This window comes from Rhipicephalus microplus, chromosome X (assembly GCF_043290135.1).
Source record: "Rhipicephalus microplus isolate Deutch F79 chromosome X, USDA_Rmic, whole genome shotgun sequence".
NCBI classification, from domain to species: domain Eukaryota; kingdom Metazoa; phylum Arthropoda; class Arachnida; order Ixodida; family Ixodidae; genus Rhipicephalus; species Rhipicephalus microplus.
The window spans coordinates 137,448,408-137,699,131 of NC_134710.1; the positions used below are offsets into that span (position 1 = coordinate 137,448,408).

At 45.1% G+C, this 250,724-nt stretch overlaps 3 protein-coding genes and 2 long non-coding RNA genes across 6 annotated transcripts in view; 3 read left to right on the forward strand and 2 right to left on the reverse strand.

Annotated features, from left to right (window-relative positions):
• LOC142775784 (uncharacterized) overlaps window positions 1-2,558 on the reverse strand; it is a 3,168-nt gene extending 610 nt beyond the window's left edge. Inside the window, exons 1-3 of one of the 2 annotated variants that reach the window (XR_012887006.1) lie at window positions 2,295-2,558; window positions 1,251-1,323; window positions 1-1,057 (exon numbers count right to left, since the gene is read on the reverse strand). The exon at window positions 1-1,057 is cut by the window's left edge and continues 610 nt beyond it. This is a non-coding gene — a long non-coding RNA (uncharacterized LOC142775784). The remainder of the gene's footprint in view (window positions 1,058-1,250; window positions 1,324-2,294) is intronic. The other variant, XR_012887007.1, reaches the window with a different exon arrangement.
• Window positions 2,559-19,821: 17,263 nt separating this feature from the next.
• Window positions 19,822-21,907, forward strand: LOC142775785 (uncharacterized). Its single transcript, XM_075877831.1, has 2 exons — window positions 19,822-20,766; window positions 20,895-21,907. Exons 1-2 carry the CDS (start codon window positions 20,628-20,630, stop codon window positions 21,197-21,199), a joined length of 444 nt encoding a protein of 147 aa, XP_075733946.1. The 5' UTR covers window positions 19,822-20,627; the 3' UTR covers window positions 21,200-21,907.
• A 5,463-nt stretch (window positions 21,908-27,370) lies between these two features.
• On the reverse strand, window positions 27,371-31,176 carry LOC142775786 (uncharacterized). The gene is made up of 2 exons (XR_012887008.1): window positions 30,502-31,176; window positions 27,371-30,389 (listed from the first exon to the last, which is right to left on the reverse strand). It is a non-coding gene; the product is annotated as an uncharacterized LOC142775786 (long non-coding RNA).
• Window positions 31,177-31,361: 185 nt separating this feature from the next.
• Window positions 31,362-35,284, forward strand: LOC119167594 (zinc finger SWIM domain-containing protein 3). Its single transcript, XM_075877828.1, has 6 exons — window positions 31,362-32,151; window positions 32,261-32,493; window positions 32,664-34,502; window positions 34,728-34,916; window positions 34,994-35,102; window positions 35,168-35,284. Exons 2-6 carry the CDS (start codon window positions 32,265-32,267, stop codon window positions 35,238-35,240), a joined length of 2,439 nt encoding a protein of 812 aa, XP_075733943.1. The 5' UTR covers window positions 31,362-32,151; window positions 32,261-32,264; the 3' UTR covers window positions 35,241-35,284.
• Window positions 35,285-45,893: 10,609 nt separating this feature from the next.
• Window positions 45,894-242,504, forward strand: LOC119176530 (uncharacterized). The gene is made up of 16 exons (XM_075877830.1): window positions 45,894-45,917; window positions 47,421-47,463; window positions 62,059-62,126; window positions 64,535-64,633; window positions 67,621-67,699; window positions 78,565-78,824; window positions 86,646-86,711; window positions 99,420-99,459; window positions 102,258-102,335; window positions 122,563-122,591; window positions 125,928-125,986; window positions 163,587-163,674; window positions 199,653-199,782; window positions 204,015-204,131; window positions 241,034-241,095; window positions 241,172-242,504. The coding sequence occupies exons 2-14, from the start codon at window positions 47,422-47,424 to the stop codon at window positions 204,120-204,122; spliced, it is 1,146 nt and encodes a 381-aa protein (XP_075733945.1). The 5' UTR covers window positions 45,894-45,917; window position 47,421; the 3' UTR covers window positions 204,123-204,131; window positions 241,034-241,095; window positions 241,172-242,504.
• The last annotated feature ends 8,220 nt before the right edge of the window (window positions 242,505-250,724 follow it).

The window sequence follows — 250,724 nt, forward strand, 5'->3', positions numbered from 1 at the left end:
CAGCCCATTCACCAATGGGCATTCTAAGTGTGGTCATGTGTGGCAAATAACACGTACTGTCCGCTCATGTTAAAATACTTATTTAGCTCGTGCACATAGATGCTCTCGATTCTACTGTTCTATCATACGCTGCTGCGTCTTGAATTGTGCAATACCTGTAGGCACAAGCCAAGCAGGCAAAGCCTGCTTGAAAGCAACCATTTGCAGAGGCTACATGATAATCTTCAGTATATTTCTTTGTACCTGACGCAAACGGCTGGACAAAACTATACACAAAAAATGTAGACCGTGCTACCTTGAAAAAAATGCTTTAAATTTAGTAAACTAGGGTGCATTTGTTCACTCGGTTGTCGAGGAAGCAATATATCTTAAGGCATGCACAGATATTCTGATTCTTTGTTTGACAGTGTCACAGATAGGTTGCCAATACATATATATTTGAGAGCAACAAGATGTGAAGCTTTTATTAGTTCAACGTCTTGTTGGTTCACAGCCAAACAGGTTACTGCTTCTTAGACCAATTGGAATAAGCACACCATGGTTTCCAAAAAAAAAAAGCATTATTAGAAGTTAGCTCCCGGTGTGAATGTCTGCCTATTTATTTTGTACTGCCTTCTACATGTGCCACAAAGACATTTGTTGAGGATGTGCTACCAGTCAAGCCAAGATCGCATACTTGGTGAATGTGATGGAAATACAAACATTAGAAACACTGCCACCTCTAGTAAGAGCATAACACTTCAGTATCTTGGACTAGCAAAGAGGTGCACAAGAAAGTTAAGCCCACTCTTGCGGAACTTTGAACGCGAATATTTCAGAGTGGGGGAGGTCAACATGCTGTGGCACTTTTAAACCCTCGAAACATCTGCAGAAAACAGGGTAAAGGCAAGTCAAGAAACGCTGTTATGAAGGCCTGCGCATGGACAGCTTTGTGAATCTAGGCCCAAGTGTTATGCTTTGTGCAAGCCAAAATCCATGTAAATAGGGAAAGCATACTTTTAGGAGTACCAGCGTAAACAAATCTTGGCAGTTGGCTTTTTAGTACAAACAGCAATCCCTGCAATGAAAACATAAACATTTTATCTTAACGGTAACAGTGTGAGCACACACACGGGCCAGCGGAGCCATGTCGAATTGTCAGTGCCAGTGTAACCATGTGGCATGATGAACTATTCTCTGGCCAACACATGCACAGTTTGCCCCTAAAAAGCGATGCTTTCATATACGTAGTACAAAAAGTCTGCACTTACTAAAATTCACTTGCTTTCTGTACTTTAGCATCGTTGGGAGCATCTGCAGTATAACCAAATTTGTGTCATATCCCTGAAAAAAAAGTAAAAGACATGCATCAAATATTGTTTCATTTGGTAGCAGTGAAGTCAGGTTAAGAACAGCCAAGTGGGAATCAGCCTAATTATGTGCATGCGGCAAATCCCAAACGGTGTTATTGAGGTTGTCGAAATTTTCGTCGATTGGTATTAACGTCGATATGTGACTTCAACGGCATGCCAAGTTTTCACAGCGCATAAAGATTTCATGATGCAGAATAATGACAACGCTAACGAGAACATACAGCATTTATGATTGTCTTTTACAATATTCAGTTTTGCTAAGGTTTTGCATCTCTAAAGAAATCTGAAATCTGAAAATTCCTCCTCCAATTGTTCTGTCAATATGTAAACTGCTCGCTTGATGGTGCGCTTATAAAATAGTACGTTCAGCGCAGAGGTGAAGCAAGTGACGCAGTGATGTGGGCAGATTTTTTTTTAGGCGTGCGGGGAGGGGGGGGGGGGGGGGGGGGGTCCGCTTATCTGAATAGGCCGGGCAAGCGAATATGGTCGTTAATTTGGGCTCCCTACGCCCGGCCTAAAAAAATTCTGTGCGCAACCGCCTGGCTATGCTAGTGAAGTGATGCGACAATGATTTGTTCACTTACTGATTTACATACACTTTACAGCTCTAAAAAATGCGGCCCAAGGCCCCAACACTCAGCCGTTAACATTACATAAAGCCAATGGTAGAAAAGTGCCAGTATGAATGCAGCTACAACCCCGCCCCAATGTTTTTTCAAGCGCGGTAGTGTTGCGGAAATGAACTTTTAACTGCAAAAGTACACTGGCACTGCAGTGGTGACAGGGGAAGCAAGAGGGTATGCAGGCGGTAATAGAGGTAATTTAGTCCGATACGGCAAGCAATGGATACGGCGAATAAGAGCAAATCATTTCTCTTTCAATAGCGCAACCACTCAACAATGTATTGTAAGAGCATTAAATCTTGCTGGAAATGCCACTCACCTGCACGCTGATGCATGCACAGTCCTTTGTCCGACGAGCGAACAGGCTTGCAGATAGCTGAAGACGTGTTTACGATGTGTTTGTTCCACCCGGCAGCAAAATCCACAACTACTTCGCGCTCCATAAAGATAAATATACACTAACCTTCATCACGAATAAGTAGAAACGCAAATCTGCGACACACACACACGATCAAAACATAGCTCACAAGCCCGCACGTCCATGTGCTCGCCGACTACAGACCAAATGAATATGAGTAGTGCGAACGCGAACCTAGTTGCGCCGAAAAAAAAAAAAACGTCGAGCAGTGGCAGCACAGGCGTCAGCGCAATGATTTCAGTGTGTTCTCCTAATACAATTATAAAAAAAAACTGAGGTACACTAAAACCCATAAATAAACATAAAAAGTTGAGTATAATTTTTATTGAGTGCTAGTCAACATAAACACTGAATAAAAATTACTTTGTAACTTACATCGTTTGCTACGCTAGCGCCACACTTGTCGTGCGGGCGCAGATGGCGCAGATTTGTCATTCTGCCCTCAAACTACACGGTGAAGCGTGCTACTAAGTGTATGGCTGATGAGAAGCGCGTCTGGGTCCGCTTTTTTTTTTCTTCTCCGATATATCTGGGCGGGGGGGGGGGGGGGGGGGCTTCTTATGCACGTGTTTCGGTGCTTGATCGACTTTGACGCCCTTACTTCGCGGACGAACGGCGTGTCTAGGCTATTTTTATCGTTGTTTTGCACGTGTTTCGGCGTTCGGTCCGCTTTGACGTGCCAACTCTCCATTCTGCTGCTGCGTGTGTTAGGTATTTGCCGTACTGTATTCTCAGGCCTTCTGTGTTCAGCCAGCGCTGCTATCTTATTATCTACGGATGCTAAAATAAATCACTGTTTTGGTTTGGTGAAGTTTGGCACACAGAACAAACAATAATCTGGCCCATGAATATCAATGTGGGCGGCATGCATATTTGTGTGCGGTGTCCTGCCGGGGAGTAACCGTTGCGTGACGAGAGCATTTACAGCGGTTCCTCCTTCCGTTGCTCCCTTACAAGCTTAAGATGAATACAGTTGCTCCCCCATTCTCGAACAAGTCGGCCATCTTGTTCCGCTTGGTCTTTTCTGAGAGTAACAGTCGGTCTGAAGGAGTAAAAACAGCCGTTGCTCCCATTTCGGCCATTTTTGGCTTAGAGTGTTGTACGCATATGTCCCAAGAGGGAGGGTGGTCAGTTGGTCTGGTCTGATGTCGTGTGCATCGTCAGCCTGTCCACGAGAGTGCGATTGAGTATTTCGGTTAGACCATTGGTTTGCGGGTGATGTGCACGATGTTGCGCTGACCGAGCAAGGCTTTGATATCTTACGGACAGGAAAACACGTCCTCTGTCGCTCCAAAGTTCGCGGGGAGCGCCGTGGCACAGGACGAAATTGCGTAAGATAAAAAATGCAACTTCTCTGGCTGTTGCTGTGGGTAAATCTGCTGTCTGCATAACGCGTGAGATGGTCTACGCCGACAATAATTCAACTGTTCCCAGGCGTGGTCATTGGAAGCGTCGAGCACGGGAGAGGCTCAAGTGTATACCGGCCGGTCTTTGGGGTGGAGCCTTTCCTCGATGACACACAGTACACGTGCGGATATACTTGCAAACCAACGGATACATGCCGCGCCAATAGTGTCGCTGACGCAGGCGGTTGACGCCGGTTTTAGCGTTTAGCGGGTCGGTAAAGGCAGCACACATTTCCGTGCGCATACAGAGAGGTATGACAAGCAGCCGATAAGCGGTGATTGCGTAGTGGTTAGAGCATCCACCTCGCATGCAAAAGGTCCGTGGCTCGAATCCCGGTGCCGCGCAGTTACCAACCGGATGAAAAAATCCGCGGGGTGATGAAACTGCATTAAGTGGCCTGGGGTGCGGCCTCACCGGTGACCACCGCCGGTAACGCACTCCCTCACCAGAGAAGGATTGGCCACCATAGTGCAGCCTCTGGCCACTACCTCCCACATGTATACGTCAATAAACTCACGGTCCTCGGTTCCCAGCAGCTGTGAAGCAACTGACCACGGCGGTGGTCAGATCTGCAACGCAGCAGAGGGTGCTAAGAATCTCTGGATCCGGACAGGCCGCCATTGGAACCTGAACTTGGCAACGTTTAACGCTAGAACCTTATCCAGGGAGGCAAGTCTAGCTGTACTACTCGAGGAGCTAGAGGGTGTTAAATGGGATATAATAGGGCTCAGAGAGGTTAGGAGGACAGATGAGGCCTATACGGTGCTACAGAATGGGCATGTCCTTTGCAATCGGGGCTTGGCTGACAGAAGAGAACTGGGAGTGGGGTTCCTGATTCACAGAAACATAGCTGGCAACGTAGAGGAATACTACAGCATTAATGAAAGGGTGGTAGGTATCGTAATTAAACTCAACATGAGATACACGATGAAGGTGGTGCAGGCTTACGCGCCTACATCCTTGTGCACTGAGACTGCTGCCAACCGGCTGCTATTCGAATACAAATTCCGTGAGATGCCGATCATGGAAATAGTTCAGCAGTGCGGCTATGAAGTACCGAAGCCATTGACGTCCACCGACTAGGTACCAGACCAGAATATAAAATCACAGCTTCATGGCCAGTTCATCAGTGGACTTGGTGGCACCGCCTCGAGACACATGCTCATGCGTTTCTTTCTTGCTGCCCAGATTGCGTTATGGTAAGCCGGCGTAAGCTTTGGATCAACAACGAACGCCTCACCGGGAAGCAGGGGACCCTACTTGTGCACTGGAACTGCCGTCAACCAGCCGCTATTTGAAGATAAATTCCGTGAGCTGTCGATCATGTAAACAGTTCAGCAGTGTGGCTATCAATTACCAAAGCCAGTGACGTCAACCGACTAGCTCCCAGGTGTCACAAAACGAGCGCTCAAAAAAGGCGCGCCGCCAAATTCTTGCGACGAAGCGCCGAGAGGTCAACGATAAAAAAAGAATACAAGCATCCAAAGACTCCCCGGGCGCGCGTCTCTCTCCCTCGGAAGCGTAGGTTCGCCGACGAAACCTCCTCGCATCGGCGGCCGAGCAAGCTCTAGAACGTTCTCGGTGGAAAGGGGCGTGGTGATGCAGGGTTGCGTCATCCGTCGCGGACGGCCCTCGTACCGTCTCGCCCTTTCCCCAGCCTTCGCTGCGTATCGCGCCGACGAAATGATGAGAACTTTCTGGAATCTCGCGCGGAAGGTATTTAATCGAGCAGCCGAGATGGGAGATCAGGAGAAGAAGGTAGTTAGCGCCATAGTGCGTAGGGTATCCCGCCGCGTCTGTCGGTGAAGGTTTTGTCCGTAGTGACAAAGCAGGAGAAGAAAGTATGCGCCAGAGTGCGTAGGGTGTTCCGCCTTGTGGGCGAAGCCTTTTGTCTTCCGTGACAAAGGAGGAGAAGAAGAGGATTTCCACCTGAGGGGTGAAGACTCGAGCTACAGGCAAGAGTGTGTGTCTACCGCTATCGAGCGAAGACGCGTGGCAACAGCTGCGTGTGGGAAGCCGACGTGTTTCCGGCGAAGAAGTTTGAAGTTTGGAGAGTGGCCAAGTGAAGACGCGAGGTTTCCTGGAAGAGAAACTTCGGGGGCAGCGGAACGACAACAATGCTGGACTTTGAGTGAGTGATTCTCGGAAGGGTATCATCCAGGCTTTTGTTCCAAGGACTTTGGACTGAATAAGTTTCCTAACTCTTTAGTCTTTAAGTGTCTTGGTTGCTCGATGCATGCGACTGCATTGTAGTGCGTATTGTTGTCTGTGTCCGTTGTTTCGAGTGTGGCTGATTGTACTGTGTAGTACATTGTTTGATTGGTGACATATTGTATTCAACTATTGTCGAGTGTGCATAGTTGTGTATCGTTTTGATCTGCAATAACTGAGAAAATAACTTTGTTTTGTTTATCAACTCTCGGCTCTGACTTGTTCTTTGGACCACAGCCGGCGTCCGCTGGCGCGCCAAATAGGACCACTTCTAAATTGTCCACGCTTTCGTGGTGCGGTTCGGGGGGCCGATACTTCGGCCCTTGGAATTAGCCCGGTAATCGCCTCCCTAATTAACGGGACCCGTGACACCAGGCCAGGATAAAAAAGCAGAGCGTCATGGCCAGTTCATCAGTGGACAATTGGTGGCACTGCCTCGCGACACATGCCCATGCGCTTCTCTCTTGTTGTACTGGTTGGGGACAAGTATATCTTGAATATTTTGTGTGGGACAATGACATAACCCTGATGGTGCTTCCGAGCCCACGATTTATCGCTAACTTGATGTGTGCTACGATGTCATAAGGCTGTTACTACTAACATCAGGATCCCACCGCTTCTATCCGTTGTTGAGGTGTTGGGACTTCGTTACCGGCACCAAGGGACTCGGGAGGAAAACGCCGATCATGAAGAGACTGATGAGGAAAACTGTACAAAGGTTTCTTCTACATATTTACAAGTGAGCATTTCTCGCCACACAGCGAACATCTACACAAAGATGCCGTCCTGCATCACGATGATCTCGTCGAAGGCTCTCTCAGGAGCACACTGCTGCTTTTGGTCCTTTTTTATTGCCTAGGCGTCAGGCCTAAGGAAATGGGGAAAACATTTTCACCCAATCAGGTCATCACTGTTGAGGGTCATTTTGCCGGCACCGCCCCGAACACACACACACACACACACACACACACACACACACACACACACACACACACACAGAGAGAGAGAGAGACACACACACACAAACGCACACACACGCACAAACTTATACACACAAGCAGAAACACATACACACACGCACAAACACATACACACACAAACGCACGCACGCACGCACACGCACACACACACGCGCGCACACACACACACGCACAAACGCACGCACACACACACGCGCACACACGCACCCGCACACACAGACAACCCAAATCAGGTATAGTGCTCCGGCCATGCTGTCGCATCCGCGGAATCATGCAGCCAGCAAACTGGATATAACGAGTCTGTCGTGTCACTGCTCGGGCTGACCACTCACACTGTCGAACGGTGGTCGCAAGCCAGGCAACTCCAATGACGCGTGCTTGGTCATCTGGCGTTGACTGGAGCGTCGGACGCACATCATGGTGGTCCAAGGTCCGTCTTCGGCGGAAACTCGGCGTCGGCGCCTCGGTGTACAAAGGCGCCACGTGTCGCATTTCCGAGCCGGCACAAGCGACAGCACTGCTGCGTGGAGTAATTACAACCACGCACCTCCCATTACATGAAAAATAGCCGGGAGTCTTTGCGTTCCTCCTTATCGGCGGCTGCCCTTCTTCCGTCTCGGCGGCTGCGGCAAAGGCATGCTCACCGATAGCAACAATGCACACAACAGTTCTTCATGAATGCGTTACGTGAACGAGATATGTGTTCCAATTATAAGCCGGCAAACTCACTGATGACTATATCAGAGGAATTGAAAGACTCTGATTGAGGCGTGAGTCACAGTCTGAGTGGGTCCGGCTGAGTTATACTTACGTAAGCTTCAGTCCGAGTCAGCCCGGCTGAGCAAAATCTTGGTTAGTCTGGGTCCTTGTGAGTCATATGTCAAAAAAAAACTTAATGAGGGTGTCTTTTTATTTTGCTCTCCTATGGTTACAAATATTTATAATCTCATTTTATTGCACGCCTTGTAATCGTGTATGTGCCGCCTTGTAAACTCACAGAATTGATTTTGCAAATTGTAAATCTGTCCAATTCCTTACACCCTTGGAACTCATTCCAGTGAAGGTTCTTGAAAAAACCACTTGCTCATGTCTTCGAATAAAAATGATAACGTTAACTTAAAGGCATGGAATGAAATGTCGACATAAAATGCACCACTGAGATCAGACATCAACATTGAAGTGCTAACATGACTAAGAAGCTAATGTATACTGCCTACTTCCAAGGTGCACCGTTATTTGTAAATTCGTTTGCAGTGTACTTGGTCACGGAGCTCATGTTGTTCGCGCCGGCGTAATTTCACAATTTGAAGTGAAGATTTTCAACAAGACGTTAAGAGTTTCTCCGAAAAATCCGTAATTTTGGGTAATTCATTTTGGTAATTTTTGGTAATTTTGTAATAGTAATCTTATGCATCGCACTGACTTAAACTTCAGTGCTAATAGGTAATGCGTTTACAGAGTACACCGTTCGCAGACCATGACAACGTAGAATGAGCAATTTATGCTGATGCATGCTACAAAACCCATATGATCTTTTCCCAGAGGAGAGAAGAACGCACATTGGATTGCGATACTAACGAGAGAAAAGCTGAATAATTATCCGTAACTTCATTATTGTGTATCTAGTGTAATTCGCAATTGTTCGAATAAATGAACATGGCTTTAAGAGGGCATGAAAAGGGGTCGTGCAGCATGTTCTCTCACATGTGCAACTCCCGGGAATTTCATTACGCAACATCGTGATTTACATTGAGTTTGATCTACAGGTATGTACCAAATCAACGGAGAATGAGCACTGTATTTCATTTTTATAAATCATGCAGCTTCCAAGGCGACAGAGCAGCACGATTCGCGAGCATCGAGCGCCCCTACGCTATCTCCTGCATTGAACTGCTTGTCCTCGGACGCCGCTTTCGTTTTTGCATGAATAAATGTGGCGATTGTAAAATTACCGAGCGCGAAACGAAATATGCACAAGAACGAGAGAGACGGGACGGGCATTTGTGAATGCCCTTTCGATGTAATTGTTCTGCGCTAAAAAAGTTTACCATAGCAAAGTACCTTCTCGACGAATTTCAAGTTTTGTAAATGTAGTCACAACACATGCTATCAGCTTTTACATCGTTTCCTGCCATGTGATACGTTGAAAGCTTTCCTAGTGGATTCCGAGAAGTAATGGGGCAGGAATTAACACACCACTCCTACCTTGCGCGCGCTTAGTGACTGGCAAAAACAAATTCCTTCAAACTGTAATGCTGTCAAAGATTTTTGTGAACCCCTGATAACTTGATGAGCTTCTATACATTTTGCCAGCACGCCTGTAGTTCAGGACTCCGTACCTACACAGCATAGCTGCACCCCCTTTTTTGTACTTTTTTTTATTCACACTCCTTTCCATTCATAGTCAGGTTTGACACGCGGAAGCACCTTCGGTGGTTTGTCACCCGTCATTGTGTTCGCCCAAACCAGTCGGTGAAAAGCTTGACGACACGGCCTTTTCATAGGCTCAAGTTACTCATACCTGAGCTTTTGCGTTATTTGTGCGCCCCAAGGAATGCCGACAGGCTACAAAACGCAGCAACGAGCTCTACTTTCCAGGGACTCACTCGCTGGATTCTGTGCCGACCAGTTGTGCCCTCGCCATTTCCGACGACAGCATAGCTCTGGCCGACTGGGTTGGTCCTACGCCACCTCCTGCCGCCGGTCCCCTACGACGGCGACAGCGTCGCCGACAAGAGCTCTCGCCAGTGGCCCCCCGTCCTCGGACTTCTGCAACCATGTCCTTCTTTCCTGTCTTCTCCTTACTTCCGTCGCTCCCGGCTCCACCGCCTCGCTCTTTCCTTCCTCTCTCTCTCTACCTTTTAATCATATCCTTTTATTCCCTTCTCTACACCCACCCCTCGTGAGCTACTGTTGAGGTGTCCTCCCCCTGAGACACAGTTACGGGGCTCACTTTTCTTTTCTTTTAAAGACGGTAGTCTTTCTTGGGGACCTTCGACGCAAAAATGTTGGCCTGTCTGTCTGTCTGTCTGTCTGTCTGTCTGTCTGTCTGTCTGTCTGTCTGTCTGTCTGTACATTTGTCTGTTTGTCCACTCTTAACAGCATCGGGTGCTCGAAACGGCCGACCCCATCCGCAGCGCCCAACTATTGTTGAATTCCAATGGCGGAGTCGTTGCAGCCGACCGACTTCGCGAGCGAGCACTCGACTCTGGCGTAGAGCAAATCCTCCAAATCCGCCATCGGAACACAACCCGCCCTGCTGGAGCAAGGCGGAAGCTACCGCGTTACCCAGGATACCTTGCGCGTGGTATTTTCCGCTGTCTGTTTCCCACGTGGTTTACCAGCATCGCCGCATCGTTCGTTTGCTTGTTCAGCGCTATTCACCTGTGTGGAATGGATATCACGCCAAGCGTGCAACAGCTATTGTCCACGACGTCTGCTGTCGCCATCGAGTAGCAGAAGCATTGCCGCACGCTTTGCCGAGGTAGCCGAGCCGTCCATGCCGTCCTCCATTATCAACACAACTCGCGCCGCGCCCCCAAGCAGGCAAACGTGTTAAAGGAAATGCGTCACGCTTAGTTCCGGTCCACTCCACCGATTTCGGCGGAGCAGTTTTTCCTGCTCCACGGAGGGACCCCCGCTCTGAATCCCCTCCGGCTCTCTCATTGGAACTTTTGACTCTCGCTCTCACTCTGTCATTGGAACACACTTGCTCTGAAAGGAGCAGAAAAACTTGCTCCGACTCCGCCATTGGAATTCAACAAATATATGTTGCTCAAGATTCAGCGTTCATACTTGTGCAATTGTCGATTAAAAAACAATTACTGCGCGTGTTTGGGGCACCATAACAACACGTATATATTCTGCATCTGCGCCTTTTACTAGAAAAGGTATACATAAGTAATTTTAAGGACCGTAGCGCTTATCACGCAACGCTTGCACGGAAAGGCGAGTGTTTACAACGCTTTGCTAAAACGAGATGGTGGTGGCACCTACCCGTCGCCTTGCGTTCTACACTTTATCACATCTGAGGCGGGCCGCACACCCGTCTCAGAGCCACGCGCTTTGTTTTTGAAAGAAACTGCCCGATGGCACTTATGTCTCACGTGTTGATGCGCTCGTTCGCCTCCGCTGCACGCTCGAGGCACTCTAACGCAGCGCCTCCAAAATACCATTCACCAATTTTCTTGAGCAGAACATCAAATAAATGTTTTGTTCACTCTCTCCACAAGCAAGACTATCGTCTTTCGACGATATTTGCAGATTAAATGCAGATACGGGGCCATTTTTTTTTCTTTTAAAATCACTCCTCCCCTCTACTCTCCTAGTTTAGGGCGTGCAGCACAGATATCTGTATAATTTCAAAGGTTAGCATTCAGCAGAGGTCTGCTTGGTTGGGATAGCCAAAAAATGAAAAAACAAAAGCAGAAAGCTCCAGCCAATGTTAATATTAATGTTTTCAAGCCTGATCGGCTTTTTTTTTCTTCAGGGGTGAGAAAACCCGAGATGTTTGCCGCGACTCGTTGCAAACGCGTGAAGTAGATAGAGGGGGGGGGGGGGCAGTTTCCCAGTGGTGGGGTTGTTGTCTCCCACTGTCTGCTGAGTGTGTCAGGATTCAAAGGGGAGCCGCCGGCGAAGGTTTCTTTCTGTTTACATCACGGCACCGTCTGGACTGGTATATGGTGGCCAACCCGCTTGCAGTGTTCTGCTTCTGCGCTCCGTTCACTGTTCATTTGATGGAAATCATTCCTGTGCGGCCGCATTTTTTCATGGAAGTTCTTGGTTTAGCCGACGCACGTGATCCTGCACACGACGCCCTGCGCTCTTCCAGCAGGTGCAAGGTCTTTGGACCTGCGGATGAAACTGCCGAATGTGCCGATGGTAGTGGATGGCTTGTGGCAACGTCTACTCCTACCTTTTTAACTTCGCTGGCGCCCACGACGTGGCTTGTTTGCGGCGCGGTTGTTCTACAGGCTGGCGATGCAGATTATGAAGGAAAGAGTGCAGGCATGGATAGATGATGAGGGGGTGCTGGGGGAACTGCAGAATGGGTTTCGGAAAGACAGGAGATTGGAAGACAATCTGTTCTCACTGACGCAGTGCATCAAAAGAGCAGAAAAGGAACACAGGCCCCTGTGGCTAGCATTTTTGGATATCAAGGGAGCGTACGATAGCGTGGTTCAAGAGGACTTGTGGGGAATAGTGGAAAAGCTAGGTGTGGAAGATGGAGTCACCAATCTTTTAAAGGATATGTATAAAGGTAACAAGGTAGTTATAAAATGGGAAAAACAGGTATCCAAGCCCACAGAGGTAAAACGGGAGCTTGGGCGGAGGTGTCCTCTGTCCCCCTTGTTATTCATGATTTACCTGCAAGGATTAGAGGCCTAATTGGAGGAAAGTGGACTTGGCGTCAACCTCTCTTTCGTCAAACAAGGAAAACTCATTGAACAGGCACTACCAGCATTTATGTACGCATATGATATAGTGCTAATAGCCGACAACAAGGAAGATTTGCAGAGATTGATGGACATCTGTGGTAATGAGGGAGATATGTTAGATTTCAGATTCAGTAAGGAAAAATCAGCAGCCTTGATTTTCAGTGACAATGAAGGTAGTGAGCTTAAAATACAGGAGGTCACGCTAGAGATAACCGATAAATACAAATATCTGGGCGTATGAATAATCAATGGGACCGGTACGTAAGGTAACACAAAATATACGTGACGACTAAAGGTATCAGGAATGCAGCGGTCATGAAAAATAGGGCACTGTGGAATTACAATAGATATGATGTTATGAGAGGAATATGGAAAGGGGTCATGATTCCTGGTCTGACGTTCGGCAATGCGGTCTTGTGCATGAGATAAGAAGTTCAAGCAAGATAAGAAATTAAACAACGTGGAATAGGTAGGCTTGCCTTAGGAACTCACGGGAATGCACCAAATCAGGGAGTACAAGGTGATATGGGATGGCCATCACTTGAGGGCAGGGAAGCTAGCAGCAAGACGAAATTTGAGAAGCGATTGAGAGAAATGGGGGAGGAGCGTTGGGCTAGGAAAGTTTTCAGCTACTTGTACATGAGGAATGTCGATACGAAATCGAAAAAGCGAACCAGGAAATTGACGGGTAAATACTTAGAAAACAGCAGGGGGCCAAACCAAAAAGAATTATCGGTTAAGAAGAAGGGGACGGAAGCTGAGACCGATATGTGGAGAATTGACATGATTAAGAAGTCCGCACTAGAGATCTATCGAACTTTTAAGCAGGAAATTGCCAAGGAAAGGATCTATGATAATACTCGGGGTAGTTCTCTACCGTTTGAGGCGAGAACGAGAGTGTTGCGAACCAAGACATATCGGGCCAAATACGAAGGGGTAGACACGGTACGCAGTGCATGTGCAGAGGAGGAGGAAACTGCCGAGCACTTGATAATGTTCTCTAAAGGGCTTCACCCTAGAGTTCAGGATGACGGCACAGAATTTTTCAAAGCACTGGGGTTTAGGGACAGGGAGGGCAAAATAGACTTTAAGCGGATAGAATTAACTAGAAGGAAGTTATCTGATTGGTGACTTAAGTCAAGGCACGAGTGAAAATTAAACACTGCACTGCAAGGTAGCAGTCCTCAACTTCATTATTTAAAGGAAAAAGAAAGATAAATCTAGTTTTTGGTTCACTAAGCATCACGGCTAGGTGGCGTTAGCCACCGCCTGATTTAAAGGGTACAGTCATATCAATCCATCCAATCCATGGTGTATTCTCCCCTTTTTCCTCCTACGGAGGGCTCTGCGAATAAATGCCTTTGTACATGGCCGTTGGTGCCGAGGCCACGGATTATTTTCTCTCTTCCACCACTGTGGTGACGAGTGGTGATTAGATGATTGATTATTTTGATTGGAGTTTTCAAGTTTGTTGATATTTGTTTATTCTTGCCCGAGAAAGGTAATTTCGAACATTTTTGTATGTGTATAGTTGCTTTTCAGGGGAAGCCTCCAGTAATTGATCTGGAAGGCTAAAACTCGCGTCTCCCCCAGCTGGCAAGCACAAAACAAAGCTTATGAGAAGGTCATGAGAAGGCATGGAGATAGCACAGCTAGATGAAAAGAAATGATTTTTTGCGCAATGAAACGTTGCTAAAGCCTTTGCGGCAGCCATTTAATTTACTACCATCCCCACTTCCAGTCGTACATTATGCCCCATTCCCCCCCCCCCCCTAACACACTGATAGGAGATAAGACTAGTGCGCGTCATAAATAGCCCCTATTTTTTGGACTCTATGAGCAAAGAAGCACTTACGCAAGAAATGTTTTTTTTTTTTTGCAACCCACAGCTGGAAAGCTCGTTTGCTGTAAAGCGCGATGTTAATTGTTGACGTCTTGGTTCCACAGAGCACCGAGTGAGGCGGGACCCAGAGTTGTTTTCGCATGGAGGAAAGTTATCCTGGGTTTTCGTGCAAAGCTAACTGGCTAGGTGGACGCACAAAACCGCGTGCACGTGAATCACAATGTCGACGTCTTTTCAACGTAGGTTTTGTGGGCGCTGCTGTGATCTCCTCTCCTGCGTTGTAAATATGTTTGCATGACCCCTTCAAAAAACCCCGCTGAAGCTCGAGCCTTTGTATTCCCGTACAAGTTTGCCCCTCTTGCCGTTGAAATGGTTCGCCAGGAGCAGCCAACACAAAACTCGTGACGTGGGGGGTGGTTGTCTGTTTACCCGAATGACGAAGGCATAATTAGTATACCGTAGGGCGACATGCGAGTCAAAATTAGTTTTGAATACGTTCTGGGTGGTATTATTTGTTTATACTTTGTAGATGATGTGTATATCTACACAAATCTATTCGACAGGTTATCTCGCTTTCGAAATTTTGTTTCAGTACTCCTTTTAAGGGAACGGAAGGGGGAGGGAGTATAGGCTCGTATGTAGATAAAAAGGTGTCTCACAAACAAACCAGATTCAAGAACTGTTCTCCACCCCACCCCACCCTCAGCTCCTTGTGTGTTACCAGAATGGAGTCTGAAAATGAAAAAAAAAAACAACGCATGTATTCGTATATTCAATTCACTCTTTTTGTACTCGTCACGTTGTAGCACTTGCAGCATAAGTCGCTGAGCAGTGTCCCCTCATGGGAGACGAATTAGCGCCTTTCTCGTGTGTTTTATGAATCAGTATATGCCATTGTGACTTACATAAATTGCCCACCTGTCTGTTACCAAAAAAAGAAGCTGTACATTATACGCACGAAGACTGCGAGCTCCACTCGCTCGTACTTACACGTTGAAAAGAGGCTCCTCCATTATTCATTTATTTAATAGTAGCCTCAAGGCCAGAAGACAGAGGCAAGTGGTACGTTTGATAATAAATAAAAGATTAGCAGTTACTTGGAAGTAAAAACAATACAAAGTGCAAGTTGTAAGGAATGATACCTAGCAGATATAACAGCATCGCTGTGAAAGTAAAAAGAAATGAAATTTCTTGTGATACAGTGCTAGCTATGCGAACAAACGGGGCGCGCTGAAAGAACTTACATTCAATATGTATGCTGAAAAACAAATCATTTACGGAGCGTTTTTCAGACCTCTCACATCTCCACGCTGTTCTCTCCGGCATTACTGTTCAAAGTACTGAATTTCAGCTAAATACGCGGGAAAATGCAGTAAAGTAGTTTTTTTTTTACTGTAGTTTCGGTTTCGACTCCGCTGGTGCCGCCGCCGACGACGAAAAGTGGCCGTGCGCCGCCGCCGATCATTTTGCCCGGCGTGCGCTCACAGAATATCTACGTTAGAGTTACTGTATATGCTACTATAGTGTACTATTCTAGCACACTATGGCTGTGTTCGACGGAGGAACCGTGCTGTGTTCCAATACTCACAATAGACGGCTAAATAGACAGCTAAATGGACGGCGGTCGTCTTAAGTCCCATTCCCAATCTCACGTAGCCGGCAAAATAGACAGCTCCGAGAAGACCATATCGTAGACAAATACGATGCAGGCTACTTTGCCGTCTCAACAAGATGGCGGCTCAGCAAATTGCTCATACACAGAGGAAGGAAATGTAGGAGAGGCCCTGACGTCACTCGTTGTGAAGCAGCGATGAAGCCGGAAGTCAGCCATATTGACTGGGCAAATTCTCCTCTCTTGTTTATATATGAATGCGAAGCAGAAGGCGTGACTCCATGGAGGAAGGTAAAAATAGTTTTTCCTTCCTCCATGCGCGAGTCCCTCTCTGTCTCAAAAAGCACGTGGCCTGCGCGCCGCGTGCGCCGGCGCTATCCGAAATCAACGGAACGGATTTCAACACGCTGTCCTGCCGCGATACGGTTGACGAAATCTCTGCGTATGGGTGTTGTACTCTCGCTCTGCCGGCGTTTACGATAAACACGGCAAGTTGCACGTTAAGCTTTTTTTTTATTTGATGTGTTCTTTGTGAAAATAAAGACGATGTTTCGGACATTGCCGCGCGACGAACCAGGCACCGAAATTTGTACAGCTTCTTTCAAATCACTTTCCCCCCCTTTCGCGCTTCTTTTTAGGCTTTATAAAATTTTTGGTCAGGCTGTGGGCTAGACACAATGATAAAAAGCGAGCATCTTAAGCGAAGCAGAACAGGAACATTAATGCGCAGAAGCATTTGGTAACTGTACAGGAACATGAAAAGCAAGATTAGATTACATTCTTAATAAGGGTCTGTGGACCGCAAATGCATCGTCCGTTGTCATAAAAAGCAACAGCGCATAACTGTCATTAACCTGCAAGGCATTTATTGAACGAATTCTTGAGCATAGTCGTTATCTTCTATGATTACTTTTCAGCATAATTTTGACGGGCGCTGCAAATTCGGAGTACGTATACGCGCGCTCGTTCCGTGGTTTCTATTTCTAGTTCAGACATCTGGTTACAACCAACACCGGATGAAAATCGCGTAGCTAACGATGCGGCACAAAGAATGGATGCTGTCGAACACCTGCAGTACGCCACGGTTAGGTGCGAGGCCCATGAAAACGCGCACACCACCACTGGACCGCCTGAACGGGGCTGCACCGCACTACATCAATAATAACAAAGCGCCGCCATTGTGCGCAGTAAATATGGCCGCTGTGACGTCATTTCTGCCACATTTTTTACGCATTGCGTTGGCTGGGCATGCCCTCTCCTACCTTTCCTTCCTCTGTGCTCAGATAGATCAAATCTCGCCGGAATAGTTGTCTGCACACAAACAGACGCTTTCGCAGACGCTCAATGAGAGTAACATTTATTTGTTTTTGATTTCAACACCAAATAAGCCAGAAAATACAAGTTACGTTTGTTTATTTTAGCTTTTTCTTCTCGACGCGAGGTAGCGCATCGTCGCGTAAAAGCTGTCCAGAAGTGTTCCACTTCTCGGACAGGATGGACTTGGTGCTGTCTTCTAAGCAGTCTGCGTAGACTGTCTACGTGCTGTCTAAGAATCGGAACACAGCCTATAATGCTACCGAAGGCATATACAGTAACTGTAACCTACATGCACCGACGAAGCCGCCGCCACCGACTCGGAACCATGGAGGAAGAATTTTTCCTTCCTCCATGCTCGGAACGACCTCCACGCCGGAGCCGGTCGGAACCGCCTCGGCGCACACCTCTAAGAGCCTTTGACTTCTAATTCACTGTACTTTGACTACAAGTGGCGCTGGCTAACACTACCAAAACTACTACGTAACCAGTCAGTTAGACTAATCTGGTTATGTCTAACAAAGCAAAAAAATTCTGGAACAAAACGTTATTTTTATTTAGTTCGTTTTATTTTTCTAGTTTTATTAGCATAATTATAGCAAACTAGAAACAACAAGTTGGTTCCAGCATAAATTTTTAGACCATGAAGGGGAGGGTAATATCATCTATCCAGGCTAATTTATAAGTCATCCATGATTTGTTAGTAGAGAGTATTAGAAGTGTCTCACCTCACCGCCTGATCCCTTCCGCGATGCCCGTAGCGGTGGTGCTGCAGTCGAATAGTACTAAAAGAGCCGCGTGCCGCGTGCAGGAACTGCTAAGCGCTTTGGCTCCTCCAGCGCGCTTTTTTTGATGCAGATTTCTTCATACGGGCTCAACGTTCATGTCTAACGCATTATGTCATAACCATTAAAGGCTGAAATGCCAATCTACTGAATTTGATCTCCATAAAAGTCCTTTTGAGAGATCGAAAATTATTTAGAAAGGGCGTGCCTTAATCTGATCTCCTCTGTCTTGTCTCTTTCTTCGTTGGTTAGGCGTCTACAGTACTCAGCATAACTGAGCCGGTTTTTTGGAAGTTATCTGGGCTCAGAAAGCTGTGAAATAAAAAAAATACCTTGTCTAACGCAAGCAGGACCAGGAGGCCGTAAGTAGAAAGGGGAGAGGAAGGGAATATGAACCTACTACACCACGAAATTTTTTCGTAATTTAACCACTCAGGTTATACTAAAATATTCACACACATTTACAGCGACCACAAAGGGCCAAAGTTAGCCGTTCTGCTGCACACTCCACCCCCTCAAAAAAATATTCTGGGTATAGCGCTGCGCCAAGAGTTTACAGTTGGCGAAGCTGAATATAGCGTGTCGCTACAAATGCGCGCTGTAGATTTCACCTTTTCATCAGTATGAGCTAGGTCGCAAAGCTAGTTGAAGTCTAACGTAATAGGATGATAAATGTGCAGCGGAAAAATAGCGGTTGTTCTCAAGGGCATATATATATATATATATATATATATATATATATATATATATATATATATATATATATATATATATATATATATTTGTGTGTATGTGTGCGTGTGTGTATGTGTGTACATGTTCAAGTGAAATTTCTCAAAACAATATGCACCACTGCCTGCCTACACTTTTGACACTTAATAAAAGAACTACACTTATAATACAAAACATCGTCATGAATTTGCTGGCTTGCAATGGCGTTACGTCAATAGAATATTTGGAAAGTAGCACAATTTAAGCAGTCGCTACAAAATGAGAACTGGTTACAGTGAATTTTCGCAGATTAACAGACGGGCTATATATGCAACCGGCATTTTATAATATGTTTAAGATAACCACTTTCGCGTAGAGTTTATGACTTGGAGGTACACGCTTTCCTTAAGCTCGGCTCCCAGGCTCGGACTCCTGGTATAATAACCACTTGGAGCTTGCATAAATGAAACAAAGTAAGCGCAAAAGCAAGTGGTTAACACAGCATAAGCATTTCAGGAAGCATTGATTACTATTTTTCACAAAACTGGCATGATAAAACTGATCGAACCACCGATATCAATGTTGCGACAACGTTACTTACACTCGGGTTTCTCGTGAAACAATCGAGCGCATGTGGACTTTTAGGAGGAACAGTGCTCTAGATATTGTAGAGACTGCCGACAAAACGAGCGTGTGATTTAACGCAGTTTTGAGTTTTTATACTTCTCTTTTCTTTGTAGTTCGCCAGTAGCCACTTATGATCTAGCGCAACTCAAAGCACTGCTTGAGTGAGAATTAGGAGGATCCGTGCAAATTCTGATTGTACATGTGTGCGTGCTTTTTTGTTTTTTGTAGGGAGCGTGGTTGGCAGGTTCTTCAAGTGAATGTCTCAACGGAATTTCGGCGTGCCTGTACAATCCCTCGTGCACCATGGCGTGTAGCAGGTGCGCATACGCTACTAAAGCCTCAGAAATGCTAATATAAATGCGCTAAAAACGAGTGTTTACACGCTGTCGCAGGCTAAGGAGCGCGTGCTCCCAGTGCAGACGCTCCCGAGCTCTTTAGTACCATGCGACTACAGCGCCGCCGCTACTGTCACCCGCCGGAGAATCAGCTGAGATACGGCTCGGCCGCCTCGTTCATTCCACTGGCCCCTTCTAGTACACTGTACCGTTAGTAAGTTTGTGCAATTTTGCTAGAGTGTACTAGAACTTTTGAGTTGCGCGACCGAAACGCTTTCCTCTTGCTTTCTCCATCCCCAACTGGTGGCGAAAGTAGCGGCGGCGCTGCCATCGCCCAATCTACCACAGAAAACTAGGTGTTCTGTGGTTTACTCGGCTGGCTCGGCGGCATGGCCGGCATCTCGGTTTTAGTCGCGAAATGACGAAGTAGTGTCTAAACGATTGTTACGCGCCAGGTTGCACAACTGGATATCCGCGTGTGCAACAAAGTCGGAAGTATCACTTTTTAAGGCCCCGAAAGACGAAGAACGACGACTTCTTTGGGAGCGGAACCTCCATCGGCTTGACAAGCAGCTTGACGCCGATTGTGCTGTGTGCGAGTTACTTTTCAAACCGCATTTCATTGTCAGAGACTACGTACATGTTATCAATGGTGTTCAAGTCCGAATTCCTAGGGGAGCGCCGACACTCGCCCCTGATGCAGTCCCGACGATCTTGCCCAACCTGCCTGCATATTTGACGCTCAAAACTCCGGCTCCGCGGACCCAAACAAAAGGTCTCTTCGTTTTGGCTGCACCGGCTGAACCAGTTCAAAGGGTGCAGCACCTTCGTCCTCGTTTTGCCGGAGCAGCGCGCGCCCTCTGTCGCACCCTCTGCACTGGCTCCCTCGTTTTGTCTAGGTGTAAGCCTAGTTCCTGACGAGTTCTGTACCGGCGTGCACGCACTCCAAAGCAGGTGCAGAGTAGTGCAGCATGGCGGGCGTCCCCCCAAGGCCAGAGCAGACGACGTTGCAAATAGTTGTTCAGGGCGTTCAAAAGGAAGTTAAGGCACTTCACAATCCCGACGGGTCATTTATGACGGACGCCAACGGTTACGTCTATGAGGCATCAGGTAAGTCAGGCTGCATGCATTGCCAAAAAACGTGGTTAGCGGCCAGGAGTCGTAGTCGGTCAGCAAACAGCCTCGTAGCATTGCTTATGCTATGTCGGTATTTTTAATCTTGGTTTTCGCCCTTGCAGACGGCAAGCGCGTTACGTTGCGGTTCATGGCAGGGAATCGTGAAAATGACCCCCCTCCGGCACAACCGCCGACGCCTTCTCCTGCCTGCGACGGCGACGTTGACAGCGATGGGGCTTTAGCCGCATTTCCAGCAGCAGCCGCGTCGGCTGAAGATGTGGAAGAGCTTTGGAGCGCCCGAAAAACAAGGTTCTTCATCGCCAAATACTCGGAAATGAAGGACTTGGTGGGAAAAACCAGGGCACTTCGGTATGTCATCCTATGTCCAAAATTATTTGCAGCTTTTTATTATTCCGTTTCACTCTAGGCAAGCACCAACAAGATAAGGGCGCATGAAGTTCACAATGGCGATGGTTATTGTTGCCTACATTTTACTGCCAGCAATTTACATTTTACTGCCCCCCCCCACTGAAAAAAAATTTTGGCTATGCGCCTGACTGTGACATATACGTTTACATATACACACAAACAGTATGTATAGTCACGCACATATATACACAACGAAGGCATTCGTAATGTTTCATTAAGTCAAGTGATCTTCAAAAACAGCGACGGTGCTTTTGTGTTGGGCATTGCACAACCGCTGTCTTGCCGAAAAGGTGCAGCACCTCCAAGCTCAAGCCATGTTGCAAGTGTAGTGCTGCCTTGAGAATTTGCACTAGAGGGAATTGCATGTTGTTATTCTGAGGCACATCTCTAGCAAGTCTCGCCCTGCAGTCCTTGTGTCTTCACTGTCTGTCCGCATTTCTCTCGCACTGCCACTTTTCAAGATGGTGCAGCTCATTGTTAAAAGAGATATGCTTCTTGACACGTGCTACCCTATCTTTGAACCTAGACTGCGCCGTCGTGTCAGCAAACAAGGTTGCGCAGCTGCATGTTTTACAATGCAAAGACAGGTTAGAATATGGCTGTCTCCTTAGTGAAGCTTTATGATCCAAAAGAGTGATTTACACAATGTTCAACTTCTCCAACATAATGCTTCCCGCACAAAAAGAACGTTCGCAGTTATCAGAAGTGTGTGAATAGTGAATTTCGGAACCTAATCAAGTAAGAGTCAAATAGTAATGGCACCAAATAGAATACAAATAGTAATTGAATACTGTTTGAATAGTAAGTAGACCATTTTCAAAACAGCCTTAGAACAGAACATTTTATTTGAAACAAATAGTCACAAACTTTCGACAAAGGCCATTACAGTCAGTTTGAATCTACTCAAAATACCACAATTACGAAAACTAAGGTAATCTCGTATGCAGCAGGAACTAGAATATTCGTAACATTTTGTAATTGTAGGTTCAACTACGGCATTGACTAGCGTTATCAACGTGAGACTTTGTCACCTCACTTTAAATAAAATTGGGACACAAAAACAAAACAATTTACAACCAAACATTGCAGATACAACTAAATATGTAACGGAGCAGATCAACCCGTCATCACAACATGGCCTGCGCACTAAAAGCGGATAACAATGGGCGTTGAAATTTACATCTGCAAGAACAATTTACGCAAACGCAAAACTTGTATCTGTTGCTAGTCGTGAAGCTGCAAGCACTCGTAGTTCCCACCTTTGGTTATTACAAGACGAAGACAGGAGCTGATAAATGCGATACAGCTAAAGTGCAGTAAAAATTGAGCAAGAATGGAGCTTTCAGAAGCGCATTCATTCGACAATCAATATAGTGTAGGTAGTCTTGCAAAAGCTTGGGCTGCGTACAGGTCACATTAGGGATTGAAAGAATGACTTGTAGCTGTTTCGTTGTTTTGGGGTTCTCCCGCCAGTGCCGATTATTAAAAGAATATTTGTTACTTAGAATATGTGCAATTCGATTCGACTTAGGAACCGAATACAGTGCTGTTTGATTCATTATCCAAAATTTTCGAATAATCGAACATCCCTAGCAATTATCCCTGAAAGCTACACATATGAAGTACTAAGGAAAGGTTCATGTGCTACTGCAAGACTTGGGTCACGTTACGTCGCTTCCTTCTTTCCTACTAACTGTGCTTTGCTTTTTTGTTTAGCACAAGAAGGCTTCTGTGGAAGAAGTTGGCTGAGGCCATCAATACGGAGTTCTTGTGCAACGTGACTGCCACACAAGTGGAAAACAAATGGAAGTCGCTGGACAGAGCATATAAAAAGTCAAAAAAAGACAACAATTCTTCAGGTCACCACCGTGTGAACTGTGAATATGAAGAGTAAGTTACGATTGTGTCTTCATATCTTCAGTGATTCTCATAGTGTCTATTACAGAGAGCTGGCAGAAGTCTTGGAAAAAGAACATAGTGTAAATCCAAGGCTGCTCTTGGAGCCTGGAAAAACAATCCTGCCTAGTGCAAGTCCAGAGTAAGTAAAAATTACTTAATTTGTGCTGTAGCCTGGAAATGACATGGCACCTGTACAATTACTTTCAACAGCACCAGCATCACTGAAGCACCTCAAGATGCAGCAGTCCCAGTCGAGTGCAACACAGCATCCAAAGTTCGGAGCAGCACAACGCCAAAAAGGAAGCGCCAGAGTAGGTCCCAAGTCACGCCGCTCTTGGAGGCATTAGAAAAAATGCAAGCTTCGAGAGCTAAGCAAGAGGAGGCAGCAGTGAAACAACTGGAGGAAAGAAAAAAATGGGAAGAGGCAAAGGCAAAGCGGCATGATGAGCGCATGCAGCGATTCGATCGGTTGATCGACGTACTCTCAAATAAGGACGGGTTATAATATGGGCAATAAACTTTTATAACACTAGCAGTGTCTACTCCATCTAATTTGTTAAAAAAAAACATTGCTTCTAGACGCGGCACCCCACTTCGCAAAACATTTGCACACTGAATAAATCGCGAAGCAAAGATGAACTTCTAGCACTGTTCCTTTGCAATGAACTCTCGCAGAGACTGACTGTAGCCTGGCAGACTGCAATCAAAATCTCCTTCACTTTCATCATTGCCCACATCTTCTTCTTGGGGAAGCGTTGCAAGTTCCTCAAGGAAGTCCCTTTCATCGTTGCACATGTTGTGTAGCACACACGCAGCCATAACTATATAGCAGCACTGTTGCACACTTTTTGCATCAACAAGGTAGAGCCTCCTAAAACGCTGTTTAAGCAGGCCGAAGGTGTTCTCAATAAGCACTCGTTGTTGACTGTGTCGTTTATTGAAGCTCTTTTTCCACGTAGGAAAAGAACTTCCATTGTCCTTGAATGGGGTCATGAGCCATGGCATCAGTGGATATGCACTGTCACCCAGTATATAATTGTCTTCACATTCCTGAATTGCGCGTGCAAAGAAGGGGCTCTCCCTCAGGACACGGGCGTCGTGAACCGAACCTGGAAACCCAATAAACACGTTCAGCAACTTGTTCCTGTCGTCGCAGATTCCTTGCAGGATTATCGAAGGCCACTTTTTCCGGTTGAAGTAAGACTGCGTAGATTCGCTTGGAGTGAGTATCCCGATGTGTGATCCATCGATACAGCCGATGGTGTTTCTTGGGCCCTTGCCTTTACTTTTGGCGAGGAAGCCGTTCTTTATGCGGGTCACTTCCGCGCTACTAGGCCAGCAAATTATCTCATCGCTAATAGCGTGTAAGAAGTGAACGACCCGTGTCACACAAACATGAACAGACGACTCGGTAACATCGAATTTGTCGCCTATGGCGTACATAGATATTTGTGAGCCTAGGTACACAAGCGCTATGAGGCATGTTTTTTCGGCACTGATTTGTTGGCGGCCTTGCACTGCCCTTGGGTAGAAGGCTGAAGTCTTGAACTTGGCCCTGAAACTATCAAAAGTCTCCCTGGACAGCCTGAAGAGGCGCTTGAATTCATACTCATGGTACCTGCCGATAATGCTTTCGTACCCGGGTACACGGTTGGCATCGTCGCGCACCAACGCGCACGCGACCAAGATGCACGCATCGTCGTACTCATCGTCGCAGTCACTGCAAACGGCACCGCTGACGGAATCGTCGTCGCTGCTCGAGTCCAGCAATTCCATCGCAGTCACAAGAAGTGCCATCACGGCCGTGTATTGATCGGACAAGGCGGCGGAGGCGGCTATTTTAGGCTTACACTACAAGGTGTTCTCCGGCCTGCACTCACGTCAACTCACGCCTTCGTTTTGGCTGTAGCCGTCGCGCGCTAGTGTCGGCTAGTGCCGAGGCGTGGTTGAGGCTGCACCTGCACTTGCTCGACCGGCGCTGCACGCTCACTGCACCGCTTGGCACCGCTTTTTCTGCACCTGCACTTTTCTGAACTAGTGCAAGCCAAATCGAAGATTCCTAAAGCGGCGTCATCAGTGTGTGCCGGCTGAGAATGACAACAGAAAACAGCGACGCATTAGCACTCCTGTATAGCTTTTCGTGGATACCAACGGTGCAACTTCTGCAGATGGCGACGAAGCTGACGAGGCAAGCTCAAGTCCCTCGTCTGACGCGGTTGTCACTCTCGGTGACCTTCGTGGTCTTGTCCTACCATCAAAGTCATGGGCGCTGCACGAGTTTCCTGGATTTGCTGGCGTGTCGTACGTAGCGTGCTCACTGAATCCTAGCACTCGTGAATTTTGCATTCAATGAGCCGTATACTTCACCTGTGCAGACAATGGAATCGTGCAATGTGAAGCGTTCGTGCAAGAGAAACTAATCAGCAAGTCCAGTTTAGTAACTGTTCGAGAAGCCTCAGATGCTCTGCAGCTTGTTGCAAGCGTCCCACTCTGTTGTAGAGCAGCAGAAACTTCATTTTTGCCACCGTCGGACCTTACCCACGGTCTACACGCGCAAATGAAGTCAAGATGAAAAATCTTCTACAGTGTCAAAAGCGCACAGAAGCACCTAAAATTGAGTAGGCTATAAATTGCTACAGTGGCGTAAAAAGGATGTCATTTTTCGTGCATATTTTCTTACACTCTTAATTTTTTGACGGTACACCAAGAAGAAAAACAATTTTTCCTAGAAGAGGCTTTTAAGCGAGAGAACGTGCAAATAATGACGCGAAATCTCAAAATAAATCTTTGATCTTGAATCTTTTTGTATTAAACCTGTGATGGTAAATTTAGCAGCATTAGGTACCTCGGTGCATACTTCATCGATCTAAGCCAATTCGTTGTTGCACTTCAGTGTCCCTTCAAACGATCTTTCGACCATAACATCTTTTTTTTAAAATGCATTTTGGAAAGACAACCTTAACACTGTCATTCTGTTTGCATTGCTTTATGTTATCTTTTGTATCCTGGCTTTATATATTACGTTTTTTACAATTTACCTAATTGCAAATGTATTGTTTCATAAATATGTAAACCTTGCATTTTTATGTTATCAATTATAATTAACATTAGTTACGACTCTGCTTTGCAGTGTTGCGTTTTTTAAACTATCAAAATCTTCCACTACTATGTTTCACCTAAGACATTCTTTTGCAGTATTACGTATTTGCATTTCTGTGGGTCCTACAACAATGAATCTGTTCCCATATTTTAAAACCAAAGGGATGTTTGGAAAAACTCTGCTGTTCTCCAAATATTATCAATAAAGCCTACTTTTTTGTCGTGTGTGCACGCAGCCACAAGCAATAAGCCTTTTATTTGAATCCAGCTTTGGTGTTTTACGTGGAATGGACCAAGAGTTCTTCGTTTTGTGTGCAGCATATTCCTTTTTTTTTGGGGGGGGGGGCGCTTCCGGTGTGTACTGGCCAGCTGGTTTCCCGTCTAAAATGTGTACACTTTAAAAATTAAAAAAAAAAAAAACGCGCTCGTTATATTGTACAATGTGCTATGCTGCTTCGGGCTGCAGTGCGGGCCTCAGTAACTTCGATAACAATAATGTCAAATAACCTTTATTTGCGCGAAAAAGGGGAGGTATGTGAATAAGAAAAAAAAGAGGGAGATCATCTTCACACTAGGCGCGACAGAGAGGTACCAACACGTACGCGGAACGCCTGCCAGCCATCCGCCCGGGAAGATTGGTCGACGCCAGCGCCACCGCATCATTCCACGCCGAAACGGCCGCTCTTGGCAGCTGCTCGCGCCACTCAAAAGCTTCTAGTACACTCTAATTTTGCCGTCACCCCCGGAAAACTTTTCAGGCCTGCGCGTCACGTGACGTCGACGACGTCACATCGCGCCGGCCGCCCTTCGCTGGGTGGCCGCGCCAGCCGCGAGCGCCCTTCACGCCTACTGACTCAGGCGAGGTTCCTTGACACCATGTCCGCACGATTTATCAAGGTATCGATTGACTGTATGGTTTAACGCGCCGACGCAACGCAGGCGATGAAGCGCGCCGTAGGGGAGGGCTCAGGATTAAGTTTGACTACCTGGGAATCTTTAGTGTGTGCCGAAATCTCGTACACACGGGCGTTTTTGCTTTTCGCCTCCATCAGAAATGCGGCCGCCGCAGCCGGGTATCGAAACCGCGCCCTAGTGCTCAGCAGCGCAACGCCTTAGCCACTGAGCCACCGCGGCGGGGGAAACTTATCAAGGTATCAAGAAATAATGAATATCGTGAATGGAATAATGCATATTTATTTATCACAGCCAGGGGCCGTCTGTACAAATATCACAGTGCGCATTGTTCTCGGTCCAGGCAGACGACAGGCAACACAAGATGTTGCCCTTAATGCTGAAAGTATGCCAAAAGTACAAAACACAATATCTTGCCACATAAAACTCAGAAAACAAAACAGATTGTAACAGCAAAAACATCCCCGAGCTTTGGAACAGAAAAAGCACACTTTCATTTAAATTGTAGGTTAGAGGAAAACATACCATTCGTTTATCATTGTAGCAGTAGCAACACAAGGTATCAGGTTCAAACACTTGCCAAAAAATACAATACATAACACTGGTGACTAAAAAATTGTGGTCCACAGCATGATAAATGACAGAAAGAAAAGTAATTGTAGTGCCACAGGTAGGTGCATGTCCTAGGGAAAAAAATCAAACAAAAATCTAAGAAAAAACAAATCACAGTGCACAACATGTCTGTACACAGAGTGCACAAGGAAAGCGTACACAGCTCAGGTACCAAAACGGACTGTACAACTGCTACAGTAGGCACCGAGGCAGTTCGAGTTAAAAAAATAAATAAAAAAGAGTACAGCACTTTTAAAAGCTAACAACTTGTAAAGAGATACAAAACTGGAAACAAGGCTCATTTTACATAAGGCAGAAGTATACCAAGGAAATCAAGTCATGACTATGCAATCAAATACACGCAGTGCAGTTTCACAAGAATAAATGTGAAGAGAAAGACGCGACGCTTGGAAAATTACTTTCCAAGAAAAATTCAGGCCTTTCTATTTTTCGCCTTCTGATCTTTTTCAATGCGTAAAAGATCGTTCCTTTGCTTGCACAAGTTGTTGAGCATTATATTTGCTGCACAGTTTGCAACCAATGTGATGAGGAGCTCCTAGGTGTGCCCGTTTTCACACGTATCTATGTCCTCAAGCCTTGGCAGAGAGTCCAGTGTAAGTTGCCGAACGACATTCTTTTGGTTTGGCCCATGGAGAAACTGGGTAGAGGTACTTTCCGTCATGAGCTTTCTAACTACAACCTCCGTGTACATAACTACTGCGATTACAAGAGCAGAAGGAAATTTGAGGCCACCCCGATCCAGCTGTGCGATTAAAGAATGGGTGTCCTCTCCTGTTTCGGCCGTATTTCCGGTAACGACCAACTGCCTCTGGCAGCTTTCACACTTGAGAACTTTCATTGCAGCGTGTGCACAATACCCACCAACATAACCAATCACCGCCATTTGTGCTCTGAGCTCATCAAGGTCAGCATCGCTAACATGAACACTAAAAGAAGTGCCCGCATCTCTGACACTGTCCGTCTCTTCGATGCCTCTGAGATCATCGTTGCTCATCCTTGGAAGGGCATTTTGAAGGCGAATCCTTCCCTCGGTTTCGCAAAGCTGGCGAACAGATATGTGATACTGCCCACCAGCCATCTGCCTGTACTGTCCAAAGAGACTCTCGAGGGGATCCGTCTGGACTTTCCCTAGCAGAATGTACTTAAAGTGAAGCTCACTAACGCAGTACTTCACCAATGCCAAAAGGGATTGAGCAGAGAGCCTCAAGGCACTCAATGTCTCCTGGGTAAGTACTCCAGTGTCGTGCCTATAAAATTCCCACACATCGAGCCATGTGATAAAAGCGCTTAGAAAGCTTGCCTTTGGGTCATCTGTGTGGTTTGACATGGGCTCTTCGTAAACATTACGGTGATGGAAGCCCTTACTAGGTGTCTTTACATTGACAATGCTCCACCAACGAAGAATTATTTTGATAACCGCCGGTTCTGGCAGAAACATCTTCATTGCCTTCCTGTTCAGCGAGTTATTGTCACAGACAACGGCTATGACCCTGTATCCAATTTTTTCTAAGCCCAAGATCACCTTCTCCAGCATGCAATGAAGATCTTCACCCTGTAAGGTTTTTACCGGAAGAATGTGCGCCACCTCCTTGAATGCGCTCAGCAAACTTTGTATCATAAACACGTGCACCGATGTGGCCGCTTCGTTGGAGTTAACTGCTGCACCACATATGTTCCCACCTTTGTAATCTAAACAAGGTTTGATATGAATCTCGTCAAGCATCAGCGTCACAGTGTGTTCATGTGCCTGCAGATGTTTTAATCTCTGAGACACATACTGAAGGAAAGTGTCGTCAGAAGAATCAACTTGTGGGCACATTTGAATAGACTAGCACACATTTCTAATAGTGCTTGGGTGGGGCAAAGTTAGTGTAGCTGTGCTTCTCAGGAACTTGTAGGCATGTGGTGACATTGTACACAAGATGCATGCAAAGACCATCACCTGTGCGCTATACTGAATGAGCTCTGCAGAAAGGAGTAGTAGCTGCTCCTTCATAAAATTCACCGTCTCTTTCTTGCCTTCATCAATGCTGGCTTCCAATTTGTCCAGAAGGGAATGTATTGCTTGAGCCAGGTGGCGATAAGTGCAGCGCTCCTCAGACAGCATCGACAGGTTGTTCAAAATTTCCAACAAGGAACTTACTTTTTGAACTGAGTCTGGTACAACAGCGCTACCAAGGTTCTTGATTGGTGAACCTTGATAGCAGGCAAAGACTTTAAGGTTTGCAAACACGGTCAATGACGCATTCAAACAAGGCTCACGATAGTCGATAATGTTCAAAAACATGGAGCACTCTTCTTTATGAATCACAGTCCACTTCGGAGACACTGACACCCCTTGCAGGCGAGCCCTTAGTTCTTCGAGGGACGAAAACCGGTCTCGTTCTTGCTCCGCTTCATATGACGCCAGCGACTCTTCTACAGCACGGGCGAGTTGGGAGGCTTCTTGTCGGTTCCTCTTGGCGTCAGGGGTTTCTCTCGTGCTCTGGTCTCGTACTGATAGGTAAGACGGACAGCCGGGAAATACCGTTGGGACAGATCCACCGTGGTACTGGGAGTGCAACTTCAATAACTCTCCTTGTCCTTGGATCCGTGTACGATGTCACCTTCTCGATGCATGAAGCGTCGAAATGATCCGCGCACACCTGCACAAACGTTTCAAGAACGTCTGAGACGCCACTTCTCAAAAGAAAAAAATGCGCTCCCGTTTGCATGACCGTGTTTACAGTCCGTGTAGCTAAAACAAAGTATACCTACAGCGCTTCCACCGAGAGCTTGCAAGAATGGACGACACCACGGCACTGTTAGTGAACAAAGCGCAGCTGACCATCCTTGCTGCGAACGTGCCTTTCTGGTCGATTCTCATCAACTGCTGGCGTCAGCGCTTCGCGAGGCCCGGCGGCCACACGCTCAAGTATTTCCCGTCATAGGTGATTTCTACCCAAACAAGCAACGACAAGCTAAGAACAGGAGCATCTCAAATTGTTACCTTACCCCCGAATGCAGAGATGTTACTTGGCTCGCGACTTCAACTTAACTTGAGCAAGTTGGCGCGAAGCAAGCAGCGGACTTCAAAACGCCCAAGTCAGCCTTCGCGTTTCATAGATGCTCAGGCTGTCTTGCTTGGTCAAGTCAAGAACGAGCTTCAAAGCAGAAACACGCTGCTCGCCTGCTAACGAGGGTAATAATGAAGTTGTTCTCGTAAGGCATGCATTACACCAAAAGAGGCCCTACGTTTTAAAATAACTATAAAACGAAGGGCCACAAGCATATTCTTGCCATTTTACGGCTAACGAGCGGCACGTGGTGCCTGCCACCACAGCGATGCGCAGTGTTGCTTCTGTAAAACGTTCGTTGCCCGCTGGTTTTAGTGGCCACCCAAATGCGGTGCGTTTCTCCACGGTTGCTTGTTTGGAGGAGAAACAAGCATCGCGTTGGGTTCTTTCGTCGTTTTTTTTTTTCTCAATCGAACGCCATGGCATGTATTTGTGCTGACCTGGCTCACGATGTGACGCGATTTTCACGGTATTTGCCTCTGTTCGCCTGTGTGCATGCCTGTAATGGGCTAGGTCGCAGTTATTATGAAAAAAAAAAAAACAAGTTCTGGTAACAAATGTGATTCGTATCCTTTTGTTGAGCTTGGTAAACAAGAGAAAAAGCGGGGGTCAGGACATTGCCCTCAGCAGAATTCTGTCTCGCGGGGTGCAGCAATGTATCGCTGCATGATGGTGACGCGGATTAAAAAACTCGTGATAGGGGCACCTCTTTTTTGTGTGTGTGTAATTTTACGTAGCGTTGTGCTACAAGCGATGCCTTTCTGAGCGAGAAACAGCGCCCTAGACGGGACGAAAGGATAGACGATGCACACGGACACAGCACCGAGTCAATTTTTTTTTTACCGAATGAGACGGAAAGTGTCGTCGTGTTATAGAAAAGACCGACTCTATACGCACGACGTCGTGGGTCTTGGCGGAAGCGTGTATACGCACGACGCGACTGAGGCGCCACGACACGCCACGCGGCAACTTCAGAAAACGGAAAGCGCCCTCGCTACTCTCGCTGCTCAGTGCACGTCCACGTGCGTATTCATGCTTTCATCGAGCGGCCGTGCACAGGCGCCTCGCTTTGTTGTTCTAGTGGCCGCAGTGTGGTGAACGGCATGGGATTCGAAGTTGGGGCACGGTTTAGTTGTTTTAGCGATTTTGATCGCGCCTTTAGGGAATACCAGCTCCAAAACAATACCCTTTTCGTAGCAAAAGCGACAAAGACAGTGGATGTCGTCAATTCGCGGCTAAGTGTCGGACTTGAACGTCTGCAAAAGAAGCTCAAGTAAGCAAACGCGACGTATGTGTGTAAACACGCCGGGGAACGGAGGTGCACTGCTACTGGTGTACGACCTCAGCAAAGGTGAGCTGCAATCCATCTATCCTTTCTTAACTTGTACACTTTAACAATGAGCTAACCTCTTGGGTTACGTTTCCAGTAGTTACGAATAGAAAAAAAAAAATGTGCGCAGGACCATGAAGCAAGGGTGTCCCGCGACCGTTGTCATCGCAGCACGTCGGACCAGCCAGCAGTTAGAGATAACAAAGATTGACTGCAACCACAACCACGAAGTGAACAAGGAAATTTTCCAGCTGTATCCGGAAAACCGCCGGCTTACGCACCATGAAAAGGAATATGTCCTTCCTTTGCTTGACCTCAATGTGTTGCCCAATGTCATAGCTGGGAAGCTAGCAGAAAAGACGGGTAAGGACATGTGTTTTTTCCCTCTTTTTGCGACGCATTGATTGCCTTAATTTTCGCACTTCCCGTCTTATTTTTCTCAGAGTGCTCAATTATGACTTCCGAATATTTTTTCCTGTTTTGTCAGTGCATGCTATTCATGCATGTCTTTCTTTCCTGGCTTTTACCAACAGGAAAGGTGGTAACAACGCAGGATCTGCACAATGTCAAGCGAAATTGTCACGGCCGAGACGAAGCTGAACAACTTCTTCAGGAGATAGAGAAGTGTCGTCAGCAGAATCGGGCAAAGATAATTCCTATCACAGATGAAAATGAGGAGCTGCAAATTTTGTTTATTCAAACGCCACACATGCAGCAAGCATATAAGTCATTCCCAGAGGTGGTGTTGCTTGATGCAACATATAGGACAAACAAGTTAAAGATGCCACTTTTTGTATTTGTCGTGCAAGATGGGTGTGGAGAAAGCCAAGTAATTGCTTATGCTTTTGTTGCTTCTGAGCAGTGTCACCACGTCACTGAAATGCTCAACCTCTTCGTGAAGGAAAACCCTTGTTCTGAAAATACTGGCGTCATAGTCGTGGACAAGGACTTCACCGAAATTAGTGCAATTCGTAGCGCTTTCCCATCTGCTCCATCAATACAGTTGTGCCAGTTTCATGTGATGAAAGCGTTCAGAACAGCAGCTAGCCACTTAGCACGTTCCGCTGAAGAACGTGACAAAATGGTGACCACATTCAATGAAATGCTGCACGCCCCTAATTCAAGCAAATTTGAAGATGCACAGTCTGAGTTCACAAGGTTTGCAAGCAAAGACTCAATAGAGTACCTCGAGAAGAATTGGCTCTCAATTAAGAACATGTGGGTTCGCCACATCTGCGACCAAGAGTTCACTTGTGGAGCCAACACAACTAACAGAGTTGAAGCGCACAATGGTTTCATAAAAACGACATTGTCATCATCAACAAAGCTTCATGATGCTGTAAGGAAACTGCTAGATTTATCAAGCAGTATTGAAAGAAAGTCGGCCCACTCAGCAACATTGCTGAAGACATGCATCTTCTACAACCATTCTAGCAATAATAAAATTGAAGAGGCATGTGCTAAAGTGCTGACCCCGTTTGCTTGTGGAGTAATTAGAAAGCAGTTCAGCAAACTTGCAGAAAATGATATTGAAGTGAAGAAAACAAAAGAAAAATTGTACCATGTTACATTTTCAAATGGAGAAAGGTGGCATGATATTTCCATTGAAAGTCACTCGTGCAGCTGCACCTTCTCTTCCAAAATGGGGTTGCCTTGCCGGCACTTGTTGGCCGTGTACGTCAAATACGACATTGAGCCTGACTTGGACAAAGCAGTACGAAGCCGCTGGTTCAAACGGTACCAGGCCGCATTCTTGCCAAATCAGCAAGCCGCTGCTGAGAACAGCACCCCCACAGACCAACTCCGAATACTTTCGATGCCTGGCCCAAATTTTGAAAAAATGAACCGTAATCAGCGATACAATTTTGCTATGCGGACACTCAAGTCACTTGCTGACACGTTGGCCGATTGTCAACCTGGTATCTTTGCACAACGACTCGGGTTCTTGGAGGATTTGAATAGCACTTGGCTCAAAGGAGGTGAAGAGAACAAAAGGGACTGCTCTATAAATTTAGCCACCAGCAGTAACAGTGAGTGTGACACACAAGCAGCTGAAAATCCTCATAGTCAAGCCGTTGAAGTGGAAAACATGCAGAAGAAACCTGAGGAAGCTGAAAATTCGGGTCAAGCCATTGAGCTGGAAAACATGCAGGAGAAAGCTGAAGAACCCGACAATCCTGGTCAACCCGTTGTAGTAAAAAACGTGCAGGAGAAAGCTGAGGAAACAGGGAAAAGCTGTCCAATAAAGCTTCCAGTGGTGAAAAGCAGAGGACGTCCTGCCAAGCGCATTCGCCAAAGAACAATGAAGAGGAAGAGACAAGGAGAAGGTCCTGTGCCTTTCAAGGATTTATCTCCGAGGTCTCAAGAAAAGTGTAAGGAAATATGCCTTTTGCAAGCGTTCTGGAAGTGTGCAATCATTACTTGCTTGGAATGGAACAGAAAACGTTTCTAGTGATGATTTTTTGTCAGATGCATAATTTTTAAGAACTTTTAAACATGCACTAGCTACGTCCCTCAAGAAAGGTTAATCTGAGGAAATGTTCTTTATTGGCATGGCTTGTCATGCTTGTGCATTATGTGCTGGATATTTTTTTCAGTGATCCTAACTGGCATTGCTGGCCAGGAGGCTGCAGCACGTGTTTTGAATGAAGGGGGAATTCTCGATGAGAGTGATATTGAAGTGCGCCCCGAGGAGTTGGCGAGCGCCCTCCTAGACCACCGGGTACCATTGCCAAAGCTGAAGAAATACTTCACCGCAGAGGCATGGCTGTTGCTCTCATCATCCCGTAAGGACCTATCTCTTTCTGGTCGTTTATCATTGTTTTGTGACTGCCATGCATGAGCAACTGTTCCTTGTCTGCAGTTGCTGTGAAAAAAAAAGGAGACATATGGAGCTGTGCACAATGCAAGAAAAAGGATGATGGCGAAATAAAAATGGTTTTGTGTGATCAGTGCTTGGAATGGTTTCACTGGTAAGTATAGGATGGCATAAGGTCATAATTTATGTTCTTACATGCTTTTCTCCATTATATTACAGGCCGTGTGCTTCAGTGAAGAAGGAGGACCTAAAGCGTCACTGGTTCTGTATGAAGTGTTGCAGTCACACATAGATACTTCCTGGAGCAATAAACGCATGCTTTTTTTTCTTTTTGCACTTATGCTGTTTTGTTTTGCTGCTGAATAGACGGTAGGCAGTCTTCGGTAGTGCAGTGCCTTGTCAGCTCGAAACTGCAGTACTGCTACGGGCCCGTCCGCTCTGTTGCAAAAGTTCAGGAGAGCTTAGTATATCTCATACGCCCCCGCGCATGAGATGAGGGAATCGCGAGAGACCAAGGTGACTGAAGTGTTTGACGCATGTTGCGTCCTGTCTATTTCAGTTCTCACCCAGGAAGCACATCAGCGTTAGGTTACTTTTTTTGTGTAGCGTGAAAGTTTAAATAGGGAGACCCTGAGAAAAAGGGAAGGGGGGGTAATTTGACACAGCAGGATGAGAAATTTACTACAGTAAATTATTTCTAACCTTTTATATCTTGTCATCTATGAAACAGGGAAATAGAGTAACTGATACAAGTGTAAGTTGAAATACATGTAACTGTAATATGCTCCAACATGAAACTGTTTCGACGGTGAGGACAGCCAGCGTGTGAACAGCGCGGCTAGCTGACTTTTTCTGAAGCTCGGAGTGCTTGCTGCCAACACATGCTCAAACAGGATGGCCAGATGTATATGAACTGAAGGCACTGCTGAACAATAATAGGGTGTTCACCCTATTAGCGTTGTCAAAGACCTCCATTTCCACTGCAAGCTGGTTTCTTCCAACGAGGACAACTTTTCATGGCAATGAAGGGAAAGCTACGGGGGCGGAGCTTCTGCACATGTACAGCCGCCCAAATCTTTTTAACTATCGTGCGCGAACGCCGACTTTGTGCGTTAGCGCCGTACGACGGAGCCAAGTTGCAAACGGCGAGAGTAAGCGCAGTCCCATGACGCGCGCACATGGGCCTATCGTCTGCTCGGCTGTTCCTTCGTGAGAACGTCACCCTGCATTAACTTAGTTCAGAAGAACAGGCAGCGCGTCTGGCTCGTATCTTAATATTCCGAAGATTAGCAAGCAACCGAGAAAATGAAATCCGCAGATACGTCACACGCCCCCGCGCATGAGATAAGCTGACAAATGTGGATCGTTCATTTGTTATCTGGCGACGCAAACGCTTTTTTTTTTAAAGTTTTCTCTCGCCCTATTTGGAACATGGCTCCGTCGTATGGCGTTGACGCACAAAAAGGTCGGCGCTCGCGCACGAGATTTGGATAGTTATAGATTTGGGAGTCTGTACATCTCACTAGTGTGTGCTGCGTCCTGTCTCAAAGAGGGCTACATGTAGAAAATAAAAGAGTTGTTCTGATAACTTACCTAGAAATACGGTGGCATTTGCGGGACTACATTATTTACGATAGGATACGCGCGATTTGACTCTGCAGCCTTCGCTTCAATGCCAAGAAAAAGTTGTCCGCGAGTATAGTGGTCTACCCCATTGAAAACTGCTGCTCTTTGCATGCGCAATTACGTGCAGAGCGATAAGGTGAGCAAGGTGCAGCACACGCTCTCGTTTGCATTAAAACATCGTACTGTTCACAGCTGTAGGGCCCGTTACTTTGGCAACATCCACTAAACAGTTGTCACACGCGCGGCGACCGAACAGACACGCGCAGACTACTCGAAAGCATGCATCGGTAGTCCGATCCGGAAGGTTTCAGCAACTGCCGCGTGGCGCGTCAGTCGCGTCGTGCGTATACACGCTTCCGCCAAGACCCACGACGTCGTGCGTATAGAGTCGGTCTACAGAAAAACAGAAATAGCCTTTGCGGTTACGGAACACTTCGGCGTTGTCGACACCGGGGCTATTAATACGCACGTGTGGGTAGTCGACACAACCTGTAACGCAAGGGAACTCAGCCACTTCATAACAGTCCGCCGGCTGCGGAAAGCGCACCAGCATCGCGTACAGGTGCTTTGCGATGAGTAGCGTAACTTTTCCGACTGCACGGCACACTGTCGACTACGGAATGCGGACGAAATTTCCGGTGACTGGCTGGAATGTGCCAGCGCTGTAAAACCTGAGAGCCATCAGTAGCTGTAACACTGGATGCACGGGCTGTCTTCGGTTGTCCCCACTTTCACGGAGCGGCAGCATAACGAGCAGCTGCCCCTCGGCGTTCTTCATGAATCTGTACCTAGCGTGGAATCGTTGCTCGTCGTACAACTCCATCGGATTTCCTTGGTCACGTAAAGCGGTTCCAAGAATCTTCGGCAGGCAGTGCGCCTCAAAAAATGCTACGCTTATGGCGAGGCAAGCAAACTCAAAAGCGGTCAACTTTCACGCGACGTCCATTCGAGAGGTGGCTATGTTGGAATAACACGTCAAGTCGCTTTCAAGCAAGCCCCGCAACTGACTTGAAACTTGTCCCGACTTCGACCGAGCCAAGTCGCCTTCAAGTCATCCGCAAGTTCGAGAACGATTTATGGCGACCGGCAAGACGGTCTTGAGTCAAGAACGAGTCAAGTACGAGTCAAGTAACATCTCTGAATTCGGGGGTTAGTGCACGAAGTCGGCACGAAGTCCTTCCTAGGAATGGCGTGTAGCCATTGTTTGAGAGCGTCGACGTCTTTAGGGAAGGAACAGACTTGTATCTTCTTTCCTGTTTTGTAGTTGCCGGTGCATCCGGGTACACAACACTTATTCGGCATTGTCGCATCACTCCAGCATCACGCACGGAAACGAAATTGCCGCAAAACAACAACGGAAAGCAACAAACGTGAAACACCGTCAACACCACGCCGCCAAACCGTCACCCCCGCCGCCCGCGCTGCGCTCGCTGCCGCTGCGACTTCCCCGAGAGTCGGCCGGGCGGAACTGACGTCAGATTGCTGGGCGCAGGCCTGAAAAGACTTTCCGGGTATGACGATTTTGCGCGCCAACTTTTCGTTCCTCCGTGCGCGCCAACCACAGAACACCTATATACTACCATTTGTGTTGCTATCGCGGGCAAGCTGTTTTAAGGTGAGTTTAACGCAACGTACTTTTGTTTCAAACAGTAGATCATGTGAGCCTTACCCATTTATTGCGTGTACGAAGCTCTTAGCTTGTGCACTGTATTTTTCTGTATGTGTCGTGTCGTCGGTCATGCGGCCGTATTTGCGGTCGGTCACGTTCGCGGATACATTGAAAACTGTTTTTGTATTTCGCTAGGTTTCGTCTTATACAGGGTTACAGCGTAATAAAAAATTATGCAAGAGTTAGGAGGAAGTGCTACGCAAGGAGAGAGAGAAAAAAAAGAGAGGGGCTTAAGGTTTTCAGCTTCACTACAGTGAAACTTGGGAAGGGGTGAAGCATGCAGATTACGCCAATGTTTCCCACAGCAAAATCTTTACTCTTTACTGATTTACTTGCTGTCAGTCCACTAACGCACGATCACTTCCAAGAAGCGGTGTTTCAAATGCATGACTTCACCGCAGCACGTTTGTCATCTCTGGTTTTAGATAAGAAGCTCCAGCGCCTTGGTAAATTTCTGAGGCATTCTGACACCGCTGCCAGGCAGAACATAATGCTTTGGGCAGAAGCGGCGAACCTTTAACTAAGAATCTGTACTTTTTACTTGCTACCGGGCCAACGCATTGTTACTTAGCAAATTTGTTTAAGTGATGTTTCAAATAAATTACTTAACTGTAGAGCTGCACGTTTGTGTCTCTGGTTTTAGATATGAAGCTCCAGCGCCTTGGTGAACTTTTTCGGGCATTCAGACATCGCTGCTATGCCGAAGATAATGTTTTGGGCCGAAGCACAGAACCTTTAAATAAAAATCTTTACTCTTCACTGCTTTACTTGCCACTGGACCATTAACGCATAGTCCCTTTGCAAACATGTTTCAAGTTATGTTTCAAATAAAGGACTTTACTGTAAAGCTGCACATTTGCGTCTTCATCTTGATTTTAGCAGTGCACTGGAGGACGAGGACTAAGATGAAAAGAATGCGCAAAACATGAGCGCTGCTATAATCAAAATGAATACACACCGCCTTGCTCAAGTTTCAATTCTCATGCACGTTTGCACCTCTGGTTTTAGGTAAGAAGCTCCAGCGCCTTGGTAAATTTGGTCGGGCATTCTGACCCTGTTGCTAGGTCGAACATGTTTTGAGCAGAAGCAACAAACCTTTAACAAAAATTTTTACTCTTTATTGCTTTACTTGCCACGGACCACTAAAAAATGTTCGCTTTGCAAATCTGTTTGAAGTGATGTTTCGATTAAATGACTTCACTGTAGAGCTGCACATTTGTGTCCCAGGTTTCAGATGAGAAACTTGGCTGCTTTGCTAAACTTCATCAAAAATTCTGACACCGCTGCTAAGCCAAACATGTTTTAAGCAGTAACGACGAACCTTTAACTCATATATATTGGCAGATCTCAAGTACCATGAGAATCAATGTTATGCGAAGCATGCGCAGGAAAAGTGATGGTGGTATAATTTTTTTTATAGAGGGAAACATTACGAAATAACACTATAGCAATAACACAATTACACTATAACACAATATGCACGAATGTACGCAATGACGTAACATCGGAACTCACATCATACCCACGGCCCATGGCATACAGGTATTTGCCAGACATGTCTGGAGGAAAGGGTTTGACGATGTGCACAATAGAATTTTCATGTTATTCATACCATGACCAGACAGTCATATTCCTCAAACTCTTTTGCCCTTCCGTACCAATGTTGGTCGACTTCAAATGAAAGAGGCGATCACTAGAGCACCCAGGCGTAGGCGACTAGACAGACAGACAGATAGATAGATACTTAGATAGGAATGCCCAAAGTGGCTGCAGTTCGCTAAATGCTTCGCATTTAACATAGTATCGCCTGGTGATGAGTTGTGGGGCTTACTCAATATTTGTGGTGCGTACACTTTTAGGATGTGGACATGATGACGACATTAGAAAAGCTGAAACCATGACGACAACATTAGGTGCCGACAAGCCAAGACCCTGAGGGGCTAAATTGTAGGCTCTGCCCTCTGAACCGCTGCTTGTCTTCCCTTCACTTGTGAAAGACAGTTGTGCTGGCTGGCTTCAGCCTGAACCATAAGTACCTCTTCTCGACCAATGTACATTATGCACATTTTGATGGTTAGCTAAGCAGCGATGCCAGAATGCCTAATGAAGTTTACTGGGATGTTGAAGGTTGCGACCTGACATTTTTTTTAGTGCGTATTGTCGGCACCTTTCCACTAGTAGAAATAACACGGCATTTCACGAGGGAGTACTTTACAGGCTGTTAAATTTATGCTGAAAAAAAAAAAAACGGTAAAAACACCACTTTCAGCAATTTTCATGCAATATCATGTATTGTAAGGCTGTTTGCCTGGCCAGAAGTGAATATAACATACATGTGCTAAGTAAAACAAAGCTAATTAATTACTCCTTTCTGTCTGAATATATGCCGTCTACTTGTAACGTAAAGCCCCAGCAATTACTATTATTACATGTCGTCTACGAACAGAAGCCAGATTTTATCAGGTAGAAATCTCCATAGTCTTTCTGAACAGGCATTGATGTAGTTTTCGCTGCTTCGAAGTTTGGGAATTCACACTCATGATGCACGCACGTAATCACTGATGTTGATTTTTCTCTTGAGTGCAATGAATGGTATAACTGGAAAAACTTAAGCTTACTTCAAGTTTTTTTTTATGAACACAAGATTTGTTGAAAATTGCCTGAGAATTTTGTTGACTAATGAAAAAATATTTAAAGTGGCCATATGACACTTTTTGATCTGTATTCTGCACTGCTGGAGTTCATGCAGTGCCGAATATTCAGATGAATACAAAAAAGAATAATTGAAATTGGTACACAGTAACGGAAGTTATTGGCTTTCATACTTCAAAACCCCAGCTGATGACTAGAAAAAAACGTTCCCTTTTGCATTTCACTGTCCCACTGGCATCAAAAGCCGCTTCCAATCACTGCGCACCTCTCTGAAAAATATACTGGACGACTTACCTCGTGGTGACTCATTGTGCAGGGCTCCTAGTTGCATTTTGCAATAGCTTTCACACTTTCATATTTAAGGGGAAATACGATTGAAAAAAAAAGTTGCTTTAATCTGCAACCTAGGCAAATGAAATTTTCGCTGTATATATAGGCCATTGTACTGATATCAATTATATAATTACTTTTATAGTAAGTTGCACTGTTTTTGTTTTATGTCATGACAATGTGCAAAATAGAGTTCGTTTTGGACAAGCTTTTTATGCCACCAAACTCTTTTTGTCCTGTGACATTAACGACAATATTGCTATACATTAACTGTAAAATGTAAATGAGTATCAAAAAAGTGCTTATATGACAACTTAATGGTCAAGCAAAATTGTAATGTGAGAATTCTTAGAATCCTCAGCTTATACTATAATTGCTTACTTTGGGTTTGTAATAACTATACAGGCAATAGCAAGTTTTAAAGGAGGTACTTGCACCCTTCACAAGTTAAGGAATATGCAGGCAAAGTTTCATCGCGATCAGGCCATCAGAAGTACCAAAAACATGGTGTCTATACTCAAGAATTCTCTCAAAAATGGTACTTGAGAAAAACACATTTTAAAGGCATAAGTGAAACCACATTTATGCAAAAAAGATATGTTTTCAAAGATCATTTTTTCCATGATAAGAGCTTGTCAACTATGATTATTTTGAGCATGTAGCTTTATTATACTCCTCATGCCAAATGCAATGACAAGCAGCAGGTGACAATTTCCAGGGGACTCCAGACAATGAGCTCTTTTTAGTTTTAGTAGCAGCCTTGTGCTCTTTAAAAGCACCTCGAGTTTAATTACAATCTTCAGTTTTTTTGTCATGAAAGTGGAGAAACTTGCTAATGAAAATGAAAAATACAGAATAAAAAAAACTGCCTGTTTCAACTCCTATCTTCCCTTAAAGACAGAAAATTCTTTTATATCTGAGGAAGTATGAAAAGTGCTGTTGTAATTTTTAGTGCCTGATAGTGTGCCCATCTGGGACCTTAAGAGTAACAGGCGTGATTTTTCGGGTCGAACCAATCGAAACGCATGGCCTATGTCGTCACTCCTACATGGTGAAGCATCACTGCCAATCACAAAAATAGCTGCTGAGTGTTGCTCTAGTCTGAAAACAGTGTGGTTTTTCTGTAGAAATAAAATTAAAATAGCGTTTTTAATGTGGCTACTCGCCCACCAATATCGGTGCATTCCATTGTTTGAAAAGAATTGAGGAAAACAATACACTTAATTTGTGTCGCAAGGCCCCTTTAAAGAAGTTGTTGAATTTCCACTTGTAAAATGCAAAGAAAAAGAAGAATAAAAATTTAGCCAGTTCCCACGTATCTTGGGAATCGACCTTATGTGAAGCATGCGAATGGATGGCGATTGTGCTTTATTTTTTATTGAGTGAGACGTTATGAAGTGCTGCTAAATATATGTACAAATTCACGCCCACACGTACGTTAAAAAGCCGCATATGTTTTATATTAGCAGTTGTTTATAGTTGCATAATGAATTCAACAGCATAATGGATATTAGCAACACCAGAAGCGGTAAGCTGATATGAAGCACTGGTGTTTGTGCTGGTGCGTGCTACACTGCTACACAAATCAACTTCAGCGGATGGTGCCTAACTAAAATTCACGTTTACCCGACATGATGGCTGTATTATAGGAGTACATATGTAATGTTTATAAAATTGGATAGCCAGTACTGCAACCACAATTGACCTTACACGAACATTATGGTTCATTTGAAAAGTACACTTGAGGCCTGGCATGGCTCTGTGGTAGAATACTTCATTGCATGCAGAATTCTAGGGTTCGATTCCTGCTGGGGCACTGACATTTATTGTTTGCATTCCTCCGGTCGACGCTGCCTACGGCAGATTTTTCTTGACGCTCGGTGTTCCTGAGTAGATATAAAATGTGTATCACCTGTGGCACATACCCATATACTATAGGCACATACCCACCCCCAGGTATGTGCCACTGTTTTTACAGCGAAATCTGTGATGAGATCACAATTCGGGTCACGCGCAGTTGTGACCACATTGCACTAAATTGGAAAAAAAAATTTAGCACCAATGACACAGTGCGGCTGGAACCCGGGTCCGCTGAGCACCAGCCCAGTATTCTACCACTGAGCCATGCTGGTGCTTGTGACTTGTTGGCAAAATTGCCTTAGGCAGGCTTGATGTTGGGAAAGCAATCGTGTTAATAAAACTTATAAAGCGTTTGAAAAAAAGCGATAGAACAACCAGTCGTTGCACAATTACCAACCCATTACAAAAGCTTGTTCTAGTTCCCCTATTAACTGTGGTGCATACCCACTTCAGCCATAATTCCTCATCGTCGTCAGCTACTGCATGAACAATTGGCACAAAATTTCTTGCAAGTGTTTAGCGGATACCATGCTTCTCAAAAGAATGATGAAAAATAGCATAGCAAATGCCGGCCTACTGCCCAAAAAATTTATTATTAATGCCCTAGTGGGTATCAAGCAAGTGTGCTTGCAGTAGTTACCCAATGAGTGTTTTGAAAAGGCTCGGAAAGGCTGCTCTTCTAGCTTTTGCTGTGACTGTGCTGCGCCTTCAGCGTAGGCCTGGCGTTTTCTTGGAAAGTGTTTGATGATATATGTGACGAGATTGTGACATTATTCATGTCATGACCAACGAGTCGGATTCATCTAACCATCTTACCCTCCCGTATTAATTTTGGTGTACCCCAAGTTAAGGGGGCGATCATGAGAGCACCCAGACGTAGGTGGCCAGACAGACAGACGCAGACAGACATCAAAAGTGTTTGCAGTACGCAAATAAATGCTTTGCATTTAATAGTTTCGATAAGGTGACCAAAAATATGGCCAGTGATGGCCAGTCTCGAGTATGGACCGGCATTCAGTACAGTGTCTACCGGGTCGGTCTAAAATTCAGCAGGTGCAAGTTTATTAGTGTCAAATGTTTTTACATGTAGATGTGCTACCGATGGTCATGTGAAATCATGTGACAGTATCTCCAAAAGTGATTAGCTTAGTACACCGTCTCCTAAAGTGGTGTAGCTAGAAAGTTCAAAATCACTTTCACCCCTCAAAACTTACTTCTGGCCTACTTCCCTGTACCCCTGCCCTTAAAAAGTCGAGCCATTAAATTTTACTGATCCGTATTTTCAGAAGATGTCTTTTTATTAATCTAGCAAAATATAGGTCTGTTACAATCAAAGAAAAAATGTCAGCTCTGCCCACAGCTATCACTGTCCCTGACACAAAGAGTATTTCAAGAAATTCTCCATTGAATAGTGTTTACCTCTTGTCATGACATCAAGCAGGTCTCATAGTTGTATCATAGTTTACTCTCATAGTTGATAGTTGACTTTCCCATTCAAACACAAGTTTGCATCACTGTTCTTATGTCTGAAATTTGAATGAACTGCAAATTTCATCAGGGATTCTGGCATTACTGCTTCGCTAAACATATTCTTTTATGTAATAACAAAGAATGTGTAAGTCCTAATATGCATAGTATTTATATTAGCCAAGCTAGCATGACTGTCTTTTGAAAGTGAAGGGAAGTTGCATGTCATTTCTGTGAGAGGAGCTTACATGCTTTTCTTGGGTTGTAACAAAGCAAAGAAACATTGCAAACATCCTTTTGCAGTCATCGTGATGCTGTTTTATGCCTCATTATACAAGAAAACTTAACTACCAGCATTGCCTCTAAAAGTAATTAGCTACTTCAAAAACACTACCAGCCTCATTCAGTCCATTGTACCATCGCTTCAGCGGCAGCGTAAATAAACTGATTATTTTTTACTGTCCACTTGAGCATTGGTCGGAGTTCAGCGTACTTCACTAGATTTAAGACGGACTCATATGTAGTGTTTTTGCTGGAAAATGCCCTAGCTATGTATGTCAAAATCGCCCAGCTTGCTAGACCACCACCAGAAGTGTGTGTGTGTATGTGTGTGTGTGTGTATATATATATATATATATATATATATATATATATATATATATATATATATATATAGTGGGAGTAATAATTCAATGGACCAGTTAGTCTTTGTGAAGGTATGGGATATGGCACAACGGGAGCGTTGTCAACAAGGATAAATATATTTATTTCCCAACAGTTTCGGGAGGGGTCCTCCCTTCATCAGGGGATGAATTATACTAACATGAACTTCCAAACTTCGTTGCTGCCGCGTCCCTCTCGCCTTGAAAGATGTTTGCGAGAGTGAGAGAGAACTAAAAAAAGAAAGAATGAAAGAAAGAAAAAAAAAAGAGAAGAAAAAAGACGAAAAGAAAAACAAAGAAAAAAAAGAAAAACAAAAAAGAAAGAAAGTAAAAAAAGAGGAAGAACCACTGTCAACACTGAAAACGAAACCAAATGTCCGTGTACGTCCACATCCGGTTCTTATCGTCCAGAACTGACCAGCACGGAATAAGCACCGGATGTGGACGTACACGGACATTTGGTTTCGTCTCAGTGTTGACAGTGGTTCTTCCTCTTTTTTACTTTCTTTCTTTTTTCTTTTTCTTTTTTTCTTTGTTTTTCTTTTCGTCTTTTTCTTCTCTTTTTTTCTTTCTTTTTTTAGTTCTCTCTCACTCTCGCAAACATCTTTCAAGACGAGAGGGATGCGGCAGCAACGAAGTTTGGAAGTTCATGTTAGTATAACTCATCCCCTGATGAAAAGAGGACCCCTCCCGAAACTGTTGGGTAATAAATATATTTATCCTTGTTGACAACGCTCCCGTTGTGCCATATCCCATATATATATATATATATATATATGTTTCTGTATAATTAGGCATTTTAATTAACTAATTTAATTTTCTGGCAGCAAAGCTGGGTGAAAAATTCCAATGAGAAGGTTGTACATTGACTTGCAAAGCATCCTATTACACAGTTTCTAACTTTATATCTGTTGTGTATTGTATTTATTTATTTTTGCTTACTACAGAATTTCATGAAATGCTAAAGACAAGTTAAGGCAGCTTTGCCCTAGTGGTGCCAAGACAGAAAAAAGTGCGAAGCTGGGCGGCCTTGTTCATTTAGTTGCAGTTTTATTTTTCCTTATTGCTCTTCTTTTCAGTTTTTCTTGTATATTTCTACTTTATTTCTATTTTTTCTATTGCTTTTTTTCTGTCCCCATTTCTCGCTTGCTTCAGCTTATGCGTGGTTTTGCCTGTACTACGCCAAGCGACGACAGCATTCGACAGGCCGGGCTGCTCAATTGCTCTGCAGTTAATATCATCATCAAGGCGCTCAAAGAACAAGAAGAAAAATATTTCTCTTTGGTGTGAGCGCGCAGTCAATATGCTACAGCTGGCTGTGCTATATGTGGTTTTGTCTGTGTTATGCCAATTGATGACGACAACATATGATTACAGCATACAACAGCCTGGCACCCTAAAATGCATCGCACTTAAAAGCTCACGTGACAAGCCCACTTGCACGTTTATGCATGCCGTAAGTGAAGTGCTCTCTAACGTCCGGCATGCAAACGATAGCACTTGGCCAGGTGCGCTGCTTTGACAAGACAGTGACGATTATGTTGACTGTGTGATGATGCGTATTTTGCTAGTGGCAACACAAGCAGTAACTACAGTGTCTGCTTATCACTGTCTTAAATAATCGCGAGAGAAGCATATTGTTTTCATGCAGAATGTTCGCGAGCTCTGCGATCACGGTGCACCTAGGTGCATAAGTGGGCATGTCACGTGCTATGTTTTTGTATTGCATGGACATCTGTAGTAAGCAGAAAAACAATAATAATTCACAGATATAAAGTGATAAACTGTTTATTAGGACATTTTGCAAACAGATGTTCAACTTTATGCATAGCATCTTTTATTAGTTTGATTGCTTCAAAAGTTTAATTAAATGTGCCTAATTAGGCAATGAAGTGGGAAACAATAAACTGTTACTTACTGCATGCAGTAGTAAGGAACATGAATTTTGCGGCGTCGTCATAGAGTGACTTGTCACATTATTAAACATTTGCTAAAAATAGGTAGGGCACCCTGTGTGTATGCCTGTGTGTTTACACGTGTGCATTCAACCATTGGTGAATATTGTAAATTAGTCCCGCACGCACGTGCTGGACTATTTTACAACATTTACTAATGGTTGAATCACTTGCTAGCAGATGCATTTGCTGTTGGTGTATTGCTACAGCTACAAAAATGATCCCCCCTCCTTTTTTTTTCTATGTTTCAGCATGTCAACCTTTGCTGTAAAAGGGCAGCCCAGGAGGGAAGAGGTAGGAAAGTGTGTGTGATACATAGTTTAAAGGTCCAGTAAACAACCCTAGGTCCAAAATTTCTATTGGAGAAATAACTGCACATTTGAACTATTGGAAAATGCTGCCGCAATAACTTTGCAAATAAGTGCTGAAAAAAGGAAGTTACAGGGTCTAGAACGACCCACTTCAGCTGGTTATGTTTTTTTGCTTGTCCTTCGCCCCCTTTTCTCGCTGTGTAGATAGGTAGGCATAGCCATTTGTCGTGACAACACCCACGTCATCAACATAACACAACGTCTGCAATTATGTCATTGGCGCACCACCAATGACTGAACAAGGCTTCCTCCACGTGCGCATGTGTCGTCACGGTGCGAGGAGTACCAGGCACTGGGGAGGCATGTACCTTTCCCCTAGCGGTAAAGTAGCAAGATGCCTCTTCATTTCGAGGCTTTTGTTTTGTAAAATGTAAACGCTTGTTCCTGTAGTCTCAGAGTTCTACACAGTGGCATAGGGCAGGGTAAGAAAATTAAAATGCAGTCTTCATGGCCAAGACTACATCAAGGTAAAGCCAAAGTGCCCTTTTGTTGTGCAAGAGACGGATGGATGAGCTCAGGGGTACGAAACGTCCATAGGCAAGATTTTGTCACTGTGGGTATGAGGAGGATTAGATAGCCATAGGAAAGAGGCGTAAAAATGGTTTTTTGCAATGGAGGGTATGTGAGGCGTGTAGGTCTGTAATATTCGCAAATTGTGTTCACCATGGGTCACTGTAAAAAAAAAAGTTCGAGCCTGTTTACTGGCCCTCCAAGGTGTTTTACATTTATTTGGAATTTTGTAATCTTAGTTTTGTCCAGGCTGTCTTGTGATGGCAACTTGCATCATATATATGCTATTCAAACGGGTAGTCAACGTGCACGTTCTTAACTCATTCGTAATCAGATTTTTATACCAGGTATTTGGAAGTCAATCAAACATGATCCATTAAGTACTTCCACTTATTGATTGAAAACATGTGAACAAAGGATAAAGTATTAAAGGGGTCGTGAAACGCTTTTCAAAAATTTTCAGCTACATGTGTATTCAAAGTCTTGACCATCCATTCAATACTATACCTCGACTTGTTTTATCGTCCGAGTTCACCTAATAGCTATAAAAGCGCTTTTTAAGTTCTTGAGCCCGCATTCCCTTCATCTCTGCTGTTCACCTCATCTTCAGTCAGCCGATCAATAGTATGTTGTCAACAAAACATGGCGATGCAGCAAGGCCTGCTGAGCCTTAGTTGACTGAGGTTCAGAACATCATACCATTTTGGCTGCAATGCCATTAAGACGGCACACACACAAATTGTGCTGACCAGCCTATGCTAATGCATGCTAAGGCGATTCGAAGAACACATGCTGTCCACGTGCTGTTCTTTACTTTCCTTGTTCTTGTTTGTGTAAGTGCAGTTAAACTTTTAAATAATGTTTTGTATAACCGGTTGTTTACAATTGCATAACGATGCCAATAGCAACATGAGTGTTAGCAACAGCAAAAGCGGTAAGCTGACATGTAGGGCTTGTGGTCGCGAGGATGGTAGCCCTGGTCACTGCTACATGAATCAACTTCAGTGGATGGTGCTTAACTACAATTGATGTTAACCAGATGGGATAGCCATATTATGGGAGTACGTATGTAGCGTTTATAAAATTGGATAGTCGGCATTGCAACCTAAATTGATGTTTCATCAACATTACGCCTTAATAGTGTCTTGTTGCAAAGTGGTATCGAGACCTGGAGTAGATCTATAGTAGAATACTTGATTGCCACGTAGAATGCTTGGGTTCGATTCCTGCTGGTGCCCTGGTATATGTTTTGTGCATTCGTCAGGTCAACGAGGCCGATGTGAGCTTTTTCCTTAACACAGTCTCAATAAAATTACCAGTGCCTCTTCCCGCCGTTCCTAGGTAGACATAAATTGTCTATCACCCGTGGCACATACCCGCCCGTGTATACAGGTATGTGTCACATGTGTCTGGCGGGAAGAGTTCGACGACAGACACAATGAAATGGTCACATTCTTCATGTCATAACCAGCAAGTCATATTCGTCAAACCATCTTACGCTCCCATACTAATTTTGGTTCACTGCAAGTTAAGGGGGCAATTACGAGAGCACCCAGACGTAGGTGGCTAGATAGTGTTAGGAATTTGCTGTGTCGCGATGGTAGCGGTGGCGAAGAGCGGTGAGCCGTCGAGCGGACTTCGCTGAAGCCTTTGTCGGAAGGCGAAGCAGGGAGGCAATCCGTTTTGAAAACAGCAATAAGAAGGAGCGTTTACTGTGGCAGGTTGTCGTTGGTACAGAGCCGGCCAGCACGACAACGTCGGCTGGGGCAAAATCCTCTAACATGGGGCCGGCTCGGCCTTAAATAACGTCTTTGGTCCATTCTCTCAGACCAGTTCTCGGGCTCGGAGGGGGAGACGTAGCCATACCCGGAACTGCAAGGTGGTTCGGCGGAGGAAGCGACGTTATCCCCGGAACTGCACGGTTGTTCTGCACGGAAGGCGGCGCTAGGAGGGGGGCGACAGTTCGTCGGAACAGCGCTCGATCTCGTGAGACGTGCTCCCGAACGAGGAACATGTCTGTGGCACAACAGCACCCCCACCGCCAGACAATGCATCCGGAGTTTTGAGCCGTATAGGGCGGCTCGGAAGGAGGGATGCTGGTTGACCGTCGATACTGTAGCCACTCCGTGGTGATCTTCAGAGCCCTGCAGGGAATCACTGAAACGACGGAGTTGAACGCAAAGCCAAACCACTTTCGTGGAAGCAAGCACCCTCTGAACGTCTCTCATAGTGCCAGACCAAGGCAGCAAAGAGATCTATTGACTCTCTACTATTGTACGTTTTAGCACGAGAAACGTATCCCTTAGAGACCTCAAAACACTGGCCCTCACGAATGCTGTGATTACACTGCGCAGTCCCGATGCCAAGAAAGGCCACGCGAAACTATCCTCAATGCCATAAGAGTAGGTCGGAACCCGCTGAAGCAGCCCAAAAACAATTCTGTGCAATTTTTTTTGGAACAATTTTACCAGAATGGTAGAGGCTGGCCTTCCTGCTAACATATCAGAGTACACTTCAAGCAAAAATAAATCTGTTAGTGCAATGCGACATTGTTGATACAGTTTAAAGCAAAACGAAAGAAGAGACACCAAAAGTATGCAAAACACGTCAAACCAGAAGGATGTGCCTCAACTTGTATGAGGGAGCTGGGCTGCACTTCAATAAGCTCTGCTGAGACCATCTGCATTTGTGTGCAGCTTCCCTTTCTTATAGCGCACACTAAAGTTATGGTGCTGAAGCGTCAAGCTCCACCTAAGTAAGCGACCGCTTTTAGACGACATGTTGTGCAACCAAGTCAAGGGGCAGTGATCAGTTTCTACTATGAAGCTCGACCCTGAGACGTAACATACTAGCTTACCAATTGCCCAAACAAGGCAGGCGCACTCTTTTTCTGAAATGCTGTAAGCTTCCTCTCTGACACTGAGCTTTCTGCTGAGATACAAAACTGGCCGCTCGTGCCCTTCGATGTCCTTTTGGCACAAAACTGCTCCTAGGCCGCGGTCACTGGCATCACACTCAATAATAAAACTCTGAAAAAAGTCCGGCGCCGCTAGCACGGGTCGTTTTGCGAGAGCGCTCTTCAGGCTCTTGAAAGCATTCTCTTTTCTTGTCTCCCACGAAATGACGGTGGGCTTGGTTTTGCGGAGATAGTCCATCAGCGGACTAGCGAGGTTTGAGTAACCTTTGACGTAGTGTTGATAATACCCCGCCAGTCCCAAAAACGCCCTCAATTTCGACTTTGTGGTGGGACGACGATACTCTAAAACGGCCGCAACTTTCAGCTCGGACGGGCTACGCTGGCCACGACCCACGATGTGGCCGAGATAACTTACGCTTGCGCATCCTAAGTGGCATTTCTGCGCTCTCACGGTGAGGCCTGCATCACGTAGTCGAGCCAGAACGGTCCTCAAGTGAGTCACATGCTCGACCCACGTATCAGAGAAGATCGCCACATCATCGAGATACGGCAGGGCGAAATCTCCTAAACCCCGCAACACCCGATCCATGAAGTTTGAGAAGCAGTAAGGAGCATTCTTTAAGCCGAAAGCAAGCATTAAAGGGCGAAATGTTCCCAATGGGGAAATGAATGCGGCATAACGAGAGGCTCGCTCCGTCAACGGGACCTGCCAGTATCCCCGTACCAGATCTAAGAGGGAGATATATGTGGATTTTGCCATGGTTTCTAATCTCTCCTCGATATTAGGTATCGGATATGTCTGATCTAAAGTGATCTTATTTAGCCGGCGGTAGTCCACGCATGGCCTAGGGTCTTTTCCCGGAACCTCGACTAGTATGAGTGGGGAGGTGTAATCGCTTTCACCTGGAATGATGACCCCCAAGTCACACATGCGGCGGATCTCGGCTTCCATGATTTCCCTTTGCCTCGACGATACGCTGTAAGCCTTGCTAGAGATCGGTTCTTCACTTGATAACTGAATGTCATGCTCTACCAAAGAGGTTTTCCCTGGTTTGTCGCAAAACACGCCTGCGTAGTCTCTAACTACTTTCGTGAGATCATCACGCGGACTCTCCGTGAGACTTTGTTCTTCGGCAATAAGCTGTACGAGCCTGTTAGCTGGCGCATCGCTTTCACGTGGAAAACTTAAGAGGTCGGTCTCCACTTCGTTCGCCGCATTCAGTGTCTTGTTAACCACGGCATGGCGCTGGATGTAAGGCTTCATTAAATTACTGTGATAAACCTTACCTTTCTTTCGGCCCAGTTTTACCTCGTAGTTTGTATCTGAAAGCTTGGACATTACTTTAGCTGGCCCTTCCCACTGCATGTCCATTTTGTTCTTTTTACACTGTGGTAGCAGCATTACCTGGTCGCCGATGTTGAACGTGCGCTTCCGGGACAACTTATCGTAGTAAGCCTTCTCTAAACTCTGAGCCGCCTTCATGTTTTCCTCAACGAGCTCTCTGGTTTTAGATAGTCTTTCCAACAGATCTAAAACGTAGCTGACTAAGCGTGGGTCTTCTTCATAACCTTCCCACGAGTCTCTCAACAGCCGATATGGAGATCTTAAGTTTCTTCCATAGACAAGCTCGGCGGGACTGAATCCCGTTGTCTCGTGGGGAGCAGACCGTATGGCGAACAGTGCCGCGGGTATGCACGCCTCCCAATCTTTGTTATGTTCAAAGCAAAGAGCTCTCAGAACTCGCTTGAGTACAGCATGCATCCTCTCCACGGGGTTAGACTGTGGATGTCCTATAAAGCTGTGGATTATTTTTATTCCACAGCGTTCAAAAAACGCTGTTGTGAGACAACTGGTAAATACGCTCCCATTGTCACTGAATCTCGGCTGGAAAGCCAACGCGAGCAAAAATGGACAAAAGTGCGTCCACAATGCAGAAAGAGGTGAGCTCTTTTAGCGGGACCGCTTCGGGAAATTTCATTCCCACGCACAAAACAGTTAAAATGTAGCGGCAACCGGAACGGGACTCTGGAAGGGGGCCAACAATATCAATTACGAGCCTCCGGAACGGCTATGTGATAACAGGCACTAATCTCATCGGGGACTTCCGTTTGTCAGTAGATTTTCCTATTCTCTGACACGTGTTGCACGATTGCACGAAGTTTTCTACATCTTTCCAGCATCCAGGCCAATAGAAATCCTGTGCGAGCCTCGCCTTTGTTTTCTTGATGCCAAGGTGGCCCGCCCAGGCATTTCCATGCGCCAGTTCCAAAAACTGTCGTCGGTACTTCTCTGGCACTACAAGCTGGTCGAATGTTCTACCCTCAGCGTCCCGATACTTTCGATACATGAGCCCTGCCTTCGTGTAGAATGAGATGTTCTTTCGGGCTACTCCTTCTTTCCCGTTATGGTGCAGATTCTTAATGGTATCATCACTTGCCTGCGCAGTGACGAGTGTGTTCCTGTCTACTTTACTGAGCTCTTCCCAACAAGTGGATGTTGGACCAAGCAGGGACGACTGAACGTTCTCCTGAAGCGCCCTGTTTTCATCCACCTCCACAGGCTCGTCGCGTTCGGCAGCCAATACCGTATCCGGAGCCCTACTGTCTTCGATGTCTTGTGGTACCTTAGTCGCCTCTTGGCCCGAGTCTCCTTGGGGAGTTGTCTCACGCTCGACCGCCTCCTCATTCGAAACCGAGACCTCAAGTCTCCCCGCGAGAGCGCGGGACCGCGATCGCGTGAGTGCCATGCACGCGAGGGGAGATGAAAATGACTGGCCCTTTTCTTTAAGGAGCTGCTCTGATTTGTTGGAAAAAAGGTACGGAAAATTTTGGGGCAAATTAGGGCTCACGGCCGCCTCAGTGCACAACTTTCCAAAATTTCCCTCTAGAACAACTGCAGCAATTGGCGAACAGGCACTTTGCTCTTCTGCAACCTGTCTGATCCAGGCGCATTCGCCAGTATAGTCACCAGGGGAGATGCAAGATGGGTGTGCTATGTCCATCTCACAGCTGAATCGCGGAGTGCCCGGCATTTCTTTCCGTTGACCACAATTTTGCGCATGTAAGCCTCGAGTAACTTTCTCGCCCGACTCGCGAATGCCAGCGAAAGCAAACTTTTGCTCACAGCTAGATGAGATATGACCCTCCTTTTTACAATTGTAGCATACAATTGGTCGTTTTGATTCAAAAGCTCGAGCGGTGTCGACGCGTTCCCTCGCACTTGCTGTCAACTCAGGTGCCTCTCCTGGCTTTTTCCTTTCCCTCTCATTGTTAGTCGCTCCCTGACTGAATTCGTCACGCGGCGGAGCCATCTTTTGTGCTGCATTTTGAGCAGCAAGCCGCCTTGAGGAGTCCCTCTTCTCTTTTGTATCCTCGCGATCTAACTGAAAATTCCTTCGCGTATAATACTCATCAGCTAGCTCAGCAGCTTTGTCAATGTCTGTTCCCTTCATTCTGTCCTGAAGCCAGAGTCTGGCATCTTCAGGCAACACACGATAGAATTGCTCGAGGGCCACACAATCAATCACCCAGTCGTGGTTACCGTAAGCATCCGCACTTCTAAGCCATTCTTTCAAATTAGACTTAAGCTGGTACACGAACTCTGTGCATGATTCACTGCCCCTTTTTGCTTGCTGAAACCGCTGCCGAAATGCCTCGGCAGACAAGCGGTACTTACGAAGGAGGGCCGCTTTGACCTTAGCGTAGTCGTCAGAGTCTTCTTGAGACAACCGTGCGATTACTTCGGCCTCTCCCGGAATGACTGACAGAAGCTTCTGGGACCAGACACTTTCATTTATCCCAATTTTCTCGCACGTGCGCTCAAAGTTCACTAAAAAAAGCGCGATGTCTCCACCCGTCCTAAATGGCAGAATCAAATCTTGGATTTTCTGTCTTGGCATTTCGTCTGCCAGGGATAGCGAACTAGACTGCGCCGATGTTATGCGAAGCTGCTCAAGTTCTAGCTCTTTCATTCTAAGAGCTTGTTGACGCTCTTCTCGCCTTTTACGCTCCTCAGCCTCCTCGCTTTCGCGTTTTCGACGCTCCTCAGCCTCCTCGCGTTCGCGTTTTTGACACTCCTCAGCCTCCCGCTGTTTTTCCTTCATTGTCTCCATAGCCTCTTCTACCTCCTCTTCAGTTATTCCCTCCGCTCTCATGACATCAAGAATATTTACTTTACGGCCCGTCTTAGCAACAGAAACACCCAGCTGCTCACAAACATCGAGAAGGTCCCTCACTTTGAGCTTCTCCATTGTGTACCGCAACTCGTGCACGTTCCTTTCTGAAATAGCTTTGTCTCAGAAGCTATATTCTATGACGTGAAGCAAGTTGAGAACCAGCCAAGCACTAGCCACCTAAAGATCTAAAAAGAACATACTTGGCTACTCTGTGCTAACCGGGTCTGACGACAAAAGACGAACGTCAGACACTCACCCAACTAGAGCGGGTGACTACGGCCATCTCGTCGTTGCCGTCAAGCGGTGTCGTGGGTGTCCTCGGGCCTGCCAAGATCCGCTCCAACTTTCCAGCCGTTGAAGTCGGCGTAGCGGGTCCTAGGGCAGCAAAACGATATCACGGTGGTCGTCCTGTGGCTTCCAGAGATCCGATCCAACTTTTCAGCCGTTGAGATCGGGGTAGCGGGTCCCAGAGCAGCAAAATGTTGAGGACAGGGGTAGCGTATCCCGCAGCTGCCAACCACTGTTAGGAATATGCTGTGTCGCGATGGTAGCGGTGGCGAAGAGCGGTGAGCCGTCGAGCGGACTTCGCTGAAGCCTTTGCCGGAAGGCGAAGCAGGGAGGCAATCCGTTTTGAAAACAGCAACAAGAAGGAGCGTTTACTGTAGCAGGTTGTCGTTGGTACAAAGCCGGCCAGCACGACAACGTCGGCTGGGGCAAAATCCTCTAACATGGGGCCGGCTCGGCCTTAAATAACGTCTTTGGTCCATTCTCTCAGACCAGTTCTCGGGCTCGGAGGGGGAGACGTAGCCATACCCGGAACTGCAAGGTGGTTCGGCGGAGGAAGCGACGTTATCCCCGGAACTGCACGGTTCTTCTGCACGGAAGGCGGCGCTGGGAGGCGGGGAGACAGTTCGTCGGAACAGCGCTCGATCTCTTGAGTTGTGCTCCCGAACGAGGAACATGTCTGTGGCACAACAATAGACATGCTAAAAGTGCCTGCTGTACGCAAATAAATGCTTTGCATTTAAAATGTACCATTGCGCACAAGTACTTCTGCTCACTGTGTGAACACACTTGAACAAAAGATTTTGTAATAAATTGGGCATACTATAAGCAGATAAGATATCCTTAATGTTGCAAAACAGAATGTTCCCTCACCAGTCCATATGAACAACCGATTCTAGTGTCATGATATAATATATCCTTAATGGTGCAAAACAAAATGTTCCCTCACCAGTCCATATGAACAACCGATTCTAGTGTCATGATATGGTCACCATTTTTAAAGTGGCTTAGAGACACTCTAAAGCCACTTCAGCGTAAGCAACATTGTTAGGTTACTAATATCACTAAGCTATATTTCTGACACAAAGGCACTGCAAAGGTATTTTGCCTAATTACGTAGTAGCATAGCTTGAAGATTTTTTTTGAGGGGGGTATTAAAACATACTTTATGGACGTTCGTGCATGTATTTATACATACACATGCAAAATTGAAAAGTATTAGTGTGCTGGGGTGGGGGAGAGGGAGGGTTGATGGCTACACCAGTGGGGCTAAATGTTGCATACAAGAAAGGCATTCACATTGGGTAACAAAATCACCTTTTAGCTTTGGTACCTCATGCACAGGGAGATTTTCGAGCTCCTACTTCTTTATGGAAGGGGTAACTTTATGCACTAATTTCCAACACCAGAAAACATGGCAAAGTACAAGAATCTTCCAATTGAAAAATTACTGCTTGTGAAAATGATCTTATGTTTAGCATTGACACCCTAAGAATGGAGGATAACTTTTATGAAGCGGTACTCAAACCATCACAGCCACTATTTACCGTGATTGTGATCACTGCTGTCGCATCTCATTGACCTTTGGAAGGTTCTGCATCATATCCCCTACCCTTCATGAAAATCTTGACAGGGGCCCTAATGAAGCATAAGTGACAGTGCTGGTCATTTATTTATAAATATTGTTGAATTTGTTTTGGGGGCTATTACAGGAAAGTGGACTTTACATTTCTACATTTTGCATTTGTATTTTAAACACACCCTTTTACAAACATATAAAAACTATGTTACAACCAAACAATGCACATTTCAGTCTAACAAGAACTTAAGTTCAGTTCAGTAATTATGATAAATTGCAAAAGATATATCAGGTGAGTTCATAAATGTATTAAAATAATCCATGGTGGTCAGCAGGATTTTTTCTTGGGGGGTGGAAATGGATGTGGCATTGCGGCTAGGGAAAAAGAAAGCATTGATGTAGGTTGGTGAAGTTTGAGGGGGGCAACTGCCCCTTTTGTACCCCCCCCCCCCCTGCCGACACCCGTGACATAATCTGTATTTACTACATCATTTGGCAACCCATTCGATGCCTCAATTACATCAGGAATAAAGAATGCCTGTAACTCTTCGTTTGAACAAAGTGAAACTTGAACACTTGTCTATACTACCTTCAAGCTTCATTTTTCAAGTGCTCGTAAGTAGTAGTTCTTTTTTTATGGGAAAATTGCCTTCTATTTATTGAAAAATTTGGCAGAGTACATGTACCTTGGGAATCGCTCTTATGCGTCATAGCATGAAGATGGAAGGTGACTGTGTCGTAACCTTTTGTTGAGCAAAACTTTATGAAGTCTGGTTAAAGATATTTACAAATGCATGCAGAGCATATGTTGAACAGTTGCGTATATTTCATATAACCAGTTGTTTACAAGTCTTAATGATGTCAACACCAACATGGATGATAACAGCAGAAGCTGTAAGCTGATATGAAGTATTGGTGCTCGCGAGGATGGTAGCTATGGACACTGCTACAAAAGTCAACTTCAGCGAATGGCGCCTAACTATAATTGATATCGACCCGATGCGATGGCTGTATCATAGGAGTACATATGTAATGTTTATAAAATTGTATAGCCAGCACTGCAATCACAATTGACGTTTCACGAACATTAGGGTCTATCTGAAAAGTAGGTAGTTCTGAAACCTGACGTGGCTCTATGGTGGGATACTTCATTGCCACGCAGAATGCTTGGGTTTGATTCCTGCTGGGACCTTGACATTTATTCTTCATATTCATTGGGTCGACAGGTCAATGCTGCTGATATCAGCTTTTTTAGCAACCTCATGTTAAGATTGCCCTTGTCTGTTGTTGTAATTGTTGGTACACAACCAATCATCACTTCTAAACACTTGGATTATGACAGCTGTGCACCTTTTGTACAGTACAGAACTAGTTCAAAGGCATTTTTGAAAAATAATTTTGGAAGTAGCAAGACATCCAGGCCGTGTAACTTTGGAAGAAAGGAGTCTGTATTTCATCGGATCCATTTGCCTTTTTTGAAGCAAGAGACTAGATTTTTAATTATTCTTCCGATACAAATATCTCCCATCAGTTCATATAAGTAGCATATTGCACCGTTGTTTCCTTTGTCGCTTTAGCATCATGAATAGTTTTTTTCATTCAACTGAATGGAAATTTATTGTGTGGTTATTATGCCTGCCGTGTACACTGGCCTGTTAAGGATAGCTCATGGTATGACGTAGCATCAGCACCCACTTGAGAGCAGAGATGGTAGTATCATTTTCGTTAAGTATATGCTACATGGCCATGATGTCCATATTATCTATAGATTATACATATATGTGTGGTACTGTTGACCGTAGCTTGAAGATTCATAGATAATGACATTGATATAAAAGCAGATAGCTGACATGGCCACCCCAATTGGCATTGTCCTGACACGATATCTTTCTTTACGGACTTTTTCCGAAAGTTTGGAGTTACCTGTGTGGCTCTTTGGTAGAATACCTGACAGCCATGCAGAATACCTGGGTTCCATTTCAGCTACCACCATGAACTTTTTGTGTTGTTTCTGTTGGGATATTTAACCTGTTGACAACACCACTGACACCAGCATTGCATTTTCTGTGATAGGACTTCCTTGCACTGTCAGGCTAAGATGTCTAAAGTTCGTGTTAATATCAGGGCTGAGGACAGATGCCCCGAAAAGTATTCTAGAATACAGATATCGAAATACACGGTTTGGGAGCCTAAAATACAGATAATGAGATACATTTGTAATTGACGCAATGGGATAATTCAGAGATACTTTTGCAAAAAGGTGATAAAAGTATTCCGAAATACAGATACAGCAACACAGATACTGAAAAACTTTTCTCTATGGCGGGGATAGTCATACTCCATACAGACATTTGTTATGTGCAGCATAATATTGAAAATGTGCAGTGCATTGAAACCTGCAATTAAATTTATTCATTATTTTATCACCATACTCTTAGTGCCATTAAGTCATTACAAACGAGGCTTACACTGCACATAATTGCTAATATCGGCATATTTACAGATATCAGTTTCAATAAAAAACTGTGCTTTATGAGAGCAAGAGTCACATTTATTGTACACCGAAATCGGAATACTTGGCGGCAACAGTATTTGCTATGCTAGAAGTAGCATAGCTCTAGCGAAGCACTGGAACCAGAAACCAACGAATTGAGAAAAGTATGCTTTTATTCATAGCGGTCAGCATGTCACTGACTAAAAAAAAAAAAAAAAGAAAGAAAGTAAGGCTCCTGAATTCCTTGCTGCCTCTGTAATGACGGCGCTTACTTCAACGACCTTCTACTTAGTAGGCTAGTGGTTCAAGCTAGATGGTTTCCAGTTTTGCTAAAATGGCCTAGCGCAAATTGGGAAAGAAACACATAAACAATAAAGGTGAGTGCTTACTTTCAATTAAAGGTTTATTGGTTTCTAGCAACAGAAAAAGCAGAAAGAAGCACAAACAAAAAAAGAATGTGAAAGGAAACGCAAGAAAAACCTCCTTTCAATCGCCATGTGGCCACGCTGGTGTCTTCCAGAAATGCTTTGGAGAAAGAGGTATCGTTGCTATCACACGACACCATACACCAAAGTCTTTGGGTAGTTTGTGGCCTCCGCAATAAGCTCCGGTTTTCCAAATGAGCTCCGCAAAAAAAAAAGAAAAAAAAGAGCTGCTCGTTCAGTTGGCCTCGGAGAAGACGTTTTAAAAACAACGCTGTTGGTTGGTGCCCATTTTGCAGTATACAATGGTCGTCACAATGAAAACATCACTGCTAGAATTTAAAATGGCACTATAACATTGTTGATAAGCTCTAGCAGGCGATCATTAGAACACATTACAGTTCTGCCTGAAGATGCGCAATGGGATGCGGGTAGCAAAACGACTAGCTCGCTTTCAAGAACGTAGGAGTTAGTTTCGCCCTCAGCAGAAATGGTTTGTTCATATCTCGCCGCAGACTGCCAAGGTCACAGCAGAAAGAAATTTTTTTCCCATTGTAAACTCGTCTCAGCTCATTTCCGAAAAAAAGTAACGAGATACCCGTGTCCTGGATAGTATTGCGATATGGGCGATACATCGTAAAAATATTTCACTACTGAGATACAAATACATTTTTGAAAAGTATCTCGATACAGCAATACAGATACTCAAAAGTATCTCTGAAATTCTATTGCAATATACTTGTATCACGATACTGCCCAGCCCTGGTTAATATAGGCTGAGAATCACTTATGACGCACATACCTGCACATCATAGGCCGCGGTATACAAGGACGTGTCGCATGTAGCTGGTGGAAAGTATTTCATGACATACATGGCAGGCAAGTGTCACAGTTTATGTCATAACCTGTGAATCCTGTTCGTCATGCATTCACGTCCTATTACTGTAAAATTTCGAGCAAGCGCTCCCCTTATGGTGAAATTTGGAGGAGGGGGCCCTTGCTCGGTTGCGGACCAATATTCAAGATAGTGGCTGAAGAGCCTCTAAAAAGAATGCGTACCTGGGCTTCTAATGAAATGCTTTATTGAATATGCATGCATTTATTGTTTTTACTCAAGCAAAGGGAGTCCTCTTTTAAAATTTCAGCGGTTATGTTAAAAGGGAAGACGTTCTTCAAACTTCCCAACAATTTGTGAAAACTTAGAATGCCACCCCGAGGCAAAATACTGTAACAGTTCTAAGAAATTGTAGCACTTATCTAAAGGCACTCAGAGCTTGGGTTGCCTAAAACCACTGATGATGATTGATTGATTGATTGATATGGGGGGTTCAACGCCGTAGTGGAGAGCTTTGAAAATTTCTATCCTCTGGGGTTCTTTAACATGCACCCAAATCTGAGCACACAGGCCTACAGCATTTTTGCCTCCATCGAAAATGCAGCCGCCGCAGCCGGGATTCGATCTAACGACCTGCGGCTCAGCAGCCGAGTACCTCCACCACAAGACCACCACGGCGGGGCTAAAACCACTGCTGCAGGATGCTGTAGTAGAGAACAAGTTGAGGAAATGGCGGGAGAGGAAGCGGCACTTGGTTGGTCATCGGCGCATATTTCAAATTTTCTAAAAAGCGGTAGGAAGCATCTGCTCGGGTAGGGGCACATTCTCGAGATATTACAGTATGCCATTTGGTGTGTCTACTAAGCTAAGGAGACAAGGAGAGCACGAACATTTAAGTGGCTAGCCAGCTGAGTTGTGTAGGTCAGTGGGTGGGTGGTGCTATTTTTTTAGTCACAATTTCTTCTATGCAGTCGTTTTAAGCTTCGCTCCTTATGAAACCAGGAAATGTACTTCTTAATTTTCTTTGCTTTAGTAGAATCTTGGCCAGGCAGTTTGCTAGAGGCCGATGTGCCTACTTCCAAGTGTCTGTTATAGAACCCCCCATGGTCTGAATTTCTTAAGCCCTCCATTACGGTGTCTCCCTTAATCATAGTGTGTTTATGAGATGTAAAACACCAGCAATTATTCATTATTATTTGCTGCATGTTACAAAGTTACTGCAATACACAAACTCTGTTGATTTGTTGTGACATTGAATCCATTTTGAGGAGCATTTACTAAAAACAGTTATTCTATTACAGACTGTGCTGTTGCTTGAAAACCTAGACCTACTGCACATAACTTCGTCACGTGGTGAGAGATATGAAGAGTAAGCCCCTCATTTCTAATAACCTGAAACTCGCTATGATATTGATCATGGAAACTGTCGACTTTCTTTATTTGAATGTTTCAGTGTATTTATTATTTTGGTAATAAAACTACCATGTACTTTGTCGCAGTGTTTTTATTGGGAACTAGCTTTATTTGATTATATAGTTATGAAAAATGTGTACATGTATCTTGCGTGTTTAGAACTAAGATTGCCATTTCTGAGCTGCATATTGTTGCATGAACTGCAATATGCAACCATTTTTCCATATGCTAGAAACACTGTAGCTTATATGGAGCACAGTCCACTATGCTCCACTTTTTTAGCATGCTGAGAAAGCACTGCCAATTGGTAGTAGAGGCTCCCAAGAACACGCGAGTCAAATATTATTTTAGCGCAGCACGCAGCCTGGTATTCTCAATAAATTGTCAAAGTCACCTAAAAATTGCTTTCTCTTCTATCAACTAATGACAGACCACGCTCGAAAATCAATCATAGAAGGCCTTCTATCAGCCATTGGCTGATTCAAACATGGTGCGCTCGGTCGTTGCAGGGATTGCCGTAGGAGGCCAAGACTTGTCCACGAGTGCGCGAGCGATCACATTGAAGAAGCCCTCTATTTGAAGTAAAAAAAAAGTGCTCAAGGTCACGAGGCGCATGTGACCTATTTTCTTTGCTCCTGCCATTCTCTCCCTGCTTAAAATTCCAGTGCTTTTTTTGGGACGAGAGAAGAAAATGTGATTCAGCGTGGGACAAATCTTTGTAACTCCGCTAGTACTGGACGGATTCTAAAACTTTTTGTGGCATTGAATTTGTGAGGAAATAAGCTCTTTCAGTCAATCTATTTCAAGGTTAATTAAAAAAGTGTTTCAGGGCCTTTTTAAAAAACACAAAATAATCGAAAGTTTCAGAACCCTCCATTACTGCATCGCTCATAATCATATCGTGGTTTTTGGATGTCAAACTCCAGATATTATTTCACTATATCAGGAAGCATGATTGACTTCGCCTTCTCCTACTAATGTTTTATTTTATTTAAAGAGACTACTATTTTGCACTATCTTGTGCTTTGAAGTAGGTAGTTTAAATATACATTGAAAAAAAATTTTTTGAAGAACACTTTGTAAATTCCATGTAAATTCCAGTTGCTTATGGTGAAAGCCTGTGGCCATTCTACTGACTCTGCCATGTATTTTTGGCTTCCCCCACCTTCTTCTGGTGTTTGGTATTGGGGGACCACACATTGTTGGGGTACTTCTCTGAACTGCTTGCCGTGGAGTCATTAGTGGGCTGCTTGTGAGACATTCGACTAACTCGACTGCTGCAACGCGACATCTGACAGAGTATTGCTGCATGCACTGCTGTGCCATCACCTGATTGCTGAAAGAATGTGAGGGGGAGGCCACAGCTGGTACTGTTCCAGGCCTCGGACAATCACACATGGCGAATATAAGCCATTAAAGGGTTCTGCCTTAACACAGATGACAAAGCAGAGCATTTCTCGATTCAATGTGGTTCGAGCTTGATTTATGAGTTTTCAACTTCTGGTGTTTCGTATTGGGGGACCGCACATTGTTGGGGTACTTCTCTGAACTGCTTGCCATGGAGTCATTAGTGGGCTGATTGTGAGACATTCGACTAACTCGACTGCTGCAACGCGACATCTGACAGAGTATTGCTGCATGCACTGCTGTGCCATCACCTGATTGCTGAAAGAATGTGAGGGGGAGGCCACAGCTGGTACTGTTCCAGGCCTCGGACAATCACACACGGCGAGTATAAGCCATTAAAGGGTTCTGCCTTAACACAGATGACAAAGCAGAGCATTTCTCGATTCAATGTGGTTCGAGCTTGATTTATGAGTTTTCAACTTCTCTGAATAAAGATCTATATGTGTCTTGCAACATCAGATTACAGGCTTGTCAGCTAAAAAGGTTTTAGTTGGAAGTGCCGCTTGTGCTTGTTGTTGAGTCTTTCTTTACTTTGTGTGTGTGTGTTATTTGTAGCCAAATCGTGTCATTAAGCAAGTACCAACTAGGCCTACAATCAGTATTGTTACAAAAAATCTGAAGCTGTGCACAAAAGGGAAGAAACTAAAACTGGCATCTGCAAATGGCATCTTTCATTGCATGATTCCTTTCTTGTCTTTTTTGGCTTGTTTCTTGTATAATGTAGTATTCTTGACATAGATGAAATGACAGTATAAGTTCATAATTACTTGACACTGATCCTGAAATTAAATTACTGCTAAGCTGCATTGCCTGAAGTGTTGCTGCACTTTATATGTGCAAATGACATGAGGGCACTCTTAATGTAATTGCTGGCTGCTTCACTTTTCAAGAAAACTGAATTGCGCAGCAATGTGAACTACACATTGTTATTTTTATTATTTATTCTTTTTTAACCAGGGATGACTTCTTGGGCAAGAATACTTCTGCCACTGTCCGGGACGTACTTTACAGTCTCTTCAATGCCTATGACAAGAAGGAAGCACAGAAAAAGTTGAAGTAAAATGTTTTTCTTTACTCTCCCATCCCGTCTCCTTAGTGCAGGGTAGCAAACTGGATGCTACAATTCTGGTTGACCTCCAAGCCTTTCTGTCAATTTATTCTCTTTTTCTTGTAGTTTTCAAGTTAACTTCAGCAAGTGACCATATGACCAAAGTTATAATATCTGCTTCAAATTATGCTCATGCACTGAAATGTAAAGACTAAGTAATAATATAAATAATAGTGATTGATAAGAAAAATGTTCATTTAGTAATTAGAATGTTTTTCTCTGCAATGCATGTTTTCCTTAGGTGTATTGAGGTTTCTTTCTCCACATATTCAATAAACCTGCTGTTGCAAGCCTACATTAAAAACATATTTAAAATGCAATTAGTTGCATTTTCTCGCCTTACAGCTTCACATATTATATGTGCGGGGTACAAATGTTGTAAGTGACTGAACACAGAACTTTGTTCCTCACACATTTGGCATCAGTTCTTCCTTTGTATTATGAGATGCATGACTTTAGTTGAAATTGTAAGATGAGCATATAGTGTAATAGTTATCTTGTGCAGCTGCTTGTTTGGTTTGCACAATCAGACATTATTTGCCTCCTATCACAAAAGCTAGGTGGGTTTGCCCACATCAGAATGGACACAAAATTTTGGTAACCATGCTCTATTTTGACAAATTTTATTCCAGCTGCCAGCTTTAGACCCCAAAGAATTTGCTAGTTAGCTTGGGGAAGAGTGATTTTGTTTGCTTAGAAAAATGTATAATTCTTTACCACAAAAACCCCTTTCCCCCCATTTTCATATTTTCAAAATTTAAGTGCACCTCACGAAGCACGAAGCAACTGTTTGCATCTTGGTTACAATATTTATTCCAATCAAAAAGCAAGTGAAATGGGGGTTACCAGTACAGTTCAAGCTTGATGTAATGAAACCAGATTTTAAAAAATTTCCGGTCTAACAAATAAAATTTCTAATATCCAGCTAATGCCCACAGGGCTCAGTGTTTTTATCTTCCTGAATTAATGAACTAAGCCACCTAACGGGATTTAAAGAAATTTTCATGAAACATTACTTCTAAACCTATCGTGTGAAAACATCGAGGCACCCTAGTCACGGTCATAGCTTTAAAGGGACCCTAAAGGCAAATAACACTTTATGTCCGAGAGAAAGCACAATGTATGAGGACGTTCAAAACAACAATACTATCAACAGCAGTGCCCTACTTATAGAGAAATTAAGTTAAAAATGCACGAGAACACATGCGGCATGAGTAGGACATTTGCAAAGCGGTCCTGATGATGTCAGAGTTACCATCTACAGTTAATCACTAATAATGTAACCAACTGTACTAAACAATGAAGCTTCCGTGCATTAAGCGATGCAATAAAATGCTGCTTATTTGTTCTTGTCTGGTTCATAGAAAAAAGAAGCGCCGGACGTTACTATGGGGAATGGCGCGAGTAGTTCCAAAGTTCAATTTTCGCCTGGTTAAAGTGGACAGGTCGTGCCATCTAGCGGGGCCCAGTTGAACCAAGCATGCCTGCCATCTCGGAGGCCATGGCAGGAAATTGTTCAATGGCTGTTGTTGCTGCTGTGGCTCCCGCTACTTTCGCTCGGCTACTGCTAGCGTCGGCGGCCGCGCAGTAAAGTCGGGCAGTGTTGCACATGGCAACAGTGGTATGAAAGTTTCCATTTTGAGGCGGGTAATTTCAAGTGTGCGAAGGCGTTGCAGACCACTAAAACATCGTTTCACTTCAAAATAAGCAGTTCTTTGTCACAAAAGTAGCACTACGAGGTTTCTGGATGGCTATTTCAGCAATCCACATCAATTTAATAGTTGTCTTTATGTGTCCCTTTAATTTAGTGATGATTCACGCAGCAACAAAGCAGACCCTGAAGTCCGTAGCACTCTTACATTCTGGATGTTGCTAGGAGAGTGTTTTTTTCCCACCCCGTTATTTCATGGTTTATGTCAAATATAGCACTGATTAACTCTTCGCTTCTTTCTTACTCGGTCTGTACACAGACTCCCTGCATTTGTTCTTTGCGTCTTTGCATATCCGTAGTCTATCATACCTTCACGTGATCATCTATCAGGCCTGCGTAGACCGGACATAAGGGGCACCATGTTCTTAGACGCACTCACACTGCTCTAGTGGTGCAGGTGTGGGTTGGCGGCTACAATGCTGTAGTAGCTTCTGGGTATCAGTAAATTAAAATTTGAAATATTGAAAAATCAAACAATTCTGTTGTCAATTTTACAAACTTTCTGATTTAACAAAATAATTCGAGCCCAGTCGTAGTTTTGTTACATTGAGTTTCAACCGTGTTTTATTTCCCTTTACATTCTCAGGACTTCGGGGGAAAAAAATTGCAAGCATGTTAACTAGTGCAAAATATCTATTTCAGGCATTAGTACAGCAGACAAATTAAGGATAACAAAGCTTGGTATATACAATAGAACCTCGCTGATACTTAAAAAAAATACACGGGAAACAAACGTACGATCCAGGAAAACGTACAATCCGAATTGGCTTAATTTAGTTTTTGTGATCATCAGTGTTAGAGCCGGGAAATCTTTATTAAGCGGCAATGTGCCAACGAGGCTCTACTGTGTCGACTTCAATATTTGAGCTTTCTCGTAGAGTACTTTTAAATTCTTCTGAGACGTTTGTGGTGTGGTTTACCAGAAACACCAAAGTGGGAAAATAGTTATCTGTACATACCTATGTGGCAATTCAAGTGAAATAGCTAATATCATTTTTTTTGTCTGCCAGCTCATGACATGACGTGGTATTGGCTTTAAATGAATAATTAAGGTTCACGTAATTAATAGGTATAGCTTGTAGAAGCTTTCAGCCCTATTCACATGACTCCTTGTACAACATTGTTGAATCTAAGCCAAGCCTAGACTTTTGTTTCCAACAGTGTGTGTTTATGCTAAGGTCTGAATAAAAATGTCTTTTCTTTTTTCTGTACACAACTGTGCAGAAATGTCTGGCCGGTCAAGCTAGGGGAAACCGAAAAAGAATTTCGTGAAGCAATTCTCTTCTGGCTCTCAACACTGAAAGTAAGTTGGGTGTTCGTTACTGAGGTTAACAAAATTGGGTGACCCTTAAGCTTCGCCAATAAAAGTTTAACATGATAGTGATATCTGTTCCAAGTGCGTACTTCAAACACTTCTAGTACGAAATCTTTTCAAACTTGCTATGCACTCACTACGTGGCCTTGAGGGTGCAGTAGTATGTGTGCCTTTTGTAGTGGGTGACTGGCTTTAAACTATGAAGTCATTATGATAATACCATGTTCTGATGCGCGATGGTCATCTGCGCTTGTACCACGCGTATTACTGCAATATCTCATGTTGTATTTTGAAGCATGTATTCAGTATGCATATGTTTATAAAGCATGAAAGTTACTTCCACTGTATTTCCAAGCAGAGGAAGTTATTTTCACTGTATTCAAAAGCAGAGGCGTGGCCATGTGGTAGAACACCCGCTAGCCACGCAAATAACCCGGGTTTGATTTCCATTTAGACCCAGAATTTTATTTCCATCTTTCTTGACTTTTCGGTCACGCAAAAATGCTTAATTTTTCAGTCACATGAAGATGATGATTTTTCACTTACAATCAATGACGTCGAGCCTAGAATTGCTGTGAAATGAGCTCCTCAGAATTATCGCGTTGACACTTATGTTATTCTATTCAGCCTCTCCTATCGTAAATTTTTGGATTTAACTTTGTGGTGCCCTGTTTACAGGAGATCACCGTAAGCAAGTGACCAAGGTGATGTTACTAGAGGTGTTGATAGTAACAGATTGCAAGCCTCTTAATTAATTAAATGACTATTGCTGGCACTATTGTGAGGATCTGGTTTTACTGGAGGTGTCTGTTTGCTTACAGCAATAGAATTTGTACAAGTTTAGGGGCTTGAAACACTTTGCCAGTATGGTCATAAAATTCCAAAAGATTTTACACCATTAATTTGTTCTCATGAGGACAACACACCAAAAAATATTACCACGGACAGTTGGTTTAGATTGAGCACTCGTCTTATGCTAGGGGGTAAAAATTTTTTTATAATCCATCAAGAATGCAGAGCATGTTCCCGTGTCGGCTTGCATTGGGTTTACTAACAATACTCATCTTCCTCCTTTTTCTTGCACACCATTTTCTGCCACAGATTCGGACAGCCGTTACAACCAATGTATGTTTGAAAATTTTGGTAAAGGGCACAGGGTAGGGAAAATTTGATGAAAAAAAAAACCTTCTCTTTTCTTTGCAATTTGGGAAGAGTGTTGCTTTGTGCATATTTTACGCATTCGGGCTTTTTTTAAACAGCATTTTTAGGGGCGAAGCTTCTTATAGTGGCACCCGATCGTCCCTCGTAGTCGTAGTAGTAGTCGTAGCGTGTAACCAGTCTTACATTTTGACCTCCAAGGTTGTGCCGGTGGGAGATTTCTTCTCTGCGTTGTTGAACAATAAAAAATTCGCAGCGTGCGCATTAACTAAAAGCCGAATTCTCCTGTCTCTCATTCCCCCTTAGCAGCCATTGGCATGTACATTGATCACTATCTGACAAGAAAGGGTTGCTACGTTATACTCGCTGGGCGTAACCTGCTTGTTTTAGGGGCGAAGCTCCTTAGGGCGTGGGCTGTGCGTCCCCTGTAGCCTGTATGTAGCCACCTCTAGTTTAGTTCTTGCAGTGTTCACTAGATGGCGGTATTGTCCCCTGTATGTAGCCACCTCTAGTTTAGTTCTTGCAGTGTTCACTAGATGGCGGTACCGTCTCCTGTATGTAGCCACCTCTCGTTTAGTTCTTGTAGTGTTTACTAGATGGTGGTACTTGTAGCTGATGATGAAAAGATGCAAGATGTTATAAACTAGAAAGCGGTACTTGTAGTTGATGAAAGACGCGAGATCTTATAAAATAGGAATGATGTCACATATGGCGCGTGTCATTGGTTGAAGGCAATCGTTCGATTTAGTGTGGCGACGTACGCTAGGGGGAGCGATGTAATAAAATCGAGTGGGCAAAATGTACAGAGGATTCATGGTTTACCAGGTTTACCTCCGGAGCTTCGCCCACTCATCATCATTCACTTCGTGGATATGGCGGAATTTTTTTAGAAAGATTTAGCGAGAGTTGGGCCGCAGTGCCATGAATACAGTGAACTAGTATATACCATGAACTCGAGGTGGTTAAAGGTGGGAAGCAGACATGAAGCGCAAGCCGTAAAAAAGTGTGCGTGTGCCTCCTCTCGTTCAGTCCTTGGAATGTCCGCTGGATGGCGGTGCTTCTATATGAGGAATATATGATGAAAAGATGCGAGATGGTGGTACTTGGAGTTTTGAATAGGTGGACAAACGGACACACAGACAGATGCATGGACGGGCGCACGGATGGCTGCACGGACAGATGGACACATGGACAGACGCAGGAGCGGATGCATGGACGAACGCAGGGACGGACGCACAGATGGACGTGCGGACACACACACGGATGGGCGGACGGACTCACTGGCGGCCACACAGACGCACACATGAACGGATGGAAGCAAGAACGAATGGATGGACAGATGCTTCGCCCCACTCTCCATCATTCACTCCGTGGATATGGTGCCATTTTTTTTTATGGCTCAAAACCAGTTTTTTCGAAAGGAAGCAGTGAGTGAAAATGCACCCTAGCGCAAGCTCCTCATATGCGCTTTATGCTTACAGCCTTTTTTTCTAAAAAAGACTTTCTACGAAAATCGAATTGCTTGTCCCGAGTCAGTTGTGTATAGAAAATTGTCAGGTAATTTCTAAAGCAGTCCGAAGATGCTGTGTGCCTTTATATTCACACTTAATCTTCGGAACACATTGGCTCGAACACTTTCAGCTCCTAGCTTCATTACGCCTTTTGTTTGCCATGCTTGTCGATAAGCTTAGATGCGGGGGGTAAAGAAGGTCTTCAGTAAGTGTAAATTTTGCGGCAATCTGTATTGTTCTCTTGCTAAAGTGAATAAATGTCAGTGATGTACTAAGGCGCTGAACACTGAACCAGCAAGCTCTTCATTGTTGAACCTCTCAACCTTTTCAGTGTCCTTTGAGGCGAATCACGTGCATGGTGACAATGGGTATGCTCTGATAGACATGACTATTATTTGTGATGCAATTAGACCGAATAGAGAACGGCCTGGTATAAGTGTTGAGTTTATGGGAATTTAGTTGCTGCATCTTTGCTGTCTTTGTTTAGGGTCCGAGTCTTTAGATTTGAGACATTGGATATTATTCTTGCACTTAATGATGGCAGTATGACATAAGCCAAAATTTTGAACAGTAAGGATTGAAGCTTGGCCAAACTACAATCAATTTGCTGGAAAACGTTGAGTATACTCGAATGATACATTTCAGATAGAGCTGCGCGACATCTCACAAGAGAAGCAAGCCAAGCATTACAAGAGGCTCCAAAGTGAAAAGTTGGCCTGGGCAATGATTCAGACGATTTCAGCCGATTTCCAGCCATTTTCCAACTTTACACTCCATCATCTCAAAACCATGTCATTTATTACTTAAGTACCATTATTTCGTATGTATTCCAAGATAACCATTTGATCATTTTTTCTTATATTCTGCATAAATGCATACAGGTACCGAAGCAGAATTTAAGTTATGCACTTCACAGTATTTGTGTTACAAATTTTCATCTATGCCAAATAACTCAAAAGTTAGATCTTGGTAGTGAAAAATTCACAAATGCTTACATTATCTAGATTATATTATGTCGGCTTCATTTAAAAGAGTAGAAAATTTGAAAGAAAATGATGTATAGATATGAATATTTCTTGTTGTCACTGACAAAACGGTAGCTCAAAATAAAGAAAAAAAATGCATGGGACATATAGGGCTCATCCAGTGCCCTTAAGCGCACCGAAAAACTAACATTACTCATACCCCTACTGTCTACTTCCAATCCATGTTTTTCGGTGTGCTTAGGTAAAATTTTCAGTCATTTTGTTGTTTTCACCTAATTGGTATATGTGATTCAGCACTAAAGATGCAAACAGTGACAAAGTGGATGAAACAAGGATGAAATTTTTAATAAACATGGAATACTTTCCTTGTTCAAAGTGTATTCGAATTATAGTGAATGTTTTGCAATGGTTGAAATTGTGGCTGAAGAGGCAGATATTTGGGCAAATTCAAGTATTTGGGCAAGTAAAGTACGTCTTGGCATGCGTTCATATTACAGTATCTGAGTTCACTACCTTGACGCAAATTTAGTTTCAGTAATTTCAAAGTTATAGCAACGAACTTATTAGCGTATTTTACTATAAGAAACTTGCCTGTGAAGATAGCTTCACTGCAGCATGGCGCTGAGATGCCACTAAATTGCTAATCTTAGAAAAATCGGCCCTGTATATACTCATGCACGCACAGATGCATACAAACACACACACATAACCCCTATATATAGCATTCATAGGTTACGAGAGGCTCCCTTCCCCATCCCTTTCCATCACCTCCTGGCTCGACTGGATCGGCGCCGAAGGGGAAGAGGAACAGCGTCGACCGGTCGCACAGGCGGTCGAAATGCTCGGCCTGTAAATTGTGGCTGAATAAAAGTCTATTACTACTACTACGAGAGGGTGTTTCTGCCCAGGTATCAGCAGTCATGCAGACACTTTAGAATCTAGCCATTGACGAAGCATAATGTCGCGAAGCGTATTGCGGATAATGTTACGCATGGCGATACCACCATAAGTGTGAGGCTACCCTCACTCTTACGTGACAATATATAAACGTTTGGAAGAAATGTACTGTAGATTCACTGCAGCTTTAGTACTCCCTATACACCAGAATATCAATAAAGGGAGGTACGATCTTCCTGATGCAACAATGGAACCCCCTTGATAAGAGACACTGATATAAGAGACAAATGGGTATGAGAGACACCACTGTGCCAATACCAGTACGGCTTGATAAGAACATGCATACGTGGTACCCTGTTTATAAGAGACATCTAATATATAAGCAAGAATTGTTGCCCAGAGCATGCCTCCTATAAAAGGGCTCAGCTATATTCACCACTGGCTTACTGGTTTTCAGGTCCCTAGATTTGGAAGTGTTAGGGATAAGAATTAACAGAGAGTACTTTAATAACCTGCAATTCGCAAATGGCATTGCATTGATGAGTAACTCAGGGGACGAATCACAGTTCATGACTACTGAATCGGACAAGAAAAGAGAAAGAATAGGTCTCAAAGTTTATATCCATAAAAATAAAACTAAAGTAATATTCAGTACTCTTCAAAAAGAACAATGCTCAGCACTGTAGGCACGACACAGAAAGTTGTAAAGGAATAGGACAGGTAATTTACCATGGAGCCAAGCCATGAGAGTGAAACAACTAGAAGAATAAAGATTTGGTGGAGCATGTTCGACAAGCATCCTCAAATCATGAATAGTAGATTGCCACTATCCCTCGAGAGGAAGGTATGTAACCGCGGCATCTCAACGGTATTTATCAATGGAGCAGAAACATGGAGACTTGCGAAAAAGGCTAAACTTAAATTGAGGACCGTGCAGCATGCGATGGAAAGGAAAATGATAGGTAGGGGCTAGAGAAGAGAGTACAGTGGATCAGGGTACAAAAAGGTGTTAAGGACATCCTAGTTAAAATGAAGAGGAAATGGACAGGGGCAGGGTACGTAGTGCATAGACAGGATAACTGCTAGCTGGTCATTAAGGGTAACTGACTGGGACCCAAGAGAAGGCATGAGGGGGATACAGAAAGTTAGGTGGGCAGATGAGAAGGCCTTTGCCCTCCTGTGGGTGTTGTCAGGCTGGTGATTGATAGTTTGTGTGTGTGGTGTGTGATTGATATGTGAAAACATTTTAAATGGGCTTATGTGAGTTGGAATTGTAAACTTTTAAGTGTAACGTATTTTGCCACTTTGAAATTGCTTCATATACCAGAATTCAAATCCTGCTACTGTTCAATGTTCGTTCCAGTTTGCCTTGAACCATAAAGTGACATTTGCACAAGTCTAGTTCTAGTTCTTAGTAGTTAGATCAGTTCCTAACTTACTTAGCTTAGTTCAATTTCCTAATAGTTAAATCATGACAAAAACAGTAATTTTTCATTGTGTGTTGTATACAGTAAAGCCTTATTTATTCAGAAATGGTTATTTTTAAATCCCACTTAATTCAAAAAATTTTCACGGTCTGGTATTGCACGATGTAAGTTTGAGCGGATAATTTGAAGCGGCAGTCAGCACCAGTCCGGTGAATTCCAAAACTTTGGGTGCTGTGCCAATTCTCGATTTTGATTTCGCCGCAAATCCGCGGAAGCAACAGCCGTTAAGAGTCACAAGGCAGTGCAATGTAGCGATACTAATAAGTGGCAGCTGAAGCACCCCACCCTTGCTACTTCCAGCACAAAACAAGGAAAAAAAAAAAGAGGGAGGGGGGGAATCGTGGCAACCGAAGAGTATGCCGGGAGAAAACAAGACATACTTCACTGTTAATTCAGAAATCCGCTCAATTCGAAGATTTCTCACGGCCCTAGTGACTTCGAGTTAATGAGGTTTTGCTGATACTACTTGAGATATTCTATTTGAAATTTTTCAACCAAATTAGTATTTGCTTTGAATTCACCTTTAACAACCTAAAATTTACTATTCCTACATCTCTACATATTATTAATGCTATTCATGCTTATTTTAAAGTAAAGCATCACTGATATGTCATTGTTACGTTGCACTGAACTTTGCTCTAAATGCACACTATCGTTCAGTGCATATTTATGCCATGTTTTCTTCAGTTATTGGTGTTTTAGTAATCGCTGAAAAATAAGCGTGGCATATTACCTTCATGCTTCAATTCAATTTTAAGTCCCGTGCACTTAGGCAACATGAATGGTTTCTTTTTGCCAAATTTTATTTCGCAGCTCTCTGATGCTTCATATGGTGTACTTTTGTGCATTGAAACGGCGCAGGAACTGGACGAGTGGAGTTAACACACAACACGAGCACTGACAGTGATGGGAAAGCTGCTACAATTGCTTAAAGCTGCTACATTTCCTTAAAGCTGCTGCATCTATGCTACAAATTAGCACCATTGCTCCAACCTGCTATGTTTCGCCAAAGCATCTACATCCATGCTACAAAGAAGCAGAACTGCTCCAAAGCTGCTATGCATAGCCTCCGAGATTACCTGGCGATGCGCTGCTTCATCTCGGAGGCCACCGTCAAGGGGATTTTTCAGCAACACCAGGTAGCAGATAGGCTGCCGCCTCTCGTGTCATTCGTAGGCAGAGCCAATCCAATACAATTCAATGCGTGGGCGGCGTGGGTTCATTATTGTTAGCCCATGTGCCCACAGCCGCACGTGGCTGTAGTTGTGCGTGGGCTCACTGGGTAGTGTGGGTACCTTGTGGCACTGTCGTTTGAGCTGAGTGCAGTTGCGGCTCATTCCCAGTTTTCAGCTGAGTGACTTGTTGGGCGAGTTGGTTCATTCTTAACGAGCTTATCGTGCGAAAAAAAAAAACACGAAAGAAGGACAAGCGCAAACTATCAACTAAATTGATTGGTAAAAGCGCACACATATATACACACAGGTCAACAAAGTCGCATGTCATATTGTGTGCCACTAAAATAAATTTTTTTTTCTGCTAATATGACATCTGACTTTGTTTACCTGTGTATATATATGTGTGCGCTTTTACGAACAAACCCAGTTTTCGCTGTGTGTCACAGCCTCGCAGTCGTACCGGTGGTGTAAACTCTCATTACGAGTATAGCGGTGTTGTATGGTTGTACGACTACGCGCATCCTGCTTGGTGGTGGCGTCATGGCACTCTCCACTGTCAAAGGTAAGTTCAATGTGGATCTCCTGAAAGACAAGAAGGCCAACCGTGATCTTTTTGAGGCGTAGTGTAGGGCTGGTGAAGGAGAAGAAGATGCTTTTTGTGTCATGTGTTGCCAAACAATCAACTGTGCGTTTCATGGTGTGACTGCAGTGAAGCGCCACTCGCAAAGCAAAAAGCACTTGGAGCGTACGAAGCAACTACGTGGTCCTGATGGGAAACTTAATCGACCAGCAGCAGTTCAAGCCATCCTGAATTTTTCAGCTGCATCCACGATTGCGTTGTATAATTATTTAAGGGGATTCCTTATAACTGGTGAGACACAGCTTCACCTCTGCACAGACCAATGTTTCCAGATTCGAAGGCGGGAAACTTAAGCAACCAACAGCAGTTCAAGTTGTCCTGAATTTTTCAACTGCGTCAACGATTACGCCGTATAATGATCGTGTCGCAGCCAGTGAAGCACTGTTTATCCTGGCTGTCTTACTTAAGAGGATTTCTTTTAGCTGAGGAGACACAGCGACACCTCTCTACCGAGCAATGTTTCCAGATTCGAAGGTGGCAAAAGACTTTTCGTGTAGCAGAAAAAATGTGTCGTGTGTCGTGTCGGATGGCCTTGGGCACTACTTTAAGAGCCTTGCGCTTAAAGAAGTCAACCGACTGAGTGTTTTCTACGGCATCTGTATAGATGAGACATCTCTTCCGGAACAGCGCTGTCAGCAAATGGACATCATTACGCGATATTTTCCGATGCCCACAAAATAGTGATTGTGGAACACCTGCAGTCCTTTCGGTTAAATAAGGCAACTGCGAATGACCATCTAAGATCTGTAGATGAGGCTATTGCGAGTGTTCTCAGTGCTGGCTTCTTTGCATTTTTTTAGTAATGGACGAAACGTAATGAAGTGGCTTAAAAATAAACTTATCCAGCCGCACGGTCCCCTGATAGATGTTGGGGAGTGTTCCCTACATATTGTGCACATCGCCTTTTCATGTGCCTTAGATTCATTCGGCACTGAGGCTGAAACTGTCGTAAATGATGTGTATTATTACTTCAAACACTCTGCTGCACAGTGATCCGGCTAGGAGCAAGGTCATTCTACATTACATGTTCGAAGTATTTGATGGCAAAACTTCCTCTTGAGAATCAGATGCTCCAACATGTCAGGTGCCTGCATCCGAGCTATCATAGTGTGGAATATTCAAGAGACTCCTTCAGATATCTTGCAAAGTGTGCACCCCAGATGGTTCAACCCGGTGAAGTTTCATCTCTTCTTGATGAATTGACGGTGCTAAATTGAACCAGTTACATGCATGTTCTGACAAGCCACTGAACTAATACTGAATACTGAAATACTGAATACTGGCATCAAGAAATACTGAATACTGGACAAATACTGAAATACTGAATACTGGCATCAAGTTTTCATCATGAAAGATTGTCAGGGTGGGCCAAAATATCCGCTATTGTCCAAGCTAGTTAAGGCACTTCTATCACTTCCACATGGCAATGGCGAGCGATGTTGAGTGTGGATTTAGTGAAAACTCGAGTCCTGCACAACAGGTCAAATCTTTCTTTCTCAAGCGTAAATGGCATACATCACATAATGTCATATTTAAAGAGGTTTGACAGTGACCCGTGCTCATTTCTAGTCAATTCTGATGTCATCAAGGCTGTCAAGGGGGCATCAAGACGGTATGCGCAGCGCCTTGCAGCTGAAGAGCGACCATCAAAGCGTATGCGAATAGATGCAGAGCAAAGTTCACCGAATGTGGAACTTATCAATGACCAAGCCAAAAAGGAAGTGGCTGAGAGAGAACGAATGATTAAAAATGCTGACTTGTTGATTCAGCGGGGCATGAAGTTGAAGAATTTCTCTGACATCGTGAGTGGGCGAGCAGTGCTTGCTTAAGCACGAAAAAAAATGACCGAGTGTATGCCACACTTGTATGTGGAGAAAAAAAGGAAAGAAAGCTTAGTGTGTTTCATGCAAGTGACATTCATGCATTGTGTACCTGCGTCTTTGTGCCAACCAGTCATCATATATTTGTGATACTAGTCTTTGTTTAAAGCTTGCATTAGTTGCGCCGTCATTGAACTCATGTGCACACTGTATTTAATACTTCATTTTCTTGTTTAATAAAAGCATTAAAATGCCATCTGACCTGGTTTTTTTTTTTCGTTTTCACAATCTGCTACAAAACAGGGCAGCTGCTACAAATCATCATTTTTCCTGCTACAAAACCTGATACATAACACTTTTGGCCATTCTCATCACTGCACTGACGAACAACTAGTTCAATCTTATTTTGTCAGAAAATATATACTGTTAAAGGGAACTAAGAAAAGACAAAAACATGACCTGTCGCATGGTCAATGGTAATGACATAACAGTGAAAGTCCGCCTTCACAGTCACTGAAGAGCGCATTGCAGCCACACAATAAACAATGAGCTGGCAGGGTGCTGCTTGTCTAAGACCTAACAGTGCACGCATCGGCAGTGCTTGTGTTGTGTATTATCTCTACTAGGCCTGTTCCTGTGCTGTTTCGCATGTAAAGTTTAGGGAGACCCAAGAAAAAGCTGAATGCTTCCGCTTCTTCGCTAGGCAGCAACAAATTTTTCTGGCCTCTTCTGGAGTGCAATAACAACAAATGTCCTGTGCAGTTCAACCAAATACAGTAGCAAATTTCTGGGAAATACACAGTTTTTTCAGACCTAGTGGTCTCTTGACTTTTGACACAGACTATATTGTATTGCATGTCTTTATTTATTAATGATTTGAGATTTACTTGCATCTTCTGGTAAGCCATCTTAAGCTTTAAAAAAAAAGGTGCACAGGAACTTTGCCAGCAAACAAATGGCTTAAAATCTAGAAAATGGGGCTTGCATGATTGTATGTCACCTTTAAGTCTTTGTGTTTTTGTGCTGTTTTTCATTTGCTTGCAGTATGCTTTCTTCAATGCTGCCAGGTTGCCAGAAAACTTGCAAATGCTTTGTTCATCATAGAAAGGAGTAAAATGAACGTTAAAATTAGTAGAAAAGCTTGTCTGGTATTTATTCTCCTCTAACTGCTCATCGCAGGACAACCATGCTGGGGCAGCCTTCCTTCATGAATTCAACTCGCGCGTCCTACTGCAGACGGGAACACCACGGTGCTTAATGTTCCTCACCGAGCTGTCCACATTGGTGCTTGGAAACAAACTAAAAGAAGAGGTGTACTTAATGGGTGATGCTGTGCCTCTTGGTGCCTTGAAGTTTTCCACAAAGAAAAACACCTGCACTTCTGTTGCTTTGCAAGCACAGCAAGCTTCAGATGAAAAACAATGCAGGGAAATTGAAAGGTTAGTGAGCAATCATAACTTGGTGATTTATCTCAAACATTTACTCTTTCTTCTGCTCATGTGGCCTCGTCCTAATGAGCAATGCGAAATACACTATACTCTCGATTATTCGCTCTTTAAATTGGAACTTTCGGTTAACTGAGATGTAATTTTGAATGTTTGATTGACCCGGTCTGTCTGCAATGGGTTTTAAAGTCTCCTAATCCAAATGTGCCATTGCATAAGTTAATTTAAATAATATTTTTTGCTTGCCTGGCTCGAAAATATATGCTGCCTTCGTCACTTCTAGATGAATATTTGCATCGCTAGCACTCACAAAGAAAGCCAATTGTCTGCTTGAAAAGCAGCTGAACTACCCCAACAACATGCACCAACAATCACATGTTGATTGCGGAAGAAAGAAAATTTTGAAAAACGGACGGTATGGCCTTGGTCTATTGTGTGTGGAATGCTTAAGTCACTTTCACCTCAGCGCACTGGCGCACTTGTGTTCCAAGATTGGGAAGTGGCGGCCAGCTGTCATGGACACAGCCCAATCTGTCCCTTAATTACGGATGGGTGCACGGGTCGTATATAATAATGAGTACCAGTATTATTCCTGACATCTAAAAATTTTGCTTGCTTGCAATCAATGAGAAATCTCTATGATGTTGCAACCTCCAGGAACAAATAACACAAACCAGTTTTATTTTTTGTCTCCTCCCCCTCTCTTGCCACTTTGACCCACCCCAATTTTAAAGTCCCCAGGTTTGGTATGTGTGAACGTTCATTATAACACCAGTTGGTAAGTTGCTTTGAGTCAGTTTAAGAAAACTTCTATTTATTCAAAACTCTAATTCAAATTAAATTCAGGGGTCCTATCTAGGTTCAGTTATCAACAGCCAACTGTAATTGAAAGTAGCATTTTTCTTATCTCTTAAGAAATACGCCGGCCTCTTTGGCATGGCCAGGGCAGGAATGGGAACAGTGCATTCAGAAGAACAAGAGTTGATGTGCGTAAAAGAGGGTCTGAAGGCAAAGCAGTGGGCCTGAATCATGCATTGTATTCTAAACCTCATGCGTCCTGAGGTAAGCTGGTGACATGTTAGTGTCCTCAGTGGGGTCAAAAGTTTGAGTTGTAATTATTTTGTGTCGCTTATAATTGGAGGCTCTGGAGTTGCCCTAATAAGCATATATGGGTACAAGGTTGATTCCCATCCGTGGCAGCCACACTGCAATGACACACAAAAAGAATTTACACATTATCTTCCCCTATGGGAAACCAGGATGGGATGCGAAAACATCACAGGGGTACGATCGAGTTCCATTTCGTATCACTTGGCAATACAACCCAGTAAAAGTGAGAGTTGAGTGAATTCATTGAGAAGAAGATGTTTTTACGGGGTTAGAACGCTGACGTTCCATTTCAGCGTACCGAGCCCGTGTTGTTTCTGTAGAAGTTTCCAGCTGATGTGACGTTTACAATCGACTTTTTTGGCACAAAGTTTGCAGTCTGCTTCCCTACGCTGACGTTTACGTTTGCCTTCCCAAACCTTCCTCTGCTCCGCCACAGTAGCGCTGCCACGGCAACTAGCCCTGACGTTGATGTCGTTCACGGCTTTTTGCACACAGTTGCACAGAGAGAGAATGACGGAAGCACAAGAAACGTGCGCTTTATAGTGCGCAGGGACACTTGCGCCACCCTCAGGCATACCCTTACAGAAAGAGTGAGAGAGTTACATGCAATGATTTATAGTTCTGTACCTGTGGCGGGGAGAGGGGAGTACGCATTTGCATAGGAGAGGAGAATGCACTTGGGCAGTATGGGTGCGGATGCCGCAAAATGGACACTGGCCTAAGCGTAAGATGCTTTCGTATCTAAAAACGTCAGAGTAGTTTGTTTGAGCAGGGGTTATTAAAGTACCAGAGATAATAAAGTAATATAGTCATTTGAAGTTGCCCACTTTAGAGATCCTCTTAATCATATTGGGGCTTTCGACGCTTGGAACTCCTCTTTCGATCCCTGCCGGCGGCAAGTTATCTTTTCGTCCACTTTTCTTTCTCCACATTTACATTGCACACACTTGTAATACCATCCCCTATACTTTCCTTGGCATTATTGTCTGTTCTTATAATATTGTGTATAACAAAGAAAATGAGCTTTTGCCCCGCCGTGGTGGTCTAGTGGCTAAGGTACTCGGCTGCTGACCTGCAGGTTGCGGGATCGAATCCCTGCTGCAGCGGCTGCATTTTCGATGGAGGCAGAAATGTTGTAGGCCCGTGTGCTCAGATTTGGGTGCACGTTAAAGAACACCAGCTGGTCGAAATTTCCAGAGCCCTTCACTACGGCGTCTCTCATAATCATATGGTGGTTTTGGAACGTTAAACCCCACAAATCAAATCAATGAATCAAGAAAATGAGCTCTTCAATTTACACTTCTTTCGTTCATTCATATTGGGGGTCTTGTTTTGGCAGACTTCATGCCTTCAGGTAGTATGCGAGGGATTATTGGTCAGCTGCCAGCTGGTGATAAGACCATGTGCTACATGACACCAACAAGCAAAAAAATGAGTGGTCCACACTCGCCGTAATGGCTACTGGCGGCTCTGACTGACGCTCCTACTTTTAAATGCGCATATGTACCCTATAAAGTGGACGGAGGGATGACCACCACTGTAGCTTAGGGTAAGAGCATCGGACACGTTATTCGAAGGACGCAGGTTCAATCCCTGCTGGCTGCAAGTTATCTTTTCGTCCACTTTTCTTTCTTCACATTTACATTTTAGTCGCTTGCAATAGTGTAGTATCCTGCGGCGGACGCGCCGCACAGAGAACACAGGGCACGGCGCTGGAGCACTCGCTGACAACACGTACGCAGCAGCCAGTAGCCAAGCAGGAACCCTTTTATGTACACAAGCATGCTATTATTCACATATGTACAACACACTCTAGGGGCCAGCCAACCGGTTCGAAAACCGGAACCGAAACCACGACACCACTTAATCCCCCCCTTGAAATGAAGATGATGTGGGGTCTTCCAAGCAACCAGCGCACAGTAATAGGATGCACATGATACTCAGAAAAGGAAGAAAATGTAAAACATAATAGCGTGAAGATATGTACAGCAAACACACGAAAATGCAAAGGTAATGCATACTTGAGAAGGAATGACATCATCACATCATCCTCCCCTTGAATAGAAAGCATGGGGGGGGGGGGGGGTTCAACAAATATAATGTTAAAACTGTCTAATCAAAGGATTTGCAAACCGATCTACAACTTTCTCAATGAAATTTTTTAGCTATCTTCGTCTCTTGAAAAGTTATTTAATTAAACATATCTAATTAAACACTATTTGAGAACATAAAAAATAGTCTAACTCCAGGCAACGGTGAGCAACATGCATTTAGTTGTGTCGTAATTACGTGTTCCGGCATATTTTTAAACTCTGGCTGAAGTTACATAGGACACCCCGTATATATCTATATATATATATATATATATATATATATATATATATATATATATATATATATATATATATATTGCCACCATTGATGAACGAGCCGCTGTGGCTCATACTCGTTTTGGGGCTGCGAAGCTGCGAAGAGGAAGAGAACATTTTCGTTCCTCTGGTTCAGGTTAACTCCTAGCCGTAGGTCTTGTTTTGCTCGTGACATTACTGGTGGAGACGCTGGGTACGTGTACTTCGGCTGTGTCAGCCATCTTAGAGACAGCTACATCTCCCAGAGCAAGAAGCAGCCGCCGCCTGCGTGGGTTACCCCCTGAATTTGGTCCATTGGCATCGACACCCAGAAATATGGCAACTTCGATATCAAGCCAGGCGGTCCAAACCAGCGATGCCCACGGTTCTCTTCTCGCGCATGTTTTTCATGCGGCACAGACACCAAAGCCGTTCCATGGAGACGTCTTCGAGGATGTTGATGACTGGCTCGACCACTTTGATCGGGTTGCCACTATCAACGAATGGGATGATGTTCGCAAGCTGCGCCGAGTTTACTTCTACTAGGAGGATTCTGCGAAGACGTGGTACGAGAACCACGAGGGCTTCTTTGCAACCTGGCAAGAGTTTAGCCGACAGCTTCGTGACGCCTATCGCAACACCGAGAGAAAGGAGAGGGCTGAACAAGCCATATCCTGCAGAAACCAGCGGCCGAACGAACGAGTATTCATGTTTGTCGAGGACATGCTTCGGCTCTTCAAGCGCACGGACTCGGCCATGCCGGAGGAAAAGAAGGTGCGGCATTTGATGAGCGGAGTAAAAGAACAGCTTTTTGCCGGGCTCGTGCACAATCCACCGACGACAGTCGCCCAGTTCATCAGTGAGGCAACCACGATAGAACGTACTCTGCAGCAGCGGTCGTCACAATACGAACGCCATTTCCCGGCCACCGCATGTTCTATCGGCTCTGACAGCGAGAGACAGGCCCTCGCAGACTTCATTCGGAGTATCGTTTGGGATGAATTGCGACAGCTTCAGGCAGTGGGATCCCATTCACCTGTGTCAGCCCTCGCGGATGTGATTAGACAAAAAGTCCGGCAGGCCGCCACACCCTTGGCCCCAATCGCACCACCGATTCCCGAGGCCCCAGTCCTGACATATGCAGCGGCATTGCGATCCCCTGCACCACTGGCTACAGATCCTGCTATGCGGCCAAGGTACCAGGCTATGCAGCCATTCCACGACAATGCTTCGAGCCCGCCTCTCGGCTCAAGGTTTTCGAGCACACCCACCTATCTGCCATCTATCTATCTGCCTATCACCTATCTGCCTCAAGACAAAGTGGTAGCAAGGCAAGCACGTAGCGCACCTCGGATAACCGTCCGCTCTGCAATCACTGCGGCGAAGCGGGTCACGTATACCGGAACTGTCAATACTGGCAACTAGGTCTCCGCGGCTTCCACCCTGATGCTCGATGCCCGTGCTACAGTAAGCGCCGCCGCGAAATCGAAGCCTTTCTCACGGGCCAACGAACTCCTTCGACTATTTAGCACCGCCAGTCGAGATCACCATCGCCTCACCGGTTTACGTCACCCAGTTTGCCCTCATCGTCTTTCGCTCCTTTCAGGAGCCGGTCACCAAGTCCCTGCAGGGTAAACTAGGAACAGCGACTACTGGGTGTGAACTCGCGGCCCAGTGAACTGTAAAAGACCCTCCTTCGACGCAACCACCGGACGAGGACCATTCCGGTTTCGCAGTGTTCTCCGACAGCAGAAAGATCGTTTCTGCCGAAATCGCTGTCTTCGTCGACAATCATGCTGTCAACGCCCTCGTCGACACCGGTGGCGACTATTCCGTAATGAGCGCCACACTGGCATCTGAACTGAGGAAGGTTACCACACCGTGGCAAAGACCCCAGTTGCGCACGGCAGGTGGCCATCTGGTGATGTCTACTGGTATGTGCACGGCACGCATTTGAATACGTACATCGACATTTGGGGGCTCTTTCCTCGTATTGCGCATGTGCTCTCGGCCAGTCATTCTAGGAATGCACTTCCTTCGTGACGACGGTGCCGTCATCGACCTTTGTGAATTACTTGTGTCGTTCAAGGATCCTTTTTGCGCTGCAACTGACAGTACACAATTCCGGAAAAGAGCGCTCCGTGTTACCGACGATTCTCTGACTCTCCCACCTCAAAGCAGGCTCTTTGTCAAAGTAGAATTGGGACAGGACGTGTCTGACGCGGTAATTGCGGAGGCCAATTTTTTTCTGCTTATTTCACGACAAATATGTGTCGCCCGAGGAATCATTCAGCCTAGCAACAGGCATGTTCACCTGCTGGTCACGAACTTCAGTGACGAGTATCGCCACCTAACGAGACACACTGCCATTGCATATTGTGAAGAACTTGCCGATGCCGATGGTTCTTATACGTTAGCTTCATTTTCATTGAATGGCCACTCTGACGAGCCCTTCGCGAGCACTCTCGACGTAAATGACAGGCTATCTTTGGCTTAACGACTATCTTGGCTTTTGCGTATACTCGGCTCATTTCAAGACTGCTTTGCCACTACGTCAAAGGTTAAGCAGACACCACTTGCTCAGCATCGTATCTTCATGGAACCCCCCGAGAGACCTATCCGACAACAGGCCTATAGAATGTCGCAAAAAGAGCAAGACGCTATACGTGACCAAGTCCAGCACATGCTTCAGGACGACGTCATCCAGCCATCGACCAGTCCCTGGGCTTCGCCAATTGTGCTAGTAAAGAAGAAGGACGGTGCGTTGCATTTTTGCGTTGATTATTGTAAACTGAACAAGGTCACCAAAAAGGACGTTTATCCTCTACCCCGAATAGATGACTCATTGGACTGTATACGCAACGCTAAATATTTTTCCTCCATGGATTTGCGTAGCGGCTTCTGGCAAATCACAGTGGATGAGCGCGACCGTGAAAAGACTGCGTTTATTACTCCCGACGGCCTGTACGAGTTTAAAGTGTTGCCTTGCGGTCTATGCTCAGCGCCAGCCACTTTTCAAAGAATGGTAGATACGGTTTTCATGGGGCTCAAATGGCAATCATGTCTTGTTTACCTTGATGACGTCGTGGTTTTTGCAGACACGTTTGAACAACACGTCTAACGCCTTCAGGCAGTTCTTTAGGCAATCAGAACAGCGGGGCTTTCTCTCAAACCCGAGAAATGTCATTTTGTATATGAAGAACTGAAGTTCCTTGTTCACGTTGTGAGCCATGCCGGCATCCGCCCAGACCCAGAGAAAACCCTCGTCGTTGCCGCCTTTCCTGTGCCCACAAATAAGCGCGACCTACGCTGATTTCTGGGGCTCTGTGCGTATTACAGGCGCTTTGTCAAAAACTTTTCGAAGATTGCTAAATCCCTCAACAACCTTACAAAAGACGGTGTTTTGTTTGTTTGGGGTCCCGATCAGTGCCAAGCGTTCGACACCCTCCGAAACCTCCTTCAGGCTTCGCCTGTACTGGGTCATTCTGACGAAAGCGCCGACACGGAATTACATACTGACAGCAGCAACGTTGGACTAGGAGCAGCATTAGTTCAGTGGCATAATGGCGTAGAGCGCGTGATTGCTTATGCAAGCAGAACGTTATCCCCCAGCGAAGAAAAACTATTCGGCAACCGAAAAGGAATGCCTCGCTGTCGTCTGGGCCATAACAAAGTTCCGCCAATACTTGTATGGCCGCCCACTCAGGGTAGTTAGCGACCACCATTCCCTTTGTTGGCTCACAAAGCTCAAAGATCCTGTGTCTTGCACGATGGAGCCTTGGGCTACAAGATTTCGATGTCACTATCATCCACAAATCTGGGCGCAAGCACACCGACGCCGACTGTCTCTCACGTGCACCGGTCGAAAATGCCAACACTGACCTTGAAGACGACGAAACTTTTCTTTCTGCCGTATCAGCAACCCGCTTGGCTGAGCAACAGCGTCATGACTCGGAGCTCTTCCCGTTCATTGACTACCTGGAAGGACGCAATTCCCACCCTCCACGAAGCTTTGCACGCTCACTATCCTCCTTTTGTTTCCGCGATGGAGTGCTTTATAAAAAGAACTTTCATCCTACACAAGCTATGTATCTGCTTGTTGCACCAACTACGCTACGTGGTGACACACACACGCACACACACACACACACGTCTTTCTTCTATACCTGCTCCAAATTTGAATTTTAGTTTGCCAAAAGTAACATTGTGCTGCTTCCAAAATTGCTCCAAATTTTATGTTGGCTTTTGCGCCTCTGCTTCTATGAAATTCATCAGGGAAGAGGGAATTAATATCTACTGCTTTCATGTATGCTGTCTGATCTGACTTTTTTTTTCTCCAATTTATTACCTTTGGCAGCCTTCTAAAACAGTGGGAATCATTTTCAAGTATACTGCTGCGAGAGTTGGGTCTTCTAGCAGAAAAGTAAGTTTTCCTTGTGTTTCTATTTGTCTTGCTAGAGATGGATGACTAGCCGTGTTTGCATAGCCTTATTTCGAGAACTCAATAGGTACAATGAGCTAGCTTCATAAAATCATTGTCGTAACCCAGGGTTATTGTTTATTGGTGATTTGTTTAAATTAAGAAGTATAGTTATCCTAGTTCCTTTAGCATGTTCGTTTTTCCTTTTTCTTTCATTTCTCATATTAGCCCTCCTCTGTCAAGTGTAATTTGCATTTGTTAAAGGGCCAGTCAACAGGCTCCAAAATGCACATGAAAAGCTCGCGCTTTTTTCCTGCACGTGACCAACCTCCTTCCACACGCAGTGACGTCAACTCGGCGTTCGCTGGCGTGACGCAGCACGCAGCTCGTCGATTGGTCTAAACCAGGTCTCAAAAACAGTAATGAAGTCAACGTCACTGATCACCGAGTTGACGTCACTGCGTGTGGAAGGAGGTAGGTCATGTGCAGGAAAAATGCGCGAGCTTTTCGTGTGCGTTCGGAGCCTGTTGACTAGCCCTTTAAGAGGCTTCAGCAGTGCAGTACTACATAGTCAGACCTTGACAGAACAAACCTCCATTTAATGAAATCATCATTAATTTCATCTCGCAATCCATAGCTTCATTGAAGTTTTTTTCTTGCTATTTCTTGCAGTTCATGTTTAAGTGGGCCATGACACAGCTCCCAACAATTTATGGTTTTCAGTAAAAACTAGAACTAGAGGGTCTACTATGCCTTTATAGGTATGTAAAGTGGGCCATAAGAGAACATTTCAGTGCAACACGGGCTTTATAAATCGCTAGATGTAAATCCAACGTACCGCTGATGACCACCTTTTTTTCCATGGTACTTGTGACGTCATGTGTTAGAAGAAGTGATAGGTCACCTTCTACCAAAGTTTCAGTCAGCGCTAATCGTTCAGTTTCATCACTAAGTTGAAGAAAGCTAAAATATCTCAATTTCATGCACTGCTTACCACGGAATAATATTGTTTACGGTAATGCAGAGGCTCGCACAGCTAGCTGCTTCTTATTTCACGGCTTGCGAGTGCGTCACTGTTGCCCAAACTCAGACCGCTCACCAGTATATAAATATATTTAATTATAGATTAAGTGCTTGACCAAGTGGGCTGAAGTATCCCTGGCTTAATTGTGAATGCACAAGGATTAGCCCATATAACACAGATCATGATTTAAAACGGGGTGTTGCAGCCTCGTTAAGTAAGTCTTATTGCACTCACATTCCCAATCTCTCATTAACAAATGAAACATTGGTAAAGAGAAACTTACCTTTTGCAGGTGACTTTCTACACAGCAAAATTGCTGGTGAGAAAGTAATTAAGTTTGAAGCGTTCTGTGGTAAGGCTTTTTGTTGCGTAAAAGTAAACTGTGCTCTCTTACGCCTGCAAGTCCACACCGAACGTCAATGCCTCTGCAAAAGGCAATCTCTGTCAAGGCCAGCAATCGAGCCCGCCTGACGCGACCAACTCAACGACGTCATCAAGCGGCGGCGGCGGTCTGTCACGCAACGTACCGTGAACCTGTTGAAGCTATCGGCGCCTTCCAGTCTGGCGAGTCTTACGCAATGCGTGGGAACGTAATTTGTCCTTGGCTGCAACCGCGCGCAGCAATCGGTGCCTTCGAGTCTGGCGAGTCTTGCGCAACGTGTGGCAACATCCATCGTCTTTGGTGCAACCCTGCGCAGCGGCGGACCCCATTGGAAGATTCCGACATCACGGCCAGCGGCGCTTCTGGTGGGACATTTGGTTACTCAAAGGATCCACCTGGTGCCCATGAAAAAAGCCCTGTGGCGTGTCACAGCAGCTGACCTATGCGTCAGAGAAGCCTCTCGTCGATTCGAGTCCCTTTGTAGTCGGCGCGCCCAGTGTCCTTGGCCGCGGCGAGTTTCGTGGTGCCCATCGTAACCTCGTCGGTGGTGTGCCTCTTAACAGCTTGCGAAAGAAGACGTCTCGGCTCTTCGAGTCCCTAAACTGTCGGCCCCAGTGCTGAATTTGTAATGCCTCTATTTCTTTGCTGTACATAAACTTTGCCTTAACTCACCGTCGTCTCGTCCACTCGTCTATCAGCTCTGTGCAGAAGCAGTCGCAAGCTGAGTATCACACGCTATTAAACGGCTGGTGACCGTGTCGGCAGAGTTCATAGCAGTGGCTCCTTCGGGACCGTGTTTGCGTCTCGTCTTCGTAACAGTGGTTGGCAGCTGCGGGATCGGCCGGCGTCAGTAACATCGATGCGGTGAGTGCCTGATGTTTTCCCCTAAGTTCACCAGACTACTCTAGCACAGGTTATAGTAGTTTAGAGAAAGGCTGTGTGAAGCATTAGAGTGAGCTTCGATTGTTTCAAGCCAAGTCGAAGTGCTTTGAAACCAAAGTTAATGCGGAGGGTGTAAACACGGAAGTGTTCAAAATTGCTTGCGCATCTTGCTAGTAGACTTATAGTGAGTATGGCAAGTAGATTCTTAACAGGGGCAAATAGCAAGAGGCTAGTGTGAACCATGGAGAACCTTAAAGTGAAGAAACTCATCGAAACTTGTGAGGAACTCTGCATTACTTTGGGCCGTGTGAAACGAAAGCGAGCGATCCTTGAGATCATGAAGGATGAAGGAGTGTCGGCTGAGGAAGATGATGAGGCCTGGGCGGATATCAAAGCACGCCACGAGGAGGCTGAAAGGCGAGAACGTCGTGAGCGTGAGGAAGCCGAGAGACAAAAGCGCCTCGGGTTGAAACGAATAGAATTGGCAATCCTGCAGTGTTCGCAGGTGCCTAGCGTAGCTTCTGCGACAGTTCAGGTCAGCGGTTATAAAATTTGGGATCGACTGCCACCATTCGTAGTAGGCGAGGACATGGCGAAGTATCTCGTCAAGTTTGAACACGTCTTTGAGCGAAATGCTTTGGAGCCATCTCTTTGGGCGCAGAACCTGTTAGCTCTTCTTCCCGGGAAATTGTCCGACGTGATAACATGCTTGTCGAGGGAATCGTTTGAGAGCTATGACGAGGTTAAGGAAGTGCTCTTGAGACGTTATAAGTTGTCACCCGAGGCTTTCAGGCAAAGGTTCCGGTATGCTAAAAAGGGGAATGAGTCACACTTTGACTTTACGTTTTGTCTCAAAGCCGATTTAATTGAATGGCTCAAGGGCGAAGGTGTTTATGACGATCGCAATAAAGTGGTAGAATGCATTGCATTGGAGCAATTCTACCGCTGCATCGAGGAGGATGTCAAGCTTTGGCTGCAGGACAAACTTGGTGAAGTACAGCTAAACAAAGCAGCAGAGTTAGCTGAGGAGTATTATACTCGCCAAAAGTTGCATAGCAGGGCAGTGCGCCTTGAAAAGGATAAAAGAAAAAAGGGCTTTTCAAAGAAAACTGATCAGCGGAAACCCACTACACACCGTAATTTCAAGAAGGACCCGTTTCTTACAAAGGATACTGTAGGGGAAGGGCGAACAGAAGTGGAGAAATCGAGTGAGGTTCATAAACAACGCACTGATACCAAACGGGCGTTTGAATCAGGAAAGCCGCTAATCTGCTACAACTGCAAAAAAGAAGGGCACATTGGGAAAAACTGTAAGCAAAAGTTTGCTTTCGCAACAATCTGAGAATCGGAAAAGAACATGTGATTGTTAGACCTGCATCTCCAAGAAATTAGTTTGAATGGAAAAACGTGTCAAGCACTTCGGGACTGAGCGGCAACCATGGACATTGTTCATCCTTCGTTGGTGTCTCCAGATGACTTTACAGGAGAATAATAAAGTTTTACCACCACAGGAGAATGCGCGTGGATCAGACAAGTCGCCGAGGAGCAGAGTGCTTGCTTACCGATCGCTACGGTTGTCATTGAAGGCCCGTTCGGTAAGCTTCGCACCGAAGCGGCTGTGTCTGCCGCGCTCTTCGATCGTTTTCGTTATCCTTTTTCCAATAACTCAAAGCAGCTACTCAAAGAGCAGGATAAATCGTTCTTCTCCAACTTAGCGTACATGGCCCTCACGCGATCGCAAGCGCGGAAGCTTTCGCAGGAACTTGATCTTGTTCAATGTGGTAAAGCACAAAGTGCAAAAGCTGCTGATCTGTGTGACCTTGGCGGTGAGTCGATGGAACCTCAGACATGAAATTCTCTGTGTGAGTCATTTGAGCAGTCACTCGAGTGGCCAGTCACCGAAGCGACTGGCGTGGTCTTTGTCGGCGGAGAAGACGACATGGCGCCATTGAGTCAGAGCGAGAAGGGTGCAACGCTCTCGCCTGTAGCGGAAAGTTGGAGTGAGCTGTCGAGGGTTGATCGAGAAACGCTCATTCGAGAACAGCGTGAGGACCTCTCAATTAAAGCGTTAATGGAAAGCATAAACTTGGGAAAAAAGAAAAAGAATGTTTCCTTTTTTCAGAAAGCAGGGCTCCTGTATCGGAGCTACACAAATGCGCAAGGTCGAACGTATGAGCAGCTCTTGGTGCCACAAATGTATCTTCGCCAACTATTGGAACTGGCGCATGAAAACGCGTGGGACGGGCATCTTGGCATTAAAAAGGCCAACGATAGAGTTTCCCTTGAGTTTTATTGGCCGAAATGCTGGAAGGATATCGAAGACTTTGTACGCTCATGCGACACTTGCCAGAGAGCGGGGAAATCCATGGACAAGTGGAATTTACCCATGAAGCTTGTGCCAATTATCACAGAACTTTTTCGGCGCCTAGTAATCGATATCGTCGGACCGTTGCCAGAGTCAAGGCAAGGTTGTCGGTACATCCTGACGGCCCTCTGTGTAGCCACAAAATTTCCGGAAGCGATACCACTTAAGGAGCTCAATTCCCCTTATGTCGTGGATGCAGTGCTATCTATATTTGCACGCGTCGGATTTCCTTCTGAAATCCAAATCGACAATGGTAGTGTCTTAACCAGCTGCCTTACCTCTACCTTAATGGATAAATGTGGAATAAAAGTAGTGCACAGCTCTATCCATCACCCGCAATCTAATCCGGTAGAGTGTATGCATTCCGTTCTGAAACGGATACTGAGAGCTCTTTGCTACGAGCACAAATGCGACTGGGAAGCGTGTATTCCTCCCGCTATGTTCGCTTTGAGATCAGCTCCTCATGAAAGCACTAGTTTTAGCCCTGCAGAGCTTGTGTATGGCAGGAGTTTGAGAACACCATTGGGAATGCTACGCGAGTCCTGGGAGGGATTCGATGAGGACCCTAATGTAGTTGCGTATGTTTCAAACCTCTTCAGAGGCTTGGAAAAACGAAAGATCTTGTGGAAAGCCACATGAAGGCTGCACAAGTGTTGTCAAAGAATTACTACGACAAATCGGCTAAGAAGCGCACCTTTGAATTAGGTAGTCAGGTAGTGCTGCTGCGGCCGTCCAAAAAGAACAAGCTTGAGGTTCATTGGGAAGGGCCCGTCAAAGTAATATCGAAGCTTTCTGATACCAATTATGAAGTGAAATTAAGAAGGCGGCCGAACAAAATTTACCACAGTAACTTGATGAAACCATATGTTCAACATGAAGCGGTCGTAAATCTGCTGTTGAATGCTTCAGAGGAAAAGGGACCAGAAATTTTGAGTTCTAGTGATGTAATCGAAAGGTGATTGGAGGTAATCTTGGAGCAGTTGAAAGAGCCTAGGTTAACTGAAGTCCAGAAGGAGGACCTGAGAAGGGTTGTTTCCGAGTTTGAAGACGTGTTTTCAGACCGTCCCGAAAATATGACGGTGATTGAACACGATGTCGAGCTAACTTGTAAGGAGCCAATCCGTAGCAAGCCGTATCGTTGTTCCCCTGTGCAAAAGCAGATCATGAAAGAGAAGATCGATAAAATGCTGGAGTTGGGAGTCATAGTACCGGGCGAGAGTGACTATACATCCCCTCTAATATTGTTCAAGTACCCGGAAAAGATCTGAGGCCATGCATCGATTATCGGCGTCTTAATGCCTAAACTCGAGACCAAGCTTACCCGATACCAAACCTATAGGAGAGGGTAGAAACTGTGTCACAGTCCAGCAATATTTCCACGTTAGACCTTGTGCGAAGGTATTGGCAAGTCTCCCTTACGGAGCGCACTAGCCGCTATGCCACATTCGTTTCTCCATTCGGAACGTATCGTCCACTTAAGCTGAGCTTTGGATTGAAAAATGCGCCCTTTTGTTTTTCAGGCTTAATGGACCGCGTTCCTTATGGCCTCTCTGAGTTCACTCTGCCATATCTTGACGATGTCGCCATCTTCTCAAACAACTGGGAAGAACATGTCGAGCATTTGCACGTCGTGCTGAACAGGTTGAAAGAAGCTGGTCTTACTGCGAAACCGACTAAATGTCACTTAGGGTGCGGCGAGGTGTTTTACCTGGGACACGTTGTGGGGCGTGGCCGGCGTAGACCTTCAGAAATTAAGGTAGCCGCTGCCGTGAACTATCCATGACCAACCACAAAATCTGAGATTAGGGCATCCTTGGGCCTAGCTGGATACTATAAGCATTACGTGCAAAACTACTCTAACATTGCCAGCCCTCCAACTGACGCACTTTGAAAGTCCGAGCTGGTTAAAGTAGTATGGAGCTCAGAAAAGGAGAATGCGTTTTGCAAGCTGAAACAGGCCCTAAGCGAAAAGCCCGTTATCATGGCACCCGATTTCTCTAAGAGGTTTGTCGTTCAATGCGACGAAAGTGATCGCGGCATGGGAGCTATATTGTGCCAGGAAGACATTGCTGGTAACGAAAGGCCAGTTTTGTATTTAAGTCGAAAACTGAGCTGCAGGGAAGAGGCATACAGTACCTCTGAAAAGGAATGCGCTTGCCTCGTGTGGGCTGTTCAAAAGCTAGCCTATTATGTCCCCGGTTTGAGATTTGTGGTCAAAACGGAGGACCATTGTCCTCTAACCTGGTTAAATAACATGCCGCCTAAAAGTGGCCGGTTACTGAGGTAGATCATGATACTCCAACAGCACAACTTTGACGTTCGCTACAAAAAAGTAAAGCCAAAGGCTTGTAGACGCATTAAGCCATGCGTTTTAGTTAGTACCTTCTCCACCTTTTGGTCTCTCGATGGCAATTCAGGGCAAAATTTTGTCATCATCACGGCCTTAGCTAAGTGCTCTCATCCAGAGTGATCTCAAGGGGCCAACTTTATGTTGTTTTCTCTTTTATTACGTTGTTGTACACGTAAAAATTTGAGTTCTCGTTTGAAGAGTCTTGTGTCCCACATGTGCCTCTTGATGTAGAGGGAACGAAATTCTGATAGACACGTAGCTAGGTATATGTTGTACTATACTTTGTCTGGTGTTCTGTCGGGTAACCGAGGGCACTTGATTGTGTCGTGTGTTGTCTGTTGTCGAACCGTTCTGGACAAGTTGCAAAACCATCGACAAGTGATTGAGACCAAAAATTGTCAGAAGAGACAAGCGAAGCTGGCCGGAAAGTTGTGGCGACAAGCCAGTGGAACTGGGATCCGTCCTCAAGAATGGAATGTGTTCACGGAACGGAGTCTGGAGCTACATTCTCCCCATGGCCCTGGAGGCAAACCTGGAGGGACCTGGCGAACGAGTGCGCTCGACATTTGAGTCACGTAGAAGCAGCTCGTCTTTCCGGCGTATTGTCTGGTGGCAGGGGTGTTGTTACGCCTGGGAGTCCAGACAGAACGTCAATGCATCTGCAAAGGCAATCTGTGTCAAGGTCAGCAATCGAGCCCGCCTGACGCGACCAACTCAACGACGTCTTCAAGCGGCGGTGCCAGTTTGTCATGCAATGCACCGCAAACCTGTTGAAGCTATCGGCGCCTTCCAGTCTGGCGAGTCTTATGCAATGCGTGGGAACGTCACTCGTCCTTGGCTGCAACCATACGCAGCAATCGGCGCCTTCGAGTCTGGCGAGTCTTACGCAACGCATGGCGACATTGCTCGACCTTGGTGCAACCATGCGCAGCGGCGGGCCCCATTGGAGGATTCCGACATCACGGCCAGTGGCGCTTTTGGTTGGACATTTGGTTACTCAACGGATCCACCCGGTGCCTATAAAAATAGCCCTGCGGCGCGTCGCCAGCAGCTGACCTATGGGTCAGAGAAGCCTCTCGTCGGTTCGAGCCCCTTCGCAGTCGGCGCGCCCGGCGTCCTTGGCAGCGGCGAGTTTCCTGGCGCCCATCGTGACCTTGTCGGTGGTGCGCCTCATAATAACAGCGTGCGAGAGAAGACTTCTCGGCTCTTCGAGTCCCTAAACTGTCGGCCCCAGGGCCGAATTTGTAACGCCTCTATTTCTTTGCTATACATAAACTTTGCCTTAACTCACCGTCGTCTCGTTCGCTCATCTATCAGCTCTGCGCAGAAGCAGTCGCAAGCTTAGTATTACACGCTACCAAACGGCTGGTGACCGTGTTGGCGGAGTTCGGAGCAGTGGCGCCTTCGGGACTGTGTTGGCGTCTCGTCTTCGTAACAGCCCCCTACCTTGCCAGCCAATCATTGATTACAACTTAGGTGCGATGGACATTTTAAATAGCGACAAAAAGCTCTGTTTAGCAAATACAGTGCAATGCGAAACCATGTTGTCACTTCATGTGTAAGTAAAGCAACAGTTAAGGGAAGACGACCACTTGATGAGATGAATAATTCTTGAACATGGGTTGTCACTGGAGCCAATGTTTCGACAAGTCGTCTTGCCATTACAACAAGGCATTAACTGCCTACCTTAGCACATGTGTGTATGCTGTGTACACTCTCCCCCGGTAAAAACATAAGAGGAGAGCAAAAATACAAAAACCGGGTGGGAGGCTGAGGAGAAAGGGATAAATATTGAGATAAGCTGCCGGGCTGAATTGTCAGTAAAAAGAAGCGGAAGCATAATAGTAATAAAAAAAGTATGGGGAAAGGTCTGCATTAGAAAACCAGAAGAGGAGACAGGTATTTCTCTGAATCATAGTTTTCAAAAGCAAGCATCCTGTAAAAATGAGTTTCGTGATGATATGATCAAGACAGTTTGAAATTCTTAGAAGAAAGGCTTAACTCTCACTGGTTTTCACTGTGTATCTACGTACCATATCTGAGTTAAGTTCAATGGCCCCCTTTGAAACCTTTAGATCTAATGGCTGGGGTGTATTAAACTTGTGAATAAAATATGGCTCTGGTATGTTACACAGACAACTTAATTAAGGTGCCAGTGCGATATCAAACAAATTGAAAACTTTCAATCTGTTTGACAACTATACTTCAGAAAACTAGTAGCAAAGCAAAAGTGCAGTGTTACCACCATCCCTGTCAACATTGCTGTCAAAGTTCCAGTAAACAGCCCCGAAGTCCAAAAATTAGAATGTAGAGAAATACTATGCACAATCATGCTGCTACAAGAATTTCGCAAATAAGGAAGTTACAGGGGTTAGAACATTCATTTCAGCTGGTTTCAAATTTTTACGTGGCCTCGCCATTCTTCACCATAGCGAGGGGGAAGGGTGGCTCGTCTGTGTCTCTATCGCTTTGGCTACGTGGCTCCGCCGCGGTGGTCTAGTGGCTAAGGTCTTGGCTGCTGACCCCCAGGTCGCGGGATCGAATCCCGGCTGCGGCGGCTGCATTTACGATGGAGGCGGAAATGTTGTAGGCCCGTGTGCTCAGATTTGGGTGCACGTTAAAGAACCCCAGGTGGTCGAAATTTTCGCAGCCCTCCACTACTGCGTCTCTCATAATCATATGGTGGTTTTGGGACGTTAAACCCCACATATCGATCGATCGATCGATTTGGCTATGTGACAAGACTTCATTGATACATCATAAGCGTGCAGCCAGTGGCTGAGCAGTGCTTCCCCCACATGAGGAGGTGTCATGAGGGCAGGATGCAAAAAGCACCATTGTCCTTGCAGTAACGTAGTGAGACACCTCTTTATCTGGCAGCCTTTCATCCTAGCTATACCGCTTCTTCCAGTAGTCTCGGGCTCTACAACATGGCAGAGGGCAGCACAGGTAACAATTCGGTAGATCGACATACCTTGGGAATCGATGTTATGTGAAACATCCAGAGAGAAGGTGACCGTTTTGTAATTTTTTATTGAGCAACACATTATCAAATGATGCTAAATATATGAAAAAATGTTGTACGCACAAACATAAATTGAACAGTCACACATGTTTTACATAACCAGTTGTTTACACTTGCACATTGGTGCCAACAGTAACATGAGTAGACTGATTTTAAACGAAAGTTGAAGGGACCAGAAAAATGGGTTCTATTTAAGAGGAGTTTTGTTTACTGAGAGATAAACAGGGGTACAATATTCAAGTGCGAAACCAATTATATTAGAGGCAGTTGTTCGATTTGAGCAGCAGTTTTGTTTAAGAGAGTTTCGTTTAATGGGAGTCTACTGTGTTAGGTAAGCTGATATGAAAGGCTTGTGCTCAAGAGAATGGTAGCCTTGGACCCTGCTACTGTATTAGGTAAGCTGATATGAAAGGCTTGTGCTCAGGAAGATGGTAGCCTTGGACACTGCTACATAAATTAACTGTAGTGGATGGCAATTAACTACAACTCCCGATAACCTGACGAAACGTCTGTATCATAGGAGTACATATGTGATGTTTATAAAATTGAATATCCAGCATTGAAACCCAATTGAGCTTTCCCTAACATTGAACCTCGATAGTGTATTTTTTCCAAAGCAGTATCGAGACATGGCATGACTCTGTGGTAGAATACTTGATTGCCATGCAGAATGCTTATGTTCAATTCCTACTGGGACCCTGATGTTCTTTGGGTCAACACTGCCGGTGTCAGTTTTTCTTAACACTCTCTTTAGCAATGTCTGTTGCAGTTTCTGAGTACAGATAAACTGTCAATCACCTGTGGCGCATACCCACTTACCAGTGGCACATACCCACAGCCACTGTCTGGCAGATAGTGTTTGACGACGTACGCAACAGGATTGTGAGATTATTCATGTCACGACCAGCAGGTCATATTCGTCAAACTGTCTTGCTCTTTCATACTAATTTTGGTTCTCACCAAGTGAAGTGGGTGATCACGAGAGCCCCTAAACGTAGGCAGCTAGATAGACAAACAGGCAGACAGTCACTAAATGTGCCTGGAGTACACAAAAAAATACTTCACATTTAAAAGACCACCAAGCCTACGCGATGCACGCAGCACTGTCACAGCAAAAGCTGGAAGAGCAGCCTTTCAGAGTCTTCTTTAACACTCTTTGGGTAGCTGCTGCAAGCACATTTGCAGGGTACCCTCTACGCTATCAATCATTGTGGCAGGCATTTACTGTGCCATTCTTTGTCATTCTTCTGAGAAGCGTGGTACCCACTGCTCACTTTCAAGAAATTTTGTGCAATTAGTTTTCATGCTGTGGCTGACGACGATGATGAATTATGCCAGAAGCTTTTGTAGTCCGGGGCACAATCCCCCACAGTGGGTATGCGCCACAGTCAATAGGTGAACAAGATCAAGCTTTTGTAATGGGTCGGAACAATCGACAATCCACTCATTGTGCAATTCGCAATATGTGACACCTGGTTGTTCCTTTGCTGTTCTAAAACGCTTTATAACTTGTATTAATGCCATTCTTTTCCCGATATAAAGTCTGCCTAAGGTCAGTTTGCTAAGGAGTCGTAGGAACCAGCATGGCTTGGTGGTAGAATACTGGGTTGGCATGCAAGGGACGCTGGTTCGAATCCCATTAAGTCCTTCGTGATTCTTTATTTTAGATTTGAGTTTTTTTTTCTTATTTCATGCGATAGAGGTTGCGGACACCGGTGACGGCGGACAACTACCACGCGGCACGGGACCCTTATTGTGATACCATAGCAGCTTTCGCTGTAAAATGCAGACTGCATGGCCATATCTACATCACTTCAGGACCAAGGCACCATCTTTAGGGCAAGGGACCAACCGACAAGCTCAGGGGCACATCAAGTTGCCCATGGGCAAGTTCACGTCACTGTGTATATGAGGGGCATTAGTCAGAGGGGAAGAGGCGAGGGAATCGCTTTTTGAAATTAATGGTCTGCGCAGTGCTGTAATTGGAAAATTTGATCGCCAAGGTCTACTCTACGAATTGGTGAGCTTGCTTGTGGGGTCCAAAAAAAAAAAATAGTCGGAGCCTGTTTACTGGCCCTTTAGCATGCTTACGAGTACATGTTTCTATGATGAGAACCTGAAACACTCTTGCTTGTTATGATCTCAATAGTTTGTGGGTTGTATCATTTTGATTGTGTTTACAGTAATTAAGATATTAAATCTTGCATGCGGACAAATGAGTAACATCGCCTTACGGACTCTTGGAAGCTTCTGTACAAAGCTCATAAAAATTTTATGTGACATAAGCGTAGCTCTTCAAACTTTATTGAGTTTTACATTGATGTTGTTTGAAAGAGTTTGCTGGTTCCCATGTAAAAAAATGTAAGAGATTTATAGTAGACAGGGAGCAACTTGCGGCATTTCCTGTCCCTAGAAAAATTTTGTGTACCACTTATTAAACAGCAGCAACTATAATACTGCTTAATCTCTGCTTTTTGTCTAGGCTTTTGGATTCTCCTTGTTTCTTTGTCAATACTTACTGAAGGTTGCCTTGCAAGCTAGTCGCTGTGTACTATTACATGCTGTGCAGTTGCATATCTGTTGAGAATGTGCAGTTGCATATCTATTGAGAATGCCTGTAGATCAGCTGCTTCATAGCTTTTTGCCTAGTGATAGCATTAAAGCTTTCCTGTTCCTTTTGCAGTGAAATTCCTGATGATGGTCCGACTAAAAAGCTGGAACTGGTGCGTACTTTCAGTGTGTACAAGAAAATCGGTGGACCACTGTGATTCAAAGCTAATTCATTTTCCTGAGACTGTGATCAGAAGCTCGGTTGTTGTTTTTTGTGGTCATTACTATAGTTATTATAACATTATTTTTATTTTCTTTGGGCCAACATTTAAAAAAAAGAACAATGCAATCATACAAAATCATCAAAGAGACGAATAGCATAATGAAGAAACTGGAGTTAGTGCTGCTTGCTTGCCTTATCCAGAATATAGTGAGATAGATGACAGAAAGTAGTGGAAAGGGAAAGGGTCAACTATAGCACACTTATTTATTACATACAATGTAACAAACAAAGACTTTTGTTTCTTAATTTATGCAGTGTCATTGCAACAGAAACAGAAGAAAAAACCTGCCATGGTGGCTTAGCAATGCTAAAGTGTTGTACTACTGAGCACAGGCTCATTATCCGGCCATGGTGGCTGCATTTCAAAAGGGGGCGAAATGCAGAAATGCATATGTGTACTTACATTTACATGAATTTTCGAAGAGCTCCAGGTGACCTTATAATCATTTTGTGGTTTGGCACATCAAATTGCAGAATTCAATCAAAAAGAAGTACAGTATGCTGATCTGTAGTTTGAAGTGGATCTGGTCAGGGGTCCATCTTTATGAGCTCAATCCTTGCTCTGCATTGAATGTCTGAGTGACCCTAAGGTTGCCTGGTAGGAAAGTTTGCAATAGATAGCGAATTGGAAAAACTAGCAACACTAAAAAAAAAGCCAACGTGAGTGAAGAGCTATAAAAGTTGCCAAAAGTAGCCACGTCAGTGTGCTCAAACCTGTAGCGTTTTCAGATGAGTGACTAAATGCGAAAGACTCATGACTAAAATGTAGATCAGCACAGCATCAAGAAATTCAAGCAAAGGTAGTTGACTTTAGCAGTAGTTTTATTGCTGGACGACGAAGTTTCTTGAGCTCTTGCGAAATTGACACTTCACTCCTCTTGTGCAACTTGTGGCAGCAATGATAATCGGTACCCTGTGAGTGTGTTCAAATTTACAGTGGCTAACATTTAGGCATGAACAGTTGTCATTTCCGGAATCGTTTTTTGCGTGAGGAAAAATTTGATCGGTTAATATTCCCGAGTCACAGCCCGTACTTTCACCTAATAAATAGCACAAGCTTTTCTGCAGACATCCGATTCCCAATCTCTTTGAGTGCAGAGCGTTGTTGATGCGGAACGCTCCCAATTTTCCTGTTCCCTTCGAATTTCAGCTTAAAGTTGACAAGTACGTGGTCTTCAAATTGGAACTTCTGACAAGCTTTCCTCGGAACCAAGCCCCATATATAAAAACTCACGATTTTGGGCACTAAAGGTGATAAATTAGATTTTGGGACCTGGAAACATAGCCCAGCCGCCATGTTCTGACACCCTATATTCGGAACGCCAGCAGCTGCGAAATCACCATATATTGATAACTTGCCTCAAACGAAAGGAACAAAAACTATCCAGAAGGGGCCAATATGTTTTTTCTGCTGCTACCGCCCTTAGAAAATAGCCAAATCGGTGCAATGTAGCCCAAGCTGGTGACCCACAGGATCAGATCTCAGCCACAGTGGCTGCATTTTTATAGAACAAAATGTGTGAGGCCCATGTGCTTAGATTTAGGTGCATGTTAAGGAAAACCAGGTGGTGAAAATTTTCAGAGCCCCCTACTACTGTCTTTCTCATAATTATATCCTGGTTTTGGGATGTGAAGCATAACAATTATTACTTGACGTGCTGATTTTTGGAACACTAATGCTCGAAAGCAGGATTCAGCGAGTTTAATTGCAGCACATCATTTTACATTTTAAATGCTGTTGCACATAGTAGGTAATTGCCATGATGTGCTTAATGCGGCCCAAAGTAAAGGAGAACCATACAATGCAGGGGCACAATGCTGTGCCTAAAGAACTTGCCCAATGAGTGGGAAGCGGCAGGGGGGAGAACGCAAGCCATGCTGAAGAACCATTTCTCAGTAACATCTATATTTCGCGCCTGAGTTTGGCTTTGCAAGTAGCCTGGCCCACCTGACACAAACATCGAGTAGCTCAAGCCTTGCCCAGGCCTGAGTTGAGAGGTTGTTAAGCTGCTCGGCCTGCGAGCTGACCCAGTCACAAGCTTTCGGGCCACCCGAAGCCATGTAGTTGGGATTTTCTGTTGTGTCGGGGTTGAAGTGGCCGCGACGCCAACGAAGAAGAAGAACAAAGCGCCACAGCAAGCTGACGCTGCTGGCGGCAGCCACCCACGACTTGGCTGCGTAGCACCGAGAGAAAGAACCGTCTGCTTCGAAGAACTCATCGTCACTAACTGCTTTATTTACAACTATGTACACATATGCCTTATATGCACCGTAGCGGTGCATGCTACAACACATCGCTGCCGTCCGAGGTGCCACCTCGCAACTAAAACCGAAAACGAAACTGAACCGAACAGCACTACACAACATTTTCATTTCGCTAATATTGAGTCATGGTGTACAGAACTTGCTGGGCACATTGCTGTGCACTTTCCTGTCTTATTGCTTCATTGAACACTGTGGACACATCTCATCTTCCTATTTCTGTATGTCTTTTACCCAATTGGTCATTATTGTGTGATAACTATGGTCGTTTTAGTTGATGATATAGTAATTTCAAGTACTTGACAGGAGTGCTAATTGGCAAATGTAATATACATATACAGTTATGAAATGGCTAAAAGCCAGTGCTTTCTGTGCAGTTTCATTTTTTATTGCAAACATGTCTTGTCATTTACTGTTACTTTGAAGAGTCATAAAAACCAAACCATGAGGAATGAAGAGGCTATGACTGCACTACAGCAAGCTGAAGAATGGCTTCAAATACAGGTGAGTTGCACACCAAACTTTGCTTTCAGTTTTTACATTTTTGCTGGGGAGCCTGCCACAGGGAGGGGGCACTGACTGTACCAGATTCTCAAGCACGTGGAAAAGACGCAATGAGTTTTCATTGATCTGATTGATGGAACTTCATTGGCGATGATGATGGACTCTTGCCTTGAATATCTCTGAAGCTTGCCTGCAGTAGCAGTGCACATTCATTGCCACAAGCGATAGTTGCCTGAATACCGGATAGGTAGACCTCTCCTAACGCTGTTTTCTGCTCATTTGTGTCACAGAGCTTTTACTTTTTTGCATTTTGCTTCTGAAGTGGAATGTCATGCAGAGGTGTTGTTGCAGTGCTATTAGTAGTAGAACTATTGAAGTACTTGTGCTAAAAGTTTATAAATGTTCATCTCGACATCTTCCCTTTTTGGCTTCCCCCTTAGTTTTGAAGGTATGCAAGAAAAACAATGACCTAGAGGCATTTTCACCAAAGCGTTGTTCTTTGTCAAAATTTTTCGGCCACATTTCGATGAAGGCAAAACGGTAAAGGCCCGTGTACTGTGTGACGTCAGTGCACGTTAAAGAACGCTAGTTCTCTCATATTCACGTCTTGGTTTCGGGATCTAAAACCCCACATATTATTACTATAATTGTTCAAAATGTTTGCTGTGTCTAGGCTTACAACCTTTATTAGCTGTCGGCTTGACATATTCCAACAAGGTCTAACAGCGGGGCTGCCCCCTCCTTTTTCAGCGTCTCGGCGCCTATAAAAGGCAGGTGCATCTAGCGTCAGGTGGTTTCTTTGTCCACGTTCTGTACATAGGTTGTAAATATAAACGCTTTGTTTTATTCTGGCTACCTTTTGCCTTGTCACTGCCTGGATTTCACTGCAGCTGGCCATGGTGACTGTCAGCATGTTTGTTTTGCCGGCGCTTATGTGGCACGTGTGTGTGAGAGCAGACAAAACGAAGCACGATGTGCATCACACCCATGTGTTGTCACGTGACCAAGCCACCTATGTATCAACGTCTCTGCCCAACTCTGCATCTCAAAACTGAAACCGAAAATGGTCCACATTAGTAGAGCAATAATAAATGATTTAGCAAAAATACACGAATCTTGGTGCATGTATCATGCTTCCTGGAGCTGAAGGAAGCACTTACAGCAAAGAACACATATGCTACAAATTTGGTGGCACCACCCCTCTAAATGCCGCAAGATATTGCGTCCATGTATGCATTCTTCACTGTTTAAATTCCTGTCCTTCCCCGCAGGAGCATCTATGCGTACAGGCGTTTGGTGTATTGCGACACCACAGACCCGAGCTAATAGGGGTTTAAATCTCCTCCCCCGCTTAGCTGTGTGTGGCTTAGCCATGTTTGGGGAATAGGGGATTCTAGGGTTGAGGGCCAGTGCTAAGTGATTGGCCCTTTAATCTACAGGAAGCAGAGGCCAAGCAGTTGCTGTGGCAACTGCTAGGCCTCTGCTTCACGTAGAAGACCCCCCTGAGCTGACTCACCCAGGGGAAATCTGTAGTCGCCTTTTCTTGTCTTCTTCTTTCCCTAGTACATTTTTGTCTTTTATAACTTTTTTTGTCTTTCCTGTTTTCTCCTCACTTCTCTTACTTCTATGTTTCTCGACAGCAATGGTGAACCTGGTGTAAATATTCAACCTTGGGTAGATATATTAGGTTATAGCAACCATGTGCAGCTGGTGCTTACGTTTCTTCCATGTCTCGTAGCGTCCCCTCGTTAGGCTTGGAGGCGGGTGGCTGGCATGGCTGCCGAATAAGCAGCATATTTCATGGGATCCGCTTAACCCGACCGAACTGATCGCTTCTCCAAGAGGTGGCGCATCAATGCAATTTTTTAACTTTTCCCTTCTAAGACGGACAACTACCCCAAATTCCACATTATTCACTGCGAGAGTAATGAAAGGAAAGCTAGAAATGTATCACCTTTTTTTGTATCAAAATACCTTATGGAAACCATTGGCGTGGGCTACAAGGCCGCCAAGACGGCCAGTGGTGACCTCCTGCTTGAAGTCAAAAATCATCTATAGTACCAGAGGCTACAGAACCTGACAGCGTTCGGTGATCAGCTCGTGAACATCGCATGCATTGAACACAAAGCACCGTGAAGGGTTTCGTGTCAGATTGTGACTTAATGAATCTGTCCAATGAAGAACCTCTTAAAAAGCTGGAAAGAGATGGTAATCCAGGTGAAGTGTATAACTATAAGGAGAGAAAACAAACAAATTAATTCCCATGAAGCACATAATACTTACTTTCGGATCTAAAACACTTCCTACAGAAACAGTAGTGGGCTACCTCAAATTAGCAGTCAGACCTTACTATTCCAACCCGCGGCACTGCAATAAATGCCAGCGGTTTGGTCACGGTGCCCAGAGAGGCCGAGGGTAGCTTACCTGCACGAATTAGGGCGCTAAAGGACACTGCGCTCACGATGAATGTGACTGAATTTCACTGCCCTAACTGTGATAGAGACCACCCGGCATGTTCCAGGTCCTTGTCTCTGTGTACCCTATCCTTGTCTCTGTGTACTGATTTTTATGCACGATCTATGCACAGAAACATTATGTCGTAGTCTGCTGGGTGCCAGGACACTGCAAAATTCAAGGGAACGTGTTGGCGCACTAACTAGCTGTTTCCACACACGAAAACTCCACTGTCAATACATCTATAGCTGTCCCTGCACTTGACCTCAAACCCTTCCTTAAACAAAAGCTCAGAGATCATTGGCAGCGTTTATGGGATAGGCAAAAACAAAATAAACTTCATCTCATAAGCCACATATCGCAAATTGGCCGCCGATATCGAAGTCGCGCTACACAGAAGTAACACCAGAATAAGAATAGGACATGCACACACTACCTCGCACCTTTTGTCTGATGGCGATCCATCTCTAATGATGAGTAGAGACCGGATTATAAGCAAATGCTTATTTTGTTCCTTGCGTTCCTATCGTAACATTTTGATATATGAGCATGAATTAGAGGTTAAGAAGGACTTTTATAGTGTTTTTATAATATCTATGAATGCCTAGTTTCGGTGTTCGTGCCTAAATGCCTATAAGTGTCTGTCTTCCAAATCAGCGCTTATGTGAGCGCTATTTAAGCCCAAATTTTGCTTTCGAGCACGGTTTGAAACCCTTAATTATATAAAAAAGGCAACATTGCTATTTCCAAACACTATGAGGTTTAAAGTCCTCTAATTCTAAGAACTTTCGCAAAAAAATAATGCTAACCGCAGTGAAGTGGCACTCGCTGGCCACCATACGCCATAGAGTTTACATGCCTCGGGCGATTGGAGGAGGAGCATAAGGAGTGCAAAAGATGCTATTTCCGCATTCTTAAGTGGAAGCATGTCTCAGCGTCTGCAAGGGAGGAAGAATTAAAGATGGGATAAAAAATAAGAGTGGCTATGGGCGAGGACGCGGCGACAGTCTTCTATAGACAGCTGTCCAGTGTCCTGAAGGAACTGAAGAACCGCCCTGAAAATCCGGGTGTTACAGTGGAAAAGAAACAGCAGGTTTTTCTGTGCAGCCGCGGGTAGGTGGAGAACGAGTGAAAAACCATGGAGTGCCACTCATGAAATCCTCATGTTGAGTCAGTGGTGTCGAAGGCCGCCAAATCGTTATACTTCATACAGCGAAGCCTGAGACAGGCACCGGTATGTTTACCATTAACAGTGTATTTAGCATCCATTCACCCTATGCCTGAATACGCTGGTGCCGTATGAGATCTCTTGGCATATGTATTTAAGTGAAAAACATGAAATACAGAGCAGGGCTGCAAGGATTGCCCTAAGCCATTACTCAAGAAATGACAGCTGTACCAATATGAAAAATGATCTATGATAGGAATTTATCATCGCGTCGAATTAAACTGCGGTTAAAGGTCATGTGTCAAGGATTTAAGGGTAAAACTCGCATTCAAAAATGAATGTACCTAAACAGTCTTCTTCGCGCAATGGTAATTTTTTTAAGCTTTTAGAATGTCGTATGAGATTTAATATTTATGTTGATTTGTTTTTTATTGTATTCATGACTGAATGGAATGGCTTATAAAGAGAACAAGTGTGGTGTATCAATCAAGGTGTGTTTTCTTTGACATTGTAACTAATCTGCTGCAGCGTCTTCGGATAAAAAATGTGATGTGTATGCGACGTTTCTGTTTACTTCTTTAAGCATCCCTCTTTAGGTGACATAAGAAGTTGTAGTTAGACAATAGAAGGTCTTGCAAGACTAATGAAAAGCGTTCTATCACAGCGATTTTACAAATTGGTTCGCTACGAGCCACAAAACTATGATGCAAAGAGGCAAGCATGAACCCAAATAACCACAGATATCCGGTAGGCATATGACTGGACGTACATTTCGGATATTCAGGACATACATCAAATGTACAAAGGTAACAAACTTGTACGTTTGCTCGACATCCCTCTAGGACAGCCAACATGCACATTGACGAGCACTTCAAGAATATATATATATATTGAAGAGAAGCCGCCGAACACTGAAGTGGGTCAAACTCTCAAGTGTTTTCTAGTGGGTCTACCTAAAAAGGACGCCGCTCGCGCCGAGAGTCCGTGCTTGGCCGCTACTGTCGCCATTGTCTATACTCGCTGTGTGCCTGCTAATAAACGCCATAACAAATTGGTGGAGAGTGCTACGATCCCCTTCGATGCCCTTGGAACTGCGCTCACGTACCCTGCAATCTACCATGTCTCACGACGCCTCTCAGCAACCGCCTCCTCCCATGTCACCCCCTTGTCCCAGTGTCCCCAGGATCCGAGATCCACCCATCTTCACGGGCGCCGATAGCACTGACGTGGAGGACTGGCTCGCCATTTACGAGCGCGTGAGCGTCTCCAACAAATGGGACGAGGACGGCAAGTTGACAAACTTGGTGTTCTAGCTTGCGGGCGTTGCAAGCTTGTGGTACAACAACCACGCGTCCGATTTCACAACCTGGTCCAATTTCAAGACCGCTGTCACCAACGTTTTTGGCCACCCTGCCGTTCGTAAGCTGCAAGCCGAGTAGCGCTTACGCGAACGCGCTCAGCAGGCCGGTGAATCATTCACCAGTTACATAGAAGATGTCCTGAACCTGTGCAAGAAATCCAACGACAGCATGTCCGAATCAGACAAGATCCGGAACGTCATGAAGGGCATTGACGATGATGCCTTCACGATGCTGCTTGCCAAAAACCCAGGCACAGTAGCTGAGGTCATCACGCTGTGCCAGAGCTACGAGGAGCTCCGCCGGCAGTGTTCGATGACCCGTCGCTCCACACCACGAGATGCAGGGCTTGCAGGCTTGGAGGCGAGCTGTGATCAGGTGGCACTGCTGGCAGACCTCAAGTCCTTCATACGTGAGGAAATCGCGCGGCAGTTCTCTCTCCTGCCCTTTGCCCACCAACCGGCTGCTCAACAATCGGCGACTACCATTCTTGGACCCATCCGCCGAGCAATTGAGCAGGAAATAGTGGAGGTCATGCCTGCGTACCAACCACAACAGCTTCCGGCCCCTGCGCCCCCAAGTTACGCCCAAGTGATCGCCAGGCCGCCTCCAGTCGTTCAACTGCCCGCCCCACTGACTTACGCCGAAGCTGCCGCAGGACCTCCATCCTTTTCAGCGGGTATGCCGGCTACGTATGTTGACGTGACCTCTCAGACTCAGCTCCAGCACCCCCTGCGGCCTTTCCAGCCACCGTTCCGTCCATCGGCTCTTGTGTCATGGACAAGACCTACCCCAGCAAACCGATGGCGCACACCCGACAACCGGCCCATCTGCTTTGCCTGCGGTTACGCCGGTCACGTAGCCCGTTATTGCCATCGCGTACAGCCGGCTCCAATTTCTTCGCCTGTTGCTGGCCACCTCAGCCGTGCCTATCACGACGAACTACCGTCTATGCCACCGCCGTCTCGCCCAGGTCCATCTCCTCGAAGGTCGCCGTCTCCACGACGTCGTTCCCTGTCCCCCATGAGGCCAAGTTCGGCTACTCATGAGCGGGAAAACTAGTCGTCGCCGTCCCCGAGGCAAGGACTGCGATGCTATTGCAATGTGAAAGCCCTCAGAGCCGCCCATCTAATGTCATAGACGTGCTTGTGGACGGTGTTCATGCATCTGCTCTTATTGACTTTGGAGCTGCAGTATCCGTTATGGACGAAAACTTTTGCCGCTTGCTTCGAAAAGTGACGACGCCGATTTCTGGGTTGTCCCTTCGTACTGCCGGTTCACATCGTATCCATCCTTCAGCAGAGTGCACAGCTCGCGTTGTCGTTCAGGACGTTCTGTATGTCGGCCAATTCATCATCATTCCTGCATGCTCTCATCACGTCATCCTGGGGTGGGATTTTCTCTCCCGCAACGACCCCGTCATCCATTGTGCCGCTGCCGAAATTGAACTCTCACCCTTCTCGCATTTGGCGCCGAAAGACAGTCCCTCGAAACTGAGCAAGGTTCTCGTGAAAGACGATACCATAGTGCCTCCAAGCTCGGCGATGGGTTTATCTGTCTACTGCGCTGAACTCTCCGACAAAATTGCACTCGTTTTGCCATCCGACCGTGCTTGTCGAAGGGAAGGGTTGCTAGTACCTTTCGCGACCGTGCAAATCACCCAGAGCAACGCCGCTATTTTTGTGACCAACCCATCCCCGTACACTGTTACCTTGGTTTGAGGGGAATGTCTCGGCAGAGTGGAACCAGTGGATAACGCACAAGTCCTGGACGTACCTGATGACTCGCATTGTCCCAATTCGCGTACCGTCAGTGCTGTTTCCACTTATGATTCATCATCTCCTGATGTATTTGGCCCCTACATTGATGACAATTCTACGTCGGTACAGCGTTCCCAGCTTCTGGACCTGATGCGAGAATATCATTCTTCTTTCGATGTCGGGCGAAGTTCTCTCGGTCGCTCGTCCGCTGTTACACATCGTATCGACACTGGTGCCCATCCACCATTACGGCAACGTCCCTACCGCGTGCCGCCTGCTGAACGTCGGGAAATTAACGAGCAGGTTGATGATATGCTCAGACGCGACGTTATTCGGCCCTCGGACAGTCCATGGGCGTCTCCTGTTCTTGTTGCGAAGAAAGATGGCTCTGTGCGGTTCTGTATGGACTACAGACGTCTCAATAAGATCACTCGCAAGGATGTTCACCCACTGCCGCGCATCGATGACGCAATTGACAGCCTTCACGGAGCCGAATTTTTTTCTCCTCTTGATCTGCGCTCGGGGTACTGGCAAGTACCCCTGGCTGATGACGCTCGACCGAAGACTGCCTTCATCACACCCGACGGCTTGTACGAATTCAACGTCATGCCGTTTGGTCTATGTAATGCACCTGCGACCTTTGAGCGCACGATGGACACCATTCTGCGCAACTTGAAATGGCACACGTCACGTGCTTGTGTTACCTCGATGACGTTGCTGTGTTCGCCCCAGATTTCTCCACGCATCTCCAACGTCTGAAAGAAGTTTTCGCACGTGTGAGCAATGCCGGCTTGCAACTAAATTTGAAGAAATGCCGCTTTGCAGCACGGCAACTCACCATCCTAGGGTACGTCGTGTCTAAGTATGGCATTCTTCCTGACCCAGCCAAGCTTCCGGCCGGGGCTGAATTCCCCAAACCTGCGTCCGTCAAAGAACTGCGTAGTTTCGTGGTCCTGTGCTCATACTTCGGACGCTTCATACGAAACTTTGCTACGATTATATCACCGCTGACAAAGCTCCTTGGAAGTAACGGCCCCTCAATTCGTGGTCGTCTGAGTGCGACGACGCATTCGCGAAGCTCTGCCATTTGCTGACGTCTCCTGCCATTCTACGCCACTACGACCCTACGGCCCCGACGGAGGTGCACACAGACGCCAGTGGTGTAGGCCTCGGCGCTGTCCTGGCGGAGCGCAAACCCGGATTCCCTGAATATGTCGTAGCATATGCAAGCCGTACGCTCACGAGAGCCGAGACAAACTACACCGTCACGGAGAAAGAGTGCCTGGCGATCGTCTGGGCCCTTACAAAGTTTCGACCTTATTTGTATGGTCGCCCATTCGATGTCGTCACCGACCATCATGCACTATGCTGGCTTTCATCATTGAAGGATCCCTCAGGCCGTCTCGCCCGTTCGGCTCTTCGCTTACAAGACTATGACATCCGCGTGCTGTACCGCAACGGACGCCAGCATGCTGACGCCGACGCCCTCTCGCGCTCCCCTCTGCCTGAAGGTGATGTGCTCTGCTCAGTATCCTCGGCTGCTGTTTCTGCCATTGATGTTGACATCATCGCTACCGAACAGCGAAAGGATAATTGGATCGGCCCGCTCATCGACTTGCTCTCTGATCCATCCGCAACGCCATCCACGCGTGCCCTGCGTCGTCAAGCTTGCCATTTCGCCATCCGTTGTGGCCTTCTACACCGACGCAATTACGACGCCGATGGCCGGCAGTGGTTACTCGTGATACCCCACAGTCTGCGGTCAGAGATATGTGAATCCTTCCATTCTGATCCGCAATGCGCGCACTCTGGGGTATTCAAAACCTACCATCGCATTCGACAACGCTACTTCTAGCGCGGGATGTACCGCTACTTGCAGCAGTTCGTGCGCTCCTGCCTCGCTTGCCAACGCCGCTAACCGTCAGCACACATGTCGCCAGCCAGTCTGCAACCGTTACCTTGCCCTGAGCGTCCGTTTGGGCGCATAGGTATCGATTTGTATGGACCACTTCCTTTGACGTCGGCTGGTAACCGCTGGGCCATCGTCGCCGTAGATCATTTAACGCGATACGCCGAAACCGCCGCTATCCCTGCGGCTACTGCGCGTGATGTTGTGTCCTTCCTACTGCATCGATTCATACTGCGCTACGGTCCACCTCAGGAGCTTCTCAGCGATCGAGGCCGTGTCTTCTTGTCAGAAGTCGTCGAAGCCATTCTCATGGAGTGCCATTCTGTCCACCGCAAAACAACTGCTTACCACCCGCAGACAAATGGTCTGACCGAACGCTTTAACCGCACCCTCAGCGACATGCTTTCGATGTACGTCGCCGTCGACCACACGAATCGGGATACTATACTGCCCTTCGTCACCTACGCCTACAACACCGCCCTTCAGAGCACGACCGGTTTTTCACCTTTCTTCTTGCTGTACGGAAGGCACCGTCACATACCATCGACACGATACTCCTGTACATGCCGGATCTATCTGAGTGTGCACCTATTTCCGAGACAGCCAGGCTTGCTGAAGAGTGTCACGAACTGGCCAAGATATTTATGACGCATGAGCAAGAGCAGCGAAAGAGTATTCGTGATGGCTCCGCCACTTCTGAACCCACGTTCCTTCCTGGTTCCCTTGTATGGCTCTCAATCCCGACCTCTGTAGCTGGCCTTTCTTCCAAACTACTCCCGAAATATGAAGGTCCCTACCGTGCGATCGAGCGCACATCTCCAGTCAACTATCTTGTCGAGCCAATTGAACAATCTTTGGATATGCGCCGTCGCGGGCGCGACATAGTCAACGTGGAGCGCCTGAAGGCTTACTACGACCCGCTCGTAGTGACAAGCTGTTAGGTCGCCAGACGGCTCCCTCTTCGACTCCGGGGTAATTGTAGAGAAGCCGCCGAACACTGAAGTGGGTCAAACTCTCAAGTGTTCTTTAGTAGGTCTACCCAAAAAGGACGCCACTCGCGCCGAGAGTCCGTGCTTGGCTGTTACTGTCGCCATTGTGTATACTCGCTGTGTGCCTGCTAATAAATGCCATAACAATATATATATATATATATACACCACACACACACACACACACACACATATACACATAAGGGAAAAAAGTGTATACCTAAGGGTTCGTTTTTCCGTGTTTTGACTCAATATTAATGAGATCTAACAGACAATAATGCCAAGGAATATATAGGGGAAGTTATTAGAACAAATGGAATGTAAATAAGAAGAAATAAAAGTGGGTGAAAAAAATAACCAGTCGTGAGCAGGAATCGAACCTACGACCTTCGAATAACGCGCTCGATGCTCTAACCACTGAGCTATCACAGCGGCCTTCCTTCCATCCACTTTTTTGCGTTTATAGGTGAATTTAGACGTGTATATATGTGTTTTTTAGACGTGTTTCGGTGTTTCTTGTAGAAGAGTCATCCTTCGTAACTTCACAAATTGCTGTGTTTTTCCACACGGGCGCACTTGAAAAAAAAAAATCTGCCTTCTGTCGCCTGGAGCCTAGGAGACCAGCTCAGCATACATACGTGCGACACGACATGAACTCCCTCCTTTTTCGTGCTCCATCCCTCAGTGCGCGCCGGTGGTCAAGCAGGTTTCGGGATAATAAGCACAATGGCACGTTTTTTGTCCCAACACATACAAGGGGACATGGCTAGCATGACGTGCACATTCGAGGAACCTGAGCAACTGTGGTGCACTGCTTGTTGAGAAGTGTCGAGGCTGGCGCTTGGAAGTTTGCCTACATGATAACTGCTATGACGCGCTCGATCCCCATTTTTGTCAGTTCATATGCGATATTTAATAATAACAATAAATACATTGTTTGTTATGACATATGATACACATATTGAAACAACCAGATTGTTTTGCCACATCAAGCAAACTTATTTGGCATCCTAGGATCAATTGCTTGTGCCGAAGTTTGAATTAATTTCATAGTAGCAATGTTAATAAAATTTTACAAGATTGTCACCCAGGATTCGGCAGATCTATATATTGTCATGACGAAGAAAGACGCTGGTGCTTCGGCGCGTGGGTAGCTAGAGCAAAGAAGAGAAGAACGAAGTCATAATAAAAACAGCTGGCCCAGGATCGGGTGTTGTCTCTTGTTCTCTGTGTAGTACATCACAGTGGCGCAGTCCTACAAGTGAACCCTCTGCAGAAAGCCACCGGTACGTGTCTTTGTGGTTCGTCGGCAGCGCGGGCTTCTCCATCAAGGAACGCTGTTCACGCTTCCTTAGCCATGGGGTCCCACCTGCCGCTTCAGCCACCCGCCTCCCCTGTGGTTCTAGGCCATGACCTGATTGAAACCCTGCCACAGTTTCACAACAGGGATCCGCATTAGCTCCTGTCCCTTGGGAATGCCGCTCACGTTTCCCATGGCCTACATTCCCGTTGCTGTACTCTTTCAACAAACAAGCCGCCACGGAACGCCGTCCAGGCTTCTCTGCTTGTCGACCTCACCAGGGGGAGTGCTGCAATTGCTAATTACTCAAAGAGCACGATCACTGATTCTTCGGGCTTAATGCCCGACAGCACCGCGAACCTGCAGCGTATCATCGCGCTACTCCGCGTTGAGACTAACGAACTGACAGCGTTGATCGCCGAGCGAGCTCCTACAATGTTGCCAGCATTGTGTGACATTAATGCAGTGTTGGATGTAGCTGCCTCATACGACCTTGAGGCAAGCACACCGGAGCAACGCAGGCAGCTTCTGTCTTCTCTCATCGAGCTCTCACACCAGCTCGACAGCTTCGCGTCGGTGATCTCTGCGTTTCCACCCGCCACCCCACAATAACCAGCCGTCTGCGAACTACCGTAATTCCACGGGGTCCGGAACGACACCGACAGCTGGGTGGCAACCGTAAACGCGCTAGCAATGCACGCGGCCTGGACAGAGAATCAGAAATGGTATGTGGCCATAGACCGTCTTTGGGAAGGTGCAGCGGCATGGCACCGGTATGAAGGCTGGAAGCAGCAGTCATGGGCGGAGTGGAGCTGCAAGCTCATAGCTGCTTTTGGTTGTAATCCTTACCACCTTTCCACCACCACTTCGTCCAACCTGGTCGGTATCGAGGAGCAAGCTCCAGAGGCTTTCCACCTCGAGGCTGCAGCGGTGCGCTGCAGCTTACCACACGAGAAGTTAGACACTTTGTCGATACCCGAAGCAAGTTCACTGCAGCCTGAGGCCGCTACCGAAGTCAGACCTCTTGAAGGGCGTCGCTCCAACGAAACAGCCGCAGAGAATCATCTCGACTGTGCTGCATTGCCCTTCACCGACGCACCCCCATTCGCACACCGAGCTGAAGTGGAGCAACACTTCAAAAGTTCCTCGGAGCCCTCCAGCCGCGCGGCAGAAAGCTTCTCCGCCTGTCCTACGAATAACGTCAGACGCAGGTGCGACACGCCACTGCTGCTCTCAGTACCCGCGCCGGTACGCAACGCCATCATGTCAGTGGAAGAGGCTGATACCAGTCCTCATACAGCTCAGTTAGAGAAGCCAGCCCCAATATCACCTTTACTGAGGCAAGTGGAGATACCAGCATCGCCTATGCTTGAACCGCCTACGGTCATGGCGCCGGTAGAGCCCAAGGTAACCACTGCTGGTCTCACTGACCAAGATCATGAGGAGAAAGTTGGCACTCAAGATGCAGACAGCAACCAATACGATGACAGCTTCACAAAATGTCCTGCCGCAGATGCCAAAACCGGCCGTAAATTATGTTCTCTGCCACACATTTCAGAAGTTGCGTACCCATTCTTGACACAAACCAAGGTACCAAGCGCGTCTTTTGGGATACTCTTTCGGCTACCCTCGTCCGGAGTTCAACGTCTGCCGCTGATTTTGCGGCCCGTCCGAAGCGCGCTGCCAGGTGCATGTTTAGCTGCTTCCCACAGAGAGTCTCTGCATGGCCGAGACCGACCACAACGATGCAGCAAGTCTCGACCTCCCGATAGACTTGTGGAAGACTCTGGCCCCCAGTATCAGCGTGGCCAAGGCCGACCTCCGAGATGCAGCCAGTATATCGACCGCCACATCAACCTTTGGGATACCAGGACTAAATCGCGGCATGGCCAAGAGCGACCAGCTCGAGGCAGCCAGTGCCGTCCACCAGAAACGCTTCCCCCAGACCGTCGCTCCATGTTGCATTGTGGTCCGGGCTGACCACCACGATGCAGCCAAGCCCGCCCACCAGAAACTTTGCCGCCAGCTCCGCGTGCGCGCGCAGTCATGGCCGAGTGTCATGACCAAGAAAGACGCTGGCGCTATGGCGCGCGGGTAGCTAGAGCAAAGAAGAGAAGAACAAAGTCAGAATAAGAACAGCTCGCCCAGGATCGGGTGTTGTCTCTTGTTCTCTGTCTAGTACATCACAATATATATTTTACTACATTCTAATTTTACAATAATGGATGAGCAAATACACATATGCTTAGCATGTCCTATATGGACAGCCAGTGAACGTTCAAAACTTCATGTCGGGTCGGACATCCAGTTCAGACGTCCAGAAAACAGCCATACGGGACATGCATTTTCACACTACATCCATTGGCTCACAGTACATTCATTCGCATTCAGCAGATATTTTGCGTTTTCAGAGGATGTGTAGCATCACAAATTTTAACAGGCATAATCCTGAGTGCCCAGTGCATCCATTACGCTTGTCAGCTCAAAATGCCCTAACCTTGTGAGGGGCCCTCTAAGGTGTTCACCAACAGAGGAGAAATTGACCTTAGGCGATTAGACCTGGCATCTCTCCCTTCCAGGGTATCAGTGGTTTGGTTATTTGCTCCTGCACTGCCCTTTCCAGCCCCAATGAAATGAAAGAGACCCAGGAGAGTGTTGATTGGATATTGGACACTTGACTCACAATGCTAGGCAATAAAACGAAAGACTGTAATCAGTAATCTGTGAATCGTGCTGCAAAATGCATGCCTATGTTCAACCGTTGGTGCCTTTGTGCTATCTCAAACAATATCATTTTTTTGCTTCTTGTCGTAGATACAAGTCACCGACGTCATTGTTTTAAATTATTTCAATTTTTGTGAATTACAAAATCTGAATGGGAGCCAACAGATGGAAACAACGGAGTGGGATTATCAGGGTGAACAGTAGAAGTGCCTCAGGCTGGCTGGCCGTCGTTTCGATAGGAGGACCTTTCTTTTGCGAAGGTGCCGTGTCATTTTTGGCGTGTTAGTTTTAAAGGGGTTAGTGGTGATGTCATCTGGTGGTGGCTTGTGTCCGTGTTGATAAGCGCCATCTGAAAAGCAAAAAAACTATAAAGCAGAGGAGTGCAGTCCTCGCTTCACTTCCTGTCACGTGGTAGTGATTAAAAAGGTTCTCGGAGAGTGGGAGAAGAAAAAAAAGAAAAAAGAGCAAAGTTACAGTGGTCTGCTGTAAAAGTAGTGAACACTTCAGACACTAACAAACAAAAGAGCTTAAAGCTTCGGAGCCGGCAGACGGTCGCTGCGTCCGGCTACCACAAAGGGTTGCCGATGATAGCGGCGTACACCTGTTCCCGAACACCTATGAATGGGACACACAACAAGAAAGCAGTTAAAAACTGGGGGAGAAGCAGGCAGCGTCAAATGTCAAAGCTCAAATGTCAAACGCCAATATGTCAAAGGTAAGCGATACCACATAGAGTCTGAAGAGCGCGTGTTTAATGGGGAAGGTCATTGGCAAACATATGCTTTCAGTGTCCCCGTAGGTGGCCCGCTCAGTGGAATTGATTGAAGAATTCGGCGGTATGTTGACTGACAAAAAGGGAAATTAAGAATGCAAAGGAAATGAGCAACGAGGAAAGAAACACACAAAAACGATAAAAAATAGGAGGGAGAAAAGACCAGGGGAGGGGGGGGAGAGGGTAGGTGGGACGTTAGGGTAAACTGACGGGAAAAAAAGAGAAAAAAAAAGAGAAAGAGAGGAGAAAGACGCAGAGAACTTTCTGGGTCGGCAATGTCCTTAATGATGCACGGTAGGAGTGGTTTTAGAAGCGAGGAAAGAAGAAACAAAATAGCGGGTTAAAGGTTCTAGAAAATATTAACTTCGTTGTTGTATCTAGACACATTCATATCTATAATTCAAATTGAAAAATTTAAAGAGAACAATAATAGTGTGGTATGCAGGCTAGGAGCGATTCACTGTAGTACCAGTTATGTCTATTTCAAGGTTGAACGTATCTTGTCTCTGTAAATATTGCCTCAATTATGCTATGGCTTTCAGTGATTCTAAATTGCCACATGCTACATTGATTCCTGATGGGTGTAGGGACTTGAATTTGTGTATCAAATATGATTTCATGTATTTTCTCTCTCGTGTTGACTGGAAATCAGTTTGTAAAACGTAAAGCTTTGCTCGGTCGAAATTGTGGTTCTGTTCATTGAAGTGACCGGTTACTGCTTTTGGTAAATTGTGCTTTGTGTCTGCACAGTAGCCGCTCAGTCTTACGTGAATCGGCTGCCCAGTTTCGCCTATATATTGTTTTCTACAGGTGGCACACTCAAGATAGTACATTAGGTTGAAGTGCAGGTGAAGCTCGATGTGACCTGGTGAATGTAATCAGATGCTGTGCTTCTGAGGTGGAGCTGGGCCGGCCACAGGAACCAGACATTTTCCTACTCTTTGCTTTAAGTTTTGCTTGAACAAGCATGTCTCTAAGGTTAGCGTTGCGTCTGTAGGTGACTTTAGGCGGTTTGGGAAAGATTTTCATAAGTTTCTGGTTGGTGTTTAGAATTCGATAGTTTTTGTGAGGATGTTGTTTATGTTAGGGAGCGCATTAGAAAAATTTGTAGTGAGAAGAGGTGTAGTTGCTGCTGTTGTGCTTTTGGAGCGTGGTTTGAGTGCTTCATGGCGGTCCAGTTCCAGTGCGTCCGTATAGGCTTTGTCAAAGAAAGTGTTAGGGTGGTTTCTGTCTGATAGTGTTTCTTTTAGGGCGGCAAGTCTGTTTACGCAGTCGCCGTTTTCTACGCATATGCGGGGTAACCTTGTTGCCTGACTCTTGAAAAAGGACTGTTTACAGTGTCTTGGGGGATGGCTTGTATAATCTAAGTATTGTTGCTTCTCAAATGGTTTTTTTTCTACAGAATTGTCTTTAGTACACCATTTTCAAAATATAAGGTCGTGTCTAGAAAGTTGATGTGCTGAGCCGAGGTATCGGAGGTGAACTTTATTGTTGTATGAAATGAGTTTAGGAATGAGGTGAATTTATCTAGATTGTGCTGCCCATGACCCCATATTATAAATATGTCATCTATGTACTGAAGGTATGTGTGAGGTTTGTTCTCATAGTGAGACAAGAATTCGGTTTCCAGAATTCCCATGAATATTTTTGCATAGGTGGGAGAAAATGGGGCACCCATGCTTGTTCCCTGTATTTGAAGGTACTACTTTTCTTCGAATTCAAAGTAGTTATGTGACAGTACTAATTCTAATAGTGTTAAATATACTTCGGTACGATGTTGTGCGCTATGTCGGGATAAGGTTAGCTCAACTGAAGCTAAGCCCTCGTGGGATGGGAATATTCGTATATAAAGCGGTAACATCTAGTGTGATGAGAATGGCGTCTTGTGGTAGAGTACCGTTCTTATTAATTTCCTCTATTATTCTCAGTATGTGGAGTGTATCTTGCTCAAATGACGGTAATGACTTTGGAATTATACCTAGAAAATGATTTATAAATATGGAGAGGTTTTCGGTTGAGGTTTTGTTGTTTGATACTACTGGGTGCCCTGGAATATTGGTGCTGTATAATTCTGCGGATGGTATATTGTGAATATTCAGAAGGAGATAGTACCGCCCCGCTGCTTTGCTGTTTGGTTTCAAGAATTTAAATTCTGATGGAGTTATCAGTTCATCCGCCAAAAGAAATCTAAGCCAGTTGGTAATTGTGGGTGTGTATTGCTCTGTTGGATCGTTGTTCAGGGTTGTTCAGTAGTCTGTAAGCTTCTTGCTTGTACTTTTCTTTTGGCCAGATCACTATGCTTTCTCTCTTATCAGCCACCTTAATTATAATGTCTTCACGTGATTTGAGGCTAGAAATAACGCGGGTTTCGAAAGATGTCAAGTTTTTAGGTTTCTTAGATATTTTAGATTGATTTATTTTTTCTGTAGAGATAGTTCTAAGATGTAAGTCAAGTTCAACTGCTTGTTCTGGTTCAGCGGTCCAGGTAGACTGAGCCCTAAGTGTTCTAGTATCTGTACCTGTTCCGTCGTTTTCGGCGAACAATTGTCTAATACGCATTCGTCGTGAAATTCGGTGAGGTCTCTTTGAAGCTCGAATTTGTTTATTGTATTGTTGGTTGGACAAAAATTAAGGCCTTTACTAAGGACGTTCGTTTTCTCTAGACTTAATGACCCTGATATGTCTACGGCGTTGGACTGCTTTTCGATTTGTATGGAGGTGTCAGTTGTGCTTGGTACTTCTCTGTTTGTGCGGTCAGTTGTTTGTGTGACGAAAGTGGATGCTTGGCGAAGGGCTCCCCAGTTAAAAAACCATTTTATTATTCTGCTTCTGCTTCAATTTTTTCTTCTGCAAACTAAACACGTTTGCAGCTGGTAGTTTATTCCATAATGATGTTCATGAGAATTCAGCCATCAGTTTATCATAGTGAGTGTGTGCCTCAGGCAAAAAACGTTAGTGTTACGGGCAAATATTATTACTATGGGCAATCAGGTCAGTAGATGAGAAGCAGATTGGAGGTAGTGCCTTGGTTATGTATTTATAGAATATGATACCTAAGTTGTAATTGACTAGCTCCGAGATGGTTAAGATGTTATCATGAAGTAGGCATTTACCATAAAAAAGCATCAACTGTTATTAATAATTCTTATTAATTGGTTCTGTAATACTTGAAGGGAAGCCAAATGAGTGTTTCAGGTGTTACCCCAGGACATTATGCCATAATAATATGGGAATGAACAAATGAGTAGTAGAGTGACAGTAATGTGACACGTGTGAAGTATGGAGGAATTTTCATAGGAGAGCAGATAACGTATGCTATTTTCTTTTTGATGTGAGAAATATGATCTATGTATTCAAGTAAGAGTCAATAGAAGTTCCAAAAAAAGGTTAGCAGGGACTGGAAAAAATCGAGTGCGAGCCAAAAGCTAAAGTAGGAAAAGATGCTGAATATTTTTATTGCCATGAAAATACAAATTTAGCTGTGGTTGCGATGATAGCAAACAAGTTCGCACTGCACCAACTTGAAACATTTTTCAAGTCAGTTCTTAGCTCGTGAACAAGAGGTGAAATGCTATTGTTAGATGTAAATATGGTAGTGTCATCAGCATCAGAATGGAATTAGTGGAGGACAGACAGTTGGGAAAATCATTAATATAGATAAAAAATAGGAGCGGTTTCGAAATGGATTCTTGAGGGACACTGATTTTAGTAGATAATTCTTTAGAATACACATTAGATAACGACACAAGTTGAACGCGGTTATCTAGGTATATTTTTAGTAACTCTAAAGTAGGACCACATAGACTGATTGCTTCAAGTTTAGTAAAGAGAATACTATGATTAAAACTGTCGAATGCTTTTGTTAGATCGATGAATACTGATGATGCAAATAAACCTTCGTCAATGATTTTTTTAGTTGATGGGTTAGATGAATGAGTGCCAGATGAGTAGAGAAATGATCCTGAAAGCCGAACTCACAAGGTGACAGAATATTAAATTTCGTAAGGTGATTTGATAGGCGTACTCCTGGTAATTTCTCAAGAACTTTACCAAAAAAGGGCAGAATGTGAATGGGTCGGTAATTATGAATTATTGTGCTATCACCTTTTTTAAGAACTGGGGAAATTCACCGCATTTAAGCTCATTAGGTAACACACCAGCCTTGAATATAAAATGCATAATGAAACACACAATGTCAGAAATTGGGTGCAAAATTAATTTGATATGAGCAGGCAGGACTTCTTCAATTCCTACATTGATGGATTTGAGGTGTTGTATGACACCATATATTTCTTCAGGAGTGGTGGGAAAGAAGCAAAAATAGTGAGAGGCATCTAAGTGGCGTGATTTGTGTGGGAAAGGGTGAGTCAACGCTAAAAAAGTAGGAACTGAAGGCGTCAGCTTTGTGAGTAGGAGAGTTCTATTCAATGTTATAGAATACAATTCTGTCTACGTGGTGTTGAGAATTCCTGTTTGTTGCTAGCGCACGCGAAATTTTTTACTTTTGAGTCAGCGCTCGTGTGATCTGTTTCTTTGTCCTTTGTCTGTGCCGTATTGCATGCCTGAACATGTTAGCTTACCAACTCACTCAGCTTGCTGCATAAATTTTGGATGTATATTGCTGCATGTCGCATGCCTTCAATGTAGGCAAAGAAAGCAATGATCACCTTATATGGCTTCGTACCTAAGCAACATATCCTAGTTGCATACAAAGATTCTGTGTTTGGTTTATTATATATTTTCAATTCCTGAGTATTGGTGCTGCAGTGCCCTGTCCTGTGAGTTAGCTGAATGAAGTACCATGCCTACTCATTAACTTTAGCGGGTTTTTTCACAAGCTGTGAGATAATTGGTTCTTAAAGGGACATTAAAGTCAATTTTTAAGTTGTCATTGATTGTTGGATTAGTGTTTGAGAAACCTCGTAGTGCTTATTTTGTCCCAAGGAAATGCTTATTTTGAAAAAAAAACAATTTTTAGTGGTTGGCACAGCATTAGCACAATTTGAATCGCACGCCTGAAAGGGCTTCATGACATTTGCCTGGCCAAACATTGCATGCCTTTACTGCCTAGCAGCCGGTTCTGGGGTTTTTGCTCTGAAGGCCACATTACACAACACATGTATGTGGCTTTTTTTTTTTTTTTCAAACTTTCCGTTGGAGCAACTTTCATGAGTGCGCAAGGCACACATAGTACTATGTGATAACGAAACTACCACTGAGATGCACCCTCGCAAGCAAGGCACAGCCCTGCAGAAACGAAACTATTGCACAACTCTTGTCGTTCTTCACTGCAAGGTTAAGTTATCTCTCTCTTCTTCTTCTTTTAATGAATCAAACACCCAAGCGGAATTCTGTTATGCCATGCACTGCTTCTTTTTTTTTTAATCATAAGTAGCTTGAATACTAGTGATAATTTGTACTCTGGACTCTTGTTGTGATCGGGCACATTCAAAAACGTCCCACTGGTGGCGCATAGTGTCCTACATTTATCTTAGTCTCTATTGCTAGAGCACTGCTACTGATGATATATTGCTTTAGACATTATCAAACATTGACCTTTCACTCTGACATAAACTTTTTTTTCCCTTTAGTGGCCCTTTAATGTCTTCGTTGGTGGCGGTATTATGCTGGATTTTCGGAGTCTTCACAGACACGCAATTTCATGCTTAACTTCTAAAACGGGGATGCTGAAAAAAGGCGTTTGTTAAGTAGACATTTATTTCATGTGCTCGTGCATTATTAGTAGTGATAATTTTTTCAATTGAGTGCATTAAATCATTATCGTTCTTACAGGGTTCTCTCGTTCCCACTGATCTGATTAGGTGAGTGATATTTATGTTTTACTTGTCCTAGGTATTTCTACATCTCCTGCTCTCTGTGTCAGTGTTGTTAGCCTGTCTGCCTTACTTCCTGTAAAAAAGGTAGACAACACTAAAGAAGAATACAAATTCTACGATTGCCCTCTCGTATTGGGTTGATTGCCAATACGTGTATTTACATCAACTGTTACAAGTGTGTATACTTTTCTCTACCCATTTTTAGGATTGTATAAAATTAATAATGCATTCGCTGTCACCGTATATATGCATGTAGTTTCCTTCTTCTTAACTTGTACTTGCTCATCAACGCTACTCTGACCAAATTGTATTGTATTGTTACTTTTGATGTGGCTGCTTTTTGTGCTTTTCTTTTTGCTCCCACTCCTGTAAAAACCCTCCAAGGGTTAACAGTATGTTGTAAGTAAATAAATAAATACAGAAGAAAGTTCTGAACTGCAAACTGCAGGAACCCCAGAGAGTTGAAATTTCCAGAGCTCTCCATTACGGCATCTCTCATAATTATATGGTGATTTTGGGACCTTAAACTCCAATTATATTATTAGTAATGTAAATGACAATGTTGTTATCTTAGTGAACGCAGTGTGAAGACATTGTTCTGAAGGAAGCTGTTCAATCTTCCTCGGAATAAAAGATGCACATATGTAAAATCATTTTTTCATTTACACATCAAGCCATGTATTTTCTTTCTATGGCAGCCACCCTGGCAAACCAAACTGCCATGGGGAAGTATGTAGCTTTCAGAAGGGGCTCAATGGCAAATTAAATTACAGGAATAGAATGCTGAATTGTGAAATCAGCTCAGCAGACTCTTGCAAGGTGTTGGAAAATTCAGTAAAGGCAAGTTGTAGCACTCTAGTCGACGCGCTTAGTCCCAACTTTTCACAAAACTGCACCGCCACGCGGAAACGTCACTTTCAATCGGGCCCCTTAGTTGTTTTTCACATTCAATGTTACCAGGTTGATTGATGAGCCCCTTGGCAATAGCCCTTAGCTGATAGGTCGCAGCTGCTCAACAATGGCTGTGTGCCAGTTTCAATATCAATGTCAGCAAGTTTATTGATGATGGCTTGGTGGAATCCTTTATTTCTCAGAGAGCGACACATTTCTGTCTTTTTTTATTGCAGCTACATTTTTCTCTTTCTGGAGTTTGACACCGAACAATGCATATTGAAATAATGGCTGCAATTAATGTGACTGTCTTGAATTACACACTGTAATTATAATGGTGGCTCACCTCTCTATGCCTCATTTTTTTTTACTGTGGCCACAAGGGGCATTTTGTTCTTCATTAGATCAACTTTTGGTTATTGCCTTCTGCTTGCAAGAATCCATTACTGCCTCCATCTTGCTCTTTAACTATGTATTTGCTGCACTGTAACGCTGGTTGGTTTTTTTCTGGTGGTAGACATTGAGGCACTAATGCCAATAAATAAATAGTATCATTGTACACTTACTTCATAAAGTATGCGATGTAAGAAGGTATAACATGGAGAGAATCGAACACGCTCTGAAAAACGGAGGAAGCGTCAAAGCAGTGAAGAGGAAACTTGGGATAGGCAAAAGTCGGATGTATGCACTAAGGGACAAAGAAGGCAAAATAACTACCAATATGGATAGGATAGTTAAAATAGCGGAGGAGTTTTACAGAGATCTGTACAGTAGCCGACAACCACGACCTTAATACTATAAGAACTAGCAGTAACCCAGGTGACACCCTACCAGTAATGATAGAAGAAGTCAGAAAAGCTTTGGAGAGCATGCAAAGAGGCAAAGCTGCTGGTGAGGATCAGGTAACATCAGATCTGCTGAAAGATGGAGGACAGATTGTGTTAGAAAAACTAGCCACCCTGTTTATGAGGCGTCTCCTGGCGGGAAGGGTACCAGAGTCTTGGAAGAACGCTAACATCATCTTAATACATAAGAAAGGAGATGACAAGGACTTGAAGAATTACAGGCCGATCAGCTTGCTCTCTGTAGTATACAAGCTATTTACAAAGGTAATTGCTAACAGGGTAAAGAAAACATTAGAATTCAATCAACCAAAGAAACAAGCAGGATTTCGAACAGACTACTCAGCAATCGACCACATTCATACTATAATTCAGGTAATAGAGAAATGCTCAGAATATAACCAACCGCTATACATAGCCTTCATAGATTACGAGAAGGCGTTTGATTCAGTAGAAATATCAGCCGTCATGCAGAGACTGCGGAATCAGGGCATTGATGAAGTATATATAAACATCCTGGAAGAAATCTACAGGGGATCAACTGCTACCATAGTGCTTCATAAAGAAAGCAACAGAATACCAATCAAGAAGGGTGTAAGGCAGGGGGACACAATCTCCCCAATGCTATTTACCGTGTGCTTACAGGAGGTTTTCAGAAGCCTAGAATGGGAACAGTTAGGGATAAGAGTTAATGGAGAATACCTTAGTAACCTGCGCTTCGCCGATGACATTGCATTGCTGAGTAACTCAGGGGACGAATTGCAACTCATGATTACGGAGTTAGACAAGGAGAGCAGAAAGGTGGGTCTTCAAATTAATCTGCAGAAAACGAAAGTAATGTACACCAACCTCGGAAAGGAGCTGCGCTGCGAGATAGGTAATAGTGCACTTGAAGTTGTAAAAGACTATGTCTACTTAGGGCAGGTAATAACCGTAGAGCCTAACCACGAGATTGAAGTAACTAGAAGAATAAAAATGGGGTGGAGTACATTCGGCAAGCACTCTCAAATTATGACAAGTAGATTGCCACTATTCCTCAAGAGGAAGGTATATAACAGCTGTATCTTGCCGGTACTTAGCTATGGAGCAGAAACCTGGAGACTTACAAAGAGGGTTCAGCTTAAATTGAGGACGACGCAGCGAGCAATGGAAAAAAAATGGTAGGTGTAACCTTAAGAGACAAAAAGAGAGCAGAGTGGATTAGGGGGCAAACGGGGGTTAAGGATATCATAGTTGAAATAAAGAAGAGGAAATGGACATGGGCCGGGCATGTAGCGCGTAGACAGGATAACCGCTGGTCATCAAGGGTAACTAACTGGATTCCCAGAGAAGGGAAGCGGGTTAGGGGAAGACAGAAGGTTAGGTGGGCAGATGAGATTAAGAAGTTTGCGGGTATAAATTGGCAGCAGCGAGCAAAGGACCGGGTTAACTGGCGGAACATGGGAGAGGCCTTTGTCCTGCAGTGGACGTAGTCAGGCTGATGATGATAATGATGACACTTACTTCACACTGCTTTCCTGAGAACCTTATCGCTCAGTAATGTGTGCTTATACCGCTACTGTATCATTGTTTTTTGTTTGTTTCGTAGGGACTTGCAAGAGTGTACTGAGCTGAGCAAGCACTTCTTTCAAGATGATGAGCAGAAAGGTAATGCTGCTTGGCACTTGAAATTTGCTTTGAGAGATCAGTACACGCACATATGTTTCATGCATACAAGTAATGGAACATTGACAGAACCTGTCACCCTGCTGCATGTATTGGAGAGTTGGGCAGATGCGGAGGTCAACGTTGATTGCATCGAGTTAACAAGTGACATTGCCTTTATAGTCATAGTTCTCTTTGTTGTTGAATGCGCTGTCATGACATGACACAAGACTAATTGTTGTTTTTGTAGTAAGTGAGGTCGCAATGATGAAGTTCTTAATCAGGTGCTAAAACATAATTTGTAGATTTGGGCGAATACATAGTGAATTTTAGTTCGAAGTGAATTCAAAGCGAATAGTTATTTTGATCGAATAATTTTGAATCGAAATCGAATAGTATATATGACATATAAAGACAAATGGGCATATTTATCATGACCTAACTTCCACAATATTAAAATTTCTAAAAACGGAAATTGAGCCTCTATGCTAATGTAATTTTTTTTCATTCAGAGTAACTCGCAACAACTTTGAGTAGTAGCAGGACTTGACTTTTGGCAGAATGCGAGTCTTAACTGCTTCAAATACGTAACACTTAAAAATGTATTATACTTAGAGCATATAATATAAGCTCTCATAACAAGCTTTTAAGCTTAATAAAATGAATTGATCTTAATAAATTGAAAAGGGGCTGTGCAACACTTCATCATGTAGCCATGGAATGTATTCACTAAAGAAGCTTATTGCCTCATGAATTCAATGCCGCAAAAATTTTTAGAGTCTGTAGAGTCGCCAAGATTTGCCGCAACTTGCAAGTGCATTCTCTCTTCTCTTCCCGATGAGAGCGCTGGAAGCTAAGCAGGGAGAGACGGCACGGGGAAAGAAAATACGTCACGCGTGCTTTCTGAGCTTGTGGAATCATTTGCTTGAGAGAAGAGAGCGATTTTCCGCTGATTTTGAGAATTTATTGTGTATCGCACGTCATGTCTTGTATTATATCAAACAATATATCAAATAGTAGATAATATTGCCGAGACATAGTGCCTGCATTCAAACAACGCGCCCATCACCACGCGCACAGGGACATACATGCGTGCCGTCTAGTGTTGCGCAGAGACGATGATGATAGCACGAAAACGCAGCTGGCCCCTGCTGATGTGCGCCACGCGCTTGGGACTCTTCTTGAAGAAGTAGAAGAAGCAGACATCTTTGGTGTTCGGCTGTAACGTGCTACGACCATAGTTCCTTTGAGTTGTGGGCACAGGTTCGCCCTTTAATAAATACGTTTTATTACACCCCGAGTCCTTCAACATCGTTACATTTCTGGTGGACGTGCTGGGTAATGAATCAAAGCCCTACGAACGCAAGACAGCGTAGCCCCGACCACCAGCGAGTTGATCCTGGGGAGCCGACACCTGTGCATAAGAGGACCAGTCGCCGTCTTCGAGGTGATTCACCAGAATTCAGTCCACTCCACTTCACGCCAAGGGGAACTCAGTCAATGGACGCCGCCACCATGGCAAGTCATGTAACACCAGCCCAAGTGGTGATAAATCAGCCTCACCAGCCACCAGTATTTCATGGCGACTCGTATGAAGACGTAGAAGATTGGCTGAACCTCTTTGAGAGAGTGGCACGTTTGAACGGTTGGGACGAAAGAAGCTCCGCCGCGCATACTTTCTTTGGAGGACTTCGCAAAGATGTGGTATGAGAACCATGAAACCTCCTTTACGACCTGGGTTGAATTTCGGCGACAAGCTCTGGCGACTTATGCCAGCGCGGATCGCAAAGAAAAGGCGTAGGCTGCGCTCGAATCCAGGAATCAACTCACCAACGAAAGTGTCGCAATGTATATCGAGGACATGATCCGCCTGTTCAAGCGCGCAGATTCCCATATGACTGAAGACAAGAAGCTACGCCACCTCTTGCGTGGGGTGAAGCAAGAGCTATTCGCTGTTCTCGTCCGCAACCCACCACGAACAGTTGCGGAGTTTCATACGGAAGCGACAGCCATCGAGAAAACGCCAGAACAGCGGGCTCGACAGTACAATTGAGAAATAAACTATGCACATGCCAATGTCTTCTCTGGACGCCAGCGAAGTGACATGGACGCCCTGCGAGAACTCATCAGGTCGGTGATCAGGGAAGAGCTCAGCAAGTTGCAAGCACCTCACACTAAAGCAACATTGTCTGTCGTCGACGTAGTACGAGACGAACTGAGGCAGATGATACGTGAGCCGGAGCGTGCGCCACAGCCGATCCAACGCATCCCAACGTACTCTGAAGTACTCAGACAACCCGCAGCGCACACCAATGCAGCAGTTGCGATGGCCTCTCGTTGCCCACACACGGTACGCAGCGCACCTCGTCCACTGGAACCGACGGCTACCTACCGGCCACGAGCCCGTGGTGTAGCTCGCTGCGTGGATCAAAGGCCCCGGAACAGTGACATCTGGCGGGACCATGAGTGCAGGCCTTTGTGTTTCCATTGTGGGAAACCTATACACACCACTGTGTGTATAGGTTCTGCCCTTACCGACAGGCAGGATTAAGGGGCTTTTCGTTGTACGCACCATGCCCTCGAAACGGTGAACGGCCAACGGAGATCGAAAAGTACTTGTCCGCGCGCCAGAGCCCACTCCACGCCAACATCAGCCAAGATCGCCGTCGCCCAGGCGATACCGATCACCCAGCCCACGTGCTTCTTTCGCACGGTCTGGGCACCGTTCTACAAGCCCACACCAGGAAAACTGAAGCAAGCGACCTGTGGAGGTGAGGCTTCTGATAACTACAGTTGCGGAGATCCTCCATTACGGTTTCAAGGTGACGATGCTATGTTTACAGAGGATAAGCGCAGCAGTGCGAAGATTACTTCAGATTTGCGGTTGAAAATAGACGGATACGAGCTAAATGCTTTAGTTGACACCGGCGCTGATTATTCGGTAATGAGTCACAAATTGGCAAAGAAACTGAAAAAGGTTGTGACAAAATGGAGTGGGGCACAGATACGCACGGCAGATGGCCACACTGTTACACCGCCCGGCAGATGCACCTCAAGGCTCGAAATAAGAGACTTTACTTACGTTGCTGACTTCATCGTGCTGCCGGACTGTTCAAGGGAGCTTATACTAGGAATGGATTTTCTGCAAGCCAATGGAGCCATAATTAATCTGCGCAGATCCAGTGTAACGTTTTCGATCGAACAAGCTATGTCGGTGGAGGAATCGGAAAAGCGACGTCTTACTGCTCTGCGCGTTGTTGATGATGACGTCACAGTGCCACCACGCTGTAGTGTAATGGTGCTTGTTGAAAATAAGGCATTTTGTGACCATGAAGGAATAGCGGATGGAAACATAGAGCTCTTTTTAAACAAAGGAATTTGCGTGGCGAGGGGTGTTGTTCACTTAAGGGATGGCCGCTCAGTTGTCCTCTTTACGAATTTTGGGAATGAATGTCAGCACATCGCGCAAGGTATGGCTATCGCCTATTTCCACGAGTTCTGCATGGCGACTGAACTATGCAATTTAGCGACAACGCCAACCACTCCACAAGAGACCTGCAACGTCGACGCATCAGTTAACGTCAACCATGGGCTCCCAGAATATCAAAAGAAACGATTGTTCGCCCTTATAAAAGAGTTTTCGAACTGCTTTTCAACGTCCTCTGTGGTGCGACGCATGGCTATTGCAAAACACAGGATTATAACAGAAGAAGCCACGAGACCGATTTACCAACACCCATATCGAGTATCGCAAAAGGAAAGAGACGTCATCAAGAATCAAGTGGAGGAGATACTTTCAGATGACGTGATCCAGCCTTCCAGCAGTTCATGGGCGTCTCCCGTAGTGCTTGTTAAAAAGAAAGATAACAGCCTTCGATTCTGCGTCGACTATCGGAAACTGAACAGCGTAACGAAACGGGATGTATACCCTCTGCCGCGTATCGATGATACACTCGATCGACTACGCAGTGCGAAATACTTCTCCTCCCTTGATCTCAAGAGCGGATATTGGCAAATTGAGGTGGATGAGTGCGACCGTGAAAAGACGGCATTCATAACCCCAGACGGCCTCTACGAATTTAAAGCGCTTCCATTCGGCCTGTGCACAGCGCCAGCTACGTTTCAGAGAATGATCGACGCTGTTTTCGCGGGACTGAAATGGCAGTCCTGCTTGGTGTACTTGGATGACGTCGTATTTTCCGCTAAATTCGACCAACATCTAGAGCGACTCCGCACAGTATTAGAAGCCATTCGTTCAGCAGACTTGACCATCAAGCCAGAAAAATGCCACTTCGCTTTTGAAGAGCTTCGATTCCTCGGACACGTCGTCAGCTCCGACGGCGTTCGGCCAGATCCCGAAAAGACAGCTGCCATCGCGAAGTTCCCGACACCCAAATACAAGAAGTCAGTACGTCGCTTCTTGGGTTTATGCGCGTACTATCGGCGATTTGTGGAATATTTTTCGAACATTGCTGAATCACTTACTAATCTGACAAAAGACGAGGTGAACAACAGGAAGCATTTGATGAGTTAAGAACACGCCTGCAAGCCTCTCAAATCCTCGCCCACTTCGATGATACTGCCGAAACTGAAGTTCACACTGATGCGAGTAACTTCGGCCTCGGAGCCATTCTAGTCCAGCGGCAAAACGGCCAAGAAAAAGTGCTAGCGTATGCCAGCCGCAAGCATTCGAAAGCTGAGACAAATTACTCTGCAACCGAAAAAGAGTGTCTCGCGGTCATCTGGGCCATAAGTAAATTTCGGCCGTACCTCTACGGTAGACCATTCCGTGCAGTCAGTGACCACCATTGCCTGTGTTGGCTGGCGAATCTTAAGGATCCCTCTGGCCGACTAGCAAGATGGAGCCTTCGGCTACAAGAGTACGATGTTACTGTGGTATACAAATCTGGGAAAAAGTACAGCGATGCCGACTGCCTGTCACGCGCACCAGTGGAGACGAGTGAGCCGGAGGAAGAAGACTTCCCGTTTCTAGGCGTCGTCCAAGCATTAGAAATCGCTCAACAACAACAAAATGACCCTGATTTGCTGCCGCTTATACAGCGTCTCCAAGGACTCAACGTTAAAGTGCCGCGCATTTTATCCAGAAGGCTCCCTTCGTTTTGTCTTCGAGAAGGGGTCCTTTACAAGAGGAACTTCAAGCCTCATGGTGACAAGTTTTTACTCGTTGTACCTGCACCTTCACGAAACGACATTCTGCACGCATGTCATGATGAGCCAACATCTGGACACATGGGTGTCAGCCGTACATTCGCCAGAATTTACCTAAAATATTACTGGCCAAAACTGTTATCATCAGTTCAGCGCTATGTGAAAACTTGCCGTGAGTGTCAAAGACGCAAAACTCCATCCGTGAAACCTGCAGGCCTCCTCCAGCCAATAGAACCACCGCATGCCCCATTCCAACAAGTCGGTATGGATCTCCTAGGCCCGTTTCCGACATCGACTGCACACAAGAAGTGGATAGTCGTAGCAACGGACTATCTCACTCGCTACGCTGAGACTGACTCACTGTACACTGCAACAGCTCTTGAAGTTGCCAAGTTCTTCATTAACAACATAGTCCTCAGACATGGTGCACCCAGTGTCGTAATTACAGATCGTGGCCCAGCTTTTACTGCACACCTAATGAAATGTCTGATGCGAATGACCCATACAGAACAGAGAAGAACTACAGCATACCATCCTCAAACAAATGGCCTAACGGAGCGCTTGAACAGAACTCTGACTGATATGCTTTCAATGTATATCGACGTCGAACATAAACTGTGGGATGAAATATTGCCCTACATCACGTTCGCATATAATACAGCCATTCAAGAAACAACGCGAGTGACACCATTTGAACTTGTATTCGGCCGAAGAGTCACCACTCCACTGGATGCCATGTTACCACTGAATGTTGAAAGCAGCAATCCACCTGGCCTAGACGACTTCCTGCAAAGAGCTGAGGAATCACGACAGATGGCGAGATACAGAATACGCCGCCAACAGCGTATCGACTCCTATCGGTACAATCAGCGTCGTACCAAAGCGCATTTTCAACCAGGTTACAAAGTATGGATATGGACCCCAGTGCGTAGCCGTGGACTTTCTGAAAAACTTTTTAGCCGCTACTTCGGGCCTTACGAAGTACTCCATCGTGTAAGCCATGTAACTTACCAAGTCAGATCCGCTATACACGGCAGCTCAAAACGCCGCAACCCTACAGAGGTTGTACATGTAGTCCGGATGAAGCCTTACTATGAGAGATCACCGGACCAGTGACGCCTACCACGAATCTATTCATTGCCTGACGCATCGGGACGATGCGTATGAGGAGGGGGATTACGCCGCGACACAGTGCCTGCATTCAAACAACGCGTCCACCACGCGCACAGAAACATACACGCACGCCATCTAGTGTTGCGCAGAGACGATGATGATATTCAAGTTGATACTATTTTTGTTGATATTTCGAAGGCTTTTGATGGTGTCATCCACTATAAATTAATAAAAAAGATCAGGTTTATTGGATTTGCAGACGGTATTGTGGATTGGATAGCAGCTTATCTTTCGAACCGATTTCAGTATCTTTATATAAATAATTATGACTCCCATGAACTCGAAGCTTATTCAGGAGTGCCGCAAAGATCTGTTCTCGGACCACTGTTATCTCTTATTTACGTTAATGACATCACTGATTGCGCAGAAGAAGGAGTAAAGTTACGGCTCTTCGCCGGCGACAATTGGTTATATACACTTGCGTGCAGAGAGTCGATGATCAACTCAAATTGAACAATACATTTAACAAGATAGCCCATTGGTGCGACAGATGGAGCATGGAAAATAATGTTAAGAAAACTAAATGCATGATTATAACACATAAAAAGACAATTCTTAGTTTCAAATATAGACTAATGGGTAACGATTTATTAGTGACAGATCAAGTTAAATATTTGGGCGTGACCTTTGCAGGAGACATGAAATTGAATATTCACATTGAAAACACGTGCACAAAGGCTTTCCGAACATTCGGATTCTTGCGAAGAAAACTGTCTGCAGCTCCATCACATGTGAAGTTAACTGCATATAAAATATTAGTGAGGCCGCTTATTGAGTGTGGTAATAATGTGTGGAACCCACACCAGAAAAAAACTTATACAAAAACTAGAAAGTATACAAAATAGAGCATATATTCGAAGTACTCTCGACACCAAAGCGTAAGTGCCCTTAGAAATCAGGCAGCACTGCCCACCCTTGCGTGTCGGTGTGTTGTGGCCGCAATGAAGTTTCTTTTTATGCTCTATCATGACCACATAAACACAGACAAACATGACTACATGCAGACATTGCACCATCACTCCATCAGAACCTGTCACAATAAACACATCAGGCCTTATCAGGCTAAATGCGACACGTTTAAATATTTTTTTTTTCATGGGCTATTGAAACTTGGAATGCTTTACCAAGTGAAATTGTTGAATGCTGATCTGTGGATGAATTTATTGCTAAACTGGAATTCTTTCTTGGTTGTACATAGGCATGTACTTCATGAGGTAAATGTTTGCAGAAGCTTGTCAAATGTATGGTGCTTCTTGATGTGTGATGCTATTTGTGCATTTTTTGCGTTGCTGTTTATCTATTGCTGAAGCATTATCTACTGAGGCATTCTGTGTTAGGTTTGGTTTTTGATTTTAACATGTCCATGCTCATGTATACTTTTTCTAACCACTTCCTGCATGGGCCTGTACAAAGGCCCTAAAGTATTGGGAAACAAATAATTAAGTAATATTTGGCTTGCATGTCTTCGGTAGCCTCGACTACCAAACGGCAGCGTTTTCTGACAATGTTCAAAAAGTGTTGCAGGGCCCCTTTAAATTTGAAGGAGGGCTTTGTGGTAAAGCAGATTTTTTTTAAATAGGTGTTTTTACAGTTCAACACTTCTACACTGTAGTGAAATTATTTTTACAAGTGGTGCATTCAGATTAATATGTATCTATAGGTTATTTGAAAATACTTTGAAATTTTCAATAATTTCAATTTGAATTGAAGCAAATTTGGATACCCGACTATTCGTTCGAATATTTGAAAGAATGGAATATTCGCAGAAGCGTAATACTTTGTGTATAATACGATCTCTGATGGGTTTTCTTGCGGCCAAAGCCAGGACGTCTGCTTTTCAAATAAACTTTAACTTCATTTGTGCCAATACTTTAGTGCTACCCTCCCAAGCGGAGCCCATCAGAATGTCAATATATACCAGTGCTTCTGTGAATGCTGGCAAAAATATATATATATATATATATTTCATTTTTGTAAATGGGTGACTTGGGGGTACCGATCTTAGCAACTTGGTGATGAAAATTGGTGATTTTGATTTTATGCTTGCACTAAAAAATGCGGGACCTGTGCTGAAAGTGCGGTTGCTAGGAAGCCAATCATTCTCAAGAACATGTCTGCTTTTAAAGATGATGTTAGTAACATCTGCTGCACATTTAAGGATGATTCTTTTGAAACTGAAATCGTGTTCACCTAGCTGATAACATAAACCCAATGCCAATGAAACCTTGCACGATGCGTAGTTTCTTTGAAAACATGGCAGTGATGAGGGTTTTTTTTTTTTTTTTTGAGGTGAGGTATTCTTTATTTATTTATCGTGAATACATTGAAAGGCTGACGACAAAAGCTGCATACAAGCAGCTTGACAGGCCCGTCAGCCCAATTCAAACGTCAGCAGCAGACGGCAGATATGCATGCTGTAGAAATTTACAGTAATAGACACAACACACCAAAGTATCGCAATTCTATTGCGATAACAAAAATATGCAAGTAAAAAAATATATGCACGCTAACAACTAAACAAAGAAACGATATTATTCGAAAAACATGGGAACGCTACAAACAAGAAAAAGAGAAACGACGAGGCAATACTGAAACATACAAAAGTGCAAATAGTGTCAATATACAAAAAAAAAAGATGCACCGGTAAAAGAAAGACTGATAATAAAAAGTATACATATGAGCTACTGCACACAACAGAACAGGAATAAGCGCCTCAAAAAAAAAAAAATGGTTACACCAATCAGGGTATCACCCACACTGAGATGCATATGCACTAAAATGTTACACATAGGAAAACCAACGGCTAGTAATTGAAGGCATGAAAAATTGGATGCATAATGCATTAAAACGGTACACACAGGAAAAAAAGTAATGTTTGTTGTTGAAGGCGCGAAAAATTTGGGTAGCAAAAAGGACTAAAAAGAAGGTCTGTAACGAAGGTCGGCAAGGCAGAATCGATAGACACTTGGCGATAACAAAATGGGCGACGTAAAAAAAAAAAAAAAAAAAACCTTACCAGGATGACGCTATCAATCTACGCACTTCCTTTTTGGAAGTACGCGTCACATCTATGTTTCTTGCTTCCAGTTTGTTCAGTAAGCGCGGCAAAGTATTAGATAATGTTTGCAGACCGTATGATGTACGAAAGGTGGGCACGTGCCATCGTTCAGTGTTTCTGCAAGTGTATACAGGCGCATTCGGGCAAAGGCAGGCCAGCTCAGATAAATTTTTGCAATTATTCGCTAGTTCTTTCTTGAAGCTAAGAGCTAATCTTACATTATAAAGATCGAAAATTTTGGTAATGCAGTATTTCTGAAATAAATGACCAGTGTGGGCCGAGAAGCTCAAATTCCAAATGGAACGCAAGGATTTTTTTTGCAGTAAATTGAGTCTATTTTTATTAGCAAGCGTAGTAGTTCCCCAAACTAGGTGAGCGTAATTTAGATAAGATTCAAACAAAGATTTTTAAAGCAGTAACTTAACTTTAAGTGGAATTAAGTGGCGGTGTTTGCTAAGAATTCCTGCAATGCGAGACAATTTTATCATTACAAAATTAACGTGGTCATCCCAAATAAGGTGACTACTGAAGTGCACTCCTAATACCTTCAGGCATTCCACGATTTCTATTGAGTCAGAACCAAATTTAACATACTGCGGAACAATGATTTGTTTATTTCGGGGTCGAAACAGTTTAGCTTTAGACTTGTTTGCATTTATTTTTAATCGATTAGTAATTGACCAGCATTGAATAGACTGCAAGACAGCGTTAGTTTCCCTTCCGATCTGGTCAGACGAGTCCAACGAAAAAAGTATGGTCATATCATCGGCATACAAAATGCACTTAGCTTGTTGACATAAGCTTAAAATATCATTAATATATAAATTAAACAACAAAGGTCCTAATATACTCCCCTGTGGAACTCCAGCTATTATACGCTTAACAGATGATTTGTGGGTATCAATACAAACATACTGTGTGCGACTGGCTAAGTAAGAGGCGAGTAAAGAGTGAACACAACCGCGGAAGCCATACCTATCAAGTTTCGATAAAAGTATGTTGTGATTAATGCAATCGAATGCCTGAGAAAAATCTATGAACACGCCTAGAACAACTTTCTTTTCTTCAAAGGAGCGTAATACGTATTCTTTTTGTTGAATTAGTGCTAATTCCGTAGATTTGTGTGTTACAAAGCTGTATTGATCGTCAGAAACTAATTTATGAGTTTTACAAAATGATGACATCCGAATCTGAATTATTTTTTCAAGCCCTTTAGAAAATACCGGCAATATTGACACGGGTCGATAGTTTGACGCACATCTCCTGTCTCCCTTTTTAAAGAGGGCGGACACTTTTGCCTTTTGCATTTCGGTGGGAAAAACGCCTGAATTAAGGCAGAGGTTAAAGATGTCTGTAAGTATTGGGGTTAATATATCAAGGACTTATTTCACCGGCTTTATCCGGACGTCATCTGCATCCCGGCTTTGAGAATTTTTCATATTCATAAAAACAGAATAAACTTCTGAGCATGTCACTGGGTTCATAAACATGCAATTACTGTTATAAAAATAGGAATTTTCATTTGGCGGTGCAGCACATTCAGTCCTGCCGCTAACAAAATGATCGTTAAAGGCATCACACATGTCTTTGCCCGTGACGCTAGCTCCATCAACAACGATCTCAACGGGAGCTATGACATTGTTCGACTGCAAAACTATCGTATTTATTTGTGTCCATATTTTTTTCTCGTCATCTTGACAGGATTCAAACAGAGCGTAATAGTACGCATCTCTTGCCTGTTGTAATTCTTTGTTGAGTTTATTTCTGTATAGTTTAAACTGCGAAAATAGTTCTTGATTACGCTGTTCAACAAATTTTTTGTACATTTGATTTTTCGTCCGAATTTTTTTCAATAAGCTTGACGTAATCCATCCTTTTTTGCTTTTTTAGATGGGAAACAGGCGCGGGTTGGAAAATAAGTATTGTATATTTCTACAAATTTTCCAAAAAAAGTGTTGTATGCGACGTTTGCATCCGTCATGGCGACGACGTGAGCCCAATTCACACAAGCAACTGCCTCTCTAAAGGCCTCGAGTCCATTTCCGGTTACGCGTTGTACTAGACGCCGCCTCGGCACCGTCTTGTTTACTTGTGTTTTAACTGCGAATAGAACTGGAAAGTGGTCGCTAATACCGTAGCCAACCACGGAACTTAAATAACGATTCTCATCAAAGTTTGTAATAAAAAGGTCAATAAGAGATTCGGTTGTAGGTGTAATTCTTGTTGGTTTAGTAACGAAATTGGCGCAGCCATTGGCTGAAATAACTGCAAGAAAATCTCTGGTAACGTTACTCTCAGAAAGCAAATTTATATTAAAATCACCTCCTAACACCACGTGATATTTTTGAGATTTACATAATTCAAAAATTTATCTAAAAATGAAAGAAAATTCATGATACGACCAGCAGGAGGACGGTAACAAACCGCAATAACCATGCAGCCCGATAGTGTACAAAAAAATTCATAATCAGGTGTAAGTTCACAAAATTCAAGCAAGGGGTCACAAGCAATTGATTTTTTAACCAGGACACAAACTCCACCACCGGCACCAACTGTTCTATTTAAAAAATAAGAGTTATAATTTGGAAGCTGAATAACTTGTTCCGGACAGGTATACCAAGATTCAGTTAACATAAAAACATCCATCATGTCAAGCTCATTAAACAGTTGTTCAAGGGTTGCCGACTTATTAACGGTTGATTGCACGTTGAGGTGGAAACAGCGAAAAAATGTGTCACACAGGATTGGTTGATTTTTCAATTGATCAAAGGTGTCGTACTTAACTGTGGCCATTATTGTTCAGAGTTTCCGTTAGCCGAAGCATTCTTTGTCTTACTTGCTTTTGAACAGCGACTGGTTGTCGTGCTTTATCATATGTACTTGACACACAGACCAGGCTACACACCATAAGCAGGAATATTAGGGGGCGTTATATGCAAAAAACCGAAAAGGAACACGAAAAACAGAGCTCAATTCTAAAGCAAAGGTGTGGCATGATTCACAGAATAATTGGGATAACGAAGGAACCGACAGTATTACAGCGCCCTTCACATGTTCAGAAATTATCTGCATACAAAGAACAGATTCAATTTTTGCGTATTTCACCGGGGTGATGTTACAGTTTTCACGCAAGTCACAAGAGCAGCAAAGGCAGGTTTGACAAATGCAGTTTTTCTCTACAAGCTCTGATGCGATTGGAAAAGGGCAAGCCATCTAACATATTTCAGGATCAATTTAAACCACTTTGGCAAGGTCGGCATCGCAGGTGATATGCAGTACAGGTGACTTTTCTGCCTTCCGCATGAGAATTCTGCCCTGGGATACCCAAACAAACTTCCAGTCTTTATCGCGCTTCGCCTGACGAGCCTTGCCCAGCAGTATTTTGTTTTCAACACAAAGGTGCTCATTTAAATAGAGCGGGAGGTCAGCGTCAAAACCGAGAAGACCCGTCTGCAGTTTCTTTTTTCTAGTGGCTTCGAGCAAACTGTCTCGTGCACGTCTTGTTCGAAATTTGACTATTACATTGAACTGATCCTTTTTTTTCGTTGGCACCCGATGAGCGACGTCAATGTCGTCTTTGCTAACTTCGACTTCAAGGCACTTAGCAATGTCTTCAACGAATGTCTCCAAGTCTTCGTTAGGCGCCACCGGTAGACCTTGAATTTCCACGTTCATATTCCGGCTATACTGCTTAAGATCAACCAATTCTTTCCTAGCCACAGCAAGCTCCTTCCTTAACTCCTGATTTTGTCTGTAGCATTCTGCATTTCGGGTCTTTACCTCAGCAATCTCACGACGAAAACCATCGACATCTTTTTTGAAGTTCTCAAAGCAGTCGTTCATGAATTTCATAGATTTGTGAGTATCGCCCAGCTCGGTACGAATTTCCGCATTGGAAGTTGCCACCTTTGCTACCTCATTTTTTACGTCACTCGAAAAGACATCAAGCTTGGCTAGCAAATCGCCCAAAACCTTTACGACCTAAAAGCTATCATAAGATCACAAGAGTTGTTTTTGGCTCCATAGTAGTTCGCTGCCGCCACCGTTGTCTGTAACCACTATCGCGCGAAATAAGAAAAAAAAAGACAAATAAATAAAAAAACACCGAGGAGAGAAAGGGATTCGAACCGGGCTCTGGGCGTGACACTCCAGTATTTTACCACTGAGCTACACCAGTGCTTGAGACTGTTGCAAACTTACCCTAAGCAGGCTGCATTTAGGGTAAGGCATGGCATTAATATGTGTAATGAAGCATTTTTAGAACAGCAGAGGAACAACCAGCCATCACACAATGCAGAATGCATAACGAATGGGTGGTCGAATGCTCCAACCCATTAGAAACGCTCAGGCATAATTCTTCATTGTCGTCAGCCACAGCCCCAACAAAGTGCACATAATTTCTTGCAAGTGTGGCCCCGCCGCGGTGGTCTAGTGGCTAAGGTACTCGGCTGCTGACCCGCAGGTCGCGGGCTCAAATCCTGGCTGCGGCGGCTTCATTTCCGATGGAGGCGGAAATGTCGTAGGCCCGTGTGCTCAGATTTGGGTGCACGTTAAAGAACCCCAGGCGGTCAAAATTTCTGGAGTCCTCCACTACGGCGTCTCTCATAATCATATGGTGGTTTTGGGACGTTAAACCCCACAAATCAATCATCAATCAGTTTCTTGCAAGTGTGTAGTGGGTATCATGCTTCTCCGAAGAATGTCATAGTGAATCCCTCTGTGCTACACATAAGTTATGATTACTGACAGTATAGTGGGTATCGTGAAAGTGTGCTTTTAGCAGTTACCTAAAGAGTGTTTTAAAAAAAAAAGACCAAAATGACTGCTCTTCCAGCTTTCGCTGTGACTATGCTGCACGTTCTCTGCAGGCCTGGCAGTTTTTCGTGGAAGAGGAGGGGGGTAACTGCCTTTATGTATGATCATGTGCGAATTTATATGTCTGGAAAAATATCAAAGGTTGGTTTAAACTCTGTAATTCCCCTTCACCCCTTTCCCACAGTGGCAGTGATGGAATATGGAACTGGTGCTCTAGTTGCGTCAAACTGTGCCTAGAAATAAATGCTAATACAGTTGAACTTGGGTACTTATTGTATATCAAACCCACATATAACCAATCCTTTTATATATCAAACAGTTGTAACATCTCCTCGTATAAATTTTTGATACGTGAAATATTAAAAAATCGAATTATCTAGTATATAGAGATTATTTTATAACCTTCAGATTCGGTTAATCCAGGCTCGATTCTCCAGGCCATGCCAAACAACTAATTTCCACGCGCCTTGCACCATGCCTGCACGGAGGCTGAGATGAGTTAGCCTCGAAAGGAACACTACAGGGTGAATTGCAATGGCTTTGAAGTAGAAATATCTCGGCCGCTACTAAATGTCCATGCATGTGTCCTCTTAGAGATGCGATATAGCCGCTACTATGGCGCTGTCAACATGCTCGATTTCCTCATGATTACATAATGGGCGTTTTAATGTCAGTTTCAGCTGAAACACTCGGTTAACATAGCGGTGTGAGCCTCTGCATGCGTAGCCTCGACTCAGCATGGCTCGTTCAAAGCAAAAAGAACCCTCTATTACGTTCTCTTCTGTGATGAACACCTTTTGGTTCACCTACATGAATAACGGAAAAAGTTTTCAAAAACTTCAATGACTGCCTACATTTTTTGTGTGTAATGCTTGTCAATATTTAGTTATTTACTATTTATTTTGTTAATTTGGAAGGACACTAATGTCAAATAACAATTCAAGTCAAAGTGAAAGCTACATGTATGACGTCTAGAACGACGATATTATCAACAACAGTGCCGTACTTAACGAGAAATTAATGTAAATGCTTGAGAAAACATGCACTACGAGTAGGACATTTGCACCAATGACATCAGACTTACTGCTTACAATAAATCACCGGTAATCGAGCTAGCTGCACTAAGTAAAGAACCTTCCACGCATCAAAAGACATTATAATAAAATGCTGCTTGTTCATTTCCGTTTGATTTATAAAAAAAAAGAACTGCCATACCTTACTATGGGGAATGGTGCCAGTGATTCAAAAGTTATTTTTGTTTGGTTAAAGTAGACAGGTCGTGCCTTCTAGCGGAGCCCAGTTAAGCAAGCACACTTGCTGTCTCGGGAGGCCATGGCAGGAAGTAGTTCAATGGCCGTTGTTGCTGCTGTGGCTCCCGCTACTTTTGTTTTGCTGCTACTAGTGTCAGCAACTGTGCAGTGAAGTCGGGCAACATTGTGCACAGCAACAGTGACGTGAAAGTTTCCACTTGAGGTGGAGTGGGGCACAGATACGCACGGCAGGTGGCCACACTATTACATTGCTCGGCAGATGCACCTCAAGGCTGTGCTAGTGTGATGCGGACCAGTAAAACGTCATTTAATTTTAGAATAAATACTTCCTTGGCACAAAATTTGCACTACAAGGTTTGTGGACCGCTATTTCAGCAATCAACATTGACTGAGTGTTTGCCTTTAGTGTCCCTTATATGGTTATTTGTTGTATGTGTGCGTGTGTGTATATATATATATATATATAAAGTAGATCCTCTGTGAGCAGTCACAAGGCGGTTCATTTCAACGTTTCAGAGCCAGAGTCTGGCCTTCATCAGGATTGAGGGTACAGTTTGTTGATGCTCAGCTTTATACAATCTTAAATCAGAGGGGAAAAAGAAGAAAAAAAAAGAATATAAGGTGGACTCCCCCGGGCACCCCCTTTCACTGTTCTTTCCCCTCCCCCTCTCTCCCTTTTCTCCTTTTCACCTTTAGGATGTCTGCGGTCTGTGTATCCTTCCTTTTACTAACGTATATTTCCCCACCAGACGGCGCCGCATGGCTCTGGCGGTTCGGTGTGGAGGAAAAGAGCTTTTTGAAGAAGTTTAAGCCTTTAACTGCTCATCGCCTGGTCGACATCTCGTCGTTGAAAGAGGGGCGCCGTGTATTGCCGCAGAGGCTGGCAAGCGGGTGCAATGTCAATTCTTGCCGGCTTCTGGATTACCCGTGCAGTAGGGGCCTCCCGATTGTGCGCAGGCTTGTTGTTCGACATGTTATGCTTAGCACAAATGATTGGATAATAAGGTAAAAAATAGAAACAGACAAGAGGTGTACTTAGGAAGAGTAGTTACACTTGGGAATATATTGAGTTGTCCAGTGCCTTTCGTAGCTGCAGTGCCGTGAACTCAGTTATTATTTTCATTATTGCCGTTATTGTTTTCTAATGCTTTAATTGTTACAAGTGTACCCGGATTCTCATTTATTCCTCTATTGAGGGTGTTAAATCGGAGGATAAGGTATGACTCTCGTTCACGTTCTCGGTTTGATTTAAATCCCGTCTCTAAGAGTGTTACTGATAGTTTGTTGAATGCATGGTCGGGAAGATTGAGATGTTTTGATAGAGGTAGACTTGAAATTCAGAATACTATATGAACCTCACTATGGCAGAGCAGCAACTCTGCAAATTGCAAATTCGTGTGTATATATATATATATATATATATATATATATATATATATATATATATATATATATATATATATATATATAGTGAACATAAATATACGCTTCTAAAAAACTGTTTATTGGTGACGTTTTGATCGGAGACCGATCTTCATCAGAGAAAATTTAGTAGGCTACGATGCGCTTTTATGCCATCGTCCAGCCGAGAGAGAGAGAGGAAAAAGAGTGCACACATAAATCAGAGGCCAAACAACCCATCATATACTGATCATTGGTCCATACTGGTCAAATGACCACGTGTGTGTGTGCTACCCATAGCACGTGTATTTCATGCAAAAAAAGAAAAAAAGGAAAAAAGTGCAGACACAAACGAGTGGCTAAACAACATAAATCAAGCCAAGTTTTTGGGTCCAGGTGGCTAATTAAGCACATTCCAGTGAAGTTTCACTCCTCAGGCTTGCACCTCATCAACTCATCATAAACAGGGTAGCGCCCCCTTGTAGCTTGAAAAGAACACCAAAGTACATTCCTTGCGATCATTGTCACAGTCGCGTTTCCGCCGGTCCTCCCAACCCCCTTCTTAGTTGTTCTTGAAGACTGGAGAGGAAGGCCACGTCGAAACGCTGTGGTAAATACTTAACAAAAAAAAAAGAAAAAGAGAAAAGACGAACAAACAAAGGTAATGCGTGTCAAAGCTTTGCGTAAACGGAAAAATGTGTAGGATAGGCATATGCCAAGCAGCTATGAGCTCCGGTCTGTGGTTCAAGAATGTTTAAAAATAATGGTGGTGGTTTTTCAAATTTTTACCCCGGGGGTGAAGTATGTCATTTACTCGATTGTCTGGAGAGCGATTTCATAGGAAAGGGAGGGGGGGTTGAGGACTCTTTGACAGTTGCCCACCTTTCTTGGAATGCGTGTGCCTATGTTGCGCTGCCGAACACGTGATTCGGGCGATATCAGACCAAAAAAAGAAGAAAAAGGAAAAAAGAAGGAAAAAGAAGAAAAGAAAACAAAAACGTTTGGCTAGGGTAAATAATATCCTGAATCTTCCAGAGTATGAATTGAAAAAAATATGCCTGGAGTGATACTTAGACGACCTTTTAATGTATTAAATTTATAAATCATACATGATTCGCGCTATTCACGTTTCCTTGTGCTGGAGAAACCGCTTTGTAAGAGTGTAAACTTGATGGAATCAAATGGGTGGTTTCCGTAGTTAATATGCCGAAACAGAGGCAGATCCGAAAGTGAATGAACATGTGAACGGTGGTTATTGAAGCGTATGCGGAAGGCCGTGTCAGTCTGTCCTATGTATTGAATACCGCATATTCCGCACTTGAGAAGGTATATTAGATTAGAGCTGTCACAGTTAAGGTTTGAATTAATGGAGTGCTTGAAATTGAAATGTGGTGCTTTCAGCAACGTTGGTTACCACACCTTGAAGTGGGCCTCGCCGCATGGCTGACATGCAGTTATAGATGTCTTATCGGTTTTTGACTGCACAAAAAAATCTTTAATGTTTTTGGGACGTCTATATACTACTCGTGGAGGGGAAAGGAAAACTTTTGATAGCCGTTCACTCTGTTGTGAGATGTTAAAGTGTCTCTTTAGAATTTTGTTTACGTTAAGGGGGTTGCTACCAAATGTTAAAACCAAGTTTTTCCGTCCCTGTAGTTTTAATTCTTTCTGGTGGTCAATTAGCTGCTGGCGATGTAGGTTTGCCGCTTTATGTATGGCGTCACTGACTATAGAGGCAAAATAGTGTTGCTTCGCAAGCACCTTGTGCAAGTTCTCTGCATTGGCCTCAAAATCTTTGGGGCGGGAGCAAATTCTTTTGAATTGGTGTGCCTGGAAGTACAGTATGGATGTCTCGCAGTGACGAGGGTGACAACTATCGAAATGAAGGTATTGCTGCCTGTCTGTGGGCTTTTTGTAAACGTTAGTAGTCTTTTACTATTACGTGGACATCCAGAAAATTTATTTCAGTTGTTGAGTATGCATAAGTGAATGTTATGTCTGGATGAACTTCGTTGAACGATTCTATAAAATTAATTAAGCAGTCTGTTTGTCCGTCCAAATAATAAAAAGATTATCGAGAAAGCGTCTGTAGAGAAGTGGCTCAATTTTCTGAGTTGATAGAAACTTAGTTTCAAAGTCATTCATAAATATGTCTGCGTAGTTAGGTGCCATGCGAGTCCCCATAGCCGTGACATTAATTTGTAAGTAGTATTAATTATAAAACTCAAAGCTGTTGAGTTGAAGTGCCAACTTAGCAAGGGTTTCAAAGACTATTGGGTTTGGTGAGTCATCAGATTTATGTGATCTATAGGACACTACTAATTCTTTGATGCCATCACTGTGCGGAATATTGGTGTAAAGGGAAGTTACATGAAGAGTTACAAAGGCACCCCCAGGGATTGTTAGATCTTTGATCGTTCTAATGAAATGTTTGGTATCACATAAATGGGAGGGGTTTGTAGGAGGTATGTTCTTAATTAGGGAGTCTATGTAACTTGATATTGGTTTGGTGAGAGCACCTCTTCTTGAAATTATTGGTGAGCCGGGGTTTCCTTTTTTGTGTATTTTCGGAAGCATATAAAACCATCCTGGTTTGGCACGTGCTACAGTAAGTGCCCTAGAGAGTTTAGGATCTAACTCTCCGAGCTCCACCAGTTCATGGCGTGTGATGGTTATTATTGCTTGATGTTCTTGGGTTGGATCTGTATTCAGTGGTTTGTAGAAAGATGTGTTGGTTAATTGGCAGGTGCCCTCTTGGATATAGTCGCATTTATTTAATATTACAATTCTTCCCCCTTTGTCCGCTGATTTTATGACAATATCTGTTCGATCACTGAGTGCCTTAAGTGCTTCATACTCCTTTTTTGAGAAATTTTGGGCTGCTGCCAGTCTGTGTGTGTTGTATTCTCGAAGTATGTATTTTTGGATGGCTTCGATGTAGGTGCCCAAATGCCTCTCCTGCTGAGAGCTTAGTGTCCACTGTTGCCCTGAACTAAAAGGTATTATGGTAGTGGTTTCTGTAGTATCGTGCGTCGGACGCGACGCACGTGTAACACAGGGCACGGTGCTGAAGCACTGGCCGACAAGAAGTACGCAGCAGCCGGTAGCCAAGCAGGTACTCTTTTATTACATACAGTGGCGTGCATATATACACAGGATAGCGCCTCCTAAGGGCAAAAATACTTTACATGAAACCGAAACCGAAACACACCACATCATCCCCCCCCCCCCCCCCCTAGAACGAAAAGGACATGTGGCTTATACCCCTATACCCTTATACATTAATGCAGACTATTATCATGATTTAGAATTATTATCAGAATTATTAATGGCACATAGGTAACTTGTATATATTTATAGAATTTTAGAGGAGCGGTATGACACATAGAACTTGTACAACCTTAAACCACTGCATTTACAACCCTAACATCCCCCCTCCTTTTGTCGTAAAGTAACCAATTGAAGAAGAGAGAAGCGGCATGAGAAGGAGAAAAAAAAAACATAGCTATGTACACAGCGCACCATGGCTGAAAGCACTTATACAAACAACATACAACAAAATATCACACTAATACCAGTGTATCCCTTATACCCTTATACAATAAATAAATGTACAGTATACACACAACAATGCACACGTATGGTACAGATTCCAACATACAAGTAAGAAAGAAGAATTTAGGACACGTCCTCAAACGTGTGTGGACGGTTTCTTACGTGAACGCTTAGATTGCTGAAGCTCATTGCGCTCTCAAGTACTCCCTTGCGGAGCAGCAAGTTCGGTATGTGAGGATGAGCCTACTGGCTCGCTTAGGCGCTGCTCAAGCACAGCTGGGAGCATTGAGTAGTCCGACGACTCGCTTATGCATCTCTCAGTTGTAGCTGGGGACGGAGAACCCTGACGCGAAACATGAAAACTTGAACATTCAGAAGCATGTCCATTACTGTTAGGAAGGATACTGGCATGGGGACTGGGCTCGTCAGTCAAGTATTGATGCCGAGCCTGAGGACAGTCCGAGGACTCTGAAGCGTGCTCGGTGTACGGTAGATCTTCATGGTGGCGGGGCACCACAGCCAAACTTGCAACCGGTGCCTGAATACTATTTCTTCAATGGAAAGATGGTGATGCTGTAGGAATCGGGATAGAAACTAATCGTGGAACTGAGGCAGAGTATTGCGATTGGTTCTGCAAGGGTATTGAAGAGTGCAAGCGTGAAGGTGGTTGCCGTTCGGAATGGACGATTACAAGTTTAGAAGCATTCAAAAACCATCCATCACTGAGCTTAAATGCCTGGGATACCACCACCAACGTAATGGTAAACGGACCTCTATACTTGTGTTTTTTTCCCTGGAACGTGTACTTTGACTCTTTGGCCAACTTGAATGGCAGAAGGTTTGGCTCCTCACTTCTGATCCACATAATTCTTCATGTACTTCTGCCTATGAAAAGCTCGCGTCTTTATGGTATATTCCGAAAATGACTGCAAAGTAGAAGGCAATGGCAGATCAGTTATGTCACCCGCTGGGCGAGGTTGACGCTTATGAAGCAACATCGCGGGAGACAATCTTGTAGTTGCCTTATCAGAAAAACGGTTAGTACCCAAGTACTCCGTAATTGCTTTCTTTAGAGGACGTTGTTCTAGTTGGGCTAGTTGAATGTATTCTTTCAGGACCCTGTTGAACCGCTCAACCTGCCAATTGGCTTGAGGATATTAGTTGGAAGAACAGAGGTGTTGAATGCCTTGTTTGGAAAGAAAAGGTTCAAACTGACAAGACTTATACTGGGGACTGTTGTCTGTTACTAAGCATGCTGAAAACCCCTCACAGCAGAAGACTGAAGTCAAGAAGGTGATGACTGCATCGGACAAAACGTCTCCATCGAAACAAACTTCAGGCCATTTGGAGTATTAGTCAATCAAAGTGACTGCAAAGCGACAATCTGAGGGAACATTTGAAAGAGGACCAATAATGTCCATGCTTAACTTTTCCCACAACGTCTCAGGAAAAGAAACTGGTTGTAGGGGTGCAAAAACAGGTTGCGATTTGTCTGCAGCCTTACATATGTAACAGTTCCAAACTGCACTTTCCATTTGTTTGTCAAGGCACGGCCACCAATACCTGTCACGAAGCAGCTGCTTTGTACGGATTATGCCTGAATGATTTTCGTGGGCTAACTGAATTAATTTTCCCCTGCAAGTTTCTGGAACTGTAACACGTTCCCCGCGGAAAATGAGCCCATCGGCATAAGACAGTTTGTCTTTCACAGCAATGTAAGGTACAAGTACTGAAGTCATCTGCTTCTTTTGAGGCCAATCCTCAGCACTGTATTGAATTAGCTGCTGGAAGGTACCATCATTGGCAGTGGCTGCCTGTAGCTCGTCTTTATTTAAGCATGCAGCAACCAAAGAAATTATCTCTCCTTCCGGTGCCTGTGCTGGTGGGAGCTGGACTGGCAGCCGAGATAATGCATCCGCTACAACATTATCGGCATCTTTGCAATATTGTACAGAAAAGTTATAATATAACGGCCGGGCGCACCATCGAGAAATTCTCAAAGGGCGTTGCTCCACCGCGCCTGCTGATAGAAAAGGAGTTAAAGCCTGGTGGTCAGTCCGTAATATAAAATGCCAACCCTAAAGATAAACATGCCATTTTTCTACCGCGAACAAACAAGCAAGAGCTTCGCGTTCCCCTGCTGAATACTGGCGTTTTGCCAGGGGCTATGTTAACTGTGTTAACATCAGCTGCTAACTGATGCAAAAGCAACAGTTAGCAGCTGATCTCCTCTGTGTTGTTTTGAGCACTGCTCCGATGCCAACATTGGAAGCATCGGTGGTAACCACCACCGGAAGATTGTTATAAAAAATATTTATGACTGGGCGGTCAACAAGTAGTACTTTAGCCTGGTTGATACTGGCAATGGCCTCAGCGGACCATTTAAAACTCTGATCTTGTCGGAGCATGCGGCGCAGGGGCTCAACATTATCAGCATATTGCGGTAGAAACTTTGCATAATATTCAACTAACCCCAAAAAGGATTGGAGTGCTTTAACATCAGTAGGAACAGGGGCATCAAGAATGGGAGCGACCTTAGATTCAACCGGCGATAAACTGCGAGCACTTATGTTATGACCTAAGATCAGTTTCAGTAGCAGCAAATAGACACTTGTCATTAAGCTTCATGCTACAAGAATCTATTTTAGATAAGACACTTTTCAAGTGCACATCATGCTCTTTCCGATTACGGCCCCAAACTAAAATGTTGTCTTAGTAACAGACAACACCTGGGCACCCGTTAAATACATCGCTCACCATTTTTCGAAAAAGAGCTGGTGCAGATGCCAGCCGGAAACACACTCTGCGAAATCTGTAAAGCCCTTGATGTGTTACAAAAGTAGTAAGATCACGACTCTCTTCCACTGACTCAGCCTGGTGGTATGTGGATGCAAGATCAAGTTTAGAAAGAATTTTAGCACCTGCTAACTGTTGTAAGAGTTTCTCGATGTGAGGTAAAGGGAACCCGTCCACGTCAATGACCTTGTTTGGCTCACAGAGATCGACGCACAGTCGGATGGAATTGTCCTTCTTGCGGATGACCACCAGGCTTTGACTGCTTTGCTATCAGCTGGCGTGGTGGGTCAACGCCCCTTGCGAATTTCTTGATGGTGCGCCCGGCTGTTATATTATAACTTTTCTGTACAATATTGCAAAGGTGCTGATAATGTCGTAGCGAACGCATTATCTCGGCTGCCAGTCCAGCTCCTGCCAACACAGGCGCCGGTAGAAGAGATAATTTGTTTAGTTGCTTCATGCTTAAATAAGGAGGAGCTACAGGTAGCCACTGCTAATGATGGTACCTGCCAGCAGCTTATTCAATACATTGCTGAGGGTTGGCCTCCAAAGAAGCAGATGACTTCAGTACTTGTACCTTACTTTGTTGTGAAAGACAAACTGTCTTATGCCGATGGGCTCATTTTCCGTGGGGAACATGTTAGAGTTCCAAAAGCTTGCAGTGGGAAATTAATTCACTTAGCCCACGAAAATCATCTAGGCATAATCCTTACAAAGCAGCTGCTTTGTGACAGGTATTGGTGGCCGTGCCTTGACAAACAAGTGGAAAGTGTGGTTCAGAACTGTTACATCTGTCAGGCTGCCGACAAATCGGCAAAACCTGTCTTTGCACCCCTACAACCAGTTTCTTTTCCTGAGAAATCCTGGGAGAAGTTAGGCATGGACATTATTGGTCCTCTTTCAAATGATCCCATCCTCGTTGCCAAAATGTAGTATCATGCGTCGCATGCGACCCACGGAGAACACAGGGCACGGCGTTGAAGCACCGACCGACAAGAAGTACGCAGCAGCCGGTAGCCAAGCAGGAACTCATTTATTGTATACAATGGCGGTTATGTATACTCAGGGTAGTGCCCCCTAAGGGCAAAAATACTTTACATGAAACCGAAACACACCACAGTTTCTCTCTGGGGTTTGTCAAAAAAGTATTCCTTTAAACGAAGGCTCCGTGCGAAGTTATCGAGGTCTTGTAGTAAGGAGAACTGTTTGTATCGACTAGTAGTGGGGCGAAATGTGAGTCCGCGGGAGATTACTGTTCGTTCATGACTGCTAAGTTGAAAGTTGGAGTGGTTAATTATGTTTTCTTCTATGTTGGGTTGTGTGTTAGTAGTGCCTCTCAGCCAGTCGTTTAAGGTTTTATGCGTGCTATCAAATGGTGGTACAACCACTGGCTGAGGACCCTCTGAATTGTCTGTGTATAGCTCGGAAGTTTATTCCTTGCCATTTTTTTCTTCTTAATTTTTAGAATTTCCGCTGTCCTCTTTTTCTCAAAACTTTCTAGTCCAGTAATATCTATAGAGAATAGAGAAGTATTAGATCTAGCTTGACGCTCCGCCGCCCTCAGAGACGTGAACACCCTTTCACAGCCCACAACGAGTTCAGTTAGTTTAAGTGAACCAAATTTTAGAATTAGATTACATTCTTGAATTTCTTCTTCATTAAAGTCATGCGTCAACAGCCTAAATGATAGATGAATGCCCTGAGGGGCAATAACATATTATAAATAAGTTTATTGGCTTCGCACATGAAAGTCATGGCGTAGACATTTATCAACAATTTTTCTTAGTTTAAGAGAACAGGGCGTCTGGGGTATAGGTTGCACATCGTCTGCAGGGGAGTTAGTCAATGGTTTAGATCGATCAGATTGTCATAACCTAGTTCAGCCACAGTATTTCCGGAGATCGTACCTTTTTGAGGTGGGAGCAGATGTTTGTTCCCTGGGTGCTAGAGGGGAGTCCGATGGCTTGCAGTCCTTTGTGGTCGGTGGTGGGCTTGCTGAAGTGGACGTGCCGTGCTTCGATTGATGAGACCTTGATCTTGAGTGTCTTGGTTCTCTGTCTCGGGGTCATTGAGATGGTTTTCTTCCCCCAACCGTTGATGTGGTTGTCTCTGTATTCCGCGTTGTTGGTGCTGAAGTGGTGACATTCAGCGACGAGGTCTCCGTGGTCTCGGTGTGTACAGGATGGGGCTCTTTTGCCTGTTTTTTCTTTGAATGAACAGGTGTTCTGATGGCCTGTGCAGACTTTTGTGGCACCGCTTGACTTCCCTTTGCCCGAATACTCGACTTGAGCACCTGTGCGAAAGATAGGTTTATTGGCAACGGCTGGTTTCCTTCAACGGTGGGCACATGGTCCTTCCAGGATCCCATGTGGTCCCTCGAAGTATGCAGGATCACATTGTAGATGCTCTACGCAAGCAAAGATACACATGTGAAGTTCGAGTGTACACCATCCGCGGCCAGCACCATTTGTGCCGGGAAGTAATGGATGGCATGGTCGATAAAGAAATCGTTCTGACGGCTTTTGGACAAGTTCACCAGCCGGCTATTAAAACAATGTGCCTGTTGAAGTGGTTAACTTGCCTCCAATTCAGATGCCGAAGGCGGGTGCTGTAGTCTCAAGGAAGCACCAGGGTGGCAAATATGGTTCCAATGTCTGGCCTTTCTTTTCTAATAGAGCCCAGAAGCATGGCATGCTTCTTAAGGACTGCGGCAGCATTCGTCCTGGCGAGGTCATTTGTCCCGGCGTGAAGTATCAGAAAAGAGGTACCTTGTGGTACGAATTCCGGTAGTCTGGGAACGTCGTCGATTCAGGCACCAGCCTTCGTGATGATTGCCGGAGATTCAGGGCTCGAAGGGTTGAACTGGTTGTGGACATGCCTCATCTGTGAATCCACCAACACGACCCAAGTCGGAGACTGCTGAGGCAATTCCCGGATGACTTGTTTTGCAGAAGCGTGGACGGCAGCCATTGTGTAGATTATGAAGAGTCTGGCTTCGGTTGTCATAGAATTATGGGGAAATATATATACTGTTCTAAATAACTGTTTATTAGTGGCTTTTCAGTGTGAGATCGATCTTCACCAGACAAAATTTAGTAGGCTCTGATGCGCTTTTATGCCATTGTCCAGCAGAGAGAGAGAGAAAAAAAGTGCACACATAAATCAGTGGCCAAACAACCTATCATATACTGATCATTGGTCCATACTAATAAGTGGTCAAACGACCACGTGTGCATGTGCTACGCGTAGCACATGTATTTCGTGCAAGCATTTACCACATCGTTCTGACATGGCCCTCCTCCCAGTCTTCAAGAGCAACTAAGGAGGGGTTGGGGGGACCTTTGAAAACGCGACAGCGACAATGATAGCAAGGAATGTACTTTGGTGTTGTTTTTTTTTCAAGCTACAAGGGGTAGTTGGTGAGATGTGACCCTGAGGAGTGAAATTTCACTGGAATGTGCTTAATTTAGCCACCTGGACCCAAAAAACTTGGCCTAATTTTATGTTGTTTGGCCACTTATTTGTGTGTGTACTTTTTTTCATGAAATACACGTGCTATGCGTAGCACACGCACACATAGTCGTTTGACCATTTATTAGTATGGACCAATGATCAGTATATGATCGGTTTGGCGACTGATTTATGTGTGCATTTTTTTTCTCTCTCTTTCGGCTGGACGATGGCATAAAAGTGCATCGGAGCCTACTAAATTTTGTCTGATGAAGATCGGTCTCCAATGGAAACGTCAGCAATAAACAGTTTTTTTTTGGAAGTGTATATTTATTTTTGCCTTATTCTACGACAATCGAAGCCAGATTCTTCATTATGTATGTATATATATATATATATATATATATATATATATATATATATATATATATATATATATATTCATGTTATACTGATGTACTTTCATGCCAGGCTGCTTTTGCCGCTAGTCAGTGGCACTCTGTTTTTACACCTAGTGGTGCATGCATACTTCACAAAGTACTCTTATCACTAGAGTGGCAGCCGACACACGTCACCTCTCCTTATTTTTTTCAATAACACACAATAGTCGTTCAGAGTCCAGTTTGAAATCTACCTGGTGGGCAATGATTTCGCGCGGGGTCTCGTCCTGCCTCGGCAGGTACTGGTGTTGCCTGTTGTGTAACTGGAGTTGACTTGGACAGTTCTAGAGTGGGAAGAACCAGTGCGTTGCTAGCCTTAGGAAAGACCAGAAACTGGTTGGTCGTAGCTTTTCCAGCCGTTTCATGCATATAGGTAACGTCCTCTGCAGGCTTGTGCAGCAGCTGATTTTGGTGGTGACGCCAGGTGAAGGTGCCCCTTCGTGTGGTTGAACGCACTTGAAGAGAGACAGGATGTGTTTTGAGCAACAATCGCAGTGGGAGTCCCTTTGGTTTTACAGAATAATTATGTGCTAACACGTTGTCACCTACCAAGAGTGGACGTTCGCAACACAGATGACTTACTTCGCGAATGCTCTGCCTGTGGGCTGCTATTTACCCCCACGGAGGGCTTTACGGTGTCTAGCTGATTGTGTAAGCTTTCTCCCAGGACCAATGCCACTGGTGATTTACGAGTTGTTGCATGTGGCATGTTGCATAATATATAGAAAAAATTTATGCTGCTGCACCTGCAGTGTCTTTCCTGCGCCATCTTTAAGGAGGGCATTGTTTAAGTTCTGAATGAAACGCTCCGCCAGCACATTAGAGCTGGGTGGTAGAGAGTTATGAGGACGTCTGTGACCCCATTGTCTGTATGAAGTGCTTGAACTCCTGCAAAACAAATTGAGGTCCTAAATTGGAAATAATTGTTTCAGGGAAACCGAAATGTACGAAAAGCGCGGTCAAATAAAGAACCATGCTTTCTGCAGTTGTCGAGCGCATTTAGAAATTTTTGTCGACGACCACTAAAAACATGGTATTCTGAAAACGCTCTGCAAAGCCTACATGAACAGGCTGCCACACTGAAGTCGGCCATGGCCAAGGGTGAAGAAGTGCATTGATTGGAGCGTTATTTTGCTCCTTACAACTAGCGCAGCTTTCGATACGACGTCTGAAGTCCATCTAAAGTGTTGGCCGCCACAAGTTGCTGCATGCAAGTTCGTTGTTGAGTATGATACCGGGAAGGTCGTCATGGAGTTGTTGCAGAATAAACTCTTTTAATTTTGCAGGGATGACTACTCTTGTGCCCAGCATGACGCATCCTTAATACACGGTCAGCTCCTTGCACCTGCGAAAAAGAAAAAGTATTCAACTGCTCATCCGTTATCAGTGTGGGCCATCCACCATTTATTTATGAATTTCTTCACTTGACAAAGAATTCGGTCTTTACTTGTGGCAGCCGTGATGTCTTGACTTGAAACAAGCGATGAGACCAATCGCAACAAAAAATACGCTTCTTCCGTTATTTTTTTTGGTTTTCACTTCAAGATATGGCAGCAACAGACGCGAGGAGAAATTGTCTCCTGCATTCTCGCTCGATTCTCAAAGATAAGATTGTCTGTTCACACTGCCAACATTATGGCCCAGCATTGCAACTGAGCAGCCATGATGGTGGAAATTCTAATTGTCGATTCCAATTAGAGGTGTGCGTCGCTGCGCCACGTCGCCATCTCCTGGTTTCCTCGCACCGCTTGGCGGTGCCGTCGAAATTTTCAGGGTCGGCACACTGCCAATGCGCCGGCGCGCCACAATTTGTCGTTTTATATGTGTATATATCACGGCACCACAGTGAATGGGCTAACCCCACGTGGTAAAGTTGCACAACGCCGTACTATACTGGAGGCTCTGGCGACATGGTCGTCCCCAAGGTGTTCTCTGTCGTCTCCGCTTTTACCAAAATGACAAACGTCCGCGAGTGTTTTCACATCACAGTGTCCTCGGTGATCGGCAAGCGCACTGCTGATGCAGATTGAGAAGGCCACAGTTTCAGCGTAAAATTTCATACCACAAAACCTAAAATGGAACCTGGATCGAGGGTCTACGCGAGTAGAAGTATACTTGTTGTTGGACTAGTTGATAGATCATTGCAAAAAATTAGTTTGAGCGCAAACACATGACACATTCACACACACACATACACTCAGCACTCTGTGTGTTTGATGCCTGGGTGTGTGTGTGCGTGAATGTGTCGTGTGTTTGCACTCAAATTAATTTTTTGAAATGTCTAAGTGGGGCACGGGCGACTGATTAAACGGTGCTTCGACCACCATGGCTTGGAATCGAGAAACCCAGCCTCCAAAAATCACATGAGAATCACAAGTACCAGCATGTGGGGTTGTCTTATTTGTCTTCTTGTGAATGTGTTTTATGAACGCTGGGTTCCTAGGTTCCAAGCTATGTAGCAACAGGCTAGACACCAGACTCTCCAACCACAATGGGATTGATGGAAAGTAGAAGCTTCGTATCTGCTTCGGGTGGATTTCGTTCTTGGCATTCGCGGCGCTCGTTCACCGAGAATAAACCAAAGTCACACGAACTTATTCTCAATGAAAACTTGCTTCATTGTTCCAAATATAAAGCTGATTGCAGGAACTCTGCGGGACCTCCATATTGACCTGAAACCAGGACCAATTCAACCGAACTGGGGTAATATACACTGCTATTTATTCTTCTCAAGGTCTGAAGCTAGGAAATAATGAAGAAATTATCTGGAATTGTGAAAATAAACATGCATTTTAAATATTGAATATGCATTATCAATTTATGGAAATAAAGATACTGTATAAAACAGTTAATAATAAACACATTTTTTTATATACTAATGGCAGGCACGTGTACTCATGCGCAGAAAGATCATGAAAGCAGTGGTTCTTATGCAATGGATCTCTCAATTCGCTTTAAAGACAATTCAGTGCAGAGCTGAAGAGATCTTTTTAAGGCTGGGAGGTTCAGCGGATCATTGAAGGACGTTCACATATTCGTCGTCGTTTTGCAGCCACGTTGAGGGCATCTAGGGAAGACAGAATTATACAGACAGTAAAGTGAAATATATGCAGTTTCCTTGGTGAATTTTGGATTATTATGGGATCAGTACGTGACCGACACTTTGCCAAAACTATCAAATACCAACCGTAAATATGCAACGTTGCCTAAAGCAGGAAAGCTAGCATGCTCCCGCCATTTTAAAGGAGATGACGTTACTTGCGCTGCTCCCCGACACACCGAAGGGGTAGCCCGGAAGGGGTAGCCTACCGGGCTACCCCTTCCCGCTTTCTAGACGCCAGGACTGCATCTGCCGAGGCTGAGTTTGTACCGAACACTTACTCTGCAATACTGCAGCGTCACAGGCTGGCACGCAGAGAGTATCCACCACCACACTCGAAGCTCAACGAAGAGGACAGCACCATACTCAGAATACTGCAGAGCAACACATACACACACGGCATACTAATGCACCGGTTGTACCTTACATTACATGAACATGTTTGCCCGATTTGCGCCATACCTGACACGTTGGCCACCTGATCCTCGAGTGTCCATGCAATACAAATACAGATCTATCGCTTCCGCCGAGCATCTGCGACGCTGGTAAAGAAAACGAACACCTTCTCGAAACGTGGGAGGCCGAGCTCGCCTTGGAGGACCTGGACCAACAACGACGTGTCGTCCCCAGGGCCAAGGAGGCAGTGAAGGCCAGAGGGTTCCTGGAACGAGGAGACCTCCCACCTAATGTGAACGGGAAACCTACACCGCTACGCTGTTTCGAAAATAAACGTTTATTTCTCCTCCTTCTCCTTCCTGAACTCAATTTAGCAATCTATGCAAATTGTGCATTATACCTTGGTAACATATATATATATATATATATATATATATACACACACACACACTTATCTTGTAAACTCTCTTTCTAATATTTTTGTCCTTCATGCCTTCTTTTATCTTTGTCACCATGGAAACCATTGCTTTGGGGTCACTCTGGCATAAAGCAATTGGATGCGCTTGGACATGAGCCACGTTCTTGCTCAAAGTCAGATAAATACGCGAGAGATGTGCGAACGTTACACTCATTTGAGTGCAGCACTTCATATGAAATCTTGTGCTATTGTTCATCCCGGTCACCGGGCAGCTATATTAGACTTTACTGGTCTTCCGGACAAAATTCGTTCGGTTATAGCGACTTCCCTTCACTTTAGCGCCCGGTCACATGTTGCTGCATGCCAACTCTCTTTCTTTGCACCTTATTTTTCAGTACTAAGTGCGTGCTAGTCAAGACAAAAGGTATTCACAGCTGCTCATAACGTCGCCAGGACGATATTGACTTCATAAAAAACTGAGGCACAGACATTGGCGGGTCCAATCCACCCCATCCCTACGCGGCAGAGCATGCTCCGTTTCCTAACGGAAAGCTCGCGAGGCGCTTCTTAATGTCGAATGCTTTCATCCTGGTCACGGAGGTTTTCCCGGCCCTTATCAAGTACCTCCCAAAAAGGACAAGGAGCAGCAAAGGAAAATGAGGGGGGCTTCCACCGTTATACTCCGGAGCCTGGAGCACCACTGGCGCGCTGTGCAGAACCGAAGCGAAATCTAGCAATACAGAGCTTTGATTTCCTTGGTATCGGTCAATTTCTTTCCATTTTTCTCAATTCAGACGACTCTTTGCTCTCTTCTCGTCATTCTGGAGTACAACCCCCCCCTTCCCCTCTTCTGTGCCGCGCTGCGACCGATCCGATGAGCCCCGCGCCGGTCACGCGCCGCCGCTGGAGGTGAAAACACCTACGTGCCGCCGCCGGCGATTTCGGCACCAGCGCACAGGTCTAATCCCAATATTGTTTGAAGTGACTTATGGTCTGTGGCTAAGATGAATGAGTGCCCATACAAGTAAAAGTGGCCTTATTTGCACGAAAAATAATGGCTAACGCTTCCTTCTGGTGGTATTTTTTTCCCGCTTCGGATAGCGTTCTTGAAGCGTAAGCAATGGGCCATGCCCTACCGTCATCATAGACATGAAATAGGGTGCTTGCTACACCATACTGTGACGTGTCGTCAGACAGCCTGAATTGTCTTTCAGGGTCATATAGTGTGTGAGCGTAGGTACTTGCACCAATATAGTTTGACTTGGTTGAACATTTTCAAGCATCCTCGTCTCAATGCCATGCTACCTTTTTCTGCAGAAGCCTGTGAAATGATTGAGCTATCATATCTAACTGGGGCAAGAGCTTGCTGTAGTATATGACAATGCCCAACAAAGATTGAAGCTGCTTCTTTGACTTTGGCCCTGGTGCCTGGAGAAGTGCGTCAACTTTATTTGAAAATGGGGAATTTCCTTCAGTACTGATTTTGTGACCAAGATAGTGAAGTTAGCTTTTGAAAAATAAGCACTCTTCTTTCTTTACTATGACGCCTCAGTTTTGAAGACACTCTAGCAGCGCTTCAAGACTGGCTAAGTGGTCCTCTGTTGTTGCCACCTAGGCCTATATATCGTCTAGGTGGCAGCAAACACTCTTGAGGCCCTTCAACATAGTATTCATTATCTTTTGGAAAATCTCTGGCTCGGCGTCGATTCAAAGCTAACCTGTTGGCAACGAACAATCCCTTGTGGGTAATCAAAGTTAGGTATTACTTTGAGGCACCAGACATCAGCACTTTCTGATAAGCGTGGTTCAAGTCCATCTTTGAAAAATGTGTGCCTCTGGACGGAACCGCACACAAGTCGTTGACCTTGGGCAACTGATAACAGATGATGCCAAAGCACGGATTCACTGTCACTTTATAATCACCTCATCAGCATATGCACGTCTTTCTTGATAACAGGTACCACATGGCGTAAACTGATGTGGCAACAGCTCTTATGGTGTCCATTTTTTTCATCTCGGAAAGCTCAGTCTCGACTGTATTTTGCAGCACGAACGGCTTGTTTGTTGCTTTGAGAAACTTTCATGCCTGATTAGGCTTGTAATACAGCTCGGCCTTTTTTTCGGTGATCATGCCTAGCTCATCTTTAAAAAGAGAATCGTACTTCTTGATCAAACCGTGTCGCCTTTGTTCTAAACGACAAGAAATGGGCAGCTCTGACTTTGGCAGATGGTGGATGTTCTAAATTTTGCTCCACTTAAGCCCGATTGCTTAAAGCCATTTCCATCCTAGCAATGGCGGTCTCTCCTAGTTGACAACGTATAAAGGCAGGCTCGCCGTATTGCCGCCGTGCTGCACCTTGACCTGTAGGGCGCCTTTTGGGACATCATTTTTATTTCTTCGGTACCTTGATAGGTTCAATACTGGGAGAAGATACACCCTTTATGGCTACCACTTCTGAGTGGCATACTACCGCTAATTCTTGTGAGACTCTTGATGGGGCGTTTCCCTCGCAACATGCCAGAATCACTGCAGGAGGCTCATTGAAGGTGCCCCCTTTTGTTGCACTTGTAGCATTTGTCATTAAAGTGGGGACACGCCTTGCCGAAATGTTTTAGACCCGCAGCGACTGCGGCTGCACACTCAATGCCGCCTCTACTTAATGCATACTTTATGCATACGCCTCTACGCGAGCATACCTGTGCGGGCTTCAGCAGTGATTTTCGTTGCCACCTCTAAAGTCAGAGTGCGCTCTACCGCTCTCTGAAATGTGAGCTTGCTGTCGTCAATGAACAAGACTCACTACATATTCTCTCAAAAACCACACACGAAGCGATCCCAGTGGTATTTTTATAACGAGCTTCCAAAATGACAAGTTGCCGTTAGCTTCTATTGTTGCAATGTAATTAAAAATGGACTGATCTTTGACTTGCTGCCTCTTGTAGAACTTCACTCGCTCACCGATGACCGAAGGTTTCGCTTACAGATGGTCCCCAAGGTCTTCTTTATTAGCTTGAAGCTCTTCATTTAGGTTAGCTCCGGAGCGACCAGCGATTTCATAAGACTGTAGGTTTTGGGATCAATGATGCTCAGGAATGCATGTACTCTGTCAGCTTTGAAACAATGTTGATGATTAGAAACGATGTTAGCCGCTCTTCTTACGATGCCCAGTCATTCATCAAAGCGTCGAATGGTTCCATCTGACTGAGAGCAGCAGAAAACTGCATCAAACCTGCACTGGCTTCTTCATTCACGATATAAGTTTAAAAAAAAGCAGCACTTTTCAGTCATCAATACTGAACAGAGGCCAAAGGCCTAGAACACTTGCCTTCCTTGACACTGTGTGACATTTCAAGATCTCATCTTCATTGCCAAGTGTTATGATTTTAACAGATGTGCTGAATAGGACCAGACAAGTTCCGGATAACTGCTTTTTGACCCATGCTTGTGAATTAATTCATGGCTGCGGTAAGAAAAAAGCGCCGCTAGCAAGCGGCATTTTGCTTTTACACCTGACGGCACATGTGTACTTCGCAGAGCACTCTTAGGACTGGAGTGCCAGCCGACACAACACTCAATGCAATATAAAGTCATTATGAAGTAACTAAGAGCAGTGCCACTAAGTATGGGATTACAAAAATAATTGCTGGATTGCAGTGTTGGCCAATAAACCTACAAAGTTCATGACAGCCACAAGTATTCCATGTTGTCACAAATGGTGGCACGAGAGTTCACCTTGTCCCCACTGCATGCACTTTGACCTAGTTGTTGAAACGGAGTTAGGACACAATACACAGGGAGGTGTCAAGCATACCTCAGTACCAGCGTCATAGTAGGTGGATCTCTGAAACACTCCATGCTCACTATGTTATCAAATCCCGAGTTATGTGGAAGGTTCAGGAGCCTGCTGTTGCCAAAGAAAATGCCCGATGAATCCATAGGGTATCGCTTTCAAATTGCTTACCCAGCACTTGAGCTTGGCACCCTCGGAAATCTACAAAGCAATTTTGTTTCAAACTCCAATGCTAGAGTGCCTCACTGAGGTGTCGCAGATTGAGAACAACTTTTGATTGGGCGCAAGAATTTTTAGCGCATAAGTAACATGCAGTAAAAGGGGGGGGGGGGGGAGACATGTGTTCTGCATAAAGGAAGTGAGATCCTTCCCTTGTAGTCCTTGTGCGCATGAATTTTTTGACACCTGTCACACCCAAAAACAGTAGGTATATTTTTTTCTGACTCCGTGACTACTATTGGCAGCTTTGGCAGCTTCTGTATGAGTCAAGCAATACTTTTAAATGTAGCTCCTTTTTCAGCTTCATTTTTAGCGTGATAGCGTTGAAGTGCTCTTTTCGGAGAAATTCTGTTGTCGGTGTAGGCATCTGCGACATTGGTTGTGAGCGAAAAATCAGCTTATGCTAATCGAAAAATCGAAACTGCGTAAATAAAATAATTGATAAAAAAATTCCAGGTCAAAGTACAAACCAAACCAGGGTCCTTTGCATGGCAAGCGCATTTCCTACTACACGGCCATGTGCCTGCTTGTGAATACTGTAAAGAGAACTTCCTCTACTTGGAAATTTAGTGAAAGTAGCTTTCATGTTTTACAAGCACATGTGTACTGTATACATGCTTCGCAATGCAACATGAAATACTGCAGGAATGCTTAGAACAAACACCCATTTCCTGCAGGCATCAGAACATGTGATTATCATAACGGCTTTTTGGTTTAAAGCTGGTCACCCACTACAAAAGGCACACACACTACTGCGCCTATTCCCTTAAGGACACGTAGTGGGTACACAGCAAGTTCAAAAAAGTTTCATGCGCTAAGTGTTTGAAGTATGCACTGGGAACAGGATATCGCTATCACGTTCAACTCCTAAAGGCGAAGCTTTAGGGTTCCCTAATTTTTTTGTGGGGTGCCTCATAGTAATGGTGTCATCCATGCAAAGACGCGCTCATGATGTGGTCGAGTATACAAAATTAATTTAGAGGTGTCGTTGGACAAAAGAAATAATTTGAATTGTTTTAGTTGTCTATTGTCTTCTTGAAAGATTGCTACAAAAAGAGAGTTTTGTGAGGAGTTTGCTCGCATTGTGAGAACATATTTATGTCCAGTACACTGGAAACCAGGATGCAATTGGCGCACAGTGGGCTAAACATACAGGAAAAAAAAAACAAGAGACGTTGTCTTGTGACAGTGTAAAAGTCCAGCCATAGGAAATGAAGCTGGTGTATGATGGGACTTGTAACAAGAACAGGAAGCACAAGGAGGGAGCCACGTCGGATGAGGTTGACTTGTGAATGCTAGGTGCCCTCCCTCGTAGTTTTTTACGCGACCGCTTATAAGCGTGTAATGGACAAGGTCACATCTACACACACGTTGCCCTTCACTTCTCTCTCTCTTCTCCTTTAATCCCCTCACCCCTTCCCCCAGTGCAGGGTAGCAAACCGGACGTGCATCTGGTTGACCTCCCTGCCTTTTATTTTTTCCCTTCCTCCTCTTCCTCCTCCTCCTTTCAAATGCACTGAATGCTGTGTGAGACAGCTAACCAGGAGAAATGTTCTCTCAGATGAAAACAAACCATTTTTGTGTTTTATAAGATCATTAACTGTCCTACAAGGTCAAAAACAACACTCTTAAGGAAAGTGGCAGAATGTGTGTACCCATGTGTGTATCAAATGAATCCCAGTGTCCAGTATACTGGACATGATTCTCCCGTGAAAAGCATTGCATTTACAGTCTCCTTTATTTTTTTCACGCTTTTCAATAGCCTCATTGCTAGAAAAAGAACATAAAAATTTTGTTCTATTCTAAAAAAAAGTTTGGGACCGAAAGGGATATGCTGCACTTGCCTTTTTGCTAATGCATCACTGGAACCCACATCATGTACATTGAGCTAAAGCCCGTGGAGGTTGTTATTTCATAAGAATAGCCTCGCTATTGGCTGCTGTTGGACTGTTGGTCTTGTCACCCTTTTTAGAGTGGCACACCATTTTCTGTTAGTACACTATATGCACTATAAGGTTAGAGACATACTGTTGTACCAAACGAGAGTTTCTCTGCTCTAAACCTATTCCAAAACATTTTTTTTTCAACTACAAACTTGCTCTGAAACACAGTTCCTCGTGCTCCTAACCTGCTTCTAAACATCTTTTTTTTTGCTCCAAAACTTGCTTCAAGTCTTCACTGCCTGGACTACTGTTTTTATATTTAGATGCCATACATCAACCACTACTTTGATTCCTTTAGAGTCATATATATTATCACTTGACAAATTAATGACATCATTATCAATTTATAAATACTGGCCTGGAGCTTCTTTGCAATTATTGGTGACTGCACCAAAAACACCAGATTATAGTCAGCAGGGCCATAAGCCATGCCTGCCCGTGCATAAACATTTTTGAATTTCTAGGTATGTGTACATGCATGTAATAATGAGTGCCATCAGTGCCAGCACTTAGTTATACTTGTAGTGTTTTCTCTTGTTTGCTTCTTCCAATTTATGTGCTATTAAGTTTACAATGACTGAAGTAAAATATGTGCTTTTTGCATGAAGCCAATGGTGATCAGCACTTCAGTTCACAGCTGGCCAGCACTGCAAGGGAATCTGTGAATAAGTCCCTGGAAAAAATTCATGCAAAGAGGTAAGTCATCATTTTTCATGGCATGAACATTCAGTGTAAACTTTGTGAGATGATATGGAAAACCGAGTATGTGATTATTGGGTGCGGGTCTCGGAGGCTTTGTGTGATTGATAGTGGAGGAACAAGATCACGCGAGTGTCGATTGGGTGCGGGTGCCGGAGGCTGGGTGGGGTTGATGGTGGAGGAACGAGATGGCACGAGTGTCGAGTGACCAGAAGAGGGCGCAGGCACGCAGCAATAAGGGAGGAAAGAGACGAGGGTACGAAGGCAGACATGCTGTAGATGTGGCAGAGAGAATAAAGGATGTGCAGAATGTGTAGTGAACGTGTGGGTGGTGTAGTATATCATCGAGTCTCACAACTTGTTAAAACAGTCATGTATGGTCATGTGTCTTAAGTGCACATATGATGCATGTTATTATCAGTGATAAACGTATCTGGTAATTTGTTTTGTTGGTGTTTGTTATTTTTTGGATTGACTGTATTTTAACCTCTCCTAATCTTTTTTGTGTGTCCTATATAATGTAAATGTAATATAGAAAGGTAAAATGAACTCTGTTTCTGGAGTAGTTCTTACTGCGCCAACTTTTTTATACTTTCGTGAATAAATGCTATTCACTCAGTGTTTCTCTTTCAAACTTTGAAAGAACTGAATACCTTAGGTGCAGTAGTATCTGCTAATTTATTGTGAGAGCCGTTATTGTTAGATAGTTTGTCTTGGTGATTATCCACCGTGGGGGTGTCTGCACAAGCAAGCGTAAGGCGGCCAGAAGGGTCTTTCAGTGTGGAGAGCCAGCAAAGCGCGTGGTGATCAGTTACTAGATCGAACGGGCGGCCGTATAAGTACGGCCGGAACTTTCCAAGCGCCCACACCAGAGCCAAACACTCTTTTTCTGTCACGCTGTAATTAGTTTCGGCTTTTGTCAGAGTGGGGCTAGCGTAGGCTACAACGTATTCTGAATAGCCGGGCTTTTGTTGAGAGAGGACAGCGCCTAGCCCGACGCCGCTGGCGTTGGTGTGCACTTCAGTAGGAGCCGTTAAGTTGAAGTGGCGAAGAATAGGTGGGGAGGTGAGCAGACGGCGCAGAGTTGTGAAGGCAACGTCACATGCAGGGGACCAGGAGGAGAGGTTCACGTCACCACGAAGAAGCTGGGTTAATAGTGTCATGATGGATGCAAAATTGCGAACAGAGCGCCGTAAATAAGTGCATAGGCCTACAAAACTGCGAAGTGCCGTCATGGTCGTCGGCTTGGGAAATTCTGCAACTGCTCGAAGTTTTGCTGGGTCAGGTAATACGCCGTGCTTGGACACGATGACGAGCTCGCGTGCAGCAAGCTCGTCATGATGACGTCAGGATGACGAGCTCGCGTGCAGCGATGCGGCATTTTTTCAGGTTAAGCTGCAGGCCAGCGTTGGTCAGACAAGTCAAAACGTGCCTGAGGCGAAGGAGGTGCGTAGTAAAGTCGTGCGAGAAAACCACGACATCGTCGAGGTAGCTGAGGCACATATTCCACTTGAGGCCACGTAGCATATTATCCATAAGTCGTTCAAACGTGGCAGGTGCGTTACAAAGCCCAAAGGGCATGACGTTAAACTCGTATAGTCCGTCAGGTGTAATAAATGCAGTTTTTGGCGATCGGCTTCAGCCATTGGAACTTGCTAATAGCCAGACCGCAAATCTAGCGACGAAAAGAATTCCGCTCCGTGAAGGATATTAATGGCGTCATCAATGCGCGGCAAAGGATATAAGTCCTTGCGGGTTATCTTATTTAAACGACGATAGTCCACGCAAAATCAGATAGATCTATCTTTCTTATGCACCAGGACGACAGGAGACGGCCAGGGACTGTGAGATGGTCGAATGACGTCTCTATGGAGCATATCTTCGACTTGATCGTTGGTGACGCGGCGCTGTTCAGTGGAGACTCGGTATGGTCTTTAACGCAGTGGCTGGTGTAGGCCGGTGTCAACATGATGTTTGACTTGCGACGTGCGGCCTAGTTGAAGTTGCGACACATTGAAAGAATTCCGTAACTCATGCAGAAGATCAAGCAGGTCGGCATGTTTGGTGGGAGTGAGGGTGTCAGCGATGGCGCTGGAAAACGTATCCTTGGACGACTCCTCGAGTGCCGACAGTGATTTTGGGTGGTCGCAGTAGTCATCCGGGACATCAACCAAAGACGAAGGGTCGAGATCCTGCACACGGCTGAGACATTCCCCCACAAGCAAAGTGACAGGTGTGGAAAGCGAATTGAATATGAACATATTGCTTCTTCTGGCGTCAAGGTGAATCGTTGCGAAAGGCAGCGGCAGAGTTCAACGACTCGTGATGATATCGGAAGGCATAAAAAAGACTAGCGTCAGTGTCAGCGTTGCATGAAATGGGAACAGGTGCGAAATTTTCAGGTGGAATATCGGTATCTTCATGCACGAACAACTTCGGCGGCTGATGAGGAGTGTCAAGTAATGGGACATCACAAAAAGGGTGAAAACTCGACTCCAGTGCGTGCGCAGTCGATGACGGCATTATGACGGGATAGGAAGTTCCACCCGAGGATGACGTCATGCGGACAGACAGCGAGGACAATAAACTCCACGATGTAAAAAATGCCTTCGATGGACACTCTTGCAGTGCAGGCTGCGAGAGGATTTACTTGCTGTGCGATTCCGGTGTGGAGCGACAGTCCTTAAAGCGGTGTCGTGACTTTACGTAATAAACGGCAGACATTAGCGACAATAACAGAAACAGCGGCGCCGGTGTCCACGAGGGCGAAAGTACAATAACCTCCAACAGTTACTGCGACCACATTAGCAGGAGACAGTTCGAAAATGGCGCAGTTCTTGCCTCTTGAACTGCGGTGCTTAGTTTTCCTAGTCAGAGGGTCCAAGCCGGCGACGCATGGGGGAGAGCTATCGCCGAAGAGGAGAGAATGTGCACGGCGTCACGAAGCTGGGGTCGTTAGGAGGCGCATAGCGAGGTGACGAGACGGGCCCGTATTGGGCGAAGGGTTGGCTGCCGGGTTGCGACGATCGGGCATAGTCGCCGAACGTCTGAAATCGACGGTGGCAGTAGCGGGCAACATGTCTGGGAGTGAAGCAGGCATAGCATATCGATCGGTTATCGGGCGTCCTCCAAGGATTGGTGACTGGTGGTGCCACCCAAGGTGCAGTATAAGCAGCCGGGTGTGCGGGCTGTGAGCGCGTGGTGTAGAGTGGTTGGGAAAGCCTACACACAGCGTCTGCATATGTGAACGGCGCTGTTACAGGCTGCATCTCTTGCGAACAGGCGACAGGAGGAGCCACAGGCTGCGCTGCATACGTTAGGGGCGCGACCACAGGCTGCACGGCTGGCGGATAGGCGACAAGAGCGCCTACTGGCTGCGTGACACGCTGACAGGGAACACGGCTGGATAGAGGCGGCTCGTGGTGCGCAAGGGGAATAGCTTGGGCAACCTTTTCCGAAATAGCAGTGCGAAGCGGGGCAGGTAGACGGGTGGTGGTCTCGTGAGTGAGAAAGGGGTCAATGCTATGCGTGCCAGTTCTCCTGAAGTACAGGTAGTGATATGTATGATACCCAAAGTACCGGTGCGTGACGGTAACTTGCAAAGAGCGGTTGTCAACGCGAACCAAGAGATGTGGCGAATAAGTCGACAGAAAGGCTTTGAGGTGGTGAAAATAAACAGAGAAGTGCATAGGTGGGGTGGTTTTCAACAAGACAGAATTCACTTCGATGGGCGGCTAGGTCATGAGGCGGGTTGGCGACTTCCAGGACGGGCAGTAGCTTTTTTGGGGGGCACGCAGGCCCTTCAGGGTGCAGGATAGCTAGTAACAATGAAAACAACCAGAAAGACTGACAGGTGATATGGACAGATACGATTCCAAAGTGGCACCAATATCTAAGACGGGTAGAGTCCGGGGCAGAAATAGACGTAGCCACGAGGGCCGAGCTAATTTTGACTTAGGGTATATTAACATGCAGGGTGGCAAGAACAGGCTGAAATAGGAAGAGATAGAAGAACAGGTAAGGAAGGAGAGGCCGATGGTATACGGTTTTGTAGAAATACATTTTAGGGACACGGAACAACCTCCTAACAATCCGGACTACGCGTGGGAATATTGTAATAGAACAGAAGGCAGCAGAAAGGGGGTGGTATTGGTGCATTCATTCATAAAAGTACAGACTGGCAAAGGGTCAAGCAGTAGTGCAAGGAACATTTATGGCTAAAAGGGAAAGTGGCAGGGCAAATGACACTCCTTGTTTTGGTGTACTTGTAGATGGGAGCAAAGGCCAGAGAAGAAAACCAGGCAATGGTGGAGTGTATATCAAAGGACATTGAGGAATTAGGAGGAGAGTGCGAGGTAATTATGCTAGGAGATATGAATGCGCACATAGAAGATATAGATGGGTATACTGACCGAACAGGCAAAGGGATCATGGATATGTGTGAAAGGCATGATTTTATCGTTTGCAACAGCACTGAGAAGTGTGAAGGGCAAATAACATGGGAGATAGGAAGGCTGCAGTCGACGATAGATTATGCACCGATGTCACATTGGATGTATGATAGGCTCGGGGGAATGCACATAGATAATATTCCTCCTTAAGTCTGGGTAGTGATCACAAACATATCAAGCTAAGTTTTGGAAGAGTAGTGAAAGTGGGAAGGAGACAAGATGAGCAACTACAGGAAAATTTTTACTCAGAAAGGTAAATAGAAATAGCTACTAAACAAATTGAGAAAGTAATCACTGAGGATAATAAAACAGTGTGGACATACACGGATTTAATTAGACTGTTTGAACTAGAAAGAAGACACAAACCCAAGAGTTAGTGGGATGAGGAAGTTAAGAGAGCCATAGCGAAACTTCAGGAACCCTCTAGGATGCACAGACATGCTAAGCAGCGGGGTGAACATACAGATGATGTTGAAAGAAAATGGGACATCTTTCTAAGTTGTAGAAGGGAAGCATCCCTTCTAATCAATGAAAAGATTAGAAGAAATGGGGCTCAGTGGCTGGCAGAAGTACATAAATAGGATAGAAAGGCAGCTGCGAAATTTCGGAACCGTCTAAAATCCCTAAGAAATGAGACGAGCCTACAGCAGAGGTTTATAACTACAGCTCAAGGTGCTAGGCTAAAAGGGGACAAAGCTATTATACATGTAAGAACAAGGGTGACAGAAAGTTTTAAACAAAGAAGTGCCTTATGCACCAGAATAGACGAGGATGGTTCTTGTGGTGCAATGGCTCCATTTTCACGAGAGTGGGAAAGGGCTGAGAAGAGGTTTCCAAGTAGTACAACAACAGGCCCATATGGCATTCCAATTATGTTTATAAAGACATTGGGTCCGAAGTCTAAACAGACTTTGAGAGAGGCACTGAGCAAAACAATAATCGATGGTGAAGTCCCTGATAGATGGAAACTTAGTAGAATGAGTATGATATATGAAGGAAATGGGGACAAAGCTGACATAAACAACTATCGTCCTATAACAGTGACATCAGTGGTTTACAGGCTGGTTATGCATATTACAAAGGAAAGACTGCAGGCATGGATGGAGGATGAGGGGGTGCTGGGGGAACTGCAGAATGGGTTTCGGAAACGCAGGAGGTTGGAAGACAATCTGTTCTCACTGACGCAGTCCATCAAAATAACAGAAAAAGAACAGAGGCCCCTGTGGCTAGCATTTTTGGATATCAAGGCAGCGTACGATAGAAAGTGGTTCAAGAGGACTTGTGGGGAATACTGGACACACTAGGTGTGGAAGGTGGAGTCACTAATCTTTCAAAGGATATCCATAAAGGTAACAAGGTAGTTATAAAGTGCGAAAAAACAGGTATCCAAGCCCACAGAGGTAAAACGGGGGCTTAGGCAGGGGTGTCCTCTGTCACCCTTGTTATTCATAATGTACCTACAAGGATTAGAGGCCAAATTAGAGGGAAGTGAGCTTGGCTTCAACCTCTCTTTCACCAAACAAGGAAAAATCATTGAACAGCCACTACCAGCATCGATGTACGCAGATGATATAGTGCTAATGGCCGACAACAAGGAAGTTTTGCAGAGATTGATGAACATCTTTGGCAATGAGGGAGATAGGTTAGATTGCAGATTCAGTAAGAAAAAATCAGCAGTCATGATTTTCAATGATAATGAAGGTAGTGAGCTTAGAATACAGGAGGTCACGCTAGAGATAACAGATAAATACAAATATCTGGGCATATGGATAAGCAATGGGACCGAGTACCTAAAGGGACACAAAATATACGTAACAACTAAAGGAAACAGGAATGCAGCAGTGGTGAAAATTAGGGTACTGTGGAATTACAATAGGTATGATGTCGTGAGAGGAATATGGAAAGGGGTCATGGTTCTTGGTCTGACGTCTGGCAATGCGGTCTTGTGCATGAGATCAGAAGTTCAAGCAAGATTAGAAATTAAGCAACGTGGAATAGGTAGGCTTGTCTTATGAGCTCACGGGATTACACCTAATCAGGGAGTACAAGGTGATATGGGATGGACATCATTTGAGGGCAGGGAAGGTAGGAGCAAGATAAAATTTGAGAAGCGATTGAGAGAAATGGGGGAGGAGCGTTGGGCTCTGAAGGTTTTCAGCTACTTGTACATGAGGAATGTCAATAAAAAATGGAGGAAGTGAACCAGAAAATTGACGGGTAAATACTTAGAAAATAGCAGAGGGCCAAACCAAAAAGAATTATCTGTTAAGAAGAAGCTGAAGGAAGCTGAGACTGATATGCAGAGAATCGGCATGATTAAGAAGTCCGCACTACAGATCTATCGAACTTTTAAGCAGGAAATTGCCAAGGAAAGGATCTATGATGATACTCGGGGTAATTTTCTACTGTTTGAGGCCAGGACGGGAGTATTGCGAACCAAGACATATCAGGCCATACGAAGGGGTGGACCCGGTATGCAGTGCGTGTGGAGAGGAGGAGGAGGAAACTGCCGTACACTTGATAATGTTTTTTAAAGGGCTTCAGCCTATAGTTGAGGACGATGGCGCAGAGTTTTCCAAAGCACTGGTGTTTAGGGACAGAGAGGGCAAAATAGATTTAAGTGGGTAGAATTAACTAGGAGAAGGTTATCTGATTGGTGCCTAAAGTCAAGGCACGAGTGAAAATTAAACCCTTCACTGCAAAGTACCAGTCCTCAACCTCACTATTTAAAGGAAAGAAAAGATAAATCTAGTTTTTGGTTCACTATGTATTACGGCTTGGTGGCGTTAGCCACCGCCTGATCTAAAGGGTACAGCCATATCAATCCATCCACATAGCGGGATGCTGGCGCTGAACAGCTGCGCGTATTAGGAAGCTCGCGAATTCGTGTTTCGACGCGAGTTAATTTTCAGTCGTGCTTCTTGATGGCTTCAAAGATGTCGATGAAAAGTAACACGATTATAGTGGAGCGCTGTTTTCATCGGGCTCTGTCAGGCCATGCTACCAGTTCGATGTATGTTCGAGTTTTATAGCATTCGCATTTTATTTTATTTTTCAAGCTATTGAAATCTCAATATTTGCATGCCCCAGTATTTAATACTGCTGAGTACCACTCTGCATATCTGACAAAAAAAAAACTGATTGTCTTTTTTCATTTCTCAGTAGATAAAAAATCTCGCCGGTTCCCTTATGGATTCACCTGAGACGACTTGCTTGTTAGTTTGTAGCCTTGAATCCATGGCACATACCCACTCTGGGGAATTAGCCAAGAAAATTTATACAGTCGAATCTCGATAATTCGAAGTCGAAGGGGCCCAAAAATTTGTTCGAATAAATAAAAGCTAAATAAACGGAGGGCTCTCCATGCAGTGGCGCATGTGCATTCAGCTAACACACGAGGGAGAAGTTTCAGAGCACTTATATTTATTCACAAATCACAGGACATCCCTTATAAATTGAAGTAATCGGTGATGCGCGTCTGCACACGTTTGCCTTGCAGCGAGTCAATCAATTTCGCACGCAGCTTGCAAAGCATTTCTACTTCGGCTTCAGCATTCTCCTGGCAAAAGAAGTTGCGCGCGGAAATCTCCAGTGCCGACACCTTCTAAAGAAAACAACTGCGCAGTGGAGCCGCTACGCAGCCGCAGCATGGCCAGCACACGATGAGAAAGGAGGAGCGTCTCCTCGCGGAGAGAAGCAGATCGGTATTTGAGAGAAAACCAACACTCCTCGGCAGCTTTTTTTTTTTTTCTCTCTTCGCACGCTTCGTTGAAAGGAAAAGGGTTATGTGGTAGGGACGGGAAAAGGGAAGCGTGGCACCGGCGCGTGAGGGACTTCCCCCCCCCCCCCTTAAGGCGCTGAGCCGTGCTACCGCAAGCAACGTTTTTAGACTAAACATAGAATTGTTGCCCGCAAGGGGCAAAGGCTGTTGAAGATAGTGCCTTTTTCCTTTCCTTCACTAACCTCCCTGTCCTTCCTCATTTATTCCTCCTCCTCCTTCCCTTCAGCCACACATTTATTCAGCCCAGCGACAGCTTTTTTTTTTTCCTCTCTCTGTTCACGCGCGGCGTTAGAAGGAGAAGGGTCTTTACGTGGCAGGGACGTAGAAGCGATAAGTGTGACACGGGCGCATCGCAGATCGGCATTTGAGGGAGAAGAAACATTCCACTGCAGCCTTTTCTTTTCTTTTCATTTCCCTCGCGCACAAAGTTGAGGTGTCGCAGGTGCCGCCGCGGAATTGGGCGGGATGCTGAGAGCATTTTAGGAGCGCGGTATGTTCGAATTAATCGTCGCAAGTGCTTGCGCGTTCGAATTACCGGGCGTTCTCGCCCATCGGAATACACATAGCGTTGACAGGACCTCATCGTGAGTTCGAATTAACCGGAAGTTCGAATTAAGCGTGTTTGAATTAAAGAGATTCGACGTTGGTATTCTAGAAATAATAACTGCACTATTGTTTACAAAAAAAAAAAGAAATAGACGTAGAAGAAATATATCATCAAAACAAATCATAACAGACTCAGAGAGTGAGAAAAAAAAATGCCAGGCCTGCGCGGTAGGCGCAACACAGTCACAGCGAAAGCTAGAAGAGCGACCTTTCAGAGCCTTTTCAAAACACTTATCTGGTAACTACTGCAAGCACACTTGCTTGGTGCCCACTAGGGCTTTAATAATAAACTTTTGGGTAGTAGGCCGGCATTCGCTATGCTATTTTTCGTCATTCTTCTGAGAAGTGGGGTATCCGCTAAACACTTGCAAAGAATTTTGTGCCAATTGACCATGCAGTGACTGACGAGGATGAGGAATTATGGCTGTAGTGGGTATGGGCCACAGTTTGGATGGCCCACTCGTTATGCTAATCGCATTGTGCAATGACTGGTTGTTCTTTTGCCGTTTTAAAAGGCTTTATAAGTTGTACTAACGCGATTGCTTTCTTGACATCGAGCCGGCCTAAGGCAAGTTTGACAAGTCACAAGCACCGATGTAGCTCAATGGTAGAATACTGGGCTGGCACTCAGCGGACCTGGGTTAGAGCCCTACTGTGCCATTGGTGCTAGATCATATCTGCCTTAAGCAAGTTTGACAACAAGTTTCAAGCACCGGCGTGACACAGTGGTAGAATATTGGGCTGGCACCCAGCGGACCCGGATTCAAGCCCCATTGTGTCATTGGTGCAAGGTTTTTTTTTTTTTTTTCTAATTTCGTGCGATGTGGGTACGGACTCCTGCGGTGGCGGTGGACAACATGCAACATGACCCGAAAAGTGATCTCATAACAGCTTTTGCTGTAAAACAATAAAATAATGACTCTACACCTTGATTTTTGGAGTCGACCAGACAGCTGAGTTTGCCAAACCCGATTAATTTGGGATGTATGTCTCATACCTATTCACATTTCGAAAATTACTTCCCGACTCTTCCTATGTTTGAGTATTTGTAAATGTGGGCCTTATGTTGAAATACATTTAGTGTCTTGAATGAAATTACACACCGCATCAAATACATTTTTGTGGCAATTTCCCAAAATGGAGGCACCAAAATTTAGAACAGTTTCTGTGGTTAAACCTAAAGTTAGCTTCGCAAATGGAATAGCTAGAAGTCTTTTCCTAGTTACTGCGTAAATAGGACATGAGACAAAATAATGTTCAATAGTTTCCGATTATTCACAGAACGGACGAAGAAGGGAGAGTGTCAGACCAGCTCTGTGCAAATAAAAATTTAATGGGGGAACACGGTACAGGAATCTGGAGAGAATAACTTCAAGTTTTTAACGGATTCCACTGAAATTTCTATGGAAATTTGAGACGACTGAAAGGCGAAAGCTATTCCTGTTTTCTTCCGATTCAATGCAATGAATGTTTCCTACTTCCCTCTGGGATGTTTCTGCGTCCGACATGGTTACTGCCTCAAGGATCGGAGACAGATCTAGCTTTCTGCTCCTCAGCTGGTTATGCAATGCCCTCATGATCGGCCCATTTCAACCAAGCAAAGATGTTATATGATGCCGTCAGGTTATGTGACCTTCTAATACGTAACTAACATTTACGATATGTGATGTCACATGATGACGTTTTCAAGTAATGATGATTTCTTGCATCACTCGTGTTCACGCCGCCAACACAAGAAAACGCTGGACGCCGCCAGCGATCAATTTTCGCTTTCAATGAGGCATTGAAAGCTATCGTCTTAATGCACTGTACGGCTGCAGCTCTGTGAAATTGCAGGTTCAGGTGTTGCTGGTGTTCGGGGGAGCGTGCTTGCAGTAATCGGGCAGAACAATTGGTCATCTAATAAATCTTTGAACTACACTCTCTCTAATACGTAGCTGTCATTTGCAGCCCGACTATTTTATATATTATAAGTAGTGGTGGCTGAAAACTACTCGTCACGTTTGGCAACATGGCAATGAGAATCATTAAACGAGAGTGCGCTGCATCCGAACAGTCAACAAATTAGTCTATCAGCAGCAACACTGCCTCACGATCACTTCCGTGTGCAATGCTGACATTACGCCCCGAAGCTGATTGGTAGCCCATGGGTACTACACTGTCATTTGGCCTCTACTTTGCTCGCTACCGAATTAAGATGTCAGAGGGAAGAAGAAAAAAACAGAGGTGAGCAGCCGGATATTAAGGCTACAATAATCCATCCACCAATACGCAGACAAGCTCAAGCAACTGACCACAGGCCGCATTTTTCATGCCTGTCAACTTGACTCAAGTTGAGAGTTGGCATCAGACTTCAGACGATAAGAGTGCCTGTTAAAAACATAGGCAATGATCACAGAAATCGTGCCGCATATGATGCTATTCTTCTTTATTTCACAATGATTTCATTGTTTAAGCTCTCAAATGGTGAAATGACCTGCCATATAGTTCCTCATTTTCTGACACTTGCTTTTTCTCGGGGGCAACACATGTCATGCTTTGCGAAGGGAATGGATGATGACCTATATCCCAGGAAGCAGTCTAGTGGCATTTTGTGCTATTTAGTGCATGAACTCCAGGCTTGCGCATAATGTGCTATGCCACTAGAGAGTAGCAAGCATCGGGGAACATTAGGCACCCAAGCTTTTAGTAGGAGCTCCTGGCAAAAGCTTCTCTAAAAAAGATACTTTCGGTTAGTCAAAAAAGCAACTCTCAGTCAAGCAAACGCCACGGTGACAAAACGATATTCCATGGATTACTTGCATGATATATCCGATATCGGCCTAGCAGACGACGCGCAAGCGTCTCGATCAAGCAGTCATGAATGACTCATGCCTTTGAAATGAGCTGGGTGTCCAGAACAAGTGCTTCACGATTCTCGTTTCCAAGTTTCTATTACGCCTTACACAATGCGATTACAGCCGAAAACCGAGCCGTATAGCAGCTTTGAATGCAGCCACGGCATTCGTTTGCTCGAGAGACGACGCGGTGGCAACTCTACTCCATTTGTGGCACTTGGCGGCGCAACACTGCACTAGCACTGACGGCCGCTTCCCATTGAAATCTGCTGCTTCGCCCGGGCACTAAAAAAATAGAGAAGGCGCTAGTGCGGCTTAAACATTGATGCAGCTCTTGAGTACTTCACAGCTCCTCTTATTGATGTTTCAACCAAGTGTATCTTGCAATCTGGATAGTCTACCAGACGATGTGTTCTGTGGTGGAATAGTGAGCATCAAAATATGCCTAAAAAGCAAAACAAGGCATGAAGGTTGCTTCGTGATTCTTCTACAGCCAAAAATTTTGGGCAGTTTTAAAATCATAAAGTCTCAAGGAAAGAGAATGTGCCAACAGGCTGGAAGAGAGCATTGACAGGAGTTTTTGTCCGACATCAATTCACATACACAAAAAGGCAAAGTGATAGCTGGACGATTGGCATATCACTCCCTCCCATTAACACACAAGGCGACAGCTTGAAAGACACCAGGCTAACTTTTTCAGTGCACACTGCCAACAGGTCTCCAGCTCATCACACTATACTGAAGCGTCTTAAGGTTACAAAACTAGATTAGATAAACGAAAACTAGAGCGCAAATCCACAAAACACGAGGCATGCAATGAACCTTTCTGTTTAGCTGAGCAACAAGCTTCACTAAATGGCTGCAATAAATCTGCCTCAAGCTCCGACCGTGTGGCCCATGAAATGTTGAAACACCCGCCCTCTAAAACTTAGAGAGCCATACTCTTCTTGTATAACGCTGTATGATTTTACAGTGAGGTTCTCTCGGCTTGGAAAGAAGCCATTGTTATTCCAATCCTAAAACAGGGCAAAAACCCATTTTAAGTTTTAAGTTACAGGCCAAAAGCCTTAAGAAGTTGTATTTGCAAGGCTATTGAGAAAATGATAAGCAGACTGACACACTTTTTTCAAACAGTGTGGGTTTTAACCGGCTAAATCCAGCATTGACCACTTTGTCTGTATCGAGGCACCAATTCATCTTCCTTTAATTTATAAACAATTTTTTCTTTCTGTGCTCCTTGATATGGAGGCCTACGACACTACATGGCGCTTAGGCATACTGAGAGACCTCTCGCACTTGTGTGTATGGGCACGGCCGCTGGATAAAAAACAAGGTGCGACCTGCTGTGTGCCGCCAGAGTCCTTCAAAGCATTTCTGGTCACGAAACTCCGGCCGAAGTTTCATTCAGGGACAAAAGCTGCCGCTAGGATCGCCCCTGTTAGCGTGAAGGCTTCGCCGGCGGCCGGCGACGCTTGCGGGCCGGCTGTTTCTCCGTCGGCAATGCGCCTAATTTCATCTGCTCTTCATTTCCACCTGTAAAAACGCGACCTGTAAAAACGCGAGCGACGCGAGCGAAGTGTGCGTGTTTTTGATTCAGTTGACGCTTAGCTTAGCTGTGAAATAGAGGCAAGGCCACGCGTGTTACTGAGTCGTATATGTTGCAGCGTTCGTTCGTTGCGGTAGTCACGGCCACTACGTTCTCGCTTTGAGAAGGAGGACATCTGGCGTTTTCGATTTTTGAGTAGTCTTTGCAGTTTCCTGCATTTGAGTTAACTAGCACCAGATTTAAATCGGTATATACAGCCCTGGGCGACATGCTGCGCTTAGCAAATAGGTGTGCAAACGTACAGCACGTTGGGTTAGCGCTGTGTCTGCGCGATTTTATAGCGCGCTAAAAATGTACAAAAATAACCTAGGTTTGGTAAGTGAGCATCAATATGATGAAGAAAAACGCTCACGAAATGGAAGCAGCATAATGAGCGCGCGTAGGAGTAAATGCTACACACTTGAGCGACTTTCCCGGCTGTCAACATAGGTATAGGGTGTCAACAGAAAAACTCGTATGTTCAGTGTCTGACACACTCGTCCCACCAAAACGACAAGTTAATTGATTACTTGGTTATGAGGTTTAACGCGCTGACGCTATGCAGGCAATCGGGCGCGCGCCGTAGTGTAGCCAGAGTCCTTCAAGCATTGAAGGACTCTGGTGTAGCTTTCCGGAATAATTTTAACCACCCAGGTATCTTTAACATGCGCGGGAATCTCTAAAACACAAGCATTTTCTCTTTTCGCCTCCATCAGAAAAGCGGCTGGGAACCCGCGTCCTTGGGCTCATCATCATCAGCACAGCGCCCTAGCCCCTGAGCCACCGCGGCGGGGACACTAAAAAAAATTAAAAAAGAAATACAGGCAAAGCTAGCCATGCTCCGCTTTGCAAATTCAAAATACCTGATTGGATAATCAAAATGTCGCCGCCGTGGATTTTGGTTCCACCACACAGATGACAGTAACCTGACTGGCCACTTGCTGATCGTCGCAGGCAGCTGCCAAGCGCATGCAAATGACTAGAAAACGCGCCGCGGCTGTGGTGCAAGTGTTTATTCATACAAGTTTACGGCAATAGCATGGCGGATAAAGGAAATAAACAACGTCACACAAGCAACTAGGAACACAAATGTGCAAGTGTTTTTTGTCACTAGCAAACACAAAACACAACAGTTGGGCTTTACATAGCATGACAAACAGAACATCTGCTACCCATGGGGCTTGTTGCCACCATTTGCTGGGCAGTTTGCTCGCCGCGTCGCTCGTGTCAGCTTGTTTTTTTCCCTGGTGTAAAAGTGCAGGCGGCACCTCAAGAAAAAATGAACAACCTCTGCTGTGGTACCCACATAGTGCAACCTACAGCCCACACCAGCAGAGCAATGCGGCTGTCGAGCAAAACTTGGTCAACAATGTTCGCATACACATCGGCACATGCAACTGTGTCCACAGTCAGTTCTTCAACATGTCCTTCCACAATGCGCAACAGGCTGAGAAGCTGGGATGAGGGCACTTGCAGGAATCCTCTTGACTTCTTCTGGATTAGGTCAGTTGGCTCTCGTGTCTGGCTCTTGAGTGTTCCCACGCAGTCAGTGCAGCTTATCGTTGAAAACTTCTTTACCACGTAACCGGCAAGATAATCAAGAATGCACTCTTTGGTGGAGAGCGTAACGTCAGGCACGGATGCATTGTTCACTGCCTCTCCCGGCTCCTCAAGAACGTCATCAAAGAGGACCGCCAACATGTCAATCTGCAAAATACATTCCAAGTTTCAAATCTTTCAATGTATAAGTTGAGATTCGTAAATGCAAAAACACATTATGTTTCATTTGGTTATTTGGTCATTTGTGTAGTGAAACTGCTCCTGAAAAAAAGAAACTAGAGCTAATAAATAAAAGCAAGGGGCACGTTACCTGACTGGAGGCAGGTTTTCCCTTGTCAAAGAGGCCCTGGAGCTTGAGCAACAGCTGGGGTCCATCTCCCTCGACCGAGGCCCGTTTTGGCGGCCGAACTAAGTTGTTTACAGAGAGCATCCGATAGATGAACAAAAAATGTTGCACAGTCGGCTGCCCTCCGTCACCAGCAACATGCCTGACGATGCCGAAAAACCTCTAGAAAGAAAAAATCAATTTATCGCAACAATGAGAAATTCATAGCACATTTATACACATAAAAGTCATCATGTTTACCTCTAGAGGATCTTGTCCGAAGTTCCCAACGAGAACGTAACGAAACCCAGACAACAGCAAGCTCTCGATGAGTGCAACTGAGCTATGCAGTGTCAGTCTGAGGGCTCCACATGTCTGCTTACTCAGAAAGCAGACTTGCCTCTGGGTCGGTAATGTCTTGATGTATTTCTCCCAGTTGTCCAGCCATGCAATGCTGTCCTTCAACACCTGGAATAAAATTATGCTTCATCTATAGTACACGAAAAACACTTCATAACACATGTAATAATCTCACAGCAATGTGTTGTGCTTCGTTGAATCGAACATGGTCTGGCCTCCGAGAGTTCAGGCAGTCGAACAGCTTGTTCAATGTTCTTGTGAATTGCGATGTTGCAGCCGACCCATGGAGCTTCTTGCAGTCTTCCTGCTCGCTATAAAACTCCATGGCCGAAGCAGTACTCTCACTGAACAGCTGTAAAATGTGTGGAAAAAAAGGATTTTAAGTTTACTTCCCAAAACGTGTGAGCAGATGTTTTTGAAATACACTTTGCACTGAACATAGCTGCGTGCATGACTTGCCTGGACAGCCAACTTCACGCTCATCTTTTGGAACGCATTGGAGAAAATATGGGCTTTCGTTAACTTCGGTACAGCCCGGAGTCCAGCCTGTTTTTCTTCATAGTCCAGTAAGTCCTTGTAGTGACAGTGGAACACCTCCTGTCCTTGAGGGAGCTGCAACATAAGGACAAGTGACAAATTTTTTTTTTAAACTGAATAGTTTATGCACAGGTCAAGGCATTCACGTGCAACTTTTTTTTACTTACCAAAAACTTGCCCACTTTGAGCAAGTTGTTTCTGATGCACTTAAATATGTGCGGTGGATCAATTACAACGTGGACTTGCTTTGAGGGCTCACACGGGTGTTCAAAACACGTTTGAAGCTTGTGCATGTCCCCGTTGACACCTTGAGAGAAAAACAGTTTAATAGTACACTTGTTTTTCTACTACATCACTAACCACAGCTAAATAAAATTTGAAAAGACGTACCCAGAGATCTCAAGGCTGATTGGTTTGATGTGGAGCTGTCGCAGGTCACTGCGTCAACAACAACACCAGCGTTTGTAAGGTGAACAATGCACTGCAAAAGGAGCTTCGCCACGATTGATCCTGGGGCAGCACCAGAAGCACAAAATGTGCCCACAGTTTGTGACCACCCTCCCAGAAAAGGCCGAAACAGAAAGACCAGCACGTGGTCGCCGTCTTTGCCATGGTCACCTGGTCGTGTGTGTTCGGCGAAATCCACCTTGCCCAGCAGTGCCATGTCCGACTCGCGAATGTGGACGCTTTTTCTGACGCTCATTTCATCGAACATGAGCACTCCTGGAAAGTTTTGGGTAGGTTAACATCTTGTCTCAATTGCGCTGCTGAATATAATACAATTATAAAAATGAGTACTGCTTCTTACCTCGACGCTCTCTTTCTGGAACTGCTTCTAGCTTTTCACACAGAACCGTGAACAAAGTGCTGTCGAAGCCAAAATCAGCTTTCAGATTTCTGAGGTAGCCATAGAGGGTGCAGGGATTTGGAAGGGGCAAAAATTCATTTCCATGAAGAAAAGTGTAGACTGCTGTGGACTTTATCTTTAGCAGCAAGCAGTCATAAATCCACTCTTCTTTGTACCTGGAGAGAATGAATTGCAAATTTGTTTTCCACAATGAGCGTGTTGGAAACTATTCATGCAAACCAAAAAATAATGAGAATGGTGTTATAAAAACTGAAGAAAGTATATTTGCCCAAACAAACCTGCAATTTTTCCCGAAATTAGAAATAACACTACACAAAACGGCCAAACCAATGTCTGCCTCAATAGCATATTGTTTTGCGGTACAACAGATACAAATACATGATGAATAAATGAAGGCTACACCTTGAGATAACATTTTCAAACGCAAAAGGGGCAATCCAATAGCAATGTTACGTGTGTGATGGGGTATTTGGAACTTACCGCGCAGCTGTTGCAGACTTCGCGTTGGCTTTCATGAGCCAGTGGTCAAAAATGAGCTTCTCGCGAGCCGAAAGCTTCTGAACGTCTCGGTGCGATCTTCTGCTCCTATTCGCTTGCACTGTCAATTTCGCAATCTTCACTTGGCACAAACGAAGTTGCTGCTTAGTGCTTCGAAGCTGGTCTTTAACTGCGTGGAGCTCTGAGATGGAGCAGACATTTCCCTCTGTCTGGCATGCCATCTCTGTGCAGCTTCCAGTGCTTATCACTACACCTGTCAAACGAAGAAATATGGATCAATATAATGCGACATCACGCAGCACACAGGCAATACAGGCTCTCAACATAGTGAAACAAGAAAACAAGGCAACGCGAATGGAGGCTTACCATCATCTCCGGCTGCTTCAGGATCGCAGGGCTCTGTGCTGGAGCTCACAGAAGCTGCAGTGCCATCGTTGTTCGGCGACGAAACGCGACGACGTTTTGCAGGCGGATTTTCTCGCTGTGAGCGCGACCGTGGCTTGGGCTTTGTAAGATACGCCGGCAGGTTTTCAAATATCCGGGGTATGGCACCGACGCGGAGCTTAGGCTTCTCGCGCTGCAGAAGCACAGATTGTCCACTTATTCTGAACTCATCGGCTCGAATAATGTCCGTGCTGTCGAAATGTTTCTCGCACACACGAACGGCCTTCGACTCGAAGTTGAAAGCGCCCGTCTCCTGTCGTGGAATGGCTCGCTTCCACCTGTCGCGTTGTTCGCGGTCGCTTGGGAGGCAGAACAGCGAAGCTTTTTCTGTACAACTCCGATAGCCAGAGCGGCAACCAGGTACGCAGCACGTCAGAGGCATGGTAGTTCACATAGTTTGCCGTCCGTGATGAGTGTAGACAGCTATACCACACAACAAACAAACCAGTAAGCTCGCGCTCCAACGCACTGCAAACGCTGCAAATGCGGCCGCCGCCGTCCAAGCCGCCTTCACCAGACTCGTAGCGCCACCGCGCGGGAGCTTTGATCCCCATATGAAGCTCTCCCATAGCGTTACGGAGAAGTTTCGTGACCAGAAAAGTATTGAAGGACTCTGGTGCCGCCAAAGCGGCAGCACGGGCCTAGTTTACCTCGAGCTTGCTCTGGCGCCATCACTTCTCCCAGGAGAAACGCTTTCACACGCATTTCTACTCGGCACAGCAGGCCGTAAATAATGCGTTTCGTAGCTGCACATCACATGTTCGATTTGGAATCGTTATTAGGAGTAAGTATTACACCACATATGTTAACAGTTTGCCCTAGGAGGGCCAATAATTCATGGAGTATAGGCCTCAATACTCTTCATAAATGCTGCCTGTTTAAATCACCTGAAATGAAAAGGGTCACTGATTCCGTTCATGGGGAGGCAATCGACAGGCAGATTCCAAGGGGTGATGTATCAGCCCATTGAAAAGCACCGCAAAAGCACGCTCAATTTAAATGTTGGTTCTTTTAGTGCATTACTAACGCCGGTTGCAGTCCAAAGATCGAGTTAAAGAAGCAAAAGTTTACAACACAAACAAAATATTGTGATGACGCTGGATCGACGAGCACACAAAGCATCTGAAAAAAATACGCTTCATCGATCGCAGGAAAAAAACCAACGACTTCGTCTTTTGCACTCGGTCAAGGACACTCGCGCTGCTTCATTGTCCCCACCACTGGCACATACGCGTGGCATTATTCCCCCTTGAAAAAAAAACATCGCCCCGATGCTAAACATTTGACAAGCAAGGCGAAACCTAAACTGCACAGTTAGTCACTGAAAGTAAGGTTTAATCCGAAGCATGTGGACAATTTCTGGTGAATATCTGCGGCGCTTCGAACACTGCACGCCGTCCGTAACAACCTCGTAGTTGACGTCACTGATGCGTCGCAGAACCTTGTAGGGTCCAAAGTATCTTCGCAACAGCTTTTCAGAGAGCCCACGTTGGCGAATATGTGTACAGACGCATACTTTGTCTTCTACTTTGTATATGACGAGTCTGTTCCGAAGGTTGTATTGTTTGGCATCGTCGTCTTGTTGTTTGGTGATTCGCAACCTGGCAAGTTGTCTGGCTTCTTCTGCTAGCTGGGTAAACTCTTTGGCATCCGTCTCATTGCCATCATTTCATGAAAGAGCATTGAGTCTAACGTTGTCGTAATCTCGCGTCCGTAAAGGAGACTGAAGGGTGTCTTCTGAGTGGTCTCCTGACGAGCTGTGTTGTTTGGGAACGTGACGTAGGGCAAAATGGCGTCCCAGTTCTTATGCTCTACATTTACGTACATGCTTAGCATATCAGCCAGGGTCTTGCTGAGGCGTTCGTGAGCCCGTTGGTCTGGGCATGATACGCCGTTGTCTTCCTGTGAGCTGTACCTCTTAGTCGGAAAATGGTGTCCAAAGGCTCGGCCATGAACGCAGTACCTCTGTCGGTGATGACTATTGCGGGAGCACCGTGTTTTAAGATCATGGCTTCGATGAAAAATTGCGCAGCTTCAGCTGCCCTTGCCTGTGGCAGAGCGCCTGTCTCCGCATATCGGGTCAGGTAATCTGTGGCGACGATTATCCACCTGTTTCCAGTGGCAGACTTTGGGAAAGGGCCCACAAAGTCCATGCCAATTTGTGTGAACGGTGTCGCTGGCATTCGGACAGGCTGCAACAGGCCAGCTGGTTTGATGGATGGTGGCTTGCGACACTGGCAATCTAGACATGCCTGCACATAATTTTTGACAACTTCGGCAAGTCTTGGCGAGTAATAGTTCTGCCTTATCCTCGCCAATGTTCTTGCGTAACCTAAGTGACCAGCGGTAAGTTTGTCGTGGCAGGCTTGCAGTACCTCACGGCAAAGCGAAGAAGGAACGACGAGCAAGTAACTGCTGCCCACGGGTGAAAAGTTCCTCTTATAAAGAACGTCATTTCGCAAGCAGTACGTCGGCAGTCCTCTCGCAAATAACTTCGGCATGCTATTCGTTCGCCCTTGCAGGTAATTTATGAGAGGTAGCAGTTCAGCATTGTCACGCTGCTGTTGAGAAAAGGCGGCAGTGTCCACGATTCCCAGAAAAGCCATGTGGTCATCGTCGTTGTCCGGGTATGCAGTCTCAACAGGAGACCGAGAAAGACAGTTGGCATCGGTGTGTCGTTTTCCCGACATGTGGGCAACAGTGAAGTCAAATTTTTGGAGCCGAAGACTCCATCGTGCAAGACGGCCAGACGGATCTTTCAAGTTGACTAACCAACAGAGAGAGTGGTGATCGCTGATTACGGTGAATGGGCGGCCATACAAATAAAGACGAAACTTCAGGACTGCCCATACCATGGCAAGACATTATTTCTCCGTCGTAGTGTAGTTAGCTTCCACTCGGGCGTATGCAAACATCCCCTGTGCATCGTTGTTGTCCTTCGACTATACAAGCACTGCTCTAAGACCCACATTACTTGCGTCTGTATGAAGTATTGTTGGCGCGTCTTCATCGAAGTGGACTAGCACAGTGGGTGTTTGCGTGCGCTGACGAAGCTCGTGAAATGCCTTCTGTTGGTCTTGGCCCCATCTAAAGGGGGTATCTTCCCGAGTAGGCTGTGTCAATGGCCATATGATGCGCAAAAAAATTAGCAATATACCACCGTTAATAGGCACAGAGTGCCAAAAAACGTCGCACTGATTTCTTTTGTCTGATGGCGTCGAGAAATCGCCACGGCAGCAATTTCATCTGGGTCGGGTTGGATCCTTTGGCTGCTCACGACTGGACCGAGGAATTGAAGTTCATGGAAGCCGAAGTGGCACTTTTCAGGTTTTAGAGTAAGACCGGCCAAGCGCATTGCTTCAAAAACTGCTTCGAGCCTTCATAAGTGTTCCTCGAAAGTCGCCGAAAAGACAATCACGTCGTCGAGGTACACCAAGCAGGTTCGCCACTTAAGTCCCGACAGAACTGTGTCCATGAGACGCTGGAATGTTGCTGGCGCCGAATACAAACCGAAAGAAAGTACCTGAAATTCATAAAGTTCATCAGGCGTAACAAAGGCGGTCTTTTCACGATCTCTCTCATCCACTTCAATTTGCCAGTAGCCGCTTTTCAAGTCCATGGACGAAAAGTAGCGTGCGTTTCATAGTCTATCCAATGAATCATCAATTCGCGACAGAGGGTAGACGTCCTTCTTCGTGATCTGATTGAGCTTCCGGTAGTCGACGCAAAAACGCAAGCTGCCATCCTTCTTTTTGACGAGTACTACAGGTGATGCCCAAGGACTGTTAGATGGCCGAATAACACCATGTTCTAGCATCGTTTTCACCTGTTTTTGAATTGCCTCACGCTCCTTTGGGGCGACTCGATAATGATTTTGCCGGATGGGTCTGGCGTTGGAATTCGTGATCATGCAGTGTTTTGTCAGTGCCGTTTGACCAACTCTTGATTTGGATGAGAAGCAGCCGTGGAACGTGTTGATCAGTGTGAGAAAACGGTCTCGCTCAATGGGAGATAACGTTGGACCAACATCGTCAGGTGTCGGTGTAGTGATAGTAGATGCTGCTGCTTCCTCCACTAAATGACAATCTTCTGTATTAGAGAGTTCGTCGAAGTAAGCAATAGCCGTGCCTTTAACTATGTGTCGGCGTTCTCTACTGAAATTTGTCAATAAGGGTTCAGCGCATCCGTCAATAACAGTGATCACAGCCCTTGCAACTGTAATGATGAATGTAGTGGGTCATGCATAGCTCGAAAAACACATCGTGAGTGCTAAGCATGAGACGCTCGCGCCGGATGTTATCGCTGCTTTCGCTGGTTAGGCCTACGCTCCTACCTGGTTTCAAATAACAGTTCTGACTGTCACAGTTCTTTATTATATTTGGTGGAGTTTGCTTAGTCTCCTAGCAATCCTGGAGTTGCAAAGCCGGACTCGACCTGCCGCTATGACCACTGCATCTGCCACAAGCCCTCCGCCTATGGCTCCCCAGGCTATCGTGTGCTCTAGCGCGGTCTGTCAGCGGGACCCTCCCATATTCAGCGGCACGGACAATCACGATGTCGACGACTGACTGGCTACCTACGAACTCATGAGTGTCTTGAACAAATGGGACGAAGCCACTAGACTGGCCACCGTCGGCATTTACCTCAGTGGCATTGCCCACTTGTGGCTTCGGAACCATGAAACCGAAGTTCCAACCTGAACAGCGTTCAAGACAAACTTCAGCAAAGTCTTCGGTCGTCCTGCTGTTAGCAAACTTCATGCAGAGCAGCGCCTTCAGTCAAGATCTCAACTGCCTGGTGAGAATTTCACCAGTTACATAGAAGACGTCATTGACTTGTGGAAACATGACAGAGGTGGACCGCATCAAGCATATTTTCAAGGGTATCGACGAGGACGCATTCCAGATGCTCATTTCAAAAAGCCTGGCTACTGTCGCTCAAGTTACCGAGCTCTGCCAAAGCTATGATGAGCTCCGCCGGCAACGTCTCGTCACCCCCCGTGCTGTCACTCATCAGGAATCGATGTCCGGCTTGGCTCTCTCGCAAGATTTCGTCCTCCTCTCACAGATAAAAGATTTTGTATGCGAAGAAGCTGCCCGCCAACTGTCGCTCATGTCCGGCCTACCGGAGCGCAGTGCACCGCTTAGCCCTACACTGCGGACTATTATACAAGACCAAGTGTCTGAGGTCCTTCCTCCACAGCTGGTGCCACCAGTCAACGCACCATTGACGTATGCCGAAGAAGCAGCACGACCACGACCACACACGTTCCGAGCGCTGCCTCCACTGCCTGCTCCTGTTTATACCACCCAGCCACCACGACCTCCAGTCTACCGAGTCCCTGCCGAGTCCCTGCTGCACTGCCTCTACCGAGTCCCTGCCGCACTGCCGACAACTGACCGATCTGCTTTTCGTGTGGTCTACCCGGACACGTCGCACGTCTTTGCCGCTGCCGCCCGCTCCATTCACGTGAAAACCCGCGTTCATATGAGTACGACCACACGTTTCTCTGCACTCCAGACCCCGAATTGCACCCTCCTCAACTAAGCCAATGACCACCTTCTGATTGCCGATCTCTTTCTCCATGTCGTCGCTCGCCCTCCCCGATGCGCCGACGCCCCCTCCAATCGACGCGGTAAACTAAATGACACAGTTCTCGAGGCAAGAACTGCGTCCTCATCGCAAAGCACAAGCCCTCTTCGTTCGCCGCCTAATGTGATTAATGCCGTTCTTGAAGGTGTACCTGTACTTGCCCTTATTGATACTGGTGCCGCCATTTCTGTCATTTCCGAAAAAGTTTGCCGTGCAATTCGAAAAGTGACGACGGCTTACTTGGGTTCGTTTCTTCATACTGCCACTGCACAGCCTGTGCAGCCTGTGGCAAAGTGTACCGCCAGACTTGTAATTCAAGGAGTGCCTTACACAGTGCAGTTCGTAATACTCCCGCACTATTCTCACGACATCATTTTAGGCTGGGACTTTCTCTCCCATCACCAAGCCGTCATTGATTGCGCCCGTGCCGAAGTTGTCTTTTGTCCTCTTGGTGATGCTTTACCTGCGGATGATCGCCCTTCCTACGCGAAGTTGGTCATTAGTGACGACACTCAGATCCCTCCGCGCGCTACTGTCTTTGCACCTGTGTCATGTTCCGCCGTCGTCGACGCTACCGCATTCTTCACGTCTTCCGCTGCTTTCGTTCATCGCCGCCTATCACCCTTCCCAACCGCTCTCGTTACTCTTCAAGGTGGTGGGAACGACGTGCCTGTGGGGAATCCGTTCCCATTCACGATTACGCTGCTTCGGGGTAAATGTATAGGCTCACTCGAATCATTCGAAACCATCGCTACACTTGACGCTCCTGATAGATCATCGGAAGTCAGTACCCTCTCCTGTAGTTCCGGGAATGGCCTTTCCACTGCAGACATTTTCAACCGTGTAATCGACGAAGACCTAAACCCACAACAGAGGTGTGAGCTTTTGAGCTTCCTTGACAAGTTTCGGCCGTCTTTTGACAGTCACAGCGCTACCTTAGGTCGAACATCTGCTGTATGCCACCAGATCGGCACAGGTAACCACCCATCACAACGACAGCGATGGTACCATGTTTTACCAACTGAACGCTGTGTCATCGATGGGCAAGTAGGTGACATGCTAAAGCGCGTCGTCGTTGAACTATCAAACAGTCCTTGGGTGTCGCCGGTTGTTTTAGTTAAACAAAAGGATGGCACAATACGCTTTTGCGTAGATTATCGTCGCCTAAACAAAATAACACAAAAGGATGTTTATCCTTTGCCTCAAATCGATGACGGCCTCGACTGTTTACAAGGCGCGGAGTTCTTTTTCTCCCTTGATCTACGCTCTGGGTATTAGCAAATGCCCATGAATCCGGATGATAGACCAAAAACTGCCTTTGTTACACCAGACGGCTTATATGAATTTAACGTAATGCCATTCGGCCTATGCAGTGCGCCGGCAACATTTGAGCGCATGATGGACGCTATCCTATGAGGCCTCAAATGGAACACATGTTTGTGCTACTTAGATGATGTGGTATTCTCGCCCGATTTTCCTATGCACCTTCGTCGCTGGAACAGGTTCTACGCTGCCTTTTTGCAGCTGGTCTCCAGCTAAACTGGAAGAAGTGTCACTTTGGAGCACGCAAGCTGACCATTCTCGGACACGTCGTGTCGAATGATGGCGTTCTCCCTGACCCCGCTAAGCTACGTGCTGTTAGCGAGTTCCCGAGGCCTGCGTCTCTCAAGGAGCTGCGTAGTTTCATTGGGCTTTGCTCATACTTCCGCCGCTTCGTCCGGGATTTCGCCTCGATCATAGCACTTCTGACAGAGCTACTTAAGGGAGACAGCAATCTATCTGCGTGGTCTCCAGCCTGCTACAGTGCTTTTGCGAAGCTCCGTGAACTGCTAACAACACCACCCATACTGCGACATTTCGATTCAAGCGCTCCCACAGAAATCCACACGGATGCTAGCGGTGTCAGTCTTGGCGTTGTACTCGCCCAACAAAAGCCTGGTTACCAAGAATATGTTGTTGTGTTCGCGAGCCGCACTCTTACAAGAACAAAAGAAAATTATTCGGTAAGTGAGAAACAATGCCTAGCAATCATCTGGGCCATTACCAAATTTCGGCCCTATCTGTACGGCCGCTCTTTCGATGTTGTTACCGATCACCACGCGCTCTGCTGGTTATCCTCCCTCAAAAATCCTTCCGGACGCTTGGCACGGTGGGCTTTATGGCTCCAAGAGTACGACATAGCTGTCATTTATCGCTCAGACCAAAAGCATGCCGATGCCGATGCTCTTTCGTGTTCGTCTGTTTCTGATTATATCGCGCGTATCTCCATCCAAGACAACTTACTTCCACTATCAGGACCCATCGACATGGCTGTGGAGCAGTGCAAAGATTCGTGGATTGCGTCTCTGATGGATTATCTATCTGAAACACTCGCCCACCCACCATCTCGAGTGCTACACCGACAAGCCTCTCACTTCGCCATCCATGATGGAATACTTTATCGCCGCAACTACCACCCTGACGGCCGCAAATGGCTACTCGTCATACCCAGGCATCTCCATGCTAGCATATGTGCTGCTTTCCATGCCGATCCGCAGTGTGCACACGCCGGTTTGTTTAAAAGCTACGCCAGGCTACGTTTTCGGTTTTATTGGTGTGGCATGTACACATTCCTTTCAAAAGTACATTCGATCGTGCACAGAGTGCCAACGTCGCAAGCACGATTCTAGCCATCCTACTGCACCAATGCAGCCGTTACCGTGCCCAGTGCGATCATTCGACCGGGTTGGAATAGACCTTTATGGTCCTCTGTCATATACATCAGCTGGGAATCGCTGGATTATTGTAGCGATCGACCATCTCACGAGATATGCAGGAACGGCCGCTCTACCAGCCGCGACGGCACGTGACGCGTCTTTCCTGCTGCAATGTTTTGTTCTGCGTCACGGCGCTCCATGTGAACTTTTGAGCGACCGAGGCCGCGTCTTTCTCGCGGATGTTATTCAAGAACTTCTTGCTGAATGCCGTGTGATTCACCGCTGTACTACCGTCGCATATCGGCCACAAACCAACGGCTTGACCGAACGTTTCAACTGCACTCTTGGTGACATGCTTTCTATGTATGTCGCCTCCGACCATACGAACTGGGATCTTATCCTTCCCTACGTAACGTACGCTTACAACAGGGCACCTCAAGCGACGACAGGCTTTTCTCTCTTCTTTTTACTCTATGGTCGAGAGCCATCATCTCCAATCGACATCATTCTCTCCTACCGACCCGACTCATCCGAAGGCCCACCAGTTTCCGAAGCCGCTCGGTATGCGGAAGAATGTCTATAATTAGCTCGCGCCCTTACAACACAAGAAGAAGGGCTACAAAAATTTCGTCACGACGATAGACAGTCCCACTACCAGTTTTCGCCCAACTCTTTTGTTTGGCAATCGGTGCCTCCCACTGCTGCTCCTGGTACATCTACAAAGTTCGTCAGCAGGTACCATGGGCCTTATCGCGTCATAGAGAAAACTTCCACTGTCAACTACTTCATCGAACCCCTCATGCCAACTCTGGACCTGCGTGGCCGAGGACGCGAAATCGTACACGTGGATCGTCTCAAACCGTATCACGAACCACTTGTTCTCACGACACCTTAGAACACCTACTTGGCCCCGTCTTCAGCGAGGGGGAAATATGTAATGATGAATGTAGTGGGTCATGCATAGCTCGGAAAATACATCGTGAGTGCTAAGCACGAGACGCTCGCGCCGGACGTTATCGCTGCCTTTGCTGGCTAGGCCTATGCTCCTACCAGGTTTCAAATAACAGTTCTGACTGTCACAGTTCTTTATTATACAACAGAAATGCCGCTAGTGAATGCGAGCTCCTTGATGTGTTCAGCGATGCCAGTACCGTTTTGTAAGATGTCACAGTGCACGGATACGAGGGAACAACTTCGTGGCGGCAGTATGACGTCGTCATCGGCAATACGGAAGTGAAGTGGCTTGTGTTCCTCATCTGTAGCAGTCTCCAAGCTTATAGCGAACATTACGCTTCTGTCACGGATGTCAATCACAGCCCCGTATTCGCACAAGAAGACCATTTTCAATATGAGCTGTTTACAGCACTCGTGAAAAATAACGAGGGTGGTGACAAAGGTGGAACCAGTGAAGAAGAGTCGGGCCGTGCCCTTTCCAACTGGTGTCATCAACAGACCTCCTGCAGTTCTTATATTGGGTTCGTGCCATGGCATCTTCACCTACCTTAGTCTGTCGGCTAGCTGCAGGCTTATTATAGAAAAGTGGGAGCCGGTGTCCACAAGAGCCGTCACTTGGTGGCCCTCAATGTGAACAACGAGTTCAGCGCTGATAACGTCGGTTACGTCTGCAGTTGTTTCATTCTTCGTATTAGTCGTTGCTGTCGTCGTCTTCGGCATCGGCGGCTTCGAGCAGTCTTATGTCTGCCATGGGGGCTGTTCGGAAATTCGATTATTGGCAACCCCACCCCCCGAGGTCGCTGCGTCTAGTTTCCCCGTTGCGAGCTAGGGGACCTGCCCCTGGTGATGTCGGCAAAACTGCGACGATTAGGTGAAGTGCCCCGCGCAGGAGATGGAGAACGTGACCCGGGACTCATTGGATTCTGCGGCGGTGTGTTCATAGGAGCGTTGATCGTCGTACGTAGGGTAATCATGATAGCGAGGGAACATCGAGTACTGAGTGTCGCGATAACGGCAAACTGTAAACGTGCCCAGCTTCGCCACAATGAAAGCATACCGGTCGGAGTCAGCGGTACGCTACAAATCGGTTTTTCGACACTGGTAGGTAAGCGGGGACCCACTATTGAACCACGTTGTGGGCTTCACATTTTAGCTAAATGGCATTCGTCTTGTCGGCAAGATCGGTGCGGTTGGGAAAGTCGTCGGCACTGAGAGCGGCTGTGTTTGCGGGGTTTGTGGTGGTCCAGTCATTGGAGTCCGCTGTGCCGAAGGCGTGATGACGGAGCGTCGGACTGCATCAGCATAAGTAAAATGTCGCACATCATCATAGCCGGATGAAGAGCGAGCCTGACAGACCTCATCCCTGACGAAACCAGCAAGAAAAGACAATGCGGGCGTCGGTTCGGTTGCTGGAATTAAACCAAGCATCTAAAGCTCTTCCCTCAAGATCTCCCGGATGACTTCCCGCAGAGGCCTGTCGTTGTCACAGAGGCTCGCGCTCGTCGCAGTCGTAACGGGACTACTCGCTCGAAAGTTGACCGGGTTCTGCTGGTGGTATCGTTGCTGTAGGGCCCGTTCAGTAGCTGTGGCTTCTTTCGTGAACTCGGGTACTGTGGTTGGTGGATTTCTCGCAAGCCCAGCAAACAGTTGCTCCTTCACGCCTCGCATAAGATACCGCAGCTTCCTGTCTTCCGGCATCTCGGGATCTGCCCTGCTGAAAAGACGGGTCATGTCCTCGGTGAACATAGCAACGCTCTCATTTGGTTTTTGAATTTGAGCTTCCAGGAGATGTTGCGCATTCTCCTTCCTGTCGAGACTAGTAAAGGTGTCAATCAGCTGGTTGCGGAAGTCGTCCCACGTAGCCTTGCTTCTTTCCCTGTTGATGTACCACATCTGGGCGTTGTCTTTCAGGTAGAAGTACACATTCGCGAGCTTGTCTTCTGGGGTGGCCCACTGGTTGTACTTCGCGCAGCGTTCGAAGTGGTCCAGCCAGTCTTGCGCGTCTTCATAGTTCTCACCATAAAAGCAGTCAGGAATTATGGGATTCTGAAGTGTCATGTGCGATAAAGCTGCAGTAGCCATGGTGGCTGAAGGCGGCAAGCGATTTCTGGCAGTTTCTGGCAAAGGATTGAGCTCAGGAGCCAGGCCTCGCAGACGGCGACTAAAACAATGGACTGGTGTGTCGACGGGTGGTAGCAATTCCGGGCTCGAATGTCGGGTCCGCGAAGGGGTGCCAAGCATGAAGACTACCCAGCACCTCCACCAGTGTGACGACACGGGATCGACGAGCACACAAAGCACCTCAAACAAATACACTTTATCGATCGCAGAAACAAGACTTCAATGACTTCTTCATCTTTTGCACTCGGTCAAGGACACTCGCGCTGCTTCGTTGTGGCCACCACTGGCACACACGTGCAGCAATATGTGTTCTTAGCAAAGGCGTCACACAAACTGCACATTCCGCAGCTACCAAGTACAACTCACAAAATCACTTAGAAGGTATTTAAAACAACGGGAACAAACCACGCTACAAATGCAATGTCACACATCATAAACTGAGCAAGAACACTTTGTGGCTCCAAATATTCACCACACGCATGTACTCCACATTTGTTCGAACATGTCTCGAAAATTGCTCTTCAAGGAAATACTGAAACAAGCTCCAGCACTGGTCATCATTCAGGCGACACTCTGCAATAAAGTACTCCAGCGGCGTCATAACTCGATTCTTCAACCTTGACTCACTGCACTATACGACTCACTCATACTGCTCAAACATCACATCTTGGCCGATGGTCACCACCCTGTCTTACCCTCCGACCCATCTTGTTTGGATCCTTCCGGTTTCGCGAACATCCCAAGTAATTGTACTATGCGTAGCACGTACATACCAGGGCGGCAGCCAGGAGAAAGGGTTTCGTCTCACTGGTTGGTGCGACATTGTTGGGTTCGTCTGCGAAACGGTCACCTCTTAAAGAGGCTCGCTTCAATGTCTCGATTTCTCCTCACCTGTGCAGGTTAGCTGCCACGTGTGCAGAGGGTAAAGGCATGCCCTGTGCGCCTTTTGATGCTTGTTTTCGCTTGTTTCGTTGCGTACGCCCCTGAAGAGAACGTTTGGCAGGGTTATTTGATGCTGTCGTCTGGGCGTGACGGCGTGCATCTGCTTCAGCGCTCATTTGTGACTAAAATAAGTGCTCTGTTTCGAAAATACGCATCCCGATATGCTTTTTGAAACTGTAGATCACAGGGGATTGCGTTGTGCGTCAATGTAGCATCTTCTTTTGCGTTCGAGCTGCTCAGCGGTACACAACAGCTTCGCGGTATCACACGACTAAAAAACCGTCTGCCACACATGTGCACACCAAAGAATCGTACTCGATCACAAGAAACATGACGCAAACTGCCCCCACACACGATCGGACACAAAAAAAGCACGAGAAAGGACACGAACAAGCACACGGATACGCACAAATCCTCATGCAACCACATTAAAACACGAAGTGCCATCCGCTTTTACAGGTGGAGCATCAGCGCCGTCCCTTAAAAAAGCGGCCAAAATGAACTGCCAACTCTGCTCAGACGTATGGGTTAGAATGGTGACAGTAATCGAAATTTACCTGTCCAATCGAACATTTCGTGTTCAAGTCGAAACTTTTTTGTCCCGAAATTTGTTTAGGAAATGGGAGCACTGCAAGGTGCGAGTACTGACTTGTGCTCTTATTATCAAAAAGAATTCTTTGTGCCTGTACACCCCATGCAATACGTTTCGCTGCACATATGTTGGTGATGTACATGAAGTTTTTTAAATCGTGCCACCTTTTAGGGTGTTAATGTCAGGTTCAGTTAGGTTTGACAACGTCCCTCAATAGTCAGAAGAAAATGAGTTTATATTGAACGCACAAAAATCACTTGCATCTTATTCTGCAAAAAAGATTGTTTTAATTTTAATCTTGGCATCGATCTGCATTGTCAGCATCTGCCTGTAAAAAATTAGCATAAGTTCCTGCGCCTAATATTAAACACCAAAATTGCATTCATACAACACATCAAGTATTGGGCGCAAGCCCACCCCTGGAGGTGCGAGCGCTGCAATTGCTGTGACGTGCGTGGTTGGATCACGTGATCTTGCCTGGCTCTGGCGAAGGAAAGCTAGCGGTTCCATGCGTTGATTTTACCGTGACTTCGCAGTGTTTTCATTTTTTAACAGCGGTGTTTTGCTGTGGCTTCATGTGTGCGGACTTCTGCAGACTACACAATCTGCAAAGTTGGAGTAAAAGTTACCGGCGGCGTGCCACAGTGCGCCACGTACATGAGGGCACTGGCACAGCCGCTGGCTGTGCCACTGTCACTTCTCTCTTTCTCTGTTGTTGTGGGTGTTATTTCGAGCTTATGAAGTTAAAATGAGCACCGACCATTAATGCTCACAGAAAAGCAGAACGTTTCAGTTTCAGCACGGGAGCCTCGTTCACAACGAAAAAGGAATGTGCAAAAAATCCGATGTATAGTTTAGAATAGAACTTAGGTGTGTACTTGTGGGAGAAGTTGCCGTCATTACATTCGAGAATACGCGCCGTTGTCTGACTTGTCAGAGAGTCAAGATATAGCCCGGAAGTACAGTTCTTTTTCCTTTATTTTCGTTATTTTACCCTATTTTGGTCTATTTGTAGCCAGTTGCTTCATGTGTTCGGCCAGCCTGTTCTATGAAACCTTCTTTCTTACATCATACATCCCACAAAACACACGAAAAGCTAAAAAAATTCTAGTAAATGTCTAAAGAAGATAGTCCAAAGGTATATAAGAAGTCTTGTTGAGATGGTATTTACACCTAAGCAGCTTGCAAACCTCCTTAAGCTGTGCGAATGCCACATTATTATGGGGCTAGAAAACTGCTTACAAGAATTCTAAAAAACGTCTTCCTAGATTGTTTAAAGAACTTTTGTAAATGTTTACTATGAATATATTGTTAGAAGCCTAGTAAACTTCTTGCCAAAATTCTAAAAAGACTTCTGCTAGATCTTTTGTCACCTTTTTTGGATATTTATTTCATATGCAAACCCGCTTGTTGAGCGTTTCCCGTGGTTAAAGCTTAATTGAATTGGCGCATTTAGCTGTTCACTGTTGACAGTGACAAGTAGGGACAGCAGCATAATATGGCACTTTTGTAATCAGCAAAATTTGTGCCCAATTTGTTGAAAGAATGAATTAGTGACTGCCATCTATCATTACGATAATCTATTTTGCTTGGAGACAAGACAGGCTTTTAAACAGGAACTCATTTTTGTTTCCGGTGTTGCCTGGAATGCATCGTACTGCACATCCAAAATGCAAAATTTCAACACATCTTGTTGCATACTTGTAACCTTCATTATACATAACAGTGACTGCACACTTTATCCCAAAACTTGCACGCTTTATACTAACTATGATTATACAAAGCAGTTGCGGTACTCGCTAGATACTTGGTCCAGAAAGCTGCTCACATACAAAAGGCACAAACTGTTTTCTTCGAGCAGACTTCTATTAGTGCAACAAAAATTAGCAGGCTAGCTTAGCAAACACATTATTGGCCCAGTAGCAAATATATGAAGGTAGAAAGTTTGTTACAGCCAAAAAGTAGCAGTTGAACAGTTAATTTTTTTCTCACCCAGTACACTTAAATTTAAGTATGTTAGAACCATGAGTAGTCAAAATTAATGGGTTTCACCACAAATTCGTGTTTAACAATCAAATTGTGGTTTTGGCAATACCCAGAATTCTAATTCCATCCCAAAATACTCGCACAAAAGACAATATTCCAGAATGCCTTCTGTCAGTTATTAACAATGTTAAACATGGTTAGGTATCGCTTTAACATATCACCCATGGTTAGGTATTGGCAAGTTAGGTATGATTAAGTGTGACAGAAAACCACTTGATTGCATTATGGCATTAAATTCGAGAAGACAATGAACTAAGGTTAAAAAACATGTTAAAGCAGAATATTCAGTCAATATTACAGTGAAAATAATGCTCTTTTTGGTTTTAGTGCCTGTATTCTGTTATTCACAGTGCACTGTACTTGCTTTTTGCAACATTTCTGGATTAGTGAAGTACCGTATAAACCGGACTATAGGTTGAGTGGGAATATAGGTCGACCCCTCAAGTTCAGGTTACAGAAAAAGAAAAAAAAAGGAAAACAACCCAAAACTGCCGAACCACATTTATTTGCGAATTGGGCGCACCCCATCCCGATCGTCGGAGCTCCCCTCTACCACCATCGCAACTGTCGCATTGTCGCACCATCGCATTGTCTTGCGTTTTAAAATAGGTCCGTTCGATTCGCCTGCACCACGTGAACCAGTTCACGAGGTGCTGCACCTTGCCATTCGTTTCAGCGGTGCAGCATTGACGACCGCTGAACCCTGCCATTCGTTTCGAAAGGTGCAGAAGAGGTGCAGCACCGGTTCATTATTTTCCTGCACCTCCTTCGCTGACGGTGCCGGCTTGGTGCAGCCGCGTGTGCAGCTGAGCAGACGACGCAGCACTTAGACGTAGGTGGCTTAGGCGCCGTACCTGCCTCTACAAACGCGCTGTGTATTTTCAAGATGTTTGCGCCTCATAAACTGTCCGCATGTGCGTTTCGCCATAGGTCAGTGTCTGATGAACGGTGTAAATTAACCGAAAAGAAATAAGGCCAACACCTTGTCGGCACATCGTCATTTGTTTCGGGTGTCGTGCTCTGCCTGCACCGCTGAACTCACGCTGCACAATTTCTGAACTTCCCGTGCACAGCCGTGAACCGGTTCCGACCGGTGCAGGTGAATCGAACGGACCTAATGACGAAGGGCGGAAGCTTTCTGCCATCTGCCGTGCATGCCAGCATGACGGTGAAGCGCTAGTGTTCGTTGCCAGTGGACAGCAGCTTCACATCTTTGGCGCCGCGCTGCGTTATCGTGGTCGACGAAGGCATGTCAAACCACACGGGGGTCTCATCGGCGTTGTCAATCTGCCCCATCATGTAGTCGTTCTGCTCCCGAAGCCGGTTTACGAAGCGCTGAAAGTTTATGAGCTTGTCCTCGAACTCCTCCGGCAACTTTTGACAGATGGATGTGCGCCGCCGGAGAGAAAATCCTTTGCGTCGCATAAATAAACGCACCCAAGAGTTCGGTGCACGAAGCTCTTCTCTCGTGAGCCCAGCTTCCCGAGCGAGTTCCACGGCTTTCTTGCGAATCGTATCCACGGTCACTGGCAGCGAGCGCGCGCGAACTTCCCGCACAAAGTCCGCTAGCTTATCCTCCAGCTGCGGATGAACGGCACTTCTTCCACGAAACGACATTTTTCGAGGATTGCACATCTGCAGCTTCCCTTTCTGCGCCCTCCAATAGCGCACGCTTTTTTCTGATACACCAAAGCGGCGCTGAGCAGCCATATTCCCGTTCGCTTCTGTGAACTTAACAACTTTTAGTTTAAACGCAGCTGAGTACTGCCTCCTCGCACCGCTAGACATATTCAGTGAACGAAAAAAAAAAAAAGGCCATTAAAAATGCAGCGCAATGTCAAGCGGAGCGAAAACTCGGAACAGATCAGAAGCAAATCACGAACACACACACAAAAAAAAAAAACAGACTGCGATTGGATTTGGATGCGGATATGGCCGCGTCTGGCTTCACAAGCACATGCAAGCCATATGTTGCCAGACAGCGTTGCACTGTTGGCTAGACACCGCTATATAAGACGAGGGGCGACTTTAGCTTATTATTTTATTGAAAAAATCGCGACTTATATTCCGGTTTATACGGTAAATCTGCGAAGCATGCAGTGCAAGTGTGAGTCTGTTGAATGCAAGGTGCATACTTCTGAAGCTTATAGGGAAGCTTCCTATCATTTTGCAGGAGTTGTCTCAAAATATGACTTCAGTAAAAGCTCGTTAATTCGAACTTGTATGGCACTATAAAAATCTTTGAATTAAGCAGAGTTCGTATTAGAGGCAGAGTTGCAATGAACGGACATCGCACCACACTTTGGACAGAACCCAAAGAAGCCACCTCTAGGCTCATTATCATTAACTAGACTCTACTACACGTTTGTGGCAGGGAATTTCGTAAATTAACCTAAATGGAGCTCTAACAGTGAACGCGATTGATCAGTGTATGATACATGGTAAAGAAGCACTGACACACGCATTCGTTTAAGCAGTGAGCCTTAATGTGAAACCTATTATTCTATTTACACCACAAAACACATTTTTGTACATGCAGGGGTTAATGCAAAGAAAATTAATGTAATCAGTCATTTTCTTTTCCTTGCGTTTCTTCTGTTGCGACTCCATGAGCATAATCTGCAGCTTTCCCAAAAGAGCTCCAGCACAGCGTCCGCATTCTTGTGTGCTGAGAAATGTTGCTGTTTCGTTGTTTTACATCTCTAGTAAATTTGGTTTGGTTTGGTGTTGCAATACTTTGTGATTCCTTTCGGCCAACTTCTGCAGAGAGCAATAAAAACCATGAGTTACCAGTTGGAACTAATCATTGTGGATACCAACATGTTTAAATAATTGCAAGATTTTTCCCACAGAAATACACAGGACTGTGCTGGGAGCTAGGCGTCAGTTTGAATTAACTGTTAACTATTAATTTCCAGGGAACTCTAGACAATGAGCTCTTTTGGTTTTAGTAGCCATCATGTGCTCTTTCAAAGTGATTGAAACCTACGTTAAGTTTGATTATAATCTGCATTTGTTTTTTTGTTTTGTTGTGAAAGTAGAGTAATTAAACTTGCAAAAGCAAACAAAAACAAGAAATATGTAATTTTGGAAACAAACTTGCATTTTTCAACTCGCTTCACACCTTAATATTCAAAGTATTTACTGGTAAAGTTTGTACATTTACTGCTTTTCCTTCAGTATCCATTTTATGGGCCAACGCAAAATATCTCTTTCATGCTTCAGACAAAAGTTGGAGGTGATGGCAGTTGACATCGGAATACGCTTGGATGAAGCCCGCAAAATCATAAATTTGGGAGCAGATGACGAGGTAAAACACTTGGCAAGCCTGTTTCTTTAAAAAGTGCCTTTTTTTTTCTTTCTTTGAAAATGTTAGTGTGCCTGGCACTGCTGTTCAGTGTTGAATGTGAAAGGCTATTGCAGAAATAAAAAAAGGGGGAGGGCAAGTGTGGCACTTTTGTATTATTGCAGAGTCACAATCCGACATTTTAAAATGTATTGTCACACTCCCAATGTTGTGTGAATATAGATGGAGTAGCCACATTGCAAATGCAGGATAGCATATGATAAGTACTAGTGTGATGCAGCCTTCAAAAATTCATGCTTGGTAAGCTAATAATTGAAAAGCTTGTCAGCAGTGTCCTTCAGCAGCATGTATTTGCTCCTGTAAAATTTCTGGCTGTTTATGTAGCATCATTTGATATAAAGGCTTTGTATGTGAATGCTTCTTATTTTCATTATTTCTTCACGCCACCACTTGTAAGTTTTTCTAGCATAATGAGCTGAACAGGAGTGCAGACGCCAACACAGTGTGATAAGTTCGTACAGGAGAATTATTGATGTGTTGATGCTGTCCCAGATGCAGTGTCGGTGAGTAGACGTAGTGCCAGTGCTTTGTTCACTCACCAACTTTCTGGCTCTTGCCTTCACACACGCATCTTTTTTCTTTTTGCTCACTGCAACCATTCCACTTTCGGACCGCCATCTGCCACCTCTTGCAGTGTATACATGCCTAAAGGGTTACCGACGCAAAAATGTTGGCCTCTTGTTTTTTTGTTTTTTGTTTTTTTCCTGCTGCAATGTTGACTAACAGGCCCTTAGGCCTGTTAGTCATAAAACTACACATCATTTTCTGCAGTGCATGGCAGATAATTGATTACAAACTTGTTATTACTTACCTGTGTCAGTTTTGGTTTCAAAAACAAGCCACCGGGTGCAACTATTATCACCTAGTGCATGCAACACTCCACCATGCCAGCACACAGAACTGTGATGCACTTCAGTGCAACTCGCATCAAGAAGCTTTTTAAAACAGAAAACAAGATAACAATGCCATCAAACACAAAGCTTTCAACTCGTGCGTTGCAGCCATGTACTTGCAAGCAGCTGCCGAGTAATAGCCTGCTGCACCAAGCACGACCAAAGAAAAATGAAGGCTATGACGTCGTCATAACTTAGTGCAGCGTGGTCACATGAGGAAACTAGGGGGTCTTCAAGTGGACGCATTGAGGGTGTCAGTAGCGCGATACAGTCAATCGCTCACACAAACCTCAAAATACTTTAAAATGCCTTCCAAGCTATATTCACTGTTGATATCTTGTAGATGGTATACACATGTTCATGGGAATCGATCCCGCAGGCTATCTCAGCCGCAAAATTTTGTGTCAGTACCGCTTAAAGGGAGATGCAATTAAAAAAAGAAAGATTTCTTCAATTTGTAGCCCAAAGTAAGGAAACTTTTGCTGTTTACATAAGTTATTATACAGATTTCAAATATGTAATCACTTTTCTAGTGAGGTGTTTAGTATTCATTTTCTACCATCTTGGAGACTTTTTATGACACTAACCTTTCATAATTATGAGTCATCAATGGCTCATATTGCTTCACATTGACTGTAGAATGTAAATTACTATGAAAAAAGTGTGTGCAATATACATTTAAACGAACAAGAAAAATTGTAATGTGAGAAGCGGTAAAGGCTTGGCTCATCTAATTGCTTACATTAAGGCCATAATAAACATATGATGGATATCGTACTTTAAAGGAAATAATTGCGCTCTTTACGTGTTAAGAAATATGTGGCAAAAGATTCATGTTGATCTGGCCATCAGAAGTACTAAAAACAAGGCATCAAAACTCAAGAAGTTGCCTGAAATTGCACCCCATAAAAAAAGGCATTTTCAGCGTAGAAATGAGGGCTCATCTCTGTGGCAATGATGTGTTATTCAAATGATTTCTTCTATTATTAGAGCTTGGGAGTCATGGTTATTCTGAGCATGTAGCTTTGGTGAACTCCTCATGCAAAATGCAGTGGCAAGCAGCCAGGGGAAAATTTTCAGGGGATTCAATCAGCTTTTTTTAGTTTTTTATAGCCACCTAGTTCTCATTAAAAGTGATTTTAGCCTACTTCTAAGTCGCCTGCAACCTTTATTTCATTTTCTTTTGTTATGCGAGTAGAGAAACTAAACTTGTGAAAGCAATTAAGAACAAAAGATGTGTATTTTTGGAAAAACTTTACTTTTTGAATCTCATCTCTTCATAAATGGGTAATTAACCACATTTTCAAGTAATCAGCAAATGGCCTCGATACTGGAGTTTTTTTGCCTCATGAGTCGATTGCTGCAAAAGTTTCCCAAATCTATCAAGAACCAACAGAATTCGTCGAAAAAAAGGGAAATTTAGGAGCTCTTTTTTTTTTCGGTAGATGCAATATTAATGAGAACTGAGAGACAGTAATGCCAAGAAAGTGATGAGGGATGTTATTTGTAGTAATTATGATACAAGATCAAGGAAAGTCAAGTGGACAAAAAGATGTGTCAGAATCTGCAGTCTTTGAATTCAGAGATTGCAACAATACCTTGGTTTGGGCAAGTTGGTTTACACAGCAAGAAAATAAGACGACGCAGACCGCCAGGGAAGAATCAGCGAAAGGAAAGAGCGTCAAGTTGCAATTGACGTTTATTTGAATCGAAAAACATGATATACCCTCGCATCAATCTTGTGCATATGCACACATCATCCAACAGGAGATTACATTGGTCAATATTACAGCATGAAACAAGCAATCAAATTATCGAGCATCCAAATGCGTAGAAAGAAAAGCCACCTCATTATCTTGCAACGCCGAAGACAGGCAGCTGACACACTTATCTCCTGCTTTCCTGATCAAGTACGACTCGACTATTTCACGTTCTGTTTTTGTTGTTCCTTTTTTCAAAAAAGTGGTGTTCTGAAATAAAGGCATGCAATCGCATTGCTTGGAATGTTCTGCTATGTGGCTACCTAATTTTTTCTTGACATCATTATTGTGTTGTCTAGCCCTATCGTTAAAGCGCTGAGAGGTCTGTCCAATGTGGACAAGACCACAAGTCAGGGGGATCTGGTAAACCACCTTTGCGGTACACTCAGTATAAACAGTCCTGTGATTAGTTGTCCTGTGTGTCCTGTAAATGTCCTGTGAACATTGCACGAGCTGATAGTATTCAGCACCTTGCAAACTATCAGCCATCTGCAACCTTCAAAGGAAGAAAACACTCGTGCAACGCTATATACTCATTACTCTGCCTTCGAGATGCCAATAAGCTTTTCTCAGTATGCCATAAAATCCAGAAATACACCATGTTCTGACCTATTATTTTGTGAGACTTTGCCTTTTTTCTCTTAAGTTTCTAAAACGGCACTGAATAGCGACTACACTGTGAGCCTTGTGGCAACTTTGCCATATTAGTAGGCATCAATTAAAAAAAAAAGGAGTGCTTAAACTGAAATGTACATGTTTTGACTGCGTGTGGATAATATTGCCATAACAAGCTCAGCAGCAATGCAGCAGTTCAAGTGGCAGGCACTGTTAGAATAAAATGTATATATGGGAGAAAAAGGTGTTTGCGGGGTTCCTGAGGAATTAAACATTGAATAAAGATGTGCAGTCTATAACCCACCTATATATACTGCATCTGCTGCACCCGGCAGTAGACTAGCGTGTTCAAATTCTTTGCTGCTTGCCCCCATCAGTGACTGCCCATTAACTGGTGACCGGTGCTGTTGAAACCTGTATGATGATGCAACTGCCATTTTGTTAGCAAATCGCATTGTCTATTTTTTAAACCAGGTTTGTTTGTGATCCCGCTACTGTAACTTTCCCCTGAGTCATTTGGATGTAGCAGGTATATTAAGGAACACTGGAATGAAGCCACAGAAAGCATAGAGAAAATTTGTTCAGTTGAAATGCAGAGATGAGTTGAGGAAGTACTAAACACGAAAGTGAAATAAGAACTTGATGAAGGTGATATTAAACCTACATCCCCTGCGCTTACACGAGGGATGCTTTACCAGTCATGTTGACATTGGGAAGTGAGTTTGACATTTCGTGAATAAAAATACTACCATTGTGTCCATTCATTCTATGAACTCCATTACTGTCACTGTTATCTTGGAACATGTAGGAGGCAATCCGAAATAGATTTTTATTTGCGTGACAGTTACATACAACTGCTATGTCTGTGCATAATAGCATGAAATAATGTAGCTATTGCTCTTTTCAGCCATCTGATACTGAGAGCGAGATATCAGTGAGCGTCCAAGACTTGGCTGACGAGCTTGTAGATGCCTTGATGTGCAGCGATTTCCCTGAGGCTCCAGAAGACATGTGACTTTAATCAGTACGCATCATTTTTATGTAAGCTGTTTGACAAGTTCTGTCTACAGTGTAGTTTTTTTGCCTGCACAAAGCAAAAAATATTTGTTTACTTGCAGAAACATCATTATGTGTTGTGCGCTTGCCCAACAAAGTCGGCAGCAATGTACCTGCCAAGGTTAAGCAACCTGCATCGCATTTGCTTTAACAGAATACGGTTAAACCAGATAACTGTTAAAACCACCAAGCACATCGGTTTTTTTTTTTACCTTCTAAATATTCAACTGAAGTGGTAAGCTAAAACCACGCAATGGTTACACTGTTTAGTTCATAAGTGGCAGTCTGACAGCGATCACAGCTCTGTAAACGCAGTTTGTTTCGATGCCCTTCCTGCTTGTGATTTCGCTAGTTTTGTTGTAATGTGAATGAGCCAAAATTTCTCAGCTGTGACCTCCTGTTTATGACCAACATTCGCACTTGATGCTTAACAACTTTCATATCAGTGCCGAATTCTCAACTTTAATGAAAGAAGAATAAAATAAAATGGATCACATTATTTGTCACCTAGTTTGCAAATGATTTAATCTCAGTGCGACTTTGACAAGGCAATGCTTGATTTATAGAGATAGCTTCCTTCAATTGCAGGTGAGTGTATGCTGCATATGCATGTAACCCCACAGAAGGTCTGTCAATTAGGAGGCTGTGGTGGTGCAATGATTGCAATTTATCATTTAGCTGACGTATTTAAAAAAATAAAAAAGTTTCAAGATAAAATGCAGTGGCACAATTGGGCCCCATTGGCATTTCCTTCTCATCAACTAGCCAGGCTTTGCTTCTGGCTAGTGGATAATGAATTATGCCCGAGCACTTTTTAATGGCTGGGCCTATAAACCACTGACTCATGCAGTTCAGATAAAGTGATGCATGTTATTATTTGACACTTCTGACACTTATGAGGCGTTTGCTACGTAAAGCCAGCACAGCATTTTTTTTTTTTTTCAAAACAATTTGAAGCATTGTTGTGGCTATGTGGTGGGACAGTGGCTTGCCATGCAGAAGGCCTGGCTTTGATTTGTTCATACCCGTAGCTTTGCTTTTCATTATTTGCATTTTCATGATTTTTCGCTCGTCAGCAGTGTTGATTTTTTTCTTGCAACCATTGATGCCAACACCATGATTTCTGTAACACAAGCTTTTTAAAGGGGCCCTGCAACACTTTTTGAGCATGGTGAGAAAACGCTGCCAATCGGTAGTAAAGGCTCTTGACAATATGTGAGCCAAATATTACAGTGCAGCAGGCGGCCTAGAATTCAGAATGAATTATCAGTCATCTAAAAATGCTTTTTCTTCTCTCGACAAATCACGCAATATGCCCAAAAGTCACACGTACTAAGCCCATCTATCAGCCATTCGCTGAATTGAACATGGCGCGCTCGCTCGTTACAGAGATCGGCGCGGGATGCCGCTACTTGTCCACGCTTGCGCGTGCGATCACACTGAAAAAGCTGCACATTCTAAGAAAAAACAAAGAAAAAAGTGCTCAAGGTCACGAGGGGGGCGTGATATTTTTCTGTCGCCCTGCAGTCCCTCCCTGTTTAGCTTTCAGCGCTTTCGTCGGGACAAGAGGAGAGAATGCAATCGCAGCATGCGACAAATCTTTGTAACTCCACTCGCACTAAACGGGTTCTTAAAATTTTTGCGGCGTTGAATAGGTGAGGCAATAAGCTCTTCCAGTGAATTCATTCTATGGTTACTTGAAAAAGTGTTTCAGGGCCCCTTTAATGTTGTCATGTTAAAAAATATAGAATGACATTAATCAGTGCAGAGCTAGTAAGTATCAAGAGCATCAGCTGAAGCTCAGGGAGAGATATTGCTAGCCCATTTGGGGCAGTGAGAAAACCTTGAATGCTTATTTGAAATCACATGCGTTTGCAGTGACCTGATCTTGCTTATTCAGTCATTGGGCAGTGCTCATCTAAGGGCTAGCAGTTAAAGTGAAGAGATTTTCCATCAATAATGTTAGCTTTTGATTGTCAAAATGCGATGATTGACGTTTACCTTGAGTAGGAACAAAGAAGGTGAGCACTTCACTCTTGTGAGAAGCATTTTTTTCCTGCTTTTGTAGTTCTAATCTACAATTAATGAAGAAAAGAAGCATAAAGTTAAGGGATCATTTTTTTGTTAGACGTAATGATAATGAAAATGTCTGTTATTTCTCATTAATATTTAATTTACAATGAAGTATGACATAACCCAAGAATGCAGTTCTCCTGTTGAATTTCACCGAAAGAAATATATTGTCTTGTTGTACATGCATAGCTTACGATCTCTCGAGAATATGGGCATATATAGTCTTGATAAAGAATCAGCCTGCAAGCAGGTACAGTTGACTCTTGCCTTAGTGATGTCCTTTTCTTTTTTGTGGATATTAAATTTTCTATCTGCACATGCTTTTCCAGATCACTGAATCCTTCTGCTATTCTCTTGTTTATGACTTGTTTTACTCATTAACACCTTGCTCTAGACTTGCATTGTATTCGTCATTGATAAGAATGATGGTCAGGTACAAGAACTTCACATATTCTTCAATTACCTCAAAAACTAGGTTAGTCAAGTGCAAGTACTTCACACGTGCTACGTGTCCTGAAAAAGAAGGTTGAATAGAATTGGTTTCATGATCGATGCATAGTTCATGAATTGTGGTGTGCTCTGTGACAAATAAACTACAACAATGGTAGAAAAGTGCCCAGAAATCCCAGTTGGGACCATTTGAAACTGGTTTTGTTTGCTTCTGGGGACCAGTTGCATCCCATTGCAAGCACATTGTTCTTTAACTGAAACTAGAAGAAACAAGTTAGCCCCAGTTAAAGCCAGCTTATGATCAGTATAGGTAATAGTTTCACCTGGAATATGTTGAATTCGTATGCCGAAAAATCTGGCATTGTGTCTTTCACAACCAGATTCCACAGTGTGTCGGGTTACATTTCATATAATAGCCCTGTAGTACTACTACCATACATATATTCTCACGCTTTTCTTTAATAATAACTGTTCTCATGTTGACATATTTGATGTTTGCTTAGCCATGTACTGGGCAGCTTCTCATGAAATGCTTTCATAAAGACATGTGATAAGCGTGCCTTTGAAGCATTTGTCAATATTTTTTACCTTTTCATGCTCTGACATGCACCTCAAGCAGTGGCCACCACACTATGTCTATAGTGTAGTAAAATATTCCAGTACCATACTATCATCATCAGCCCGACTACCCCCACTTCAGGGCAAAGGCCTCTCCCATAATCGGCCAATTAACTGGGCTTTGTGCTATCTGCTGCCATGTTATACCTGTGTGGTCAACTGTGGGCGCAGGTTAGCCAGATGAGGACAGAGGACGTTCGAGGAGAGACTTTTATATACACGAAGACGGACAAGGGGATACACACAGCATAAACTCACACATATATACACACGTTCACGGTCCTACGCGGAAGGGAAGTTAATGTTCTTGTTCGTCCACTCACGTTCTACTCTTGGAGCGTGAACGTTGCGCTTGACCTTGAGCTCTCTGGTAGTCAGGAGGCGGTGTGCCTTGTGCTTGCGGAGTTCGTACCGAGGCGGGGCCCGGCCTAGAAGATAACCGCCAGGGGCATTCCAGTACGGTGGGCAACGCCTGGGCTTGCCTGTACACCACTGAGAACAGCGTACTGCCAACTGCCGCGAATAGACCTGGGACAGCGTCTCACTCCGAGGCCAGAACAGCAGCTGGCCGTGACGAACGTTGCTTCAGACCAACCCGGGGGTGAGGTAGGGCGATGCCCAGTCCAGGATGCACCCGAGGACTTCAACGCCGAGACGAGGCCCGGACACGGAGGGTCAGAACGAGCAGCCGGGGCATGGCCCGAACTTGTCCTTGCGCTCTGCTCTCTGGGGTTAGCCGAGCTGTCCCCGTGGCTCGGGAGCTTTTCACGAGGTACGCGCACGAGCACGCACATAGGCGAGCTCATAGTTTCACCGCTATCACCATCATGATGATTCCCGCACACCCTGAAATACTAAATCGGCCCCGCACACCGATTTCTACGTCAAAGCATGACGCACACTCTCCAGGGCAGCGTTTTTTTTTTACCACATCTTCCCCCCAGTTCAAGAACGGTGGGAAAAGAAGGGTAGGCATGTTCATAGAGTAGACGACGTATTACTCGTGTCATGAGTTCTTTGTGTGTCTATACGAGTAATCGGACAGCCTAGTCAGTAGTAAGAGATGTGCGGCTAAGATAGTCGGCACCGACATTATCTGAGCCCTAAATGTATTCTACGTGGAAGTCGTAGTCTATATCAAGAGTAGACTCCAGCGTACCACTCGTGTGTTGATTTGTCGGGCAGAGTTTATGTATTTCAGTGGCTGGTGGTCCGATTGCAAAACAAATGGCCTGCCGTAGAGGTACACATGAAATTTCTGGATACCCCACACGATGGCGAGGCATTCTCTCTCACTTGTAGAATATGCCGCTTCACGAGGTAGCAGCTTTCTACTGGCGTAGGACACTGGATGTAAGAGACCATTGTGTTCTTGTAGGAGGACAGCTCCCAAACTCCGTGATGACGCGTCAGTGCGCAATACGAAAGGCCTTTCAAGGTTGGGTGCTTTCAGTATGGGTTGCCTTGACATCATTGCCTTGAGCTTTTGGAATGCATCCTGATGCTTGTCACGCCAGTCCAGCTTATTAGGACTTCCTTTTTTTTCGTGAGCTCGGTAAGTGGATGTGAAAGCTCGGCATAGTTGGGCACAAACTCTCGGTAGTAGCCGATAAGTCCGAGAAAAGCTCGAAGCTCTTTCTTACTTTCCGGCCGTTTCGCTGACACGATTTTGTCTGATGTGTCCTTCTGGGCTTGTAGCAACCCTTGTCCCACAACGTGCCCAAGGAAGCTAGTCGTCGGGGAACCTATCTCGCTTTTCTTCGGCTTGATAGTTAAACGCGCCTTGGCACACGTTGAAATACATGGCGTAATGTGACCATGTGTTCCTCCCATGTTGCGGTTGCAACAAGAACATCATCAAAGTAGTAATAGACATTGGAAATGTCGCCGAAGACTTCTCGCATCAATCGTTTGAACACGGCAGGTGCAGTCTTTATGCCAAAAGGCATAACCCGGAATTGGTATAGGCCCGAGTCACAGGAAAATGCTGTAGCTTCTTTTGGCGTACTGGCCATGGGTACCTGCCAATATCCTTTTGAGAAGTCAAACTTCGAAAAGTATTGACGCCCAGTAAGTCGTGCAAACATTATGTCAGCGCGGGGAATCGGTTCGGCATCCGGAACGACCACATTGTTAAGTTGACAAAAATCAATGCGGAGGCGCATCGTGCCGTCCTTTTTCTTGACTACCAGAATCGGCGCTTGATAAGCAGATATAGACTTCTCTATTATGCCCAGCCGTAACATTTCCTGGATCTCTTTCTCAATGGCTTCCTTAACAGCAAAAGGTATGGGGTATTGTCGGACATGTATGGGCTGAGCGGTGGTCAATTTCAGCTGGCACGCCGCAACATCAGTCTTTCCCGGTAAATCAGAAAATATGTCGTGGTAGGCGGAAAGGAGCTCGTTGACTTGGTTTCTTTGTTCTCTAGTAAGGCTAGGTGCTACAGCCACATCCTTCCAATTCTGCGTTTGTGCAAGTGGGGCATGTAATAAATTCGCTGCGCCTTCGATTTCCACTTGATGGATTGACGTTACAGCAGCAGCTGTCGTCATTGACGTGTCCGAGGCATTCCGCAGCTCGTACTTTTTGAGAATGTTGATGTGGAAGACAGTTTTTCTGTGACCGAGGTCCACAGCATAATCCAGTGGGCTTTTCTTGTCTATGACAGTAAAGGGGCCCTTCCATGTTAGTATCAGTTTGTTGTGATCGGCGGGTAGCAGCACGAGAACTTTGTCACTCACGTTTAAGTCCCACTTCTTCACCTTGCGATCATAGTAAGTCTTCTGACGAACACGTGCCTTCGCAAGGTCCTGAGATGCTATTTCACAGGTTCGTTGCAGACGTTCCCGCAATTCTGCTATGTATTCGTAGGCTGACTTGGTTGCGTCATCCAACTTTGGGTTAGTCCACAAGTCTCTCAAAATCGTCATTGGGCCGCGAACGTATCGGCCGTAGAGTAACTCGAATGGCGAGTATCCGGTACTCTTTTGTGGCATCTCCCGATACGCGAAAAGGAGGGGGCCGAGGTAGCGGTCCCAATTTTTCGGGCTTTCCTGACTCATTCGGTGGAGCATTTGCTGCAACGTGCCGTTGAATCGCTCCACTAACCCATTTGCCATCGGATGGTAAGGGGTTGTCGGTAATTGCCTGATAAATAGTAGCCGGCTGAACTCCTTCATAACCGACGACATGAAGCTTGTCCCACGGTCACTTACAATATCGCGTGGTAGACCAACTCGCGACAGCATTTTCATTAGTCCCTCTGCCACGACCTTGCTTTCACTCGAAGGAAGTGCGATGGCGCCTAGATATCTCGTTGCAAAATCCACCATGGTTAGAATGTATCTGTTGCCCTTGGAAGATGTCGGTGACAAATAGCCGATGATGTCGATGCCCACACGTGAAAATGGGGGTCTCAATGATTGGCATGGTACCTAGCGGAGCCCGACCAACCAAGTGGCGCGGGACAGTCCACTGACAGATATCGCAGGACTTCACAATACTCTTGGTTTCTGATTGAACACCTGGCCAGAAGAATTCGGCAAGAATACGGTGAGTTGTTCGGGATATCCCTTGGTGTCCGGCGAGGATACCTTTATGGGCTAGTTTGAGCACAGTCTCTCGCAGTTGTCTCGGTACGACCAGTTGCTCGAGTTCCTTCTCCGAGAGTAGCTTGTGCTTCCGATACAAGATACCATCGACAAGAAAGAAGCAGGTTTCGCGATTATTTACTATCAACTTTTTACCAAGACCTTGCCCAAATTGGACAAATCTTGGGCTTCCAGAAAGCAATCTGCGTTCTGAGCTAAAGAGTGCAATTTCTTACAGTTCCTCTCCTTCAGAAATACCCTCAGGGTGGGTGAGCATTCCTTTATGAACTGTTCTGAAATCATTACGTCGCGAAGAGTGTCATATGTTTTCTCTACATTTGCCAGCTCCATCCAACGGTCGAAATGACCTGCTATGTGAGAAGCATATTGGAGCCCCGTCTCCTTGTCCTTTGGTCTCGCCTTGCGAAATTTCCCGCGGTATCCTTCAGCCGTATACCGGAATCGTAACAGCAGTGTTGCCTTCACCTGATCATAGTCGATGGCGGAAGCAGAGTCAAGTCGACTAATCACGGATAACGCCTCTCCCGTCAGGCACAAGCTGAGTGAGAAGGCCCATTTCCTCCGAGGCCACTCCTGAGACACCGCGACGCGCTCAAAACGCTGCAGATATGCGTCGAGGTCATCTCGCATCTCGTTAAACGGTGGCAATAGCTTGTGCGGGCCACAGCTATCCATAACAGCTGGGGACGCTGCGTCGTCGCTTACCAGTCGCCTTATCTCTCCCGCGTTCGAACCAGTCTTCTGCTCTTGCAACTTTAGCTTCAACAGCAAAACGCGCTCCTCGGCTTGCAGCCGTCTTTCCTCCAGCGCTATCTTTTCTCGCTGCTCGTCGCGAACTTGCGCACGAAGGTCCCTTTCGATAACGCACTCCGCGTCAACCCATTCCTGTAGTGCCGATCCCGTTAGACCCATGTCCGTTCCGATCGCGTGCAATTTCTCTAAATTCATCGATTCGTCCCGCCCGTCTGGCTCTCGGCAAGAAGGTAAGGCCGAACTATCCTGGCAGGCTCGCCAAAATTTGTGGGCAACTGTAAACGCAGGTTAGCCAGATGAGGACAGCGGACGTTCGAGGACAACGAGAGACTTTTATATACACGAAGACGGACAAGGGGATACACACAGCATAAACTCACACATATTGTAACGGGTGCAAGAGAGGAAAAGTCAAAAACTAGTTTATTATGGGTGAACTTGTGCCCTGAAAATTATGTGCGAAAGGATGGATGAATCCGCTAGAGCGTTCCAAAAACAAAAACTGTTCCTCTGCCCACGCACCTTCTTCTTCTTCGCAGCTCCAACCCACACTGGCTCGTGCCTGTGAACAAGAGGCATGAGTTGTGCGGCCCCGAGCAAGAGTGCGCACAAGACTGTGGACGCTGATTTTTCATAATGTCGGATATTGTAAACAGTCTCTGTGGCAATATATAAACGCGTTCACGGTCCTACATGGAAGGGAAGTTAATGTTCTTGTTGGTCCACTCACGTTCTACTCTTGGAGCGTGAACGTTGCGCTTGACCTTGAGCTCTCTGCTAGTCAGGAGGCGATGTGCCTTGTGCTTGCGGAGTTCGTACCGAGGCGGGGCCCGGCCTGGAAGATAACCGCCAGGGGCATCCCAGTACGGTGGGAAACGCCTGGGCTTGCCTGTACACCACTGAGAACAGTGTACCGCCGACTGCCGCGAACAGACCTGGGACAGCGTCACTCCGAGGCCAGAACAGCAGCTGGCCGTGACGAACGTTGCTTCAGACCAACCCGGAGGTGAGGTGGGGCGATGCCCAGTCCAGGACGCACCCGAGGACTTCAACGCCAAGACGCGGCCCGGACACGGAGGGTCAGAACGAGCAGCCGGGGCGTGGCCCGAACTTGTCCTTGTGCTCTGCTCTCCGGGGTTAGCTGAGCTGTTCCCGTGGCTCGGGAGCTTTTCACGAGGTACGCGCACGAGCACGCACATAGGCGAGCTCATAGTTTCATCGCTATTACCATCATGATGATTCCCGCGCACCCTGAAATACTAAATCAGCCCCGCACACCGATTTCTACGTCAAAGCATGACGCACACACTCCAGGGCAGCGTTTTTTTTTACCACAACCTGCGAACTCTGTAATCTCACCGACCCACCCAACTTTCTGTCTTCCCTTCGTGCGGTTGCCTTCTCTGAGAATCCAGTCAGTTACCCTTAGTGACTAGTGATTATCCTGCCTACAAGCTACGTACTTCGAAAATCAAATGAATCCAGTTTTGCCAATCACACCAGTTTTGATGATGTGCCCAGATTCCTTTAGGTTAAATGCACATTAGGGTATTGCTCTAATAAAAATTATAGATAAAATTTTGCTGTAAATGGCCATTTCTGTTGAAAACTAGAACACGCATAATGTGTTGTAAAATGTGCATAATGTAATTAGTGAGAAAGTTGATCAGCAAAATTTTAAGTGCAAATATGTACAACCGACAAGAGGTTACAGAAGATAGGACACAGAGCGCTGATCAGCAATTGACGTCTTTGGAAAGGCTTCGCTTTTATACAGTAGCACACTGTTGCACCAGCCATGCACGTAACTAGTACATTATTGTGGAACCAAATGGTGCTACAAGTTTTCACCAGCAAGAGTGACAGAGGGGATACTTACACGATCATCTTTTAAAGAAAAAATATTTCCTGCCTCAGTGATTTTCACTGAACCGGGTTTCAGATAATGGTATTTTTATTTGTATTTGGCTCTTTTACTTGCCTACTGTCCTCACTTTCATGGGCACGTGGCATACCTGCATCTAGCTGTTTCTTCTTTAACTTCTTGAACAGTTTCGTAACAGCTAAGTGCTATAGTGTTTCAATGAAGGCTTCCCAGGTGCCGTCTAAACTCCTCCGTGATGTTGTAAATATGCGTGACCCCACCCCCGAAAATGCACTGCCAATCGAGGCAGTGGTATATCATTCATTGTGCGCCGGCACAATGTTGCCATCGCCACCAAGTTGAATTCCAGCATTGTCATTAATCGCTTTGTATATAGTGTGGTGTATTGTAGCCTGATGTTTGGAGTCTGGGTTAGCGACATTCAACCGCTCTCCCCTGTTGTTGGGAACCCGGGTCTGTATATAGGTCGTGTTTGTCTGGCCGGTCTGCACATCATTGAACCCATTGTCTAACTTTGTAGAGAGAACAGGCGTCCGTGCGACGTGACAAAAATTTATTTAAATAAGCGATATAATGACAGAAAGAAATTTGTACAAAAGTCTTGCCCCGAGTCTGCAAACAAATGCCATTGTAACAATGTCTAATTGCCGCAATGCTTTGCCTGTCACACAATATATTCGATTTGCGTTCTATTCGATTCAATACCAGAATCGAAAAGCGCGTATATATTTCCAATAAAAAGCACCAATGAAAGAACTTCAAAGAAGCATCAAGTTGGAACAAAGAGGGGTAGCGTTTCTTGTTTGAATCATTTAATTACCAAGATGCATGCATCCTGAGGTTTTTAGGCCATATTCGGCCAGAGATAGCACCATCGCCAAGGTATATAGTGTGGATGGGCGGCTGGCAGTGCGCGTAAATAAATGTGTACAGCAGGGCTTTTTTGTAAGCGCTGTGAGCCAATTTTCGGTGAATAAAATGTGTTAGCCTCAGTCTAATCTTATTATGTATGTAGTTCATTGCCGGGTGGATACAGGAAGCTTGCAGAACATTACCATTACTTCTGAGAAGAGCACGATCAGCCATTAAAAAGAATTGCTCGCACTGCACAACTGTTGGCATTTTTGCAGTATACATTGTTTTTCTTCTATTTTTATTTGTAAGGGTTGAGCTTGTGTCCCATCCACTACGCACCGTTGTAGTGCGACTAAAAATATTAATTACTTCATGGAGGGGGGGGGGCCTGCAGTCCTTTGATACCACGAAAAAAATCACATATTCTTGGGCGATGGGCTAAAATGACTGGCAATACGCAGCATTTTCCTTATTCAGTTCTCTATGAAATGAATGTAGGACAGTTGATAAGTTTATTAAGAAAAGGTACGTGGCCGTCAGCGCTTTAGCACGATTATTCTTACTCCAACAGGAGTATAAAAAATGTACCGGTTCAGCAGACATCTTTCTTCGATTGATTACCTGCATTGCAATGATGCAAGAAAGGTTCAGTTATTTGATAGGATAAAAGTAAATTATTTTCAAGTGAAGAATGTCCGCTCCTTTCGTCAGTCTGTAACAACGCCACGAAAACATGCAAAGTAATTGAAGAAAGACGGTGATTTGTGTGAAATTATATTACACGCCATCTAGATTAATTTCGATTAGCTGGATTTTTTAAAGCGAACCCAACTCTAAGTCCATGGGTGTGTCTGTATAAAAAATAATCACCTCCATGTCATTAAGTACTGAAGTGTCAGAATTTACTTGACAGAAATATTTCGCTGTAGTGAAACCAGTACCGTACAATAGAAGGATAATTGAGCCCAATTAATGCTCGTCGCATAACCATTAAGCAGCAGCACTGCCAGACGCCTAACAAGCAAAATCTCATTTATCACTGCGTCGCTTAAACACTGCATTCACACAATCTAATAATGTTTGGGATGAAGCCAAGGCCACTTTACGATGTGCTTCAGCTACAAAGTGGCATCTGCATCGAAATGATCCTGGCAAATGATTGGTACGACGACGATACACAGCACTCTCGGCCAGTGCACAAACTGGTCTTATTGCATTGCATATACAGCCGAGCAAGGCCAAATGCTTGTGTAGATCGTGCTCGGCTAATGTACTACAGGCAGTTCAACTTGCGTGAACAGAGCGGGACAAACCGCACTGTGAGGACGAGCATGACGTACGCGCTAGGGAGCAATCCGCACTAGCTGCTCTTCAGTGGTTGGTCACCATGCGGTGACTGTGCTCGATCTCGGGCCGAATAGATGCCATGTTGAGTCATGATGAAACAAGTGCAAAAAATACACACACTCAGAGAGGACACAGACAAGCGCTTACTAGCAACTGAAAATTTTATTTCGAAACGAACACTAATAAATACATCACACGCATGTACGTCATTCCCGACTTCCCCTGTAATCATCAACAACGTGATATAACAAAATATGCACTCCCATAATCTATGGCACACAACCGGAAACAAACACGTGTCAAGAACTAAGAAAAGAAACAGAAAAAAACGGGAAAAAAGCACATAAAACAGAAAAAGCAAAAAAAAAAGGTCTCTGATGCCTTCAGTATTGATGTCGTCGATCTGTACCATTCCGTTCCGCATGGTCCGTTACTACAAAGCGTACAAGAGTGCATCACGGAAAAAAAATGATGAAGTGGCTTTTTGTAACGCCTGTGGTGTGTCTGTAGAAGGTTTTATGGAGATTTTGGCCTTGTATCCGAGTTCTATGCTAGTGGGGTGGAATGAAGAATTGTACGTCCAGAAGAATGGGATTTGTATTGGGTCTAGTGTCGCCCCGATTTTATACAATGTTTTTTTAAGCAAACTTGACACAGCAGTAGGTAAGGAGCTAGATGGTATGGATCTGAAGCTGTTCAGATTTGTAGATGACTACCTTGTTTTGGGAAAAAACGATCCGGGTATGAGCACGTTAGTGACTGTTTTGAAAGCTTTTAGGAAAAACGGGTGCGGCTTACAGGTTACCTTTGAGGTGCCAAAGGAACGACGCATTCAGTTTCTGGACCTAAAAATTAATTTGTCTCCTTTTCACACGTGTTGAATGTATCACCCTAGATCGGAAAAACCATTGCTGAGCTATCATTCGGCACATTCGAAGATAGTAAAGAATGGGATCGCAACTTCTTGCATAAAAGCTGTCCTCATGAAATCGTGCGTACACTCAATGAATGAGAGTGTTTCCGCGCAGATTAAGCGCTTGAGGGGAGCTGGTCACCAAGATGATTGTATCCTTTCGGCCTGTGAGAAGAATAGTCGGGAAGTGAAAAATGCAATGATTGGCACACGCAAAGAGAGGAGACAAGTTGAGGGTGAAAGAGAGCGGACAGTGGTCATCCCGTATCTGCACAATATTTCACATAGGTTGAAAAAAGTTGCATTAAGGTATGGCGTACAGGTTGTTTTTTCAGCTGAAAACAAATTATTAAAGATTTGTCCAGCAGTAGAAAGGCTAGTCAACAAGAAAGGAACCGGAGAATCGAACACATGCAGCATAAAGCATGGCAGGAGGTACGTTGAGTGCAAAAAAAGATGTTGTATACAGAACTCCTTTCACATGTGGAAAGGAATACGTTGGTCAGACAGGTCGGTGCATAAATGTGCGCCTTCGTGAACATGAGAGTTCAGTAAAGGGGGCCCCTTACTCACACTTAGCGATGCACTGCAAGGAGTGCACCTGTCAACCGAAATTTTCCGCCACATGAATAATTGACAGGCACAACAAGCGGACGACGAAAGAAATAATGGAAGCGTATAGAATAAGGAAAGGAGGGGACAGTTGCGTCATTCAAGCGTCAGTTCTACTAACAGATGCGTAATTTGCTTTTTTGGCCGTCACATAACCCAGTGATTTTGTTTTGTTTTTGTTTTTTTTTTTTTTTTTGCTTTTTCTGTTTTACGTTTTTTTTTTTTTTCATTTTTTTTTCTGTTTTCTTTTCTTAGTTCTTGACACGTGTTTGTTTCCGGTTGTGTGCCATAGATTATGGGAGTGCATATTTTGTTATATCACGTTGATGATGACAGGGGAAGTCGGGAATGACGTACATGCGTGTGATGTATTTGTTAGTGTTCGTTTCGAAATAAAATTTTCAGTTGCTAGTAACCTCTTGTCTGTGTCCTCTCTGAGTGTATTTTTTGCGCTTGTTTCATCATAAACCTTTACCAACTCGCCCAACTGGCAGTCATCCTAAATGTTGAGTCACAGCTGGTCTTCAGGCGCATGCTCGCATGCCTCCAGACCTGCCGTGGTTGAGTACAGAACGGAGGCCTTTTCGCTTAAAACTCCGCTGTCATTAGTTTTAAGAGACAGCATTCATGATGATTCTTCAGCATGCATATGACATTAATGATGATGCTGACTCATGAATAGTGTCTGATATTAATAAACCACATTTATTTTTGATGCTTTCGAGAAAGTTTCATCTTTAAAACAATAGTCACTTCTATATTTCAACCTGCAGTTACAACATATTTCTAACAGGCTCTAGCTACTGCTGTAGGCGAGCTTGCTTCAGTTTACAAAACAGTTTTCTGTTACTTAAAAGTAATGATAATGCTCTTTTAACATTCCTGCCAAACATATCGGCCGTTTTGTCAATCATCTCAAATGCATTCGAAAAAACATAAATTGTGGGACCCTTTGCTTTTAAGAGTTCAACGTGATAGTAGCTATATTCTGTACCTAGTGCGTCCCGAGTTGAAAATGGCTTGCATCAATGAAGCCTTCACATATGGCCGCATTCTGGGTAATGGGTAGCATGCTTTAAACCACAAGAAATTGTGCGTGTGAAATCTTTTTGAACTTGCTATACACCCACTGCGTGGCCTTAAAGGGGCCCTGCAACACGTTTTGAGCATGGTCAGAAAACGCTGCCGATCGACAGTAGAGGCTCCCGACAACACGCGAGCCAAATAATATAGGGCAGCACGCGACCTGGAATTCACAATAAATTATGAAAGTCAGCTAAAGATTGCTTTCTCTTCTCTCGACAAATCACGTTATATGCCCAAAAATCACACGTCAGCGACCCATCTATCAGCCATTGGCTGATTTGAACAAGGCGTGCTCGCTCATTACAGACATCGCCGCGGGAGGTCGCTACTTGTCCATGCGTGCGCGCTTGATCACACTGAAAAAGTCTCGCATTCGAAGAAAAAAAAAAGACAAAAAGTGCTCAAGATGGCGAAGCGCGCATGACATTTTTCTGTGGCCCTGCCATCTCTCTCTGCTTAGCTTCCAGTGCTTTCAACAGGACGAGAGGAGAGAGAATGCAATTGCAGCATGCGACAAACCTTTGTAACTCCTCTCGCACTGGACGGATTCGTAAAATTTTTGTGACGTTGAATTCGTGAGGCAATAAGCTCTTCCAGTGAATTCATTCCATGGTTACTTGAAGAAGTGTTTCAGGGCCCCTTAAGGGCAAAGGCGCAGTAACGTGTGCACCTTTTGTAAATGGGTGGCCCACTTTAAACCATGAATTAATAATAACATGTTCTGATGCCGATCGCAATGTACACTTGTACCATGCATTATAACTGTGATATTGCATGTCGCATTGTAAAGCATGTATACAAGGCGCTTGTGTTTGTAAAGCATGCAAGTTATTTTCACTGCCTTTCCAAGCATGCGCATTGCTCTGTGGTAGAACACTTGCTTGCCACGCTAACGATCTAAGTTTAAACCACACTTGGACCCAGAATTTTTTATTATTAGTTTTATTTGCATCTTTCTTCATTTTTTTGTCATGCACAAGATGATTTTTGTCTCACAATCAACGACGCCAAGATCGGAATTTCTGCTAAATAAGTTTTTTAATGCTATCACGATAAAAAAATGTGCTGATTTACTGCACTGAAAACAGTAAACTTCTACAACATTTCAGAAAGACCTTTTTTTTTTCTTGGTCGCACTGAAGCCTTCCGAATTTCTCAGAATGTCATGTGCTGCCCTGCCGCTGTGGTCTAGTGGCTAAGGTACTGGGCTGCTGTCCCGCAGATCGCGGGATCGAATCCCGGCTGCGGCGGCTGCATTTCCGATGGAGGCGGAAATGTTGTAGGCCCGTGTGCTTAGATTTGGGTGCACGTTAAAGAACCCCAGGTGGTCGAAATTTCAGGAGCCTTCCACTACGGCGTCTCTCATAATCATATGGTCGTTTTGGGACGTTAAACCCTACACATCAATCAAATCATCTATCATATCAGAATGTCATATGGGTGTTGTATGTAAGAAAACTCATTCTAGGAGTTTCATTTCTTTTTTTAATTCCAAATTAAGCTGAAATATCAGGCGAAGGTGTCTGTACAAGGTGTTTAAAGTTAGTGGTATTGCAAATTTTCTGCCCTATGCGCCTCCAAGAATTGTGCAGAAATGTCTGTGTTTGCATTTTTTTCTATTCTATTATCACATATGTATGAATATTTGATTAATGTATACTTACTCTACCGAAGACATACTTTGCGATAGAAATATTTTAAGCCTCTACAAGTTTTACAAGAAAAAAAATCATGACTTTACACCACACGATGCTCCAATTTAAAAGAAGCTTTATATCTCAATCGGAAGAAATTTAATCACTCCTCGTATATTGCAAGCTTTATCATGCCAGTTTTTGTTCTAAGGAAGAAAATATTTTTTGAAACTTACAATGGACGGCAATAGGCGACTTCAATGAGAAAGGCGCGCCGCTTAACCAAGATAGTCATCAGTGGGGAACTTTAACAATTATTTTCCTCTTTAAAACAACAATGGCAATAATAAAACTTGTCGTATAAAAGGAATTGTTTATTTGATTTACATCGATGCATAAAGATGAAGGTGATTTTAATTGGAGCACCACTTTTTTTAAATTGCACCTCGATGTAAAACAAGATGACAATTTTGATTTGAAATTTTTAAGTTTTGTTTCTTAAATTTTAAAAATGACCCTGGCCTAAAAATATTTGAATGCAAAATATACTTTCAGTAGTGTGAGTATACATCAAGCAGATATTTATATCTGGCGGAATTTCGCAACAGGAAGAATGCAAACATAGACCATTTTGGAAAAAATTTTGGAGACGTATATGACAAAAGAATTGAAATATTATTACTGAGCTTACAACACCTTACACAACCACCTTTGTTTAATATGTGGGGTGACTACTGTGCATAAACCTGCACAGCCTCCGTCCCGTCACTGGATAGCCCAGCGTGACATGGTTACTTGATGCAACATGCTTCCAATAAGGGACAGCGCCACCGCAGTTTCTTCAGAGGCATCGTTACGTTTTATGTAGGAATCCGTCCTTCGCCAAACCAGCATCCCAGATTTGGTGACTTGAAAACCAAACAAACCGTACCGCTATAGCCGAGCGAGAAGCCCCCACTGCTCTGCGCCAGCCAGTGCAACAGCTTCTATAGGAACTGCAATCCCAGCAACCGCAGCGTTTTCACAACGCCTCCACAACTGAGGCGGCACCTCCCGGTTCCACTGAAGATGTCAGAGTTCCCACAGAAGGCATCTCGCACTCTGCCGCCTGGCATGTTGCTGTTGAACTTCTGCTGTTTTGGGTGGAGTTGCCCGAGGCCTGGTTCACCCAAGTTTAGGCCTAGTTCTCCTTGTCGGGCATCACACATGACTGGACCCACTACGATTACGTCGTCACCAACCTGGTCGCCGGCTGTGCCAATGAGGTCAAGGAAAGTCTTGTCAACCCACCTGCGACCAACCTTTACGAGCACCTCAAGACTGAACTCGTATGTCACCTGTCACCCTAGAATGAACAGAACGTGCGACAACTTCTGACCGCAGAGCTTGCTGAGCGCAAACCGTCGCAGCTCCTTCGTACATGTACGCTCTTTCGTGCAACATGTCCCGCGATTCTGTCTTGCGAGCACTCTGGTATCAATGAATTCCACCACATGTCCTGGCAATCATGCAGGCTCAGCTTAGGCTACCTCTCGATGAACTTGCCGAGATCGCTGATCGCATCATCTAAGTCTTTCTGCCGCAGTCATCACCTACCATCCAGGCTGTCGTCGTTCCGCTGAACACCACGGAGCTTGTGTGCCATATCGACAATATCGATCTACAGCTCAGCTGCATTCAGCAGCATGTCGGTGAGCGACTGCCAACGCGTCAGCGATACCAATCTCAAAGCAGTGACCATAACGCCACCTCTTCACTGCAGCTTTCTGAGCATGGCCGATGCTACTACCATTGGCACGTTGGTGACAGAGCCCGGCAATGTCGACCACTTTGCTGCATGTGATCACATTCACGGCTGCCACGTCTTCTGTGTGCTAGACCTGGTGAAGGCTTACACACAGTTACCCGCCAATCCAGACAACGTTCTGAAAACTGCAATAATCACCTCGTCTTGTTCGAGTTTCCTTTCATGAGCTTTGGCCTAAGGAAAGCTGGGCAAACTTTTCAACACTTGATCGACGAAGTCGTTTGTGGCCTCGACTTCTGCTTCGTCTATCTTGGTGAAGTAGTGGTCTTTTCACGTGACGCCAAAAAACACCACAGGCACCTTCGTCTGTTGTTCCAACACCTTGACGACCACTGCCTGTTCGTCAACATCCAGAAGAGCATGCTGAGTGCTTCCGTCATTCATTTCCTCGGCCACAGTTTCATCAGGGGGAACTCGACCCTTGTCTGAACTCGTCTATGATTTGCAGAAGTACCCTCAACCCACTACCGCTAAAGACCTTTGCTGTTTCCTTGGCATGCTGAACTTCTATAGACGTGTCTTACCCAACGCTGCTGATTACCAGGCATCCCTTCAGGATGTTTTGGCTGGTCTACGAAGAAACCAACCCGTCATGTGGATACCAACTTAGGTGCAAATTTTCGAAAAGCACAAGGCTGCTTTCTGCATCACCACGCTGCTCTCCTATCTCTTGCCTGACGCTTCCTCGGAACTCTTCACGTGCGCCTCAGGTTTTGCAGTCGGCATTGCCCTGATGTAATGCGTGGACAACACCTGGCACGCCTTGGCATTCTTCTCTAGGAAACTCTCAACTCGGAAAGTGACCCCTTCGATGACCAGTTCCACCGACGAAACCACGACCCCTGCTCCTACGAGTTCACCAGCTTACTACAGAGAACTTCTGGTGATATACGAAGCAGTGCAACACCATCGCCTCATTCTCAAAGTACAGCGCTGCACCATCTATAGACCACGAACCTCTAACTTACGCCTTCTCTCAATGCTGCAATAAACCCCTTCGTGTTGAGCAGAAGCAACTCTCATTCATCGCACAGTTTACTATCGACATCTAACATGTCAGTGGGAAAGACAACGTGGTCACCGACGCGCTTTTACGTGTAGCCATCATCAGCTCGGTGCAGATAACGGGACGTCTTCGCCGAGGCTCAGACCATAGACGCCAAACTGCAGGAACTTTTCAAGGGCACGTCCTCTCTGTGGCTACGAGAAGTCCCTATTCCAGGGTTGACAATAACAATCTGTTGCGACATCTCAACAGGACGAAGCAGGTCTTACGTAACCCTGTCTCATCGCCGTGGTCTTTTCAACCAGCTCGACAACCTCAGCCACCCCGGCATACGCGCCTCGACATGCCTCGTGCCTGACCACTATGTCTGGCCTTCCATGCAGTGCAACTGTCCAAGCTGGGCGCACTTCTGCATTCACTGCCAACGCGCTCAAGTCACCAGGCACGTCACGTCACCACTTAGAATATTTTCTCAGCCCTCTGGTCAGTTCGAGCACGTCTACCTCAACATCATATTGTTACACGACATCGGCAACGAAAGAGCATCATAGACGACGAAGACGACGAAGCGGCCGTGCTTGTGTTGTTGCCGCTGTTCTTCCATCTTGGCTGCAGCTGCCTCTGACTCTCCCTGTATATTTTGTAAATATATTTATTTCATTTATTCTCTCACCCCGTGACATTTGGTAGAGGTGCTGGGTACAACACGATATAACGGAGCTCCGCAGTGGCCAACGCTTGGATTTTTCCACCATGGCAAACCAGGGACCGGCTCCCGCCGAGGCGACAACAACTGTTGTCCTTCCGCAGCTTAAAGATCCTGGCACGTTCTGTGGCACGGATGATGTCGACATCGAAGAATGGTTGCCGTTGTACGAACGTACAAGTAAGAATTACCGCTGGGATGAAACTCTTATGTTAGCCAATATCCTGTTCTACTTGAAAGGAACAGCAAAAGTGTGGTTCGAGAACCACGAAGATGAAATTGGAAGCTGGGATGCGTGCAAAGAAAAGATGTGCGCCCTTTTTGGCAAGTCTGTGGGTAGAAAGACAGCGACCAAGAAGGAGTTGGCATCTCGCGCGCAAACGTCATCAGAGTCCTACGTGACTTACATACAGGACGTCCTTGCCCTTTGCCGAAAAGCGGACAACGGTATGGAAGAAACGGAAAAAGTAGCTCACATATTTAAAGGCATTGCAGATTATGCATTCAACCTTCTCATATGCAAGAACTGCAACACGGTCGATGCCATCATCAAGGAGTGCCAGCGTTTTGAGGCCGCAAAAAGTCGACGTATCGCCCATAATTTCACTCCACTACCAAACACAGCAGCAACAACAACACGAGCACGGTCGCTTTCATCGTCTTCGTCGTCTATGATGCTCTTTCGTTGCCGATGTCGTGTAACAGATGGGAGACTCTTCTCCCATCAACTACGCAAACGGTTACAGAGTACGCCCGGGATGCCACTGCTCGGGCTCAAGTGGCCCGCCAAATCGCACGGGAACATCTTCTTGGCTCGCAGCTCTCTCAGAAGGCCTACTACGATAGCCATCAGAGAGTAGTTTCCTACTCTCCAGGTTCATTGGTCCTCCTCTGGACACCATGCCCCCACGTTGGCCTCTCTTCGAAGCTCCTGTCTCGCTACTCGGGGCCTTACAAGGTTTTACGCCGGCTTACCGATGTCACATACGAGATTGCTCCATTGGACAGTCAGTCATCGTCGTCCGCACGCGCTACTGACGTCGTCCACGTGACCCGCCTCAAACCGTACATATCCGCATATGATCCTACTCTCTTTTAGGCGCCAAGACGGCGCTGCCAGCAGCGGGGGGTTATATGTTACACGACATCGGCAACGAAAGAGCATCATAGACGACGAAGACGATGAAAGCGACCGTGCTCGTTTTGTTGTTGCTGCTGTTCTTCCATCTTGGCTGCAGCTGCCTCTGACTATCTCTGTATATTTTGTAAATATATTTATTGTCGTGTTCCAGGGCTTCCGGGTATGAAGATGCCGCCAGTACCCAAACATGCTTTATTCGCATGCCAGCAAGATAGCGATAACCAAGAGTGCCGAAGGAAAATGCCCCCGGCCCACCGCGCGCCAAGCGCTTTTATTCACATCGTGGGCGAGGGTGTTGCGATATGGGCCGCGTGACAGTGTATCGCACAAGCGCGCGTGTACAGATATGCGACATCCCCCCACACTTATTTGGATCCCCAAGCATTGTCCAAGAAGTTTACGGCACAAAGCGATCAGGTGGGCGACGCTGTCTCTGCGGGTAGCGACGTTCGCTAGGAGCGTTTGCAGTGTCCGCCGGTTCCTTTGTGCGGTGAGCGAGCTGTCGACGTCATGTGATGAGTCGCAGGTTGGGACCTGTGTAGCAACTTCTTGCTGCCTTTCACTGAAGGGTAGTTCGAACTCCGTGGTGATGCCGGTGTTATCGTTGCGGATGTGATTTCGGTGACGCACCCACTAGAACACACCACGAGGAGTCACTACACTTAACCGATATGACACTGGTCCCGTACGGGCAAGAACTGTTGCACACAGCCACTTTGGTCCCGATCGGACATTGCGCACACGAACGGCATCACCAACAGTGATGACATTGTTGCGACATGGGTGACGCCTTGTCTCGTCGAACTGGTGCTGGCGCACTCTGTTATCGACCGCTGGTCGTAACAGGTCTAGTCCGGTCCGCAGGCGTCTCCCCAGGAGCAAAGTGGAAGGGGCCTCCCCTGTCGTAGCATGAGGCGTATTACGATACGCCAGAAGGAAGTCAGCTAACTCCTCACTGGCGCTCCTCGGACTGGTCTTGCGGAGCGCTGACTTCAAAGTCTGAACAAAACGTTCAGCCAGTCCGTTGCTACTTGGGTGATACAGTGCGGTTCTTACGTGCCAGATGCCCCTGTGCTTGAGGTAGGCTTGGAACTTTGCAGAAATGAACTGGCTTCCGTTGTCAGACACAAGTGTTTCTGGAAATCCAAATCTGCAGAAAAGTTCATGAATGCAAGCAATGGTTGCCTCTGAAGTAGTGGTGATCATGGAACATACTTCTGGCCACTTGGAATGGGCGTCAACTACTACTAAGTATGATATACCTTTTAATGGACCTGCAAAGTCCATGTGTAGGTGTTGCCAAGGACGTATCGGGCAGGACCATGGATGGAGCGGCGCTTTCACTGGAAAACTGCGCGTCTCTGCGCACATGTGACAAGAGCCGACACATATCTCTATGTCATGATCGATATTTGGCCACCACACATAGCTTCTTGCAAGCTCTTTTGTGCGCACCACTCCCGGGTGCCCCTCATGTAATTCATCTAGGACAAATTTACGGAATTTTTCTGGTACCACCACACGCATTCCCAGCATGACACAACCTTGATATAAAAAAAGCTCTAGTTTCCTGCAGAAAAAAGGTTTCAGGTTCGCAGATACGTTGGCAGGCCAGCCTGACAAGATGTACTGCACTACTTGACGGAACACTGGATCCCATGCAGTTTCCTCTGCGATCTGTTTACTGCAGACGGGCATGCTGTCCAAACGCAAAACCAGAAAATTTTCTTTTGCCCCGTCTGTTCCCGGTTGCTAGATTGGAAGGCGCGATAAGCAATCAGCGTTCACGTTCTGCACTGAAAGGCGATACTGCAACGAAAAAGAATATGCAGAAAGCGTGACTGCCCAGCGTTGCAGTCTGGCAGCTGCGATAGCAGGAATGCCTGTTTTCGGGCCAAAGATCGTCTCAAGTGGCTTGTGATCTGTGAGCAACACAAACTTCCGTGCGTAAACGTAGTAATGAAACTTCTTGACTCCAAAAACAAGTGCTAATGCTTCTTTCTCCAATTGACTGTAACCTTGTTCTGCTTTTGTTAACGTTCTTGAAGCACAGGCTATTGGATGAATTTGGCCTTGAAAAACGTGTGACAAAACTGCGCCTATTCCGTAGGAAGAAGCATCGCATGACAACTGCAATGGCAAACTGGGATCATAGTGAATCAGAATTGGCTTTGATGACAGCAGTTTTTTTACTTGCGCAAACGCACTTTGACAAGCGGCGTTCCACTGCCAAGGTTCGTCCTTACTCAAGAGCTTGTTCAAAGGAAAGAGTATGGATGACAGATTCGGAACAAACTTTCCATAGTAATTTATGAGTCCTAACACTGACTGCAGCTGCGGTTTGTCTGTAGGAGCTGGTGCATTTGCAATTGCGACCAACTTTTTATTTGTCGGGCGAACACCGTCTTTTGTGATGACGTGACCCAAGTACTGCAGTTCATTGCGAAAAAAATCGCATTTCGAAGGTTTGACGCGAAATCCGCGTTCTGATAGCCTCTTCAGCACAGCTTCCAGGTTGAGCAAGTGTTCTGCTTCTGTGTGGCCCGTTATCAGTATGTTTGCTTTGGTTTGCTTTTATTCAAGACAAAATTGAACAAGATTGCCTTGGGGGACACGACTAAAGGCTAAGTAAAAGCCTGACTAGGTCGTGCCACCCTGGCAGCAAAGCAGAAACACACCACAAGCACAGCACTCAGAAAATTATAAGATCACGTGTTATCTTACACGGGCACCATAATCAAACAGGAATCGCCAGAAGTGTGAACAAAAGAACAGAAATACAAACAGTCCTCAATCGAGTGGTGGCAAACACAAACAAATGCATGCCCTCTATCAAATAAATTAACAAGCAACATCTTGACCAGGAAATCAAGTTGCTCTACAAGACGAATTAGAGTATAATAAACAACAGGCAAGGAACAATAATGAACAAGGTGCAACGAATACAAAAACATCATTAACTACAAATTTCAACAATCAAGAAAAGCATCGCTTTCATCCACTAGGAACTCTTTCGTTATTTTTTTAAATGATGTAGCTGAAATTCCGTCTTCCAGTAAATGTAATATAGTTGGATGTTTGTTTAGAATGTTTGGAATTCGAGATAACAAGTTACGCCGTTTAGTCCTTTCAGCGCGTTATCCATAATACGCTGAAATATTGCGGGAGCTGATGAAATGCCAAACGGTAGGCGGTTGACCAGAAACAGACCCTTGTGCGTGTTCAGCGTAAGGTATTGTTTGGATTCGTCGTCCATTTCGACCTGCTGATATGCTCTGCTTAGGTCAATCTTTGAAAAATGTTGTCCGCCTGCCAGCGCGGCAAATAGCACGTCCGCTTTCGGTAGCGGATACCTTTCGATGTCCAGTATCGGGTTTAGCGTGACTTTGTAATCAACGCACAGTCTGACTGAACCATCGCGTTTAACAACTGGCACGACAGGCGTTGCGTACGGGCTTGTGGTTACGGGTGTAATTATCCCTAGCTCTTGGAGCTTCGACAATTCCTGCTCGACAGTAGCTCTTAGCGCGAAAGGCACGCTTCTGTCTTTGAAAAATCTTGGCTTCGCGTCACCCCTTAAGAAAAGGGTAGCCTTTTCTCCCTTTACTGTGCCGAGTTCGTCCTTGAACAGGTTTTGATAGCGGTTTAGCAAGGACTCTAGTTTAGGCGATCTGTCAAAGCCATTTGTGTTTCCCACCTGCATGTGGTGAAGACCTTGTATTTGCGTCCAGTCCAGCTTGAAGTGTTGTAGCCAACTGCGCCCCAACAGCGGCTGGCCGTCCTGGCGGAGCACGTACAAAGGCAACTGTTGGTGCGGCGCGTTGTACTGGACTGCAACAAATGCTACTCCGCAGGGCTTCACAGGTTCATTTGTGTAGGTTCTCAAGGTGAGACTTGTCCTGCGCAAATGAGCTCTGGGAAAAAGAGAACGGAACTGTGAGACAGACATCACGGATACAGCAGCCCCTGTATCGAGTTCCATGTTCACTGGTACGCCGTCAATAGCGACCTCGACCATGATTGGTTTTTGTCTTGCCTCTGCAGCAGGTTTTACACTCTTCAAATTGTTTCGTGGCAGTTTCAAGGTACTAACATGCCATTTATTTTTACTTTTCGATTCTTTTAGATGTTTGCTCCGGCAAGCATTCTTGATGTGGCCCTTTTTGTTGCAATAAAAACATTTGGCATTCGCATACGTACAAGAGCTGGCGGTGTGTTTCACCGATCCGCAGCGATAACATGAGGTAGAAGCTTCCCCAGTGCTTTTAACTTTGTGCACTTGAAATTCTTGCTGTGCTGTTGAGCGCGTAGCAGATGCGCTTTGAATCGCAGCTTCAATGGCTATCGCACGATCAACCACTGTCTGAAACTTTAACTGATTGTATTCTGCAAATAAACTTCGTTGTATATCAGCCCGGAGCAAGCCACAAACAAATCTGTCCCTTAACGCTTGATCAAGAAAAGTACCGAACTCACAAGTTTGCGCGAGTCTACGCAGCTCTGCGGCGTACTGAGTAATAGTCTCTTGAGGCAGTTGTGAGCGGCGATGAAATGTGGCCCTTTCGCCGATAATGGACAGTTTAGGAAGAAAGTGGTTTCGCAGTAAGCTTAGAAGTTCTTCAAAAGACTTCTTTGTGGGAGTCTCAGGAGACGTTAATGACTTCAACAATGCGTACGTCTTCGGTCCTACTAGGCTTATCAAGGTATCAGCCTTCTGATCCTCCGAGACTTTGTTAGCACGCAAAAATGCTTGGAGGCGTCCTTCATAACTAGCCCAATCTGCTGAAGAGTCATCGAATGGTTCTACTTGCCCCATGTGTGCCGACATCGTTTCGCTGACTTTTCTTGTGGCACTCCACCAGGGTCCCAAGATCCCCGTCGCCAAGAACCATGTCGTGTTCCAGGGCTTCCGGATATGAAAACGCCGCCAGTACACAAACATGCTTTATTCACATGCCAGCAACATAGCGATAACCAAGAGTGTCGAAGGAAAATGCCCCCGGCCCACCGCGCGCCAAGCGCTTTTATTCACATCGTGGGCGAGGGTGTTGCAATATGGGCCGCAAGACAGTGTATCGCACAAGCGCGTGTGTACAGATATGCAACATTTATTTCATTTATTCTCTCACCCCCGTGACAATATGGAGCATTACTGCTACTGCCTCACCGCCATCGATCGGTACACTCGATGACCCAAGGCACGGCCGATCAACCGCTACACTCGATGGCCCGAGGCACGGCCCCTTGAGGGAATCACTGCAGAAGACGTCGCCTCGGCCTTCTTCACCGGCTAGATTGCCCGTTTCGGCGCCCCCGCCACGTAACCACTGACTATGCGCGACAGTTTGAGTCTCACCTGTTTAGGCTTCTGGGAATGACCATTGGGTTTGAACGCTTCAGGACCACCAGCCCCCCACCCCTGTGCCAACGAAATGATCGAGCATTTCCACTGACAGTTCAAAGCCCCCATTATGTGCAACCAAGACTCAACCTGGCTCGAGGTCATCCCAGCTGTCATCCTCAGTCTTCGTGCCACCTTCAAGCTGGACAGCCACGCTACACCAGCAGAGCTCATCTGCGGAGAACCACGCTGTCTGCCAGGTGAATTTCTCGCAGCTCTGCCATCCAGCACTATGATGTTAGACACCTCCAACTTCGTCGCCCGGCTCCGACACACCAGCGCTGCCTTACACCTTTCACCTGGAACCCACCACAGCAAGCCTACACCTTTTGTGTTCTGGTAGCTAGCTACACCTTTTGTGTTCTAGGAGCTGGCATCATGGGTGCACGCTTTCCTCCGCGACAACATCATCCGCCGGCCTTTTCAGCCACCCCACTGTGGACCCTACCTAGCCGTCTATCGCAACAAGAACTTCACCTTGCACCTGAACAGGAACGACGTCTACGTTTTGATTGACTGAAGCCAGCGTACATCACGGTGAACAAACCAGGCAGCGTCACTCCTCCGACTGGCATCCTTGCGCACTGACGTCGCAGCCACTGACGTCGCAGCCCGCTCCTTTCACAACACACTCTGGACGTCTGGTACACCTCCCAGATTTCTACAGACACTGAAGGCTCTGCACTCCGCGAGGGGGTGATGTGGTGACCACTGCGCACAAACCTGCGCAGCCTCCGTCTCATCTTTGGACTGGATAGCCTGGCATGACATGGTCACTTGCTGCAACACGCTTCTGATAAAAGACAGCACCACCGCATCACCAGACGCTTACGTCACCACTTCTGGCTATTCAACCCAAGCTGTCAAGCTAGGTTTTATGATTGTTTCTCTAATCTTTCGAGCACAGCGGCAGCATGCTTGCCCCGCTGCCGCTATCACATTAATGAATGATTGTTACGTTTTATGTTGGGATCCGTTCTTTGTTGACCAGATATCCCACATGTTGCCACAAGTTGCTCATCATCCTCCGACGGCGCACCCTGCTTACTGCCTTCATAATTGCCGCCAAACAAATAAAAAGAAAAGCGCGCAATGCATCGTTGAATTGCGCGTACCACCACACCATGTGCTAAAAGAGGAAGACTAATGGCTCATGGTGTGACCAGTTCCCGGCTGCATGAGAGAAGAGATCGAAGAAGTTTGTGGTGACTAGCGAGGAACATTTTGTGCGTAAGGCTGCTTTCTTGAAGGGGCCCTGCAATACTTTTTGAGCATTGTCAGAAAATGCTGCCTATCGGTAGTAGAGGCTCTTGATAACACGCGAGCCAAATATTATAGCACCGCACGCGACTTGGAATTCACAATAAATTATGAAAGTCAGCTAAAGATTGCTTTCTCTTCTCTCGACAAATCACGTTATATGCCCAAAAATCACACGTCAGCGACTCATCTATCAGCCATTGGCTGATTTGAACAAGGCGCGCTCGCTCATTTACAGACATCGCCGCGGGAGGTCGTTACTTGTCCATGCGTGCGCGCGCGATCACACTGAAAAAGTTGCGCATTCGAAGAAAAAAAAAGATAAAAAGTGCTCAAGATCGCAAAGCGCGCGTGACATTTTTCTGTGGCCCTGCCATCTCTTTCTGCTTAGCTTCCAGCGCTTTCAACGGGACGAGAGGAGAGAGAATGCAATCGCAGTATGCGACAAACCTTTAACTCCACTCGCACTGGACGGATTTTTAAAATTTTTGCGGCATTGAGTTCGTGAGGCAGTGAGCTCTTCCAGGGAATTCATTCCACGGTTACTTGAAAAAGTGTTTCAGGGCCCCTTTAAGTTTACGGGCACAAGTTCGCTCTGAATAAATAGCTTTACGAAGAGGTGTTCTATTTCCTGGTAACATCTAGTGAAAGTGCTGGGTATGTTTTCAAGCCCACCACAGGCCAGGGAGCTAAGTCCAGAGCCCCCAAGGTTGGAGCCAGTAGAAGTGATGCCTGTCCACCAACGTATGAGTCGCCGTCTGAGAGGTGAGGAGCCCGAGTTTGTTCCCCTCTTCGATTCATCAAGTGTAGCAAAGACTGCAAATACCACCATGATGGCCACTCAAGTGACACCGTCTCCATGCCATATTGTCATGCATTGGCCCCGGATACCAGAGGATCAGGTAACATCAGATCTGCTGAAAGATAGAGGACATATTGCGTTACAAAAACTAGCCACCCTGTTTACGAGGTTTCTCCTAATGGGAAGAGTGCCAGAATCTTGGAAGAATGCTAACATCATCTTAATACATAAAAAAGGAGATGACAAGGACTTGAAGAATTACTGGCCAATCAGCTTGCTCTCCATGTATACAAGCTATTTACAAAAATAATTGCTAACAGAATTAAGACAGCATTAGAATTCAATCAAGCAAAGAAGCAAGCAGGATTTCGAACAGGCTACTCGACAATCGACCACATTCATACTAATAAAAATCAGGTAATAGAGAAAAGCTCAGAATATAGCCAACCACTATACATAGCCTTCATAGATTACGAGAATGCATTTTATTCAATAGAAATGTCGGCAGTCATGCAGATACTGCAGAATCAAGGCGTCGACGAAGCATATATAAACATCCTGGAAGAAATATACAGGCGATCAACTGCTACAATAGTGCTTCATAAAGAAAGCAACAGAATACCAATCAAGAAGGGTCTAAGCCAGAGGGATACAATTCCCCAATGCTATTCACTACATGGTTACAGGAGGTCTTCAGAGACCTAGAATGAGAACATTTAGGGATAAGAGTTAATGGAGAGCTCCTTAGTAACCTGCACTTCGCCGATGACATTGCATTGCTGAGTAACTCAGGGGACAAATTGCAACTCATGATTACGGAGTTGGACAAGGAGAGCAGAAAGGTAGGCATTCAAATTAATCTGCAGAAAACGAAAGTAATGTACAACAAACTCAGAAGAGAGCAGCGCTTCGAGATAGGTACACTTGAAGTTGTAAAAGACTAAGTCTACTTAGGACAGGTCAAAACTGTGGAGCTGAACCACAACATTGAAATAACTCGAAGAATAAGAATGGGGTGTAGCACATTTGGCAAGCACTCTTAAATCATGACATGTAGATTACCACTATCCCTCAAGAGGAAGGTATATAACAGCTGCATCTTGCTGGTACTTAGCTATGGAGCAGAAACCTGGAGACTTACAAAGAGGGTTCAGCTTAAATTGAGGACGACGCGGCGAGCAATAGAAAGGAAAATGGTAGGTGCAACCTTAAGAGACAAGAAGAGAATAGAGTCGATCAGGGAACAAATCAGGGTTAAGGATATCATAGCTGAAATCAAAAAGAGGAAATGGACATGGGCCAGGCATGTAGTGCGTAGAGAGGATAACTGCTGGTCATTAAGGGTAACTAACTGGATTCCCAAAGAAGGCAAGCGGGTTATGGGAAGACAGAAGGATAGGTGGGCAGATGAGAGTACGAAGTTTGCGGGTATAAATTAGCAGCAGCAAGCACAGGACTGAGTTGACTGACGGGACATGGGAGAGGCCTTGGTCCTGCAGTGGACGTAATCAGGCTGATGATGATGATGACCAGAGGTCTTCTATGACGACATTTACGAAGATGCCGAGGACTGGCTTGCTCACTTTGAGCGTGTCGCCAGTTTGAACGTTTGGGAGAAAGCCAAAAAACCTCATTATCTCTACGTGGCGCTGCAAATTTCTGTGCGTACGTGGTTTGAAAACCACAAAACGTTATTGCTGACATGGAACGACTTTGAAAGGGAGCTACTCATTACCTACCCGAACACGGACCGCAGAGAGAAGGCGGAGGCCACTCTTCAGGGGCGAAACCAAAGGAACAATGAAATTGTGGCTATGTACATAGAAAACATCTCGTGGCTCTTCCGCCGAGCCGACCCAAACATGGCTAAGGAGAAGAAGTTGCGGCACCTGATGCGCAGAGTGAAGGAGGAGATGTTTGCAGGCCCGGTGTGTAATCCTCTGCCGACCGTGGCAGAGTTTAGATCAAAGGCAACTACAATGAAGAGGACACTGCAGCAGCATGCACGACAGAACAGGGACGTAAACGTCTGTCTAGCTAGCGTGGTCTCGGCAATCCTCACCAACAACATTGATGTTCTGCGGGAAGTGGTGAGAGCTGTCGTAAGAAAGGAGCTACAGAAAATGCAACTCATCCAAGGCCCTCCAGCGATATCCTCACTCGTGGATGTTGTGCGTTAAGAAGTACAGCGAGCTTTTCTTCAACCACAGCCTCAGGTGCTGCACTGAGCACAACCAGAACCTCAAGCTCAGTTGTCGTATGCGCAAGTAGTGCAGCAGGACCTTGGACGCACAAACTTTGCGCAAGCTACTGTTATGTCCGCAATATTTTCTTGCGGGAAGGCCACCGCCCATACTGGAAAGAAGACCCCTTAAGAGCGATGTGTGGTGCACTGCAGACCGATGGCCCCTATGCTACCACTACGGAGAGGCAGGTCACCTTTATCGAACGTGTCATTATCATCGAGTGGGACTGCGTGGCTTCACAGTCAATGCACCTTGCCCGCGGAACGGTGAGCACTCTTATGAGATCCACGACTTTTTGTTTTTGCGCCATATACTTCAGCACACTCAGCAACTGGAATCGCGATTGACAGTTCCAATGCGCTACCGGTCGTCGAGTCCTAGACCATCATCCATTTTCCCAAGACCTCAATCATCTAGCTCGTGGCGGGAAAACTAGAGCCAGTGACCTGTGGAGGCAAGGCCGCTGATATTCAGGAAACAAAAGGCCCTCCATCACAGATCCAACCGTACTACTGCAGTTATGCAATGACATACGTCGTATTTCATTAATTCGAACACACTTAATTTGAACTTCCGGTTGATTCGAACTCACGATGAGGTCCCGTCAAAGCTATGTGTATTCCAGTGGGTGAAAATCCCCGGTAACTCGAACGTGCAAGCACTTGCGACGGTTAATTCAAACAAACCGCGATCCCAAAATGCTCTCACCACCCCGCCCGATCCCGCGGCAGTACTTCCGGCACCTGAACGCTGCACGCGAGAGCAATAAAAAGGAAAGAAAAGGCTGCGGTAGTATGTTTGCCCTTTCTCAAATGCCGGTCTGTGATGCGCCCGTGTCACGCTTCTCCCTTTTCTGTCCCTGCCATGTAAAGACCCTTCTCCTTCCAACGCTGTGCGCGAAGAGAGAGAGGAGAAAAAAAGCTGTCTCTGGGTTGAATGAATGTGTGGTTGAAGGAAAGGAAAAAGGCACTATCTTTTGCAGCCTTTGCCCCTTGCGGGAGCGCGGCACTGCGCCTCACTCACCCGTGCCACGCTTCCCCTTTCTTTCCCATCCCTGCCACATAACCCTTCTTCCTTTAACGAGGCGCGCGAAGTGAGCAAAAAAAAAAAAAAAAGAAAGCTGCTGTGGAGTGTTGGTTTTCTCTCAAAAGCCGATCTGCTTCTCTCCGCGTGGAGACGCTCCTCTTTTCTCGTCACGTGCTGGCCATGCTGCGGCTGCATAGCGGAGAGACCACGCAGTCGTTGTTGCCGTTGTCTTTAGAAAGTGTCGGCGCTGGACATTTCCGCTCGCAACTTCTCTTGCCAGGAGAATGCTGAAGCCGAAGTAGAAATGCTTTGCAAGCTGCGTGCGGAATTGATTGACTTGCTCAAGGCAAACCTGTGCAGACGCGCATCACCAATTACTTCAATCAATAACGGATGTCCTGTAATTTGTGAATAAATGTAAATCTTCTTAAACATCCCCTTCGTGTGTTAGCTCAATGGACATGCGCCACTGCATGGAGAGCCCTCCGTTTATTTAGCTTTCAATAATTCGAACTTTTTTTTAATTCGAACAAATTTTCGGGCCCCTTCTAGTTCAAATTATCGAGATTCGACTGTATAAGTGCAGTAATGGTGACGTTACCTCCGAACTGTTGGTTGTCGTCGATGACCTGGAAGCTATTGCACTAATAGACACTGAGGCGGACCTCCCCGTGGTCAGTAGCGTCCTCGCAAAGAAGTTGAAAAAGGTACTGACTCAGTGGACCGCACCTCAAATACGCACTGCCGGAGGGCACTTAGTCAACCCTGTGGGACTGTGCACAGCAAGAATAAGGATTAGAGGATTCGTGTACGTCGGAAGCATCACTGTTTTTTACGAGTGTTCCCGTGAGGAGATTGTAGGCATGGGCTTTCTGCAGGCTAATAGCGCAATCATTGACTTGCAAGATTTTAAAGTCTCCTTTTCTACAGAAAACGCTGTCGCAATGTCTCAAATGAAGCAACCAGCCATTTCACCCCTCCATATTGTGGATGAAGGCAAGACCATGCCGCTCAGTTCAAGTGTGACAGTGCTTGTGAAAAGTGGCAGATTTGGTGATTATGAGGAACTAGTGGATCGAAACATTGGACTGCTAATCAAAAAGGGAATATGTGGGGCAAGAGGTTTGGTGAACCTTTATAATGGTTGTGCGGACGTCCTATTAATCAACATTGGCAGTGGGTGCAGCATGTGGTGAGGGAAAGAGCCATAGTATAGTGAATTAGATAGGGGTAGTGGGACGAGGGCGGTCCTGCTGGTTTTAATGGTGATACTTTGCGCCTCTGGCATACTCGGAACAACTTGACATAGTGCTGCTGTACATTAACTATGGCAAATAATACCTGTGGTGGATTCTGGCTAAAATTCAGCTAACACCCGAATTCCCAGCTGAAGAATCATCATGATAGGCTTCTAATATTTCCGCTCGCAGTGACAATGGTATGAGACGCAGAAGTGTCTCGCCACTGTGTTCGAAGTTTCGCTTGTAGAAGAGATGTCATTCCGCAGAGCATAGAAACGTAGTCCATGGACGAAAACTAGCAGTACCTTTGGTTGTTGACCCTCCAAGTATTAGATAAGGGGGAGCAGCTCCGGATCCATTCGCTGATGATGGGCCATCTCGGACACGTTGAGAGCTCCAAGAAATGATAAATCTTCTTCATGTTTAGAAGATGAATGCTTAACTGGTCCACGTGACAGACAATCTGCATCATTGTACTTGAGGCTGGATTTGTACACAACTGTAATGTCATATATTTGGTGACGCAGGCTCCATCTAGCAAGTCTTCCTGAAGGGTCCTTTAGATTTGCCAGCCAACACAATGAGTGATGGTCCCTGATCATCCTAAACGGTTTGCCATATAGATATGGACCGAGCTTACTGATGCCCCATATAATTTCCAGGCATTCCTTCTCTGTAGTTAAGTAATTGGACCCAGCATGAGATAGGGTGCGCCTTGCGCATGCAATAACTTTTTCCTGTTCACTCTGCCATTGAATGAAGATGGTGCCAAGGCCAACGTTAGTGGAGTTGGTATGGATGTCCATTTCGGCATCTTCATCAAAGTGAGCCAGAGTAGGAGGAGAGTGCGAACGGTATCGCAACTAAGAGAAAGTATTTTCTTGTTTTTCCTGCCAGATGAATGGCACACCTTTTTTTGTAAGCTGTGTCAATTGTTCAGCTAGCTTGGGAAGTTTTCAACGAAGCGTTTATAGTAATCACGGAGTCCCAGGAATCGTCTTGTGGCCTTTTTGTCTTGTTGCTTTGGAAAGTTTTCGACAGCTGTAATCTTTTCGGGATCTCGACGGACACTTTCAGCACTAACAGTGTGCCCGAGGAACCGATGCTCATAAAATCCGAAGTGGCATTTCTACAGTAGTCAGTGCTGCCACGCAAATGACATCTAGTGCTATCCTTAGACGGTGGATATGCTGCTCAAAGGTAAAACAAAAAACTACTACATCATCGAGATAGACGAGGCACAATGGCCATTTAAGTGCGCAGAGGACAGTGTGCATCATCCTTTGGAAGGTTGTTGGAGCAGAACACAAGCCAAAATGGAGTACTTTGAACTCGTATAGACCATTGGGTGTCACAAACGCCATCTTCTCGCGATCTCATTCATTCACTTCGATTTGCCAATATCCGCTTTTTAAATCCAATGATTAAAAGAAATGAGCATTTCATAGCTTGTCCAGGGTATCATAAATTCATAGTAGTGGATAAACATTCCGCTTCGTGAAGAGGATCAGCTTTTTGTAGTCAACACAAAACCTGAGGGTATTGGCCTCCTTTCATTGTGATAGCAATTATATGGACATTCTCTGCTGGATTTCGCCGCCAGCGTTGGCGTCGATATCATGCATCGTATATGTATACGTATAAATATATATATATATATATATATGTGTGTGTATGTATGTATGTATATATAAAAATGCAAGAAAGAAAGAAAATGCAGAAAAAAGACTCTGGCGCACGGAATCGAACGTGGGACCTCCACGTTAACCACTGAGCCACCGAAAGGTACCTCCTTCAGCGGTCAAACGGCAAGCTATTTATATCTACCACTTACCGCTGTTGGCAGGCGCCTCGGGGGAGGGGGGGGGGGGGGACTATTGCGTTTTCAGCATTACCAGCAAGATGGCGCAGTGAGCGCGCGGCAGCTCTCATTTCTCACGCGTACTTTAGCCCGCGTAGAGAATAAGGGGGTGTACGCTTGATTGCGCGGCCTTATCTTGCAGTGGGGAGGATCGTATGTCTTGGCTAGCGTTTGGGTTTTGCAGGAATGACTCTGTTGTAGTTACCGGACGCACAAAGGTCACTGCAATTGTTGCACAGCCTCTGTTTGCGAAAAGGGCGCGCTTTTGAGACACAGCAAAGTAACAACTGAGACACTTATTCGCGTTCATCTACACCTGTGAGTACGTTTCGTGCGTCATTTGTGCATAAGAAATGCGAGGCACGTTTCAATCTTCTTGCCATTCTGCACGTCATCTTCTAATTTGTTACTATCGCGTTCATTGCTTCGCCTTTGCGGCAAGGCTGTGACTTTTTTTTACCAATATCTCCGGTGATGCCCAGGGACTATGTTATGGCTGCATTACATGTCTTTGAGAATTTCTTGTACTTCTTTCCTTATGGGTCCCCATTCTTTTAGAGCTATTTGTTACTATCGCGTTCATTGCTTCGTCTTTGCGGCAAAGCTGTGACTTTTTTTACCAATATCTCCGGTGATGCCCAGGGACTATGTTATGGCTGCATTACATGTCTTTGAGAATTTCTTGTACTTCTTTCCTTATGGGTTTCCGTTCTTTTAGAGCTATTCAGTATGGGCGCTGATGCACCGGTTTAACATTTTCTTCGACCGCATTTTGGCTTGTGTTCTGCCCCCCCAACCTTCCAAAGGATGATGCACACTGTCCACTGCGGACCTTAATGGCAATTGTGCCTCGCCTATCTCGATGATGTAATTTTTTCTTCTACCTTTGAGCAGCATATGCACCATCTAAGCATAGTACTAGATGTCATTCGCGTGGCAGCACTGACTATCAAACCGCATAAATGCGAGTTCGGATTTTATGAGCTTTGGTTCCTCGGGCACACTTTTAGTGCTAAAGGTGTTTGCCCAGATCTCGAAAAGATTACAGCTGTGGAAAACTTTCCGAAGCCAAGGGACAAAAAGGCCATAAGACAATTCCTTACAATTCATTACAATACAATACAATTCATTAGAATACATGGCACTTTACAAACACACATACACAGCGCAAGAACAAGGATGGGCGCTGTTCTTGCTCTTGCCCCTTTGTATTCTAATATATTTGTGCATCATTGTCAAAATTCAATGCCCTTGCATAATATGTTCCTTTTTTGAGAACTAGATAATGTTGCTTATTATAAAGACTGATTAACATGTTTTGGGTGGTGGTTTTTGGCACAGTAAAAGGAGGAGTTGAAACGTCCACAGTGCAAGGAAGTGTCATTGTTACCAGTACAACCCCTCCCTCGTTCTACGTCAATGGAGTATTAACAAATATTTTCAATACCACTTGCGTTATGCACATTTCAATTTAATACAGAGCTTGACTATGAAATGCAGACCTCTCGTCATTACCATCATTGTGACATATAACACATTGCAATAAGATTTGCTGATCCCATCCAGAAGTATACCGATGATGCTAATAGATAAAGTAATAATACTTAACGAGTGCTGTGGACATTTCTTCTGGCTTTTGCACTTGCCCACAGCATCTGATACCAATCACGGGAACAGAGCAAACCAGTGTATTATGACATCACGAAAGCCTCAATTTGGATACCACAGACTAAAATGTGCTGTCTCCACCATTGCATGCAATACTAGGCCTGTGTTCATAATTTGATGAAGACCTGGGCTTTCGTTGTATATAGCAGTCAAGTGCATGGAGAATGGAAGAAATGTCACAGTGTGTCATTGTTTAGCTCTGAAAGCACTTGAACTGGTTAGCCTTAGTTTCAAATAGAAACTTTTGCCTGATTGCTGGTCATAGTGGCTTGTTTTGAATATATGTGCTCATCGCAGTAAAGTAAGCAGCTTCACAGGAGGTCAGTCTTTATTTTTGAATAATTTGAAATTCTGCAAAATAAACTGCAGGATGCATTTTGTGTTCGATTGATTGATATGTGCTGTTTAATGTCCCAAAACCACCATACAATTATGAGAGGTGCCATAGAGGAGGGCTCCGGAGATTTAGACCACCTGGGGTTCTTTAACCTGCATCCAAATCTGAGCACCTGAGCCTACAGCATTTTCACCTCTATAGAAAACGAAGCCGATGCAGCCGGCATTTGATCCTGCGACCTGCTGGTCAGCAGCCGAGTACCTTAGCCACTAGACCACTGCGGCGGGGCATTGCATCTTACACCAGGACTAGCAATAACTATAATTAGCTAGTAGAAAAGAGTAAACACAATTTACAAAGAACAGTCATCAAGAAATTTGCCTCATGTAATAAATTACATCTAGTGACATTTGCCTTTACAGCGCTGAAATTGCATGCTTCGATTTGTTGCCGTTATCAGTTTCTGAAGGCATCTTCCCCCCCCCCCCCTTTTCTGTTTTTTTTTTTTTTTTTTTTTGTGTGTATTAGTGCACTGTGCAAGATGTCATTGACATGACCTGTCAAGAAGTCAGAAGTTACTACTTCTCCAAGTGAGTTATATTGCTTTTAAAGAATGCTGCTTGATTTTTTTTTTATGTACTAATTTCCTGCTTACGATTATTCCAGGACAAGCATTCAAAAGCCCCTAGAGTAAACCTTGACGGGCACCGCATAGCATTGGGTAGTACGTTGCATTGCCAGTAGAGCTTGACATGCCCCACCTGTGAAGAAAAAGGCCTTGAAGAAGATTTTTCTGCAGTACTTCAATCAAATATACTTGAGGACATTGCTTTCGTAGGCATCGAATGTTGTGCTTTGCATTTTTATGTTGCATTCCATTGTATATGTTCCTTGGCACCAGTCTGACCCGGTGACCTCACACTAATTAAAGTATTTATATTAAGAGGTAGCTCTGTGACATTTTGACTTAAGTATAAGAAATTAAGTGTATGATTACTGAAACCAATAAGGAACTGTATATCACAGAGTGTGACCAGTGTCGCCACAAGCTAGTCGTGCCTAGTCAATGGTACTCTTTCAGTTGTGAAATTCTAGTCTTAGGTACCTTAGCATATTATAGATTTTCGAAACCTATGCTGTTCACATGCAAAAAAAAAGGAAAATAACACCACGTCTTCATGCTTCCAGGAGTATTTTCTACATTGCTAACTTGCTCAATTTTGTGTTGTGATGATGGAAGTAGCTTGCAAAGGGCAGTTTTATTAAAAAGTTTGAAATTTTCCCGAAATGGATATCAAATTTCAACATACAATCCATTTAACATAAATTTGGCATATCTTATTTTCACATTAAACATTTTACCTCTTGTGCAAGGTTGTGCTATGCGAGATGTATATCCTGGTTTGCTTTAAAAAGACCGTTCACTTGTAAACCAACATGAGACCTGCAAATTTATACCCCTTATATATTAAATGCATAGCATTTAGGATAATTATTTTGCAAACCATAGATATTGTGATTTAAGGCAAAAGGAATTTTGTGTGTTTACAAGTACAACCTCTTATTAAACCTCGCAGCTCTACTTCTCCAACAGTCTAGATTATTCAGATCCTCTCCACAATATCAACAATGTGAGATTTGTATCAGGTACAGTTGACTTTAGCTGGAACTTCAGTGCAAGTGCCTGATGACAGTGCTTTGGCAGTATAAGGTATACATTATTAGTAAATACTAAACATATTGTGTACTTCTTCCATCACCTTGAGATTCCTGCAGTGTCTGCAGTACTGTGGACTCACCTTTTCCACAGCATCTCCATTACGTAGTCCTTCCCCTGACTTTCTCTTGCCACTGAACGCAAGGATCACCTTAGGGTTGTCGGCCATTGCCACCAAAGAACGAGTTCACTTGGAACGTGTTCATGAACATCTTAAATAACTAAAGAGTTGTGCATCAAAATGAGATCACAGGTGTGAAATGAAATAATGTTTTGTGTGTACGCACTGCTTTTTTGTGTTTCTTGCATCCGTTTTGGTGCACAGAACTATATTGCCACTGAAAGTATTTATCAGATGTATACTTTCCACACAGCATAAGGAAAATAATTTTTTTAATATATGGGACGCTGGGTAAGAAATGAACAGGTAAGCCTAGCCACTGCAGTTTCTTGTGCCTCTTGCCTCTGAAATTTAGAGCTCATTGTCAAAGATGCGATGCTTGAGCTTGGGAGCAGTTATAGGCAAAACTAAACGGCTGAACGAGGCGAAACTCCTGTTTGCAATACTTTAAATAATGACACATTCTAAACATTGAGTGCGCCCAATAGTATGTGCTGTTAATTGTACATTCCAGTGCGGAAGTAGGCGAAAGTAATAGCAAAATCACTTCATGACTGAGTTTTATTGTGCGAGTAATTGGCTGTTAAATAGAATTAGCTGTAAAGATGCTGCATATGTTACACCAGCTGCACCTCTAAAAACAGGAATTTAAGTGAAACCATCGTTATTCTTTAGGTAAGACGGAACAGTAGGACGATACTAAACCACCGTTACACGTAAGTAAGTTCAGTAAGCAGCATTGTGTGAATAAAATGCAATGCGAGAAGGAAGGAGTGGTATATCTTTGCCATCGCTCTTACCAACATCGCGGTGAAGCTGCCTTTTTTTTTGTATGACAAAAAATATGTGCAACTAGCCATCACCCGCTTGAGGTCGCACAGTAGTTGGCATAGCAAGAGTTTGGTGTAAATGATCACTCACTATTTAGTGGAAGGTGTCAGTCCTTTCTTTGCGACTCGGTGAATTGGTCAGTACAAAAACCCAGAACCAGCACAGCGTTGAACCACGAAAACTAGCATGGAAAGCAGGAGCCCATGACCTTCGATCAATGCTCATGCATGCAGTTTGTTTACAATTTCGCATCAGCCGCAGCTGCGATTATTTATGTTCTGTTCCACAACATACTTAACTTCCAAGATCGAAATTAAAGATATTCGCCTTAGTTGTTTTAAACTTTCAATCTGGCAAAGTGCTGTATATGCAACTATCTTTATGTGGATTCACACTTGAAAAAGCACATGAAAATATCACTTTGATGTGCACGAGGTGTTGATTCTAAATGGCATGCTTGTCAAGAGCCACATCCAAGAGGTCCAACACCCATTTTGTCATATATATTTAACTTTTGACAAGCACACCTTCGATCAATGCTCATGCATGCAGTTTGTTTAGAATTTCGCGTCAGCCGCAGCTGCGATTATTTAGGTTCTGTTCCACAACATGCTTAACTTCCAAGATCGAAATTAAAGATATTCGCCTTAGTTGTTTTAAACTAGCTGATTGAGTGCTTTTCACTCCTTCATTTATTTGAATTCACTTTCCTCAGCTATATGTAACCTGAAGCAACGCGTCATTTTCATGCAACATTCACGCGAAAATCAATCATAGTTCCTCGAATTTATTTAAAAAATTCACTTGTGGCAATGTTTCACAATAAATTTTGAATGTACATGTTCCGGTATAGATACATTATTTGTAATTGTGCATACATATATAATTTTTGTTCACTAGCACAGTGGTGTTCTCTTAATATTTTAATTATTGGTATATATGATCTATATATCATGTCAACATATATGTGTGTATCAGTTCGATTTATCAGAGTACTCTTTTATTTCCACATTGAAATTATCAAGTTTTTTCTTTGCATATATGCGCGCCTTTTTATCCTCCTGCACATATCTTACCTTTGATGGTCTAAAGATCAACACTGACATTTATCTCGACGTTGTCATGTTAAAATAACCAATATTATTTCTTGCCATTCTTGGGTAGACGAACTGTCAATCACATGTGGCACATAACCACATACTGCAATATATGTGTGCCACACATCTTGAAGAAAGGGTTTGACGACAAAAGCGATGAGATTGCGGAATTATAATGACCATGCGTGCAATCACATTCGTGAAAGCATCTTACTCTCCCATACTAATTTGGTTTACCCAAAGCTAAGGGATGGATGGATGGATGGATGGATGGATAGATAGATAGATAGATAGATAGATAGATGGATGGATGGATGGATGGATGGACGGACGGACGGACGGACGGACGGATGGATATAAACAGACCATTGAAGTTAATTTTTCCTTCTTAGCCAAATGAACACTTAGTCAATTGAATTTTTATAACGTTATCAACTCAATTTCCAGCCCTGTTCGGTTATAGGTGTACATATAAATCAATAAAACGGCAGTAATTATTTGTACTGAAAGGTGCATGCAATGTAAAGTATCTTTTAATTCAAATTCAAAATAAACTTCCCTTATCGAGATGGAAAGCGGAGCTGGAGGTACAGATATTGTCACAATCATAGAATAGCACCGCAGTCATTACACAAATGCATATCCACACATGGGGAAGGGCCGATCGTGCATGCATTTGAAAACAACGTACCATTTGTTTGGCTTCACTGCACGACAAAAGTGTCACACGGTGAAGCATATTTGCTTTGCAGTAAAGCATATTTGTTGTGAGCATACCGAAAGCGGGGCGCCCTGATGTATACAACTTGTAGGAGCTTCTTGCGCGAGCTCCCACTAAGTTGAAACAGCGCGATTGAATGCGAACAGAAGAGAACAAGCACATACACCCACCCAGAATAAACTTCCTTGCTGCACGATTAGATCGAAGGTGTGCCTGTCAAAAATCTAACTATATATGTAACGAAAGGTATCTGACCTCTTGGGTTTCTCATGGCAAGCAGACTAATAAGAGTTAACATCTCTTGCGCATCAAATTGATATCTCTGTGTGCTTTTACAGGTGTGAATGCACAGACAAACGCACGAATTGTAACCTGAGGATTCAGGGCTAAGTAACGCACATTTTTTCGCTTCCACCGTTTTCAACTCTGGTCACAACGATGCAATTTTGACTCAAACGAGTAGATCAAAGTCAACATTATCTCTAGAGATCATATTCGTGATTACATGACGTGATTATCTCAAGCTATCGTGCATACAAGTATGATAAACAAACTAGCCTGCCAACGCGCTTCAGCTAGCTCACATACTTTATATATAGTTCGATGTACATGTACATCATTCGTCAGACATTCAGAACCGCTTCTCATCTGACGATATAATTCGTGCAGTATCGATTGTCATGTTTGTTCATGACAGTACACCGTTTTATGAGAAAGGTGGCCATATAAGCTGACGTTTAAAGGAGAAACGAGCGTTATCGCGGAGGCTCACGTTGGGAGCACAGTTATAAAAACTGTGTAAGTAACCCGACTCCTGGTACGTGTCATACACACAAATAGTCTCAAACAATCTAGAAGTTTCTCAAACATTCTCGCACTGCCTGCACCGATATATTTTTCATGGTTATATCGATCATATGAAAAGAAATGAGCGAGGAATATAACCGCTACTGTATGCAACCAAATCTCTTTTAACGACTCACAACTTTTCTACACGTAGCCACCGGGAAAATAAACCATAAAAATTAAGTCATAAAATAAACTCGGCTGTTATAATTAATACAGTTGTGATAGTCATGTTGTTTTTACAACATCATGCTGTTAATTATCGCCTGTACATATTCGATCCTTGCAAAACTTGTTTCATTTGCAGTATAAGTTCGTTTTGCAACAATATGTCTGGATGTAAAGTGCATCTTCGGTTCTCTCGAGAGAACCCAATATGCACTAAGCATGCAGTTTATGTAGCTGCAATTAATACAAAAAACTTGGTTCCCTCATTCATCAACTGCAATATCTTTTGTTGTGCAGTGACGGTGCACATGTATGTGCACAGTACACGTTAAGAGATATGTGACCATACTTGAAGTCATCTGCAGTATTAACTAAACATATACTACTGCAGTTCTCTGCAAATCTGATTCCTTCTGAAATGTATATTGAAAGTTTTTTTACCAATTAAATACCTAGCATTTAAAAGATTTTACTTTCTGAAGGGACAGAAGTGTATACCTATGGGCTCATTTTTCTGTGTTTTGACACAATATTAATGAAATCTAACAGACAATAAAATATATATATATATATATATGAGATCTAACAGACAATAATGCCAAGGAATGTATAGGGGAAGTTATGAGAACCAATGAAATGTAAATAAGAAGAAAAAAAAAGTGGGCGAAAAAATAACTTGCCGTGAGCAGGAATCAAACCTACGACCTTCGAATAACGTCTTCGATGGTCTAACCACTGAGCTATCACAGCGGCTATTCCCACATCCACCTTATTTGGTTTATATGTGAATTTTAACGTTGGAGGAGTGTCAGTCAGCATTTGTAGCCATAGTGGCGAGTGTGGAACACCCTTTTCTGAGCCTGTGTGTTGTCACGTAGCACGTGAACTTATTACGAGCAGGCAGCTGACCAATAGTCCCTCGTATACAACATAAAGGCACCAAGTCTGCCAGTACGAGACCCTCGTTAATGAACTAGGGAAAGAAGTGTATACCTAAGGGCACTTCTTCCCTTGCTAGCCACAGGAGCCTTAGTTTCTTTTCTGCTATTTCGATGCACTGCATCAGTGAGAACAGATTGTCTTCCAACCTCCTGTGTTTCCGAAACCCATTTTGCAGTTCTCCTAGCACCCCCTCATCCTCTATCCATGCCTGCATCGCCAATCTGTAGACCACTGATGTCACTGTTATAGGATGGTAGTTGCTTATGTCAGCTTTGTCCCCCTTTCCTTTATAGATCATGCTCATCGTGCTAAGCTTCCATCCAACGGGGACTTCACCATCGATTATTGTTCTGCTTACTGCCTCTCTCAAAGTCTGTTTAGACTTCGGACCCAATGTCTTTATAAACATAATTGGAATGCCATATGGGCCTGTTGTTGTACTACTTGGAACCTTCTTCTCAGCCCTTTCCCACTCTTGTTGTGAAAATGGAGCCATTGCACCACAAGAACCATCCTCGTCTATTCTGGTGCATAAGGCACTTCTTTGCTGAAATTTTTCTGTCACCCTTGTTCTTATATGTGCAATAGCTTCGTCCCCTTCTAGCCTAGCACTGCGAGCTGTAGTTATAAACCTCTGCTCTAGACTTGTTTCATTTCTTAGGGAGTTTAGATGGTTCCAAAATTTCGCAGCCGCCTTTCTGTCCTTTTTATGTACTTCTGCCAGCCACTGCGAACCCTTTCTTCAAATCTTTTCATTGACCAGGAGGGATGCTTCCCTTCTAGAGCTTAAAAAGATGTCCCATTTTCTTTCAACATCGTCTATCGGTTCACCCCGTCGCTTAGCATGTCTGTGTTCCCTAGAATCTTCCTGACGTTTTGCTATGGCTCTCTTAACTTCCTCATCCCACCATCTCTTGGGATTGTGTCTTTTTTTCTGGGGTGACTTGTCACGTGCCTTAGCAAGCTCTAGCTCAAACAGTCTGATTATATTTGTGTATGTCCACACTGTTTTATTATTCTCAGTGATTACTTTCTCAATTTGTTTAGTAGCAATTGCTATTTGCCTTTCTGAATGAAAATTTTCCTGTAGTTGCTCATCTTGTCTCCTTCCCACTTTCACTGCTCTTCCAAAACTTAGCTTGATAGGTTTGTGATCACTACCCAGACTACTGGAGCCACCTTCGTCTATGTGCATTCCCCTGAGCTTATCATACATCCTACGTGACATCAGTGCGTAATCTGTTGTCGACTGCAGCCTTCCTACGTCCCAAGTTATTTGCCCTTCACACTTCTCAGTACTGTTGCAAATAATCAAATCACGCCTTTCACACATATCTGATCATTTTGCTTGTTGAGTCAGTATACCCATCGTTGTCTTCTATGTGCGCATCCATATCTCCTAGTATAATTATCTCGCACTCTCCTCCTAATTCCTCAATGTCCTTTGATATACACTCGACCATTGCCTGGTTTTCCTCTTTGGCCTTTGCTCCCGTTCACAAGTACACCAAACCAATGAGTGTCATTTGCCCTGCCACTTTACCTTTGACCCATAAATGTTCCTTGCACTCCTGCTTGTCCTTTTGCCAGTCCCTACTTTTATGAATGAATGCCCCAATACCAACCCCCTTTCTGCTGCCTTCTGTGCTATTACAATATTCCCATACGTAGTCCGGATTGCAAGGTGGTTGCTCCATGTCCTGAAGATGTGTCTCCACAACCCTATATACCATCAGTTCCTCCTGCCTCAACTGCCCTTCTATCTCTTCCCACTTTAACTTATTCCTGCCACCCTGCATGTTAATATAGCCTATGTCTGTCTTAGCTCGGCCCTTGTGCTTACGTCGATTCATTCTCCCACGGACTTCGTGTGGCTAGAATATTTGTGCCCCTTTAGAACCGTCTTCGGCTACACTGTTGGCCTCAGAGCTCTGGGCCCCTCCTAAAAAAAGCTGTGGCTTGACGACCCATCCTATTACCAACCCTCCTGCCCGTCGCACCACTGTCGTGAATGCCATCCTGTGCAAAGGGGCGAGCGCCGGGCTCGTAGACGTCTTGGTTCACTTCCATTACGCTGTATCCGAGTTGCCGGCTCATACCCTTGATCACACAGTTGGCCTCCACTACCCTCCTTTCAATCCCACGAGACTGTGCCCCCAGACCTCTGGGACTGTGCATATGATCACAGGTCACATGCACACTTCCAAAGGCTTCTCGGAGCTTACGAATCCCATCCTTTAACTGTCTTTGAAGGTTCTGATCCTTGCCCTTCAATACATCATTGAGCCCAGCATGAATAATCACGAGATTTTCGCCCTCCATGCTGTCTTCTACAACCTCCTGAGCTTTGGCCAGTGCATCCACCACGCCCTTCCCTGACTGGGCCTCCACCCTCATTCTCCCATCTTCCTTCACTGTCTTGAAGACGCCATCCCTAACCCTGGCCACGTTAGAGTCCCCCACCACCGGGACCCTTCTACGCTCCAGTCGCTGGCTTCCTGTTTGTGATGGCGCCCCTGTTTGCTTCACCTGTTTCTCTTTCTGCCGTCTGTCCTGTATTCCTGCCCTGCTCGAAGACTGCCGCACCTCCGAGCTGCATGTTGTCGGGGCCTCCGTGCTGTGGCCAGACACTGCGGCCCCCTGACCTCCCTTCTCCCCTGTTCCTTCCCGCCTGTCACCTTCTCCGCTACCCATGCCTTCCGCCTAGCAACGCTCGGGGCCGGGGCAAAGCGCCACCAGCTCCTTTACCCGCTGCACGAGCTCGTTTCGCCCTTCCTGTTCTTTTTGAAGCTCGCCCTTCATTTGCTCTAATGGGCTGGCGGTAGCCTCCTCCCGCTCACGCGACGCTCCGAGCTGTTTTGTCCTCTGCTATCTCTGCTCCTAGCTGTTCTATCCTCTGCTCCCCTTCCGTCCTAAGCGCCCCCTGAAGCCCCTCGATGCTAGCCTCCGTGCGCTGCACGGCCGCCTTCAGTGCCTCGCACAGCCTGCACACGAAGCTCGCCTTCTGCGCGTCAGCCAAACTCGTGAATGCTGTCTCACCTAAGTAGCACCAGCACTTGCATTCTTCGCACTGCACCAGCTCACTCTCGCTCGTGGTTTTCCTAGCCTCCTTAGCCATCGCCCGCCCGACCATCGGACCCAGCGCCCGACAGCCCTACGTTCAACCCTAATCCCGCTATCCAGCCGCCTCCGTTAACTCTTCTGCCTCAACAACTGTTTGAAGCTGCCGCCTACACCACAAAAATATGAGTTCAATTTCGCTAGTAGCCGCTCACTAGATCCCCTTCGTGTTCGGCTCTAGCTGTTTAACAACTAACCGGGCGCCCCGAACTGCTTCAAAACAGCCGCCTACCCCGTTCACGTGGTCAACGTCACTACAACGTTGCCCGTGTCCCACACCAACGCCTCCCACGGAGGAAGGAAAAGGTTCCTCCGTGAACGCCTCCTATATAGATTTCCCGTGCATATCGGCGGTCACTTGGGGAGCGGCGGTCGTCGGAACCATGACCTACTACACTCCTGACCTGCCCAGAGAGCACCTCTTCCAGCGCCCACGTTCTAGTTCATACCTTCTGCCGCTAGGGCCGTCACCTACGAGCGGCGTGGCGCTAGGCAGCACCTGTTCGCTGTCGTCTGCTTCAGCCATCGCTGTGGCAGTGCAAATCGTTCTTATTGTGCATGAATTGTGTATGAATGTGTAAAATATGGCAAATAAAGCGATATGATTCCTCGTCAGAGTTGGCTGCATTCGTGTGGACGTTTGAAGCAGAAATAGA

What these genes read in the sequence shown, in the direction of transcription:
- LOC142775785 (XM_075877831.1), top strand. Translation starts at nt 20,628, where the DNA reads ATGGCGGGCGTCCCCCCAAGGCCAGAGCAGACGACGTTGCAAATAGTT. An exon ending in TTACGTCTATGAGGCATCAG is followed by an intron (nt 20,767 to 20,894) that starts GTAAGTCAGGCT and finishes TCGCCCTTGCAG; the next exon opens with ACGGCAAGCGCGTTACGTTG.
- LOC119167594 (XM_075877828.1), top strand. Translation starts at nt 32,265, where the DNA reads ATGAAGCAAGGGTGTCCCGCGACCGTTGTCATCGCAGCACGTCGGACC. An exon ending in TCCGAGGTCTCAAGAAAAGT is followed by an intron (nt 34,503 to 34,727) that starts GTAAGGAAATAT and finishes TATTTTTTTCAG; the next exon opens with TGATCCTAACTGGCATTGCT. An exon ending in GCTGTTGCTCTCATCATCCC is followed by an intron (nt 34,917 to 34,993) that starts GTAAGGACCTAT and finishes CCTTGTCTGCAG; the next exon opens with TTGCTGTGAAAAAAAAAGGA.
- LOC119176530 (XM_075877830.1), top strand. Translation starts at nt 47,422, where the DNA reads ATGTCAACCTTTGCTGTAAAAGGGCAGCCCAGGAGGGAAGAG. An exon ending in GGCAGCCCAGGAGGGAAGAG is followed by an intron (nt 47,464 to 62,058) that starts GTAGGAAAGTGT and finishes ATTCTATTACAG; the next exon opens with ACTGTGCTGTTGCTTGAAAA. An exon ending in CGTGGTGAGAGATATGAAGA is followed by an intron (nt 62,127 to 64,534) that starts GTAAGCCCCTCA and finishes TTTTTTAACCAG; the next exon opens with GGATGACTTCTTGGGCAAGA.